At 43.8% G+C, this 288,358-nt stretch overlaps 1 protein-coding gene and 1 non-coding gene across 6 annotated transcripts; one reads left to right on the top strand and one right to left on the bottom strand.

Moving 5' to 3' along the window:
- Positions 1-61,720: 61,720 nt before the first annotated feature.
- Positions 61,721-61,825, bottom strand: LOC115865015 (U6 spliceosomal RNA). The gene has a single exon (XR_004044238.1). It is a non-coding gene; the product is annotated as a U6 spliceosomal RNA (small nuclear RNA).
- Positions 61,826-79,632: 17,807 nt separating this feature from the next.
- On the top strand, positions 79,633-271,092 carry EBF2 (EBF transcription factor 2). Of its 5 annotated transcripts, none has more exons than XM_060300042.1 (16): positions 79,633-79,884; positions 82,317-82,473; positions 83,529-83,592; positions 83,865-83,920; positions 84,442-84,515; positions 90,610-90,678; positions 214,562-214,643; positions 229,886-230,003; positions 231,527-231,657; positions 232,583-232,709; positions 252,470-252,558; positions 254,111-254,176; positions 254,260-254,437; positions 256,741-256,926; positions 264,879-265,046; positions 270,572-271,092. In XM_060300042.1, the coding sequence occupies exons 1-16, from the start codon at positions 79,754-79,756 to the stop codon at positions 270,601-270,603; spliced, it is 1,728 nt and encodes a 575-aa protein (XP_060156025.1). In that variant the 5' UTR covers positions 79,633-79,753; the 3' UTR covers positions 270,604-271,092. The 5 variants fall into 5 exon arrangements, with proteins under 5 accessions (XP_060156025.1, XP_060156026.1, XP_060156027.1 ...); XM_060300043.1 differs by having other exon boundaries at positions 229,886-230,007; positions 231,513-231,657; XM_060300044.1 differs by having other exon boundaries at positions 264,945-265,046; positions 270,572-270,603.
- The last annotated feature ends 17,266 nt before the right edge of the window (positions 271,093-288,358 follow it).

Genomic DNA, 288,358 nt, shown 5'->3' with positions numbered 1-288,358 from the left:
TAAATTACTATAGCTCTATAATAGAATTTAATTTCTGGTGTTTCAAGTCCAACTTTGCCGCTCCTTTTATCCCTCCAAAATTTTGCAGCTATTTTCACTTAGTAAAATTATTCCCCTGTCATTCTGATGAGAAATTATATTAAATGTATACTTGGGTATAAGTGATACCCTCACCTTTTGTTGTAGGTCAAGTTTCCTGGGAAGATGAACTTGGAGAAGGAGATGCAGGTACAGTATGTTTATTAGGGAGTATTCTGAGGGTCAGTACCTATTGGGCATGAAAGAAGTGGGATTGGGCAGAGGAGGGGGTTGAACTGTAATGAAGTCATGACAAAGGCCTCCGCTGACCCCAGGGGAGCTCTGGAGCGAGGATGGAACTTCGTAGTTGTCCCATATTGAGACCAGTGGACCAGGCCTTTGTAAAACTTCCTACCTCACCACTGACCAGTCATTAGATGAGAACTACCCCGGGAGAGCAGGTGGCTTTCTTCAGTTGAGGGTAATTCCTGGAGAACAGCACAGCTAAGAGCCATCAGTAGCCCATGCTCTCAGCAGCTCAGGGAATAAGTGCCTTGTTCCCTAAGTGGGAAACCTGGATGGTACATCATGGCATCTGCTACAACAAAACGGGAACATACTGTGTCTCCTCACTTATTCAAATCTGCTTTTTTCCAAAGATGTTCAAAGATTCCAACCATCATAAAGACAGTTTTTTTTCATACACTGCCCACCACACTGCTTGTTACATTTATTATAGGTTATTTCATATTTTGTGTTGGAATGTTGAATGAGACATTTTCCCATTGTATTCTCTAGCTGGTTATTCCTACTGTGTAAAAACAGTGTATATGGGTTACTGTATTTATTTTTTTATTTATTTATATTTTTTCAGCTTTATTGAGGCATAATTGATACACAATGAATTGCATGTATTGAAAGTGATACATGGGAATTCACTGATGGTCCAATGGTTAGGACTCCACGCATTCACTGCCTAGGGCCCAAGTTCAATCCCTGGTCGGGGAACTAAGATCCCACAAGTTGCACGGCCAAAAGAAAAAAAAAAGTGATGCTTAGATGAGTTTTGACATAAGTATACATTTATAAAAACATCTCCACAATTATCACCCCCAAAAGCTTCCTTATATGTCCGTTTGTCTTCCACTGGCCCAAGGCAACCACTCATCTGCTTTCTGGCACTATAGTTTGCATTTTCTAGAATTTTAAATTAATGGAATCCTACAGTATGTACCCTTTCTTGCTTGTCTGCTCAGCATAATTATTTGGAAATTCATCCATGTTGTTTTGTGTATCAGTAGTTCGTTTCTTCTTATTGCTATCTAGTATTCTATCATGTGGATAGACCACAATCTGTTTATCCATTTACCTGCAGGTGGAAATTTGCTTATTGTTCTCAGTTTTTGGCAATTACACATAAAGGTGCTATGAATATTTACATACAAGTCTTTGTGTGGACATGTGATTTCTTTTCTCCTGAGTAAATATCTACAAATGGAATGGCTGGGTCCTGTGGGAGGGATGTGTTTTAACTTTTTTAGCAAACTGTCCAACAGTTTTCCAAACAATTTTCAAAATGATCGTGTCATTTTACATTCCCACTAGTGGTAAATGAGAGCTCCAGTTCTACCATAACCTTTAAACCTTTGGTTTAAATTTTAACCATTCTAATAGGTATGGATTCGTATATTATTGTGGTTTTAGTTTGTGTTTCCTTAGTGGCCAATGATGTTGAAAAGCTTCTCATGTATTTATTGTATTTATTTTTACCAGATAGCCAACTGAACTGTCTATTTCTAAAATACCTTTATTGAATTAATTGGGTTTTCTAGGTTCACAAATAAATCACATACAAGTAATGATATTTATTTCCTTCAATAATGATGTCCCAATTCCTTTTTTTCTTTGTCTTATTTCATTGGTGACAACATAAATAATAGTAGTATCTTTGTCTTTTCCCTGACTCTGACAGAGTCAGTTTCATATTAAAAGTTGATATTTACTGAGCTTCCCTGGTGGCGCAGTGGTTGAGAGTCTGCCTGCCGATGCAGGGGATGCGGGTTCGTGCCCCGGTCCGGGAAGATCCCACATGCCGCGGAGCGGCTGGGCCTGTGAGCCGTGGCCACTGAGCCTGCGAGTCCAGAGCCTGTGCTCCGCAATGGGAGAGGCCACAGCAGTGAGAGGCCCGCGTACCGCAAAAAAAAAAAAAAAAAAAAGTTGATATTTACATTAGAACGTTTAATTCTTTACATATACTTGTATTCCATCTTTATTTGCTAAGATTTTGTTAAGAAGTTTACAATTATTTAAATAATTACATACGTTTCTCTTTTTCCCCTTTTAGATATAAAAATGGAATCAAACTCTATACAGTATTTTCTAATTTTTTGTGGGCTTTTATGATGAGCATCTTCCCATGCATTTAATATCATTTCATAACATTATGATTGAAGGCTGCATAATATTTTATTTTATAGAGGTACCATAATTTAGTTAGCTAGACTTCTATTTATAGGACATTTAGGTTATTTATACTTTTTCTTTTGCTATTATAAATTTTGTTGAGATAACTATTCTTGTATTTAAATTTTGGTGTACATCTAGTCCTATTAACGTAGGCTAAAATTTCTAGTTTGCAATGCTACATCAGAGTCTGAACATTTTAAGGCTTTTGATATTTACAAGGAAATCTCTCTCAAGAAAGCTAGTAGCCATTTATACGCTTACCAACATTCTAATCTGTTGCAGCAATTAGATAGATGACCAATGCTGCCTCTGTCATTTTCGTTTGCCTTGGATTACTCTGAGTTCTTTAAATGTGTATTTATTTTTTGTTTTCTATTTTAGTGCTTTATTTCCTTTACTTTCTGTCTTCTGTTATATGTATAGTTGATCCACATTATTTGAGGATTCTGTATTTGTGAATTTACCCATTAACTGGAATTTATTTGTAACCTCAAAATCTACACACATGGCATTTTTGCAATCGTATACAGACACGTGCAAAGCAGTGGAGAATTTCAGTTGCTCGAAATACATGTTCCTTGCTGAGGTCAATCCAGGGAATGCTCTGCCTTCTTGGTTCAGCTCTGATTGTAACAAGCATCCTTTGTGTGGTCTATTAGTGCCATCAAGTTTTTGCATTTGTGTGCCTTTTGTTGGTGATTTCATCATTCAAATGGTCCCCAAGCCTATTGCTGAAGCTCTTCTAAGCACAAGAAAGCTGCGATGTGTCTTTTGGAGAAAATATGTGCAGTAGATAAGCTTTGTTCAGGCATGAGCTATATATAGTGCTGTTGACTGTAAGTTCAATGTTAGTGAATCAACAGTATATATTAAATACCTCATTTTATTATGCTTCACTTTATTGCACTTTGCAGATACAAGTTTTTTTTACAAAGTGAAGGTTTGTGGCAACCTTGCACAGGGGAGCAGGTCTACTGACACCATTTTTCCAACAGCGTTTGTTCGCTTTGTGTCTCTATGTCACATTTTGGTAATTCTTGAAATATTTCAAACTTTTTCATTATAATTGTTATGAGGGTCTGTAATCAGTGATCTTTGATGTTACTACTATAACTTGTTGAAGTATCTGCAAAGTGCAATAAAGTGAAGCACAATAAAATGAGGTATGCCTGTATTTAATATATATTGTTGAAGGCTTGGTTGATAGTTAGCATTTTTTAGCAATGAAACATTTTTCAATCAAGGTGGGTACATGGTTTTTTAGAGATTATGCTATTGTACACCTAATAGACAACAGGAGAGTGTATCCATATCTGTTATATGCACTGAGAAACCAAAAAATTCATGTGACTTGCCTTATTGAGATAGTGGCTTTATTACGGTGGTCTGGAATCAAACATACAATATCTCCTAGGTGTGCTTGTAAAGTGTCTTTAAACAGAAAACATAGGAAATAAAGTTGTGTATTGACCAGTTGATGAAAATGTTGTGTCCAGAAACTCAAAGGAACATAACCCTGTATTTCCCGTAGGAGCAATGGCTCAGCATTTGGTAATTCAGTGCTCAGGGGGGCTTCATAGACTATAACTATTGTATATAATGAGAATTGACTGTACTATGTTTTCTGTGGTTTTTCTTCAGTGATTTAGAAGATTTGCTTCAGCTCATCATCATCTTCACTCCATTCTGAACACTTGCTTCTCAGAATCCCTTACCATCAGGCTTCCAGTTTAGGTTCTGCCAGTGAGAAGTACCCGTGTGAGATTAAGACGGTGGAAGAGAAGAAGGTACGTCTTCCTCCTCCAGCAGGATAGACAGACACATGGGCAGATGGTGGCGTCCTGGTTTCTGTGTCACACGAGGGCTGCAGCAGCTTCACACTGAGATCTCACATGGTGCCTGCTTTGGTGCTTCGGGGAGCTGAGTTGATTGAATGGCAACTTCCTGCAACTTCTGCATAGAATTTCCCAACACTCAACCAGTTTTCCCTGACTTCTGCTTGCTCAGATCTTCCAACCATTCTGTAAGCACCCAGTTCCCTGTATTGCATTCCTCATTTGAGATACTAATTTCTGTTTTCTTGACTGAAGCCTGACTAATTGTCTAGTATTGATACTAGACAAGGTGTGCCTTCTCTGTGAAGGAAGAAGGAAGCACAATTATTTTGATGACCAGAGTGCTGGTGCCAAGCAGAATCCACACGCTCTTTTTTTCTTGAGCACACAGCTAAGCGATATTACTCACTTTCCTTGCATCTAGGTGGGGCCTTGTGAGAAGAACCCTTCCCTACTCCCTCCCCACTGCCTGCACTGGAGCCATAAGCAAGAAATACATTTTACTCTGATATATCACTAAGATTGAGGGATTTTTTTCTTTTTTTTTTTGGCCCCAATATGTGGATCTTAGTTCCCCGGCCAGGGATTGAACCTAGGCCACGGCAGTGAAAGCAGCAAGTCCTAACCATTGGACCACCAGGGAATTCCCAGATTGAAGGATTCTTTGTTTTAGCAGTTAGCCTACTCTAATACAAATGGTATTTTTTTTTTTTAAACTTTTTGGCTGTGTTGGGTCTTCGTTGCTGCACGGGGCCTTTCTCTAGTTGCGGCGAGCAGGGGCTACTCTTCGTTGTGGTGCACGGGCTTCTCACTGCGGTGGCTTCTCTTGTTGTGGAGCATGGGCTCTACGCATGCAGGCTTCAATAGTTGTGGCTCGTGGGCTTAGTTGCCTCATGGCATGTGGGATCTTCCCAGACCAGGGCTCGAACCTGTGTCCCCTGAATTGGCAGACTGATTCTTAACCACTGCACCACTAGGGAAGCACCTCCCCTACAAATGGTATTTTAATATAGTACTGGTGCCTACTTCCTATATATCTAAAAATATCCTTCACTCATAATTCTATTATCACCAATGACAAGAATGAAACAGTACTTATTGATTCCCTCCTAAGTAAGATGAAAAACTCACCATCCTTTTACTTCCATCTACTTTCACTCCTACCTGTCTTTGTTGGTATAATCTGGAATTGCATTGAGGTTATAATTAATTATTTTTTTGACATTTGCATTCTATCTTATAATCAAATTTTCAATAATTATTAGGCTTTATTCAACACAGAACAGGTTTTAATGTTCACTAGCCATCCTTTCACAGCACAAATTAACCCTGTTGAGTTCTTTATTTGCTGTGTGTGTTGGTTTCTGTAAAAAGCCTTTTGGTACCTGACTTAAGAAAGATCTATAGAGAAGATACACTTTCTGAGTCCTTGAATAGCTGAGACAATGTGTCTTGGTTGTTTTTGATACAGGACTTGACTGAGTCCATAATCTTGATTAACTACCTTATTCCCTCAAAACTGTAATAGTTGGCACATGTTCTTTATCATTTAAGGTGGTTTTATGGGAAAAGTTTGAAGTAGATGGGCTTGCTTTGCTTTTAGGTTACATTTCCCTCTTCCTCAAATGCTTTATAAGTTCTTTATTCTGTCATCTTGATATTTACCAATTCTATCACATGTACCTATAGGTGGGTTTTTTGTCATTAACTTTGCTTGGTACTCAGTGAGCCCCTTTGAAATGTTGATACTTTTGCCAGATACACTGCTAAGTGCTCTGTATGTATGACATTATGACAACCCTATGACGAGATAGCTATTACCCCTCCCAATTTGCAGATGATGAAACTGAGGTTCAAGGACTCATAAGAGGTCCAACAACAGAACTCAGTAGGAACTTAGGTCTACTTCACTCCAGGATCTGAGGTTTTAGTCACTATACCATGCAATTTCTTTCAAAGGAAAAAAACTCTTTCATTGTATAATATCTAGCATTCTGCTTTTGTTGCCGCAGTTCCTGATTCTTTTTCAGAGATAAGACATAATAATCACCCATATAGTGGGTCTCTCTTGTTTAGTCTTTATATCTGCTAGTTTTCATTTTGTCATCCTTTTCTTTTATGTTATCATAGAGCTTAGCAAAATGATTCTTATTTTAAGATTGAGATATAATCAACCCACAACGTATTAGTTACAGGTGTACAACATAATGATTCTATATTTAAGTATATTGGGAAATGATCGCCATAGTAAGTGTAGTTAACATCCATCACCAGAGTTACAAATTTTCTGCTTTTTTTTAACTTTTATAACCTACTCTCTTAGGCAAACATTATTTATATTTGGATTATGTTTTCTTCACTTTTTGCCTGCTCTTTCCTGATTCTAATGCAGATTTAATCTTTTAAATTGAATATTTAACTTTTCATTTTTCCCTCCCCATCAATTTCCTTTTCTATTTCTCTGCCTTTTAGCCAGATCCACTGACATCTCAATTCCTCTTCGTTTCTGCTAAAATCTTGTTTTACAGTCTGTTTTCTAGCATTTTCTCCTGTCTCTGTATTATATAGTGCTCCAGAGTCTGCTCTTCCTCTGCATCTTGGAGTACTGCGCTCTCCATCTTTTATGTCTCAGGATATTTTCATAGATACCGTGGAGCTTGTAGTCCCTTCAATGGCCCATTAAAGGCGGGAGGTCCGCCCAGTGCCCTTAGTTTCCCGTAAACAATCAGAATGGATGCTATTAGAATACTCCTCTCAAATCTCATGGTAGGATCCTGTCAACATAAGTTTACATTACTGGTTTAGCAGTACCTTATTCTGAGGGCGAAATAAAGACAGTTGATATAGAGGTTGGTGCGGGACATGAAGGGAAGATTTCATTTTGTGCCATTTCTTTTGTCACAGGGTCATCTTTTGGACCTGGCTCTCTGTTTAGGCCAGCCTCAATACCTGCAGTTTTACTTGGTAAGCTTGTGATGCTGCGCTCTTGGAAGGAGAACGTGAGCCATTGGCGTGGATAATGGGGGCAGCAGGACAGACCATTTGTGGTAGGTGGTAGCTGATCTCCTATTTCACGTTGTTACCCGGAGAATTGGGGCTATGCCTTCCTCATACAGAAGAATAGCACTGGGACCCAGACAGCTGGTCCTAAGCATAACAGAATCCCACCCCCTCCAGCAATGGCTCAGCCAGGACTGGCCCACACGCTTCAGAACAGTCGGTTTAATGGCTCTGCAGCCACTCCCATGCCAGCAAACAACAGGGTGATACTATGACCTCTAAGATTTGGAGCTCATGCCAGATGGTGTATTATGGCTCCACCCCGGGACTCCCATTTCTAGTGTGTCACCCCTCCTCCCTCTACAGGACCCAGCCCCAGCCAGTCATAGGATGCTGTTGAGCTATCAGATGAATTTAATTGAAGCTGGAGAAGTACAACTTCCTACCCCACCTGTGTTGTGTCTTTATAATACAACATGGTTATCTGTGAGGAATGCAGACATTCCCCAGCCTAGAATGGAATTCACATCTCTCTCTCTCTTCCTGTTTCATTCCTTCTGTCACCTACATTCCTGACCTGCCGAATGCTTATTGGACTTAACCACTCTCTATTAGCATTGCAAATGGTAGTCATGTTGATGGTGAAGGAGGAGGCACTGGTACCCTTGCTCCCAAATGTCAGAACCCTTGGCCTGATGTTGGCATCTGCAGCATGGACAGCAACACTGGCCCAGGATGTCTTTTATTTGCCCTTTTATTTATTTATTTTTTATCGTATAGTTTCTTTTTCTTTGAATTTTATTTTATTTATTTTTGTATACAGCAGGTTCTTATTAGTTATCCATTTTATACATATCAGTGTATATATGTCAATCCCAATCTCCCTTTTAGATCCACTCTCTACCGCGCGCTATGGCCGGGGGTGGGGAGGCAGTTGAGCCACGTGGTCTCCTTCAGTGGCGTGCTGGAGCCTCAAAAGCTGATTATGTGCATCTGTTCCTAGCTCCATGTTTGGTGACCATGGCAGGAGTATTTACACCATGGAAATCATCAAACACTACCAATAAGCGCGCACACACACACACACACACACACAGAGTTCAGAGCTTGTTGTTAAATGTTTATTGACCAGCACACCACTGTGGCTATACCAGAATACAGATAGACTCCCTTGCCCTTTGGCTTCTGGTTGGGTTTGGCAATTGGGAGGCCCCTGCAGGGGACTGAAGGATGAGAAGAGAGCGTGGTCAGAGTATCCTTTCTCCTGCCTCCATCCCTCACAGGTTCCCACAGATTGGCTGCATCCCTTTACAAAGGTGATAGCTGCTGTCAGGCACCCACTCCATGCATGTACCTCTCTAGAATCCAGATAGTTCTTCTCCTTCCCTCTTCAAGCCTCTGAGTGGTACTGGCTCCAGGTAATGGATCATCTCTCTCTGGCTTCCATATACCAAGAGTGCCCTCATTATACTCTCCTCTAATAAGCCATTGGAGTGTGGGTCACTTGTTCCTCCTGTGACCCTGACTAATAGGGAACCTAAATCACATTGCTGTGCAGAGCTGCTTACTTGTTTCCTGGGTGCATCCCTGGGGCTCCGTTTACATAGCAGTTTCCAGGAGCAGTGGTTTTCAAACTCTTTAGAGCCTTGCTTGGGATGTGTTCTTCCAATGAAATCTTACCTCAGAACTCAACATACATATCCTCCTTGACTTACAACATGGTTACATCCTGATAAACACATGGTAAGTTGAAAATATAGAAGGTCAAAAATGCATTTAATACACCTAACTTACTAGACATCCTAGCTTAGCCCAGCCTACCTTAAACATGCTCAGAACACTTACCTGAGCCTACAGTTTGGCAAAATCACCTGACACAAAGCCTATTTTATAATGAAGTGTTGACTATCTCATGTAATTTATTGAATACTGCACTGAGAGTGAAAAATAGGATGGTTGTAAGTGTATCAGTTGTTTACCCTCATGATCGCATGGCTGACTAAAAGCTGTGGCTTGCTGGCTGCCCAGCATCACAGAAAAGTATGGTGCCACATATATACAATGGAATATTACTCAGCCATGAAAAGAAATGAAACTGAGTTATTTGTAGTGAGGTGGATGGACCTAGAGATTGTCATACAGAGTGAAGTAAGTCAGAAAGAGAAAAACAAATACCGTATGCTAACACATATATATGGAATCTAAAAAAAAAAAGGTTCTGAAGAACATAGGGGCAGGACAGGAATAAAGATGCAAACATAGAGAATGGACTTGAGGACATGGGGAGGGGGAAGGGTAAGCTGCGACGAAGTGAGAGAGAGGCATGGACATATATACACTACCAAACATAAAATAGATGGCTAGTGGGAAGCAGCCGCATAGCACAGGCAGATCAGCTCGGTGCTTTGTGATCACCTAGAGGGGTGGGATAGGGAGGGTGGGAGGGAGATGTAAGAGGGAGGAGATATGGGGACATATGTGTATATATAGCTGATTCACTTTGTTATACAGCAGAAACTAACACACCATTGTAAAGCAATTATACTCCAATAAACATGTTTAAAAAAAAAGAAAGAGGGCTTCCCTGGTGGCGCAGTGGTTGAGAATCTGCCTGCCAATGCAGGGGACATGGGTTCGAGCCCTGGTCTGGGAGGATCCCACATGCGGCGGAGCAACTGGGCCCGTGAGCCACAGTTACTGAGCCTGCGCGTCTGGAGCCTGTGCTCCGCAACAAGAGAGGCCGCGATAGTGGGAGGCCTGTGCACCGCAATGAAGAGTGGCCCCCGCTCGCCACAACTAGAGAAAGCCCTCGCACAGAAACGAAGACCCAACACAGCCATAAATAAATAATAATTTAAAAAAAAAAAAGAAAGAAAAGAAAATTATGGTGCCACACATCCCTAGCCAGGAAGAGCTGAAAATTCAAAATCTTAAGTATGGTTTCTACTGAGTGCGTATTGCTTCTGCAGCATCATTAAGCGCGAAAAATTGTTAAGTCGGGGACTCTGTCTATAGACAGTAGATAAATAAAGATTCCTGCCTTAAGTGGGGCAAAGGGCTACCTGCTCACCATCCTCCACCGTCATCTCCCACGGCCACCATGGATATGGATACCCTTCACAGGAACCTGCGAGGACCCAAGAAGCACAATTTAAATACCACATTCCTAAAAGAGAGAGAGCATAGCTTGTATTTCCTGGGCACCTAGAGAGATGGGGGTAAACCGCAGGCTTATTTTCAAGCTACCATCTATAGAGCACTTACTGCATGCCGGACCTGTTCTAAGTGTTTTAACATTGGTTAGTTCACTTAATCCTTACAGCAACCCTGGAGAAGTAAGTATCTTTATTACCCACCTTGTGCCAACAAGAGGACTAAAGCAGTGTGCTTAAATCAGGATCACACCGCTAGGATAGCTAGAGAATTTAGTTCCAGAACTTGTGGGCTTATGCACTCTGTATGTTCCCCCAAATCTCCTTTTGAGTGATAAGTGAGGAGCATTGGAATCCAGGCAGTTAGAAAAAACTCACAGCCTCAGAATCCAGCCTGAGCAGCCCTCAGCGCCCCATTGATATCCTGGATGACTCCGCCCAACTTCCACGTCTGACAGCTCAGTTATAGACAGTCCCTGACGTAGAAGGAGTAAAGTGCTGCCCCTTGGCTATTTTAATCCCTCAGCTGGCGACACATTATGTGTTGAAATAACCAGTGAAATGATGCAAAGGCTGTTTTTTCTAAGGCTCTTAAAATTCTGATTGGTAGGGTTAATTGCTACAACCTTGGCTCTGAATATCTCCCCACTGTTCTTTCACCCCAGTCCGGATGCAGGAAGAAAGCACTGAGCTTCCCAGACTGCTGCAGGCTTGAGGTCTGGTCTTCCCGAGAACAGTGCAAATTTGAGGACTTTGAACCACACACTCAGGGACAGAACCATCAATATCTGGAATGTTTTTTCTCTGAAATTTTGATAGCACCTCCAATCAGAAATGTAAAAAAAAAAAAAAAAAGTAATAAAAGCCAAGCAGGAATTCCCTTGCGGTCCAATGGTTAGGACTCTGCCCTTCCACTGCAGGGGCCACAGGTTCCATCCCTGGTCGGGGATCTCAGATCCCACATGCTGCGTGGCTTGGCAAAAAATAAAATTAAAAATTAAAGCCAAGCAAACCCCGCACAACTTGTGGGTTGTATAGAAGTCTCACATTTCTGATCTGCCATACGTGTGGGAGTGATGTCAAATGTTGTTTTTAAAAACACTTTATCCATTTCTCAATTAGGAGTCCTCAAAGATGTCAAGAGACCAAGAATATTTGAACAGTATAAAAGCCTAGTTCCTTCACCTATTTCTTCTTTCCTTGGGTAGAAAAATAAACTATTATTTGAATTATTGGGAGAAGCTGATAGGAAAGGCTTGGCTTTTATTAAAGAGCAGAAGTGAATTATTAAGTCACATGAGGGTTGAAAGTACAGTCTGTGTCATACCCTAAATATTTGGAACTCTAGAGCCCAGCCTGCACGTTTCCTGGGAGCACGACTGGCTTCACAGTTTCTGGGGCTTGGTGCCAGATGAACATGGAAGGGCCCTTGCTCAAAATTATTTAGAACTTTAAGACGGCACCACCAGAGCTTCAGGCTAAGTGCAGGGTTGGTCTGGGCGAGGAGCCCTTTGTGGACGTCTCTGGAGCTGGCCCTGCCTGTGTGCAGTGACCCATACTGAGTCCTGGGAGGATGGGAAAGGTAAGCCTCCTTCTCTACCAATGGAGGCCCAGGAAAGAAGCAATCGTGTGCTCCAACTCACACTCAAGAAGGCTGGAGTCAGACCACTGCTCCCAATCACCTCTTCTTTCAAGCTTGTGTTGGAATAAGAATCCCATCCAAGGGCTTCCCTGGTGGTGCAGTGGTTAAGAATCCGCTTGCCAATGCAGGGGACGTGGGTTTGAGCCCTGATCCGGGAAGATCCCACACACCGTGGAGCAACTAAGCCCGTGCGTCACAACTACTGAGCCTGCGCTCTAGAGCCTGCGAGCCACAACTACTGAGCCCACGTGCCACAGCTACTGAAGCTGGGGAGCCTAGAGCCCATGCTCCACAACAAGAGAGGCCACTGCAATGAGAAGCCCGCGCACCACAATGAAGAGTAGCCCCCCCTCACTGCAACTAGAGAAAGCCTGCACGCAGCAACGAAGACCCAATGCAGCCAAAATAAATAAATAAATAAAAAATAAAGTTCTTGGTGAGGACTTCCCTGGTGGTGCAGTGGTTAAGAATCCGCCTGCCAGTGCAGGGGACATGGGTTCAAGCCTTAGTCCAGGAAGAGCCTACATGCCCAGGAAGATCCCACATGCCGTAGAGCAACTAAGCCTGTGCACCACAACTACTGAGCCTGCGCTCTAGAACCCATGAGCCACAACTACTGAGCCCATGCCACAACTACTGAAGCCTGCATGCCTAGAGCCCGTGCTCCGCAACAAGAGAAGCCACCGCAATGAGAAGCCCGCGCACCACAACGAAGGGTAGCCCCTGCTCGCCGCAACTAGAGAAAGCAATGAAGACCCAACACAGCCAAAAATAAACAAATTTATTTAAAAAAAATCCCATCCAAGACAAAGACAAATACCATATGATATCACTTATATGTGGAATATAAAATATGACACAAATGAACCTATCTATGAAACAAACAGAATCAGAGACATAGAGAATAGACTGGTGGTGGTCAAGGGGGAGGGGTGTGAGAGAAGGTAGGAATGGGAGTTTGGGGTTAGCAGATGCAAACTGGAATATATAGGATGGATAAACAACAAGGTCCTACTGTATAGCACTGGGAACTATATTTAATATCCTGTGATAAACCATAATGGAAAAGAATATGAAAAGCAATGTATATACATGTATAAATGAGTCATTTTGCTGTACAGCAGTAATTAACATAATATTGTAATTCAACTATACTTCAATAAAAAATAAATTAAAAAAAAAAAAAGAATCCCATCCCCTACCCATTCAACCAGTATTTGTGTCACTATTGGATGAATCCCACTTTCTGGAATAAAGAGGAGAGAATCAGTTCATGTTACACGTACATTACTTTTTTAAAAAATACGCTTTATTTTTTAGTGTTAGGTTCACAGCAAAATTGAGAGGAAGGTACAGAGAGTTCCCATATACATTCTGCTCTCACATATGCACAGCTTCCCCCATTACCAACATCCCCACCGGGTGGTATATCTGTTATAACTGATGACCCTACACGGACACATCATTGTCAGCCAAAGTCTATAGTTTACATTAGGGTTTATTCTTGGGGTCATACATTCTGTAGGTTTGGAGAAATATATGATGTCATGTAACCACTATTATGTATCACACGGAATAGTTTCACTGCCCGAAAAATCATCTGGGCTCCACCTATTCATTCCTCCTTCCTCTTTCTTTTTTCTTTTTGGCTGTGACATGTGGCTTGCGGGATCTTAGTTCCCCGACCAGGGATTGAACCTGCGCCCACAGCAGTGAAAGCACAGAGTCCTAACCACTGAACCACCAGGGAATTCCCCCTCCTTCTTCTGAATGTTTTATACATTTTGTGTGTGTGTGCCATTTGTCAGTCTGGTGAAGTCTTTGGATATTTTCTCCCAAATAAGATTTTTAATGCATAAAATACAATAATAATTGAAGTACAAAAGGGAGTCGTATACTAAAGTTAAGAAAACATTTAAAAACAAAATTGTTAGTAATATATTTGCTTCTTCATTAGCACATTAAATTCCTAGACCTGACAGCAAGTCTAACACCTACTATAATTTTCAAGTAGTGATGATGGGCATACATGATCATTTGAAATATCTGCAGTGATTCTGATGTGCAATGAAAGTATTAGTGACAGAGCTACAGGGTCTACTGAATACAACTGTGGTTTTATCCATTTATTTTTGGCCCATATTCATAAGGGAAGGAAATGCTAGATCTCAGAGAGAGGATGATGAGAATAAAGCTGTGATATATATTTTTTCCCACCCAACCTCTCACGCCCCAGGCTGGTATTAAGCACTCGTCTGTCTGCTGGGACATAGCACACCAAGTTGCTCCCCTAAGAGCTGGCCCCTACCACACGGGCATTGGCTAAGGAGCAAACTGGTAAGGGAGGGGGGCGCTGGAAGGGTGGAAGGGAGAGAAGTTCTTCCGTTTCGCTCACCGTGTCTGCCAGCGTCCTGCCAACGATAGTGTTCCATCCTAGTAGCGGAAGGTGATTCTAGCAGTGGTTGGTTCCAGTTTCCAGTCGTTTCCACGCTCTCAGAACCAGCCTCCTGGTGTCCTCATGAGACACCACCCGCTGGGTACCATCCTCTTGGCTACCAAACAAACTATCAAACACTGGATAGCTTAAAACAACAGAGATGGATTATCTCAGGTTCTGGAGGCTGGAAGTCTGAGATGAAGGGGTGGGCAGAGCCGAGCTCCCTCTGACAGCTCCAGAGGAGAAGGTTCCCTACCTCTTCTGGCTTCTGGCGCTGCCTGCAATCTTGGTGTTCCTCAGCTCATAGATACATCATGGCTCCAGTCACGTGTGTGCCGTCTTCTCATTGTGTCTTCACATTGTCTTCCCTCCACGTATCTCTGTGTCCTCATCTCTTCTTTCTATAAGGCTATCGTCATACTAGATTAGGACCCATTCTAATGACCTCCTTTTAACTTGATTACCTCTGCAAGGACCCACTTTCCAAATAAGGTCACATTCAGAGGTCCTGGGGGTTAGGTCTCCAATATATATATATGTTTGTTTATTTATTTGCGGTACGCGGGCCTCTCACTGTTGTGGCCTCTCCCGTTGCGGAGCACAGGCTCCGGATGCGCAGGCTCAGCGGCCATGGCTCACGGGCCCAGCCGCTCCGCGGCATGTGGGATCTTCCCGGACTGGGGCACAAACCCGTGTCCCCTGCATCGGCAGGCGGACTCTCAACCACTGCGCCACCAGGGAAGCCCTCCAATATATATTTTTTGAGGGGACACAATTTAACCTATCACACCTCTTCTCAGGGGTCTGGGTCCCAGCTCCGTGGAAACCGTCTCCAAGCTTCTAGTTCCCCCAACCCCAGGTGGGGAGCTGTTTCCTACAGTTATTATTTCTGAGCTACCTAGTGTCTTCCAGTCCTCCAGGCTCTGATTAATCAATTCCTTACATTACACTCTCTCTGTTAAAATAACTGGTGTGGTTTCACTTTCCTGGCCAGACCTTGGCTGACTTAGACGACCCCTGAATCTTCAGCGTGGACCCCAGGTTAAGAGGATCTGATGTCTTAAATAGATATCCAGTAATTATCTCAAGAAAGAATCAGGAATTATAAGTGAGGAAATGAGACTTCCAAAATGTATACCCTTTTGTCTCGTTTAAATGTCTCAGTTGTTCCCTTATTGTATACTTGTGTTAGATACTAGAAAATGAGATGGACCCAGGAGTTTGTCTTCAGAGGCAGTGAGAAAGGAGGAAGCTGTGTGTGTGGGGGGCAGGGGTGGGGAGGTCTTGGGTGAGAAGCAACCCCATGGGGTAGAGAAGAGGGGCAGCATTAAGAGAAAATGAAAGTCATTGAGTCCCTGGGACTGGGGCAGGGCGGAAAAGAATATGGTAGCTGGGCCTGGGAACCAGTTCTGGGAATCCCACAGGGAAAAAAGCTTTGGTGCCCTTTAACCCAGTCTCTAGAAAGCTCTCCTAGGAAAATAATCCAAAAGAAAAAATATCTAAACCCCTTGACTTTTTCCCAGCCTGTCAGGCCTGTGGGCACAGACAAGGGTCCATTAACAGTGATGTCCATGGTCTTTGGCATCCTGGCCCACATGCGGAACTGGACGACTTCAAGCCTCTGCTTGGAGCCTGCCAATCAGTTCTCAGAGTCCCTTGCAAGGGTCTCATACATGCTAAGGACCAGACCTGCTTCTGTTCTGCTCTTGCCTGTGTGTGGAAGTCCTCAGCCTGCAGGCCATGAGAGGGTGGTGCTTTGCTTCTGCCCCAGCTGTTCCACCCACATGAAAACGCTGCATCTGGGCCATCTTCATGGACATGGCAAGCTCTGCCAATGTGCCCGGCTGTCCTTTTCACATCTGGACCAGGAAGTGACACTGCTTTGCCCTGGGTCTCACAGACCTTTCATCAAAAAGACGCTTTCCCCTTCTGCCTGTTCACTTCCTCTTTACATAAGACCAGACCCAGTCCAGTCTTGGACTTCAGACACCAGTCACAAGTCCAGGCAGTCACCTGTGCTTTGACTGTCCCAGTATATCTCAGAGGTTCCCGTGACCTCCTCCTTGGGTTTGATTAATTTGCTAGAGCGGCTCACAGAACTTGGAAAACCTGTTGACTCACTAGATCACTGGTTTATTATGAAAACGTATCACTCAGCAAGAGCCAGATGGAGGAGATGCATAGGACAAGAAATGGGGGAAAGGGCGTGGAGCTTCCATGACCCCTCTGAGGCCATTCTCCCAGCATCTCCACATGTTCTCCAACCTGTATGCTCTCTGAACTCTGTCCTTTTTGGGGTTTTGTGGAGGCTTCATTACATAGGCATGATTGATTGAATCATTGGTCATTGGTAGCTGACTCAACCTCCAGCCCCTCTCCTCTCCCTGGAAATCACAGGGTAGGGCTGAAAGTTCCAACCCTCTAGTCACATGGTTGGCTCCACAGGCAACCAGCCCTCAACCCTTACAGAGGGCTCTCCAAAAGTCACCTCATTAGCATAACAAAAGGCACCTTAAGGGCTTGCATCAGGAATGGGTCAAAGGCCAAATATCTATATTGCCTATTATAGTCACGATATCACTGGCCCGTGGATAAAGATGGTCCCCTCTGCTGCTCCCTCAGTGAAACAGGGCGCATAACTCCTGCTCTGTGAGTCTTCCGGAGCCTCAAACTGGTTCATGGGTGTGAAGTTATTTCAATAGTTTGAAAGAAAGAACAAGTCTTGCTACTTTTTAAAGGACCTGCTGAAGAACTTTGGACACTGTGCTCTCAAGAAGAATGACTTTTCTAGAGACTCACTCAGAGGACTTACCAGCAGGTGCATGAAACCCTTGTTGAGGGCACTGGGGTTTGGGGTGAGAGGACCTGGATTCAAGACCCGGTTCTGCCATATTCCAGGCACGTGACTTGGGCCTCACACTTCCTCATCTGTAGAATGGGAATAACAATAACGTCTCTTACAAAGGCCTGTTGTGACGATCAAATGAGGTGAGTGAAAGTGTAAAGAAAAAAAAAGGCATTTGCCATAATTATTATTATAATTATTAATATCTATGTTATATATATTATTTATATCTATATAAATTATAGATATTATAATTATTATATCTATGTACCTAATGATTACAAAGGTATTCATTAGGTACATAGATATAATAATTATATCTAATAATTAGATATAATTATTAGATTAATTATTATATCTAATAATTATTATATATGATTATATATATATATATATGATTTTATTAATTACAATGGAGCATGGGCTAGGGTTAAAAGGGCACGGAATTGCTTCCCTGGTGGTGCAGTGGTTGAGAGTCCGCCTGCCGATGCAGGGGACGCGGGTTCGGCCCCGGTCCGGGAAGATCCCACATGCCGCGGAGCGGCTGGGCCCGTGAGCCATGGCCGCTGAGCCTGCGCGTCTGGAGCCTGTGCTCCGCAACGGGAGAGGCCACAACAGTGAGAGGCCCGCGTACCGCAAAAACAAGCAAACAAGCAAGCAAGAAAGGGCACGGAAGACTGGCCTTGCACGCAAAGGTCTTGCGCACAGACAGAAAACTGTGGCCGCCGGTGCTCACTGATAGGCGAGCCCCACCCAGTAAGCGCTGGGGTTGGGGGGGCGACAGGGAGAAGGTTGAAGTTAAGGGTTCACATCAGTTCCTCCGTGGGGGAGGAACTGACATCAGAGGGCTCTTCAGGCTCCCTGTAAAGGGGTGGTAGGGGTAACAATAGAGACATTCAGTCCTGCCTCTCTGCCCCAGATCCCAAACTAGATCTAGGGGCGGAGCCTCCGCAGGCAAACACGCCAGCTTCGAGTCCGGGAAAGAAGTCGGCTCCATAAGCAGCTGTCAATCAACCACAGTCATCCCAGCTCTAGGGTCTCCAAGCATCTTGGGAGAAGGCGCTGCTTCCCAAGTCTTTACACCCTTCAGATGGTATCACGCATCAGGGGAGGGGGGTGGGCTCAGACCACCTCCGTCACTCAGATCCCGCGGTGGGAGAAATCCGGGAGAAGAGGGCTCTGGCGATGTGGTCCTCCGCCCGCAGGAAAAGTGGGGGGCCCTCTGCGTGGCCGAAGTCCGAGCCAACGGCAGGGAGGGGAGTTGGAGTTTGGCAGCAACCGCCCTTGGTGGTCTGCCCGGGGAGACTCAGAACGAGCAGATTTGGGTCTCTGCGACAGCGCCCCAGCCTTGCTTCAATGGCCCTTGACTTCCCTAGCTTCTTGCCACACAGCCTGAGCTTGTTTTTCTCGCCTGTAATAAAGAGGTTGTTAAAACGACATGAAAAATCTAGTCTCGAACTTGCTAATTATTCAATAAATAGTAGCTGTCATCGGCGTGGTCACAGTCAGCAGCACTGCCGCATCATCCATGGGTGGCTGAGTCAGACCCGCCGGACCCCGCGCGGGACCTCGACTCTTTCCAGGCGCTTTCGCTCCCCGGCCTGGGAAGGAGCTGCAAACGTCCTGCTGCCCAGGCAACGAGGAGCCCGCGCGCAGAACCGGGAGCAGACCTTGCACGCATCCTTCTTCCCCTCGCTCCTCACGCTCCAGGTTGGTGCATCAAACACCTGGATTTCTACTGGCTTCCATGCGATCGTTCTAGTGCCCACGAGGACCGCAGGCGCTGGCTGAACTCCAACCCAGACAACCTACCTGGCTCTTACTCCCCGCATCTCAGTGGTTCTATTGGGACCACAGAGGGGCTATTGTGATGTGGTGGGAGCATTTTTATTGCAACAAAAATGGCATTTAGTGAGGTTGCCAGTGATGGCAGACACCCTGCAAAGTGTGGAACAGTCCTGAATAACAAAGAACTGTGTGGCATGACTTTCAGATGTCCCTCGGGACATCCATGTAAGTGAAAGACCGTTTATTATTTTATCTGAGCCGGGATCTAACCCAGTTTATGTATAAGCAAAACGCTTTTTTTTTTGCAAGATTTTTAAAAAATTGTGGTAAAAAATACAGAACGTAAAATTTTACCATTTTAACCATCTTTAAGGGCACAATTAAGTGGCATTGAGTACATCTGCAATGTTGTGCAACGTCACTGCAATATAATTCCAAACCTTTTCATTAACCCAAACAGAAGCTCTCTATACATTAAGCAATATTTCCCTCTTTTCCCAGCCCTTAATAACCTCTAATCTACTTTCTGTCTCTGTGAATTTGTCTATTCTAGGGACCTCATATAGGTGGAATCATACAATATCTGTTCTTTTTTTCATCAAAAACTTTGCCAAGGGTTGTTCACCACATGGGAAAATTACTATCACCGGAGACTAGGCCATGCATAGTATCTGAATCATCAATAAAAGTTATATGCATCTGTCTGCGTTTGTAACATTGAACATGGCTGCAAGCATTTGACACTTTAATATGCTTTCTAGTGTGATTATGTCCAAACATTCATGTACTGAAATACATTTTATTTTATTTTATTTTGCATTCCTTTTTATTCCCAAGTTGAAGCATTATGGTTTTTTAAAAATTATGTATCGGTAGCTTAAATAAGCTGTTAATATCATTTTAGGTTGGTGACGGGGTCATTACAAAATATTTATTACTAAATGGGGCTTTGGGCCCAGTGGGGCTGAGAATCAGAGACTTATCCCCTACAGTTCCTGACAAATGACCAGGCATGAGGGAACGTATCCCCAGAAGTGAGGTGCTGTTGACCAACCTTGAATATGACCTGTGTTTACAACCTTACACAGCCAGCCCCACCCCTCAGATAGGAAATCCTCAAACCACTGAACCGATTGTCTCTTTGGTCACCACTGCCTGACTGTTGAGGTCTGACCAGTGCAGACCATAGGGATTTTTGCTCCTGTCCTCAGTGTTGGCCATTGTAATTACTGTTGTTCTTAGCCTTAATGATGGGCATAGGCAGCCTAAACAAATTGAGATCAGATTATTTCTCAGCAATTACCTAAAAGTGAAGCTGTATTTTCAGCGTTCAACAAAATGATTGATTCCAGCACAAGTCCTGCGCATCTCATGTGTTGACTGAGAATCAGTATTGACGCTGCAAAGAACAAAACGCTTTATTTGGGGTCTTAAGAATTGCAATTTGTGGGAGTTTCCTGGTGGCTTAGTGTTTGGGATTCGGCGCTGTCACTGCTGTGGCCTGGGTTCGATCCTGGGGGGGAATCTCACAAGCTGTGCGGCAAGCCCAAAACTTTAAAAAGAGAAAAAAATAAAAGAATTGCAATTCAGGGGACACAGATTTGGGTAAAACTGAAAAAGTGTGCTGAGGAAGAGAAAGAGTCAGGGGCTTATAAAAGCAAAGCCTTGAGGCTGTACTCTGACAAAAGAAAGGAAATACAGTGGTTGCCCGTAAGGGATAGGATGCCATGAGCTCTTTTAGGGTAAGGGCCCAGTAAGTATCTCGAGTTTCTGGCAGATGTTCTGGATGTCTTCACTAGGACAATAAGTGGTCAAAAGGTCAGATTCCATCCAGATTGAGACGCGCATAAGTCACGTTTCCTCAGCAGCCTTCCAGCTCCATTTTAGAGGGCACTCTTAGCAATAGTGACTCCATTTTGATTTTCCTTCCACACATGAAAGGGAATTTGGGGTCACAATGTATTCATATTCTTGTGTCAGACTGACCTGCATCTGGTTGGGAGCATTCAGATATCAGATTTCGTTTCAATAAAATGGCCAGAAGTATTACAGATACTGTCTCCTAACCAACTGCCCCTTTATTATTCACACTTCCTTAGATCAGCCCCAAAGTCTTTCTTGAGAGTGTGTAATCTCACAAGATATTAAATGGGCTCAAATTTGGTTACTAAAATCAGTTATAAAAATTTATACTTTTATAAATATATATATATGTGTGTCTTCTGTTTTCGGGACAGAAGAGTTTTCATCTGACTTGCCAGGCAATGCCTTAGACAAAAAGTTAAGAAATATATATATATATATATATATATACTTATATATATTCTATTATTATAATGTATTTTATATATATATATATAAGATTTTTGGAAAAAAATCATAATTTAAAATGTCAGAAAAGTAAAGAGCTCAATGTCAGGACCCCATATGCCTGAAAGCTTGGCCAAGCCCCAAGGAGTCATTATACATATATAATGTGAAACAGCCTTGGAGTTTGTCTGCTGTTGCACTTCGAATGAAAAGGACATAATGTGACCCATGGAAGATGCAGTCCTTACATTTCCTCCCTATGCCAGTATTCCGTCGCTCAACTGCTTTCTAGCTCTGTGCATGGAGCTGATGCCAGCACAGATGAGTAAGATCTTTGGCCTCAAGGAGTCTGAAGTCTCACATGATGACTGACGAGCAAACAAAATATGGCAATGCAGTGCGATGGATGTTTCTCAGAACTGTGGACCCTGGAGTGGTCACACTGACTCAGAAAATGAGGTCTGGGGAATTCTCTGGCGGTCCAGTGGTTAGGACTCTGTGTTTTCATTGCCAAGGGCCTGGGTTTGACCCCTGGTCAGGGAACTAAGATCCCCGTGGGCAAAAAAAAAAAAAAAAGAAAGAAAGAAAGAAAGAAAAGGTGGTCTGGGAAGGCTACTGGGAGCAGAGAGCATAGGGCAGTTCACACACACACACACACACACACACACACACACACACCGTCAAACTACTCAAGTTCTTTAGTGAGTGCCTGGTTGAAATGCCCCATTAGGCCCCCTCTGTGTCATAATCATTAAAGAGATGGTTTGAGGCAGAGAATTGTCAAGGCCTGAGCCCCTGTTGTGAACAGACCTAAGCCAATTTGGTTGCCTGCAATTACGAGGTCTTTTTGTAGATATTGGAATCCTCAAAAGTTTAGAGACTGTCATACAGACTGAAGTAAGTCAGAAAGAGAAAAACAAATATCGTATATTAACGCATATATGTGGAACCTAGAAAAATGGTACAGATGAACCAGTTTGCAGGGCAGAAATTGAGACACAGATGTAGAGAACAAACATATGGACACCAAGGGGGGAAAGCCACGGGGGGCGGTGGTGGTGCTGTGATGAATTGGGAGATTGGGATTGACATGTATACACTGATGTGTATAAAATTGATGACTAATAAGAACCTGTTGTTTAAAAAAATAAATAAAATTAAATTAAAAAAATTTTTAAAATAAATTTAGTAAATAGATTGAGAAAAAAAGAATTCCTCTCTCTCTCACTCTTTTTTTTTAAATTTATTTTTATAATGGGGTATAGCTGATTTTCAGTGCTGTGTTTCTTGCTGCTCTACATCCAGTTTATGAACTTACAGAGAGACATCAATAAATTCTAAAAAAAAAAAAAAAAGTTATAGGTAAGTTAGGGCTACCAATGTAATCCTTTTGTAGGAAACATACCAGCAGCAACAATATAAAATCTTCATTTGATACTGCCTTGACAACTGTTACAGATGGAATTGTGCCCCCTCCCATTCATAAGTTGAAGCCTTGACCCCCAATGTGACTGTGTTTAGAGATGGGGCCTTTATTTTTTTATTTTTATAAATTTATTAATTTATTCATTTTTGGCTGTGTTGGGTCTTTGTTGCTGCGCGCGGGCTTTCTCTAGTTGTGGTGAGCAGGGGCTACTCTTCATTGAGCTGCACGGGCTTCTCGTTGCGGTGGTTTCTCTTGTTGCGGAGCATGGGCTCTAGGCATGCGGGCTTCAGTGGCTGTGGCGCACGGGCTTAGTTGCTCTGCACGGGCTTAGTTGCTCCGCGGCATGTGGGATCTTCCCGGACCAGGGCTCAAACCTGTGTCCCCTGCATTGGCAGGCGGATTCTTAACCACTGTGCCACCAGCGAAGTCCCGATGGGACATTTAAATATGTGATTAAGTTAAAATGAAGTCATTAGGGTGGGCCCTAATCCAATAGGACTGGTGCTTTTATAAGAAGAGGAGGTTGAGACAGGCATAAGTGCACACAGAGGGAAGACCATGTGAGGACACAGGGAGAAGGTAACCATCTGCAAGCCAAGGAGAGAGGACCCAGGAAAGACCAACCCTGCTCACGTCTTAGACTTCCAGCCTCCAGAATCGTGAGAAAAGAAATGTGTGTTCTTTAAGCCATCCAGACTGGGGAATTTTGTTATGGCAGCCTGAGCAAACTAATACAACAGCTGAGTTCAAAGTGTTCTGCTAGGGTATCATATAATTTTTTTAAAAAGACTAAAAACGTTTACAAAAGATTTTAACTTAGCCAAGGTAATAGGAATAATATTTTGAAATATTAAACTGACACGTTTTTCATACCCCTGTAAATCATGTCTCCCCACGGCCTTCCACCATGGATGTTAATCTGTAAACGGCAGGACAGGTGAGGGTGGGTCGTGCCTGGAATGAAAAGGCCATTGATGAACTTTGACTTTCAAAAGCTGACTTTGTTGATTCCATATTGAAATTATAGTTTTGAAAGCCAGGCTTTATGGAGAGAGAAAATGTTTATTTTCTGAATTTTAAAAGCTCTCTTTATATTTGGGGGGTTAGAGCTGGCATTTTGACACATACGCCTTAGGTAGAGAACTTGGGTTATTTCATAAGGGAGATGCTGACCAGACAGGAAGTCAGGAGAGAAAATAATCAGACACTTGTGTCCTGGCTTCTTCCCCTGAAGCGGGACCAGGTTCTACATGTCCAGGTGGCTTGGGAAATCTCAGAGCAGTGGCTTTGTTCCTCACTTTCCAGGTACAGATGAGGGAAATGTCAAGTCCCAGAGAACTGCTACCTCTAACATGATGCCATCCACGTGGTGAGTCAGAAAGGGCTGAGTGAAAGGTCTAGACAGAGAGCACAGAGAAAGGTCCACCCTGCAAGGGCTTCTAGGCTCCTGTGTGGTAGAGAAGGGTCTAGATGGTCCTGTGTGCTCCTAGCGGAGGATGTAGAAGGTAGCTGAGTTGACAGCCATAGACAATATGTAATGCATGAGCATGGCTGAGTTCCAATAAAATGTTATTTATAGACATCAAAATCTGAAGTTTTTTCAAAATCTGACTTTTATATAATTGGCACATGTCACAAAATATCCATCTTCTTTTAGTTTCTTTCTCCCAGCCATCTAAAAATATAAAAACTATTTTTAACCTACAGGTTGTACAAAAACAGTCAGTGGGCTGGATTTGGCCTGTAGTTTGCCAATCCCTGGGTTAATAAATAATGGCAAATACTTAATATACAAACAAATGCACTTTACTACATCCCTAATTTTTCAAAAATAAGATGGTTGTTTTTTTGGGGTGGGGAGGGGATGCAAAAATCTGTTATCACTTTGGTCTAAGCCAGGGTATTTGATTAAAAGAAATAAATCAGATGTTGTTGGATTCGTTTATTCTTTTTTCTTTAAAGTCGGTTTCTGCCAATAGTGATGTTAGAAAATGCTATTTTGATGAGGAAATAATGAGATCATTTGAGTTATCACTGACACATGATGTCCGTGAGAGCAATCTTTACCAGCTGCCAGGTCTGGAGGATGTGAAAAGAGGAAAAAGGATTCGTTTCTTTAATGTTATTTAACTCCTTATGTCGCTGTTTGTAGCATGAACAGCACGTGTGCATGCATGTGTGTGTGCCTGTGTGTGTGTGCCTGTGTGTGTGTGTGTAAGAGAGAGAGAGAAAGAGAGATGGGAGAGGGAGAGAGGGAGGGAAGAAGAGGTGTGGGGGAGAGTAGGGGAGTCTTTCCTTTCCTACAGGCACTGATCCAATCTTTGCTTTGCATCAGTTCCTCACTGTGCAATCTGCCGACCACCATTAGTTATTACTCATGCTTGGCCTGTAGACGCCTCCACCAGAAGTAACACTGGCTGCTGGGGTCAGTCATTAGAGACAAGGTTGACAGTAATATAGCTCCAGAGTTCCAAGATATTACAGAGACAACAACTGGCGCCCATCCACCTGCAACCACCAGGAAGGGAGAGGGGAGCAGAGCAGATCAAGAAGGGACAGGAAAATGACACTGGCTAGGAGCGCTGACCCAGTTCTAACTTTCCTCTGAAATACAGTCATCCCTTTATATCTAAAACTCACTCTTTCCTGAAAATGTGTTGAATGACAATTTTTTAGAGAGTGGTAGTCTTATTTTTTTAAGTGGGAAAAATAATAATGCTTCCCTGGTCACCTAAAACCTCAACTACTTTTTTTCTGAAAAGAAAGAAAAAAAAAAACACAAAAAACCCACCATGATACTCTTAAGCATAAAAACCCACTAAGAATTTTTGAAAAAAAAAATAAAGCATTTTAAAGCCTCAATTACATAACAGTTCATGAATTCACTATTAGGTCTCTATGTGGAACATATATTTACAATATCTCTGAGCCATATCAGTTACAATTATGTTTTCCCTCTACACCATGCAGTGGACATGTACAGCACTGTGAGTCTATAATGAAATAACAAGTCAACAGCATTAAAGTTATTGTCTACACTGGACCCAGATTGTTAGCGCCCCCAGGTGCCCTGGGGACCCTAACATGGAAATCATGTAGGGCTTCATCCCTAGGCCAGGGTGGGGAAGAGGATAGCTCTCTATACCCTGTAACCTGGGCTCAGGGTTACTGAGTGTGCTCACAGGTGCAGGCATGCCAATTTCTTGCAGTAGAGTTCAGAGTTTGATAGTGGATTTTGGGTGACTATGTTTTCAAAAAGTAGCATATTTTCTGATTAGTGCAAGTTCCGATAAAGATATCTGTATCTTCATAGACACAGAAAAAGACCAAAACTTGCCAATCATCATCAATTCATACTGAGAGTCAACCCAATATCTGAATTTGGAAAGAGGGTCTACTAAGATCAGGGCCGAGGGAATCATGTTGAAAGTAAATTGATGAGCAGTTTGCTCAGCCTGCTGCCAGCCTGGAGTAAGGGCATGTGCCTCTTTAGTCCTCATCCTGGATCAAAAACTCAGGACTCGAACCAACCAGTGAATGGTGAAGCCATCTCTCTAAGGCTGTTCCTGGAAGTAGCCTGTTCCTGCAGCACAAGGACCATTCCAATCCCTTGATCTTCACCAGGTATCACTCCAGTTCAGAACACATCCATACCAGGACTGCCACTCCCAGAGACGAACAGGAAAAGAGAGAGACAGACAGACAGAGACAGAGGAGACAGAGACAGAGAGACAGAGAGTTGATGCTGGGGAAGAACATGCCTTGCATCTTGGTGCATCCTAGAAAGAACAATCGATCAGTCCCCTCAAGGAAATACCATTGGCAAAGTCAGGGACAGGAAGTCCTGGAGGCAGGTCTCCAGGATTATATCCTTTCAGGTATTTCAACGGATAATTAAATCAAAGTAATAGGCAGTGGAGGTGGGTAAGGATTCCATTTAAGTCCAGCAAAGACAGAGTAGATGATGACTTCCAAGATAATAGAAATTGGGTCAGGAGCCATGTCCGTCATGCTAATATCCAGCTGACGGTCTGAGAAATCCTTGTTACGTGAAATAATAGATTTCCTTACTGTGTAAGTTGAATTGACTCAGGATTTTTGGTTAATTGCCATCAACGATAGCTTAAGATCAGGAAGGTAATCAGAGCAACATGAAAAGCTTCATTTGAAGCTGCAAAGGATAGAGCTGATACAGTGGATAAGCTAAATCAATGACATGAGAAACAAAATCTGAAACGTTCTAGAGAAACAGAAAGAAAAAGACAAGTGTGAGGGATTATTAAGATAATCAATATGGATGATAGAGTTTAGAGATCCAACCCACGGTTTACTAGGGCTCTTTAAGAAACAGAATAACTCAAACAGAAGCAATGATCAAGGATGAAATGGAGACAATCTTTTTGAAAAAAGCCATTGTGTGCACATAGAAAAGAATCATCGTATTTCAAAGTGAGGCTCTGAAAACAGCATCTCACTTCCTGGAAAAATTTAGAATGACAAGGATAAAGAAAAATATCTTCTACATTAATTTGGGCTTCAAAACTGGTGTCCTAAAAGGGAACAAAACCAGACTGTCCACAGACTTTTCTTTTGCAAAAGTGAATGTCAGAAAAAACATAAAGTATCAGCAACTCTAGCATTCTTCTGAGAACTTTTTATGTAGTAAAGTTTGTTTGTGTGAGAAATTAACACAAAAACATTCTTTGCTATGTAGAGCTCACAAAATATATCCATGCATTCTTCTTGAGAAAAATTGCTTCATATTGCCAACTTAAAGATAAACCAAAATTAAGAACTCAAGCATGGCTAAGTCATCCTAAAACAAACAAACAAAAGACCCCAAAAACACCAGGTGAAGAAACTTCTTGGTTTGAGCTCAGACTCAGGAATCTACATGGACTGCATGCTTTCAGGGGAATCTGCAGCCTGAGAATAAAACTCAACATGCCAGGTCTTCACTCAGCTACTCCTCCTCTGCTTCAAAAATTCTTTCCCAGGAAATGAGGTCCCTGCTTCCTATCCTCCTACCCATGGTTAACCTGTCGGCTTTGTTATTATTGTTATGACTACTGAATAACCAATATTGATATATTCTAGCTAAGAAAGGCTTTATTTTACATATTTGGAACTCTGAGCTAAGATAATTAGGGGAAAAAATATTTTATGTTTATCCTCTAGGGAGAGCTGCATAGACTATGATAATAGACATTTTCATAGTTTTGGAACTCAAGTCATGATTTCCTGCATCTAAAAAGCTTGTATTACAAGAGTTATTAATTTTTATTTTAATTAATTTGATTAATTTATTATAGTTAAAGACTTTTGAAGACTTTATTTTTTTAGAGCAGTTTTGGCTTCATAGTAAAATTGAGAAGATACAGAGATGTCCCGTAGACCCTCTGCCTCCACACACTCCCCCTCCCCCACCAGATGGTACATTTGTTACAACCGATGGTACATTTGTAACCGCTGCTGAACCTATGCTGACATATTATAATCACTCAGAGTCCACAGTTTACAGTAAAGTTCACTCTTGGTAATGCACATTCTGTGGGTTTGGACAAATGTATAATGACACATGTCCACATTATAGTATCATAAGAATAGTTTGTTTAATAATATGCATTTAAGTTTCCTCCATTTTTTTCATGGCTTGATAGCTAATTTCTTTTTAGCACTGAATAATATTCTGTTGTCTGCATGTACCATAGTTTATTTACCCATTTACCTACTGAAGGACATCTTGATTGCTTCCAAGTTTAGACTATTGTGAATAAAGCTGTGACAAACATTTGCCTGCAGGTTTTTGTGTGGACATGAGTTTTCAGCTCTTTTGGGTAAATACCAAGGAGCACAATTTCTGGATTGCATGGTAAGAGTATGTTCAGCTTTATAAGAAACTCCCAAACTGTCTTCCAGAGTGGCTGTAGCATTTTGCATTCCTACCAGCAACAAATGAGAGTTCCTGTTGCTCCACATCCTCTCCAGCATTTGGTGTTGTCAGTGTTCTGGATGTTGGCCATTCTAATAGTTGTGCAATTGTATCTCACTGTTGTTCTAATTTGCATTTCCCTATGGCATATGATGTGGAACATCTTTTCATATGCTTATTGGCCATCTGTATATCTTCAGTGGTGAAATGTCTGTTAAGGTCTTTGACTCATTTTTTTAATCAGGTTGTTTGTTTTCTTATTGTTGAGTTTTGAGAGTTCTTTGTATAGTTTGGATAACAGTCCTTTATCAGGTGTGTCTTTTGCAGTATTTTCTCCCAGTCTGTGGCTTGTCTTTTCATTTTCTTGACAGTCTTTTTTTTTTTTTAATACGCATTCTTATTTATTTATTTATTTATATTTTTGGCTGTGTTGGGTCTTTGTTTCTGTGCTCGGGCTTTCTCCAGTTGTGGCGAGCAGGGGCTACTCTTTGTTGTGGTGTGCGAGCTTCTCATTGCGGTGTCTTCTCTTGTTGCGGAGCACGGGCTTTAGGTACGCAGGCTTCAGTAGTTGTGGCACGTGAACTCAGTAGTTGTGGCTCGTGGGCTCTAGAGTGCAGGCTCAGTAGTTGTGGTGCGTGGGCTTAGTTGCTCCACGGCATGTGCGATCTTCCTGGACCAGGGCTCGAACCCGTGTCCCCTGCATTGGCAGGCGATTTTTAACCCCTGCGCCACCAGGGAAGCCCCTTGACATTGTCTTTTGCAGAATGGAAAATTTTAATTCAGTCCAGCTTATTGCCTTTTTTCTTTCATGGTCATGTCTTTTGTGTCATATCCAGAGAGTCATCTCCAAATGCAAGGTCATTGAGATTTTCCCCTATCTTCTAGGAGTTTTATAATTTTGCATTTTATATTTCTGTGATCTATTGATATTTTTGAGTGAACTTTTGTGAAGGGTGTTATGTATCTAGATTCTTTTTTTTTTTTTTGCATGTGGATGTCCAGTTATTCCAACACCATTTGTTGAAAAGACTATCTTTGCTCCATTGTATTGCCTTTGCTTCTTTGTCAAAGATCAGTTAACCATATTTATGTGGATCTATTTCTGGACTATTCCATACCATTGATCTACTTGCCTATTCTTTTGCCAATCTAAATTATTTTTATTTTAGTTTTGATAAAGTAATATGCCACCTGGTGGTCATGACATATTCCCTTTCTTCTTAATATTGCTAACATATGAAGTGACCATACTATTATGGTATCATAGACTGCTGGAGTCCAGAGGTATAAAGTATTTATTTACTTCTCAGTGGAGTCCATTCCTCCCAGGCATCTAAATGCTCATTCTCCCTCCGTGTCCTCTGTTGTCTCCTGCAGTGTCCTCACTGACCCCTCTGCCATCTTCTCAGCACCCCAGCTCCCTTCTGGGGTAGAAGTGGAGGCAGCATCAGTCCCTCAACTTTAGTATGTTTCAGGAGGCACATCAAGCCTTTTAGATTCTTTAGCATGACCCATCCCTGAGACAATGAAGTTTTTCCTGCCAGTACTAACCTCTTTTCCCTGCAAACCTCAGATGTGTTGAGGCTGCCAGAGTCTTTGGCAAAGACTTGCTTCTAGGGCTTCCCTGGTGGCACAGTGGTTAAGAATCCACCTGCCAATGCAGGGGACATGGGTTTGAGCCCTGGTCCGGGAAGATCCCACATGACACGGAGCAACTAAGCCTGTGTGCCAGAACTACTGAGCCTGTGCTCTAGAGCCCACGAGCCACAACTACTGAGCCCGCGAGCCACAACTACTGAAGTCCGCGCGCCTAGAGCCCGTGTTCCGCAACAAGAGAAGCCACTGCAATGAGAAACTCGCGCACTGCAACGAAGATTAACCCCTACTCGCCACAACTAGAGAAAGCCCGTGCGCAGCAACGAAGACCCAACACAGCCAAAGATAAATAAATAAATAAATTTATTAAAGAAAAAAAAAAGAAGGGAGAGGCAAGGACCTGATGGGAAATTTTTTCCTGATGGTGAAATTATGGAAACTTTTTTTCTTCCCTTTGCCTTTTTGAATCTTTTCAATGTTTATGATGAAATAAAAATTATTAAAGAAATGTAACAAAGGAGCTTAGTTATCCATAGAAGAAATAATCTATAAAGATGGATGAGGAGTTCTAGCGTCACCAGAGCCGACTTAACCAGATTCTGCCTCAGGAAAGCCTGTCAAGTCACCTGGGGGGAGGGGGCAGGGAAGATAAACTTCCATCTCAAACTTCGGTCCTAATGGAGGCTGCAGAGCTTCCACCAATGGCTCTGGTTTTTGACCTTGAGTGGACCCGCTGATTGAGGGCACAACGTCCCAGGGAAAGCAGAACCCCAGATGATGTGCCCAGCCAGCACCTCTGACACTACTCCCAATTCCCAAAAGTGACCCTGCAAAGGGTGATTCCCAGCCCACTCTCCCCACCGTGACCCGACACTGGGCAGGCACTGTGTTCCCGCCTCTGTCATCATCAGGTGATGCAGACTTGGGGAGCTTCCAGAGGTGAGAGTAAGTGGGCATGTGATTTGAGAGTAAACAAGAAACCCAGATGTCCAGTGACCGAAGAAAGGATAAAGAACGCATGGTATATACATACAATGGGACATTATTCAGCCTTATAAAGGAAGGAAGTTCTGCTACAACATGGATGGACCTGGAAGACGTCTCTCTGCTTAGTTAGTGTCAGTAGCCAGACTTCTCACTTGGTGGCTCAGGGTTCTCAAGCAAGGGTCCCAAGAGACAAGAAGTGGAAGTTGCCAGTCTCTTGTGGCCTGGAAACTGGCCCAGCATCAATGCTGCCAGCTTCGATTGGTCCAGGCAGTCACGGAGCCCAGCCAGATCCAGAGGATTCAGCTGGATCCACAGATTCCACCTCTCAATGGGAACAGAGGCAAAGGATATGTGGCCTTCTTTAGTTTGCCCCTGTCCACAAAGCTCTTCCCCAAATGGCCACCTGCTTGGCTTTTCATGACTCCGACCTCAGCTCAAATGTCATTCATTCCCTGACTATGTGGGCAATCAGTGAGGCACAGTGCCCACCCCACCCTCTCCTGCTGTCCACCTGCCCTTTATCTTCTTTGATTGTCCTCATAGCTCTTATCACCATTTGAAATTAATTTGCATATTTCTCTTTCCCCCCTAAAATCTAAGCAGCATGCAAGCTGGGACCATCTTGTTCACCATTTTCTCCAATGATTTGGCACACAGTAGGCACTCAAAAGTATCTGTTGAATGAATGAGTGGTTACAGAACTGGCAGAGGGATGGGTTGATCTGGACGTCTGGCCAGCGACACTTTCCACCGAGCACTGCAATGCCCTGGTGTTCAATTAAGACGAGCGTCTCCACCCCAGTGTCGCCCCCAGCAAGGGGTGGAGCCCTCACCTGCCACGGCTGTGAGCACTGCCGAGGTCAAGGGGACAGCCACATCAAGGGGGACATGGAGCTGGCAGGAGCTGAGCTACAAAGAGTTTGGGAAGGTATTTCTCTACACCCCATACCATCAAGATCAAGTCCAAGCAATCAGTCTAGGTCAAAGTTAGGCAGGTAAGGGGAAGGGTGTTAGGGAGATGAACGGAGGAAGGTCTGAATGCAAAGGAACAGGGTATAATACTACTAATCTAAGAAATCATCTCTAATTTAAGAATTAATTGAACATATTGAAACAGCAGAGGCTATGCAGGCAGAAACCAGCTGCAAACCGCACGCTAAACAGGTTGGACGCTGGTGCTGTTCGTGGTGCTGAGCACAAAGATCCCAGAGACTGGGCTGCTGACCCTCCTGCCCTCGACAAGGACCACTGAGTGCCCAGCAACTGCCCCCAGGAGGCGCCCCTGCTGCCCTTGCTTCTCTGCCTCTCTCGCTCGTTTCGAAGTCTGGAATGGGTTCCTCCTATTGGCCAACTTGGGTCACGTGCCCACTCGCTGCAAGGGAGTACTTGGTATTTTCAGCTGGACCTTTGCCTCTCCCCTTGACACATATGGTTGGAATTCCTGAAAGGAAAGCGTTTAGACTCTGTGCAATCACATCAATGGTGAAATGGCAGAGACAGTGTGAAGAAGCCACTGCAAAGCCTGGTCATTGTAAGAATTCCTTCCAGAACATTGGAAAGTGTACCAGGACCGTGACCACCCAAGCCTGGACTCCATGTTAGGATTTGGTGGAAGAGACCATTGGATAGAACAAAGCTGGCTATGGCTGACGGGGATGTCGGCAAGATTCCTCCTGGACACCAGCCCCTTGAAGGGGGGTTGGTGAACCCCAGAGAGCCAAGACAAAGGGCCATAGTGTGCTCAAAAAAGGTGCTGCCTGGACTTTTTTTTTTTTTTTGCGGTACGCGGGCCTCTTACTGTTGTGGCCTCTCCCGTTGCGGAGCACAGGCTCCAGACGCGCAGGCTCAGCGGCCATGGCTCACAGGCCCAGCCGCTCCGTGGTATGTGGGATCTTCCCGGACCGGGGCACGAACCCGTGTCCCCTGCATCGGCAGGCGGACTCTCAACCACTGTGCCACCAGGGAAGCCCCAGCTGCCTGGACTTTTCAAGGCTACAATTCCAGATCCCACTGGGGCTCTGGGAAGGATGAGACTTGTTATATTAGAGACTTATATTAGATCCCTTGCTTGCATGTTGAAGTCACCTGGAGAGCTTCACTGTATACTGATGCCTAGGTCCCACCCCAGAAATCCAGATTTCATAGGTCTGGAGTGATGTATTCACCATTTTAAAGTGAACAGTTCAGTGGTGTTTACTACATTCATTATGCAACCATTACCTCTATTTTGTTGCAGAATATTTTTGTCATCTCAAAAGGAAACCCCGTACCCATCAAACATTCACTCCCTATTTTCCCCAACCCCCTTTCCCTGCCCCTGGGAATCACCAATCTTCTTTCAGTCTCTATGGAGTTACCTATTTTGGATATTTCATATAAATGGAATCATTCAATATGTGACATTTTGTGTCTGTCATCTTTCATGTAGCATAATGTTTTTGAGATCCGTCTGTGTTGTCGCAGGTATCAATACTTCATTCCTTTTTATGGCTGAATAATACTCCATCATATGACTATACCACATTTTGTTTATCCATTCATCAGTTGATTGGCATTTAAAAAATTTTTTTATTATAGTTGCTTTATGATGTTGTGTTAGTTTCTACTGTACAGCAAAGTGAACCAGCTATAAATATACATGTATCCCCTCGTTTTTGGATTTCCTTCCCATTTAGGTCACCACAGAGCACTGAGTGGAGTTCCCTGTGCTGTTCAGTAGGTTCTCATTAGTTATCTATTTTATACATAGTATCAATAGTGTATATATGTCAATCCCAATCTCCCACTTCCTCCCACCCCCTGCCTTCCCCCCATGGTATCCATACCTTTGTTCTCTATGTCTCCATTTCTGCTTTGTAAATAAGATCGTCTGTACCGACTTTTTCAGATTCCACATATATGCGTTAATATACGACATTTGTTTTTCTCTTTCTGACTTACTTCACTCTGTATGACAGTCTCTAGGTCCAAGTTGATGGGCATTTGGGTTGTTGCCACTTTTTGGCTATTGTGAATGATGCTGCTATGAACATTTGTGTACAAATTCTTTTTCTAGTATCTGTTTTCAAATCTTTTGGTCATATACCTAGGAGTGAAATTGCTAGGTCATATAGTAAATTTACCTTTAACTTTCTGAGGACCTGCCAAACTGTTTTTCTATAGCAGCTGTACTATATTACAATCCTAACAGCAATGTTCCTCTTTCTCTACATCTTTACCAAAAGTTGTTATTTCCACCCCCTTTTAAATTATAGCATCTTAGTGGGTATAAATTGGTTTCTCCTTGTGCTTTTGATTTGCATTAGCCCTAATAACTAACACTGGTGAACATCTTTTCATGTTCTCGTTGGCCATTTGTATATCCTCTTTGGGGAAATGTTCATTCAAGTCCTATGTCCATTTTTTTAATTGAACGGCCTATTTTATTGTTGTTGTTGTTGTTGTTGAGTTGTAAGAGTTCTTTATATATTCTAGGTACTAGACCCTTCTCAGATATATGATTTAGTGAACATTTTCTCCCATTCCATAGGTGGTCTTTTCACTTTCTTTGATGTACAAAATGTTAAAATTTAAAGTCCAGTTTATCTACTTTTTCTTTCATTGCTTTTGCTTTTGGTGCCATATCTAAGACTCCATTGCCAAATCCAAGGTCTTGATGATTTACCCCCGTTTTCTTCTTCGGTTTCCCCCCCCTTACATTTAGGTCTTTGATCCATTTTGAGTTAAGTTCTGTATATGCTGATGGGCAGGCATTGGAATTTTTTAAAGCATCTGTAATGATTCTAATGGCAGTCAAGTTTGAGAATCACTGCTCTAAATAGCTGAGGGGGAAGGACTGGAGGATACTTATCTGTGTATATTTGAAGAAGACCTGATAGAATTGGGCTGAAAAGGCAGGAGCTGGTACTCTCTGAATTGGTCATTTTGTTTTGGAAAGAATCCAGTTTTATTACGCAAGCCTTGGGGAGATATTTTAAGAAGTTAGGGGGGGCTTCCCTAGTGGCGCAGTGGTTAAGAATCCATCTGCCAATGCAGGGGACACGGGTTCAAGCCCTGGGCTGGGAAGATCCCACATGCGGCGGAGCAACTGAGCCCGTGTGCCACAACTACTGAGGCCCTGGCGCCTAGAGAGCGTGCTCCACAACGAGAGAAGCCACCACAATGAGAAGCCCGCACACTGCAATGAAGACCCAATACAGCCAAAAATGAAAACAAATAAATAAATAAATGTATTAAATAATTTTTAAAAAAGTCAGGAGAACTCACTGCTCTCGCTGTCACTGCCTAGGGGACTCCTCCGAGGGTAGTGGAGCTTCACTGGGTTGGTTTCAGAACTGAACCTGCAGAGGAGGGCAGTGGCTCCAGCTGTGGGGAGAGGCAGATGCTAGGGAGAAATAACACGTGTTCTGAAATGTGGTCTGGGGTTGGTTGGCAGGTAGACAATGGGCAACTGGCAAGTCTTCCTATGCCTCTGTTTCCCAGTGGGAATATTGAACCTAGAACCCTGTTTCTGGCACTCAGGAGTGAGTTACCTGCTACCCAGCGTGCTCAGGTATTGAATTGTTTTGTATTATCAGGTACCCTGCGTACGCTGATCGTGACTCACATGGAGTTACTAGCTTTTGAAGCATTAAAATAACATTTGAATACACATAATTTCATTGTTCTTTAATGATTCAGAAGGAACCATGGCATCTTACAGTGTCTTAAATCCTGTCTCCAAGCCTGTTAAGGGACCACGTGCTTCAGAATCACTTAGTGTGCTTGTTAAAAATGCAGATTTCTGGGCCCTAATCCAGACCAGTGAGTCTGAGTCGCTGGCATTTAGAGACCAGATATTTGGATTTTAAAACACACCGTCATGTTTAGAAGCGTAGCTCTTAGGCGCACTACTTGAGAACCACTGCTTTACTTCCATCAATATGAACATTAACATTTACTGTATGGAAGCTACAGAAAGTAGGAGATTGAGTCTAAACTCTTTTGGTTCTCTGACATATATTGGACATAATTTCCCTCAGTAAAAAGCTATTGTAAACTTTAACTTGTTATTTGCATATTTGCCTAAAAACAGGGAGTGTAAATTTCAATTATATAATATCCTAAAAAAGTACATAGTTATCTACCTGAAAATAAATTTATATATTTATTCTGAAAAGGTACCAAAATAGTTTTGCTGGAATGATTTAGTATCTTCAAGAGCTTTTCCTTCTTTCCTGTTTTTAGTAGAGTGATTTGTCCTCGTGGGATTCCATATATCTCTAATGTCAATAATAGGTATCATTTTATTCTCTCTCCGTTTTATTTTCTGGCACCTCCATGATAGGCAGCTTATTTCCCCACTAGGTGGCGCTCTCTAGCCAATGCACTAGGCGGAATTGCCATTAAGAGTGCCACGCGTCTGAAAAAATACAGCTCTATCAATTGCACTTATTTATTATTCTGAGGATTTTTTTAATCCTCAGAAGTGACTACGGAATTGGAAAGAATCTAGACTTCTTGACTGTTTTAAGGAAAACCATTTATTTGGATATAACCCTCGTGCTATCATAAATTCAATGAGGTCCAGAACAAAGATGCTGGAACATGGTGGCAAGACTGCAGAGGTGGAAGTGAGCTGGCATTGACGATGCTCCGTTTCTTCAGGTACAGGTTATTGCTTGGGTAGGAGCCTCGACCGCATTGTAGAGACACTTCCACCAAACACAGACATGCGGTATAATGTACAATGTCCCAGATGCATGGGTAGCTCAGGCTTGATTCCGCTAAGAATCAAAACTTGAATGCCCAGTCCGGTGGGTGGTGTATGACAGCAGGGATTCTAGATATCAGGCAACCATGCGGCTTCAGCTAGAGAAATACATGTGCATTCATGATATTAACTGCCACCTCCCCACCCCCAAGGGCTGAGGAAGACAAGAAATAGTGAGCTTTGGCACCCAGGGGAATTTGATAGCTAACAGAGGCAATGGGAACACAGCCAACCAGGCTACGTTCAGTGCAGGATACGGGCCCTGGGGGCAAACGAGGTGAAAGGCATGGGAGCTGGGAATTGAGGCAGAGACTCAGGCAAATGGGCCAAGCAGATGTCATGTTTCAGAACCGCCGTGGGTCACAGTATCCATCATCATACTTTTCTTTACAGGATCTCCTAGCCAGAAACCCGGGGACACATTGCACTCAATGGCTGGGTATACCCCTTGCAAGCAGTAGTGCTAGGTGCTTAGGAAAGGATTACTCTGAAAGAGAACATCAACAAATCAAGGCTTCACAGGGTTGCAAAATGCCATCCTGAATTGTGCCCAAACCAATATGGCTTTAGGAAAGGGAGATTTTTAGAGTTTAAGAGAGCTCCCTGGTCTCGTTTGACGTCTGTATATATATCTGAAATGAACACCCTCCAGCAAGGGAGTCAGGGAAATGTAGTTTTCAGCATTCTGGTCTCTGGTACAGGAGGGCACGGAGGAGGTGATACCCATGCTGGGTGAGTGAGGGCTCCATGTCTGCCCCATTTAGACATCTTTGCCTGATCTACTCATAATATGCTCTGGTTCTTTGATTAATATCATTCAGCCTTTGCCATATTTGTTGTAAATTAATTTCCCAGTTTGCTACTTGCCTTTTAGGGTTTTTGAAAAGTCGAACATTGAGTTTTCTTACTGGAATTTTTTTTTTTTTGCGGTACGCGGGCCTCTCACTGTTGTGGCCTCTCCTGTTGTGGAGCACAGGATCCGGACGCGCAGGCTCAGCGGCCATGGCTTACGGGCCCAGCCGCTCCGCGGCATGTGGGATCTTCCCGGACTGGGGCATGAACCCGTGTCCCCTGCATTGGCAGGCAGACTCTCAACCACTGTGCCACCAGGGAAGCCCCTGGAATTTTTTTACTTATTTTTATGCAGAACGTCCCTTCCCACTCAGAAATCAGATACAGACAGTTCCCGACTTATGATGGTTCAACTTAGGATTTTTTGCCTTTACGATGGTGCAAAAGTGATACGTATTCAGTAGAAACCGAACTTCAAATTTTGAATTTTCATCTTTTTTCAGGCTAGTGACATGCAGTACAGTACTCTTTTTTTCTTTTTAATTTTAAAAAATTAATTTTTAGTGGCGTATAGTTGCTTTACCAGTACTCTCTTCCGATGCTGGGCAGTGGCAGCGAGCTGAGGCTCCCAGTCAGCCACGTGATCAGAAGGGCCAGCAACTGATACACTTACAACCATTCTGTACCCAGACAAACATTATGTTTTGCACTTTCAGTATAAAATTCAATACATTACATGAGATAGTCAGCACTTTATTATAAAATAGGCCTTGGGTTAGATCATTTTGCCCGACTGTAGGCTAAGGTAAGTGTTCTGAGTGGGTTTAAGGTAGGCTGGGCTAAGCTGTGATGTTTGGTAAGTTAGGGGTATTAAATGTTTTTTTTTTTTTTTGCTGTACACGGGCCTCTCACTGTTGTGGCCTCTCCCGTTGTGGAGCACAGGCTCCGGACGCGCAGGCTTAGCGGCCGTGGCTCACGGGCCCAGCCGCTCCGCGGCATGTGGGATCCTCCTGGACCGGGGCAAGAACCCGCGTCCCCTGCATCGGCAGGCGGACTCTCAACCACTGCGCCACCAGGGAAGCCCTTAAATGCATTTTTGACCTATGATATTTTCAACTGACAATGGGTTTATCAGGACATAAGCCCGTCATAAGTTGAGGAAGATCTGTATTCATTTATATCTTTTTTCTTTCCTCCCTGTCTCCCTCCCTTCTCCCCCCACCTCTCTCATTTTAAAACCTTTAACTCTTTAATTCTTCTAGAATTGGTTTTGGTTCATGATATGAGAAAAGAATTTATATTTACATTCCTTTCACTAACCAAACATCTTAGTGACTTCTACTGAATAACTGAAATTCTTAAAACGTGAAGCGTTTTTCCAAGGATGGCAGATTCTGGGTTTCTAGCCCGTGGCTCTTGGCAACTGGTGCTCTCAGATTAAACAGAGCATTCAGAGGTTAGTTTCAGTATTTCAAAAGCCCTATGAGAAATCAGTTTATCCTTTAGAAAAATAGTTTACCCGTGATAAAACTCAAACATTAACTATGTTTTCACTTTTTTTTTTGGCCGCACTGCACGGTTTGCAGGATCTCAGTTTGCGGCCAGGGATTGAACCTGGGCCACGGCAGTGAAAGCCTGGAATCCCAACCACTAGGCCACCAGGGAACTCCCTGTTTTCACTTTTGATTCGAATTTTATCAACTCAATTCAGTATAACTGAGCAAACATTTACGGAGCACCTGCTGTGTACCAGGTTCTATGCAAGGCCTTGGATGCCTCATGGCAGTGACGTGTGTTGTCTCATGGAAAGACAAATAGAAAATAACCAATAATTGAAGTTGTATGAATAGATGCTTCCAAAGCGTGAGGTCTATGGAGGAAAATAATAACGTGAGAAAATGTTACAACGTTTCTTAACGTCATGGATCGTGTCTATTTATTTTTGTATACTCAGCACCCAGCCCAGTGCCTGACACCTGGCAAGCACTCCAGTGATTGATTGAATAATGTTGAATTGAAAAGAAATTCCAGATGCTGAAAAGACCATGAACCACAGCACTACATACTCCCTTTCTCTAGTTTGTAGTTTTTAAGCCCTTTTGGGAAGCAGTGAATCACAATGTTGTATATTGGAGCATATTTTTATAGAGACAAATTTTTTTTAATCAAACTCTGAGAAGATTCTATAACTGCCCGCTTCCAATTAAGAGACGTTGTTCTTACCAAAATATACTCTTGTGAATAGGATTTTGAAAAAAAAATCCTTATTTTATTCATGAAATCATTCCTTAAGACCTAGATTTCAGGGAGGCAGTGGGTATATTTTTTAAAGAGGGAAATAAATATCAGTCGGTTGCTTGAGGACCTTGAAAAAGTGCTTCTCCCTTCCCAAGTGCTTCGGAGGTTCTGGGTACAAAAAGAAGCCCAGATGGAGGATAAGTGCTAATAAAATGCGCCAAATTGATTGACCAGCTGGAAGCATCACCTACTCTCCTGTGTTCCGAGTGACTTAACCGTACGCTGTATTAACTGCCCTGTAGGCTGGATGTGTCCAGGAAACTTCCCTCCGAGGTCACACACCTCCGTGAGAACAGTCCCGGCAGTGACCCAGCTGCTGCAGTGGATGCTTGAGTCTCTGGAAAAGATCAAGCGAGGTACACATCAGGCCTGACTTGAAAAGTCGACCGCATCACAATGCTGCAGCCCATCACGCTGCATTACTAATCTGTACACACACACACACACACACACACACACACACACACAGGCTTGCCTGGTGACTGCTGTATCAGGACCCATGGGGACCTCCTATGAAAAACAAACAAATAGAAAATCCAGGAATCAGAACTCATAATCGAAGTTTTGAGGAAAGGCAAGTCAAGTAGTCTATGATATGCAGCTGCATCTTCGAAATAAAGAGAAGAAATACCGGAATAGGTTTTTCCTGTTAAAATCAGTTTTTACCCCAAAGGCCTAGGGAAACTTTGAGAGACTGAACAAGCCATCTGGCGTTCAGTGCGGGGCTAGACTCAGTACTGAAGAGAATGTGGGGAAAGTCCACTAGATGGCGCCCCAGTCCAGGCAAATCGTCCCCGGATTTGGGGAAGGAGTCCGAGTTCGATATTAATGGCAATATCCTGGAGGCACATTAACACAAGGCCTATTGATTCTTTACCTAGATAATGCAGTTTCTACTAGAAATACCTTCTCTCTGCCACCCCACACTCAGCCTTTTTTTTTTTTTTTTTAACGGGGAGCCAAAAAGAAATAGTGATGTTCCGTCATTTACTTAACTGTGTTCCTAAAAAGATGTGTGTAAACTCATTAATTGCATTACACACGTAGGGAAATGATTCTTAAATTATTGGCAGTGGTTCCCACTATTGGCAGTACATTAGCTGTGTACTAGAAAAGCCTGGATTTGGAGTTGGAAGACTCAGTTTGGGGACCTGGATCTTCCAGAGGTGTGACATTCACCAGAGCAGGGGGTCTCAGTGTCCTCACTGAGGGTGACAACACTTACCTTACTAGTTATTAAAAAACCAAGAGTGACAACAAAGAATTCCTTTATTCGCTGGTAATGCAGGATGAAATATATACTGGTGAATCCAGACGTGGAATTATTTTAAAATATTCTGAGGGAAAGAAAGGGGAAGAGATGAAATACTAGCAAAGTTTTGAAGAAAAGCGAGGGTTCATTATGTTATTGGGCCTACTCTTGTGTATGTTGAAACTGTTCCGTAATAAAGGATTAAAACAAAGTCTTCCAGTACAAGGCTGGTATAAGGATGGAGTGAGAGGCTATAAGTGCAAACAATTGTAAATTGCTGGTTATCTTTTCAAGACTTCCATGTCTAGAAATGAGGGGTTTGGAGCAGCTGAACCATAAAGCTCCTTTCACCATCCATTTTTATGAATGTCTAAAGCCAGACTAGCTTGTAAGTGGTGCACATCTGGGAACAGATGTCTCGTCTGTCAGGCCTCAGTGCTCCTAGGAGAGGACTTCCTTCGCCACCCCATCTAAACCCTGGCCCTATGACCTCACTCTCATTCTTTATTTTTTTAAAAATTTATATTTATTTATTCATTTTTTTGGCTGAACCACACGGCATGTGGGATCTTAGTTCCCCGACCAGGGATTGAACCCATGCCCCCTGCAGTGGAAGCGTGGAGTCCTAACCACTGGACTGCCAGGGAAGTCCCCCTCTCATTCTTTTTTTTTTCTTTTTTAAATTTTATTTACTTATTTTTGGCTGTGTTGGGTCTTCGTTGCTGCATGCAGCCTTTCTCTAGTTGCAGCGAGTGGGGGCTACTCTTCTTTGCGGTGAGTGGGCTTCTCATTGCAGTAGCTTCTCTTATTGTGGAGCACGGGCTCTAGGCGCACAAGCTTCAGTAGTTGCGGCACGCGGGCTCAGTAGTTGTGGCTCACAGGCTCTAGAGCACAGGCTCAGTAGTTGTGGCACACAAGCTTAGTTGCTCCACAGCATGTGGGATCAACCTGGGCCAGGGATCGAACCCATGTCCCCTGCATTAGCAGGCAGATTCTTAACCACTGCGCCACCGGGGAAGCCCCCCTCTCATTCTTATATTTATTTATTTTCATAGTGCTTATCAGCACCAGTGTTTTGGGCTGACTGTCCCTCCAACCCCACTCCAATTTGTATGTTGAAGCCCCAACCCCTCAATGTGACCATATTTGGAGATAGGGCCTTTGCAGAAGTACTTAAGGTTAAATGAGATCATACGAGAGGGGCCCTAATCCAATAGGACCAATGGACTGATGTCCTTATAAAAAGAGGAAGAGACACCAGGGATGTGTGTGCACAGAGGAAAGGCCATGTAAGGACAGAGCCAGAAGGTGGCCGTCTGCAAGCAAAGAAGAGAGGCCTCAGGAGAAGCCAAACCTGCCAACACCTTGATATTGGACTTCCAGCCTCCAGAACTGTGAGAAAATAAATTTCTGTTGCTTAATCCACACAGTCTGTGGTATTTTGTTTCAGCAGCCTTAGCAGACTCATATAACCAGAAATAACCTTTCTTGTTTATTTCGACATTTCTAATCTGACTCCCCAACCAGGATGTAAATTGCGTGGGACTGTGCCTGGCACACTATAGAGCACCAAGAAACATGCTAAATGCACACGAGAATGAACTTTTAAATACATCAAAGGAACTCACTCTATACTTATTTACTTCGTAGAGAAAAGTCTCTTTGACAAGTTAGACTTGTCCCCCAGAACGGAATTTTTAAAATGTAGAATAGAAAGTTTTAAATCAGAAGGCATGTGCAGTGGAGGAGGGGCGGAGTCACTAAAATACGTTGCTAGCCATCATCCTCTATCAGACACTCCTTGGTCATGAGCACCTCGGGCCTCTTAAAAAGTTTAGCCAGGCTTTAAGGAACCAGAGTGTTCTTTATCCGAGGATGATAGCAGGTTGCAGAAACACACCCTAGCCATGATCAAACCCTCCTATCCTGTTTGTTCTGACCTACTCTATCATTTCCCCAAGAATTTATATCATCAGAATAAAAAATACACAAACAAGATAATCTTGTTCACATGATACTGCCCAGATATTGGAGGAGGGAGTTCCCTTAGACTCCAGAAGGGTCTCCTCCAAAGAAAACGACCATTAATCAGAAACATGTGTCATTGTCATAAAATAAAATAATGCTTAGTGTGTTATTGATTTATTTATGTCTGCACCCTGTTTCTTTCTTTCTTTTTTTTTTTTTTGCGGTACGCAGGACTCTCACTGTTGTGGCCTCTCCCGTTGCGGAGCACAGGCTCCGGACGCACAGGCTCAGCGGCCATGGCTCACAGGCCCAGCCGCTCCGCGGCATGTGGGATCTTCCCGGACCGGGGCACGAACCCGTGTCCCCTGCATCGGCAGGCGGACTCCCAACCACTGCGCCACCAGGGAAGCCCCTGCACCCTGTTTCTTTAAAATAAACTTTTAATTTTGCATTCATTTGAGATTTACAGTAAAGCTGCAAAGACAGTAGAGAGTTTCCATATACCCCTCACCCAGCTTCCCCTAATGTTGCCATCTACGTGATGGTATGTGAGCAGACAAGAGTGGAAGGGTTCAATAGTTGGCAGGAAATGAGTTAAAGAACTACCAGTGTCAGTGGGAGCAAAGGCAGGCACCGGGGTGCTGGCTTTTCTTCACCTGTACTTGGCAGCAGGAAAGCAGATGAAGTGAATCGGCCTGGGCTTCCCTGGGTTGGGAGTCATCAAAAAAGGAGGCGTGAGTGAGTTCACGGTATGAGAGATGCTTTAGAAGCTACAAGAAGGAGGACGGCACGTTCACGGTGGTGAAGAGACGAGAGGCCGCGTGTCTGTGCTGCACCACCTGCAGCATGTGTATCCGCAGCATCACTGGATGGTATTCTCCATCCCAGGCTCTGACATGGCAAAGAGGTGCAGGACGCCAGCACGTCTGACCCTCGGACCCTGGCCGTGGCAGGAACAGCGTGGTCGTGGGGGTGAACTTGGGGGAGGATGACAGGGGAAGGTGGCAGATGCAGGGCTGAGACAAGAGGACGGTCTACAGAACGCAGGTGAGCCACCCTTCTGGGGGAATCTCAGAACAATTTGGGTCTCAGATGGTCTGGAATTCCCAGTGAGGTTGAACACCGAGAACACAGTCTTTAAAGATTCCTTTCGCAACTATTTTTCCTGCCATGCTGGTGGGCCTGAGAAATACAGTTGTAACTACTTTGTAGAACTGGTGTAAGAACTTAATGTGATAATACAGGTAAAGCATTCGAGGGGTATCTGGTGGGTGCTCTAATGAACATCAGTTCCCCTTGCCCAAGCACTCAGCGTCATGCTAGGTCTTGCAGAGAAACAAAACACTTGGGCTCTGCTTGCAAGGAGCTTACATTGTCGTTGGGAAGAGAAAGCAAAGGTTTGACACACGGGCCTGCCCCCCACCGCAATCCCTACCCTACCCACCCATGGCAGGGAAAGCTGTGTCGTATTCAACTGTCCAACTGTATAAACAGCCCCTGTGGACACAGTTATATCACAGTCATATACCAAACCAGGGAAGACGAAGACATGGAAATGGACACAACAGGAATTCAGTGGAGAGGATGAAAAGAACTCTAATTCTCAACGGCTTTAGAAGAGATTCCATTTGAGATGGGCCTTGAAATAGGAAGGTGGGATGTAGAAAACTAAAGCACGTGATGGTGTATGTTCCCGGCTGGAAAAATAGAATTGGTCCAGATACAGTTGGTTTCAATGCATCTGGAATGTATTTAATAATCATAGTGATAATAATACTAACGATACTGACGATAGACATGTCCTGAGCGTTTCCAGGGTATCAGACATTGTGTATAATCTCACCTCGTAGCAATCTTAGGGGGTAAATCATTAGGATTCTTTTGGCTGCAAGTCAGAGAAAGCTGACTCAAATCAGCTGAAAAATAAGGCATTTTCCTGGCTCATGTAACTGGATATTTGGAAGTAGGGTGGGTTGTGGGCAGGGTTTCATCACAGCTCTGGCTTCATTTCTCATTTCTCAGTGCACCTCCCAGGACTGCCCTCACCATGCATCAGCTTCAATCTCCCTCCTGACTGCATCTTACTTCCTCTACAATCCTGGGGAAGAGTGGGGTGGGGGGATCCATGGCTTTCTCCCAGAAGCCAAGAAGCTTCTTTTCTAGAAGCCGCAGCAATATTTTCCATGTCTTGTTGGTATCAGTCTTGGCTCTTCTTAATTAGTCGCTGGCAGTGGTGATGGAACCAGTACTAGCTTAGAGCAGTAGTCCTCACACTAGCTACATCAGAATCCCCGGGATGGCTTGTTAAAACAGAATGCTGGGCTCCACCCCCAGAATGCCTGACGCTGCACATCTGGGATGGCATTCCTAACAGATTCCCAGGTGATGCTCTTGCTGGTGGTCCTGTAACTATACCTGAGACCTGCTGAGTCAGACTCATCTCCTGGGATAGAGATGGTAAGAAGTCAATCAAAATGCCTTCCACGGACCATCACCATCTCCGTGGTACATACAAGGAAACTGAGGCTGAGAGATTTCAAGCATCCAACATCACATTCCCAGAAGGTGGCTGGGCTGGATTCAAACAAAAGCAGTCTGACGAGAAAACCCGTGTGCTTCACCACAAAGCAGGAGGCTGTTCTGACTGTAGAAGACTGCAGCAGAAGGGCACAAGAGGGGCCAGACAGGCTGTAATTATGTTCTGGAGGTTCTTAAAAGCCAGACAAAGGAGCTTAACTTGAAACTGTGGGCACTAGGGAGCCATCATAAGTTCTTGAGGGAGAGTGTTTTATGAGATTGGTCTGGAGGTAAAGCTTTTATTGTTTATGCAATTCAATGAATAGTTCTGTTGAAAGTTGTTTTTTGTTCCCGAATTACATGAAAGTTGATTTTATTCCCTATTTTATTTAAAGTCAGTGGAGATCTCACTCAAAAGTGAAAAGTTTCTCCTCCGTAGGAGTTCAGATTCTCAATCACAAGCAACAGAATCTGGCTCTGACTGCTTTAAGCAGAAAGGGAACTTCCTAGAAAGCATATCAGGCAGCTCACAGAATCACAGGGAGGACAGGAGGACCAGAGTCTGAGGCTAAGCTGTCAGGAACCATGTCCCAAACCATGCTGTGGAAACTGGAAACCTCCATCGCCGAGCTGAGCGACGGGTACCGCTGTGTGCTTCATGCTGTGCTCTGGGCCAGGAGCACAGACTCGCTCAAGTGGCCTCTGCTGATAGCCACACTCCCTCTTCCTCTCCAGGAACATGGTGTGGCTGTTCTTGCTGTGCTGCCACCAGCACCAAAGGAAGAGCGTACCCCTATGTCCCCGGCGCCTGCCTCACCTGCTCCAGACCCAGAGTCCAGGGGCCGAGCATCCATTGGCCAAGTCCCATGCCTGGCCCAGCAGCAAGGGAGGCCAGGAGTGGAGGGAGGAGGACCTCTGCGGCTTCCACTGGGGAAACCAAACTGTCTCCCATTCAGACTCCCAAGAAGGTGTTATGGGCTGAATTGTGTCCCCCCTGCCACCAATTCCTATGTTGAAGCTCTAACCCCCAGAACCTCAGAGTGTGATTGTTTTTGCAGACAGAACCTTTAGAGAGATGACTAAGTTAAATGAGGCTGTTGGGATGGGCCCTAGTCCAGTCTGACCAGTGTCCTTATGAGAAGAGAAAACTTGGATACAGAGAGACACCAGGTACATGTGCACGGGGGGACGACCATGTGAGGACACAGAAGGCGGCCATCTACAAACCAAGGAGAGAGGCCTCTGGTGAAACCAACCCTGTCAACACCTTAATCTTAGACTTCCAGCCTCCAGAACCGTGAGACAATAAATGTCTGTGGTTTAAGCTACTGTGGCCTATGATATTTCGTTTCGGCAGGCTGAGCCAACTAACACAGAGGGAAGGGCCTGACAGGGAAAGGGACAAAATGCTGGGGAACTAAAGCGGATGACAGACGTGCCCTGTGCTCATCCCGCCCCAACCTGCCCGAGGCTGGTGGGTGTCACTCACAAGAGCGGGTAAAGATTTTGTGGAGAAAAGGGAACCCTCCTACACTGTAGTTGGGAATGTAAATTGGTGCAGCCACTATGCAGAACAGTATGGAGGTCCCTGAAAAATCTAAAACTAGAGTTGCCATATGATCCAGCAATCCCACTCCTGGGCATATATCCAGAGAAAACTATAATTCAAAAGGATACATGCACCCCAATGTTCATAGCAGCACTGTTTACAACAGCCAAGACATGGAATCAACCTAAATGTCCATCGACAGATGAATGGCTAAAGAAGATGTGGTATATATATATACAATGGAGTATTACTCAGCCTTAAAAAAGAATGAAATGATGCCATTTGCAGCAACATGGATGGACCTAGAGATTATCATACTAAGTGAAGTAAGCCAGACAGAGAAAGACAAATATCATATGATATTGCTTATATGTGGAATCTAAAAAAAGTGATACCAATGAACTTATGGACAAAGTAGAAATAGATCCACAGACCTAGAAAACAAATTTATGTTTACCAAAGGGGGAAGAGGGGGGAGTAAATTAGGAGTTTGGGATTAACATATGCACATGACTAGATATAAAATAGATAACCAACAAGGACCTACTGTATAGCACAGGGAACTCTACTCAATATTTTGTGATGACCTATGAGGGAAAAGAATCTGAAAAAGAATATACATATATATATGACTGAATCACTTTGCTGCACACCTGAAACTAACACAACATTGTAAATCAACTATACTTCAATTAAAAAAAAAACAGTGGGTAGGGCTTCCCTGGTGGCACACTGGTTGAGAGTCCGCCTGCCGATGCAGGGGACACGGGTTCGTGCCCCGGTCCAGGAAGATCCCACATGCCGCGGAGCGGCTGGGCCTGTGAGCCATGGCCGCTGAGCCTGCGCATCCGGAGCCTGTGCTCCGCAACGGGAGAGGCCACAACAGTGAGAGGCCCGTGTACCGCAAAAGAAAAAAAAAGAGTGGGTAAAGATTTGCTGAAGGGGGGATCTTTGGGAAGAAAGCCCAGGAAGATGAGGACAGAGTTTCACATAGGAGGACACGGAAGGCTCCCCGCAGATGACCTTTCCATCCACATTGAGGAGCTGGGGCGTCCGGGGTCTGTATATTCTTGGGAACCTCCAACACCAGCAGGACCAAGTTGGATCTGTCAAACCTGCGAGCCTCTGGCAGCCGGAATTCACAAGCTCAGTAGCGCACACCAAGCGTCTGGGCTCCGTCCCAGGACGCACCGTTACCAGCACGTGGGCTGATCTGCCCTCTGTAAAGCTCCTTGGGAGAGCCAGGCATAAACACATGCTTTGGCCCAGGGGACCTACTTTCTGCGCTGAGGTTTGTGGCCTTTGGTTTTCGTGTTTTCCCAGTTTGCACGTCTGTCATCTCCTCCTTGCCTTCTTCTTTCATTTCCTTTTTACAAGTGGGTACCGGGCTCTTGTTTATGTCCAGCCTCATGCTAAGTGCTGGGGGGGTTGAAGGAGAGGCAGAGGGCAGCCTATGCCACTGCCCCCACCCCTCGCTGTGAGGGCCAGTGATGCAGCGGTGAGATGTGAGCGTTTCAGTCTCGGTTAGAAGAAAAATCAAGACAGACTATAATCCAGTTGCTTTCTGCTCTGCCTTTGGGATCTAGCTGCTGGCGCCAGAAGGTCCTGTAGCTATTGAAGTTCTTTAGAAGCTGTAGCCTAGCTACATTTAGGCGACTGGAATACATTACCCAGCTAGCAGAACAAAGGGAAGGTGGGAGCTGGGGGTGGGTGGTGAGGCAGTGTCATGCAGCAATGAAGATTTTGGACGCTACCCCTGCGTCCATCTCTGAAGGTCCTGAGGTCTGCGTTCCAGGACCTTCAGCTTGAACTCCCTAGAATCCTGCATCACAAATCCTTGTGTCTTAGCCCAATAAACAGTCTGGGGCTGATGGTCCTACTTCTGCCCCAACATGCTGTGTGACCTTGAGTGAAGCATTTGCCCTCTCTGGGTCTGTTTCCCTCTCTGTAAAATGGGGTTAATGGCATTGACCTATCCCAGAGAGTTTGCACAAGAGGCATCGCTAATAAAACTTGTCATGAAAGTCTTTCTTTCTCCAAGGTTTAGGGGTCTAGAAAGGAGAGGGTCTGGAGGCTGTGGATGCAGCCCAGGGAAGGCAGGGGCTGCTTGCAGAGTGGAGGTTGGCTCTACGGGTGACACAACAGAGAACGGAGTCCTCTGACGTCAGCCGGCCCAGAGGCCCCGCGTGGAAGGGCCAGGCAGCTCCGGCCTTTGAGGTCTGGCCCTCACCGTCGACCTGCTCAGGCCATCTGCAGCAACTCACAGAAGTGACATCAGCTTCTTACACTTTGTCAAGTTCAAGAGTCTTTCCAACAGCGCTCAGATGGAAGTTGCACGCAAGTCACAAAATAAAGTCAAACTTGGCTGGGAGTTTGTTTTTGTACAGAGAACAATGGTCAGAGAAAGAGTGCTGTGTTCTGCCCTGTTTAGATGGAGAGGACCGCAGCTCCCCTGGAGGGCTGGCCTGTCCCAGAACTGTGTGTGCACGTGTAAGTGCATGCATGTGTATATATATGTGTGTGGGTGTGTTGTGTATGTGTGGTGTCTGTGTACTGGTGTGTGCATGGACACGTGCCCGTGTGCCCTTGTGTCTGTGTGTACATGCACGTATGTGTAGATGTATGTGCACTGTATTGCACATGCATGTACACGGATGTGTGTATGCCTATATGCACAGCTTCCAGCACATGTGTACACACATGTGCGCTCACATGCATGCGAGCATGTATGAATGTGCACAGGCATGCGTGCATGTGCCTGTGTATGTGTGCACACGTGTGTGTATGTATACATGGATGAGTTTATGTGTACAGGTGTGCATATACATTACGCACATGCATACAGGTGTTAACACATAGCCATATATGTGCACGTGCACTTGGGCATCGCCGGAGGGCACGTCCATGTTCACATGCTTTATGCCTTAACAAGGTTGTGTCCAAGTCAAACGAGCTACCATGCTCGTGTCCAGCAGACGTGTCGCCAATGTTGAGGGCTGGCGGTGGGCGATAGCATGTGTGCCCTGGGGTAGAGGTGAAGGGGGGCTGTCATATGTGGGTCAGAGCCCTGTGGTCATTTCCCTGGAAGGTTACTGAGTCAGGCTTTGCATGCTCATAAGCCAAAAATTGTCCAAGTCACGCAGTTTTTTTTATGCTTAAAATCTCAGAGATGCGGACTTCCCTGGTGGCATAGTGGTTAAGACTCTGCTTGCCAGTGCAGGGGACATGGGTTCGAGCCCTGGTCCGGGAAGAACCCACATGCCGCGGATCCCACTAAGCCCGTGCGCCACAACTACTGAGACTGCGTGCTGCAACTACTGAAGCCTGCACGCCTAGAGCCCGTGCTCTGCAACAAGAGAAGCCACCACACTGAGAAGCCTGCGCACCGCAACGAAGGGTAGCTCCCGCTGACCACAACTAGAGAAAAGCCCGTGCATAGCAATGAAGACCCAACCCAGCCCCCCCCCCAAAAAAGAGAGAATAAAACAAGAAAAAAATAAATAAAATGGGGATGCTTAAGGAATTCCCCGGGGATCCAGTGGTTAGGACTCCGTGCTTTCACTGCTGAAGGCCCGGGTTCAATCCCTGGTCGGGGAGCTATGATCCCACAAGCCGCACAGCATGGCCAAAAAATAAAATAAAATAAAATGGGGATGCTCATAGTAATGGCCTCTTAGGATTGCTATAAAAATTAAATGAGATATTGTCAAGCTTTCCAGCCTGTGTACTGTGCCAGTGTACAGTTTGCTGTGAGATACTGAAGCCCCCCAGGGAAGCAGAGGGTCTCCCATTAGGTCATGAGCAGTGCCAGAGGGCTGGCAATATAATGATGTGTCCCAGCATGCAAAGAAAATGAAGGGTCTCCTGTTAAAAAATTATTAGGGTCCCGGCATCTCCACCAAAAACAAAAATTATTAAGAATTTCAAGATGGTGATAGCAGAGCATTAAATCAAGTGTGCAGTCCTTCAAGCACATGGCCCTGGGTGGTGGCACTGGCTGCCTGGTCTCAAAGCTGGTCCTGCCTGTAGGTATTGAGCATGATGAGTGACACTGAGCATAAGTGACACGAGCACCTGCTCCACTGCAATGTGCCGAGGATAGTCACATGATCCGAACCCCCTGAGATCCAAATCGATGGCAGCAGACATCCACTGAATGCTCCTCCCCCCACCACTGGCAAGGGGCCCTCAGGGCCGTGGTGGTGCTCCAATGAGATGATGGAGAGGTGGCTTGGCGGGGGACACAGGTACTCCTGGTGTGCCCAGCTTCACGTGAGGGCCGGAATCTCAGTCTTTACCAAAATGAGATGCTTCTGGATCTCCGTGGCTGATGTGTCCCTATTCAGCACCATCTAAACAGAGTGATTGCACTCACAAGGCACGTACCGCCTACAAATTCAAATCTCATCAGGATTTTGAAATATTTGCTATTGAAAACGTTTGACTGGGTTCAAAGTATGTCAATGTTATATATGTCAATGAACTATAGATTCTTTAAATATCATTTCAACTGTTGTACATTTTTGAATGGTTGGGAAAAGGGTTGAACATCTTTGTGACGTATTTGTGTGAACAAAATTTCTCTTCAATGGTGAACATCAAGAATTCAAGAGATCACCTTTAAAAAGTTTGGGTCAGGAATTGTGCATAGCCATTTCAAGCATAGATATTAAAAAATACGGTCAGTCCTGGTGGGCTGAGCCCTGCTTCTGCTGGACTTCTTTGGGCTGGGCTGTTTCATCATCTTGTGTCCTAAAAACAAACAAAACGTTTTCTTAGATGGTTTTGAAAATTATTCAATAAACAACTTAATACTCTAAAAAAAAAAAATACGGTCAGGGAAACAGGCTCAAATTTCTCATGACACATTTGGAAGTTGGATACAAAATCAACACTTAATTTCTGGCCTTCTACTTTGCATTTTATCTTTTATCTTAATTATAAAATGTAAATTGAGTGTAATGGATTGTTTCAGATGGTCTGCTGGAGGGGTGTAGCTTATCCCGGTGTACCCCCCCCCCGATTGCCATATCTGCACAATCATTTTCTTTGAGTGCCACGTTGTGTAACTGTTCGGAAACACCAGGCATCACATGTTAAGAGCTTCCTGGCACATAGCGAGCAGTCCATAATATTAGTTACGTCGTTAATGTATTATTGTCATCATCCTTATACAGATACCAAGGGTAAAGCTCTGAGCTAGTTATCAAACATTGTGAGTGGGAGGCATGCTTCTGTTATAAACTACCTGATGACTCTAAATGAGTCCGTTTATCTTTTTAATGTCTGCTTAAATGCAGATAATATTACCTGCGCATCCTGCCCGATGTGCAACGTTATGAGCCTCAGATGAGAAACAACATCCAAAATTGCTGAAAACTAGGAACTGTTTTGCTGGTCCTGTTATTTTTCTTCTTCTAACTCCGTGCTCTCCCGCCACAAGCGGCTATTTAAATGTAAATTAATTAAAAATGAAACATCATTGAAAATCCAGTTTCTCAGCCATGCTAGCAACACTTCCACCTGTGGCTGGTGGCTCCCATGTTGGACCACACCGCTAAACTACTCGTTACCCCGTAATGCAAATGCTCACCCTCTTTCTTCTGCTTCTTGTCCCACCTGTGGATCAGGTAGGGAAGATTTTAAGTTTTTTAAAATAGATTAAAATAAACTTAAACTTTTAAAACTTAAAATAAGATTTTAGGTTTTTTAAATAGAGTTCTAATCCATAACAGGTATAAAATATTAAAAATGCTGAGCTCTGCTCTCTTTGGTGTGGGAAGATACCATTTCTAATGGGATATGGACCTTGATGGTTTGCTTGACCTCTCTGCAGGCTCTTGCCCAGACCCTTGGGCATTTTCAGATGGCTGGAAGGGTTGGGGTGTCATAGGAAATAATGAAGGGAGGCTTCCCAGGTGGCGCAGTGGTTGAGAGTCCGCCTGCCGATGCAGGGGACGCAGGTTCGTGCCCCGGTCCGGGAAGATCCCACATGCCGCGGAGCGGCTGGGCCCATGAGCCACGGCCGCTGAGCCTGTGCATCCGGAGCCTGTGCTCCGCAACGGGAGAGGCCACAACAGTGAGAGGCCCGCGTACCGCAAAAAAACAAACCAACAAAAAAGAAATCATGAAGGGAAAGAAAGCTAACAGGTGCAACATGGGTTAAATCCACATGTCTTTGAGAGTGTGTTATGCTTACCATCCTGACTGCCACTGTGATCTTTATCAAGTGTAATCATCAAACTTTTAATCAATTAACTTTTAAATTATTATTTTTGTATTACATGTTTTTCTCCCAGTTTTGAGATATAATTGACATACAGCACTGAATAAGTTTAAGGTATAATGATCTGATTTACGTATATCGTGAAAGTGATTATCGCGATAAGTTTAGTGAACTGTCCATCATCTCATACAGGTACCAAATTAAAGAAACAGACACATTTTTTTTTCTTGTGATGAGGACTCTTCGGATTTACCCTCTTAACAGCTTTAATGTATAACGTACAACAGTGATAATTATATTTATCATGCTGCACATTACATCCTTAGTACTTATTTATCTTATAACTGGAAGTTCGTATCTTTCGACTGCCTCCATCTGATCCCCCCCGCCGCCCCCTCGAACTTTTCATTTAAATCACTACGGAGGACCTTCTGATTCTTTCATACTTGTTAAATAAACCTCGAGAGGCAGCAGCCTGAAACCATGGCCACAGCCACCCCATTACCCACACCTATGACGGGGCATCTGTTGCTCAAACCATAGGGGAGGACGGGTTTGCTGAAGGTTCTGAACGCAGTGTGGTTGGCCGGTGAATTTCAGGAGTCTGCTGGAGCCATTACTGTGGCTATAAGGACATGTTGGTGAAAAATATAGGACTAGTACTGCGTAGTGTTTCAATTGTGGTTAAACTACTACATCCATGCCACTTCTCGATTTCATCTAGGACGTAAAATTGTGAGCCAGGGTTTATTTGCGTGGCTGCCATCAGGGGAATCTTCTCTCTGATCCTTTCTGGACGAAAAGAGTATTTCTTTTGGCTGTTGGTGGTTATTTAGTCAAGTCAGCTGGGGCACTTTGAGGAAATGTTGGCTTTCTTCGTTACCTTTGGAAAAGGCTCAAAATAGATTGGTATACTCTGTGAACTCCCATTGACCACATTTTCCTTTTATTTACAAAGAGGAGTTGCAAGGACAAAACTGATTCAGTGCAGTTAACCCCGTAACTAACATCATGGCGTGAGCAATATTTGTTATAGACAGAGATCCTACATGTAAGTCTTTTAAAGGCTTATAAATGTTGAGAAATAAAAAACTGAATTGGGTATATCTTTTCTTTTTCTTTTCCATTATAGTTTATCACAGGATATTGAATACAGTTCCCTGTGCTATACAGTAGGACCTTGTTGTTTATCCATCCCATACACAATAGTTTGCATCTGCTAATCCCAAACTCCCAATCCCAAGTATACTTGGGTATATCTTTTAGACACCAAATATACCTTTAGTGAATAACCGGTTTAGAAAACCCACCAATTGTCCTCTTACCTTCCTATCTGACATCTGTCAGGAAAGGATAGACATTTTAACATAAACCCCGGCAGCCACCGTTTCCTAACACATTTCTGACCCATTGTTGGTCTATAGAATTCCTGCTCTTAAAAAAAGTCCAACTTTCTAAGCCTTGTTCTGCTAGTTGCTTGGCTTTGACATACCCAGTTTTTCATTTGCTAAAAGGTAATAGTCCTCCTTCCTGTTACTTATAGGGATGTTGTAAAGTCAAATATGGGAATAATAGATGAGAAGTCGCTCTGAAAACATTAGAAGATGCAACACAAATACAACTTGAGTTTGTTCTCAGTTTTCTGGGCTTTGTACTATCACCCATTCTGCTTAGCCATTTAACAAATAGAAACCTAAGAAGGGGTTCGTTCTGCTCCTTGAACAGGGCTATGCACTTTACATGGGAAAAAATTGGGAGAAGGTGGAAAGGGAAGTTGCTGAGGTGGAGCAGGGTGTCTTTGCCATCCTCCCAGATGAAGGGCTCCCAGTGGGTCTCACCTTCATAGAACCACTGCCTCCAAACGTCACTGACTCAAAGCTCCTGCCGGGGCAGCAGAAGGATGTGGCGTGTGTGCAGACTCCACTCTGCAGGGCTGTCTGAGGACCTGGTTCTCCAAGCTTCAGGGCTCCTTGAGACAGATCAGTTTCTCCCTCCCAACCAGTTCTACTGTCTTTGCTCCTTCACAGGTTTTGGTTCTGAGAGCAAATCCCCAATAGAACTCTTGCTCATGAATCTTAGAGTCTCATGGTCTGTTACTCTGAGAACCCAGCCCATAACAGTTGGCAGTGGGAGCGGTCCCAGGAAGCAGTCCTTGAAAAATCACCAGCTGGCAGGCTGGCAGTGAGGGCCACAGCACTGGGGGCAGGTGAGTATGGAGAGGCACTGTCATGTTGCAGTTGTGCACTTGCTAAAACTTTTACTGGTAACGAAATATAAGAAAATGGTGGGAGAAAATGATAGTGGTGGGAGAAAATGATAGTGGTGGGTGAAATAACTCAGGCCTTTGAGATGAGCCAGTGTCTTATTCTGCTCAGGCTGCTATCACACAGTACCATAGGGTGGGTGACTTAAACAGCAGACATTTATTTATCACAGCTCTGGAGGCTGGAATGTCCAAGATCAAGGTGCTGGCAAATTCGTTTCTTGGTGGGCCCTGTTCCTGGTGTGCAGATGGCTGCCTTTTGCTGTGTCCTCAACACGGCAGAGGAGAGTACTCCGGGGTCTCTTCTTACAAGGGCACTAATCCCATCATGGGGGCTCCACCCTCATGACCTCATCTAAACCCAAGTACTTCCCAAAGGCCTCATCCTCAAATACCATCATGCTGGGGGAGGGGGAGGGAGGGGGTTAGGGCTTCAATGTATAAATTTAGGGGGGAGGGACACAGACATTCAGTCCAATAACAACCGGGGTAATAGTAATTATAAGTTTTACAAAATTGGATCACTATTGCTGGGTGCAATGGATGCCTCACCGTGTGGAATCCAGAGGCCTCCCTGGCAGCATGTAAAGAGACACTCATATTCTGTAGATCAAAGACAGAAAAGACCAAGGAATAGCCTGGCACTGAATTATGAGTTCCATAGCTCCAGATGTCAAGGGTCCTGATCAGGAAGAATGGGACCCTGAGAGATTGGATGGTGCCATCTACACTTGAACGTCTGAATTCCCAGAGGCCCTTGAACATCCTGAGCCTAGAGAAGCAGCCACTCCTTCCTGTTAAAGGCTGGCACCTTCCATCTGCCTGAAGACAATGCACAGGTCTCAATCCTTCCAGGAAGCATACACCCCTCTCAGGACCTAACCCCACCTCCGCTTCCAGCCATCAGGCCAATAAGTAAGGTCAGGTCCCAACATAACCCGGTCGGGGAAGTGCTGGGCCCGCTAAGAGAGGAACTGGACTGTGCCCCGAAGGAGCTGCAGGACCCGGGTACCATGTGCTAGCAAGAGCCAGGAGAGTTTATATGAGGATGGGTTCTGAGGACACTGGATCAAGGTGGGTGGGACACAAAGTAGGGTAGAGTTTGTGGATTTGAAGGCACACAGCAGTATTTAGTACCTTGGCAAGGACCCAGGGACCCTGGGACTCTGGGATCATGGGAGATACCACTAACACACTTAGGATGGTTTGGGGCAGTTGTGGAAGACAGAATCAAAAGCTTCAGTGAAGAGGGCATGCCACGTAAGGCTGGAAAACTCACCAGCCCACCATGTGCCCCGGGAGGACCTGGAAAGCATGCTGTTCATCAAAGCAATGAGAAATGAGCTGGCTGAGCTGGCGAGAGGGGTGTCAGCATCACTGAGACTTTCTACTGGTCAGGGAAAATGGCAGGAGTTGCTGTTAGGTGACTGGGCTTCCGTAGCAATGGGGAGGAAAAGATCCTTCAGTAGTAGAGGCCAACTGGGGCACTTAGCCATCAGAGGTACATGGAAGCAAAATCACAGTGGCAGCCAGGGGACCCGACCCGGGGGGAACGACAGAGATAACGAAGAGAACATGGAGTTATGTCAATGAGCCAAAGAGGGCCCCTGCATATTGCCACCAAGTTGTTCACTTCTTCATAACATGCTGAGACCAATAGCTCAAAAGCCCACGAGAGTCAAGCTCAAATTTTTAAATTTAAAGCATCCAATTGCTTTAAATATAGCCCCAATAGATTTTTAGCTACTTAGAGCCTGCTTGGCATGCCCTGCAAAACATATGTACCCCACATCTGCTAGCCATAGAGAAGACGAATCCTGGGGCTATACAACACTGGGGGCCACAGCTGCCCTTTGGAGCTCTCCTGACCCAGAGACTCCCTGCCGTGCTACTGAGTGACGTCCCCCAGACACCTAAGCCCCCTCTGGTTCCCTTCTCCCCTGTGAGTTCTCTTGCCTTCCTCCCCTCAGGATGGTGTCCCCCGGCTCTGGAAGGTCTCCTGCTGTGAGGGGCACACACCCACCCCACCCCACCCCCGCCTATCCAACCACTGCCAACTTGGGTATCACTCAGTCTGTAGAATAAATAGGAAGCAAGGAAGGGTGGTCAGGAGGTTGAGGGCAGCCATCCGGATAAAGGTCATGATCCCATGTCCCGTTTCCAGACCTGAGCAGTTTTCAGACCTGGAACCCCTGAATGAAGTAGAGGAAGGGAACTCAGAAGAATGGGCCCTACCACACCGTGGCAAGTCTGTAATCATTGCCAATGTCCTTCTCCAAAGGGATCTAGGGCCATTTATTTCAGTATTTGTTCCCTGGGGAAAGGTGACAATTCAGACATTAGGGAGGACTGTTGGACACATATTCCAAGTTGACATTGATACCTGGGCACCCAAAGTGTCATCATGCCCCCACCCTGTTAGAGAGAGGGCATAAGGGAGCCTGGTAATGTATGGAGCTCTGTCCTGGGTCGTTGGACCCATTGGAGTGGGAATGAAGAATGAAGATCTCTGTTACAGGCTAACACACACCAGACAGCATCTACCAGGAAAGAGGTACTTAACAACAAAGCAAACATAATGACTCAGTCAGTTGTCATCAGCCAACCTCTGACACTACAATGCTGAGACAAGGATCACACGAACAGCACAGCCATGGTGGCAGAAATGCAGGGGACCAACTATATGAGGGTCCACTCACAAAGCCTGACCACTGCCACTGCCCAATGTCCAGCCTGCCAGCAATAGACCAATGCTGAGCCTCTGGATAGACACCTACCACTTGGTGTAAAGTGACCTGTGATTCATCTTGACTAAGATGGACACGTAATTGGGATGTGGGTTTGCCTTTCCTGCTTGTAGTGCTGAAGCCAACACAACTCTGTTTACACAGTATTGCTCCACCAACATGGGATCCTGCGAAACAACCCATCAGACCAGGGGACCCACTTTCTAACGAGGGAGGGGGCGCAGTGGGCACATGAGCAGGGGACCAATTGGCCCAGTCATATATTTCACCACCCAGAAACTGCCGCCCTGATAGAATAATTGATGTGTCAGCTTCCAGATGATATCTTATGAAGATGGGGTACCACTTTCCAGGATTTAGCATACTCCCTTAACGGATGCTATTATGTGGTACTGTGTTCCCAATAGACAGAACCCAGAAGGCTGAGAAACATGGTAGGGAAGTAGCAGTAGCCCCGTTTTCTTCATTCTTGGTGACCCACTTAGGGAACTTAGGCTTCTTTTCCTTGACACTGTAAGTGCCTAGAGGTCCTGGTCTCCAGAAGGGGAATACTTTCACCACAGAACTTTAAACTTTAAGCTGTGGCTATTGCTTGGCCATTTGGGGCTCCTTGTGCTAAGAGACCAGCAGCCGAATAAAGGGGTCACCATCCTGCCTGTGGTAGTTGACCCTGATCACTGGCAGAAGGGGGATTGTTGTTACACAAGGGGAGCAGGGAGGGATGTGTTTGGCTCACAAGTGATCCAATGGAGGAATCTCTTGGTACCCAATTCTGATGGCAAACGGAAACATCCAACAGCCACAGCCTGAGAGAGGTATGGTCACTGGAGACTCAAACTTCTCATGGATGAGGGTTTAAGTCACCCTGACCAGCTGGAAGTGCTATTTGAGAGCAAGGGGAATCTAGAATTGGGTAGTAGAGGAAGATGATGAGTATCAGCTGTGGCTGTGGGTCCAGCTGCAGCTTGTTTGACTGAATCCCCTCTGAACTTCCCAGATGGGGGTGAACTTACTCTCTGAAGGAGGCGATTGAGTAGCACCAGGGGTAGACAGCAGTGGCCACCGTGGTGAGCTACCCAGACCCTGCTTTAGGCCCTAGCACACCCTAGCAGTTGGGCATGTTGGCTGGTGAAGAGCCACAGCTACATCCCTGGGAGGGAATTGACCTTTATGCAAGAAAGCTGTCTCTCCCAAGGTCATACCACCTTCCCATGGTTAGCATATATCCCTTAACCAGATGACGCTGGAGTAAAAAGGCACAGGTTCCTTGCCTTGATCTGGGATATCTCTGAAGGGCCATCTCAGCTTCAAAGTTCCCTGTGGCTCATCAAGGTTAACTTCTCCCTCTGCCCAATCTTACTTCTCTCACTCCCCCTCATTCACTGTTGACAAGAGCATTCTTCAATCACTTTCCTACATCCCAGTCTCCATCTCAAAGTTGGTTTCCCAGCACATTATTTTCTCTCTCATTCTTCTACCCTTCTCTTTTTCCTCTTTCTTTCTCCTCTTTCTTCCCCATTTCTGCTATGCGTAGAGTGACCATATATCCCTGTTTGCTGGGAAGAGTCTTATTTTACTCCTGGTAATCTGGTGACTCATCTGGTCAGTGTCCCCTTTAATTCTCAAAAGGGTCCTGATTTAGACTGTACGTTATATGATCAGAATTCACTGAATTCATCTCTTCTTCATCATACACATATTCTTTACACTTATATTTTACTAGGTGCTGGGAATACAGACATGAGTAAGAGATTCCAGTCCTCTGAGCCCAGCCTCCAAATTCCTATTGAAATTGCCAAAAGAATATTGTAATAAAAAGACACATTACAGCTGGAAACCAGAGAAAGGTGTCATTCTCATATTAAAAACTTCAAGGAATTTCTCCAAGACATATTACAGGTGAGACCGGATTGAGGGAAGGGTCTGCCACGACAGGTGTTTCCTATGCATTCCTTTCACTCATTTTCTTCAGATGAAAAATTACCCGGGGACGGTAGAAGTCACCCCACCAGTGTGCCCTAAATCAGAGCAGCAGGGACTGGAGGTGACATGGGGGACCTCCCAATTCTATCTGTGCCCCAGAGCCATGCACTGGGCATAGCAAGATTCTCAGGGGAGGGGACCTCTTCAGCACTCATAACAGTCATCTGTTTGGGGCTGTATCCTAAACATGGTGTGGGCACCTCAGGAGGGCAGAGGGGCCCCTAAATTAAAGGTTGCTGCCCCAGTTAACATGGTTCATCATAACAAACATGAAAACAAAACTCTCAGACATAAGAATGAGGTTATTTACTACAGCGGCCTCCAGCTATAGCTGCCTTCCTATTCTCCATAGACCACTGGAGCTTAAATTGAGAAAAGTAAAATGTACAATTGTTCTAAGAGTTTCTCTTCTTTCTTCACTGAGTCCTGGAGGAGCTGAACAAAGTCCACACAAGACACCATCTCGACTCCTGTTATCTGAAAGCATAACAAAAATAGCTGAAATGTATCATTATGACATCTTACAGGTGGGAAAACTGAAGCTCAGAAATGTGAAGCAGCTTGCCTAGATCCTTAACTTGACACCCCTTTGTCAGAAGAGCAATCACTGGCTATGTAAAGCCTTTAGACATTTAAAGAGAATTTGTAGTTAAAGAGAGAGGGAAAGAAGAGAGAGAGAGAAATCTGATGAACCAGTGTAGAATCACTGGAGAAATGACACTTTTAAATGACTGTCATCCACAATGAGAGTAGAGAATGTACTGGAAGCTAACACTTAATGTCAACATTGTGTGAAATGATTCTAAACAACCCTTGGGGATTATTATCAAACAGAACTGTAATAGAGGCAGTGATATCACTGCAAAAATGATAATATTCACATATAATTTCCAGAAAAATTACTCAAAGAAATACTTTGGTCAACTGGGAAATGTATCTAAATGAAGAGTTGAAGACTGTATCAACTGTTCTCCTTGTGCAGGGGCCATGCTAATTTTCTCTGTATCATTGCAATTTTAGTATATGTGCTGCCAAAGCGAACACTGTACCAACTGTCGTTAAAGCAACTTTTCTGAAAAAAATTATTACAAGTTATTTAAGTAGTTATTACAAGTAGCAAAGTTGTATACCAAATTTGCCACGAGGGGATAGTGTCCTGAGCTAGTCACTTCAAAGGCTTTTCTCTTGGCAGGAAAACTGATAGAAAATGGACGGTGGTATAATAATAATAATAATGGTGGTGCCAGTTAATATTATCAGATTCCTCTCAAGACGCACAACTTCTCAGAAGGTGCTCATGATCCCAGTAAAGGCTATCCAAAAGTTGCTCAAGAATGCTAATTATTTCCCAGAAGGAATTGTAATTACATCACATTCATAAAAGAAGTTCTGTCCCAAACCTGATTTGGGACAATTTTCTTTCTTACCATGTTACAATGTAACCATCACATTTTTGTGGCTCACTTAAGGGAGAAAACAAAATCTAGACCACATTGCAAGTTAAACTCAAGAGAGATTATAGAATGGAGGCACGGACTGAGAAAATACAAGAAATGTTTAACAAAGATCTAGAAGAACTAAAGAACAAACAAACAGAGATGAACAACACAATAACTGAAATGAAAAATACACTAGAAGGAATCAATAACAGAATAACTGAGGCAGAAGAACGAATAAGTGAGCTGGAAGACAAAATGGTGGAAATAACTGCTGAGGAGCAGAATAAAGAAAAAAGAATGAAAGGAATTGAAGACAGTCTCAGAGACCTCTGGGACAACACTAAACTCACCAACATTTGAATTACAGGGGTCCCAGAAGAAGAAGAAAAAAGAAAGGGTCTGAGAAAATATTTGAAGAGATTATAGTCAAAAACTTCTCTAACATGGGAAAGGAAATAGTCACCCAAATCCAGGAAGCACAGAGAGTCGCATACAGGATAAACCCTAGGAAAAACACACCAAGACACATATTAATCAAACTAACAAAAATTAAATTCAAAGAAAAAATATTAAAAGCAGCAAGGGAAAAACAAAAAATAACATGCAAAGGAATCCCCATAAGGTTACCAGCTGATTTTTCAGCAGAAACTCTGCAGGCCAGGAAGGAGTGGCAGGATATACTTAAAATGGTGAAAGAGAAAAACCTAAAACCAAGATTACTCTACCTAGCAAGCATCTCATTCAGATTTGACGGAGAAATGAAAAGCTTTACAGACAAGCAAAAGCTAAGAGAATTCAGCACCACCAAACCAGCTTTACAACAAATGCTAAAGAAAATTCTCTAGGTGGAAACACAAGAGAAGAAAAGGACCCACAAAAACAAACCCAAAGCAATTAAGAAAATGGTAAGAGGAACATACATATCGATAATAATCTTGAATGTAAATGGATTAAATGGCCCAACCAAAAGACACAGGCTGGCTGAATGGATACAAAAACAAGACCCATATATATGCTGTCTACAAGAGACCCACTTCAGACCTAGGGACACATACAGACTGAAAGTGAAGGGATGGAAAAAGATACTCCATGCAAATGGAAATCAAAAGAAAGCCGGAGTAGCAATACTTCTATCAGATATAATAGACCTTAAAATAAAGACTGTTACAAAAGATAAGGAAAGACACTACATAATGATCAAGGGATCAATCCAAGAAGAAGATATAACAATTATAAATATTTATGCATGCAACATAGGAGCACCTCAATACATAAGGCAAATTGCTAACGACCATGAAAGGAGATATCAACAGTAACACAATAATAGTAGGGGATTTTAACACCCCACTTGCACCAATGGACAGATCATCCAAACAGAAAATTTATAAGGAAACACAAGTTTTAAATGACACAATAGACCAGATAGATTTAATTGATATTTATAGGACATTCCACCCAAAAGTGGCAGAATGTATTTTCTTCTCAAGTGCACATGGAACAATCTCCAGGATAGATCACATCTTGGGTCACAAACCAAGCCTCGGAAAATTTAAGTCGTATCAAACATCTTTTCTGACCACATCACTATGAGATTGGAAATCAATTACAGGAAAAAAACTGTAAAAAACACAAATACATCGAGGCTAAACAGTGTGCTACTAAATAACCAAGAGATCACTGAAGAAATCAAAGAATAAATAAAAAAATACATTGAAACAAATGACAATGAAAACACGACAACTCAAAACCTATGGGATGCAGCAAAAACAGTTTTAGAGGGAAGTTTATAGCAATTCAATCTCACCTCACAAAACAAGAAAAATCTCAAATAAACAATCTAACCCTACACTTAAAACAACTAGAGAAAGAAGAACAAAGAAAACCTGAAGTCCGTAGAAGGAAAGAAATCATAAAGATCAGAGCAGATATAAATGAAATAGAAATGAAGAAAACAATAGCAAAGATCAATAAAACTAAAAGCTGGTTCTTTGAGAAGATGAACAAAATTGATAAACCCTTAGCCAGACTCATCAAGAAAAAAAGGCAGAGGATGCAAATCAATAAACTTAGAAATGAAAAAGGAGAAATCACAACTGACACCGCAGAAATACAAATGATTAAAAGAGACTACTACAGGGCTTCCCTGGTGGCGCAGTGGTTGAGAGTCCGCCTGCCGATGCAGGGGACACGGGTTCGTGCCCCGGTCCGGGAAGATCCCACATGCCGCGGAGCGGCTGGGCCCGTGAGCCATGGCTGCTGAGCCTGCGCGTCCGGAGCCTGTGCTCCGCAACGGGAGAGGCCACAACAGTGAGAGGCCCGCATACTGCAAAAAACAAAACAAAACAAAACAAAAAAGAGACTACTACAAACAACTATATGCCAATAAAATGGACAACCACAAAGAAATGAACAAATTCTCGGAAAGGTACAATTTTCCAAGACTGAACCAGGAAGAATTAGAAAATATAAACAGACCTATCACAAGTAATGAAATTGAAACTATAATTTAAAATCTTCCAACAAACAGAAGTCCAGGACAAGATGGCTTCACAGGTGAATTCTATCAAACATTTAGAGAATAGCTAACATCGATCTTTCTCAAACTCTTCCAAAAAATTGCGGAGGGAGAAACACTCCCAAATTCATTCTATGAAGTGACCATCACCCTGATACCAAAACTAGAAAAAGATATCACAAAAAAAGAAAATTATAGACCAATATCACTAATGAACAAAGATGCAAAAATCCTCAACAAAATACTAGCAAACAGAATCCAACAACACATTAAAAGGATCATACACCATGATCAAGTAGGATTTATCCCAGGGATGCAAGGATTCTTCAATATATGCAAATCAATCAATGTGATACACCACATTAACCAATTAAGAAATAAAAATCATATGATCATCTCAATAGATGCAGAAAAAGCTTTTGACAATATTCAACACCCATTTATGATAAAAACTCTCCAGAAAATGGGCATAGAGGGAACCTACCTCAACATAATAAAGGCCATATATGACAAACCTACAGCAAACATCATACTCAATGGTGAAAAACTGAAAGCATTTCCACTAAGATCAGGAACAAGACAAGGATGTCCACTCTCACCACTCTTATTCAACATAGTTTTGGAAATCCTAGCCACAGCAATCAGAGAAGAAAAAGAAATACAAATTGGAAAAGATGAAGTAAAACTGTCACTGTTTGAAGATGACATGATACTATACATAGAAAATCCTAAAGATGCCAGAAAACTACTAGAACTAATCAATGAATTTGGTAAGTTTACAGGATACAAAATTAATGCACAGAAGTCTCTGGCATTTGTATACAGCAACAACAAACTATCAGAAAGAGAAATTAAGGAAACAACCCCATTTACCATTACAACAAAAAGAATAAGATACCTAGGAATAAACCTGCCTAAGGAGGCAAAAGACTTGTACTCAGAAAACTATAAAACACTGATGAAAGAAATCAAAGATGACATAAACAGATGGAGAAATATATCATGTTCTTGGATTGGAAGAATCAATATTGTGAAAATGACTACCCCAAAGCAATCTACAGATTCAATGCAATCCCTATCAAAGTACCAATGGCATTCTTCACAGAATTAGAACAAAAATTTTTACAATTTGTATGGAAACACAAAAGACCCCGAATAGCCACAGCAATCTTGAGAAAGAAAAACGAAGTTGGAGGAATCATGCTCCCCAACTTTAAACTATACCACAAAGCTACAGTAATCAAGACAATATGGTACTGGCACAAAAACATAAATATAGATCAGTGGTACAGGAGAGAATGCCTAGAGATAAACCCAGGCACATATGGTCACTAATTTACAACAAAGGATGAACGAACATACAATGGAGAAAAGACAGTCTCTTCAATAAGTGGTGCTGGGAAAACTGGACAGCTACATGTAAAAGAATGAAATTAGAACACTACTTAACACCATACACAAAATAAACTCCAAATGGATTAAAGACCTAAATGTAAAATCAGACACTATAAAACTCTTAGAGGGAAACATAGGAAAAACACTCTTAGACATAAACCACAGCAAGATCTTTTTTGACCCACCTCCTAGAGTAATGGAAATAATAACAAAAATAAACAAATGGGACTTAAAAGCTTTTGCACAGCAAAGGAAACCATAAATAAGACACAAAGACAGCCTTCAGAATGGGAGAAAATATTTGCAAATGAAACAACAGAGAAAGGATTAATCTCCAAAATATACAAACAGCTCTTGGAGCTCAATATAAACAAAAAACAAACGATCCAGTTAAAAAATGGGCGGAAGACCTAAATAGACATTTAACCAAGGAAGACATACAGATGGCCAAGATGCACATGAAAAGGTGCTCAACATCACTCATTATTAGAGAAATTCCAATCAAAACTACAATGAGGTATCACCTCACACCAGTTAGAATGGGCATCATCAGAAAATCTACAAACAACAAATGCTGGAGAGGGTGTGGAGAAAAGGGAACCCTCTTGCACGGTTGGTGGGAATGTAAATTGATACAGCCCCTATGGAGAACAGTATGGAGCTTCCTTAAAAAACTAAAAATAGAACTACCATATGACCCAGCAATCCCACTACTGGGCATATACCCTGAAAAAGCATAATTCAAAAAGAGACATGTACCACATTGTTCATGGCAGCATTATTTACAATAGCCAAGACTTGGAACCAACCTAAATGTCCATTGACAGATGAATGGATAAAGAAGGTGTGGCATATATATACAATGGAATATTACTCAGCCATAAAAAGAAACGAAATTGACTTATTTGTAGTGAGGTGGATGGACCTAGAGATTGTCAGACAGAATGAAGTAAGTCAGAAAGAGAAAAACAAATATCGTATGCTAACACATGTATATGGAATCTAAAAAAAAAAAATGGTACTGATGAACCTAGTGGCAGGGCAGGAATAAAGATGTAGACATAGAGAATGGACTTGAGGACACAGGGTGGGAGGGGGAAGCTGGGGTGAAGTGAGAGTAGCATCGACATATATACACTACTGAATGTAAAACAGTTAGCTAGTGGGAAGCAGCAGCATAGCACAGGGAGATCAGCTCGGTGCTTTGCGATGACCTAGAGGGATGGGATAGGGAGGATGGGAGGGAGGCTCAAGAGGGAGGGGATATGGGGACATATGTATGCATATGACTGATTCACTTTGGTGTACAACAGAAACTAACACAGTATTGTGAAGCAATCATACTCCAATAAAGATCTATTAAAAAAAAAGATAATGCATACAAAAAAACATTGTGCAATAATAAAAGATTTGTTAAAGGTACAGAGCAAAACAATATGTATATTATAAGCTCATTATTTTAAAGTAAACTATTATGTTTACATACAAAAAGGTATGGAGAACAAACTATTATGTATATAATACATGTTTTTTTTTTTTAAAAAGAGAGATTAAAACACATGAATAGGAAAGCTAAAACTCTAATCAAAAGTGTAGTGGTATTTCTTTGTGATCTCAAGGTACAGAAGGACCTTAAATAAGACCCCAAAGCACAAAATGGATAGATTTGACTCTATAAAAATGAAGCATTTCTATTCAAAAAAGGACAATAGTGACAATAAGGACAAATGACAGATTCAGAAATAATATTTGTAACATCTAAAACTGACGATGGATTAACATCTCAACAAACAAGGTACTCCTGTAAATCATCAACATTAACAGTAGCAGCAGCAAGAAGTATTAGCAACAACAATCACCAAGGCTGAGAATCCAGTGGGAAAATGAGCAACTGGAGGGGGCCCAGATGGTTGAAAAGTATCTGAGGAGATGCTCACCACCACCAGCAATCAAAGAAATGCATATTAAAACAACAGTGAGATGTAACTTTATGTCCATCAGACTGGCCAAAATTAGAAAATCAGATAATACCAAGTTTTTGGTGTGCCGTTGATGTAAGCTGGGATAGTCATGAGGAATAAAAACAAACCAGAATACAAAATTCAAATATGCAAGTGGAAATGAGAAAAAAAATTATTTCAGATATAGAAAATGAAAATTATCAGAAAACTAGGTACAGCTCTATGGTTATACATTTTAAAATACAAATGATTTTTTATTTTCTATGAAAATTAAAATTACTCAAATATATTAACTGAGAGAAACTTGAATAAATTAATAACCATCAAATAAATTATATAACTTATCAAAAGCTCCATGCCTTATGGGCAAGTACTGTTAGTTTAGAAATATATAGATTCTATGCTATTTAAAGTAATACTGAACATAAGAAAGAACAGAGATTATTTTTACGTAGTTTTACAAAACCTGACATGCAAGAACTTTAAACTGTTCCAAACATCATAAGCAGAAGGGGACTTAATACAGGACATTTTGGAGCTTGCAAAATCACTGGAAGATTTGGAGAGGCAGACTCTAAGCAGGGCCTTAAGAATGTCTCACAGAACCCCAAAGCAGTTAACCTCCAGGACAGGAAGGCATAGGAAGTGGGAATAAATGATGGGTGTCAAGCAATCAAATACATCACACACAGGCAAAGATAAAATTAACAAGGAAAAAAATTGCAGATCAACTGCTATCTTCCCTATTGGAATATAAATTCCACAAGGGTGTGGACTTGGCATTCCTTACCATGGTGTCTCCAGCAAGGCGAGTGTTTGATAAATTTGTAATGAATGAATAAATGATTGACCCTGTTGGGTTTATTATAGAAATACAAGGACAAGCCAACATTAGTAAATGTATTAATATAAGTAGTCACAAGAATAGAAAGAAGAGAAAAGTTTTATGATAGTCCTACAAAGTGCTAAAAAGGTATTTGATATAGTTCAACATATATTTGTGATTGAAACTCTTAGTAACCTAAAAGAAATACTTATTTTATAATATATGACACAATACTTAATTTAATAATGACATATTACAAAAATACCTGTAATAGTCAGGTACAAGACAAGGTTTCTCTCCAATACTTCTACCATTTGCCATTGTATTTGAGGACCTAGCCAATGCAACAAGACAAGTAAAATAAATCAGGTATATTTACCAGAAGGAAAGAGACCATGAATAGGTGATATAATTGTCTATTTGGAAAGTCTACTGAATCAGTTAAAAAACTAAACAACTTATAAGGAGTAAGTAAGATGACTGATTGCATAATAAATAAACAACTTCCTTAGATTTCAACACTAATCAGTTAGGAATTACAAATATATAAATATTTGTATTCAAAGATTACCTAGGAATAATTTGAACAAATTTTTTGCTAGACCTATATGAAGAATACTATCAAGTTGCACTGTAGGACATAAAGAAAAACAATAAACTGAGGAGCATGTGGTTTTCCTAGTTTCTAAATATCTCATACATTTCCAGTTTCAGTTTAAAAATCTCAATGTTTATTAAAAAATATAGTGACATTTCACATTTTAGGGGAACTGATAGATTATGTACTAAGTGCTATTGGTACAACTAACAATTTGGTGACAGAATTTTGATTTCCACCTCATAACATAACCAAAATAAATTCCAGATGGCATGTAGTTGATATATAAATAGCAAAGATGTTTTGAATAAAATAATGAGTGAATTAAATATTTAAATGTATCTATAACTAAACTTCTATTTAAATTAGTCTTCTAAGACTTTGGTGCTTACTGTTGAAAGTGGAACCAAGACCACAACAAACAAATCTACTTACTGAGGGAAAAAATTTTAATGCAAAAAGAAATCATAAGGAAATATGTTAATATTTAAGTTATTTTAGAATGGGGAAGGATTACCTGAGAATGACACAAAAGGAGGATATTATAATGGAAAAGATGGGTGGATTTAACTACATATGATTTAAAGACACTTTTTTATGGTGGGCTCTATTGATTGCCTAATCCCACTGCCATTTTCAATCCCCAGCTCTGAGGCCTATCACATAGAGGATGGAAAAGTGGGTATTTGCTTTTTCAGCTACCTATCTGACTATGGATATCCATTAACTTAATTATAGCAAAGGAGACATAAGGGATGTTTCAGGAAAAGCTTTTACTTAGTTATACAAAGGGACAGAATCTTCTGGTACCTCTGTTCCTCTTGTTTCCTGCCTTGAATTTGTGCTATGGTGTCTGCAGCTACATCAACAATCTCACCACCATGAGACACTGATGAACCTAGAGGCAGGGCAGGAATAGAGATGCAGATGAAGAGAATGGCCTTGTGGACACAGAGGGGGATGGGGAGGGTGGGACAAATTGAGAGAGTAGCGTTGACATATATACACTACCATGTGTAAAATAGATAGCTAGTGGGAAGCTGCTGTATAACACAGGGAGATCAGCACAGTGCTTTGTGACCACCTAGAGGGGTGGGAAGGGGAGGGTGAGAGGGAGGCTCAAGAGGGAGGGGATATAGGTATACCTACAGCGGATTCACTTTGTTGTATGGCAGAAACTAACACATTGTAAAGCAATTATAATCCAATCAAGATGTAAAAAAACAAAAAACTCAGCATGCAAAGGACAAAGGGATGAAGGTAGTTAATGGCATTAGTGAGTGGTACCCCTAACTTGGGGCCATCTACCCCCAGACTTCTTGTTATGTCAGATAATTAAGTGTCTTTATCATTTAAACCACTGTTATTTTGTTACTTAGAGATTAAAAAATTTTAAATACATCTATATCTGCCACCAAAAACTTACCATAAATAAAATGAAGGGCAAACAAAGATTGGGGAAATATTTGTAACATATATGATAAATTAAAACGTAATATCCTAATAAAATAAGAACTTGCAACTCCCCCAAAATGTACAATGGCCAAAAAAAAAAAACAAAACAAAAAGAAGAAGAAGAATGAAAAACAATTTCTCCTTACTGGAAATTCATAAAATACAAATAAATTTCAAATAAAAATATCAGGGCTTCCCTGGTGGCGCAGTGGTTATGAATCAGCCTGCCAATGCAGTGGACACCAGTTCAAGCGCTGGTCTGGGAAGATCCCACATGCTGCGGAGCAACTAAGCCCAGGCACCACAACTATTAAGGCTGAGCTCTAGAGCCTGCAAGCCAAAACTACTGAGCTCACACGTCACAACTACTGAAGCCTGTGTGCCTAGAGCCTGTGCTCTGCAACAAGAGAGGTCACCGCAATGAGAATCGTGCACACCTCAGTGAAGAGTAGGCCCCGCTCGCCGCAACTAGAGAAAGCCCGCGTGCAGCAACGAAGACCCAACACAGCCAAAAATAAATAAATTAAATTAATTAATTAAAAAAAATTTTAAATATCAAAAGACATTTCCAATCCAACAAATTGACAAAATTTTAAAACAAGAAAATAACTTCCAAGATTGAGGAAAATTGAGGGTGGGGGCAGGGAGAGAGTAAATATTGTCTTTCCAGAGGACAATTTATCAATCTGTAACAAGGCTTAAGAAAAATGCATAGCCCTTGATTTTGCAAGTTTACTTCTAAGACTTTATCTCAAGGAAGGAATTATAGTATGTGAAAAGCAACAACTACAAAGATGTTCATCACAGTGTTATTTATAATGGTGAAAAATTAGAAATAACTTAAATATTCAACAATAGCAATTGGTTAAACAATTTATAGTGTCTCTTTTCTGGATAATGAAATAGAATGCCAATATTAAACGTTACTGTAGGAAAATATTCAGTGGTATGGAAAAATATGCTATGTTAAGTGAACAGAAAAGTTACAAATCAGCATATAGAAATAAGCAAGAAAGGTTGAGAGAAAACCCACTCAAATATTAACAACCGTTTTTTGTTAGTGTCATTAGGGGTCGTTATGTCTTCTGTTGTTGTTTTGTTTGTTTCCATACATATTTTTCTGCATTGAACATGCAGTGCTTTTGCCTAAAAGTTGCAATTAAAAAGGGGCTTCTAGGAGGCTTTAGTCCTATGGAATATAAAATTTCGGAACCTCTCTCTTTCCCCGGGCCCCCAGCCTCCTTTTCTGCCACCTCCAGGCTCACTGCGTCTGGTTTCTTTCGCCCCTTGGTTTCCCTGCCCAGCTTCGCGGAACGCCGATTCTGTAAAGCGCTGCTCCGGGAGTTCAGCTCTGCGGACACGGAGACCGCACGCAGTGCCTGGAGAGCCGCGTGCCCCGCGGAGGGCGCAGCGCGGGGAGGAGCTCCCGGTTCCCCTGTGACCCACCAATCAACTGGTGTTTGCCGCATCAACGGGAGGACCTTTCCAGAACGCCTCGCGAGTTTCTTCAATTCTCTGGGGGTTTCCGCGATCCCAGCACGCCTGCCCACCTGCAGCGGCTCCAGAGCCAACCGCGCTCGCATTCTGGGTGCGATCAGTCCACTGCGGCGGGAAAAGGCAGCGCTGGGCCCCCATCGCAGACTCCTAGGAAGTCCCAGACCCTCCCCGGGAAAGCACCTCCATCGGGTGCCTTCCATGCCCTCTGTGGGCACCAAATAGGTTCCAAAGCACTTGCCTAGAGAAATTCCATGTTAAAAAAAAAAATAATAATACTGAGCTCACACTGCGGGAACCAGCCCTTGCAGGCCAAGGAGCTAAGACAAGCAAGTCAGAATTCCTGCTCAAGGAGCTCACAGGCGGGGTGGCGTGGGGTGGGGTGGTGGGAGGAAACCATCCCCATAGGGGACTCACAGGACCTAGTGACGTACAATAAGCCACCATCATCAACACCAAGCTCATTTTACAGAAGCAGATGGTGAAGGGAAACCGGCGTTTATTGTACACCTACTACGTGCCAGATATTTTCATCGAAGCTGTCTTCTTGTCCATAAGGCAAGTGAGGCCCTGGGGGAATAAATATCCCCATTTTACCAATCAGGAAACTGTGGCTCAAAGGAATAACACCCCCATTTTACCCATTAGGAAACTGAGGCTCCGACAAGTCAGATCAAATGCCCAAGACCTCATCAGTAAATGAGTGGCTCTAACCTGGGTCTGAGGACACCAAAGCCGGAAGGGTTTCTACTTCACTCTGTCTCGCCCTGTAGGAACCACGGGTGCGCTCCAACTTGCCCTGCGTCAGAGCTGCAGAAAGTGCGGCAGTTGTGTTTTACGGCCTTTAGTCCAGCGCCTCCTATAGGGCGCGACCGGCATTGCCCAAAATACTGTTCGAAGCGCTTCCGGGCCCTCGAGACTGTTCCCGCGCGGGACACCTTAAGCACCGCGACCCCTGCCTGGTCTCCTCCGAGAAGCCAGAGTAAGTGGAATTTCTGTCGCCCCTTCGAGAGTGGGACGGAGCCACACAGCCCGGCGTGCTAGCTGTTTTCCCAGCCGGTTCTGAGGTTTCCTGACCCTGGACCCTCCCACCCTGAAAAGCTTGTCCGGCTCCCTGGAGGTGCGGAGGTGGGTTCCCATCAGCCAGAAATGGAATTTCTAGGCCTTGGGCCGTGTTTGAGGAGATCCCAGAGCTAGAAGTCCAGTTTACACCGTTAAGGACAACGTGAAAGCATGCCTTTTACTCAAGTGCCTTTTCCCGATTTTCTCTCTTGTCGCCAAGGTGTGTGGTGTGCGTCGAGAGGTGACGGTGGAGTCTGTGTGCTGGAGGAGGAGGTAGCCTGGTGCCCAATGGAATGATATTCTAGCTGGTGCTATATCTGTAGCTGTACCCACTCCCGCCTCCCCCCACATAATCCAGGAGGGGGAGTTGGGAAGGCAAGTGTATTATGGAGAAGAAAGTTGGATCTGGAAGCCAAGACTGTTTCTGGGGCTTGGAGGAAGAGGCAACCTGTGCAAGGGAGGGTGGGACCCTATTGTCACCCCTCCCCTAGCCAAGGAGGGTGTCCTTGGGGTGGGGGGCACGATGCCCCTGCGCGCAGAGCGCGGGGCCGCGGAGCGCGCGTGTACGTGCGTGTACGTGCGAAATGTGGCGCCGCCGGCCGCGGCGGAGTGTACGCTCGGCAAAAATGTGAATAATCAACACATCGTTCACACCTCCGCAGCAAGCGGGGAGGGAGCTGGCGGGTCTCGAGGGCTTTCCCTTGCCGGCTGGCCGGGCGGGGGGGGGCGGGGACCACTAGGAAAAGAGGGGGGCACTTCGGAGGAGCTCCTCAGTTATCTTCCCCTCAACTGAGCCGAGAAACCGAAAAACGGCGGGGAGGAGTCACATTGAACTTTTTCTGTTTAAAGGCCTTAAATTGCTCGCCATTGTGTTGCCTTGGAAGTGGGACACCGGCAGGGGTCTTTGTTCCCTACTTATCAACTGAGATGCTACTTGTCATCTCCCATCCTCATTTCATTCAACTGTAAAATGGGGGCAAATAGGTCTCAGTTCAAGTGTGGCTGTCAAGTTTAAGGGTGAGAAAGTGCGTGGCACTGCCTGGATCCCAGGCAGTGTTGGGTAAACGTCCTGCCTCCGTTCGTTTGTGCCTTCCTCTCAGCCCTATTCTGCGTGGACACTTGCTCGATTGGGCCTCTTAGTGAGGGTCAATTCGCCCCTGGATCGCTGCGCCTTAACACCGCGGTAACGGAGATGCCACCGCCTTGGTGTGCAGCTTCCTGGAAGGGACTGCAACCGGCCGGTTTACCCCAGCACAGCCCAAACCCGGGGCTTGACGAGCACGCCACCCAACGCACCCAGGAAATCAGGTTCCCAGGTGCGCGTGGAGGCCGCACCAACACTGCTCTCCCTACGGATCACCTGTCCCCCAACACACACACACACCGCGGGCTCTGCTCCGATGTCCACGCTCCGAACGCCCAAACGCGGCCGCCGCTCCAAACGTTTGTTCTCTTGACCTTCCCGCATCTCTGCCTCGGCTCCCTCGCTCTCTCGGCATTCCCGGAACAAGGAAATGGGAGGGATGGGTATTTCTGAGGGGGGAGAGGGAGCGGGAGAGAAAAGAAGAGGAAGAAAAAGAGGAGAGAGAGGAGGAAGAGATATTCTGGAGTTGTCGGTTGTTAGGATAGAACCAACTCTGGCTCCCTCAGTCCATTTTGACCGGCCTGGGTGGCACATCGTGGGTCTAGAAAGTGTTTTTCGACGCCTCCGTATTTCTGTAGCTCTTCAGTATGTAAAATCCCCTTCAGTATGTAAAAGCAAATCAGGAAGAGGATCTAAATTCTTACTAAATTGTCCTAAAAGGGCTCTGTTCGGTATGGATGGTGGAGTCCTCGTGAAATATTTGTAGTACATTTGTGGATACCGTAGTTTCTCCGCCCCCCTCCACCGTCCCCGGAAATTCTCATTTATGGAGCATTCAAGTCCAATTTCAGTAAGACATTTGGAATGGAGTTAGTGGCTTTGGATATTTCACTGATGTAAAGTTGAAATTTGAAGTGGGAGGGAGGAGAGTTGGATATTTAAAAAGATTATTTCACGAAGCACTGTGAGCTAAATATTCGTCAGGGTTCTGAGATGGTGACAAAACTGTTTCTACTCGGACAAATAAAAATCAAAGGTGCCAACTAAAACAAACAAATTTGAAAATTCACGTCCGATGAGACTGCTACTTACTTCATTTATCAAACCCAGACCGACTGTCCCTGTGGATCTCATTCCCTGGGTACTAGTCAGGCTCTGTCCGTCGGGTTGCTTAGACCCAGGCGCCGCGTGTGTGTCTGGGGCTGGGGGTGGAGGTCGGGCTGTGGGAGGGAAGCGTTCTCACACCTCCGATTTCACCTCAGGGCCATGCTGGACGAGAACTAGGCCCAGAGAGCAATTTTCTAAGAAAAAGCTCGAACCTCTGACCCGGAGGAGAGACGCGGCGCCCAGGAGACTGGACCGAGAGACTGGGGAAAGGGGCCTTACAGCCAATCGGGAGGAAATTGAACATAGCGCGCCGAGATGCAGATGTGAAACATGAACGGGGGAAAATACCCGGGGGTTCATTGGGAAGAGCGAACAAAGGAGGGGACCGGGTAAAAGACGGAATAACACCACCCCTGCCTCGGTTTTATGTAACTAGATGGTCAGGAAGCATTTTAATAATGTTCATCTCGGATTTTCTCGACCCCGGCCAGGGGCGGAACGAAGCTGGCGGGCCGGAGCCCGGGAGGCGCGCGCGGGCGCCTCACCCCCGCCGGGCCGGGCTTTCCCCGGGCCGCAGCTGCGCCTGTCGGGCCCCCGTGCGGCTCAGGGCGGGTTTTGTGTGGCGTGTTCGAAAAGGTTTGTTGGGGGGTCGCTGGAGGCGAGAGAGAGGCGAGAGACTCTCCAGGCGCAGCCACCGCCGCTCACTCCGTCGCTAAACCGCGTTCCTCCAAGGCGCGCGTGGCTGACTGTGCGCCCACCCCTCCCGAATACCCACACGAAGCTAATTAAACCCAACTCGGGGGGCAGAGACGCTCCCTGCTCTGCCAAGGCCGAAGCGCCGCCTTGCGGGGCCCAAGGCTGCTCCCCCATTCCTGGCCCTCTCCACCCCCCTCCCGGTGCTAGCCAGGGAACTCCGTCCCAGCCTGGAGGGAACTTCGGCGTCCGCGGCTCGAAGCCCACAGGGCCCGCGGCATCTTGGCGGCCGTTCGCCCCGATCGCCCAGTGCGGTAGTCGAGCCCGCGAGAAGCAGTGCGGCTCCCCGCTACACCCAGGTCATAGTTACGGGGCCACGGTGTTTTAAACTGCCACCCGACAGAGCACCACGGCCTCTGAACTCCTCTCTGGGAGGTGGGGTGCGGTGGGTCTGGTCTAGGGCGGGCAGCAGGGACCCGGGAGAAAGAACCCATTCATTCGCTTCCTGAGGGGCATAAGTTTGGGTAGCAGCTGTTGCGGGAGAGGAGAGTCAGTGTCCTCGACCCCGGGTCTGCCCTTTAACCCCAGCCAACACGGGCCCGAGGGGAAGACGGTCCGGGCCAGGCCCGGGCCCACGGCTGCCTCGCGGCCCCTCGGGGCTGCGCCCCGTACCTCTCCTGGTACGAGATGCTGCAGGTCAGAGGCCCCCTGAAAAACAAAAATCGTCGGGCTCCTCGACACGTCTTGAGGGGTTCACGGGCTGTTCAACACTCTCCACCAAGGAGCCCATTGGCTCCGCCGGGCACAGCCCGAGGATGAGGATGGGGGTAGGTGGTTACTTGAGGTTCAGAGAGATTTACAAAGAGAGTGGGGCCGGGGTAGAAGGCTCCGGGCGGTTAGTTTTTGCAGGGACTGAAATTACCGGTAAAATCTGCATACAATAGAGAATTGCCTAGCTGAAACAAGGTAGTAAGTTTCATCCTACCAATTTTTCTCCCACCCTCCTTCTTCCTTCTTTGGACAACTATTTTACTTGGCTTTTACAACAGTCGCGTTCCATATTCTTATGCCCAGTTGCCCTTATGGCTCCCTCTGCCCCTCTTGTCCAATGAGGCCAATCCAGAGCCCTGGAGTCGGGGTGCCACAGTCTACACAACCCAGAGGCGGGGACTTCACGGTCTCTACGCCCTCTACCCCCACCATCAACCTCCCCAATCCCAGGATCCGGGTTTGTGTAAAGAGGGTCAGGGCACCCTCTCCTCCTCCCCATCGGTTTTCAAGAGAATCTCCGCAGTAAAGACATGCGCTTCCTGAGCGCTATCCGTCCCCGCAGTCAGGTCGCGGTTTGCCCCAGGGGTAGAGTGTAGGCGCGGATCCGTCCCTTTCTCAGGAGGGCGGCATTTCTGAAAGTGCGAGCTTCCTGTCCGCCCAGGCAAACGAGTTGCAAGGCGCTGTGTCCTCTAGCGGCAAATTCTCGCAGTTCATTTGTGAGCGCTCACCTACACACCTATGGGATCTGGTCGGGAGTCAATTCACACTCAAATTTGAGTCCTAAGTGGGGGGGAAAGTCTCCTCAATGAAATCCAGGCTTTCGCCAAGGCGCTCTCGGTAATGAGGCCGGGAGGCTCGGGCACAGTCGCTCGAACTGCGGAACAGCTGATTTGTCTCCTCCACGGCAGATGGTCTTTGAGCACAGATTTGCATTCATTGTCTTCAAATCTGTTTTCGCGCTGGTGTTCTAGATTTCAGTAGCAGATCTATGCGCAGATCAGAATACAAAAGGAGAAGCAAGAAAATAACACCCAGCCAGGAGGAGTTTTAATAGGCACTGCGAGCTGCCCGGCGTAGTTAAAAAGCCGCCTAGAGTTTCAGCTGTTTAGCGGAGCTGCAGCCGTCTCCCGGCCATCATCAGCCCGCGGCCAGCACCGCGGCGACCGCGCGCCTTGGGCAAAGTTTCCGCGACTCCCCCGCTGCCTCCCAGCAGCTCCTCTGCTGGCTCCCCCGGGTTTCGGGAACTGGGCGGGGGGTAGGGGTACTGGGGACAGGAGGGGGCTCCCGGGACAAGGCAGGGCAGCTCTAGCACTCAGCCTGCCACGATCTGTCAGCAACCTCTCATCTGCACGGGTGCAACTCCCGCTCGCGTCCGCCCGGGCGTATTTTCCTTAGCTCTTTGACCGTTTCCCCCGACACTCTGTTTATTTGAATAGCACTTGAGCCTTGTTCGTCCCCACCCCCGCCTTCATTCATATATCCTTGTCTCTCAACTTGTAAACCGCACACAAAACCTGAGTGTCACCAAGTAACTCCAGGAGACTTGGGAGAGCCGTCCAGGGAAACTGGGCTGCTCTCGGGAACGTTTGCACCAAACATAAGTACATGCGGTCACATTCCGCTTCTTCACAAACCTGCACACAGAACCCAAGCCCCGGGAATGAATACGCCTCCCGCAGGCTACAAAAATCTGCATTTAGAGGCAGGATCCATGGAAGCCTCCCGCTCCCGCGACCAGACTGAGCCGGCGCGTACCAGCCGGCAGGGCCGGGCTACCCCGCTTCAGTGCAGGATTTGCAGGCCCTCATCTCACGCACGCACATGGGGTTCGGGCTAGGACCCAGGGCCCGCAGCTTTCTGTCCCCTTTCACCTCCCGGACTCCAGGCAACGCCGAGCGGGGCGCGCGCCGCCAGAGGACGTCGGCCGGGCCTGCCCAGCGCCGGCCAATCCCGAGCGTCCATGCAAATGAGGCTCCTTATCGGGCCGCGGCTCCGCCTTCCGCGGCCCGGGCCGTAGTAACCCATTCATGGGGCAGGCGAGCGGCTGTAGCCCGGCTCCGCAGCGCTCGCAGCCACCGCCTCCTCTCGGCTCCGGGTCTTCCCCTTCCTTTCACAACTGATCCTGTTGGGGATTTTTTTTTTTTCTAAATTGGAGCGGTGGGGAGGAGCAGGGGTGGGGGTGGGGGACCAGGAGGAAGGGGAGAGATTAGGCAGCCATCAATCTCCTCCTGTTTCTCCCAGAACAGGTGATGCTTCAAAATTGTGATCACTTTCTTGAGGCAGCGCTGCCACTGGAAGGATGCGAGAGACCTAGGGCGGAGGGCCTGAGGCGGCAGATCTGAACTTGAGGAGGATATAACCCAAACTTTAACTACATCAGTCCGCACCTCACGCGTGGAAGCAAAGGACGGGTTATCTTTTTAAATTTTTTTTTCACCAGAGAGACTCAAACTTCGGCACTTGATCCCTTTTCCTGGATTGCTTTGGAGGAGACGGTTTGGTGACAACGTTGGGAACAGTGAGGACAGCGTTGTAACTCATTTTTAAAGCGACAGTAGATCAGACTTTTTAAATGTTTGGGATCCAAGATACTTTAGGAAGAGGACCAGCTCTGAAAGAGAAATCGCTGGGCGCCGAGATGGATTCGGTCAGGTCCTGGGTCCGGAATGTCGGCGTGGTGGACGCCAATGTCGCTGCGCAGAGGTAACGAGACGGCTGCACAATGATTATGCTCGCAATCTCTCGCTTGTTCGCTCCCTCTCTCTCACTGTCTTTCTCTGTGTGTGTGTGTGTCACCCCCCTCGCTGCTCGCGCTCGCTCTCTCTCCCCCGCATCTGTCGCCCTGGCCCCGCGCGCTAGGGCTCGCCCTCCGGCAGGCAGATCGCTGCAGTTAGGGGAATACTTATCCCGCAGCCAATACTCGAGTTTCTGAACTGCCTGTATGCCCCACTCCTTCCCCACAGACTACTCTTTGGGAGGAAAAATAACAAAGTAGTATCTGATGCCTCTTAGCTCAGCCCCTAGTTCTGCGAGGCGGGCCCAGCCAGGAGCAGAGCGTGAGGACCGGAGCCGGCAGCGGCGGCCGCTGGAGGAGAGCCGGCTTCCCGGCGACTCCCGGGTTTCGCCCAGCTGCTTACGAGCGCCTCTCCTCCCGCATCTTGCCGGCCGATTCTTGGAGGCCGAGAGCCCAAGGCCAGATGGTGGCTAGAGGAGCAGGAGAGGCCGGAGCGCCTGCCTGGGAAGGCAGAGCGGCCGGGTGCCCTGGGAGGAGGGCAGGCTGGAGGGTACGGGTGCAGAGAGAAAACAGTGGACTAGATGCACAGAGGCGGGGCTGAGGGTAGAGAAGAGACTAAAGAGAAAAGACGAAGGAGTAACAGTAGAAAGAGTCACGGAAGAAAGGAGACGCACCGCAAACGCAGGGATCACAAGCCTCTAGTTTTGCTGGTCCCTGAAGTTGACTTTGTTTGTGAGCATTCTCCTGCTGACGTAGTAAACGCCTTGTCTAGGCTGCCACCCCATGAAGACATTCCGCTTCCCCTCCCTCACCACCACTATTGCGCTGAGGTTTGTGATCTCCACGACCTTGTCTGCGAGAGACAGCCCCCTTACCCCCAAGACTTCTACCCAGCGCTGACGCCTCTCTATCCACTCTCCTGGCCATGCCCCTCGCAGTCCCGACATCACGCAGAGAAATTACTCCTTTCCGGGCCAGGACTCTAGGTGTCCCGGGTAGAGCGAACCGGGCCGCCACCCTTGGAGGAGAGGAAGCAAAAGTCGCATCGCTTAGGAGACCGGGGCAGGCGGCGGCTCCCTCCCTCCTGCCCGAGCCCGGGGGGCGCCAGTGTCCTTCAGCAGATGGCACGCCGTGGCGGCGGCTTTCCGCGGCCGTCTGGGGACTCGCTGGGCTGCAGGCTGAGGGAAACCAGGCAGCGCCGCAGACCGGTCTCCACGGCGCAGTTCCCTAGCCGAGCTCCTGAAAGACACCTCCCCTACTTTCCTCCTTTCCCAGATCAAGTAATTGTTAAAGTTGGAACAGGCTGTCCGTTGGGGGAGTCTAGTCAAAATTTTACACCCTTCAAAAGAGGGAGAGTGCTCGCGTCCTGGGGCAGGACGCCCCGCGACCCCAGCGCCCCGGAGCAGCTCCGTCCATCTGCTTGCTCGCCTGGACCCCGAATCTCCCGTTAAATGTGATCTGGCGGCCAGTTTGTTCCCGGCCGCGACAGGTCGGCAGGGAGGTGTGTGCACATACTCAACACGCTTCAGGGCGCCTGCCGGGTCCTCCAACACGGCTTTCGCGGTCAGCGCGTTTGTCCGGCGCCGCCCAGAGATGCGGCTAGAGCGGGGAGACTCTCGGCCCCAGGCGAGGACGCGCTCTGCCTCAACTTTTCGGCTTCTAGGGCAGGGGTCCTCAGTATTATGTCGCCCGCGGTGGTCCTCGATCACTAGTACTGGTCGAGGGGGATTCTGCCCTGCCACTGTCTTCCGAAAAGAGCGAGGGAAGCAGGAGGTGAGGCCTTTCCCTGTAGGACCGAGACTTGGCCTCTGGGCTTCCCATCCGCCCCCAGGGGGTTCTCTCCCACCGCCTCTCCGAGATAGCTTGGGGGGTGGTGCGTTGTGGGCAGTAGTGCCAGGACAGGTCACTCCAATGAAGATGAAGGAAAAGGGTCACTTGTTCAAAAATAACGAGGCGCTTAGTCCCCTACCCCTCGGGCCCAGCTCCGAATCCTGACCCGGTCGGCGGCGGGAAGAGGAAGAAGATTGGGGCAGCACAACGACAAGACTTGGGCCGCCGTCTCGGGGGAACCCTCCGGGCTTCGGCCTGCAGTCGCGATTCCTTGGTCTCCACTAAAGGCCGGACATTGAGCTACTGGGCATGAGATGCCCGGAGGCTGGAACGGCTGGCGGTGGCAAAGTCCAGAGTCGTGGGCCCTGCTACCCGACCCCCGTGGCCACTGTGACTCCTCTAAGGAGTCCCTGCTTCTTAATCCTAATAGAAAAAAGTGCCCGAGGGGTTCAGAAGCCTGGACCGGGACATGGACCCTTGACCCTCTGAGATGTTGCGTGGGCGCGTTGGTAACTTCGTGTCTTTCTCTCCTTCCCCGTGTCTGGTGTCCCCCGTGTCTCTTCGTGCGCAGCGGAGTAGCCCTGTCCCGGGCCCACTTTGAGAAACAGCCTCCTTCCAACTTGAGGAAATCCAACTTCTTTCACTTCGTCCTGGCGCTCTACGACAGGCAGGGGCAGCCGGTGGAGATAGAGCGCACCGCCTTCGTAGACTTTGTGGAGAACGACAAAGTAAGCGGAGGTCCCCCTCTTCCCCTCGCGGCCTAATAACTACCTCCTTGCAAAGCACTAAAGATCCCATCTGTCACTCCCGACACTTTTCCGCTCACATCAGCAGGGATGATAAATCGAGGCTTCTCACCCCTAGCCCTTAAATCAGTCGATTTCCCCGCAGCTTCTCCCGCCGGCAACTCTCCGCCCGCACCTCCCGCTGCAGCAGCGCTTGTGGCTCTGCGCACCCGGCTTCTGGATCATTAGCAGAGCCTGGGCACGGACTGACGGCGGAACAAAGTCCTTCCAACTAGAGCATAGTTTAAACGTATACTCAAAGCCGCCAGTGCCCTTCTCCGGGTTATTTATTATTATTATTATTTTGCACCTGCCAGCGCGGCAGGGTGGGTTACATAGGTACAAGGTTGAAACCCATAGCCCAGCCTTGCCCCTCCACCCCCAGCCTTCTCTTCCACTCTGGTTCCCAAGGCAGTGCCTGCCCCTGCCCAGGCCCCGGTATGGGCGCTGGATTTTATCTCAAACGAAGGTGATGTGGGAGGAAAGGAAAGTCTCTTGCTCTCTGGGCCTCCGTCTCTTCAGCTGCACCGTTCAAGCTTTGGAGCCGGCTCTGCCCAAGGTTCTTCTTGAACCCGGACCTGGGTCCCTGAGCTAGCGGCTCCAAGGCTGCGGTCCTGGTGGGACAGGGCCAAATGCTGCTCTTCCAAGTGACAGGTCCCTTCACCTTTCTGCAGGACAGGCAGAACCCGACAGGTTGGGTGGAGCCTGTTTAAAGGCAGCCTGGACATAGTGTCCGGTGGCCCCAGCTCCGGAGTCGCGCTTCTGAGGGCATTTTTAAGGGGGAGGGACAGACGGTTGGAGAGGGTCAAGTGACCGCCAGCCTTGGAAAGTTTTGGAGCTTGGACAGCGGCAGATGCTCCTGCCCTTTGACCCGGACCTGGGCAGGGGGCTGTTCAAAGCTGCCCGGTGACTGGGAGAAAGGCAGTGGGAAGTGGGTTAGGGAAGCCGCCTCTCTCTCCTTTTCGGGGTCCGGAAAGCAAGGGACTCTGTCTTTTCAGGAACAAGGCAACGAGAAGACCAACAATGGCACCCACTACAAGTTACAGCTCCTCTACAGCAACGGTGAGCGCCCTGAGTGCCCGCGGCGCCCGCTTCTTCCTCTTTTCAAGGAAGGCAGTTGACCTTGTCGCGGTCACCGGCAGGCGGGCTCCAGGCCTGGGGAGAGCAGGGCTGCGGGAGGCTCGCTCAGGGCCGGGGGCGGGGGCGGGCGGGTGGTGTTTGCCCCCAGGACGGCTCCGCCTGCGCTTGGGCCCGGGCCCCACGGCGGGACAGGTTTGGGATGCCCGGGCGGGGCTCCGCGGCCCTCACCTCGCGCCCTCCTGCCTCCCCGGCAGGTGTCCGCACGGAGCAGGACCTGTACGTAAGGCTCATCGACTCGGTCACCAAGCAGGTGAGCCCGGCTGTCCCCTCCTCTCGCGGGGGTGGGGGGTGGGGCCCTCCGTCCTGCCCCCTCCCCCCTCTGGCCTGTGTCTGACCTCCCCCTACCCTCCGCGATTTCCTGGGTCAGTCTTCACAGCCCCTCCACAGAAACCCACACTTTGTCTGCTCTGGAAAAATAAATGTTCCCTCTCACTCCCCAATTGTCCTGTCTTTCTGGCTGGGGAGACTCTGGAGATGGGAGTAGGTGAGCAAAGGGATGAAGAGGGGAAACAATTATTGGGAGATTCAGTCCCCCCCCCCCCCCAAATATTCCCTTTTGCAAGAAATAAGTCCTCACCAGGGCAAACTTTTCTCTTACTATTTCGCTCGAGTTAAGCAGGCCACAGCTCAGGTTCTGTGCTGCCAGCGGGCGCTCCCGAGGAAGTAGAGGGCAGAGAGAGGAAACCTGATTTTGTGCTTGCTCTTAAGTCCCCTTTTCTTTGTCCCTCCACTCCCTCGTATCTCCCCACCCTGCCCCCGCCTCCTTCGCAGCCCATAGCTTACGAGGGACAAAATAAGAATCCGGAAATGTGCCGAGTTCTCCTGACACACGAAGTGATGTGCAGGTAAGAGCCGTGTTTTCCTGCAGGCTTTGCCGGAGCGCGGGGCAGGTGAGCTGCGCCCGGCGCGCTGGCTCGCATGCGTCTCGGGCGCTGACCTTCGCGAGCGCTGGCGCGCGGAGCGGGCGGCCTCGCTCGGGCTTGCCTCCTTAAAAGACAAATTCTAAGAGCAAATCTGTTGGGAGTCGAACAGGAAACCCAGAACCGCTCAGGATTCCACCCCCAGGCGTCTCAGGAGTTTCCTGTGCTCCGTGGAAGGTCCGCTGTCCAGCGGTCGGCGGCAGCGCGGGGAGGGGCTGGGCAGCCGCGGGTCAAGTTTGGGATCGGGGGCTTTCCCTGAGTCGGTCGCGGTCCTAGGCCCGCCGGTCCGACCCGCTAGGGGTAGATGCACAGGAGGGGCCACTTGTGGAGTTACCAAGTCAAGGTCCTGGAACGACTGGCAGTTTGGGCGGGCGACCACCGCAGGGGATGGAACGGCCCGCTTTGGGGGCGCTACCCCTTGCCCCCCAGCTGAGGCACCTGTCTGTGCCGCAGAAGCGTTTTCTTCCTCCAGGGAAGTTGCTTTTCCTAGATTTCCCGAGCCACGGGAGTTTCTTAGGTCAGGAGGAACTACCGGCTAGAAAGACCAGTCGGGTTCGCCACCTGTGGATGGGAGGAAGTGGGGGAGAGGACCCCAACCGGGGAGGTACGAGGTCTGGAGCAACAGCTGGATTCTGAGGGCCAAGTTGTGAAAGGTGCAGTCTAAGTCGAATTCCTGCACCTTTTCCCATCTTCTCTTCTGAGACCCATCCATTTCGAGTCCTTTCTTCTGCTGGAGCAGAAGAAAATTAAAAAAAAAAAATTAACCCGTACATTTATTCATTCTTTCAATAAATGTTTATTGAGTGTCTGATACGTGCTGGTTATGGGGGAATCCCACAGCAAAGGAGAAAAGCTATAGAAAGGAAACTCTGGGAAGAGGTGGTTATTTTATTATAAAAATTTAAATGCTATTCCATGCACGTTTTTCTTCCTCCAAAATCTCTGATTGGAGAGAAAGCCTCAATTCTTCCTTACTCCACTGTTGCTTCAGTGAATGTCTTCCAACTCCAGACTTTGGGTAATTGCAGGCAGTCTGATTTAGTTTGGACTGTTTTATGGGCAGCTCCCGGCAGCCCCGTCTCCCTCCTCATGCAGTCAGGAAGAAACCATAACAATCAGACATGTTTGTTTTGGTTTTGACCAAGTATTAGAAAAACAAACTTTGCCAACTGCAAAGTTCAACTCTGCCAGTGGCCTCAGCTGAGGGGACTCGAGGCTTCCTCTCCTGAGTAGCTGGGTGAGGTGTGGGACAATGGGGTAAGCAAATGGCTACACCGTTATCCCAGGGCCCCTTGATAAGTACATTCAGAAAGAAAATACAATTCCAAGATGAACTTGCATGTAGTACCTAGGTTAAATAGAACACTTTTATTTGGTTGGCTAAGTGAAAGGCAGGTTTGTTTTTTTAAATTCTTCTTTCTACTTTTAAATGTCTTTGTTTGGAGAGATTATCTTCTTAAAAGAAAAGAAAACGAAACCTAAATCTGGCCCATTGTCTGACGAATTATACCTATCACTTTAAATAATACTTGCATGCCCTATCCAGCTGTAGTTAAGGCTGACATTTTTATTTTTTAAGCCCAATCAAATCCTCCTCATTTTATGCTGTTTAAGTAGCAGCATCAATTTTTAAAGCCTCTAGTTTAGTCTGCATTAGTAATACAATATAAAAATTTAATGTACTGTAACTTTTCTGCATTTGAGATGTGGGAAGACGCTCTGCTATTTTCTTCCCAAACTAGAATTTAAAACAAATATTAACTGTGGGTAAATAAATGATCCATGGGATGGGTACTGTGTCTGTAGTGTGTGTGTATGTGTGTGTGTGTGTGTGTGTGTGTGTGTGTGTGTGTGTGTTTTGGGGGATGAGCTGGGGTGATGCAAGTATTGGATGCATCTAAAAGGGAAGTTCCCATTCAATCTGTCAGTCAGAGCTGGTTGACTTTTTTCAGGGAAAAAAGTTCCTTCTCTCACATTTTAAGAGTCAGTTATCACAGTCAGTGATTAAGGGATGAATCAGATGCTCTGTTTCTCAGTGGGTATTGCACACACTTAGTTTCATTTGCAAGGTGTTCTTGGGCATACCTGGGAATTTTCCTGAATGGTTTTGTGTTCTGTAATCTTTAGTAAAAAAAAAAAAAAAGCTCATAAACTGGTGTTTAGCTTTTAGGCGGCAACAAAATAAATCTCTTTTAGGTATAACTTTTCTCTCCTTTCCCCAATGGTCTCCTCTCCCCTCGTCCCTGCTTTAGTTCATTTTGCCGTTTATTAGCAAGGAGAAGTCTAGTTGTTATGTCGCTGCCAGCCACCCCTGTGCCCTCAATGCTCAGAGGGTTAAAAGATATTATAATTTGAACAGAAGTCGTCTCAAGGCCTACAGCTGGCTAATAACAGAGTTGTATTGAGCGCGAGCAAACCCCACAGCTGTGACTTTTCGCCACAAGGCGCAGGCTAGACGGGGCCCTAATCAGATGGGCCAGCCGGGCAGTGAGGCCAGTGTCTTTATCGGCCAGATGGTGTGAATTTAGACACTTTTGTTATGCAATCGCAGGGAGGAGTTGGGGAGAAGAAAACAAAACAAAAGCCACCATGCTGTGTGCTTATTTGAGTTTGAAATTAGAGACAGATTTTTGAAAGTTGAGGGTTGAATTTTAAAAACGATTTTCGAGGAGAAAGGGCACACTGGCTGGTCTCGAGCAGGAGTTTGGCTGACTGGACACCCTGTGTCCAGGGCTGGGGCTTTTTTCCTTTGCATATCCCCCATCTTGATCCCTTTCTGAAAAGTGCAGGTAAGATTCAGGATTGGGAGAAAATTTCTCATATTTCCCACCTCCCATCCCCAACTGGCTTGCTTTTTTTCTCTTTCCCTCTCCAAAGACCCCCACGAGGAGACAGGGAGGGTGGAAGAGGCCTGTAAGCAAACTGAGAGTATTTCAGGTAAAAGGTTCTCCAAATAAGGACCAGAATAAAATATGTCAAACTAAGCCAAACGAAGAGCTTTCATTTTCATTCATTAGGGAAAAAAGAGTACTTCTGAGCCTCCCCGTGGTAGTTAGGGACACAACCTTAACCTAGTGCCAAATTCAGTTGCCTCTTCTCTTTCTTTGTTTCCCATCTTTTCCTATTTTTTCGTCTTGTTCAGGTTTTAAAAATACTTTCAGACTTGGAGAATGGCTTGATAGAAAATAACCCTAAAAAGCCTTTTCACGAAAGTAGCTGAACCTGAAGTTGGTCACTCAGGCTTTGTCTCTATAGCAAAGGAAGGGCGATTTGAGCTTATTATCTGAGTAATTCAGGGACCCGGTTCTTCATGTCACCTCCCCACATCCTGATCCCAGAGCGATTGTTTGGGGAATGTGGGTTCATGAATGTCTTCTACTCTCCATTTCCCTTTGCTTATGTTACTATTGCTGGCTTGAGGACGGAATGTCATTTAAGAAATGAAATAAAGAATAACTAGGACATCTTGATGAGACCTTTCTTTTTAAAATAGAAAGAAAGAAAGAAAAAAAGAATTAGCTTTGGCTAACCAAGAGAAATTTTACGAAGAGCTCAGATGGGGTGAATACAGTCCACTCCTATAATTTTTATTCCTTCACTATTATAGTCCGACAGCCAAGTGTCTGCTACATCTTTTCTGGGTGTGAAAGTTAGAGATTATACTTAAATATGTTACTGTTCGAAAATGGAAGATTGGGTCCTAAAGTTTCTCTGCATTTTTCTTGGAGTATCATTTCCTTCCCTGAGTTGATTCCCCACATTGTATTACACTGGCACCAGGCTTACATTTTTATCTGTTTTTCTTTTCCTCCAGAGAAAGTCCCCATGGAAAGCAGCTGAATTCAGCTGAGCAATTTTGCAAACTTACTCGGCCTCCTTAGAATCATTCCTTCTCAAGCTAAATAGATTGCCACATCCTGAGAGTGCTCTCTTGTAATTAAATTGTACTTAGAATCGCACACAGATTTGGGTTAGGTTGACATGCTGGTGATGTCAAAGAGGAGTCTAGTTAGAAGGTCTTCAGATAACTAGCATGTATAGGGCTTTTTGAAATTGTCTTGCTAAGAAGAAAGGTTTGCCTGAGTTGCAAAGGTATTATTCTGCTGACTTAAGCAATAGAAACAGGAGAGCGGGGAGACAGGGATGGTGGCGGCAGGAGCAACGGGTGGGGTAGGGAGTTGGGAAGAGAGACAAAGGTTCTGGGAGAGCAGCCGGTCAGAATTTTTATTGGTGTTAATCTTGAGATGGAAATTTTAAAAGTTAAGACCTAATATAATTTCAAACACAAACTTATTTCCGCGTCCCAGTGGCGAACTCTGGTATTTAAAAAACTTGAGACAATTTTTCTTTTACTTCTTACTAACTTGATTGAATGTCTTACAACCTCATTGTGCCCATTGGCTGAAAGGTTTTTTTAGCATCTCTCAAGGATTTTTAACTTTTTGAGAATGGTAGAATCGTTCACTGAATAATCCACACATCCCTGCATGAGAGAGATGGACTTAAAATTTTTAAAAAATATCTGTCTGTTTGTTGGTAATTCTGTAGAGGATCAGAGAGGGCAAGTGCACTGCGCAGAACCAGAGAGCAAATCTAAGACTGGGATGGTGTTAGGCCTTTGGGTCCCTGCTGTCACAGTGACTTTGTCTTTTCCCTAATCTCTCACCACTTTGGAATCGAAGGATGCTCAGGGAATCTCATAACCTGTGCCCTTCTCAAACCTAAAAGAGACTCTGGAGGTAATCTAGTTCAACACTTTAATTTTATAGATAAGCAAGGCAAATCCCAGCGGGGCGAAAGAGATTTGACTAAATCCATGCAACTGGTTAGTGACAAAGTTGGGTTAGACGCCAGAGCCCCGATTCCCACTTTACCGGTCCTTCTATCGTGCTGCATCGATCTTAAACTATACAGAAACTATCACGGGAAGGGCAACACTTACATAAATTTGGTTATTGCTAACATTTATGACACATATTCTCCAACTGGTGTGGATGATAATGCTTTTCTTATAAGCCATGTCAAGGCTACATCCTTCACCAGCTCCTATCCATGGTGGACCACATGTTTGGATGAGCCGAGAGGTATTTAGAAGTCTTGTGGTCCTGACAAGCAGCAGACAGGCAACACAGGGATGTGATTTTCCAGTGCTTCCAGCCACCCAGCCTCCCTTGCCCTTTTCATATTTGTTCTCTTTAGGTCCTACGGAGCCCTTCCCATCTGTTGTATTTGCTCTAGGGCCCCCTCTTTCTCTCTTCCTCTCAGATGATTCCGTAAGCATTTCGCGGGTATCTACCTGAAACCCAGCACTTTGCCAGTGGAAGTCTTGGGACGCAGAGTTTGCAGGATGGGGCTTCTGTGCCGAGTCCCATTTCTGTTCTGGACTTGTTGAAAATTATTGGAGATATCACTTTACATCTCTCTGCCTCATTTTTTCCCCTATTTGACAAGGCACACCATAGTTCCTGTCTTCTTTCTTCATCTTTAGAAAATAATGGAAATGAATGAATGAATAAATGGTTACAAAGTACACTGAGTTCTCTGAAGAAAGATATTATATAACTAAGGTTTATAGTAATCCAGGCAGCTACTTGGGGTCTTTTTCATACATTTTCCTCTCCCCTGTTCCTTCAAGTATTTGTTAAGACACAAAGATCTAAAAATATATGATAAGAAATACAATAATAAAATCATTCATCACGGAGCTGGAGGTGACGTTCTGGATCTTAAAATCCAATTGTCCATCATTCAAATTATAAATATAGCTCTCAGAAAAGTTGTGATTTTCTGAGAATGATCCAGTTTATAAGTCGTAGAGGCAGAATTTGAATGAAGAGTCTGGGTTTCAAGTTTAGCGTTGCTTTCGAACATGGCCATACATTCATGCTTAAGCAGCTGATAGTTGAGCAGTTCCCTAGGACGTACCCGTTTTTGTGAATGTTCTTACATTGTATGCTCATTGTGTTTTCTTGATTTTAACGCATTTCTCTTACTCTTTTGGCCCCTCCCCAATCTACAGTCGATGTTGCGAAAAGAAAAGTTGTGGCAACCGAAATGAGACTCCTTCAGACCCTGTCATCATCGACAGGTAGGGGGAAAAAGTGATTTAAAAAAAACTGTTTCTGGTTTCTTTCCTTTAGAATCTCAACTCTGAGTGTGGATCACTGGGCTTTGCCGTAAGGTTGGTTTCATTTTATCTTCAAGGCTTGGAGCTGGTCCAACATGTGTTTTCTTGTTTTGGTTGGCCTTTCTTGGAAGAAGTCAGAACCTTCCTTTTTGAACATATGTCTCTAAATCTATGATGGGATTATTTTCCAGGTGCACTGACTTAAGCCTAATAAGACGTGTGTGGATGGTAAAAGATGGTAAAGGATGACATCTCTCCCATCTGGCAGGATAGGGTCTCAATCAGTTTCCTAGAAGAGGCAGTATATCCCAAGTTACGCAGTAACTTTCTTATCATTCTCCGTGATTGTGCTGTTGGGCTTGAAGACTGTCAAATTAGATTATGGTTTAGAGGATGATGACAAGCTCTCTGTTGCACTGAGGGAGATTCCTTTCTACCATAGAGGGTTGCATTCTGGGTTCTATGTTTTGTTCAGAGTGGGAAAGATTCTTTGGGACAAGATGCTAATTCATTGAAATGTGATTTCGGCATCCTCAGCTGTATGTTTTTGTGATTGGAAACAGAACTTACAAACCAATGAAGGAATACCAATTTAACTTCCAGCAATCATGTAATTTTTAAGAAATCCCATATTCCCACCCCTAATTTTTTTTTCTTTCGTTAAAAAACAGAATAATTCCCTCTTGCTTCTTTCTCTGGGTTTTTGTGTTTCTAGACAGGTCCTGAAATGGATTGGAGAGACCACAGTCTCCAAAGTTGTTATTCCAATATTCCAATGAATTCTCAGTTGGGAGAATGGAACCTCTGGCATTCTTCCCAGAAAGTCAGCCTGCTTTCTTCGTGGAAAGTATAGCATAACCCTAGGAATGAAGAGGCTGGAATTCTGATCCTGTCCTAGCTTCTGACCTTGGACAAAGCACTCAACATCTCTGTTCAATAGTATCATGAAGGGTATACCTGGAGGGTATGGCCTGTTGCTGTAGGTTTCAGAAGGTAGCTAAAATATCCATGGCAGTTTTGCAGTATTCTCGGAGATCTTTGCAGGATGATGATAGACAAATAGAGAATGTTTGCTGGATGTATATGCTGCCGGTCTTAGGGGGTTCAGGTGACATCAATTTACGGAGCTCTGGAATTTTTTTAGTTTTTCTGAAAGCGCACAGAAGCTTAAAATTAATGAGTTGTAAGAACTCTTGGGGGCCAGCTGTCTTTCTCACTTGATCGGTGAAAACACTGAACTCGGGAACAGTGACACGACTTGCCCGCGGTTGCCCAGCTGGTTGGAGCAGAGTTGGCCCTAGAACACAGCTGTCCTTACTTCTGGCCTGTGATCCTCTCACTGCCACAAACTTTTCCTCCCAGCACTCTCTGTCCCAATTTATGTGATCACACTTGACATGATTTCCCAACTTCCTAGGATGCACTTGGATCCCCTGGGGAATATGGAGCCCATGAGGGCAGCCTAGACACGGAGGCCGTCCTTTCCAGCGTGTCCACTGAGCTCACTAATCTTCATCTAGTCTTTTTTTTTTTTAAACTCACTTTAGCTCCTCTTTCAAGAGGGTACTCTAACCTCATGGTTGTTACATCTTTTCCTGTAATCAACAACCCATAAACCAGCTGTAGAAATGTTTACAAACCCGTAAATGCTCACCTGCACCTCACATCTCATAAGCACACATCCTGAAGGCTCTGCACCTAGTAGCAGTTCTTTCTCTCAGAAACTATGTAGAACCTGAACTCGGGGAGAGAGCCGAACATGCTATACGTAATACACACGTTCATGTACGTAGGTTTTCGGCATCTATGGAGAGGAAAGATTCTCAGGTTGTGTACCTTCATTGTTTGTGCTAGAATGCTTTAAATTCTTCTGGGAAGGTGGAAATTGTACTTTAGCTGCGTCTTAAGGAGCTTTATGTGACCGTGGCATTTATTTTTACTAGCCTGTGCACCATAAAACAGCCCAGCGATGTCTCTGCATCACTTGAAATATGTGTTACTTCCGAAATGTTGTGCATCTGCACATGGAAACATACATACCAAAGGGTGCTATAAATTGACCCGGATCAAATTTTTAGAGAACTCATCTTATTATAAACAGAGGCGTTGGTTCGGCTTCCTCGTTGTAGGGATCTTGTTTGAAGACACTGCTTGTTTCTTCACCGGAATCTTGCTTCTTGCTCCTGTCTTTTGGGCATTCCTTTGCCTTCTTCCCTTCATGTGTGGAAGGGAAAGGGGATTGAAGGCAGGGTTCCATTTGCCGGAGGTGGGATGGGTGTGTTGTGTCCTCCAGGGCTTGAGCGGTGCCTCTGGTCCCTGGGTTCAACACCTGCCGGCTTAGAGATGTTGAGATGACCCATGAGCACCAAACGGGTGCTAAGTAGTCTGTTTTGGATTTCCTCTGAGTAAATATGTAACTCTCTTCTTTGCCCTTGTTCCTATAACGCCAACTAATTATCTCCTCCCCCTACTCGCTCCATCTAACCAGATGCAGTTAATTTACACTGTCTCTCTTTGAGTTTTCTCACGCAATAGGCATGTTCCACTCTGGCTCCAGGGAAGCCTGTTTATTCCCTTGGAATTGTGTATGTCCGGGGGAGGGGAAGGGGCGGATCAAAAGTGGTTCCCAAATATTCACCGCCAGGGATCCCTCTTATTTTTTCCTTTGGTGAGCCAGGTTCTGCAAGATTTTGCCTGCCAAGCTGCAATTAACAAGTAATAATCCAGCTGTAATTTCATTTTTATTAACTGAAGACGTACAACAGAATGGGAAGGAAAAAAATCTCATTCCAGAAATGCCCTTGATCTCGGGACTTCCCTGGCGGTCAGGATGGTTAAGGCTCTGCGCTTCCACTGCAGGGGGCAGGGGTTCGATCCCTGGTTGGGGAACTGAACTAAGATCCCACACGCCACACGCCGCAGCCAAAAAAGAGAGAAATAATTGAAAACTAAAAAAAAAGAAATGCCCTTGACCTCATCAATGACCAGTCAGAGTTTCTGATCTGGGCCAGAACCACCAGTGTTACCACACTAACTTGACGGACTGCCAGCTTAAACACGAAGCAACTTGACTTTTCATTTAGCCCACGTGGCCATGTCTTGGGCAGACATTCCATCGCCAATAGGCTGTTTGAAATATGAAAAAGAGCTTTCACAACCTCGTGGACCCTTAATTGAAAATCACTGGATTGTACAATAGGGCGTCCCATCAGAGACTGAGTTCTCCATTTCCTAAGACTTAGCCCCAGACTGGGAATATTTTTTCCCCGTCTAAATGACTCCCTGCCTTAATCTCTCTAGAAACATAAATTTAACTTTTATTTTCAATTGTCTTTTCGGCATGCTTTTGTGAATTCTTGGGCAGCCACACCCCTCTCCAAAAACCCAGGCCAACACACAGCCCAGCAGGACTTGCTGCTGAATCAGGGGCCTCCAGCAGAGCCTTCCTTCTGTGCAGAGATGCGCGCCCAGAGCGGCAGTAGGGTTTATTCATCTTGAGTGTAAAAATTCAAAGTTCCTACCTGAAGAAAACTCAACAAAACAGAACAGAACAAAAGCAACAATGAAAACATAATCCATACCGAGGTCTTCAGCCTACACCTTGTGCATAAAGACCTCTGTGTGGTAAATAAAAATAAAAGGGCTCGGGGCTTCCCTGGTGGCGCAGTGGTTGAGAGTCCGCCTGCCGATGCAGGGGACGCGGGTTCGTGCCCCGGTCCGGGAGGATCCCACATGCCGCGGAGCGGCTGGGCCCGTGAGCCATGGCCGCTGGGCCTGCGCGTCCGGAGCCTGTGCTCCGCAACGGGAGAGGCCACAGCAGTGAGAGGCCCGCGTACCGAAAAAATAAATAAATAAAAATAAAAGGGCTCAAACGGATTTACGTTGGTGGTTTCAGAAGGAAGCCCTAATTCAACCTTGTTTTTCATGGGCTGTGCTTTCTTTAGACTCTCTTTTCTCTCTGAAACTTCTTCTGAACAGCTACCGCATCTCTGGGCTCAGGAGACTTTGGTGGTCCGTGGGAAGAGGATTTTAGGGACAATCTCACAGACTTGGGAGAAGGAAAACGAGTCTTCACCGTTCCTGTTCTTGCAGCCCCATGAAAAGTCAGATGGGAGGAGGGGACAAGAGTTCTTTCTGAATCTTTGTAGGCTGTCCCTGCCCATGTGCACACGAGGATGATATTTTCTGTCAAAGGGCAGTTCCAACCTGTTTCTCACATGCAAAATATCCCAGACTTTTGTCTTCGGATCCTGGACTCCTATATTTATGAGCTCAGCTTCCAGAAGGACTGTTTTAAGTTTCTGTAATTTTTATTTTATTTTTCAAGAAGCCAGACAAGCGTCAGAATGATCTTCATTCAGAAGGTTTACACAGAAATACCTGGTATTTATTTGCCCATAAGGCGTTTTCCTGATATTATCTCTCTTTTAAAAACAAATTTTTTTTCAATTGTGGTAATATATATATAACATAAATTGACTATCTTAAACATTTTTAAGCGTACAGTTTAGAGGTATTAAGTACATTCGCCTTGCTGTGCAACCATCACCAGCATCTGTTTACAGAACTCTTTTCATCCTCCCATATGGAAACTCTCTCCCCATCTCCCCCTCCCCCCAGTTCCTGGCAACCACCATGCTATTGATACTTTCTCTATGAATTTGACTCCTGTAGGTACCTCATATGCTACTGTATTTGTCCTTCTTTGACTGGTTTATTTCACAGCATGATATCCTTAAGTGTCCTTAATGTTGCAACATGTATCAAGATTTCCTTCATTTTTAAGGCAGAATAATATTCCATTGTCTGGTTGTACTACATTTTGTTCTGTTTGTCTGTCAATGGACACATGGGTTGCTTCAACCTTTTGGCTACTGTGAAAAATATTGCCATGAATATGGATGTACAAATATCTCTGCGAGTCTCTGTTTTTAATTCTTTTGGGTATACAGCCAGAAGTGGAACTGCTGGATCACATGGTAGTTCAGAGAACCATCATGCCATGTCCATAGCAGTGATGCCATTTTACATTCCCACCAGCAGTGCGCAAAGGTTCCATTTTCGCCACATCCCAAATTACTTGTTATTTTCTTGTTTAGTTTAGTGGGTTTTTTTTTTTTTATAGTTGCCATCCCAATGAGTATGAGTTTTTTCTTTTTTTAGTGAAGCTTTCTCCTGCTACCATCTTGGAAGGCATCCTCACCTGCTGCTTTCCCCCACTCTGGTCCAGGCTTCTCGTTTGCCCTCCCCCTGCCATCTGGCACATCCTCTTCCTGCTTCTCTCTGCCTCACCAGCTACCTTGTTCTACCAGAGAAGTGTTTGGTTCCTCTTTTGTCTGGACCACACTTCCTATTCCTCTCTCCGTGTATCGCTTAACTCCAGAAAGTGTTATTGGTGGAATGGGAGCTTTCAGAGAATAACTGTGGGTAGTGAAGCCCTTATGGACCTTCCGTGCATGCTAGAGGGTGTGACATTAATCCTGAACACCGGAGTTTTTCTTTTGCTTAATTTATCAAATGAACTCCGTATTGATCTCTTCTTGATTTGTGGTGTAGATTCTGCTTTTAACCCCACTGTCCCTTTCAGCATAGAAGCAGTATTTGGATAGTAGTGAACTGTAGGTCAGATTTATGTCCACAAAGCCCAGTGGATTCTTACCATCCTAGGCCACTCAGGCTGGTTTTCGGTTGTGACCACTCCCTCCCTCTCCCTAGAAATGGACAAATCAGATATATCAGTAGTGACTCCTCCTGAACGAAGAATTCTGTCTCTGAGAAGGATGGATAAGAACAATACTCAACATTTATCTAACATTTAACTGGCACTTATGGTATGCTTGGCACAGTGCTAAGCAATTTGTGCTCACTAACTAATCTTCAACAGTTGAGAAAAGTCTTAATTTTACAGAGGAAGAAATGAGTCTTAAGGAGGTAGTTCACAAAGCCAGCTTCCGTGGTGAAATTGGAGTGTCGTCAGCGGGTGGAAGTTATGGAGAAAAAGGGTTTGGTGTAATAGAAGGAGAAGCTTCCCAGAATTTAGAGCTGTTGAGGAACAGGAAAACCTGGTGAGCATGGTTTGAAGACCTCCTGATGGGAACACTAGAGAGAGGATCGGTTCTCTGGGAAGTGGTGGGCATCGCCGGCCTCTGAAGTATCATTTAACTGTGAGATTGTGCAAGTCACGTGCAACGGTGTGACAGGTTTGACGGAATATCGGTCCCCAGAGAGACAACATGATGTAGCAGGAATGGCCCTGAACTAGGATCAGGACACCTACTTCTGACCCCAGATCGTTCACTAACTAGCTGTCTAATGTCATGGAGGTCATGAGCCGCCTCTCTGAGCCTCAGTTTCCCTATCTGTAAAATGAAGTGCTTTGGATTAATGGGTGAGCTTTACATTACCTTCCAGCTCTAGATTCTCTGCTTGTAGCAGAGGCCCGGGTTTGGGTGTCAGGCATGCTCATTCATCATCCTTGCTCACCAATAATTTACAGGAGCTATTCACATGTGCCTTCTCTGCACAGACTACTGGGCATAGGGGAGCCCAGTGCTGGGAAGAGTCTACAAAATCCTGGCCTTGGGCTTTTTTTTTTTTTTTTTTTAGTGAAAATTCCATTCCCTCGGAGAGGTTTAGATGTTCTCACTAAAAAAACTCAGATTATTTAACCAAAGTGAAAACATCATTCTTTCATGTTCTCCTTCCTTCGTTTTCTAGTAAAACCTTTGCTTGTTTCTTGGCCATGTGGGGGGAGATACAGGTAGGAGAAGGGACTCTCCTAATTTCTGGTGCAGAAGAATGTCCCTTTGGGTTGAGACTTCATTGGATGACAACCTGAGGCAAGTGGGAAACAAGAAACAAAATTCCCTTTGAGAAAATCATTCTCCTCCTCCTAATTAAAGAACTGAAAAGTTGTGATCTTCATTTCTGTAATTGGTTTAATTTTTAAGAATTATACTGTCTCCACTAGACTGACCAATCTTCCTAGACTTCAGAACTTTAGCATTTGACACAAGCTAGCCTAGTTGTCTATACATGGATTCACTCCGTCATTCATTCATTGAGTAATTTTTTCTGTTGTTCAGTTATTAAGCTAATATTCGTGAATCCCTGGCACTGAGAGGCCATCAGGGAATACCACAGGCATGGTTCTGCGCTCAAGGAGCTGACAGTTTAAATAATCACACAGAGAAAAATACATCTGCAAACTGTGAAAGTGCTTTGAAGACTAGGTGAGTGAATGGTAGACAGGTTTCAACTTTCTAGTCCCATCATTTCTTTCTCTAAGAATCAACATGGAATCAAAATGTTTGTCCCATCAGACAGACCTCGAATATGCCCCCCGTCTCCCTCTGCACACATCAGTCCAGCCTGGAATCCCCACCGCCAACTCTCTGCCAATATAAATCTGATTCCCTTTTCAAGACCTTGTTTAGATTCTACCATTTGAAACAAATCAATTCTTGTAGCCAAAGTCTTTTCATTGACACTGTCACATATACTCGCTCTCGTTAGGATGTATGGGTATTGTTATCTTTTTCCCTATGTGGGCTTGCCTTACATTTCCAACTATATTGTAATTCTTGGATGTCAGACAACATATGTCACTTAGGTCTTGACTCTAATATCATTAGCTCTGTGATGGTGTTAATAGTACTACCTCTTCCATTGAGTTGTTGTGTTAAATCATTAACGTGTGTATGGTGCCCCTACAGTGCATGACTGAATAGATGCTGTTAAAAAAGTCATAGCAATTATTCGCCTGTGTCTCTCAGTGTCTAACCAGTGGCTTGGATACCACAGACACTCAGTAAATATTAGTTGGCAGATTAATCTCTGACTGCCAAGCATCAGAGAGTTTGGATGACAGAGTCTTTTGCCAGTTTATACAGGACCTTTCTTGTAAGTACCTGTATTTGACAACTGCTTAGCAATCTTACCCCCCAGGGGCAGAGTGGTACAAAACAATGCCAGGAAGAGAGCGCTAGGGTTGTAAGGCAGAATGAATCATTCAGGAAATATTTATCTAGGGTCTGTCATGTCATGGATGTTGCAAGGTGCTCTTAGGGATAATAAGATTGAGTAGACACAAAGCTCTCCCATCAGAAGCTTACAGTTCAAATGGAAAAAACAAAAGATGTGCAGAAATAACTGTGATGGAATGCAGAGTGTGAAAAGTGCCACAAAAGATGTAGAGATAAAAACTCTGGAAGAACTGAAAGTGGGAAGATGAATTTCATCTAGGCAGCGGTGTATGTGGTGAGAGCTGTAACGTGGACATAGGCAGGTGAGGTCAAAGGGCATTCGAGGAGAAGGAAAGCATGCAGGAAAAGGCATGTGGAAGGGAAAGAATTCCTTAAATCTGCTGGTTATTTTAGAGGTGCACGGATATGTGTAAAGGGGGACAGTAGGAGAGGTTGGAAAGATTCTTTGGGCCCAGATTTCCGAAGGCTTTATATGCCTTTACAAAAGTGTGTTGACATTGTTGTGTTAGCAGTGGGAAGATATCAAAGGATTCTGAGTAGTACAATGAGATGAATGTAGGGTAACCTATTCGGAAGACGTTACGATAGTTCACAAATGCGTTTCTTTTCGTGGCTCTTTGGGAATATATGGGTTTACCTGCCAAAGCTTGGGCATTATTTCCATCACCCTATACCATCAGGGATTGGGAAGATGGGCACAGGCTTCAAATTTTGTGAAATAAAATGTTTCGGTTTCTGATTTTGTTTCTTTCAACTTCTTCTGGACATGTGAGCCTTCTTCCACCAGCAGCAGCTGGGAATCAGTTTTTTCCTTGCCAGATACCAGTCACGGAGGTGAAAGGTCCATTTTCTCACCTCTCCACACCCCACTTCCCCTCCCCCAATATACCCACCACTCCAAAGCTTCTGCTGGTGTTGCCACTCGTCCCCATGAGTATGCGTCCTTTGTTCACTGGAAAGCTCAGATCCTTTGCAAAGAACTGCTGTTGCACCATCTGGCAATCTGTGAATTTTTCAGTAGCCTGGATGTTTGTGAGAAAGCAGAAACTCGGAGGCCAGACCTGAACCATCTATAAGTAATTCTTTAGAAAAGAGGGAGAAAGACCAAAACCAGTTCACCTTTACTAGCATCCTCTCATTCAAAGTACTTGTGCAGCTCCCCTGGATCAATGCCCATTGAAAGTCAGAGGGCCAGCTGGATGTAGGGGGTTGTTCAGGACAGATAATGGTCCACTTCAACTTCCAGCTTCTTCCTCATAAAATTGTGTGATGTTGATTAAATGGCAGGTTTGCCAGGAAGTAGATGAGTCCAGAAGTGGAAGAAAAGTACTCTGAAATGGTGCTGTGCTGGAAATAAGAAATAGATATTTGTCTATAAGAAAGGTATCTGTTTCCAAAGTTGTCTATCTGGCTTTCAGGGGAACAAAGGCCCCGGAACCTAGGAAAGATAAGACTACATGCTTACCCAGAGAGAACTTTCTAGAACTTCCAGTTCTTTTCTCTCCCTTTCTGTTTGAGCAAACAGGGCTGGATAAGTTCTTCTGGGTCTATTTTTGACCCAGCCAAGAGGCTACCAGACCAAATGGCTGGAAAATAGGACACATATCCCAAGGAGCTGACAAGGTCGTTATCCGCAGATGATATGCAGATTTAAGGATTACCCACTAGGGCTTGACTAGATTATCTATTGACTGAAATCTTGTAAAAGTTGTTCCTTTTGTGACTCTGTTCTGTGCTGCACAGTGACCTAGAGTTGCATTGGAGGAGGTATTTGATCAGAAAGGAAAGGTGTTGAGTGACAAGATGCCCAAAGCATGTTAGGCAGCCAAGACCCAAGTCTATAGGGAGTCAGCATCTCATCAGTCTGGACCAGGTAATTAATTAAATGATTGTCCTCCAGAAAAGTTCTGCTCTAATCTTAACCTTTCAGCCCCCTCAAGACCACCAAGGAGCCAGAGCTGGTGAGAAACACTGCAGCTGCTCCCGTGTAACAGGAGCTTTCGAGAAGGAAGTAAGGGAGAAATTCCTAGTCCCACTGAAATAATGGCAGGAATGGAAGACTTTGGAGGGGTGGAACCATTGGATTCAGGCCAACACTTTGGGGTTAACACCTCCATTTTTTTTTAAGGTCCATAAGATGATGGGACTTTTAAAAAAAGAGAACTTGCAAAATGGTGGAACGCTTAGGGTCACTGCCCCTCTGAATGCTGTTATACGTAGCCCCTTCAATAAAACCTCTGAGATGGGTCGCCATGGAGACCAAGAATGAGCCTATTTTTTTGTTGTTGGCTTTGGGTCCAATTTGCACGATTGCACAGGATATTTTCATGATTGATTTAAAGCTAAGCACATGACTCATTATGGCTAGGTACTGGCTCTGTCATCCCATTTCAGATGAGAAAACCCACTTGAAGAGCAACTACTCCAGGGGCTGTGTAACAAGCAGGTCAAAGACTCAGTTGGGATTAGAGACAGGATCTCTAGCTCCCAAGACAAAGCTGGGATGGTCTATGAAAGCTGAGGGAGCGGGCGGGAAAAGCTATGGCATTCACGTCGATACACTGCTGCCGTCCTGCAAAGCTTCTAACCAGACTGAGCTTCGGAGGACTCATCCCCTTCCAAGTCAGGGGTCAGACTGATGGCATTTTAGTTGACTTCAGTAGTCAGTTTGTACGGAGCCAGTTTCTTCTGTGCAAAAGGTTTTTTCTTACTCCAGAAGAGGTGAGGTTGTACGGAGGACATAGATTCATGACCCGTGGGTCGAGTGTTTGAAGTGACTATTATTCCTGTCGTACGATAATGACTGTAGAATAATCTCAGACCTGGGTTTGACCACCCTTTTGCCATTCATGCATTCACCCATTCACTCATTCCTCCCTCTCACTGAATCTGGAGTTGCCAGATTTAGCGCATAAAAATATAAAATGCCCAGTTAAATTTAAATATCAGATAAACACGAATGAGTTTTCTTTTTAGTATACATAAGTCCCAGTTAAATTTGAATTTCAGAAGAACAACAAATACTGAGAAGTATGAGCCTTTCTCATGCAATATACTTACACTGAAAAAGTATTCCTCGTTTGTCTGAAATTCAAAATCACTTGGGCGTCCTGTATCTTATCCGGCAACGCTGCCTGAATCCCAGTTTCTTATCTGAAGAATAGGGAAGGCAGGGCTGCCTTACGGTGCTGGGAAGGTGAGAGAGATGCGTGAAGGAGCTCGGAGCCCCAACTGGCCCCAGGGCCAACCAGCACGTGTATGGTCCCTCCTGGTAGTGTGTTTTCTGTCTCCACCTGGGGCTTATCACCTTTGCCCCACATGTCCGTGTGGAAGTTGATTCACACTTAGGAGATTCAGTTTGGAGGCTGAGAGGTGAGCAGGAAGCTTTACTGGGAACCAGCAGCATTTTGGGGGCCCCTTGTCGTTGCCAGTTTCTCCCCCGCAGCCCCGTGTTCTGTTTCTTCTCTCTCTTTTGTCACCTCTCAGTGCCTTGGGCTCATGTCCCATCTAGTCCCTGTTTTATGGACTTGTCGCCTCCCCGGCATTGCTTTTGCTTCGAGTCCACCGTCCAGCGTCTCCTGTTCACTCTCTGCCTTTCCTGAAAGCCTTTGTTCGGTCTTTCCCCGAGTCTCTGTCTTCAATGCTTCACACATGTGGGATTGTTTAGGCTCAAGTGATAAATTGCATGAAGTTAAAGGTAAAAGGGAAGCTCCTCTCTCCCGACTTGGTCTGGGCTGACGTTTGAACAAGAGCCAGACTTTCCTTCGGTTTAACGCAAGCGGTCCACTTGGTGCTTGCCCAAGTCAGCGTAGACTGGCTCATGCATTTTATCATCCAGATGTTGAGTCGCAAGATGAAGTATAACCATCATGTAGACATCTATCTGTGTAATTTAGTGAACTTAAAAAAAAAAATCTAACTTTGAAAATTTGATGTCATGTCGAGTCAGCCTGTGTAGAAAAAGGGGCAGCAGATTTAAAAATTCCTCTTCTGCTTCTCTCGCGCCCCACCCTTGTCCCCGTCTACCTCTTTCACCTTTGTTCACGTTCTTTTTCCTTTCTGCCTTCACCTTTAGGGTCTCCCTTGCTTTCTCCCCGCCTGCCTTGCGCTTTTTTTTTTTTGTGGCTGAGCCGCGCCGCTTGTGGGATCTTATTTCCCCGACCGGGGATCAAACCCGAGCCCTCAGCAGTGAAAGCGTGGAGTCCTAACCACTGGACCGCCAGGGAAGTCCCTGCGTTGCTTTCTAGTGGTGGGTCTGAACTTGATTCCAACGCAGGTGGTCAGAACGATTGCCGTGAGCAACTTGTCCCTAATGCCTTTCTTTCTGATCCTTCCTTCCCCCTTTTCCTTCCCTGATGAAGAGTGAAATGCTGGTTTTACTGTAGGTGTTCCGTTTATAACTGTGGCTTGGTGGTTTTCACTTCGAGTGGAGTCCACTGAGCTTGTAAATTGTGTTGGATCAGTGAGCCCATAATGAGACTTCCAAACCCAAACCGTGCCAGTCTGCTGGGATTTTATTGTTCGTAAAGCTCCTTCCCTGGGGAGGGATAGAGTCATTAGGTGTGCACTGTGTTTAATATTTGGTCATGACAGGAAGCAATAATTTTCTATTTTTACGGTGGCTTCTGAGTTTTTAAAGCAATTGTCTAATTCCCATCACTGCGACTGGAGGCAAATAAACCAGACATTGACATAAGCCTATCCTGTGTATGGTTTGGGTTGGGGCCCATCTCCTTTAGCATCTTTCTCCTCCCTCTGCCTGAACTTCTGACCCCTGATGGCCGCCACCACCTACACATGGGCGTGACTCACGTGGAGCCCAGCGCCCCCGCCCCAGCTCTTCCTTGTCAGGTAGAAACATTCTTTCGCTAAAGAGGAAGTGGAGCTGTGGGCTTCTCTTTGAGAAGCCCTGCCCTGTCCTTTAAAACACTCCCCTCTTTAGATGAGAAAAGTGCTTGAAATTTTAGATGAGAAAAGTGCTTGAAAATTTTCAAAACTGGCTCTTCGCTGAGAACGTTCTCCTCCTTTCTTAACCCCGATCAGGTAGGTGGTTTGAGTGTGACGCCTATTCTGAGAATTTCCAACCTAATGCAGCACCAAGGAAGCCCCAAGTCAAGGTGTAAGGTCTCCTTGCTTGGTGAGCGTGGGGATGCTTTAGCTTAGAAACTTCTACCACAGAGCCCAGGTTCTGCAGTAAACCTAAGTACTGGCAGACTAGAGCAGAGAGAGCAAGTCGGTGAGTTTGCATGATTTCTATCCCTTGGGACAGTCCGACCTGTGATACTGGACTACTAGGTGGGAATTTCCAAGGGCATGGGCTCAGCTGCTCCCCAGCTGCTCTATAGTTAAGGCATCCACAGAGGCCTTAACTAGTCGTTACCCCATAGGTCATGGGGCCAATGGCCCACTGACTTTTGGATGGTAGCCTATCCTGACAGCAGGATTCTGTGATGTCAAGGGTTGAGCAGAAGGCCAGTTGTTTTGAGACCCATTCCATCTGTAGACTATCTTGATCTCTTCAGCATTTTTTTTTCCCCTAGTAGGAAACTAAAAACGAGGCGTCAGTGACATGCTTCTTGGGGAAGTCACAGCCTACCATTTTTTCGAGTTTTACAGAGCTTAGCGGGAACCAGCTGGGCAAAACTGTGTCAGAAAAAAAAAAATTGTCATGTTGGATCTGACCTGCAAAACTGTGGAACTAGCTCTCAGCTGTTACTCAGATGTGATGACCTTGAGAAAAACTTCTGAAAGCTCCCTGGCATCTGAAGCCTAAACTTGTCGCACGTTAGAGAGTTCAGGCGAGGTTCGGAAACCTTGGCCTAAAGGCAGACAACTCGACCCAGGGAGTAAATGAAAGACTCTCCTTTCCAAACTGAAAATTTTGCCCACCTCTCCTCTGAACTATTATGCCTGCAAAGGGGGAGGATGCCTAATACCTTCCCAGAATTCTGGAGTTCTAAACTGCGCCCCCCTCCGCCACTTTGTTTTTTAACCATGGAGCCCACTGATGGTCCAGGGAATCCTGTGGGTCTATAATACCGTTGGGGCTTATTGTCTACATTTAAAATGGAAGGAACTGCTAAATTTAGGTTGGGGGCAGTGAAAATAAAGATCTAATGTTTACCCATCCAAGTTCATGGACCTCTTCCACCTCTAGACGCGTGAGAAGTACCGCCAATGGCACTGTCTGTCCTTTCTTTTATCTCATCTCCACCCTCTCCATTCTCTTTCTTGCCTCTTCACTTTCACCTCACCCTTGTTCTTTCCTCATTTTCTCTTTTTCCTCTCCTCTCATTTTGTGTCTGTCGTTTTTCTGTCCCTCCTTCCTCTCCTCTCTTGTATCCCTCCCTAAGTTACCGAGGACTTCGGCGGGAGCTGGCTGCCAGCGTGTTTGTCGGTAACTTCGTCTTAGCCGGTCTGTTGCTCTCAATGGCCCATTTATTTGCTCCTGTGAAGAAGAAGAAGAAAATAACAAAAAAACTTTTCCAACCTATGAGTTCCGTTGTCTCCCTAGGGATCCTTGTTTGAATCTTTGCTGTAAGATTTTTTTTTTTTTCCCCTATGAAGTACCAAAGAAATAATTGCCTTATCGTTAACAAACAGAACCTGGCTTTTATCACCCCATACCCCAGAGCCTTTGGTGCAAAAGTTGGGCCGTGCCAAGTGCATGCATTAACCTGATACGCGAAACCCCTTTTCAAAGCTAGTCCTTGGAGGACGCTCATTGAGGGCGTTTTTGTCGGGAGGTGGCACGGTGAAAGCACTTCTTACAGTACTGGGTGCCAAAAGAGATTGGCTGGCGTTTACACCTCTGTTACAACAGAAAAGAGTGTATTTTTCTGGGAGGAACATTTTCAGATTGTTCTAATTGTCACTGGCACCGAGCAATCCTTGGAACTTGCGTCTTGCGGGGGGCCTCACTGGAGTTTTAAAGCATCCCTTGGCACAGAGACTTTTTGGTTCTGTGGTTGAGCTTGTAGCCTGTAAAACGCAAACGGATCATAAAAGCCCCAGGCCTGGCTGCCCACCTCGCCCTGTGAGAGGATGTGGCATAACCTAGAACCCCGGCTGCACTGACAGTGTGGATTCCGAGTTTGTTTTTGGAGCCGTGGAGATCTCCCATGAGAGCTCATTTGCATCTCCTAACAGTCTCTTAGCTTCGACCTGTTCATGCTCTGTTTTATAAAGAGTGGAGATCTTCCTTTGGAACCTGGATAAATGGTGGTATCTTCTTCTCCCTTCAATCCATGGTATCATTTTCAGAAAAGCTGAATGTGAAGCTGGCCTCTTTCTGTTCCAATCCAGCATGGGAGCGATATAACTTCGAGTGTCTTTTGGATCTTTAGACAAGGCAGAAGCGCAAGGGACCTGGGGAAATGCTCACTTTGGGGTCAACTCGAATTGCCATCCTTTAAAAGAAAAGTTTTCTCTATTGTGTCTTCTTTGTTCAAATAAAATAAATAAATAAGAAAACTGCACAACAAAACACCAAAAAGATATACGATGTTGCGTCGACATCAGATACTGACAGCAAGTCTCAAAAGATCCTTGGGGAAGCTTTTGTTTGGGGTGGGAGAAATCTTTCTCTTAAGTGTTTCCCAGCATTCTTTCAAGACATCTGGTTCTCTCATTTACTCTGCCTTCTGTGCTTTTTTTTTTTTACGATAACTCTACTACTGTCATTATTTTTATTATTTTTACCCATTTAACTAAATGTGCTGAATGGTGATCCCACATGACAGCTTGTCTCAAACTTGTTTGACCTTCAGAAGTGATGACCTTAACCAATTTTTACTGGCAACTGTCGTGACTTTATTACTCAGGAGACAGTTTATTTTTGTTCCTTAAAGAGAGAGTGAACAAGAGAGAGTGAGCTTTTCCTAAGATCAAAGACAAGGAAAGAGTGAGGAGGTTATACCCACCCATCTCTGTGCTGGAGCACAATTTTTCTCTTTCCTATCCTGTTTTATTATTATTCTCAGTGTCCTTATAAAAGCATAAATAAACAAGGTGGAATCTCACCCATGCCTCCTGCACCCACATTTCCTTCTTAAAGCATTTGGGAATCTCCTCTGTTTGCATTTGGAAATTGGGTTGCTGAAGTTGAAGCATTGTCTGAGGTAACCATCATATGATTTTCTTTTGACCAATATAAGTAGAGGCCAAATCGATTAAATACAAAGAAAAATAAAATGAAACAAAATGAAACAAAATAAAAGGAAGCAAACTGGGTTGATCAGTTCTCTGCTCGGACTTGAGTAGACATAGGTCTGAGTGAGAAGAGTTAACTTTGCTGCCACCCGTCCCCCGCTGCCCTTAGCCTATATCACCAAAACCAAATCTACGTAGGCAGAATGGTAAAGAGGTCCCCAAGTGGAATGAGCACAGTAAATGAATTGCTCTTATCCTGGGGACAGGGTAGCGTGAGAAATACCAGAATAGAGCAGGACCAGCTGCTTCACCCGCCCAGCGCCAAAGAGCGTATGTAGGTTTCTGGCATCATAAATCTCAAAGGCCTGCAAACCACTGTGAGAAAAGAACATTTACGCTGTAGCATCCTACCTGGAAATGGAACAATTCCCTTCTAGGTTATTTATGGCAGTCGATTGGGGAAAATATTAGGGCTTTGAAGTAGAGCATTCTTTCCGGTGGGAAGAAAAAGGCTTCTTGAGGTAATAGAGCCATGGAGGCCATCGTGGTGTTGGGAAGGGGTCTTATCAAGTCCCCTATAGCTTAGGAGCTGCTGTCTGCTATCACCAGCATCCACCTATAGTCACTGCCCCCAGGGCTTCCTCTTCCTCGAAGGACTCAGCATGCAGGTGCCATTGGTCCAGCCTTTGCCACACATCAGGAAATTTCAGGACAGTTGTGCAAGGGCTTGACCAAGGCCCCAGGAGTTTGTGAAGAAACCTCCACTGACACACTGGGCTAGGGTGGAAATCTCCTTTATAGATGCAGTTTAAAATTTGGATTACTAGAGCATCAGTACGTACCACTGGTAATAAGAATGAGCGGCTTCGGGAATTCCCTGGCGGTTTCACTGCCGAGTGCCTGGGTTCCATCCCTGGTCGGGGAACTAAGATCCCACAAGGCTGTGCTGCACAGCCAAAAAAAAAAAAAAAAGTTCTTTAAGAGGATAGATCTCAGGTTAAGTGTTTCTTACCACAGTAAAAAACTAAAAAAAAAAAAAGAATGAGTAGCTTCTAGCAATTGGAGCCTCTGATGTGTTCTCCATGTTGTCACCCCACCCCACTGCCATGGCTCTCATACTGTCTCAACTGAAGGAAGTCAAGCCATGCTATTGACTCAGCTGATTAATCAAGCACTTGGTCAGCCCACAAACGTGTAGTGAGTCCTTAGTAGCACTCAGCACTGTGGTTATGCCATGGGGAAATAGGAGGACTTCTGGTCCAAGGTGGAAGGGCACAGGCTTGTAGCTGGGGAAAGGTGAGCATTTATACATTCCTGATTCTCTCAGCTTATGCACGCACCAAAGAACTCCTGAAATACGCTGGGTATCTCCAGGGCTCAAACTTAGCAGTGGGTTCTAGAAGTCACGTTGATATTGTTGCTATATTATTATTATTTTTTCTTCTGTGGTCACTCTTATTTTCTTGGTCTACCCATCACGGGACAGAGGTCACAGCCCCGTGACCTTTTCCTAGTGGAATGGACCTCTGAAGAAATCACATGGTCAAGTTTGTATCAGGGGTCCACATTTGTTTCCTCCACTCTTTTAATCAGAATGCTCATTTAATTCTATTCCAGCACCTGTTCAGCAATTAACACCCTACGATTTGCATCTTACCCTGACATTTGCTATCTTTCCAATTAGTTTTTATATCAGTATAATTAGGCAGGGTTATTACAGTGCATCAAGCAGGGTCATGGTTATTCCCAAGCCTTTAAGCGCTTTCCCAGATTTGTTTAGGGAAGCCACTAAGGGCAAATGGTTGATTAGGATCGCTGTTTTTCTTCTTCATTCAGATCAGGAGAAAACTGTTTCCCCATGTGGCTCATGAAAGATCAGGGAAAGATGTCAACCTATAAGAATTAGTATTATGTAGTTCATGACTTTCAGGTGAATTTACAGAGGATTATAAGTAAGGTACGTAAGGTGGATGTATTGTGGCCGTTTTCTGTGCGGGGGGCCAAGGCAAGACCGTCACTTCACTTGCTTTGGCTTATCCGTGGCAGGGACAAAAGGAAAGTGAAGGGAAACTGAAACCTTCCAAGTCAGCTTTTTAGTCCGGTGGGGGTCTGGCGAAGAGAGGGGAGGGGGGCTGTTTTCTTCCTAATGGCACAAGGGGATAAAGAAAAGCAGTTTCGGAGTTCAGCCAGTATCTATACTAAACTTAAGCTTGGTGTTGTAATTTTTAACCCACGTTGGGAGTATCTGATGAACCAAAACCCCCAAATTTCTACTGAAAAAAAAGTCATTTTAGAAGGCGAGGCTTTGCTGGATCCATTAGCGTGTCTATCTATTGTATCCTTGACACTTGGAACATTGCCTAGATACTGTCTACAGGTGATCTATAAGTTTTCCATAATATGGGTTGGAGGAAATTATTACCTGTCATTAAATGGAATGTCCAGAATAGGAACTAATCTGTGATAAGTTCAGATTTAAAGTATATGCCATCTCATAATATATGAGCATATTCTATATTATTATATTATAATGTATATATAGCATTTCTTCACATATGCCTAGGTCAGATTCACAGAGTGTTCTCATAAGTGTATATATATAGGTCATACATGAATGTTTAGGTCAAATTCCATTACACCCAATACTAAAGTCCTGGAATTTGGAGAGTTGATCATGGCTGGAAACCAATGAGGACTTTGAAATCTCCTGAAAGGGTTTAGATTTTGGTGGGCCTGGACTTGTTTGTAATGGTATCTGACTCCCCTGCTGAATTGGTAGGATGACACAGCAATATCCAGATGCCGAGTCTGATACAGTTGTTGGAGAAACAATACCATGATTGATGGGGGATGTAATAATGCCAGGTTCCTCTGGGAGAGAATTTTACACTGTCTGATTTCATATCGACAAGGTTTTCTTTTACCTGTGATACAGAATTGTACGGAGTCATCTTGTTGTGGCTTGCCTTGGTTTTTTAATAGCGGGTAGAAATGCGATGTAAAGTCCTGTGTGTCAGAAAACCAGGGAATCTGAATTGTTGTAACCAGAGCACATCTATTTATAATTTCGGGGGGGGCGTCTAGAATTTAAAAATTCCAAGTACTGAATGGAGATCCCTGAATTTTTTTGCCTTAAGAAGGAAAAAGGAGCAAATAGCATGGGTGGGAGCTGGCGGAGTGGGTAGATGATGATTACTCTCCGGGAGAGAGTCGTGTGTGACATGATAGACGCTGCCTCTCGCCATCTTGATAGTTCTTCCTCAAAATGTTGACACAGAGTAGGCGCTCCGCAAATATTGCTTAAAGGAATGAGGGAACCTACTGTTAGGACAGCAGGAACCAAATGGTGCAAGTTCAGTGGGAAAAGCAGAGTGTGGGAAATCGCAATCTGGCCTCTGGAAGAAAAATAGGGAGGAATACAGCTGTTTTACCATTGGCTGTGATTGGAATGATAAAAACGGATGGAGAAATTGCTGTCATCAGTTAATTCACATCTACTTTTTAACTGGAACTGTAGGTTTCAGGGTGAAGTTTTTGCTCAGCTGTCCTTTGGGTCGTGGCTTAAATGTCATCTCAGTGGACACTTCCTTCCCAATCCTGCAGTTCCTGGCCCTCTCTCCTGTTTGATTTTTCTCACTGCACTTTTTACCAATTAACATGCTATATATTTTGCTCATTTGTTTGTCCATATTGCCCTCCCTGACTCCCACTACTAAGTCATAGAAAGGCAGAGGTTTTTGTCTTTCTGTTTAGTGGTTTATCCCTAACATCTGGAATAATGCCTAACACACAGTTGGTATCATGACTATTCGTTTCAGGAGTAATCAACAGAAGACCTGCATCTTGGAAAACTTTGCTTAATCTTTCACAGAGAAGGTCAGAGGTATTGGGGTCGCTTTGAGTATATACACCACATACTAAGCAAGAGACAGGGCCACTTCCTTTTACCTGGGTGCCTCACTTGTAGTACCTGTTCGAAATCTGCAAATACTACAAGTAGGGAAAATGTCTCAAAGGCAGAATATATGTATCCAAGTCCAGAATAAAAACTGTCACTATGTCCATTAGTGGAAAAGTTCAGAACCTCATCTGCCCATGTGGGTTCACACTTCATCTTCGTCTGAATTGATTTCATCTCAGAAGGCAAACAGAAATGAAAGGGCCTGTTGAATATACTAGATACATACTTCACACTTTTGGAAGAGAACAAGAGGGAGAATGAGAGCAAGGGGACAAACTTAGTATGCAGGAATCGCTTAGGTGATTCTCAATTTGGGATTAAGGCACATTTCTCAGTCTATTGCAAGTTATTTATTTTTTATTGCATTTTTCTTTGTGTAGTGTTCCTACAGACCATTATTTTTATATGAATAGAAATACACTTATCCTAATGTTTCCTATACTAGTAAGTAGGATATGAAATTTACATACATGCCCTTACGTAAAACTGGCAGAGGCCACCTTCCCTAGAGAGTCCCTTTGACACATCTTCCCTGTGGCTTCCTTCCCTCCTTCCCCTGTGCCCCACCCTACACACACACCCTCTTTGACTTTAAAAACAAAAATAAAATCTCGTTCCTTTAACCAAGACCTACGACACAAGAACTCTAGGAAAATGATATGCCTGCAAAGAAGTGGGAGAAGTAGAAAAATAAACAGGGCATCATTTTTTCTTCTCTGTCTTGGAATGGGAGCAGACGGATTTGGCTCCCCGAGGTGATGAGGTTTCTTTCCTCGCTTCAGTTTTCTGAGCCTTTACTTCTTTCAAGGCTCCCTTTGTAAGTTACCACAGTGAGGTGGGAAAAGGTTACCAGCTCTGGAGAAGGAGCTCCGAGAGGGGGCGCTTGCCTAGGTATCAGTTTTCTATTGATGTTATGCCCCTTTTGGCTACGCAAGTGTCCCAGAAATTTGATAACACGTTGGTTAAAAAAAAAAAAGTCCAAATAAATGTTACACTCCCCTGAGAATACTGACAGAATGGCAAAACACACCTGGGAGGGTGCTGCAGAGTAGTAGCTATTTGTGGACTTGACTCTGCAAAGATGCAGGGAGGGTTCTTGGGCAGAGTCCTTTCTGTTGATGGTGCCATCCCATGGTCACTTCTGTGTCGTTGATTAAAGACCTTCTGGGATGTGGATTCCTGGGAGTTCTGAGGATATGTAGGCAGGAAACACTTCAGAAGACCTTCTGGGATGTGGATTGCTGTTTGGACTGAGGTGTGTCTGCCTTTGGCATCGTGCATGGGGACAAAATCAGACTGAGAGAGTATCTGGTCATTATTATTTATCCATCGGCAAACTTTAAGAGTTGAGGTGGGCAGAAAGAGAAGTGACCTGAAGACCTGGGTTTATTGGGAATACAGTGGGTGAGGACAGCATTTAGAGCCATTCAAAATGGAATTTAAAATGAGAAAACAAGGAGCTTGCTTGCAGCCCAGAAAATAAGCAAGGAAAATATTTCTTCTACCGTTCCTCCTCCTCTCTCTCTTCTCCTCCTCTTACCAGAACAAGTTGGTTGTTTCAGAAACACAACCTAAAGAGAAGACACTGTAGCGTGTGTGAGAGCGAGATTAGCAAAATAATCAATATAAACAATATCACCAACGGTATGCAATTTCCTTGGGAACAACCCCTGGTTACCAGGATGCAATTTCAGTTGCTTTAATAAATGTAGTTTGCCTTTATCCCTAAATAGCTCAGCTGATCAACTGCTGAGTACTTGTTTAGGGTGGGCAGCGGTGGGGAGAGGGTTAGTAACTTTTGCTACAAATTTGAAGGTGAAGCCTACCTTGGAGACATATATGCGTGTGTGTGTATATATATTTTATATACACACACATGCACATATATATACCTACATAAATACATATATACATGCACACACAGATGCATGAAACAAAGTCAACGTACTTATTTTATGCAGGTAGTACAACGTTACGGACTTGCTGAGTGTGGGCAGGTAAGTGTCTACACATCAGTGCCTCTGAGCTCTGCATCCTGGGAAGGCATGTTGAGGAGGGACCGTGAGAAACAGCACCCTCAGAGTCTGATGCCTCAGGGAATATTCCCCCCCCCCCCCCCCGGCGTCTCGCCCTTCCTGTGAGCAGGCATTCCGAGATGTCATAAATAAATAAATAACATTTGCCGTTGTTTAGAAATCAATTAATTTGTAAGTTGAAAGGTCAGGCAAAATATTTCGCGATTTCCGAGGCAGCGCTCAAGCTGCAGCGGGCGCCCGAGCAGTAGCTGTCAGGATGGGGCGCCCAGCTCAGCGCTCAGCTGCTCCGCGCCCAGAATTTTCTGCTGGGGGGACGGGTGACCGCTTGATTAGTCGCTACTGGGTTTTGTTCAAGGGAGAGCTCTGCATGGTTGCATTTTAACACCTTCTCCACGAAGCAGGAGGCCAGCACAGGGTGCTAAATTCCTGTCTGTGGCTGTCTGTGAAATAAATCTGTGTGTTGTGCCGTTCCAAGCTGTCAGCAGTGGTTCACCCTGATGGGCCCCTGAAAGGAGTTTCCTTTCTGTCTGTGGAACAGTGAGCAGCCACTAGGGAGCTGTCTTTAGCTCAGATTTCAGAGTTAGCTCATTAGACCAATAACAGCAGACACTCTCTTCAACATATTCACAAAGTTATATTATGAGAAGGGGAAAAATCGCCCGGGCCACCAGACAATGCTAATATTCGGTTTCCCCTGCCTCCTGGACCAGGCGAGATGGGAGATGGAAGGGCTCCGTCACCTTGGGCACCCCCTCCCCACCGCCACGGCCGTGCAGGTTCCCCCCTCTGCCGCCCCCCCTCCCCCCACGCCACCTTTCCTTTCTGATGTGTGCCCTATCTCCGTGACAAGTTTATTTATCAAAGTTTCTTCCCTTCCTGGCTGGGTAGCATCTCTCATCCATTTTCTTGTTCCTTCTTAACAGGAGTCTCAGGCATTGGTATCTGAAGTGGAGGGCGGCCAGGGAAATGATTATTCCATGTTCTGGCTTCTCTGGCTCGTTCTTCCAGTGCATGTTTTTCCTCTTGGCTCTAGGATGTCAGCAATCTCCTCAGATATTTATGTGAGATTCATGACACGAAGCCAGGAACGACATTTCTGAGTGGGGTGTTTCCCTGCAAAACAGTTTTGGCCCTATCCTCTCCTGAGCTGTTCAACTCTTCTCCAATAAACATTCCAGGATGGCTGTACCTCTGTGCCCCGCCTGTTATTGGCACACAGTTGCTAGGCTCTGTGAGATACCACATGGAGGCCGTTTGCAAAGACGCTCGGAAGCCTTTAATTTGGGGGCAGTATTTCTTAGAGAGTCACAGCTGGAGGACCCGAAACCCAGTCAACATCCAGCTGCCAGGCTTTTGCCGTATTTGTGTTTCAGTAAACGATCTCCTCCTTGTGGATGATTATTTCTGTGTTAAGCGCTTTAAAATAATTGGAAAAGTAGAATTCGTTTTTGGATGATGGATACTGAGTCCATGCTTGCTTTACTACTCCTGCAGTTATTTATCATTATGATGTGCGATCTGATTTGTGTCTGGTAATGCTCGTTTTACGGTTACACGTAGATCTGCCTTCAGAATTCCCTGGTGCCGCGCTCGTGTAGAACACGCTGAATATGTTCATACTTGGCTTTAGCACAAAGGCGATTCTCTTCTTTCCGAAAAATAAAAATCTTGGGTGAAGTATGTTCAGCCATTGTCAAGTAACTCAAGGGAAGGCAAAGAAAGAACAAAATAACTTTTTTCTTCTTTGAGGACAAATTCAAACTCCCACTTCATGTGCTGTTGTGTGTTTTTTTTTTTTTTTCCCTTTTCACTCATGGATAACTTAAAAATGGCTCAACTTGAAATTTTCCATGTGTCCAGGAAAGCTCCTGGGAGTTCTGAGGATATGTAGGCAGGAAACACTTCAGAATATATAAGCAATCCAAAATTTGTTTTTAGTTTGAGCATGCTGAATAGAATATCACAAACTCTGCAGCTTAACTACCTTTGCCTGCAATTTTACACACACACTGTGTGTTGTTTTTATTTTTGTTTTAGTTTAGTTTTGTCTTTGAGAGGTTGATAAATGGGCTTGAGAGTAGTTTGTTTATTCTGGGATGGACAGTTAACTATGTATTTCTATATAGAGTAGCTTTTTTTTTTTTCCTGTTCAGTTTCTAAGGGAACAGATGCCTGGGATATGAAAAGCAAAGGTGATAAAATGCTGCTAATTTAATTTCAGCATTAGAATTTCAGGCAAAAGGAAAAAATAAAATGTGAAGCATAATTCTTATCCTCACTGCACTTTTTTTTTTTTAGTTTCTCTTTTTTTTTTTGGCTGCACTGAGTGGCTTGTGGGATCTTAGTTCCCCGACCAGGGATCGAACCCACACCCTCAGCAATGAAAGCACCGACTCCTAACCACTGGACCACCAGGAAATATCCCTCACTGCACTTTTCTATAGAGGATTCCCTTCCCCCCCCCCAACTCTCCATTAATTACAGTTATCTCAGTGAGTATTTGGGTGGTTAACTGAGTAGATTGACGCACTGCATATCTTGGGCACCACCCCAGTCTGTCTCTCTGTGGCACCAGCAGGGTGCCTTTTTGGTCTTGAACAGTGGCTTAAACATCAATTTAATGGGCCTGGAATATGACCCCACTGGGTCCTCCTCAACCAAGGCTTCTCAGGGTGATAAAGGCAGAGCGTGTTTTGCTGTGTTATTGGTCAGATGCAGAATAGGAAGCGTGTGGAGGGAAGTGCGGTAAACGAAGGAGAAAATGTGTGAATACAGCCGTCGTGCACATTGTGGTTTTCCGTATTCTTCCTGAGGACAGGGCCTTAGAAAAGCGTCCCTGCCTCTAGCCGTATGCTGTAAATACCGCTTTATAAAAATAGACCCACACCCGTGTTTCACTCAAGTCCATCTTGTACGCAATTTGTGAAAACGAATATTGACCTCGAAGATGTCCCAGGCCCTGCTGGTCATGATGATTGCATTGGAATTGGGGACACGGTCTCCCAAGTGGATTCAAATATTAGCCCAAATGTAGGACATTTAAAACTATTTCACTTGGAAACTATGCAGCAATATCTTTCTTTTTTCAGGGAAAAACACTGAGATATCTGGTAAAATTATTTTTAAGTGAAACCTGTAATGTGATACTTTTCAAGTTATACCAGGCTGGGCTGAGGTGTGGAATTGGGAGCTCCTTCTCCGTGGTGTGTGTGTGTGTGTGTGTGTGTGTGTGTGTGTGTGTGTGTGTGCGCGCGCGCGCGTGCGCGCATGCAAAAAGTTGCGAGCATGTGGGAAAGTGATGGTTCTTTAGGGGGTCAAGATCTGAGTCTGATCCAGGAATCCGGGACAATCCCAGTCTTGCAGCCCAGCCTCTGCTCTATGGTTTGGAGGCCCAGTGTGAGCCTGGGACCTCCATGCTGGGATTTAAAAAGTCTTAATGTCTTCTCCATACTCTCAGCATGACCTTTCCTGGCAGCCTCCACTTGCGCTTTTGTTTTCTAAAAGGGACTAATTTGGTATTTATTTCTTTGACTATCTGTTTTGTTGTTTGTTTTTACAAATTGACCCTGGATTAGATGATCTTCGATAAACAGCTCAAGTGAAGTACAGGAGAACAAATAGTAAATGACAATATTGGCAGGAAAACACGATGGGGCAAATTGCATCTCGAGCTTCCCAAAGGGAACTGATACCAAAGTGCCAACCTCTCTCCCTGTTCACCAAGTCATTTAAAACATGGTAATGTGAAATGATCAGATCAGTGAAATGATCAGATCACAATGAAGCCATCTTCATTGAAGAAACATGGTTCAAGAGAGCAAGGATAAACGACAGTTCTCTAACTTATACTTCATGTCTCATGGAGAATATTTCTTAAAGCTTCTGTATGTTAACTCGATCAATTTCTTTGCTTTTACTATGGCTTCCTTGAAAGGCCTGCTCCTTCAGTAACAGAAAAAAATTTATTTAGCCTTTCTGGTGAGAAAGACTACACTCTCGTCTTGGGCCACATGAAGGTGACAACATGAAGATGGTCAGAGGAGTGCTTTCTGATGGTAATTACATCAGATTGTGGGCTGCAAAGTATGTGCTGAGTGGGTACTGCTGTGTTCATATTGCTGAGTCCCACGACCTCTAAAGGGAAAAAGAAATTACTCTGGTTCTGAAGAGACACAACTCAGAAGTTAAAATACTATTTCCAGTCTCTTAGAAGCAGAGGGACGAGGCCTTGGCGGGATGCCATGTCCTACTAAAGCCAACATCAGCCTTGCTTGGGGCTTCTGAGTTTTGTTCTGAGAACACCCCTCCTGGGCACTGGCAAAGAGATGGTGTCAAGAAAAGGTAAGTAACCGGGCAATGTAGTTTTCTCACCAGGAAGTATATTCAAGATTGTTGATTTAAAAATAGAATCATTGGGGATCACATAACAGAAAGAAAAACCCTCTATCCATGAAGATGTTCACTACGTCATTTATTATCTAGAATTGCAAGGACCTGGGCAACCTAACTTGTTTCACAAAGAGGAGAATGACTAAGCAGAGGATGACACAGCAGTTTGATGCACTAGTATATAGCCACTGCAAAGAATTATCTGTCTAGCCATGTGGGAAAATGTTCGGTGAAAAATAGAGAATGTATATTGTAGGTACCCTGGTGCTCTGTAAAATATGCCTGCAGAAATCAAGGAAAGTAAAAGAGTCAGTGGTTAAGGTGGTGTGATGATGGCTCTGGATCTGTTTTTTATGTTCTGCTTTGATTCTCCTTCCTGATATAATTAAAACACTCCTAAGAAGGGTCGCCTAGACCAGCCCTTTGAAGACTTGACTCAGAGTATGTTTTAACTTTTTGTTCCCACTCGGGACTCATCTAGGTTCAAGGATGCTTAGCTGTTTGTAAAAATGGGTTTTTATCCTGCAGGAAGGACTTTTTTCCCTTGTGCTGAGGAAGAATCAGGATGCCAATGGAGACACGCTACATGGAGGCCCTGACCATTTTAAAGTGGCAAATTAAGTTGTGGCTACTTTGGGGAAGACTCATGCTTTGATGTCACTGCTTATCCAATGGTCCTGTTCCTAGTAACTTTTAAACTCTTCCCGTTAAAAACACACGTAGGATGCTGTCTCTCATAATAAAGTTGTTGCTGTAGACATCAATATAGAAAACACCTCTTACAAAAAATAGCCCAGCTGTTGTCTAAGTAACTCCTTAGCAACAGTCTGTAGGCTTTTCATGACCTGGTAGAAAACATGATAGATAAGGAAACCCTGCACTTTAATTTGATTTTTGCCATTAAGGTTGTGTTTCTGGGCAGATGGGTCTTCCTCTCTGTGCCTCAGTTATTTTCCTCGTGCCTCTTGTCTGCCTTGCAAGAATACCAGCAGCCCCATGGGATGGTTGTGTATGATCCCGTTGTGCTATAGGTAAATGAGGAAATTAAAGACAATTTCGTTTTCCTCTCTATAACCGGGCTCTATATTCTGGTTGAGGTGGGCTCAGTTTGAGCTATGACAGCTCTCAGCCCTGGTTATGAAGATCCCATTTGGAAAGTTGAGGGGCTCAAGTGCCTTTTAGGGGACAGTTGTGCTTAAAAAAAATGATGGTTTTTATTTTGGTGGAGTAGTTTTTATAGCTAGCATTATATAAAGGACCACTTTGTTTTTAGCTCTAAAGAGTTGAAGTAATTTGCACTTGGAGTACAATTTGGAAGTTAGGTATCGATACAAATCATGAAAAAAAATTCTACCTTATTCATTTTTCTTGCAATAATTTTACCAAAAGTATGCTGGTTTAGAGACATTGGGGTTAAAAAAAAAGCCATGCGTAAAGGATTTATAAATATCAAAGCCAATAGTAACAACAAACTCCACATGTTGGTTTTTTTTATCTTGAGTAGTTTTAATCCCCCCTTCCCCCCCCCCACATGTCCCTATTGTCCTAATGCCTTTGAACATGGAGAAAATATTAATTCAACAATTAAATGCCACCTAGAAGCAAAAGTCCTCTGCACAGTGGAAGGAAAACACCTTACGAGATGGCAAACAAAGAGGAGGGAGTTGCAGAGACAAAGAGCTCCAGTACAAACTGGTCCTGGTCCCCTGAGAGTTCAAACTCTTGCTGGCAAGAGAGAACACTTTGGTTAATCCCTAATTGTTCTCTTGGTGCTTTGCCAGAGAGATGATTTTTTCAGGAGGAGATATAAGGGTTCAGATCAGAGGTTTCAAGAATTTGGTGGTGGGAGGGCCAATGTTTGCCTTCTCAGGACAGGGCTGGAAGCAAGCTGTCCATCACCTTCTCCTAGGGGGTCATGTCTGGGGTAGAGGCCAGGGAATCACTCACGCACCTGTACTGATGGCCCAGGGCCCTAAGACTTGCTTGTTATCCACCTGCAGGCTTCTCGCAGTGAGAGTTACCTCTCTGAACACCACCTACTGTTGCTTCTAAGAGGGCTTCAGATTTCAACCTGGGCTTGCCCAGGGTCAGGAAGAGGTCCCCAACGCCCCTGCCTACACCACTGTGCACCTCATAGAAATGACCCCAGCAGGCTTCATCCTCCTGAGGCTGGATCTGATTCTGGAAGTTCAAGTGCAGGAGATTGACCTCCCTGCTGCTTTAACCACATACAGTTGGCCCTCCAGGCCCTCCATATCTGCAGGTTCCACCAAACACAGAGCAAAACTCTCCAAAGAAAAAAATTCTAGAAAGTTCCAAAAAGCCAAACTTGAATTTGTGGCACACCAGCGACTATTTACATAGCGTTCACATTGTATTTACAACGATTTACATAGCATTTACATTGTATTAGGTATTACAGGTAATCTAGAGGTGCGCTGTAGGTTGTATGCAGATGCTACGCCATTTTATAGAAGGCACTTGAGCCTATGGGGATTTTGGTATCTGTGGCGGTCCTGGAAGCAATCCCCCTTGGATACTGGGGGATGACCGTACAAGTACTAATTGTAAATGACATTCATCGCCCTCTTTGGGGGAAAGGATTGGGAGTAGAGGGAAAAGACAGAGCTATCAGGGAAATTGTGAAAATTCTCACCCACAGAAAATCCATTGGCAGCAGTGATTGAATAGGGGTGGGGAAGAAGAGGTAGCAGGACTTTCAGCGCCTTTCTAGAAGAGCCTGGAAGTTTCTGGCCACTTCTGAGCCCGTTTGCCCACAGTCTCAGTGCCTGAGGATAAGCCATACCACTTCTGTATCGATTGCTCAGCACTCCAAACCTCCCAGCTCCATTTTTCTTCAAAGTTCTGAGAGACTCCCAGAGTGGGTGTAAAGGAAAAACCCAGAAGAGTCTTCTTTTTTTTTTTTTTTGCAGCACGCGGGCCTCTCACTGTTGCGGCTTCTCCCGTTGCGGAGCACAGGCTCCGGATGCGCAGGCTCAGCGGCCATGGCTCACGGGCCCAGCCGCTCCGCGGCATGTGGGATCTTTCCGGACCGGGGCATGAACCCATGTCCCCTGCACCGGCAGGCGGACTCCCAACCACTGCGCCACCAGGGAAGCCCCAGGAGTCTTTTGCATACAGACTAGGATCAGATTTCTACCTCCCCCCAAAACAATCGGGCATTTCCTTTGTTCTCTGGGCAAAATGAGGCTGGACCCAGGAAGAGACCCTCCCCAGATGAAAGCTGTCTAGGGAACTGTCCCGGGCAGGGCTTCTTCTAGCCACCTGCTCTCCTGCCCAAGGCTGGCCCTCCTGTCGGCTTCAAGATGGAATCCAGAACCACAAGCAGCCACCCTCCAACTTTAGAAGACTCCACACCCAGGGGGAGAGGTGGAGCCAGGAAGAATTGGGCCCATTATTACCCTCATGATTTATTTCTCACTCAGCGCTCCAAAGTCTGCAAGGGAAAGAAGTATAATTCCCTCTGCATTTCAATCCTGCAATATTTACTCCAAGCTGGAGCCTCTGCCCGTTAATGTGCCCTCTGAGGAGCCCCACTGGCTTTGAGGCAAGTGCCGTGGGGAAATAGAGCACAGAAGGGAGAAGGAGGCAGAGGAGGGCTCAGACCCGGGCCTTCGCCAGAGAACTCGGGCTGTTATAATTTACACACCTTGCCTAATGCACAGCACATGTCTCGGCTACTAAAGGCGTTGGGTAGACGGGCCCTGTCTGCCTCGCAGTGGGCCTGCTGGGAACGTGTCAGCAATACTCTTAACGATGACAAAGTAGTTCATCAATAATTTTTTCCCTCACACCCTTATCCAAGAGCCAAACAACAAAATAAAATCCATCTCCCATCAAGCCCACCCCCCGCCCCCAGCAGACTTCTTGACGTGGCCTCAGGCAAGGAGGCCATAGGCTTGGAAGTGGGGTCCCAGCCAGCTTTCACGCAAGGAGGACCTGAATCCCTAATTTCCTTTTCCTGATCACCTCTCTCACCTCATCTGTGCTAAAGTTGGGTGGTACCGAGGTTCTTCTGGCTATTAATCCTTGGGAAGGGAAGCTCTCTTCTTTTTCATAGTCATGTAGTGAGTTCAGTTTATTTCAGGTCACTTTTATCTGTCATCCTTCCTATTTCTGGGGCCCTTATGTGAACAGCTCCATTAGGATCTGGAGGATGTGTGGGGAACAGGAACGGGGGAGGGAAACCAGGTAGAGATGTTCTTTTTAAAAATTTAAACAAGTTTACTGTCTTTTGTACACATTCCATGTGTAATGGAGAAAGATTATTTGAAAGTACAGATACTGTAAGAGAAAAAAAAGTCCACAGGTGAGGACTGACCACTAATAACCTTGGGTAAATATGCTTTCAGATATCTAGTCAGATCTCTTTCCATCAACCTGTTTTCCTTCTTCCCTCCTTCCTCCCTCTTTTCTTCTCAATATATGAACATTTGTTGAAAGGTAGGAGCCAGTGTTAGAAGACCGCGACCTATGTCTCCCTTCCCTTCCCTTCCGGTCTTGGGTGAACAGCTTGGCAGGATTTCCCTTTGAGAGGCAACAAGCCATTGTCAGGCACAGTGCCTGGCACTCTGTACGCACTTAGTGCTCATTGAGTTGCATTTTAGTACAATTTTTTAGGTGCCCAAATTGCCATATGGTTGCTTTGCATGCCAGAAATCATATGCTAAAGAAAGCATTAAATCTGAAATTTATGTTAGCGGTCAGGGGCCCTCCCTGAGGTGGGTCTCACTTTGACTCCCGCCTGCCCGCTCTTATTTGAATTCACTGCTCACTTCGCACGGTGGCATGACCATCGGCGGCCTATCCATAATACATGGATTTTTCTTTATTTATTGGATTAGCTCCTCCGCTGGCATTTTTATGGTATGTTGCGCCTGTTGATTGTTGTTGGCTAAAGAACAAACGCCTGGCTGATGTCCACGGGGACGAACAATTTGCACATTTATTTTATCCTTTTGTTGATATTTCAGTTCCAAAAGCTCAAGGTTAGTTTGCTTAACTAATGCGTTATCCCCTGATCCCAGGTGTTTCCATATGACAGTGTTGTCTGAGCTTGACTCCCTGGTGTGACATTCAAGCCTGCTAGAATGTACACATCCTGATGAAATACTAACAATTCCACTTATTAGGGATTACGGAACCAAGGTACAGCCAGTTGATTCAAGGAACACGTGAATAGTGCATTTATTTATGTGTCAACAGAGGCTAGTTATTGAATTGGACTGTCTGATTTTTCTCATGCGATATGGCCTCAGCACTGGTGAGCATTGCTGGTGGTGCCGGTTTGCAGGCTGGAAAGGCTGACACAATAGCGACCACAACTCTCCATCTTCCCCAAGGCTTGGCACTCGATGCAAAATATGTCTGTGCTTCATAAATGCCACTTGATATCGATGACGGTGGCATAGGTAGCATTTGTGTTGCTTTGTCAACGGGGCGAGCCAAAAATGTGAAGCCTGGTGGCAAGTTATACACACCACCCCTTGTTTCTTTCCCTTGATGACGTAAAGCCGAACAGAAGACTGGGCCCATATCAACGCCTCAGTGGTAGCGTGATGGGGGGTAAGGACTCAAAAAATGCCAGGCTCTCACTTGGCTCTAATTTAGGAGGCTCCAGGACTCCAAAAATATACTGGGACAATACCATTGTGATTTCTGCAATCTTCATGGTTCTGGTTATGAGTTTCTGGCTACTCAGGAGTTTTTGGCCAGGGTGGACAGGCCCTCTGCTATTGCTGAAAGTTTTGAGGTCACGAGCACAGGGGGAATGTCCGCTTCGAAGACTTTGTTTAGACGTCTTTGCCCAAATAGAGAAGGGTTTGAGCTGCACAGTGGGGGATGGAGAAATTTGGTGGGAGGTGGGAAGTGACAAAAAGGGTGAGAGAACTGAGAATTGCTGAAGAATGGGATGGTCCATAAACTAGACAGAGAAGAACTGGGTGAAAAGACTGAACATGACAAGTAGGAGGAGGGGAGAGAGAGCAGGAACTCTCACGGAAGAGAAAATGCAAGCTCACGGGAGAAGGTTTGGGAAATGAGAGGCAAAGAACCAAAAAGGAGAGATGAACTCTAGAGTGAGAACACGAGAGAAAGCAGAAGATGCGGGGAGAAATGAAAGAGGAAATTAAAAACCCAGTTGGAGAGAGACCAAGACTGCAGAGGGAAGAGGAAGAAAGGGATGGAAAATGAATCTAGAAAAAAAAAAATTGGGAGTCCTCTTTGAGGGAGATAAATAGGGCATTAGTCAGATGAGACTAATGCATTTGTTAGCCGACTCCAGAAAGAGAGGGCTGAGAAATACAAATACATCTCTAATGAGTTTTTTTTTAAATAATTTTATTTATTTTGGGCTGCATTGGGTCTTTGTTGCTGCACACAGGCTTTCTCTACTTGAGGTGAGCGGGGTCTACTCTTCGTTGCAGTGCACGGGCTTCTCATTGTGGTGGCTTCTCTTGTTGCGGAGCACGGACTCTAGGTGCACGGGCTTCAGTAGTTGTGGCACATGGGCTCAGTAGTTGTGGCTCGTGGGCTCTAGAGCGCAGGCTCAGTAGCAGTGGCGCACGGGCTTAGTTGCTCCGCCGCATGTGAGATCTTCCAGGACCAGGGCTTGAACTCGTGTCCCCTGCATTGGCAGGCGGACTCCTAACCACTGCGCCACCAGGAAAACCCTCTAATGAATTTTTAAACCTATTATTTATTTGTATTTTTACTGGCACCAGAACCAGGGGAATGCAGATACCAAGTCATCACGGAAAGGTGTTTTGGGCAGAAGAAGAGAGACAAAAGTGATGGTTGGAATAGATTGTTTTTCATTTTCCATTTCAGAGACAATTTAATAACGATTTGGCTTTGACGCTTTTATTTGTTTTGCTTTCTCTTCTCAAGGGCCTATTGGACCCCTGTCTATTTTGCTTGCTCGTTAGCATCGTTTGTTTACATCTAAGAGGGAACCTAATCTTTGACTTGAGTAACATCAACCTCATTTTCTCCAGAAGACCGAGTTTCTTTCTTTCTTCTCCAGCTCTTCTACAAGAAATTGGCTGCATATCAATCTTTCCTTTTCTTGAAAAGTGTTTTCTTCCCCTTCTGGTTACTCAGTGGTGCTGAGCGGACCCGCTATTTGTTTATGCAAAGAGATGGTGGTGACGAGTGTATTTCCTGTATTGTGAAATCGGAACTCATCTGTACTCTTGTAACGAGATATCAATCTTTTGTGTAATGCCAGGTACTGCGCTTAATTGCCCTCTTGTAATGCGTTATCCCTGAGATGATAATTTGAGTTATTTCTTTGTTAACCTTTACACAGCCAATAACAAATTAAACATCATTATCTGAGTTTAAAATAGGCTGTAAATCTCGAAGCCCTGGTAATACTCAGACACTTACAACCAGGGAGTCATAAAATGACATTAAATGACACTCTGAAACACAACCCAGAAAGTACTATGAATAAATGGGAAGAAAGCAGAACGTCACCAAGAGGAGTTTATGTGGGATGATCCCTCTGTATTAGGATGCAGAAATTCTTCAAATTATGGCAATTATGCTCTGACATGACCGATTAAAATATACTTTTTTTTTTTTTTTTTTTTGCCGTACGCGAGACTCTCACTGTCGTGGCCTCTCCCGTTGCGGAGCACAGGCTCCGGACGCGCAGGCTCAGCGGCCATGGCTCACGGGCCCAGCCGCTCCGCGGCATGTGGGATCTTCCCGGACCGGGATACGAACCCGTGTCTCCTGCATCGGCAGGCGGACTCCCAACCACTGCGCCACCAGGGAAGCCCAAAATATACTTTCTTCGTCTTTCTTCATGTTGCCTATGTCTCCTTCAAGACTGGACAATTCCTTCTTCGTGTATTGCTTGAAACAGTGCAAGGAAGCTTGAGTTCTGCTTCTGCTGTGGACTCAGCCTCACTCACTTCCCTGAACCTCCCATTTGGTCCCTGAATCCTCTCTTTTTTCTGCTACTGTTTGACATTGGCAGTCATATCTCCCTCATGACACTGTGAGGCTCTGGCAAGTAGAATTAGGTCTCGCCTGATTTTGCATGGTAGGTGTCCTGTGGTCTTCCAGATGGAAGTTTCTAGCTTATGTCCAGTATTGCCAGTGATGGTGATGGAGGATGAGGAAGGTGAGGAGAGGATGGGGAAGACAGTATAAATACGTGTGCCCAGGGAGCTGCTTTTGGAACTGGTATTGCTGTTCTTCCTTTTAGATTTGTTTGTAAACTAGATCCATGGAATCACCGCACATTCAAACCGAAGCTTATATGTCAGCTGAGGGCCAGAGAGAGAGAAGCAGTCTTCTCCAAAATAGTTTTAAAACTGTGGTTAGTGGTAAAACAGGATTGGACCTCAAGCTTCTGTCCCCCAGTTTGAATGCTCTTTCTACTATGCTGTAGGTTTCATGGAGATGGTTACAATTGGTCTGTTAAATTAAAATAATTTTTTTAAAAGTTTATTGAGGGGCTTCCCTGGTGGCGCAGCGGTTGAGAGTCCGCCTGCTGATGCAGGGGACGCGGATTTGTGCCCCGGTCCGGGAGGATCCCACATGCCGCGGAGCGGCTGGGCCCATGAGCCATGGCCGCTGAGCCTGTGCGTCCGGAGCCTGTGCGCCGCAACGGGAGAGGCCACAGCAGTGAGAGGCCCGTGTACCGCAAAAAAAAAAAAAAAAAGTTTATTGAAGTATAGTTGATTTACAATGTTGTGTTAACTTCTGCTGTATACCAAAGTGACTCAGTTATACATATATATATTCTTTTTCATATTCTTTTCCATTATGGTTTATCACAGGATATTGAATATAGTTCCCTATGCTATATGGTAGGACTTTGTTGTCTATCCATCTTATATATACTAGTTTGCATCTGCTTATCCCAAATTCCCAATCCTTCCCTCCTGCACCCTCCTTCCCTCTTGGCAACAACAAGTCTGTTCTCGATATCTGTGAGTCTGTTTCGTAGATAAGTTTGTGTCGTATTTTAGATTCCACATATAAGTGATATCATATGGTATTTATCTTTCTCTTTCTGGCTTACTTCGCTTAGTATCATAATCTCTAGGTCCATCCATGTTGCTGCAAATGGCATTATTTCATTTTTAAAAAAATGTCTGAGTAGTATTCCATTTATTTGTAAACAATACTATTCTTTTTAAAAATTTTATTTATTTATTTATTGGCTATGTTGGGTCTTAGTTGTGGCATGCGGGATCTTTCGTTGTGGTGCGTGGGCTTCTCTCTAGTTGTGGTGCACAGGCTCAGTAGTTGTGGCACGTGGGCTCAGTAGTTGCAGCATGCGGGCTTAGTTGCCTCTCAGCATGTGGGATCTTAGTTCCCCAACCAGGGATCAAACCCTTGTCCCCTGCATTGGAAGGCAGATTCTTAATCACTGGACCACCCAGGGAAGTCCCCTCCAGTTTAATATATGTACCACATCTTCTTTAGCCATTCATTGTCGTTGGACAGTTAGGTTGTTTCCATGTCTTGGCTTTTGTAAATAGTGCTGCTATGAACATAGGGGTGCATGTGTCTTTTCGAATTATAGTTTTGCCTACATATATGCCCAGGAGTGGGATTGCTGGATCATATGGCAACTCTATTTTTAGTTTTTTGAGGAAGCTCCATATTGTTTTCCATAATTGCTGCACCAATTTACATTCCCACCAACAGCATAAGAGGGTTCCCATTTTTCCACACCCCCTCCAACATTTATTATTTGTAGACTTTTTAATGATGGCCATTCTGACTGGTGTGAGGTGATGCCTCATTGTAGTTTTGATTTGTATTTCTCTAATCACTAGCTGTTGAGCATCTTTTCATGTGCCTCTTGGCCATCTGTATGTCTTCTTTGGAGAAATGTCTATTTCGGTCTTCTGCCCATTTTTTGATTGGGTTGTTTGTTTGTTCATTTTTGGCTGCATCGGGTCTTCTTTGCAGTGCGCGGGCTTTCTCTACTTGCAGTGAGCGGGGGCTACTCTTCATTGCAGTGCACGGGCTTCTCATTGTGGTGGCTTCTCTTGTTGTGGAGCACAGGCTCTAGGAGCGTGGGCTTCAGGAGTTGCAGCACGTGGGCTCAGTAGTTGTGGCTCGCGGGATCTAGAGCGCAGGCTCAGTAGTTGTGGCGCACGGGCTTAGTTGCTCCGTGACATGAGGGATCTTCCTGGACTAGGGATTGAACCCGTGTCCCCTGCACTGGCAGGCAGATTCTTAACCACTGTGCCAGCAGGGAAGTCCCTGTTTTTTCGTTATTGAGTTGTATGAGCTCTTTGTATATTTTGGAAATTAACCCTTTTTTTGGGGGGGTGGGTACGTGGGCCTCTCACTGTTGTGGCCTCTCCCGTTGCCGAGCACAGGCTCCGGACGCGCAGGCTCAGCAACCATGGCTCACGGGCCCAGACGCTCCGTGGCATGTGGGATCCTCCCAGACCGGGGCACGAACCCGTGACCCCTGCATCGGCAGGCGGACTCTCAACCACTGCGCCACCAGGGAAGCCGAATTAAGCCCTTTTTGGTCACATCATTTGCAAATATTTTCTCCTAGTCCATTAAATAATTTTTTAAACTACATGAAAAATGGTGATAATCAGAGAGAATGTAGCTGTGAGACCTGCTGATCTCAGAGGAATGAAACCACAGCATGAAATGGGATGTATTTTAGCATGGGATGGACAGGAGGGAGTGAGCTGTAGGTGCCCTCTCCAGGATCTCACGGAGACCCACCTCCACCCCCTCCACTGTGAACACAAAATCTTTGCTCACGTGATACCTTCTGAAAACAGTTTTATAACAATCATTGGTCAGTGTACCTTTTCGACTTCTTCTTGAAGAAGTTTTATCCTGAAATTCAGCATTTTCCTACAACTCGTGGATTTAGTCAACATTTTTCATACTCATTAACAAGTAGTTCTCATAGTATTCTACAGTTTTAAAAATCTCCACTTCATCTGTGTTTAAATCCCTGATCTTCCTTGTTTCTGATGAAGTAGGTGCATTTATGTCTCTTTGCCTCTCACTCCCTCACCCTCTCTTCCTATTCTCCTTGGCAGAAGTTCGTCTAAGTTACACTTAGATTATTTATTTAAATTTATTTGTCAGTTCTACTTGATTGGGTCTGCTTTTATCTCTGGTAAGTCCATCTTTTTCCTTTGTGGGGTTATTTAACTTTCAAGTTTCCTTGATTGAAATTTTAGCTTATTTATTTTTAGTTTTTCTTTTCTTTTTCACCAAAAAAAAAAAAAAAAAAAGCATTTGGGGCCATGCATTTTTCTCTATGTACAGTTTTGGATGTGAGCTGCCATGCTTTCTTTTTTTCCCTTGTCATTCATTTATAAGTACTCAAACTGCATTTTTGATTTCTAAGTGAATTATTTTTGTTAACATCAAAGAGGTTACCTTGAATTATTGCATTTTGATTAGAGAATGTGCTTTGGACCATTTCTACTTCTAGGGACCTAAAAAAAACTTTATTAATGTTATTCACATCTTCTCCAACCTTGTTTATTTTTTAGTCTATTTTATCTGCCGAAGAGTAAAAGGGCTATGTTAAAATCGCTAGCTATAATGATCATTCTGCAAAGTTATTCTTGGCATTCTAATATTTAAAGATTTATATATTTTGATATAGTGCATTTACATTCATGATTACTATGTATTATTATCAATATAAATGTTAACTTTTTATTATTATAAACATATGTTTTTATTCAGTTTAGAACGTTTTGCTTTTAACTTTACTTTGTCTACTGTTAATTTTGTGACCTCTCCCTTGTTTTTGCTTACCTTTGCCTCATAATCCTTTGCAAGTCCTTTTATTTCTCATCTTTGAGTGTTCTTTTTCTTAAACAGTTTTATTGAAGTAGAGTTGACATACTATAAAATTCTTCCATTTTCAGTGTTTAATTTATCATTTTAATAATGGAACATCAGAACATTCTTTTAAATAGCATGCAGCTGGATATATTTTTCATTCAATGTGAATATCTCATTCAGTCCCTTAAAAAATTTTTTTAAGTTGAAGTATGTTTGATGTACAATATTATATAAGTTACAGGTGTACAACATAGTCATTCACAATTTTTAACTGTTATACTCCATTTATAGTTATTATAAAATATTGGCTATATTCCCTGTGTTATACAATATATCCTTGTAGCTTATTTTATACATAGTTTTTACCTCTTAATTACCTACCCCTATATTGCCCCTCCCCCCTTCCCTCTCCCCAGCGGTAACCACTAGTTTGTTCTCTGTATCTGTGAGTTTGTTTCTTTTTTTTATGTTCACTACTTTATTGTATTTGTAGATTCCACATATAAGTGATATATACAGTATTTGTCTTTCTCTATCTGGCTTATTTCACTTAGCATAGTAATACCCTCCAAGTCCATCCATGTTGTTGCAAATGGCAAAACATCATTCTTTTTTTTATGGCTGAGTAGTATTCCATTGTGTGTGTGTGTGTGTGTGTGTGTGTGTGTGTGTATAAAATACCACATCTTCTTTATCCATTCATCTGGATGAAGCCTTAGGTTGCTTCCATGTCTTGGCAATTGTAAATAATGCTGCCATGAACATTGGGGTGCATATATCTTTTCATTATTCAATACCCCTTTAATAGGAGAGTTTAAGTTATTTACAGTTTTTTTTAATTAAAATTTTTTTTATTTTATATTGGAGTATAGTTGATTAACAATGTTGTGTTAGTTTCAGGTGTAGCAAAGTGATTCAGTTACTGTTATAGCTGATAATTTTGGCCATAATCTGTCATCTTGTTCCTTTTCTATTTCCTTGCTCTTTCCTTTGTCTGTTCTCTTTTTGTACATAGAACTTGTTTTCTTTGCTTTTAATCTTGAATATTTCTGAATAAATGTATCTTTTAAAATTTTACTATTGGTTAAATTCTTTTCAAAAACCTTCTTAGCCTATATTTTTCTTACTATCAGCCATGAGTGAAATGCATCTTTCTATTTAATACAAGTAATTTAGCACAATTTTGCCTTTACATCATCCCTTTCATCCTCTTTCTCCTTATGCTATTTCTTAGTCTTTTAAAATGATAAATTTGGCTTTTATAACCAGATTAATGTAATTATATAAAAATTTTAAATTACATAGCTTCCCTTTGAATAACTATTTTTAGCACTTATATTTAAGTTTTGTAGCAATATTTGTATAGATTATTAGGCTCACCTCTATTTTAATTGATCTCAGCGTTTCCACTCATTCCTTCATATTATAATATCTACACTTTTGAACTTTTAATTTTGCTTCAGTTTTCAGAAGTTGGATTACGTCCTCAATAATCTTCTCATGAAGGGTGCATAGGTGCTATATGTTTTGACACTTTGCATATCTAAGAGTCTTTTTCTAAGGTTTTCACTTTTAAAATATTGGCTGTAAAACTCTTGGGTCATACCCTTTTCCACTTAAAACTACTTAGACATTGCTTAGTGATTCTAGCATTTAATGTTGAAATGGGAAAGTCGGGTAATGCCTTGATTTTCATTGATTATTCCTGGAACACATAATGAGCTTTCAAAATCTACATATATTTCTTCAACTCAGAAAAAACATTCCTCTATTATGTTTTTTAATGCTTCGTCCATTGCATTTCTTTGTCCTTTCCCTCTGTTTTCTGGGAGAGCACCTCAAGCTTGTGGTCCACATCGTGGTTTCAGTTTTCTCCTTGGCTGCTGTATGAAGAATGGACTGGGAAGGTAGTTGGGGATGGAAGCAGTTGGGAGAGCAATTAATGTGGCTCTTCTGACTCAGATCACAGAGGTGGCAGTAGAGTTAGAAAGAAGCAAATGAATTTGAGATACATTTTAGAAGGAAATGTCCATGTTGTTGTCAGCTTTCTTTTGTTTTGTTGCCTCTCTGGCTCTTGTAGTAAGAAGATAGCAGAGATGACATAGGGATCTGTTAGCTGGAGGCCATTTGGAACCAGAGGTTGGCTCACAGACTCTTGATGTGCCTATGTGGCAAATTTATAGGGAAGAGGAGTCCTAATTGTTGAGCATCTATGAAAGCCTTTAAAATTTATATAGTAATGCCTTAATTGAGCCTCTTACCCTAGAGTGGTTGACAGTGCAGATGGAGACAATAAAACTAAGACGCTGGGTCATTCAATGACTTGCTTGAAGTCACCACTTTGCGGTCGAATCATGACCTCATGTTCTGTTTTTTAATGCCATGGACTTTCTACTTAGCTAGTGTATTCATGGCCTTGGGGATCTGAAGAGACTCTGGAATTGTCACTGGGGTGGGGTGAGGGGCAGTGAGAGGTAGTGGGTCAACTCAGCACCCAGGACCTGGCCCCCATGCTGCCGCAATGACCAGAGCATCGCCCCTTTTGCCTATCATATTCTTGTAATTTATAAGCATGAAATTGTTATCTAGAGAAATTCTGTTGCTAAACAATCGAGTTTGGAAAGCATTTCAGGATACCCTGTCGCCTCTAGTCTTTGGGCTTGATGGGTCAGTGACTTTAATACAAAAGATGCTCAAATCCTCTCCACACTCTTAATCTAGATTCTGACCAAGTGTATCCCCACGTGGCAGTGGTACGGCAGCTATGAGACCGGTTGTACAAGTCACAGTTCAGCTTCACTGAGCTGGGTGGTTTGGAAAAGACTCGGGCTTCGTTTACCACCAGGCTGTACGCTGTCTTTCTCCATTCTTGCCTGTTTCTCTCACCTCATCTGCCCTTCGTTTCTTACTACATACGTGGCCCCCTTTCTTCTTATTTTTTTCTTCCCTTTCTTGTATATTTTCCTCCCATGATTTCTGTTGGTATTTTCTGGCATCCTCCAACTTGACTTCCTTCCACTTTTCCTTTCCCAGACTTCTCTTCATAACCTTCCTCTCCCATCCTTTTCTTTTCCAAGCCTTTCCTTCACTTTCCTTCCTAGTCTGTCTTTTCTCCCTGTCCTGCTATTTTCCATTTTATTATAAAAATATTAAAATACACAGTGTTGAAAGGATGTTACACTGATACCTCTATACTCACCATCCAGCGTTCATTATTATTATTATTTTTTGCGGTACGCGGGCCTCTCGCTGTTGTGGCCTCTCCCGTTGCGGAAGCACAGGCTCCAGACGCGCAGGCTCAGCGGCCATGGCTCACGGGCCCAGCCGCTCAGCGGCATGTGGGATCTTCCCGGACCGGGGCACGAACCCGCGTCCCCTGCATCGGCAGGCGGACTTTCAACGACTGCGCCACCAGGGAAGCCCCAGAGTTCATTATTAAACATTTTGTAAAACTTGCCTTATCACATATTTGTTTATCTCTCTATCCATCCAGCAATCTGTATATTTTTGGATGATCTCAAAGTAAATTTGAGGTTATCAGTCAACAGTAGATTCTTTCCAAGTACTTCAATAAGCCTATCCCTAACTAGAATTCAGTATTTTTATACTGTTCCTGTTTTTCTCTTAAGGGAAAATGTACACAAAATAAACTCCACAAATCTTAAGTGTACCATTGGATGAGTTTTGACAGATGAGTACACCTGGGTAATCCAAAGCCCTCTTAAGACAGAGAACCTTCCAATCACCTCAGACGGTTCCTTGATGTCCCTTCTCAGTCAATTCTTATCCCCACTCCTCCCTTGAGAGTCAGCTTCTGGTGCGATAATTTACCACTATGGGCGAGCCTATTCTAGAACTTCATACAAAAATGTACTGATTTCTGGAAGGCTTCTCTCACTCAGCAAAATATTTCTAAGATTTGTCCAGCTATCAATAGTTGTTCCTTCTTTGTTGCCAAGTAGTAGTCCATTGTACGAAGACACCACTAGTCTGTTTTGCCCTTTTCCTCCTGATGGTCAGTGCTCACCATCATAAATAAAGCTGTTATGAATCCTCCCTTTTGTTTTTGCTGCCTTCCCGCCCGGTTACCTCCTCCCCCCTTTTGGGTTCCAGAGTACATTCAGGATGTGTGGGCACAATGGAGAGAATAATTCCTGTCTCATGGGGTTATGGGAGGACGAAGTGAGATAATGTGTAAAAATCTCTGAGATCTGTCCCAGGCACACCGTAGACACTCAGTAAGTGCTAGTTATGATTATACAGGGTAGCCACAAAGGCTTCTCTTTGAAAGACTTTTTACGATTCGATTTCTACATCATTTTCTAGCTCTACTACTTTGCCAACTTATGTCACCTCTATCTGCTTTCATTTATCTCTCTAACATCTTTCCCTTTCCCCATGAGTTACCTAAGGATAAAAATATAAACCTTCCCAGTATTATAGAAAGGGGATGATGAAGAAAAACGATGGCAAAAGAGTTTGCAGGAGAAATAGCGTCTACTTTTTTTTTTTTTTTTTCTCTTCACACTACTCGAGTTTTGTAAGAAATTGCTCCGAGATCCTTGGATGAGGAAACCTTATTCAAAAGCCAAGAGCTACAGTTTGAGGGATATCCTTTTCCCAGACCCATTAGCTGCCATTCAGCTAGGACTTAGTTTCCACTGGAGCATAAAGAAGTTTATTTTACCGTTTTAATTTCGTGCTGCTTTATTCACCCTGTTTGTGCTAACCCAAATTTGGCAGCCACGCTGTACTCCAAGTGCTAATTTAAGTGACATATTTCCGTTCTGCCTGGGAAGAGTACACAGAAGAGCTGAAAGACGTGTGTTTATAATTATAAGATACCCAGTCGGCTCAAACAACATCTCATAGCATATGGGAACTATGTGGGCTAGTTAGCAGAAGTTTATGCTGAAGCCTGATGCTGTTTGGCTGAGTTTTGTAAACTCAGAGTTGTTAAGCTGTGTCTAATAAAACATGGGTTGAGTCAATTTAATATTTCCAGGCGAGTCTACTGATGTGGTAGAGACAGCCCTTTCCCTTTTCTTGGCTTAAAAATGCAGAATATTTGAATTCAGTTCTGGGGATGGCAGATCTTGTTGAGGTAAGAACGACTGGCTATTTTTTTCTGAGGACCTGGACAGGAGGGCTTGGCCCCGAGCTGACTGAATTGAGCTTTTTCTTTTTCATTACAGGTTGACATGGAGGAGGGTTCTCAGATTACTCTCAACGTCGTATACCTTAAGCTTTCTGTTTAAAACTGTATATGATCTTGTAAAGTTTCTACTTATAGACCTTTTTGTTATCAATCTCATAATGCATATTTATTTTATCTTTCCCTTGATTGTATTATTTTTTTCCCTTTAAAAAAAATTGCAGTATAGCTGATTTACAATGTGGTGTTAGTTTCTGGTGTACAGCAAAGTGATTCAATGCATATTTAAACAGGATCTTTTTTTTTTTTGCGGTACGCGGGCCTCTCACTGTTGCGGCCTCTCCCGTTGCGGAGCACAGGCTCCGGACGCGCAGGCTCAGCGGCCATGGCTCACGGGCCCAGACGCTCCGCGGCACGTGGGATCTTCCCAGACCGGGGCACGAACCCGTGTCCCCTGCATCGGCAGGCGGACTCTCCACCACTGTGCCACCAGGGAAGCCCTAAACAGGATCTTTTAACCTCAGAGGAAAGATGTGCTGTTGTAGGAATGGGTCTAATGATTATACATGTATAGATGTGTGTGTGTGTGTGAGTGTGAGTGTGGGGACACCCGGAGCACTGTGCTTTACGTACGCATGTGTATCAGGATACTTATTTCCACAATGTGACTGATTATGTAAAACTGGTTTGGGTGAGATGTTATGTATACCTACTGTGTGCAGAGGAATGGAGATCTTGCTTCTTGACCTTCCGCTTCCTTTTCTATCTGCATTGGGGGCTGGGAAGAGGAGATGACAGGAGAGAGTCCTCGGGGGCTAAATTCCCAGGCTAATCCTAATGCAGCTTCAGGCTCTAGCAGTTGACCCCTAGGCCAAGTGAACTGGCAGAGAGGGAAACCATTAACCCTCAGTGGAAGGCTTCCTGGAAAGTGTGCCCCAGCTGATCACGTGGACTTACTGGTAAGCACAGGAACTGGGCAACCCACGCGCCCTTTTATCCTGAAGCCAAGTCAACCGAGCTTGTGGAAAGGAGCCTCTCAGGCCCTTCTTCTCGTTATTTATATGGAACACACCTGGTCTTTCTGTTGCAGACTGGACCAGAAATACAGGGAGGGTTCTCTGCAAACACCTGCATTGTCATATGTCGGAATCACTTTTACTTCCAAGTGCCTCAGAGATGCGGGGCTGTGTGGCATAGTGCCTGTGCTCTCTGAAACCCCCTGGTCAGATGGATATTTCTTTAAAGAATCAGTTTCGTATGCCAAATAATGTGCTTTGCAAATCGTGTTGTTTTTTCATCTTCCTGAGTGGATCAGATGAGGTCTCGCTCTTCCACGAACTTGCTACAACATCGATCTTTAGAACCCAGATTTGAATGTGCTGTGAGCCAAACGGGGCTCCTCGTGTCACTTGGGAGGCAGCGAAATGTGCTTGAAGGTGGCGCTGGCCCAGGCGTGTTTTTAAAATTAATTTTTATTAGAGTATAGTTGCTTTACAATGTTGTGTTAGTTTCTGCCGTGTGGCAAAGTGAATCAGGTATACGTATATCCCCTCTTTTGTAGATTTCCTTCCCATTTAGGTCACCACAGAGCACTGAGTAGAGTTCCCTGTGCTGTACAGTAGGTTCTCATTAGTTATCTATTTTATACATAGTAGTGTATATATGTCAGTCCCAACCTCCCAGTTCATCCCACTCCCCTTCCCCCTTTGGTATCCATAAGTTTGTTCTCTACGTCTGTGTCTCTATTTTGGCTCTGCGAATAAGTTCATCTCTACCATTTTTCTAGATTGCATAGGCATCGTTTTCTCTGCCGACGTCCCCAGCTGAGGGCAGCCCCTTCCTGCCATGCCACCACCCATACCTAACAAGTCACACTCCTTTGTTCCTATTCTGTCTGTAGAGCATCTTCACAGACATCATTTCTCTTACACCCAACGCCAGCCCCCTGGGGTGGCTGCCGTTATCACCATTCTGTAGAAAACTGAGGCTCGAATTGGCTAAGGGATTTGCGTGATGTCATCAGAGATTCCCCAGCAAGTGACAGAGCATGGTTGTCTGCATCTAAGTCCAGTGTTGCTTTCTCTTCATCCCACCTGTCTCTCATAGTCGGGTCTCACCCGTTAATTTAATATAATTGGATCATATGATACTGTTATTTTAGTTTTCCTGGATTGGTCTTGCTTTGCAGAACCAGCGTGGTTTCTTGGAAAGAGCTGTGGATTTGGAGTTTGAAGAACTGAGTTGAAGTTCTTGCTTTTTCACTCTTTAGTTATGCGATTTGGGACAAATCAATTTTGAGTCTCCATTTCCTCATCTGCAAAATGGGGATGGTAGTAGATGTCCTGTGAGGCATGGGGGATGATGTTTGAGAAAGTGTTCTGTAATACAGGGGCTATTTTGCAAAATACAAAATGTTATTATTCTAATTCTCTCTCCAACTAGATTGTACATTCCTTGCTGGACTATGTCACATTACTTTTCTATTTCTAGAACTTAGCGTAGTGCCAGCTACATAGAAGTTACTCAGTATATATAAGCTGATTGATTCATTGATTGAAAGCTGAGATCATGCTTTCCATTCTTTTGTTTCTTTTCCCCACTGCGTTATATGTCTCCATTCAAATGGCGACACCCAAGAGATAATTTTTGCCAGATTGAAAAATGTTTCTTAATCCATATATATGTCAACATTCATGTGTGTGTACAGGGGCTTTTAAAATTCATTTACATGTGTGCATGTATGATCAGGTAGAATATGTCTGCACATGTGTGGGGAGTGCACCATTAGTGGCGGGGGAGCTGGGAGGTGGTCACTAACAGCTGATGCACAGAGGCTAATGGAGCCTTTGCAAGGTCGAAGCTTGTCTGCTGGTCTCTGGTTGTTGAGGCTCTAAGGGCACCTCTTTGATGTGTCCAGGGCTCTCGGAGTGTGGCAAAGGCCCCAGGGTGGCAGTGTGTGTCCCCACCCCCTATTTTCGCACCTACCCACACTCCCAACCTTCCACCCAATGGCTGACGAAATGGATCTACAGACAAGAAGTACCAGGCTGGGAGGGGCAGGCAGTGCTAGGTAGTAGGAGCAACCCTTGAACACGACTGAGTTGTTCATGGAATGTACCTGTGAAAGAAGTCAGTGAACTGTAAGATTCCCTGTAGAGTGAAAACCCTAGTAAGTTGGTGTCCTCAAGAGATTTTTTTTAATTATTATTTTTTGTGTATTACTATAACATATATTTAAGTGGTTGATGATGTGTCTGTAGACACCCAGCTACTACCTGGATCCAAAGTTAGTGCTTGGAACCCCCTGGGAGGAGGGGCTTCCAGGAGTGTAGCAGAAGCTTTCTGGAGGGGCATTAAATGGGTGTGGGATTCTTGTGAAGTCTGGTTTAGGGAAGAGTCGACTGATGTAGAAGCACTGAACTTAGGGGTCAGGAGATCTGGGCTTTGGTTTGGCTGTGTTATCTGGATAGAATTGAACCTTTGTGAGACTCAGTTGGCTCAGCTGAAGAACTGAAGCCATGATCCTCATACACGATAGTTGAATGTCTCAGACGGGACACCAGGCGTAAAAGTTCTTAGAAAACTCTGAAGTGTAGTGCAAATAAAAGGTGGTTTGATTGTTGGTCTTTGAAGGCTTGAATGACCTGTGGAGACAGCTGTGGTGGAGTGATTAAGAGAAGGACTCTTGGGACTGAAAGTGGGATGAACTCCCAGCTTTACTAACTGCCGACTGTATGACCTTGGGCAAGCTACTGAACCTCTCCGTGCCTCAGTTTCCTCATCTGTAAAGTGGGGGCAAATAATACACACAGTTGAATACACAATTAAGGTCTCAATCAATGTTTTGTTTAATATAAAGCACTTATATATGATGTACATATACATATCATATCTTATATAATTTAGATTATTATCCAGTGAATGTGACCACATCATTGATTTCTCTCTCCGTGCCCCCTTCCCACCTCTTTAGCCTTCTCCTCTTCTGCTTTAATGAGAAAGATGAAAATTATTATGGATTTTTAAAAATTTGGGGTAAAGTCTAGAGTAGGGGTTTTGGGGTTGAGGGTCCAAGAGAAGGGCCACAGAGCTGGTGGTGGTGAGGACAGGATGGCCAGGCAAGGGCCTGGGCTCCCCATTCTGGCTTTGTCAGAGCCTTTATCCACATTGGGCTTCTCTGTAAAATTTTATTTGACAGAAGAGTTCAGCTGCTTGAAATAGTTTGAGACCCACTGGCTTAGAGTCAACACAGACTCAGCTCCTGTCTCAGGAACTTTCTCCATCCGTGTCTATTCCAGATCATGGAGCAGCGTTGGTGATGCTGATGAACCGCAAAGTCACGTGCCTGCCAAAACCAAAAACGCTAGCTTTCAAAAAATTTGTTTTTATTGATGTGCCCCCTTAAGAAAGTAGCCTACTGATCCTACTTAAAAGGATCAAACAGTAAAGGTTGAAATAAAAATTAACTCTCAGGTAACCAGAAGACTGCCCCCTTAACTGAGATTTTCACACAGGTAAGCATCAAAGAATAGGTATTGAGAAATGACAAAGTTTGGCACCATGGGGGATGTGACAAAAAGGGAGGCGCTGTCCCTGTCTTTGCGGAGTTTAGAATCTAGTTAGGGTAATAATTTGGGGGCACTTAACACTAATTAACGAGTGATATGATTTCACATTCAACAGTGCTCGTTGAAGTACTGTAGCCCAGAGAAGAGCGAGGTCAGTGTAGACTGCAGTAATAGAGGAAGGCTTCACGAAGGAACTGGGAGTTGAAATACATGTGGGATTTAAATAGGTGGAGGGCATTGCGGGTGGGGGGCTGCAGAACGACCGAGGCAAAGGAGCTGGATCCAGCCTGGTACGTATGAGCTGGTACGTACCAAGAGGATGCTTGAAAGCTTCAGAGACAACTGCCACACTGAAACATAAGCTTCAGGAGGGCAAGAACCATGGTGTTTTACACTCCAGTCTGTGTACCCAGCAGCCAGTAGTTGCTTAGCAAATACGTGTTGTATAAATGAATGCATATCTTAGGGCTAGGCAACATCACTGTTAAGCTCATGAAACTTTGCCAACACCTCACTTTGTTTTTCAATAGCGAGAGTCCCATGACTTCCTTTCCCCCTTAACTGCTCTCCCGCTGGACCAAGAATAGCCTTTCCGTGAATGTCAGGGACTTGAGAATGACCTTTAGTGTATACCTTTACAGAGGAGGAAACCAAAACCCAGAGAGGTTAAGTGACTTACCCAGGGTCACACAGCTAGTTAGTGGTAGCACTACAGCGTCATCTTCTGTTCAGAAATTTGGCTTCTCCAGTGAGTGCCTGGCTTTCTCCTTAGGGCCACGTTGACTCAGGAAACTTTTCCAGTCCCCTGGACCACGTATCCTGCCTTGCTCTCCAGGGGCCTACCTCCTGGGTTTACTGAGAGAGTAGGCTGGAATTTTATGTGTATATCATGCGTGAACAAATCTGCGGTGGCACCATATATCTTATATGCAGCCACTGGGTATTTCAGAGAAGATGGCGGCTAAATTCCCAGCCAATTTAAAGGGTACGTCTCATACAGTGGTGGCAGAAAAGAGGGGGCCTGCCACGTGGAGCCCCGGGGCATACCGAGAACTCATTGGCGGCCTGAATTGTACTGGTGAATTCCCATCTTGGTAACTTTCCTCTCCATGGCAGCCCATGCTTTGCTCAGTTCTGTTTTATCGCTTTTCAAATATCAAACAGTTCTCCCCCTTAAGAGCAGAATCTACTGTCCCTGAGATCTGAAGGCAGAAGAAAGATACCTTTTCCTTTGCTTATTGTAGAGGTGTGGGGTTTTTTTGTTTTGTTTTGTCTTGGCAGAAGTCTCTTTTTTTGAGATGTTTCTCAGTTTCAGGGAGTGGGTGGATAATCTTTGAGAACACCCAGGACGGGTAGCTACAGATCTGAGCTTTGCAGATCTCATTCTGTAAAAATCTGACGGCCTCTACCCAAAGAAAGAACCCTGGGCTGTTCCCAAAATCTAGGCATCAAGGAACACTGGGCAAATGTCATCGCCTGGAAACTGGGCGTGTGGGGTGCTGGGTGTTCTGAGGTGCTAGCAGGCTTGATGGAGCACATTGAGTTTTCCCAGGCTCTGTGCCTTGCTTGCTTGTAAATGTAAGCAAACCTGGATTTTGGAGTCTGTTTACATACGCTTTTAATTATATGGCTAATGCAACTGTGTGTGAATCTGACACTCAAATTTAGTCGGCCAAGACTGTTCCAGCGAAACAGACCCTTTTTTTTTTTTTTTTGCGCTGCTCTGTGAAATGCTCTAGCTGTTACAGTCTTCATAAATTTGAAGACCTAGCTCCTCCTCGATTTCACATTCCAGAAGTATTTTTGGGGGGGATTCCAGTTTACATCCAAGTACCTACATAAACCCACAAAGTAAACCCACACCTTTTGGTTAGCCCCACACCTCTCCTTGACCCTGGTACCCATTACCACGAGCTCTCAGAGGAGAGAACCCAGCATACGGCAGCGTGGCAAATGTGGAGGGGAAAAGAAATCCACCATTGAAAAGAGTGCTTCGATTTTACTCTGTATTTTTAAAGCAATCATTGAGCAGTTATCCTAAGGTATCTTTTAAACAACACCCCACCGACGTGGAAGGATAAAGTTCACAAAGCAAAGTTTTTGGTTTTTAAATTGACATTGATACCAAGGGGGGAAATCCTTTGTTATGTCTCCAGCCCTCGGGTCTCAGCTGATCCAGATGCACCAGTGGGCACACCCAGAGAGCTTTCATAATTCATAAGCCCAGAGGCCCCTGATGAACGGGGACTACACACAGCCAAGAGCCGAGCCCAGAGCTCGGGAAGCTGGGGCTGAGGGGGTGACCTTGGAGACTGGAACTTGGGAGTCCTGACGTCTCCTTGCTTCCAGCTACCTAGGTAGTGCTGGGAACCCAAAGCCCAGTCCCCGAAAGGGGTGCCAGTGAGCGGCCAGGGGAGTGAAAGACATCTTCCCATGGGGGGCAGCACTGAGCTTGGATCTGGGGACATGTGTTTGATCAGTTTTCTTTTCAGTTATAAAATGAAATAGCAAAGCAAAATAAAAGTCTGGAAAATAGAGGGAAAAAAAATCGCTCTAAGTCTCCGCACTTGAGCATAATGATTTTCACGCTTGTGTGTTCCCTTCAGTCTTCTTTTTGGGTGTATTTTTATGCCTGTTAGAGTGCAAGTGATTTTGTATTCCGTTATTTCAACTTTCACATTGAGTGAAAAGCATTTTCCAGGCTCTGATATATTCTCTGTGCTTTTTCTAATGAGTAGATACTCTTCCACTGAGCAGATGAATGTGACGTGATATACTTAACCATTTCAGTGTTATTTTTGAGATCTAGAAGTTCTAAATGTTTTACTTCCAAAAATGCTGGGATGAACATATTCGTGCCTGTAGAGAAGATGAGGGTGTGAGTCCTTGTTCTGCTACGTATTAGCTGGGTGATTTGTAGAGAGCCGTTGAACTACTTTGAGTCTCATTTTTTCACCATAGAATCAAGATTATTAGACCTATCTTACCTATAAATATAAACCTTATAAATAGAAATGTATAAATGTAACATATTAATAATATATAAATATAATATATGGATATATACCAATACATTTATATACAATGTTTATATACATTATAATAACATAATAATATGGTATAATATAAACACAAAAAATTAGGTGCGTATGTCACCCTTGTATGTTTCTGTTGAATTTAAGGACCTGTTCCATATTCTGAAAACTGAAATAAGTTAAACCAATGTTGACTAAAAAAAAAAAGGAACAGGGTCTTCCCTGGTGGCGCAGTGGTTGAGAATCTGCCTGCCAATGCAGGGGACACGGATTCGAGCCCTGGTCCGGGAGGATCCCACATGCCACGGAGCAACTGGGCCCGTGAGCCACAACTGCTCACAACTGCTGAGTCTGTGCATCTGGAGCCTGTGCTCCACAACAAGAGAGGCCGCGATAGTGAGAGGCCCGCACACCGCGATGAAGAGTGGCCCCCACTTGCCGCAACTAGAGAAAGCTCTCACATAGAAACGAAGACCCAACACAGTCAAAAATAAATATAAATAAATAAATACATTTAAAAACAAAACAAAACAAATCTAGAATTTGTAATTGGGCAACCTTCCCTTTAAAAAAAAAAAAAAGAAGAAGGAACAGAACACTTTTTCCCTCCATAGAGGTGGAGGTGAAAGGAGAGTGGCTGGTGAAATCTGACAGCACTAAGGGGTTACCATTCTCAAAAGGTTAGGAGCCACCGAACGGGCCTCTTGATGGTCTTGGAGGGCAGTGTAAACACAGATCAGCGAAATCCACACACAATCCCCCAGCCTCCTTTTAGGTGGCAGTTTCAGGCTCCTCCCCCACGGAGCCTGGCACTAAAACTCTTCTCCTGGCACTGATCTGAGTTTCACCTTGTACTTCTCATACCTACTTTTTGGTGGAGGGTCAGAGGCACTGCGGAAGGGGCCAGGAGTGAGAAGGATGGAGAGGATAAGGGTGAAGTTGTGGAGTCACCAGCTAACTGGGCGGAGGCTTTTGCTATGGAGTCCAGCTGAAGAGGGCTCAGGCTCGCAGCCTCCCAGCCCTTGTTCTGGGAACGGGGAGAAAGTACAGCTCAGTGTGGGTGTTCTGGGCAGTTTTCTCGCCACTTACCATTTAGCAGATGTCTGAAGGACTAGCTCATGGAGTTGGCAGTAGAGTTCAGAGAGTGTAGAGGATGAAGAAGGGCTTTAACTGTTTTTGAAGCATAAACGGGAACTTCAGCCCAGGTCTCTGAGAGCAGGAGCTAAAAATGCCCATCCGAATCCCAACTGTAATTGGGTCAGCTTGATATATTAATATGAGGGGCTGGAACTCCTGGGACCTCCCTCTGGGACCAGTGCAGCCAAGCGCTTTTTATTTATTTATTTTCCAAGCTTAGTCCAGGAGCACCGTGAGACTACCTGAAAGTGTTCTGGTCCGTAGAAAACTGTATGAACCAATTGTGAGACTCCTAACTTGCATTTAGTTGCGAGATGATTTTGAACATCTAGATCCTTTGATTTAAGGAAAGGAGTACTGGGTACCTATTCTGTATACTGTGTATTGAATGGATAACTGTGCACATTTTTAAACCAGGAAGATGCAGATAGGTGCTCTGTGGACACACTTGGTTGTGCTTTTCTCCTCACTTCCGTTGCCCTGTACATTTCATTTTGGAACCCAGACTCTTCGTTTTGCTTTGCAACAATCGACATGGATGACAGAGCATAGACTGGGCATCCGTGACGGTTTGAGGTGTGGGAGGGTGGCATGGGGGCTGGGAGCTCCTGCTGGCTAGGAGATAGAAATAGGGAGATGGCCAAATGCATGTGCAGAGGGAGTGGGGCAGGACAGCCGAGCACTGAGCCCACGTGTGTGGCTGCTTACAGGACGGTGGCAGCCGGAAGTGAGGGTCAGCAGCGGGTATGAGGCAGAAGGCTTGGGGGCATCAGAGGGAGAGGGGAGGGCTCTGCCATGGGCAAGAGATGGAATGAGCAAGAAAGGCTCTTGGAGTTTCAGGCAGAAGATGAGCCATTCTGGGGGCTGGGAGCCCCAAAGAGTTGATATATAAATGAAGTTCTCCACTCTGGGACATTCTCCCACTTAGCTGGACAAATCCTCCCAAGGACAAATCGCAGTTAACAAGGGGGTCCACAGATCGTCCCCCACGCAATGCCGTGGTTGCAGTTTTCTTGTGGTCCCCAAGGCACCCTTCCTCCCACATCTTTCCTCCAAGACATTTGGCATCTTTTGTTTTTTTTTTTTTTAGTGGTGGCCTCCCAGTGTCATTAAGCAGGTCAAAGGTCATTGGTCTAGAAATTGACCCACTTGACCCATTTCCTTTCTGCGCTGGACCTTGAGTCTGGACCCTGCTCCCCCGGGGACCACGTGGAGGGCTTGAAGCCGCGTCTTCAGTCTTCCCATGAGGTGTATAATTCGATATTTATTACCTCTCTCCCCAACAAGGTCTATGGTGCCACGGGGATCCATTCGGTAAAGAATGCTGATCCCCTTTATGAATTTTTGATGGTGGAGGAGGAGTGTTTGAGGCCACTAGGGGACCTTGTGAAATGGAAATGTTTTTTCTTTTTGATCTCTCTCTCTCTCACTCTCTCTCTCACTCTCTTTCTTTTCTTAATTTAAAGACGCACATACCAGTGTGGCAATGCTCGAACTTCCCTGAATGTAAGTGTGTATTATCTTTGTAAGAAAGCAGAATCACAGCTCTTTAAAGCCAAAACCCCAAACACCCCCTTACATATCTATCAACTCTGTTCATAAGAACCGTGGAAACTTGATTCAGGAAAAGAGATGTGCAGGCCAGAAAAACAAAAATTAAAAATAAAACAAAGCAACAAACAAGATTCACTCTGGAGTGGGAGAGGATAAATGATGTCCCACCCACCACCCCACCCCTGGCCCCGTTGTTCCTTTTTTGGTGGTCTGAGGGGGTAGGACTCCAGGGACGGGGAGAGTCAGGATCTGTATTTCATTGCTGAGAATTTGACAGCTACAGTGCAAAGCAATACAGTCCTGCTTTTTATTAGCCTGTGTGAGTCCAGCACAGAATGAAGGGTTTTTTTTCCCCCCTTTTCATTTTTCAGAGGTAGAAGTTTTTGCCAAACTATGAGATGATTTAACCACAATTTCCTTCCTGAATTTTTTTTTCCAGAGGGGGAGGGGTTGCTTGGGTGGGTGTTATTGTTTAATAAGATTTAAACAGGGTCTCTATTTTGTGGCCGGAACAGCCTTTCATGCCCTTTATCTGTACTGGGATTTCAGCTGGGTTTTTATTTTGGTGACATATGGCCCATCGTATAATAAAAAGAGACGAACCATTCAGATTTAATTTAAGCAGCTAAGGACGTCAGAAGGGCTGCGAGGGGAGCCTCTACCTGAGCTTTCATTTGTTTAAAAAAAAAAAATTGTGCAGAGAAGTTGAGAAGGTGACTTTTGGAATTAGTTTGGTTTGGAGGCATTAAGTCCCAGATCAAGAGAGAAGGTCAATTTGAAAGTTTGGGATATATGCCAGCTTTGCTCGCTCTTTTATTGGAGAATTGCCTGTGGGGCCTTTCAAAGTATCTGCCCTTCAGGGGTTCTGCTTTCCACCTGCTTCCCCCTTGAACAGGGAAATGGGCTTTTAAAAATATTACGCAGCATGCCACAGCCGTCTCCGGATCCAAATGCTGTGTGGCATGACACAAAGTGACTCGGGGGCCGGGGGCAGGGCCTGGGTCTGCAGCTGGCACATGGAGCCTGTCCGGCGCGGGGACTGCTCCTTCCCGAGCATGCATTTCCCTCCGAGGACACAGCCCACCTGGCCTCCCAACGCCCCTGGCAGCTTTCCCCAAATCATTTACTCTCATTTCACTCCACTGTCGTGGAGGAGATGCCTTCTGCATCTGTGGGATAGACGGCAAGTCACCGGTCATGGTTCTGTGGGATACGGGTGTGAAAATGACAGAGTGAGCGGAGGATTGTACCATGCCGCGGGAGACTCACCATGACTCTCTCGGTGGATCCTTCATGGGTGTGTGTGTGTGTGTGTGTGTGTGTGTGTGTGTGTGTACAACCCCACAAAGACAGGTTCAGGCCTGATATTCTGAGAACCCTCCACGGCGCAAGAAGATCAAAGGTGCCACAAGGTTTGAGCAGCCTGTTCTCCAGCCAGAAGCCACCGCAAGTTGTAGAGTGAAATCCCCCCTGGCATCAGACCTGTTATTTGCGCTCAGTGTCTAACAAGCGTCCTCGGCATCATCTTCTAAAAGCTTTCATTACGACATGAATTGTGCCCACCGTGCACCGAATCGCCCCTTTGTGCTGCTTCTAATTAACTGTAATGACAGCATTCGATGCCACTCCATGTGCAGAAGGGAGGTGCCTTGGTTGTGTGTCTTTGGGCAAAACACTGCCAAGGGGCAGGGGGAGTTCAAGTTCATAGGTGCCCTCCGGTTCTGAACCTGCAGTGTACCTTTCCCTTTGACCCATTTGGGCCTCAGGGGGCTGCTGCCCTCTTTCCTTCAGCTGCAAGCTACAGCCCGGCTCGGACCATTGCTGCGATGCCCTTTACCGCCATCACGGAATGACCCGAATGACCATCCAGGCCACTCTCCAGACAGCTGCCAATAGCATTTTTGATTTATTTGCAGCAACTTGGAGATCCCTGCTAACAGCCATCTTGATGGGAAACAGCACTGTAATTGCTTAGGGAGAAAGGCAGGCGTTTAGCAGTCATAAAAGAAAAGCTGCCTTCCACCAGACCAAATGCCGCCGCTCCCCTTGCATGTGGCCGTCTCGTTTTCCTCATGCAAGCCCCCCAAGGCGGGTCGGGGGCTACCCTGACTTCTTAAATCCTCTCCCTTCTGAACCTGGGGGTTTGAGTGATTCTTTTCCACTCCTCCTGGGGGAGGCTGAGTGTGTGGGGTGGCGGTTACAGTATTCAATGCATGTTTTCTGGAGCTTCCAGTGTGACGAGAGTCCAGTGACAGGAGCTCCTGACGGGCTCTGGGGCTGCCCAGCAGCCTGTGACCACAGTTGATCAGCTGGGGGCTCCTGGTGCTTTCTCTCTACCTCTTCAAAGTGACAACGGGGTTAAGACAAAACAAAACAGGACAGGAAAGCCCACACCAAACCCAAAACCTAGCTGGAGGGGAAAATTTAAAAAAAAAAAAAAAAGATCCTAATTTTTTTCCCTAACTCGGGCATCACAGAGGTAGCATCCTCCCCACATGGCCTCCATTATCTTTAATCTCTGTCCACGGTCTTCATCTCACCTAATATTTCTGTAACCTGAAAAATGTCTTTGACGTGTGTCATGGAAGAAACTGTCAGCCAATAGCGTTTGTACTTCTGCACTTTGGGTAAAGAAATAAAAACAGACTCAGATCGAAGTACCCTGTTCGTGCCAGAGGTCGGGAAGGACCGTCACTCCTTTGCGTGGGAACAAAGGCACAAGCAGCTTGGTGGAATTAGGTGCTCTCTCTATGCCCCTGACCTCCTTTCTGTTTCCTTCTCTTCCCTCGCCCTTCTACTTTCCTTCTTCTGCCGTGGTCCGAACATAGCTGGGGGCTAGAGAGAGAATTGAAGGCTTGTGGACCTGGCAAATCAATCATCACTCATACTGCATTGATTGAGTACCCTTCCTCATGCTCGGGTGCCGTGCCAGACAGTGTACAAAATCACATGCCCCGCCCCTTTTAACTGGGGGGAGGAAGCTTGTGTTGGATTGCGGAATTAGCCAGGCTGGGATGCCAAGGCTCCATCCAGGAGTCAGTGAGATAGCCTCGTGGAAGGCCTTGGCATAGGTGATGTGTATAAGAATGATAGATCTGAGCCCGCACCCTCCCCTTTGCTGTCACCTCCGAGCGCCTCTCCCTCGCGCTGAGATGCCTGATGGTCAGAGATCGGTGCCAGGGAGTCAGGGCAGGCTCTGGGTTTGGAAATGCCTCTTTGCTGTATTCCCTAATCAGATCTCAGGCAGATAACAGCTCAGACCTGGGAACATGAGATTTTAATGTGAAATGAATAAGTACCCTGAGACTGAAGCTTGTCACTGCAGAGCATCTGGAATCACTTACAGCTGGGTAAATTCACTGGGAGCTGCAACTCAAGTGAACATGGGGTTTAAAAGGAGGCACACAGCGCGTTCCTTTTAATGTCTAAACAATCTGATGTTGACAAGCCTTTCACATTAACCCCAAAGTGGCAAAGTTTAAACCCTTTATTATCTGGTTTGGCCTGGCAAATCATTTAGAGGCTTACGAGTCCATATTTACAGGGAAAGGCCAACCTTCCTTTCTTTTTTTCTCTTTTTGTTTTTTTCAAAGCAAGCACCACTAATATATGCACAGTTATGTTTACTTGGAAGGCTTAAGAGACCTTCAGCATGAAGTGGGACTCAAGCTAGGGAAAGTAAGTTGATTTTTTGGTCTTTTTCAGGAAGCCCCTAATCTCTTTTTAGAATACAAAAGGCATGAACATTCCAAACCCTGGAAACTATATCAGGTTAACAAATAAGTAGAGAAGAAATACAGGAAATCATTTCCAAATATTATTAGTCTTCAGTAGAAATATATTGTATCTTGGCAACTAACTCTAACTCTGTGTCATTTTCCTAAGGTTTTGCCCAGAACATTACGAATTATTCTAAAGATGGAGAATGGTAGTTTGCGTTCTGTAGGGGACTACAAAATATTATGAAAGTTAGAAAGCTTAACAGTTGAGCATTGCTTAATAACCATCTATGGGACCTGTTGCCAAATTGGCAAAATTTTAGGGATCTCCATTGTAACATGTGGAAAAACATGGAAAAAAAGCTGCAAGTGGTTTTTGAGAACTAGATTTAATAATAATTTAATAATTTTAACCACATGCTTTAAAAGCAATGAAGACATTTTAATTCATCTTTATAAAAAAGCATGATGCAACAGAGTTGCATTTTTAATTTTCATCTGAGGAGAGTTTTAATGTAATCAAATTTACTATTATTTTATTTGCAAGAAGACCCAAACCTTAGAACATGGTAACTCTGACTCATTCTGTGGAAGGAATCTCTGGATAATTTTGGCATTGGTTTGAATCCTATCAAAGAAGTTCATAAAGATTAACATTGCAGCATAATTTTGACCACAGCTGTTCATCCTTTAGATGTAATTTTAACTTTCCTTTGGCAGCTGTGCAAAGTCAGATCTGAAATCACCAGTCATCAGCTCTCCCTAAACAGAATTTTCAGATTCTGTGATGACTTTCCACCTATTAATCCTCTTCGGTAATTGTGTACACAATGCCAGTTTTCACAACTCAGGATAAGTTTGAGTTACTGTAGAAGTGAAAAGAAAACTTTTTTTTTTTCTTTAAATGATGATTGGAAATATAAACACTCATTTAACCTAATCCTGCAGTTTTGGGTTAGGCAAGAAAAAGACGAAAGAATCTTAGAATCTTGTTTATATAAGAACTTTATATAACACACACAAAATATATGTCTTGTTTACATAAAAATATAGAGCACAATTTAAAAAATGAAATAAAAGGCAGAGCGTGTATTTCAGATATTTCGTTTAATAAAGTCAGTGTGTATGATCATCATATTAATAATCTGCAGAGCATATTACTTAACTTATGAATGCTTGGATGTCTCCTATAACCCTGTCACATTATTTAACTAGTAAAAAATTTGCATCTGAATTTTATCATAACGAAGCAGTGGGAAAGGTATCTGATATTGCTTCCATGTTTGCCTACGTTACATTGTGTGCCTGTGGCCTGTTTTCCTGGGACCTCACTGATTCTGTACTGACTCTACTTCAGTGAGAATGAAACCTCTAAGGCCCTCTCAGTTTTGCATGATGTAAACTGCTGTAAGTTTTGAAACATGTATCATTTCTTTCATTTTCCCCTGTGGTCCCTGCTCTCAGAGTTGAGCAGAAGATGTGAATTTCAGTTCAGTGGTAATAGAAGCTTCTGAGACCATGACGTAAAGTTTCATTTTATTTTTTCTAACCTGGGCACATGGTGTTTAAGGAACAGTACTTAGAGCTGAGTCTGGGACTGCTGTCACTGCGTCATGTCTCTGATTCATCTTTTTGCCTTGTGTGTCTGGTAGAAAACAACAACAGAAAGGTAACGCTTCCTTGAGAAATGGATGTCAGCTCGTAACGAGAGGGGCGGAGCGCCCAGTAGCGGGATTGTTCTGGACGAACTCTCAGGGTTCTTCGGGGAATACTGGTGCCTTGACCCTGCTGGCCCTCAAAGTGCTGAGTGTGGAAAATGGGAAGTCTCCCTGGACCTCAAAAGGCACAAGATGTCAGAAAAATGCAGTTCTTGGAAAACTGTATTTTTTGGCTGGGGTGGGAGCAGAGAGTGGAGGGGCGGAGAGGGAGAGTGGGAGCTCATAATGTTTTATACTTCAAGTCCTACTTACTTTACTGTTCATATATTTGTGTACTGTCAGATACATATTTTTAAAATATTAATGAAACTGCATATTTAAAGATGCTTGGTTGAATAGCAAATTTTTAACTCAGTTGTTTGTTTAGTTCCCACGACATTCAAAGTTCAAACTAAGATCTTACTCAGTTTCTGGCTCTCGTCACTAGTTATTCTCCAAATCAGAGACCTTCCCAAACCGGCATAAGGGTGGAGGTTTTCACTTTGATAACTAGGATATTTCTCCAGCAATGTTCTCAGCTTGTATTAAGTATAATTGGATGCACTAGGCTTTGATCAAATTTCTTACGTACTCTTGTTTTCTGGTGATCGTCAGGCCTGCAGAATGAAGTCACTGGTTGCTCAAACCACGAGTCGGGTGCTAGACAGTCAGTGGGAGGTGATGGCCAGAGCGCTTGGCGAGGAGTCCGGGGACCGGGTCCTGGCCTCGGTCCTGCCCACTCCATCTGGGAACTGTGCCAGTTTACCTGGGTGTTCAGTGAGCTCACCCGTAAAATCAGGGCTGGAAAACATGATCTCACCTGCCTCTCCCCGCTGTTAAGTTCTTATCTTTAGCAAGAATTTAGAATCTCTCAAATAGTGTCCATTTGGAAACTGTAATCAATAGACAGAGATATGGCGCTCAGACCTCGCCCTCTTTGGAAAGGAACAGATTCCTGTGCATTTCCTAATGCAGCTGAGAAACTTCGACAAGCTTCAAGGGGGTAAAACAATCTAACTGTGTGGACAGATGTGAGGAGGAAAATGGAGGGATTTGAGAGTGTTTTTTTTTTTTTAAAGTCTGCTTGAATGGAAATAGAGCTCCCTCCCTTTTTTTTTTTAAAGTTAAACTGGTTTCATCAATGATTTTACACACTGTTGGAAATACCACCTTCTCCTAAGTAAATTTTCAAAGGGAGGTCAAAACACTGCTTAACAGAAATGGGTTGCTGTGCAGTCAAGCCAGTCAAATGTGGTAAAAAAAACAAGGTTCAGCCCGTAAATATGGTCTAAATTAGAACAGCATCAGAAGCACTGAAATCGCATAAATTATATTCTGTTTAGAGGACTGAAGTCGGGCAGGGGAAAGAAAGGTACTTAACGAAAAAGAATGGAATCAGCATTTAAAACTCCCTAAATACCTCTTTTAATGTTTACCTTTTTTTTTTTCTTTCCTTTTTGAGTCTGCCCAAGTTCATATTTACCTGAGAGACCCATTGGCACCGAAGGACGGCCTGGGTCTCACAGGTAAATAACAGACACTCTGCAGACCGCCTACTTGTGTTCCACACTCTGGAAACGGCAGGCCTCTGGGTAGATGGTGTGCTTTGGAAACTCAAAGAAAAAAGGAACGTGAAGACGTGTCTTCGAGTTAGAGCGCAGGGCGGAGCCCAGCAGAGGAGAGGAAAGCAGAAGCTCCCACCCTTGGAGCTGGGCGTCGGGGGGGCAGATTTTGAAGCACAAGCCAAGCTCAGACATGATTTATGAAAAAGGTGATTTAACAAACAACACCCAAACGGCATTCTATTGCATATTGGATCCGTTTATTTTATTTATTTATTTATTTTTGTGGTACGCGGGCCTCTCACTGTTGTGGCCTCTCCCATTGCGGAGCACAGGCTCCGGACGCGCAGGCTCAGCGGCCATGGCTCATGGGCCCAGCCGCTCCGCGGCATGTGGGATCTTCCCGGACTGGGACACAAGCCCACGTCCCCTGCATCGGCAGGCGGACTCTCAACCACTGCGCCACCAGGGACGCCCTGGATCCGTTTATTTTTATGGGAACATCCTCTCCCAGTCATTGTTTAAAACTCGCACACCTTATAGATCCTGTGATTCTGCACATCCCCGGCACACTCGGAGCCCTGCCACGCCACGCATCCTGCTGGTGGCCGCCCAGGTGGTGCAGCAGAAGGCTGGCCCTCGGTGCTGGATCCACGTCCTCCCTCGTGTGACCTTGAGCCTTGAGCAAATCACTTTTCCGCCCTGGCCTTCTTTTGGTCCATCTGTAAAATGCGGGGTGAGTTGCAGGGGTGGGTGGGGACAGAGGTAGTTTCCATAGTTTCTTTAATCTTTTCCAGCTCTGACATCCTAGGAAGTAATCCGTGAAATTCTGTGTCCAGATTGAAAATCTTATGCACCCATTAGAAATGTTCCTGAGCTGCCTGCCTGGGTTCCAAAGTTTTATTCCACTCATGACAGATGTGGGCATCTGACCCTCCCAGGCTTTGCTCCCCCGACCCTGCAAATATCACCTAATCACCCCCAAAGGAATTCACTGTTTATTGGGGAAAGTCAAGTCGGGGTGCGGTGTGTGTGCGTGGGAGCTCTTTTGACCTCAGACTGATGGAGAGCGACTGTCCCTCGCTCCAGCCTTGGTCGTGGGTGGACCAAGGGTGTATTTTTCGGCTTGTCTGCAGGCCCCGTGAAGGAAGGGCCCTGAGACCCATGACTCTCCCCACTTCATTTGTGCAGCCAAGGTTTTTCCTTTGCACTCCCTTGTGTTCCCTTCCGAGGGAACAGCCGCTGCGTCCTCGCTGTTCAGTATCCTTGGCCCCTGTCAGCTGCAGCCACTCGGCCACCCCCTTGCAGAGCGCTAACCTTTTGATTTAACTTTATTTGCCACAGCAGGACTATCACCGAAAAGGGAACAATATGCCCTCGCCATCTGGCCCTGGCTGCCCGAGGCTCCCTGAACAGCCGAGGGCCCTTGGAGGGGCCCGCTGTGAGCAGTGACTGTGTTCCCACCAGCCTCGCTAGACGGGTGCCCTGTTTTTGTTTTTTTGCAAATCAACCTTTTAGAATCCACATACAGGCTACAGCCAGTGACTCAGAAGACCATAAATAATACAGCAGGCTTTGCTCAAGGAAAAAAACAAAGCAAAACAAAACCACAAAACCAAAAGAGGTGTGTATCTACATTATACTTAGCCGGTACCAAGTCGAAGATAAAGCTTGGTGTTTTTTTTTTCCCTGTGACCCTTAAGCAAGTGTGACAGGCATTAACCTATCAATATTAGTGAGTGATTTAAAATACCAACCAACATTGGCCTGCAATAATTTCTGTTGTAAATGACTCCTCCTGGGCCCCACCTACCACTAATTCAGGGCTCATAAATCAGAACCCAGAGCGAGTTGCTCTTCACTCTCTCTTGCCCTGGGCGATTCTTGAAGTCTCTTTTCTAGTGGGGATCTGGAATCCATTCACGTCGCATTTCCCTCCTTCTCCTGCTGCCATCTTCTCATGGGGCCTTAGAAGGGAGCTCATGTCTGCAAAATGAGGCAGAACCCCGTGCCCCAGCGCTGCCTTGTTCTGGTGACAGGAGGCATCCGGCTTCCTTTTTCATCACTCTTTCTGGACACATGGCCCAGGAGTCAAGCTGGCTTCTAGTGGAGGGGGTTCTTTCTAGATCCTTCCACATTAGCCAGCAGCACGGAAGGTCCACACCAAGGTGGAGCTTTTAGTTTAGGTGAGGACAGTGAAAGGTGAAGGTGTGGAATCTGATGAGAGGTGGGGGGAGCCACAGAGGTGGTCAGGAGATACAGGGAAACAATTTGCGATAGAAAGTTCTGGATGAGTACCAACACAAGTACCAACCTGGCCTGAACCAGCAGGCCTCAGTTCTGCAGCCTGCGTGCGTAACTTGTGACCCCCATTCTGGCCCACAGAGGCAGCTCGGGTCCACACATGCAACCACATAAAATACCCACTTCAAGCAAGGTAATTTCGTTAGAGTTAAAAGATTTATTAGGGGAGCCTGAAGAGTGGGGAGGAGGTGTCGGGGAGGGACCGAGACCCATCTGGTTTGTTGTGGGTCTTTTTTTATTAGAAGGGAGAAAAAAAAATCGCTCTGTGGGTTCATATGTCTAAGGAGAGCTCAATTAAAGTTATTTGCTGGAGCTTAAAATATGCCCGCACCTGCTTCAGCGCCAGGCTCGGAGACCCACACGTGCTCCCAGAGGCGGAGCAGATGAAGGCTCCTGTCGGGCGGGATGGAAGTGCCGGCAGAGCATTTCACTCACGCGTTGGCACCAGCTCAGGATGGGAAAGTCAGAGACCAACCAACAGCTTCCTGCTTTCTATCTGGAATCCGGGACCCTTGGCCTGTCCTGTCCAGGGATCCAAAGGGCTCTTCTCTTTCGAAAGCAGACCAGAAAGGATGGAACCACAAGAGGGAGTGATGTAAATGGGACAGCATCCCCTTACCCATGTCACTCACCTCTTGTGCGGCCACGTCATTCTTGATAATGGGAAGAGAATAAAATCTGTTTCAAAGGCCTGTTGTGAGAATAATAAATAAAATGGCTCACATTCGTTGAGCATTTGCTACATATTAGGCACTGGGCTAAGCCTGTTTTACACGTCACCCCATTGGATTTTTACTGCAACCTTAAGAAATAGGTAATGACGTCATCCACGTTTTATAGGTGAGGAAAGTGGTGCCAGGAGAGCTGAAATTCCTGCCCATGGTTACTCAGCAACCCAGATTTGTCTGACTCTGAAGCCTGAGCTTTTAACTAACCTGCTTCGAATGAGATTCATGGGTGAGAGAGACCTTCCAAGTAATATGGCGGTGACATACATTTACTATGTCCTGAGATGTTCTCGGGTTCTCATTTAAAATGTCCTTTGCCCTTTACAGTCTCAGTTTAGAAAGTGTCTTCCCAGGATGGTTGCTCCACACATGTTTATACTGTATTTCCTGCCAGCCATAAAAGAGACCCAGGCTCGGTGGGACTCAGAGGGGTCCTTAGGCTCAGCCCCTGCCCCTCAGAAGTACGGGGAGACCACCAGGGACAAGAGTCTCAACTGTCTTCCATTTTCTGAAACAGGTGATTGGTTTCAGAGCCTCCTTCCTAGCTCACACTGTTTGATGTATTTTTTTAAATCTCTGATTCCTAGGCTGCCCATCAGAAACGGAGCCAGTTCTAGACACCAGGGAAGCCATTCAAATATGGAATAGGGAGGAATTTGTCAACTTTCAGGGGTGGATTTTTTTGTTAATCAGACTTGAACCTACATCTTCTTAGACAATTCTTTATTCTCCAAGATTTGACTTTGGGATGTCTTCAGAGAAGGAGTCTCTGATACAGGGAGAATCCAGGGACCAGTGACCATAATCTCCATTGGAAAAGGATTTTTTGATCATGTGATTCACTGACATTCTTAAGTAGCTCTCAGGCACCCTGTCTCACTAAATAGCCCACCAGTGTCCAGAAAAATTACCACCTGCAGCCTATATATATATTTAAAAGCTTTTGTCCTGATTTTTTCAGTTAAGCTGCATATTGTGAGTACATAAGTATGTGCGTACATCCTGTGAGTACGTGCAGTGTGTGCCAGGCACTGTGAGAGGTGTTATACCTAGCTACCTCATTTTAGCTTCACAGTTACACTCCTATGTGGGAGGTCCTATTGTGACCCGTATTTTACATATGAGTATATAAGACTTAGATTAAGAAATCGGCCCAAGTTAGTAAGTAGGGAAGCAGGACTCAAACCCAGGCAGTCTGAGGCCAGAGCTGCAATCTGAACTCTTTGCTGCCTCTCATGGAAAGTGGGTAATGATCCATTAAATGTATCCACCCACCCCCAACACACATACACATACATCCCGATTCTCTACCCAAGAAAGAGCTCTATTTTTCTGTTTTCACTTTCAAGACTTAACAACAGATTCCCAAGCTCTTACCTCTAGCCTCTGTCCTTAGCCATGATTTAATAAACATCTACTACCTTTTCCTTTCCAGCCTCCACCCAAAGTCAGCTCCCACCCAGTAACAAGCTGGGTGCACCATTCATTAGAGGTTTGATTTCCCAAATATATAGACTCATCTGCATTTTCCTGCATCATCACTGAAGATGAATTCGTTGATTAGCCTCCCCACCATCTATTGAAGCTAAATCCACTGCAGCTTATCCATGATCACTTCTCCCATAGGCTGTTGATATTGACTTAAGAAATTATATATATTCTGGTACGGTGTCAGGGCAGGTCATCTACTGCCAGACCACGGAAAAAGATCTCTGGCCAACCATGTGCCAAGAAGGGTGCCAGGCTCTTTGTAGCACCATCTTGGTCTGGAAAACTCCTTTTTATCTTCTCATGCACTGCAGCACGCTGATTGTCTAGGTTTGCCTTGTTTTATCAAGGCTCTCGTCACCCAAAAGGCAAGAAGGTTGAAGCCGCAGGAAGGAGTGTAGTACGCTGGGTCTTTTCTCAGGCACACAGGGAGGAGATGGGCCAAGGCAACTTCTCATCAGGATGCTGAGAAAGAACTCTGGTTTTTTCACAAAGACAGTTCTGAGACCTCCACCTCATACTTTATGTAACGGAATACAGCCCTCCTGTAGTTTGCAGCAAAACTCTCAGACTGCAGTTACCTTCTTGGAACTACTGTTCCCTTTCTTTTTGCCTAGACTGATGCTCTGTTGTTTGGTAAATGGGCGGGTGAGGGCAAAGTCCAGGAAGTGATTCCCTCGGGGTCCCAGAGTCTCCTAGAAACAGGCTTGGGTTGGGAAGAGAGCGGAGGGAAAACAGTGCCTACGCTGCAGTGCTGCGCTTTGCTTTCTCCATCTGCTTGGGGCCAGGGGCAGTTGTCAGTCCCTTACATCAAATACGCCTGTGCTTGTCTTGCCAGGCGTCTCATCAAACTCTCCAGAAGTCATGTGCCCCCCTTCCCACATTAGAAAGATGTGGCTGTTCCTCAGGCCTCAGGCTTTGAGCAAAAGCCCTCTTTTCCTTTGAGAAGGAGCCAGCCCAACCTGCAGTATGCTGGAATAGGTACCCACACCTGGGTTGCTAGGAGTTCCCCACCCTTATTTCCCTTCGGCTCCCCCTTCCTTGCACTGTTTCAACCTCCTCCCCAAAGGATCAGTTAGGGAAACACCTCCTCCGCAGTTAGTCACTCTTCAATGAGCCGTGCTGTGTCAGCTGCAGTCCGTGTAGCTGAGGGCAGGAAACACTTGGCTAAAGCCCTGCCAACGGCAATCTCACAGCCATGCTGCTCTTGGTCAGGGACAGACCTCTGGGTTTCCCTCTCATTTGATCCGATGTTTGCCATTCAAGTAAATGTCCTCCCATCTGCCAGCTGCATAGCTGGGACAACGGGTGGAAGAGGTGACTTTAGAGCCCTACAATGAGTTTGTGGGTGGGATGGGGAAGGAGGTGGGTCCCCTTCGGCAGGAGACTTTTAATGAACACTGTAGCCTTATAGCAGTCATCTGTCCTATGTTTTTAGTTATAATGGTAAGACTCAAACTACCGACAGTTTGAGTTGGTACCATCTCTGATGTCTGTCATCTCCTGCTAAAAGTTGACGAATAGGATTTCTCCCCAGGTGCAGGCTCAGCTTCGAGGCATTCATTTTTCAGTCCATATATTATTTTTGGCAACTGAGGAAAATAAATAGAACTCTTGGTCTCCGAAGGCATTAGCATTTCCACGCAACCTGGGGCGGGACTCAGCATTGCCTTTGCTGAGGAGTGATATGAGATGGAAGGCACACAGGCTCTGCATAGACGCAAAGCAATGGACGACAAGGTCTGTTAGTGCGTGCTTTTAATGTTGCTGAACAAAGTATGTTACACTAAATCTTTATAGACTGAATACGTACTTTGAGTTCCAACAAAGTAAACCAAAGTAAACATGGCTCTTATGGGAAATAAAATTCCATGTGGTTAGGGGCAGGGCTGTGATTAATTCAGTGACAATGAAAAGACCATGGAAATATAGTAAGGTTATTGACTGTCTGTGAAACAATGTAATATCTGCCACACACACACACACACACACACACATATATATTTTACATATATTTTACATATATATATATATACAAAATTTAATTCCAAATGATGGGTGATAGGAGAGGAACCGGTGTTTCTCATTTTTAATTATAAATTAATGTACTGATGCTCTAGGTATCATATCTCAATCAATTATTAATACTGACCACTGACCTCACTACAGAAATCAGTAAGGAAAACAGAGTGAGAAAAGGCAGCATCGTAGAGCTAAGGACCAAGTTTCTGTAAGAGTCCGTGTGTGTGTGTGTGTGTGTGTGTGTGTGTGTGTGTGTGTGTGGACAACTCGGTCTACCTTTACAACCATTATCTACTGAACTGGAGATTTCTCAGAGCTCTCTTGGACTGCAGCCTTGCCCAAAGTGCATGCTTTCCTAATGTGCATTTTAACGTTAAATGATTTTTAATATTCTACATATGGTTTCATGGTTTCCAGTCTCTTCTCTGGGAATGAACAAGGCTGTGGTATTATGATGAATAGTGGATTGTGTCCAGGACACCCACTTACTTCCCTGCATATCAAACATGTGCTGCTCCCATTAAACACGGGCCTGTCTCTGGAGATTACAGTTGTCCTATCTAATCCAGTCCTGTTTTGTTCCCTCAACCCAACTGAGAAGGATACATTGTTCTCATACATTCTTCTTTTAATTAAATGCAGTAGATATGTCACGTCCATGAAATAATCCAGGTCTGTTTTCACATCTGCGGACATTTTCTCCTCCTTTACTTCCATTTGGCTTCTTGGAAAGAAAACCAAATTTAAATGTATACTTGGATTAATTGATGGGTGGTATGCAATTTGCCAGGACAGTTTAGATAGGATCTTACTTTTTTTTGTTCCTAATTGCAACAAAATGTTCTCTGTCACTGCTCTTTGCAGACACTCACCAAAGCCCACATCATCCATGTCCAGCGATTGGTTTGAACACAATATTCTCATTCAAGTTGGTTCATCCAAGTTCACTTCTACCTTCACAGGTGCTGGGGTTTACAAGAGAACTTTGGGGTGTGGAGGTCTGCCTGTGTGTGCTTTAAGTTTTAATTGCTGGGAGTGATTTGCTAATTGATCCTATTGATACAAAGTACTGTCAGGACTTTTCCGTGTACATAGCACTTGCTTCATCGTCAGCAGGGAAACCTGATATCTCGTAAAATTCTCCATTCAATTATAATTTTAAAATACTGGAGTAAACTCCTAGCAATTCACAAGAGGCTAAACTAGAGCCCCATTAGTAGGGTACTACAAGTAAACATTATTAATTACAAAAAAATTGCCTAAATTAGATTTTTTTCACACCTGCTTCTTGCTTAATTAGCTAGCAATCCACATATTCCATTCAGTTGAACTCTTACTATTTATTCAAGCATACTTGACATTAACATACTGTTTGATGTTTGATATCCTCAGTTTTAATTTAACCACATGACAACAAATGGTGTTTATGAAATACCAGTGAGCTGGAAAAATACCCTGTATTGGAGACGCACATGGGACTGAAGAGAGGATTTTTCTCTAGGAAGAGCTTGAAGGCCATAAGAAAATTAGAGTCTAAGTTTCTTTAATTTTCCTGTTTTCATTCGTATTCTCTACCCTACCCCTTAAGAGAGCTTTGGAAGATCCTAAAAGACAGCACGAGGCTGTGTATGTTGCAAAATATCCTTGATAACATTAACGAGAGAAGAAGTACTGTCTACATGTTGGTACTTGGGGAGGATCTTACAGAACTGCCCTCGTATTAAATGGCCACACTCTGACCATTCTTTAGGGATTTAGGAAGACTGTAGGGACATGAAGATCTTACAGGTAAACTGGGCTGTCTGGTGTCAGGGAGAGTCATTTCCCCAAGTCTTGGCTAAGCCAAGGTGACCAGGTGATTTCTCCCATGGGGGGACGTGGAACTAAGCATTTCCCCCCCATACTGTTCTTACACCTGAGAGTCCAAAGTCATGCCCTTCAGAGTTATATAAACAACAGGAATGGGTTAGACAAGTTCAACATCGACCTGACAACAAAGACCTTGGACTAGTTATTCCGAGTCTCCCACGTCTAATTGGATTTAATCCTTGAACTTCTCCCCTGCTCCTCCAAAGAGCCGTGTGACGGAGTCCTGGTTGTGATTCCTGTCAGCCACTTTGTAACACGAGTGCCTTGCAATCTAGTGATGAAACGCAACAAAAAACTCCCGGGGCCAAGAAACAAAAGAGAAAATCGTCTCCATAATGTATCGATTCTGACTAATGACATCACTTATTGTAGGGGATTCGGATTGATAGCCCCTGGCCTGTCTGCAGTGAGACACCATTTTACATCTGACTCTGATCAAACTGTCTGTAAATCATTTTTAACTTGGGTTCTGTAGATGTTGTGTTCACACCATGGAACTAGGGCTTGGGCTTGACATCATTATTCTTCATGGGGCTGTCTTTGTTTAAGAGGCACTTAAAGTTTTTGGCTGCTGGAGAATAGAGAAGCTTGTTAGCCGAGGAAAACATGTTGATGTCACACACTTGCAGATTTCTTTCTTGGGGTCAGGCTGTGTGGATCCCAGAAAGTATGTGGTATTTCCCGTGATGGATGGTGGCTTTGGGCTCGGATATGTCTGGATAACAGAAGTGGATCCAAAGGGGTTGCCGTCTCTTGGGACCGGCATGTTTACATCGGGGCCAATACTTCTCGCTTCTGGAGGGGAATGTTATCCTGGGACTAACTTGATATCCGAGGCAGACCTCTTTGGAACTGGGTACCAGGAAACCAGGTGCATCAGAGGGTACCACCCCCGACACCCTGTCCTCATATTGCTCATAATCCTCAAGAAAGTGGGTCTTGGATAGGATTTGGAATCAAAAATTCGACCATCCTCTCGTTTCTTTGTTTTACCCTTCATGTGTGGGGATATACTAACTCACAATACATGTTTGAGCGGTGCAGGAGACAAATAGGATTTGTATTTGGTATTCAAGATGCACATCCCTCCCCACCCTCGTTTATTATTTGTGTTTAGATATGACTATTCCTTATGCCCAGGTCAGCTGGGAAATGGGTGGAAGTATTTTTTTGGCTGTGCTGCACGGCATACGTGATCTTAGTTCCCCGACCAGGGATCGAACCCGTGCCCCCTGCAGTGGAAGCCAGGGAATTTCCTGGAAGGACATTTTAGAATTATGTAAAATATGGTTGGCTTATAAATTTTCTAAAGACAGTTTGGATAGACTGTAATCCACAGAAAGATAACAAAAAGTGAGCTTTTAACTTGATAGGAATAATGACGAATGTGTTTTCCATCTCGGGGAGAACACACACTACCATTTGGTTTACCCATTCTCAACTGTGGGCTCCCCTGGTGCGCGGAGCCCTTCCAAAAAGATTCATTCTCTTCCGTTCAGAATTTAGAGCAGTTTAGGAAAACCAGCAAAATGAGGAAGAGTCTCCATGTTGTTGTTTACTCAAAATGTCCCATAAATAACAAATTATAAAATTCATTTAAATTACTGCAGGGGAGTTGAATTCCTGTCTTTTAAGTTTACATTTTAAACTTTCTCTTTTGGAAAACTTCAAACACACATAAAAGTGGAGAGAATAATATAGTGAATTTTCATGTATCCTATCACCCAAGCTCTTTTCGACTTTCTTTTTGAATTCTAATTGTAACTTTCTGCTATTTCTCTTTTTCATCTGTACAACACAACATAGTATACATTTTTTGCCTCTTTTCCCACCATGTGCCATGCATATAATGAAATGAGTCTTTGGGTTTTTATATTGATTGATATAGATATTTATGAAGACACATATAACATTTTAAAAACATATGTGGATATATATACACATATATATTTCTATTCCAATAGAATTATCCTCATCCACAGTTTTAAGAGTCTAAAGTTGAGGAATTGAAAGAGGTGGGGAAAGATACCTTTAAGTGGATTTAATTAATTACATATCATATTCTGGCTTTCTGAAGAATCTACCAGTGATTCTTCACTGGTATAAAGAATCCTGACCAACCCAACAACTCCAGCTCTCAGGAGATCTTTTTTTTTTTTTCTTGCGGTACACAGGCCTCTCACTGTTGTGGCCTCTCCCATTGCGGAGCACAGGCTCCGGATGCGCAGGCTCAGCGGCCATGGCTCACGGGCCCAGCCGTTCCGCGGCATGCGGGATCTTCCCGGACCGGGGCACGAACCTGTGTCCCCTGCGTCGGCAGGCGGACTCTCAGCCACTGTGCCACCAGGGAAGCCCCTCAGGAGATCTTTTGATGATGCTTTTGGGAAAGAACAGTGTCGAAGAGTAAAGGCTCTTGAATATGCAAAATATTTTCAGAGGACCATTTCTTCTTTTACGGAGTCATCTAGTGTGAGAAACATCTACAGGTATCCTCCAGCAAAGCAGAAAATTTACAGTAAATTGAACCTTCCCAGTGGGGTTCATCTTGACTGTTATTGTGACAAATGATAGCCCCACAAATTTTAATCCTTCGTTCATTTATTGCACCAGTGTAATCTGATGACTGTTTATTCTGGCCATCTATTTGTTTATTTGTATGTGAAGTTTGTTTTCGGAGGCAGTAATTTTGCTTTGGAAAATGGGCATTACTGCCTACTTTACAAGCTAGCTTTAGGGACCCTATGCCAAGCTGGGTGAAGAGAGCCACAGGTGGCCCGGGGTGTGGGATTGGTCCTTCCAGTTGGACTCCCACCTCTTTTAAAGTAGGCTGTCCATCTGATGACAGACTTTCCTTCACTCAGGAACTCAGATGAGGTCATGATACTGAGTATTCCTCCATCACGGAGCAAGGGCTGAATCTGCCCGTCATGGGCTGGAGGAACCTAGTAAGGGTGGATGGTCATAATCTTTGAGTTGCCAGTGACGTTCCGATCCTCCTACCGTAGATGCTTGAAGATCATTGCTTCAGGGTAACAGATGGGTTCAAGGGTAGCCCTGCCGGAAACCAGGAAACACGAGTAGGCTGGGATTTGGATCACTCATGTTTACTCTGCCTTAGACTTGCCCTTGGGTGCAGCCCTGAACTATTGGTTTCTTATCTGCAGAATGGAGTTTTATCACCTAATTATTGTTCCTGTTCTTGAGATGGACTGACCAGACACACAAATAATTTTTAAAAATCGGAGAAATGCTTTCAGGTCTTTGGTGTTATTTAAGTTATACTATTTGAGGGACTGTTGGCCTGGGTTGGATCGGGAAGATAACCCAACTCTGCTCTACTGGAAAAATGACTTTGCTCTTAAAATGTGAATGAAGTAAATCGACAAAAAGTTATGTTTTGGAGACACATCTACACCATAAAACTGTGTAAGAAGGCGCCTTCCCTTTGCCCTCCTGAGAAGCGATATTATTGCTGTGCACGCTAGGGAAAGAAAGTGTCTGAGAACATTTCAGACTTTGTGGGATGGAACGTTCTCCTCTTGGACACAACATGTTTTAACTGCAACTTCAGAGAAGGAATGCAGCATAGGAGAACCTGGTATCAGGAGACCAGAGGCCAGATGGACAAAGAAACCTGGGTGTAGCGGGATTTCAGGGAGGCTGCTCTGCCATTTAGGGGCTGCAGTGGGAACAGACGGGAGGAGAGATGATCAGGAGTGCTTGTGACGACGGACGATTTTCTTTCCTCACTTTTTTTTTTTTTGCGGTACGCGGGCCTCTCACTGTTGCAGCCTCTCCCGTTGCGGAGCACAGGCTCTGGACGCGCAGACTCAGCGGCCATGGCTTACGGGCCCAGCCGCTCCGCGGCATGTGGGATCTTCCCGGACCGGGGCACGAACCCGCGTCCCCTGCATCGGCAGGCGGACTCTCAACCACTGCGCCACCGGGGAAGCCCTCTTTCCTCACTTCTTGATGACATTTGCTTCTGAGGCGTCTGTCTTTTAACACTTCTATTTTGGATGCCATGTTTTAGACGGGGCTGCAGAGATGTAAATCTAGGTAATGAAACCCAGAGGGAGAGGAAGGGGGCAGAAGCTGCAGACAGAGATATTTGGAGTGATGGTGAAATGGCTGTGATGTGGAGGACCAAGCTGGCAGCTGAGCTCTGGGTTTAGGAAGAAAAAATTAAAAACAAACAAACAAAACCCCTCCCCAAACAACAGATTAGGATCAGTCCCTCTGTGGGAAGAAAAATGTTGGTTACCTTTTCATACCACAAGTCATTTGCTTGTAAGAACATATTTTAAGAATGAGTCGGCCCCTCCCCCCGCCCCCCACCCACCCCTCAAGCCCCGGAGGCCAGAAAACCAACCCTACGTTGCTTCCCTCTTTGCAGAACAATCTTGCTTTAATTTTTAATTGATTTTTATTGGAGTATAGTTGCTTTACAATGTTGTGTTAGTTTCTGCTGTGAGCAAAGTTCATCAGCCACACGTCTACGTATATCCATTCTTTTTTAGGTTTCCTTCCCATTTCGGTCACCACAGAGCACTGAGTAGAGTGCCCTGTACTGTACAGTAGGTTCTCATTAGTTATCTATTTTATACGTAGTAGTGTGTATATGTCAGTCCCAACCTCCCAGTTCATCCCACCCCGCCTTCCCCCCTTGCTAACCGCAAGTCTGTTCCCTGCATCTGTGACTCTGTTTCTTTGCAGAACAATCTTAACAAATCTAAGACCCCCTTGAGCCCAAGAACTCCTGAGTGGTCCTTCCTCCACCTCTCTGTAAAGCTCGGCCTCAGCTTATCCTCCCACAGTGCCTTTCTCCTTGCCCTTTTGCTGCCCTGAGTTGATGGGGCTCCCAAGGACCCAGTCCTCAGAGCAGTTGAGCAGGGCCTGAGGTTGATCCTGCCACTGAGAGCAGGGTAAACAAAGCATCCAGGCTCGATTTTCTTTTCTTTTTCCTCTCGAAAAAGAGATGGAAAGAGGCTACTTCAGATTCTACTGAAGTCATAATAAAACCAGACCCACTGGGTCACCATAGGCGGGGGGAAAAGTTCTCTTGGGCCTTAGTGTACACACTCAGGGAGTGAAACAAAGAAAAGGAAAGGAGCAGTCCTGTTGGCAACTGTTGTTAGGTAGTATAAACAATGGTCAGTCACTGGCATGGAGCGCAGGCTCAGATTCCAATAGCACTCGATGGGGAGCCTTCCTTAAAAAATTAGAAGAAGCTGGGCTGGAGCTGGTCCATGCTGGGAATGGCAGAAGAAGCAAAAACAAGAGTAAATGAATGGAAATTAAGCAGCAGGAAATGGGGATTTGGCACAAAGTTGGAATTTGAAACTGCAGAGAGGTGTCAGTGATAAGGTTGTATAGAGTTTCTGGCCAAAAAAAAAAAAAAAAAAGAGAGAGAGAGAAAGAGAGAGAGAGAGAGAGAAGGAATGCAGATGTGTTCATTGAATAAAGTGCAGATGGAGAAGGGCTAGGAAGGAAAAAAATATGCCCAGGAAATCATAGTGAGTAGAGGTACATTTCTGTTTCGCAAAGTTTTAAAAATTATTCTCCCCGCATGTCTGGTTGAAATTACAGGTTGGTTCAGATTGTTCCAATCTACGGGAGAGATTAAGGCAGCGTTTATTTACTTTTACCTTTTCCTGCTCTGGACCGACTGGGCTGTTTCTGTCGGGAGGCTCCCGGTGGGGCTGGGCAGGCTGAATCCAGGTGTGAGTTGCTCTTTGGGGTCCGCTCAGGAACTCCATCCATCAGTTGCTCTTTAGTTAGAAATGAGTGAGACATCTCCGGAGAGCTCGGATCACTGTGCGGGTTAGTTGTCTGTCTGGGGAGCTCACAGGAGGTCTGACCCTCTCTAGCAGTCACCCTCTCGGTTGGCTGTGGCGGGGAGGCTGAGCATTTTGGTTCTGCCCACCCCCCATCTCACCCCCATCTGGAGGTGCTAGGTTGAACCTCTTTGTCTGAGTTACAGGACAGTCCTTGAGTTTAAACATTGTCTTATTTGGCTTAACGAACAGGAAGGTTGACATTGGCCATTGGCCTCTGTACTGTACCCTCTCTCTTTCTTGTCCATCCTTGGGCAGAAGTAAATAATGTGAAGGACCCAGTCAAATACTAGATCCGTAGACAGTGGGGCTGGGAGGCAGTGGGCGTGGTGGAGGCAACCTGCGGGGGAGTGGAAACGTCTTCGATTCTGAACTAGGAAGGGGACACGGGCCAAAGTCACTTTGCCACCCTTAAATGTCAATTTCTCATTTTCCCAACAGGACTAACTGTAACTACCCAATGTATTTTAGAGCATTTGTTTGTTTGGTGAGAGGCTTGTGAGGAAGTACGTATGAAAGGGTCTTGCAGAATATCCTGTGTTTTCTTATGCAAAGTACCACCATCTTCATCATCTGCGGGCGGAAAGGTCTGCTCTTAGAGGTGACATCGCCGTTTTAGCAAAGAGGTAAGGTGTCACGAGGCAGAAGACAGTCTGGACACAAACATCCCACAGTCATCTTTCTTTCAAAGAGTGAAAGTGAATGCTTTTTGATGTGCCCTGTGGCCCCTCTGGTTTGTGTTTTAAGAGCAGTAGAAGATGTAGCAATAAATGTGGTCCTGGCCAAGATTTCCCATCTATCAATATGGATATTGGCAAATGCACAGCAGTGGGTAATATATCAATCTGGACTTCCCGCTTTCTTCCACTTGATGAGCAGTGTTTCCTTGGGGATATGCACAAATGTCATGTGTTTTATATCAATGCTGTTGACATAATAGTCTGGATTACATTCAATTCTGACTGTGTGTCATCTTGGGAAAGAATACTGTTTAAATGTTAGCATTTAAAAGTGAAAATTGGGTAAGAACTGTAGTGTGGGTGACCATGAAAACTTCCTTGTCTCAGCAGTGCCACCTGCCCCCCGTAGGGCTCCATCCTTGCCTTTCCAACTTCCTCTGATGTTCCCGGATCAGAAGTAATGGTCTCTCTTCCCCATCCATCTGCAGACCTACCTGTACATCCTACCATCTTGTACCTTGCTTTTGGGGAGGAGAAAATGTACATCAAGATTTCAATTTCTTATCTATTCTCACTTATCTGTACAGAAGGTAGCACTTAACTGCAGCCAAAAGGAGACCTTTTAAAGGGCTGTAACCTGGATGGGAACAGTTAGGTGAAAGTGGCCTTGAACAGGCCTTGTGAATGCATTTTTGAGAGTATAAACAGTCGACTCTCCCAAGAGCTATCCTTTTTCCTTCCTTCATTTCCTTTATTTCTTCTCCTTTTAAAAACATCAATAGACTACCTAAAAATATAGAAAATGTATTAAAAATAACAATATTTAAAAATATTTTTATAAAAATCCATTTTCATTTTTATATATGTTCCTAAACACATGAATGTATGTATTTTACAGGTTGGCAAGTATTTATTAAATCTCTATTATGCCCTTAACTTTTTAAGACCCCCTCCCCCCAATGCTTAGCATCTCATAATATAAATAATAATCCTACCCGTCAAATGTCTCTGGAACTTTTTCCTCCTCTCTATTCCCATGGCCTCCACCCTCATTTAGCCCCTTATCTCTCACCATGGCAAATATAGTGGTGTCACAGCTGGTTTCCTGTCTCCAGGCACTTCTTCTGCCCCAGAATTTGTAACTTCCTAGAGCTCAAACTTGATGGCATCTGCACTTCTGCCTAAGGACCCGGCAGCAGCTTCTGGTACCTGCAGGGGAAGACCATGCATCAGTCCTTGGTCTCCAGCTCGGCCAGGCTAGGATGGAGCCGAGGCTTTCTGATCTCAGTGATGCACGTGGTTTCTCCACTCTGCTGCAGCCTCAAGTTGTTCTCGAGGATGTGCACTCGGACCCCCTTACCTCTGATCCTCCCAGCGTAGGGCAGTTCTTAGGGCACCTAGTTTACAGCTGTATCACAAGCTGCCACGCTGTGTCTGCATCCTCAGAGCGGAGACCCCAGGTCCCAAAGCCTGCACAGCCGTCACCGTGATGAACAAATTAGGCACAGCTTCTACCTTTGCAGAGGCAGCAATCCATATGGGGAAGACAGACACGGTATAATTAAAAGTGCAATGAATATCAGTATCATTTAGAACTGCAGGATGCTATGACAGCAAATAACCAGGGGACCCAAACCCGTGTAGGGAGCGGGAAAAGCTTCCTGTTGGGAGAGATGGGGACAGGAGGCCTGAAGATGTGTGGGAGCTCCCCAGCAGGAGAGGTGGGTGAAGCTGGCGGTGGGCGGGGACGAGAAGGGAGATTTGAGTAGGTCCTTGAACGGGGTGGGTGACATCTGGATGAGCAGAGAGGAAGAGGCAGCTGAAACCATGTATATATGTATATATTTCCAGTTGACTCCCTCAATGAAGGCTGTGGATCTGTTTTCTTTAGTGCCTCTGAGCACGGGGCATTTGTGAGAACCAAGACCCATTGGTTGCCCTTGGCTCTTGGGCTCCTTCTCCCTGGACCTGTGCTATCTCTGCACCTGGCAGAGAGCGACTGGGTGAAACAGGAACACTGCCTTCTTGGCCTGGGCGCTCAGGTGGGGCAGCCAAGATGCCGCTGGAAAGTTCCAGACCCAGGTGGCTGTGTTTCACAGCAGGCAACCACCTAAGGCGGCCCTCTGGGACACCAGGGATGCTACAATGGAGGCTCCAGGAAAGCAGTTTGGATTCCCATGTAGCCTGATATCACTCTTCCTCTGCCTGAACTATTTTGAGACACTCCTGCCATCCTTCTCTCTCCCACACATACCCTTAATATGACTAGAATATAGCTAGTTCGAGCTAACATATGTTCTTATAATTATGTTGCTAGCATGATAGATTATTTATTCTCAATTTTTTTTTTTGAGTCCCAGCTCTGGGTACCAAGACTTAAGGAGGCTGTTTAAATAAAGAGGTACGAACACACCTTGACAGCAGCTTATGAAAAAAAAAAGGAAAAAGGAAAAACCCCAGCCTTTAAGAGGTCTCAAATCTGCATCCCATCTGTTTAATATGTAACCTAATGTGCTACTGTGAAGCTCACTTTCCCACCGGGAAGCAGCTGAAGGGAGAGTCAGAGGCTGTGTCTGCTCAGCTGTCAATCCCTGACTGAAGAGAACCGGAGCCCTGTGCATCCAGCCCTGTGGGGCTGTGTCCCCCTGCCCAGGGACCCTCATTCACCTGGAGGAGTGCTCACTGAGTTGGGGTTTGGGGCAATAAGCACTGGCGTTGGAGGGGCCTCTCCAGTCCTTGGGGTCAGGCTTCTTCTATTTCTGATGGTAAATCTGAAGCCCAAAGCAATGTCTTGCTGGTGGTGCTACAGACCCAGTGGAGGGCAGCTCCCAGATCACTTGCTCTGACTTTGAATTCAGTGCCTTTTCTGCTCCATGGCAGGATGCCGAAAGCCAATGGAAATGGGTTCTCCTAGCCAGTCTAGAAAGCAAGCAGAAGCCAGGAGTCAGCTACCCTGGTCTGCTTCCTATGACTTGTCTAGGGAAGGGAAGATGTCTCTTCTCTCCTGACTAAATTTTAGTAATCCGATTAAATCCAATTCGTGCCTGTATTAGTACCTTAAGGAAAACTATGTGTTCATTCATTCCTTCGATCATTCCTTCGATGAAGGTCTATTATGTATATACAGAAGATGTAATAATCCAGTAGAATTCCTGCCCTCCAAAGCTTTCCGATACGGTGGATGGACAACCAAGTGAACAAGTCATTATGGTCCAGTTATTACGGTAAAGAAATACCACAGTGGTGTGTGCCAGGCAGTGAAGTGCACTAAGTCCCGTGGAGACAGAGCAGGGGACCATACCCCAGGCTGTGTTAGAGCTGGGGGGTGTCTGGGAAGGCGGCACTGAGCTTCAGGTTCGTGATCTGCAGCTCAATTAGGTGGGCTCTGTGAAGTTTGTTTGCTTGTTTGTTTTCCCGTCTGAACATCTTTTTTTTTTTTTTTAACATCTTTATTGGAGTATAATTGCTTTACAATGGTGTGTTAGTTTCTGCTTTATAACAAAGTGAATCAGCTATACATATGCATATATCCCCATATCCCCTCCCTCTTGCATCTCCCTCCCTCCCACCCTCCCTATCCCACCCCTCTAGGTTGTCACAAAGCACCGAGCTGATCTCCCTGTGCCATGTGGCTGCTTCCCACTAGCTGTCTATTTCACGTTTGGTAGTGTATATAAGTCCATGCCACTCTCTCACCCTCCCAGCTTACCCTTCCCCCTCCCCGTGTCCTCAAGTCCATTCTCTATGTCTGCGTCTTTATTCCTGTCCTACCCCTAGCTGTCTGAACATCTTGAATAAGGTGTGAGGCTGTCCTGCGGAGGATGCAAGAGAAGCAATAAGACAGATCCCAGCCCTCCAGGGGCTTACAGCCTAATTGGGAAAAGAACTTCATACTCAACACAACAAATAGGAAAAATTCCAAAGCATTCTGTAGGTCAGAGCTGTGTTATATGACATACATAATAAATACTAAAAAAAAAAAAAAATCAGAAAAGGAAAAGAACAGAATGAGTTGGAGTAGGCAAAAAGAGCGGTGGGGGAGAGATGGACATTCATTTGGGTTTTAACTGAAGTGTAGGATTTGCCCAGATGAAGGGCAGGTTAGGAAGGATACTCTAGGCATGGGAGTTGGGGAAAATTAACAAAGTCTGCAAGGAGTGAACCTGGCATATTGGGGAAGAGTCAAAAGGCTGAAATGATTTGTAATAGTTCTTAACTTAACGATTGCCCAGGTGGTTTGTAAATTCCAACATGGACTGGGTGAGCATATGCCCCAGGTAGCCCCAGACGGTTCTGGTTTACATGCCTGTTTTCCTGGTGTAATTATTAACAGAGCCCCCTTTGATCACTCTTCGAAGTGTTCCCATTAAAAATGACTAAACAAAAGTATCATTTTTGACGAACCCTGAACGTTAATCTCGACCTTGCCTTTTTGTCTTAGGGTGCATGCTTGAAGCCATTGTTCCTTTCTGTGCCTTTGATGACCCAGGAAACGCCTGGTACTTTCATTTCTTCCTAAGAACCTATGGAGCCCAAAGAAATCTTCAACCTCATTCTCCCTGTAGTAGAACATAGCAGTACATCCTTAGAAGCTGCAGAGAGGCAAAAACTCACTCCTTTCTGCTCCAGCAAAGTGTGTGTGTGTCCTCTCTCCTCCCAAGTGAATTTTCAGGCTTTCAAAGATCTGTCTTTGTCTAAAAGGGTTGGAGAACTGAGTTGGATGACTTGGAAAGTGTTTAAAAATTCTTTGGACAGAGGCATCATAGAAATACCAGGTGGCCATTGAGAAGTGAGGGGGTGGATTCCATCCAGTGGTGCCGCCATTTATCATGTTCAATTGGATGGATTCTGGAGCAGAGAATAAAGAGCTGTCCGTCGTGGGATTTGATCTTACTCTCACAGCTGGTAATCCCAGCCTGCATGGGCCTGGGCTCCAGCTCACGTAACCGCTACTCAGGCTCTCTCCCAGCCAGCAGGGAAGAGTCTAGCTGCTGGCACTGTCAATCCAACACCTTTTTATGAGTACTAAATTTGCAAAAATAATAAATGAAAATGAGGTTGTGTGCCATTTCAGCATGTGTTCTATATAATGAAATAAGATGGTGATATCAAATTACTGGCTAATTTAGTTGACTGGAAAAATCAATTTCTAAAAATGACAAATAATTTCCAAATCAGATAAATTAGGGGAGCAACATCTATTTTTGGTTTTCATTTGGGGAGAAAGATATACAGCATGCTCAGAGAGATTTTTTTTCTTTTGAAAATCTGTAAAAACGACTTTGTTCTAGGTTGGGGTATCAGCTCAGGGTAGGGGTGGTGGGAGGAAGAAAAAACTCTTTTACTTTCATTTCATTTATGAGTTGCACTTATTTTTATTCTGATTCTTTATATCTGTTTGTGTTAAAATTGTGGAGGGTTGGCCTCCTTTGTTAACTGGCCTGTGATTTATGCATTTCTGATACAATCTGGAGCACCAAGGCATTAAAAAGATTGCCCGAAAGTTGCCCAAACCCTAAGATTGTGGTTCTATGCCTGAGGTGGATGATGAACAATTCCGGTGACATCTTTGAGCCTGGGTCAACAGTTTAACAGACTTTAACCCATTCCTCCCCTAAGAAGACCCAATCTTTTTGTTATTCATTTAGCTGTAATAACTCTTACTCCCAAGCATTGATACTAAGATGTAGCAATGGAGAAGGTGTCTTTTAAATAAATTTAGTTATTTATTTTTGGCTGCGTTGGGTCTTCGTTGCTACGTGCTGCGAGCTTTCTCTAGTTGCGGTGAGCGGGGGCTACTCTTTGTCGTGGTGTGTCGGCTTCTCGTTGCGGTGGCTTCTCTTGTTGCGGATCACGGGCTCTAGGCACGCAGGCTTCAGTAGTAGTGGCTCGCGGGCTCTAGAGCACAGGCTTCAGTAGTTGTACCGCACGGGCTCAGTTGCTCCACGGCATGCGGGATCTTCCCGGACCAGGGCTCGAACCCGTATCCCCTGCATTGGCAGGCAGATTCTTAACCACTGCACCACCAGGGAAGTCCCTGATAAGGTGTTCTTAATGGTGACTTTTGTCCCTCTTTGACCAAATGAGATGAGATGTTCAGGGCAGTGGTCAAAGGTGGCTTGACTACCTGCCTCGGCCCTCAGGAGCCTTCTGGAACCCAGGAGCATGCAGAGTCTGAGGACCCACGTGTTGCAGATGCATCTTTACGCAAAGGCTCTGCATGAGCTTTCCAGCCTCTCATTGTAATTGAGAAATGAGACCAATTGTATTGTAATACATTTCTATTATTCTTTTTAATAAAAGTGTGCAAATATGATATGGGGTGGGTATTGGTGATGGCAGCCATCTTGTTTTAGCAAACTGTGGAGAGGCCATTGTATGAGCTTAATGGAAGAGAGGTCTTTGCAAAAGTAGAGGAACCTAGCTTTCCACTATTCATCAGTAATAAAAGGGGAAAACAGCCAGCTTAGTGGGGTGGCTCATTTCAGGTGCTCTGATAAAGGAGGCCGCCCTTTATCAAAGTTGGTCATCAGACGCTATTCGTTAATACATTTCTAGACTGAGAAGCCATGCCCTGTTGTCTTCCTCAAGTAAAGGTTCAGATTTGCTTGGCCTTTTGCCCATTGGTACAGTTTTTATTTCAAAAGGTGGTGAGGTTAATAGTTCTAGAAATAATGATTTAGCCCTTCACTGATTTTAAAACATGTCACCAAAAATGTCATCCTGTGTGGTACTGATGCATGCCCCTAGGCCAGCTCTAGGCAAAACTGTGAAGTAGGCCAGATTTATTTTCGACTTCCCTGACTGCTTCCGGATGTGGTCACTTTCCATCCTTTTCAGGACCATCTCCCTTTTCTCCTTTTCCAACACTCCCAAGCTCCCCTTCCCCTACTTCCCGTAATACCCTTTTAATGTCCTTGATTTTTTTTCTTTTCTGCTAATGAAGGAATGATCCAGAAACCTCACTCACGCCTTAACCTGAGTACTAGTGACTTCTTTTATTACCCTTGTTAGAGTACTTGCATCTTATAAGGACATGAAGAAGGTCACCTTTAAACCCACGGAAGAGATCTCTGATAGCCAACTTTCGGCATTAGCAGGAGGAATATTTTATCAGGAAGTAGCTCTTACAATATTTTTATTTAGCCCAATGAGTATGGTTCCAAACTATGTGAGGATCCTTGTTAAACAGAAAGAGATGAAAGGAAATCATCAGATTCCCAACATGCTTATGGGAGTAATTTTAACAACCAGTAATTGAGAAATGGGGGAGGCAGCGTAATATAGTTAACTGTACGGCATGCTGGAACCAGATTGTCTGGCTTGAATGGCAGCTCCACTTCTTTCTAGCTGTGTGACCATGGGAAAGTTACTTGAGCTCTCTGTGCCTCTGTTTTCTCATCTATGAAGTAGGAACAATCATGGTAATGTCCCCCACCTGGGTGGTTGTGAGGATTAAATCAGTTCATGTATAGATAGTGTTGGAAGGTACTGGGCATGTTGTAAGCCCTCAATATATGGTAACGATGACGATGTTGACGATGATGATAATGATGACTGAAAACTTTTGAAAGTAGAAGGTATATCTGTGCAAGAAAGTATATCTGTGCAAGACCTATTTTTTAATTAGCCATGATATCTGGTGTGCGTTAGGATTCCGAGATCCCTTGCAGTAACCCGCCAGCTGCCCAGGAGTCTGCAACCACAGCTGGAGTCTGGGTTAAGGCACACCCTGGTTGGCCTCCTTTTGCAGAGGTAAGAAGAGGCCGAAGCAGTGAGCACCAATGCAGGATTAGATTTTGGAACTTCCCGAGTTCCCAGACTCGGGAGTTCCGTGAGATGCGTTCATCTTTCAGTTAAGGCTCTGTTTATTTCCCTTGTGTTCAGGGCTCAAGGAGGGAACTACTATTTCCTTCACTTTATGAGTCATGGTTCTGTTCTGTCATTTTGGGAAGGGCCTTAGGCCCTCAACAGTATTACCGCTGTACAATTATCTAGAGTGCAGGCACACAGCAAAGAGCATTTGCCTTTTAATGTAGTTATAAATGTCGCTTCAGTTTGAGATTTAGGAGTGCGATCAGGAGCTTCGTTTCCTAGTCAAACAGGGTATAATTAGAGTGGGACTCTGGGCCCATCCCTCACAAGACATTGTAACTGGGGAAGGTAAAGCAACGTGCTGGTTTGCTTCCTCCGGATCAGAGGGGTATCCGGAAAAGGAGCGACTTTTCACCAGTCGTCTTCTAGGCTGTTCTGTGCGGTTGCTTGTTCGAAGTCATAGAATTGGCTTGTTTACCCAGAGTAACAGTGCCTGCTCTCCCGAGAAATAACACGTTAAGAGTTCTCACTCGTCCACAGAACCCCTGAGCTGGGGTGAGTGTGTGTGGCGGGAGAGACACTGCACTCGTTGTCATTTTGGTTTCTTCAAGACAAGGGCAAGGAGAAATCGAATCACTGAGAGAACCAGTTCCCTTAGGATTAACCTCTAGTCAGATTCTACCTCCAAAGTAGAGGAGGCTTGTAGAATGACTATGAATGAATGAAAGAATGAATGAATGCTTGGCCAGCTAAGCTCTTTGGAAGAACTTTCTGGCATCATTCATACCCTTAAGAGATATTTATCATGCATCTTCCGTGGAACAGACTTTCTGCTCTATAGGTTGTGTTGGGTGTCACAGTCTCTGTTCTCCAGAGGGTCTTAGTTCAGCTAGAGGAAAAGACAAGGAAGCCAAAAATGACCGAAGAACGTGTGTTTATCAAAGGTCTGTACCAAATTTAGAGGAAAGGCACCCACTACTGCCTTGGAAAAAAGCAGAATCATGGATAATTTCCCAGAGTGGGTGATGCCCAGACTGGGTGAGGAGTGAAGCAGGGTTACTAGGGGAGGGAAGGAGGGAACAGAATCCAGGAAGAAGGAACAACAGCATGTGCAAAAGAGAAGGCGTATGTGCAAAACTTCCAGCAGGGCTCACGGTGAGGCTGGGGAGGGTGGGATCTGTCAGTTATCAAGGCATTCTTAGGCCGAGTATGGACTCTGGTCTAAATGCAGTGGTGGTGTTGGGGGTGGTTGGAGAAGAATTAAAAAACTTGGGATGTGTGTGATCTGATTGATTTGCCTTTGACTAGAGGTGGAGTGTGGAGCCAGGACTGCGCATGGGGGAGAGAGACCGGAGGCTGGGCAACCAGCTAGGGGACTATTGGCTAATTTAAGCAAGAAGTGATGGAGGCTTGAACGAAGGCATAGCAGTAGGTACAGAGAGTAGGGGACAATCTTGAAAGCTACTGGTAGATGCAAAAGCAGCAGGATTTGATTGGATGTGAAAGTGAGTCAGAGGGAGAAGCCTGGGCTGCCGTCTGTGTTTCTACCTTGGTTGACAGATTGGATATAGAGGTGGGTGTCGACCTGAGGATGGTTTGGGAGTAGTTCCTGGTTTAGGTTATGGAGATGGGGTGGGTGGAGGGCACAGAAGGGTGAAAATGATACCAACTCTGTAGAAACCAGAAGAATAAATCTTTCCCATGAATGGCTATGGTCCCCCTCTCCACCATCCAGATGACTGTCTGGAAAACTGGGAGGTCTTTGGTACTTTTCCATTTTCCTTTCATTCACTTTTCTCTTAGCAGGCATATTTGTATATGATATAAGATACCATGCTAGGCCTTGGAGAATAAGGTACAGGCCCCATTCCCAAGGTGTTTACATACTGGTCTCGTTCGTATACGCTCTCTTTGGCCTGTCCTCCATCCGACGCTCACATTCGCTGTGTCTCACTCCCGGAAAGGGAATTTGTCCTTAGTTAGCTATTGCCTCATTCCAAATACACTGCTGATAAAGGCTTAGGAGATTTGGCCGTTCTAAATGGGTACACTTTGATAGGAGATTCTGGAAGTTGAAGAACTCCTTATCAGAAATGATTTAATCTCATGGTGGCATTTCCCCATCATACCAGACAGTGGAAGAGAAGCTTTCGGTCTGTGAGGACTTCCTGGTGCCTCGGCAGGCAAACCACAAAGATGACGGCTGCTCTGCTTTCCCCTTGGACCAACCTTCCAGTTCCAACCCCTTGTTCATTCTGAGACCACACTTCGGCATTCTTTATTAATAGTAAAAAGCTCTCCTGCATCTGGTATGAAAGAAAGATCATTTTAGGAGGTTTAGGAGTCCTGAATTCTTAGATAACACCAGGAATATAAATTCCCTTTCCCCCAGTCAATTTAGTTACCCTCCAGCAGCATTAAAAATTTAACAGAGCTGGAATCAGAACCACCTTCCTTCCAACTCTCTGTATTTTTTCCCCCTATAATCTCAGTTATAGACCCATTATTCAGCGGCCCTCAAAGGAATGCATTATCAGAAACGAACTCCACTGGCTTTCACTGTACCCCTGAAGCTAAACACAGCTTAAGTTGAAAAAAGACATAAAGTAGGGGAAGAAAGAAATAGTCGATTCTTTATAAATTATACCACTCTCCCCATATCTTGAGTTTTGGGACAGGAGACCCTCAGAATTAGGTGAATCTGGGCAGATTCTCTTTGTTCCTCTAACCAGGGGATGCAAGAAGATTCATTCAGGCCAAGAGCTTGAACAAAATGAGAATAAAATGCAGGAAAAGCACAGAAGAGGGTGGCAGGGTTCCCTTAGTCTAGCTGGCCCTGAAGTTAGCAACACACAGCATTATAGAGGGGAAGAAATGTTAGAAATTCCCTGGTCTGGACCACCACGTAAATATAGACTGAGGGAGTTATGGCCCCAAAGAAACTCATGTGAAATAAGACATAGAAAGTTATTGGGTTCAGCTTTGAGGCCACGGCAGAAGAACACTGATAAACTGGGCCTGTGACAAAGAGAGAATTAGAATCACGCAGGCCCTGAAACTGGGTCATGGACTCATGGTCCAGGTCATGAGTCTGGAGAAGCTTGGAACAGAAGAGTCTGGGGCAGGAGGAGAGGGGGCAACAAAGCAATCTTCACATGTTTGAAGGATTATCACATGGAATAAGGACATGTATCAAACCCTTGGGTCTTAAAATCGAATCCAATATTTTGTTTTGCATTTGAGACACCTGAAGCCCAAAGAGTTAAACAACTTTCTTAAGAGCAGGCCTGAAGACCTGCATCCTTTCCTACCAAACAGAGGCCTCGAGTCAGAATACCTCTAAGGCCCCGACTCCTTAGCTGGATATGCCACTGCGCTTAATCATTGAGTCTCCATCTATAGTTTCTGAAGGCCAACCATGTACAAAGTTCTGTGCCAGATGCTAAGGGGGATTCAAACAGCATGCTTGGACCTCTGCCTGCAAAAATTCCTAGTCTCATCAGGGGACAGAAGACTGACACCCATGGGGAATGCCCTAGCCAAGCAGGCAACACTAGAGGTCTAAAGAGAGATGGGGTCGTAGGTGTACTTAGGAGTTTAGAGATGAGAAAGATGACTTCATCTGAGTTACAAAGTTGTCTATAAACATTAGGTTGTTAAGTTTCTTGCTAGTTCTGTCATTTACATCTTTTCCTCATGTTAGCTGTGGCTTGTTGGAGAGCTGGAACCCTGCTTATGCTTTTCTCTTATCCCCACAGAGTACCCAATAGAAGCCAAACAAATAATAGTGATTAACATAACTTGAATAAAAAATTTTAAGGAGATGAATTTTTTATGGAGATGTCCTCTTTCTGAAGCTCATGTGTTCAGACAAGTGTTTTCCAAGGGCGAACGAGAGCCTGTTTGGGGTGTGGCTGGGGGCCACGAGTCTGGAGCACAGTGGGGCCCCGTTCTCCTCCAGGATTTTTCTTCCTCTGGCTGAAAGCTGATAAGGACATTTGTGATCCGTCAGGATATCAAGACAGTCATGGGAATTCTCTGGTTTCTTACTCCGCTCTAGTTCCAACAAAGAATGGGGGAGGAAGAGAAGAACGTTCTAGATCAAAATAGGCCTCTTTCATAGTGTTTTGGTGTTTTGGCTGGGAATTATACTGGGAAGACTGCATTTTTCTGGGACTGTCCAGCTTTCCAGCTCAACCCAGAGGGTCCTGTTTTAATAGGTGGAGGGTTATCACCTAATCTACGAGCCAGGTGTCCAGGACTAATGCAGTCGCCATCTAGTTTTTTGAAGGCAACCAGGTACAAGATGCTGCACTAGCAAGATGGGAAACAGGAGGAACAGAGAGCCAGGAGTTGGGAAAACTCACTTTTAAATAAGATGTTTCCACCAGGTGGCCTCTGGAGTCTAGTTTAACAATTTTATTCCATAGAAGAAACAAATATTTGGCTATTAGTCCAATTCAGCCCCTACCCAGTTGAGACAAGGTGCTCAAGCTTGAAGAGAAAAGAACCCTGTGAAGTTCCTCGTGAAGATCAACTCTAGTTTTCAGACAAGTTTCATGGAGAAAATTCCCGTGCTCGAGGAACTTACCCCTCCCCTGAGGTAGAACGCATACAGTGCACCACGTACACATCTACAAAACGTCCTCCAACCCATTTGCGCCAAGTCCACAAAGCAACCTTGACCAATAGAAGAGCATATACAGTAGTCATTAAGTTCTGTGGCCCCAAAAGGAAGCAACCCCTAGGCTGGAGGTGGTAAGCGGGGCAGGGACAGAGGGGCGGTCCAGCTTTCACAGCCGCTCTGGGCCTCAAAGCCCCAACCTCCTCATTTAATTATCGAGGAAAGGAGATATGTGTAGAATCTCCAATTTAGGCTTAGGTCAAGTTAGAGAAGGCTTTCAGTTTCCAGCTACAGAGCGACTTTGCCATATATGTATCTCTGCAGGCGCCTGGGCAGGGGGCTTGGGCTTTGACTCTGCTCTGGGTGACCCTAGACAGCAGTTAATCTCTCTGGAGCCTCTCTAAAAGGGGGGCTAAGCCCCACAGGAATGGTGTGTCAGTTTACTAATGACTGTAAAAGGCTTCGGAAACCCCCAAGTACTGGAGGAATGCTGCTCCCAGCAAAGAAAAACAGTGTATTTCCAGGACACTGCAGCCTAAAGACTTTCTCTTTGCTGGGTGGAGGAATTTGCAGCTTCTCTCAATCCTGAACCAGACTTAGGTGGACCGATTTTCAGACCATTCGAGGATCCAGGAACTTCTGGGTAACAAAGAGCTCGCCCCTGGAAGGGGGAGAAGAATTCAGATCAGGGATTTTGGGGAGCATTGAGAATACAAGAAAGAAAGGAAAGGGAGGAGACAGTTCTAAAATCCTTCTACCATGTCAGAGCTGCTGCCCAAATCCCAGGGCGCTGGAAAGGCAGTTGCTGTCATTAATGAATATATTGATAAATATATTAATCCAACAGACATTTATGGAGGTTAATATATGTATACATCTTACATAATATTCATTATATATGACATATGTTCTATATAATATTTATTTATATATATAATACATCTACATATTTTTTTCTCATATCAAGTACTAGGACACTAGGACAGTAAATCCCTCAGAAGAATCCTCAACATTTCCCATGATTGAAGTGAGTGCACACCGACAGATACACCATGCTAGCCATTCGTAGTGTCAGACTGTATCATGTACATACACCCGAGTGAGGGCCCAGAGTGACTGCAAAGCAGTGAATCCACAAACAGACACTCTTCCAGGACCTGGTGGTCACCCCCTGGGCCCATGCAGAAGGCTTTTTAGTTATCTGTTTTCCAGCATGAAAATGTTCTTTGTTACCAGTTTTCAAAGCTGCATAATATGAATGCCTCCAGAAAAATATCCTGCAAATGAACCAAACGTAAATTATACATCTTAAAAAGGTTCAAGAAATTGAATGCTTGACAACATAATAGGATTTATACCCAGTCCGTCCATTTCCAGATTCCCTGGAAACACCCCCTTTCCTTGGAGGCCTCATTTACTCCACAAATTGAGGACTGACATGGAGCAATATTAGACTGAGGGTGACTGAATTGTACATTCTTCACAAAAAAGGCGCCTGATTTTTGGCTACCATCTAACCACACTTCCATCCTCTAAGACACACACCAAAGTCAGCTGGGAAATGGTTATATTAGAATACAGGTTGCTGGAGGTGGCTTTTACATGTTTAGTTTTCAGACTGGCAACTATGCTTGAGGCTCATTCTGTGTCCCCTGGTGGGGTTCATTGTTCCTCCTGAGTTTCCATCCTGGGCCCACCTCTGTCCTGCGTCCCGACACATCATCTCACAATTTGCTCTCCAGCGTCCATCTCTTCCACTGGATCACGAGTTCCCTGAGGGCAGGAACATGCTTTTCTCTTTCTAGCCTCCAGCACAGTACTTAGCAAATAATCAATAAATATTTGTTGAATGAACAAGTCATCCATAATTTAGCCATGATGTGGCCTAAAATGGACTAAAACCCCAGGCCATCTTATGATTGGACATGGTTCACTTTGGAGACTCTCACAACATTTTAACAAGTTGATTGCAGTGTTGCAAAAAATAGTTTGGTGACAGTGGGAAGTTTAGTAAAGAAGGGGAGGAAGAGAGCATGGCCAGTAGGCGATGCGGACATGGGTCTGGCCCTTCTGACAACAGCCAGTGGTCCAGGTCTGTAGCTGGATCCTTCTGGTCAACCTGGGTGTCTGTAATGCTTCTGCATGGCATAAGGCAGAGACTAAGGGGTCATATGGTGGAGGAGTCATGGTTTCTGAGGCCCCTTCCTTTCCCAGGTTCCTTTGCTTCTTCTGTAGTGCTCTTGTCCCACCCCCGCCACCCAAAAAATGTCAGATGGGAAAGGTGAACATCAAGTATGGGGAGCAGCAGTGACATCGGGGACACCAGTGGTCATCCAGCTCAGTAGCAGTGGAAGCATGGGGGTGGGGAGGCCCCAGGACCAGAAAGGAGTGGCCTCTACCCCTACTATTACTGCCACCTCACTCTTCACACCCTTGAGGTTTGGTGTCACACCCTATCAACTCACCAATGAAATAATGCTTGGAAAAACGATTTTAGAACTAGAGTGCTGTACAAAGTATCATTATAATTGTTATGAAATCTTGCCAGAGTGAAATCTTTCCTTTAGGATGCAGTTGCTTGGCACATGGGAAAAATAATCCCCACTGTCAGCCTCGCAAGTAATTGGCAAACATTTACTAGTCTACCATATGCAGGAGAAGGGGGAGGCGACGGTGGTCGGGGGGTCTTTCTCTACGTACACGTGTTCCACATGCCTTCCCTCAAGAGGCACATGGAAAAACGCAATGGATGAAATCATTCTTGCACTCACCTGGTTTAAATCATCACTTGCCTGGTTGAGGGGGCGGGGGCCTATTTTAGTGTCTTTGAGAAATCAAGGTTTTCATTTCGGAGGGCTCACTAAATGATGACTTCTGCAAGCCTCAGTTTTCTTTTTTTGGAAAACAAAAGAATGGAGAGAAATGACCATAGAGTTTCCTTTCCACCCCTGGTAATTGATGAGTCTCTGCAGCTGATAATACTCACGCGTATCTGCGTGGGTGCTGCAGGAATAAGGAGACTCAGAGATCTTGGAAAGAAGAGTGCCCAGGAGACAAGGGAGCAGCTCAGGGATGGCACCTGGAGTCCCAGCCCTGACTCTTCCACTTGCTGACTGCCCAGACTTACGCAAGTCACGTAAAATGTACAGTTGGTAGGTCCCACCTCAGAAGGTTGCTGTGAGGCTCAGTAGAGGTATATGAAAAACTAGTTCACAAAATACTCTTCAGACATGTCATTGCTAACCCTGACTCTGCCACCAGCTTCAGAGGAATGTAGGGGCTGCCCCAAGTTTCCCCGCCCCCCCAGGTCTTCTCCAGTTCTAATAGTCTATTCTTCTGTGACTATATTTCCAAGTATTTTGTGAAGCACCCTATTGACCAGCTGTGCATCTGAAATCATCAAAGATACACATATTTTGATTCGAAGGGGCTTAGGTGTCATCTAGTCCAAACCTGCTAAGTCACACAGCAGTTCTCTTTACAGCATCCTTGACAATGGGTCAGTTATCATGATGGGGAAATCTTGCCCAACCTGGGAGCCCATTTTGATTTTGAGCTGTGTTAAACTTTATCAAGTTTTTCTCATATTGAGCCAGATCTGCTCCTTGGTAGATCCTACCCACTAGTCCTGCTTTCCATCTTCCTGGAAACCTAATTGATCTGAAGTTATTCATACTAATTCTATCTCAAACTCTTCTCTTGTCTAGCTTAATAATCTTCTCTCTGCTTCCCAGATAAAGGACAAAGTGACTTGTCCCTGGTCACATCCCTGGGACATGTCAGAGGATGATGAGAACTTGTTGCCGGGGGTGTTCATCACTGCTGCTTACCCTCCCTGAGCCACAGAGAAATGGTCTTGCAACTGATGTAGGGAAGCCCCTGTGTCATTTTCCCAACAAACCACAATCCATTCCTTTGTTTTGGATTCCTTGGTTTAGCTAAATGTTTTCATTACATTAATTGCAAAAGATTTTTCTGGTCAACCAAGACAAACTCAATAACATACACACACAGGGAATCAACATATAACCAAAGTGATGCATCAGAAAACTGGAGAAAGCTGTCCCACGTTAATGTTTTTACATTAAACTTGAAAGACTATTAGGAAAATAGATAACACAGAGACACAGAAGAAAGATCGCTTAGTTTTCAAGTACTGCTCTCAACTTGAGTGGGTCCAGTGACATAAAATAAAGGAACTAGGGAAAAAAGATCACAGAACTGAAAACTGAGGAGTATTTGAGCTTTGTTTTGTTGGAATATGGACTATCACGCTTGGTCCCTCATTTTTTAATTTTTAGATATTTGTCTTAGGAGTGAACTCACCACGACAGGATGCACAGTAGTTATGTTTTGTGTGGAACAGCAGAAAAAAGGCTGAGAATAAAGGTGGGGGCGTCGTGCCAGTCCCTAAACTGCCATGGAGGGGTTGTCTGGTCCCTAAGAAGCTCGGCAGGAATGGAGTAGTCGTGACTTATTGATAGCAACAGTCAGCTTTTTCTCTTAGAGGTTTCGAGGTACCCTCAAAGGAGCCATGGAGATCACTGGGGACTCACTGCCTTCTTGCAATACCAACTGTATTTTGCAGATAAGGCAACTGAGGCCCAGGCAATTGTCGTGACTCAGGTAATATCACGCAGAGAAGTATGTAGAGCCAGGACTGGAGGTCTGGCCCTTGATTCTGAGCTCAGTGCTCTCCCCGGTGCATGACTGAGCAGAGTAGATGACTTAATTCTTACTGTCCAGAAGATGGACACCCTGAAAACAATTGCCCCTTCCATCTTTCAGAAAGCAGGAAGAGTTATGCCTTTCGTTCAGCCACAAAGACAGTCATATCGTTAGTTCCTTTATCAGAGCTCTAAGTCACAATTGCTTCGGATGAATTTCTCATACTTAGAGTTAGTATCTTACAAGGTTACTATATTTATCTTTCTATGTTTGCTGGAAATGAAGGAAAAATGTTAACAGCTGTACAACTAGAGGAAAAAAGGAAAGAAAGAAAAAGGAGAGAGAGAGGAAGGAAGGAAGGAAAAGAACAAACTAGGCTTTTTTTTTTCAAAGTAAGGGAGGAAACATTAACACAAAAGAACACTCTTACTAAGAGTAGGTGGAGAAAGGCATCTGAAAAATAATACCTCAAGATGCATTGAAACATTTTAGGGAATTAGGGAATTCTGATCTCCTGAAAAAAAAAAAGAAAATTAATATTAAAGACAAGCTGTGAGTTTCCATCTGGCCTTGCCGCTTTCGACTAACGCTTCCATGACGGAATTCATCTGTCCATCAACTGTCAAAAATTCTCCTGTCAGTAAATCCCACGATACCCTAGCAAGCCCACCCCGCTCAAAATATTCCATGCCACAAACTATTCCGAATTCTGAATTCTTTTTTTCAGATCTCTGTTCCATAAGACATAAAAGTTGTCGCTTCCTGGCACCCCTTTTTTCTCTCCCTTTCCCCCAAATCTCTCTCACGCTCAACCTCTAGTGGCGGGGGGGAATGAAGGAACTTGTGTGGAAAATTTAGGGAGCCCTCAGTCATTTGGAGATTGTGTTCCCACCCAGATCCTTCTGAGCTTTTGCACTAGAGTCTGACAACAGCCCACATCTGTTTTAAAACACTGAGTGGTTGTGAAGTGTGAACTCCCCACTGTTTAATGTAACTACATGACTATTTAATGTACACTGTGGTAGAGCAGCTCAGAATGCCAAACTGTTGTGACATGCCTGAAGGACATATATAAACATAATATACTGTAGGTTATTGTGACAAAAAACATCTATGCCACAAACAGGGGGATCTGTTTGTCCACCAGGACCACTGCATGAGAAAGGAAAAATGTTCGTGACATTCTTTCCCCTACCCCATCCCCACGTCAACTGTGAAATCGATACGGGACTAATGAATCGATAAATCCAGAATGGGCATAACGTGCCCGATTTAAATAGTTTCAGAATTTCAAAACCACTTATCTTTTAAATGAATCTGAATCTATAATGCAGAAGGAATGCGGAGAGAGAGGACCGAGAGGAACTGCTGAAGATTTTGGCCTCTTCCTAGAGACTTTGTGAACTTTTATGGGTGTTAGGGCACATTGGGTCACATTTTGGTGGTACTTCTGGTGGATCTGGGGGCCATCATTTTCTGCAGGTGTCATAGATGGAAAAACCATCTACAGCTGCTGCTAGCGTTAATGAACGAAATAAGAGGGAAGACATTATGGCTTTGCAAATATATTTCATTTTTAATATGTTTCTCCCAAAGGTGAATTCTTGTACCTTCCGACATCTCATTAATCAATTGATCAGAATCTGTTATTTTACATCTCATTGCTACAATTCTAATTAACCTTTGCTAGTTAAATACTCACCCAAAATCAACTCCAATCGTAACCCCCTTTCCCTTTAACCCAAGCATTTCAATAAAAGCTTTTCTTTTTCTCAGTCTTTAACTAGGACTTAAATGGAAACGATCTAGACTGTGTAGTATCTATTGCTCTTTAGGGGGTTTTGCAAACCTAGAATAAAATTTTTAGGTCTGAAAAACGTATGAAGATTATGCTGTGAGTAGGCTTCCAGAGGGTGGACTCGGCTATTCTTGTGTGTACTTTTAGGAAAGTATTATTCTCTTTTTAATTCAAAGTTGCTGTTTCTCAGAAAATAACTATTTCCATGGAAAACAAAACAAAGCAGCCCGAAACAACAACCAAAAATATCCCTTTGTAAATGATACCGAGAAAGAGAAAGGGAGATTTGTTTTGAAAATAAATTTCAAACTGCTATTATTGTTGGTATTTAAGTTATGCTACTTTAATACAGACCAAGATTCTTCATCTATTATTTCTAGATTGAAAACACCCAGGCCAAGGTCCCGTAATTAGGAAAACTTGCTCCTGCCTCCGACTAGTGCGTTTCGGGCTTCCCGTTACTGTATCCCGTGGTCCGCGTGATTTTTCCTGATAACTTAGCAGTCACCGAGGGAATAAATCTGAGAAGGCCTTTAAAACAAAATTGTGAACCCTTTCCTGTTTGCCTTAGACCTGCAGCCTCAGTCCAGGCTGCAGATGGACTGTCCCAGGCACGGAGGACTTTTCTTATATTGAGGACTTTAAAGGGACGGTGTAGGGAAAGCAGCTCGAGAGAGGGGCCGAGGACGGAGACATCCAGCAACACAGCAGCGAGGGGAAAAACCACTTTTGTAGAGCTGACAAACGGGGAGTGTGGGGATAAGGTCTTCCGAAGCCAATCGTCCCTTAACAATTCGGTGAATTAGTTGGTTTTTGCTTGGACACGCTCCCCTGTCGTCTTCTTCCCCACTCATCTGCCGCCTTTCATCACAGTGAAGAGCCCCATTACCGAGGAACACCTCACATTAGCTCCTAATGCGGGTAAGTTTCTGGTTACACGGCTGCAGATGCTGTGTAATGTTACCACCCTTCCACAGCCAGCGGACTTTTGACGGGCTTTTATTTCAATTTCCTTTATCCCGCTGGTTGCAACTTTGGAGACAGACCGCAACCCTTGCCACGCAAACAGGGTTAGTGCCTCTTTAAGGAATATTTAAATTGCATTTCCTACTGTCAGTTAAGTCTCATCAATCATGTTTTTAATTAAAAAGAAGGACATCTACATCCCACTTTCGACTCAAAGTGCATAATGAAATCCTGGATTGGGGTAGCGCTGGAGAGTTTCCGCGTTGCTCAATGCATTCGGTGGAGAGGCAGGCAGGGGAGGTCAGGAACACTGGTGCATATGCAAGTGGCAAACAAATAACGCTCCTGATAGGGCCGGGTGACATGTGTCAACCCTTGTCATCGAGAAACAAGAAAGGCAATGTGCCCAGACAAAGGGTAGGGTGGAATCTCTACACGCTGGCAGAACCTGACCCACGCGTGAGGCTTTGTGTAGCAGATGCCTCTCTCATTGTTCTGTGCCTCCCTCCCCAGTACCCCTGACAACAGCCATTGCCGCTGGCATTCCACCCTGACATCTGTTCAGCTTTATTGATGCGGCCCTGGAGGAATTCCCAGTGTAAACAGGGAATTCTCTAAGGGAACCCCATGTTGTAAAGGGATGAGCTGCATAATGCAAAGATTTAACCACTATTTAAAGGTGTGACACTTGATTGAAAGTGACTTGATTTTTTACCCCCTTTCCAATCCTACCTCCCTCTCCACCCTTAACTGTATTTGGCACACACGGACTGCAGCAACGCCCCCCTCCCCCACCCCATCGCTTTGTTGTCCTGATGCTGCAGAATCCATTAGAAAGGATGAAGGATGGGGGGGGGGATGGCGCTGGGTACCATCATCCAAAAAAGCCACTTAAAAAAAATTCTGGGTTACAGTCAATTGAGTCTAGTTGTCGCGTTGGGAGCCTGCCCACTGCCCACCCACACTCCTGGCGAGAAGCAGCTTGAGAGTGGCTTGGTCCTGTGACTGAAACTAATGGGGTGGGCTTTGTGCTCCTTGCTAGAAGCAACTGTGGCCGTTTACAGTCCCTGGGCGGAGCCTAGTCAGCCCAGTCCTGGCAGTGCTGGAACTGAGGGGATTTGCCTTTGGAATTTTATGTTTTTGGCAATGGTGCCGTAGGATGTTAATACACGGTTTTTTAAAAGCAGACCTGTTAAGAAACACAATGCATCCATCTTCGCCCCAGCAGATGTACACGCAGTCTAAGGCCAGCTCTGCAATGCTGCAGCCTGGCTCAACTTCCTGGCTGATATTCAAGTACAGGGGGTGTCTTGAGAGCTCAAGTACTCACATTTTGTGGCTGAGGTTAAATATGCAGAGATCCGTCAACGGGGCCTAGGCAGCATGGCTGCGTCTGGTTAGGAGTGAACTTTACTTGTGATAACGCGCGGACGGAGTGTGTTCCGTGAGGCTGTGGGTTGGATCTGGATTTTTCTGAGTCCACGTGGCAACCCCCCCCACTCCCCTCCAGTCGACTGGTGGATAGACAAACCCTGAAAATTGCAATGACCCCCTCCTGCACGGCTTCAAAACAAACGAGGGTCTGTGTTATCACAGTAAGGGCAAAAGAAAACGACAAAATTACCAGAGTATGAGGTCCAAAGTCAGAAAAGGAAATCCATTTCTGTAAGGGCCTAAAGTGGTTGCTGACCTGTGTTTTCAGAGAAGAGATATCAAAAAGAGGGTTACTGTGTGTGTGTGTGTGCGTGCGTGTGTGTGAAATTAACCGTAATCAGCAGGCTGGCTCTTTACCTAGAGTTTTAGGACTTGCTTTCAGCTGGTCCTTTTCCTTCCCTAGATCATATGTGGCTTTTTAGTCAAGGAACCAACTTGCTATTTGGGAATATGTTTGTGCCCGCTGCTGTAGATTGAATTTTTATTTAAAACAACAATAGAAACCCTCTAGAGATTTTTTTTAATTCTAAAAATAATTTGTGTATTTTCTTCTGACTGAAACAATACATGCTAACTTGAGAAAATTTAGAAAATATGGACCAGCAAAAGAGAATTAAATGAAAACTACCCATTAATTAGCCCACCACTCAGGAAGAACCATTAATCTTCTTGGTTACCCCTCTTCCAGTCTTGTCTCTGTTTGTGTAGTTAAAAAAGAGTGAATATCCTGTTTTTTCTTTTGTAGTCTTTTTTTTCACTTATTAGACTATCTTCCCATATCATTAAATATTCTACAACAGATTTTACATAATTATGTAGTATTCTTTTGTATATCATAGTCAGTTATTCATTTCAGGACAAACGTGGTTTCTGCACTTATATTTATTATAAACAGTGCTGCAGGGAACAACTTTTGTAGGTAAAGCTTTAGGTGTATCCGTGACTCTTTCTCTGGGACAAACCCTTGAAAAAGAATTGCTGGGTCAAAGGCTGTATGCATTTTTAAGATTTTTGATCCATATTGCCATATAGCTAGAAAGATTGGACCAACTTGTACCCCCACCAGTAGTGGATCAGAGCACCCCAAAATGCAAGTCTTCTGGGCATATTCGTGTGTGTCCGCAAAATGTAGAACTATGTGTGGTGAAGTTACAGTCCCTTTTCCATAGATTCATGGCAGCATTTCTAATTAATATGTCCATTCCCAAATCTCCTCCCATCTGGCTGAAAAATAATAAGTACAAACAGCTAAGTGTTGATAGAAGGTCAGAATCTGGCAAAGTTCAACTTTCCTTCCTGTCCACTTTAAAGTGAAAAATAAGTTAACTTTGACATTGTTACCAGTCACAGATTTAAAGTGAACTGTAAATAAAATTCAGGCCCTGTTCCGAAAAGGACCCCTTAACACCCAGCACCTCCACCCAGGCCTGTTGGAAGGTGGCAGGTGAGAACAACACAGCTCACAGCTATGCGGTGAATGCGCTTTCATTAGAACGTGGCTATTGATGGGCTGCCCCTTTAAGCACCGTTTTCCTTCACTGACTCTGAACATACCTTTTGGGATTCAAAATAATTTTGCAACAGTGGATACAGACATTCTTTATGTGTTATTGGTCTGGGAACAGCAACAGATTAAAAAAAATATTACCAGGTCAAATAACAGCTGTTATTATTAAGTTCAGCTTTTATTATCAATTTGCCAGTAGAATCCGGCAGTAAAAAAAAAAAAGTCTGCATCTGAGCTTTTTACTAATCAGTACTCTCATTTTGCTAATATTCTAACGACTGTCAATTTACTTCAGTGCTGCCATTTGCAGAATTTTCCAATTAGCAGCAAACCTGTTCCACCTTCTCCTGTAATTATGGGGGACTCAGTTCAGATCAGCTGCGGCCAGACAGCATATGATGTAGTTGCCAAAATCTGTGCAATGTTGTTTTTAACCTTTGCATGTGCTGGCACAGTTTTAACATCTCTGTTTGTAGGCAGCAGGCTCCCACAGTAGTGGCATGTGTCAAAATATCAAAATTATTTTTAATAAACACACAACGAGGATGAAAACACAAATATGGACGTATTTGGTTTCCGGATCAATTGAACGTCTGTTCCAGATTTGGTAGCATTTCCCCTTCTCTACCCACTCCTTTTTTTTTTAAAACAAGAGTCTTTCGAAAAGAACAATTGAGGGTTGCTGAACTGAACCAATTTCTCCCTGTTTCCGTTGTCAGTAAAACAACAGTTATTAGAAAAACCCACATTTCAGAATGGAGGGGACCCCAGCAATCATGTGGGCTAACCCTCTCATGTTTAGAAATGAGGAAAGCTAAGGCTCAGAGTGGAGAAGAGACTTACCCAAGGTCACACAGCTAGTTACGTGCAGAGCTGGGTCTAGAACCCAGGTCTTTTGCTTGCAGTCCAAGGTTCCTTCCTCTACAGCATTCATTTTCCCCCCTTTTCTTGATGGCTTCTAAATGTGGCAGGAGACAGAACAGGAAAGCCTCACCCGGATCCCTCGTTTCATAGAACGCCTTGCTAGCAACATCAAAACCAATCAAACTCTCTGAAAAGCTGCCTCAACAGCTGACATTGCAGTAAGAACAATAGTGAGGCAATAACTATTATTGCTACATGAAAAAAATATATTTAATAATAAGCTCATTGATTTTTAACAGCATCTCTGTGTTGCCTAATTGATGGGAAGTTGTATGTTTGTGTAGCCGATGGGGGTTATGAATTAAATATGGCCGTCTTTCCTTGAGGGATGTATGTCAATGCAAGAAAGACGGAAGATCTACATTTCCCCCAAGCAAAACAGTGCCCTCGTAACAGGAGCAGGGAAGACTGAAGTGCGAACAAAAATAAAAACCATCCATCACTGTTTATTAAGTGCTGCTACTTGAAGGTAAAAGGGATATTGAACTGTTTTTAAATTGGAAGGAATGTAGCTGGACAAAATATTGATGGTAATATTAGCTGGGTGACAAATTTTATTCTTTTGTCCACATTCATCAAAGGAGCAATTTGGAGTAAATTATTTTCTCTATGCCCATACACCGATTTTCCTTCCCTTTTTATTTTTTAAGCACACATGTTTATTAAGGAACGTGGTGTAGGAGGGATGATACCTTCTCGTTCAAGCTCTTCAAACCTTGTGTATGAGTCAAAGGGTCCACAGTTGCTTCAGACCAGGCCAGGCATGGGTCTCCAAGGTGCTTATATAAAATTTAATATGGGCTTAAAAATTGAGGCAGACTGAGTCTGTTCCCACAATTTAAAAGAAAAGGGGTGGGTCAGATTTGATTTCATTTTTAGCTGTGGTTTTCAAGTGGAAGTTCTGAAGCATTTATTTATTTTTCCAAATTTATAGTGTACCCCTTCAGTCCAATGTTCACTGGCTGCTGTCCAATGAAAACATCCAAGTTTCTATGGCAAAACGGGCTGAGGCAGGGAAATGAAAATTGAAAATGTCGGCTGACAATGGGGAGAATTTCAATAAAAATTTAGTTTGAAGTTTCCTTCGCTTCAACGCTATTCAACTTCAAGTCGTTTTTGTTTGCATGAGGTCACGGAAGTGCTGAGGTGTTTCACAACAACCTTACCAGGCAGGCTAGCATACTCAGAAATGGATGGACCCAATCAAAGCCCTAGTGTTTTCAGAAACGCCTACTGTGTGTCCAGAGCTGGTCCAGGGTGTTGGCGTCTCTGTCTTCTCCAATTAGATTCTGGGAATCCAGGTCCTTCCAACTTCAAATGTGCCTTTAGCCAAAATGACATTCTCATTTCTTCTGACGAATCTCATCGTCTCCACCAAAGTGCAGTTCATTGAACAACAGAAAGTGATTTGTTTGTAAGTAAATTTATAAACTTAAAAACCCCTTGGACTGGGCTGCTGTAAAGCCAAGTGGATTTTCTTGGATGTCGCTTGACTTACAGAGCTGTCCCACTTCTCAGCTCAATGAGGGATGTTTTAAGGAAGCTGGCCAGAGTTAATCAATCAGTCAGTCAATCAACAAGATTTCAATGAGTCCCTTCCAGGCAGGGAGTCGTGGTAACATTGATGTAGCACTTCATGGTTCCCAGCACACTTCTGTATAGATTGTCTTACTTGCTTCTTATAGGTGGACATTAGTGAGGCTCAGAGCAGTTCAGTGACTTCCCTAAAGTCACACAGCTGTGAAGTAATGGGCTGTAAACCAGCTGTCCCAGAACTTTTCTTCTATACTACTTGGGACAACTCAAGTCAGCAGTACAGTCGAGAAGTATACATGATCTTGGATGAGCCTTGGGGATGTGAGCTGAGTAAAACCAAAAGCCTGTGTGTGCCTGTCTCAGCATGTGTCACATTCAAGCATTTCAGAAGTAATTGAAAATAATTCTAGTTTTCTTCTAGGCATCTTTCAAGGAGCAGTAAAGTAAGTGAGGGGAATGCAATTCATAAGATTTTTGCATTGTTATTTTGTTCTCCATTCCTTCTCCCTTCCTCGGCTGCCACGAAATCTGTATCCCCTCTCCTCATTCTCATCCTTAAGTTCTCACCCTCTCACTTTTTCCCCTTCTGTCTCCCTGTCTGTCTCTTGCAAACCTTAGCCCTTTCTAACACGATTCCACATCACTCGTCTTCCCACTGGTTATCTGCATCTGGTTAAAGGCCTGCAACTTAGTGATAGGGTAGGGGGGCGGGGGTGGAGAAAGGAGTTGTAAAGGCTCCCCCAGCACCAGTACGACCTTCCTCATGCACGTGTGCATGTATGCCAAGGAGGGGGCAACCCTGTGGACCGAAGGATCAAGGTTTATAAAGGAGATGACCTTTGTGTGTGCCCCGAAAGATGGGTAGAACTTAGGTTTCAAAAGCAGAAAATAAAAAGGTACCTGACAGAAGGGAATGAAGGAACAAAGGGAATAAATTTTAAAACAGAAACGTTCTCTGCCTTCAAAACACAATGATCACACAATAAACAGCCTTATTGAGTGTCTGCTCTCAATAAACATCGAATTCAGTGCTTTAAATCACCCGATAAAAATGCTTCAGAGGAAAAAAGAAATTGCAGTGATCACTTCTCCCCCTCATGGGAGTTGGATGAGTGCCGTGGTTAAACACGTCAACTCTGGAGCCAGAATTCCTGGGCTCGTATCCCTTCTACATCGTCCAATAGCTGTGTGACCTCGTGCAAGTGCCTTACCTCCTTACATCTCAGTTTCCCCATCTGTGTAAAAGGAGGATGTGAGTGATACTCATCTCACAAGCATTCAGTGCATTCATACGTTACAATGAAAGCAACGCATGAATATAATACAGTTAATGCATTGTGAGCACGCAAATGAATTCATACAAGCGGATCGTTGGTCAGCGCCCAGTAAGCATTAGGTAGTTGTATTATTTGCAGTAGGACTCTGCACAGTTCTTTTTGAACTGATCACAATAATAACAACAACTACCACTTATGGAGTGTTGATATGGAGGCATCTCAATAAGAACCCTGTAGGGTAGGGGCCTCCCACATAGAAGGTTCATCTTGGAAGGTAGGGAATATTTCCTGCTCAGTTTGTAGCTTTGCCAAGTCTGATCCACTTCTTGGTGGAAAAGGGATATCCTCTGGTTCATTTCCACCCTCCGTCTCCATGGTGGAATAGATTTCCATCTCCATGGACTGGAACAAATGAAAGGTCTCTGTGGGTTTCTTGCTCTCTTTTGCAGTCAACACATGTTAAGACTTGAGCTCATAAAGACCAGGTTTCTAAGAGGTTCTTCTCTTCCTGAAGCACATGGAAATTCGGCATGTGCATCGTAAATGCCAAACAGCCCCAAGAAAGCAGGGTAAATGTTTTAGGAATCCATGCTAGCTGTGCCTTCCCCCCGCCCCACCCCCACCCCCCGACTGAATTCACCCTAAAGAAAAACATTTAATCTACCGGATCCTCAGCCGTTTCTTTTCCCTACTAATTAGGGGAAACCCATTTTGACCGTTTCTGAAAGCTTGGCCACAGTTGTGTGGAGGAAAAGGGACAAGCCTTGTTTCCGTATACAATGGACCTGATTCCTTGTATTTCTGTTTTCTCTGAATGGAGTAAGTACATTTCCTGAGGCCATACAGGCCAGGTTTTATTCCTGACAAGATTTTCTTATTAGTTATGTAACCCTTCTGGAGACGTAGGGAATTTCTCAGAGAAGAAAAAAAAAACCAACCCACAATACTTGACACACTTTAATTATAGCTGGACCATAATAATAACAAGATCATGTGAACTCCGTTTCAGAGTTAAGTTCCAACTGAGATGTAAAAATAAGTGTTGTAAGGCCATGGCAGCACAAATCATGGGGATGTTCCCTCTTCTCCCCCATCCCATCTTCTAACACTCAGAAGGAAGGTTAAATGTCCACCAAGAACAGGACAGCTCACCCAGGAGTTATCCACCCAGGCGAAGAAGTGGCCGCTATTTGGTACTGCCAGGCTCTTGTGTCTTTAAGCGTCTATGATGGAAGTTCTCTCTGGAGAGGAACCAATAGGAGATTATATGTGTGTGTGTGTGTGTGTGTGTGTGTGTGTGTGTGTGTACATATATATAATCCTTTAAATAAATAATATATATAATTCAACAAATTATATATATATATATAAAATGCCTTAAAATGAATAAATTAAGTGTATATATTAATTTATTTATTTTAAGGAATTGGCTCATGCAGTTGGGTTGGCAAGTCCAAAACCCATAGGGCAGCCTGGCAGCCTAGAGACTCAGGCAGGAATTGATGCTGGAATCTTGGGGCAGAATTTCTGGGAAACGTCCATCTTAGCCCTTTAGAGGCCGCCAACCAATTGGATGAGACCCACCCCCATTATGAGGATCGTCTTCTTTACTGAAAGTCGACTGATTATAGATGTGAAGCACATTCACAAAATACCCTCACAGTAACACCTGGGTTAGTGTTTGATTGAATAACTGGGTACTCTAGCCCAGCCAAGTTGACATTCAAAACTCACCATCAAAGTCCTGAAACCCTCTTCTGTTTCCTGAATCCTGGGACTTCAAAACCCTCTTGCTGGTCCCAAGAGATCAAAGGGACTTTCTTCCTGATCCCAAGAGATTACCTGAACTGTTGGAGAGCCTCTTCTCATACCTTTCAGGTAGTTTAGCGAATTTAGATTGCTTCAAAGGTGATGCATAGAACTTTCTAGGGTACCTCTCAAGTCTTGCTGCGAAATAATAAACTATTGCCTGGGTTGAAGGTGATAAAATCTCATAGGAAATGTGGACAGGACTCGGGCCTCTGGGAGTTGGCCTTCACTTCTTTACTAAGTAAAACATGTGGGAGGGATCAATGAGCCTCATGGAAGCCGGGACCCACGCAGATTTTCTGACGAAATGAAAACCCTCAGTAGGGTGCACTCTGAATCAGAGAAGGTGATGCTGGAGAAAAAGTCCAAGTCGAGGGATAAAGACTGAGAGGCTCAGCTCACAGAGGCAGGAGTCCTCTCCACCTCTCCAGACTATTTCCTAAGAGACTTGATCACCATCCAATCCAAGCAGTCGTGTATTATTTCTTAGCGAGACTTGGGAAGAACATTAGAAAGACAGGAAAGGTGGGGGTGGGAGGAGAAAGTTCATGGGCCAGACAGGATGTTTCCTAAGTACCTTCCTTTTGCAACGGCATCTCCAGTGGGTGAGCCAGGCTGCCTTTGATTCAGTCCCAGAGAATTCACAGAAACCCTTCATTTCTCAACCAGGCCACCACAGGGAGAGGACGACAGGGTCCTCTTCACACGTTGTGGTGTGGTCTGTCGGTACCTGGGGACAGGGAGCCCTCACCTGGTGGTCCTGCCTCACAGCAGAGGGCCTGACACCTCTTCACTCCTCTGAGCTGACTGCACGTCTGAGTCCAGACTCCTGAGAACTCCTGTTGGGTTAGGGAGGGTTGAGGAACAGTTTGCAGCCATGTAAACTGGGTAAGTAAGAGAACCATTATGATCAACAATGCACACACTCACACATACTCAAACACACACACACACACACACCCCAACAGAGAGTAGAGCCTGGAAGAAACTGGCTGATACTTTGCAGAAATCAGTTGCACTTCAGAAACATTTCTAATCAGTGTCTGTGAATTTCAAACCCAAATATAGAGATAATCATGCTTGACTTTTCAATGCATTCCCCACATAGGTTATAAGGGCTTTAAAAAAAAATCTTCTTTTGTATCATGGAAATGAAAAGCTGAGTTCTCTCTCCCTTTCCCCAGATGGCCTATGAAGGGATTTGGGGCCCCAAGGCCCATCGTGACTCAGAGGCAGCTGCTCAGACCCAAGGCTCCCGCAGACCTCCAAAGGAGACTTGAGCAGAGGTTTGGCGGCCCCGAAGAGCTATTCTGTGTTTCTGGCAGTCCACACACACACACACACACACAGACACACACAGACACACACACACATACACACTTCAAAAGGCAACTGATGAAGTGTTGTCACAAGGACTAGCTGGAGTAATGTCATGGTGGGTCAAGGGCGAGTGGCTGCACCTGGGGATTAGAGACAAATGACAACGTGCACAGGGTACCTTCTGCAAGGTCCCAAGTGCTCTGCCAGCACTGCACATGTCCACATGACACCCTGTACCAGGGCCCAGAGTCCTTGGTGGAGCCCAGGCCCTGACAATCCCCCAGCTTCCACCCTCACCAGTCACTCTGCTGACCTTCCTTGGCTCCTTTTATACACCCCTGCTCTCCTGCAAAGCCCATTCTTTTCCAGTTAAGCCTGAGAGAGATTCTGAAATTCACAGGTGGTTTAGGGATAAAATTTGTCATAACTTTTCACAATCGAGAGCGTTACAAGGAGAAGAGCTATGTCCGAATTTCCAAAAAACGGAAATATTCTCAGGGGCTGAGGTGAAAATGCTACCAGCTCTCCACGTGACGGGGCCCCGTTTGGTCCTGTAATCACAACAGGAAAATGCCGGCATTACAGGGCTGCTGGAGAGCTATGAAAACAGGACTGGTTTTTGAAACCACTGTTAAGATTGTCCCCCCAAGGGCAAAGCAGGTGTTTCCAGAGCACCTCAGAAACAGGTCTGGGAAGAGCCTCAGCCCCGCATTGAAGGGCAAGTTCCTTATTTTCCATGCACCTGGTATCTGACCGAGCTCCAGTGGGCACCGTTGTAGTGGATACAGGTGCTTTAAATGTCACCTTGCTTTTCTGACATCCAGCCTGTATGTTAAAGGAGTCGGATAGCTGGATTCATAATGTCTTGTGCCAAACTCTATATTGCAAGAGTCAGAATTCATGCTTAGACGTCTGACTATCGAACCACGCAACTTCAGGATTAGTCATGCTAATGAAAACCATTTGGCCCTGTTTTCTCTGTGAACAAAGCTGTCTGCGTTGGTTCATTGAATCGAGCATCTATCTAGCAATTATTGATATTAAATTGATTTCGTGTTTCGAAAGATGTGTCAGACACCAAACACAGAACTCCCAGTTTATTTTACAGCTGAACACAGAACACGAATTCCTTCCCGAAGTCATCGGCTCTGGGTTTAACCCCTAAAGTGTAAGCGTTGATCCCTTCTTCACGTGGTGACTTAATTACTAGACGTCGTGCCCTCCTTCCGTGTAATTTATTCTCAGGAAATAAACGGAACACTTTGGGGGGAGGGCGCCTGCGTGGGATCGTTTTTTTTACTGAGGAGAAGGACAGTTTGCTAAATGTGTTCTGGTTCTTCACCAGAAGACCGATGCTATGGTAGGAACGATATCGCTGTTTTACAGGGAAGTTCTAAAAGGTGTTTTAAGTTGTTTCCCAAAGCACCTCAGTAATTCTCGCAGCATCTCTCAGAGGTATTGCCCAATTTAACAGGGAAGACGTGAGGGAACGTGTACAAGGGGCGAGATAGGCAAGTGAAACACAGAGAGGTGAAAATATTGTCGGCAGTACAGACAGTGATTGAACATGTTCTCCTCCCTCTTCTGTTTTATCCTGTAGGTCAGACTGCATCCTATGTTACGTGATCGGTATTAACATAAACATGGGGGATTAATTTCATAGATCACATGGAACGGAGATGACATTTATCTTCACTTTTCAGTGAGTCATCTCATTTGGAGAAGGGTGAAGCCCAGGTTAAAAGAGTTAAGAACAAAATTGGTCCACGAACTACTTTATCTCTTGTTTTATTTTTTGTTGTTGTTTTTCTAAATTGTAATATAAAAGTCAATCTGCCTAGTTTTGTTCACCAAAAAAGGCATTATTATAATCTTGGCCAGCCCCAAGATAGAATATATTCCTAACAAAATCATAGAAGATTAGGACAAACTGTGAAGGACCATGAGTTAGACTTCACTGGGCCTTTCATTCTGACTTATATGGGACTTGAACTAAAAATGCCCCCCTCACCTCCAACTCAAGACCTTAGATAACAAAGCAGAGAGATGGGAACACATTTTGATCAGCTCAAAACCTGTATTATTAAAAAAATATTTGAAGCAGGCATGTCACACCAGGAGTGGTAAAATCTCCTTTTCTTTTCGTTTTTCTTTTTCTTAAAAAATAAAGAACTTTAGACGCAGACTAGATGCCTAGCTGTTTGTTCAGTGTGGCTTTGCTGTAATCACCTTGGCAAGCTGAGGGCTGGTGAAAGAAATGGGCCTGATTTCTCTGGTTCTGCTGTATTTCAAGGCAGGATTCTAACGGGAGGGGTGGAGGACTTTTAACTTCAATTCAGGTCAAATGAACAGCCAATACATTCCGACTCATGCATGGGACAAGATGACTTCCCTGGGATTGTGCTGGGCCAGAGGCTTTCCTGGGCCGTTTCTGGGGGTGGCCGTCCTGACCATGGGTTCGACAGGCAGAAGCTGGCATTGGGTTGCTGGTGTCCGAGTCAGCCACTGCTGGGCTGCAGGAGCTGCCTTTCTCCCAGCCTGGCCGCGCGACCTTCTGTGCATCTTCCCCAGGGAGCTGTGGCCATCGCTTTCCCATGCTCCTGGACCCAGTCCTGTGCTCGCTGAGAAAGCCGAACAGGCTCTGTGGCCTCTGAGTGAAGGTCTGAGATGTTTTACTTCCAGGTCAGCTGTTTGACTCCCCAGAGGAAGTCTTTTATTTTTTTTTTTTTTTCCGTTAATGGCTGTGTTCCGTTGTCCACTGAGTGGGGAGAGACCATGAACCCAACTCCAACGTCTAGGGCAGGGAAGGCTCATTTGGGTAAAACCCAGTCTCAGGTTTTTGCAGATTATCTGATACTGAGCATGTTGCTTTTCCAGGTCTTTCTTTCCCCTCACGATCTTAAAATTTTAGTCATTTATTTAATTCTCTGCCTCATCCTGAAAAGAACTTGCGGTGGTTCTTTTGGCTTATGAGAACTTCTTTCAAAGGCATTTTGGAGGGAGAGAAAGCCAATAGCACTGAGAGTTGCAACTGAGTTTTAGGGACTAGATGCAACGTTTATCTTTTTCTGTGCTACCCTGTCTCGTGTGCGCATGTGTGTGCGTGTTGACGCAATAACGCTATCTGTTCTGGCAGAGGAAATGAGCAGTTGAACTATTTTAAAGTTTAGGATCTTTGTAGATATCAAATACCCTCACAGTCGGTTTCTCAGGAACAGTTTTCTTTATTAGAGTCATCCTGATTATATGGTCTCTAGTGAATACACTATGTACTGCAGCAGGCTTTAAGAACAGATCTCATTTAATGAAGAGTAGGAATAAGTATCAAAGATCAACTTCAATCTTTAGAAATGGTCTGGACTTGTACAACACCAAGTAACATAAAACCAGGTTTAAAAAAAAGATAAAGTCTCATCAGTTGTGACTTCTTTGGACAGCTGGAGTTTGACGAGGCTCAGTCGAGGACTTTTGAACCCTGAAAATGAACTCAGGGTCTTGTTTTAAGCAAACTGGGGCTGACTTAGGGGCGTCACATGAATCTGCCCCATTCACATCTAGCCTCCTTTTGAACCTGGGGTGAGAAATCCCAATAGCTCAAATGGGGCTTTATGCCTAGCCTCCATTTTTGAAATAAAGTGGTTCAGTTTCATGTCCTGTTTTGGTAATCCAGCGTACTGATCCTATGGTATGGAAGAGAAAGGTTAGAAATGTGGGATGGCCCAGGAAAAGTGCCCAGGGACCGCTTCTGTTCCCCGTGGAGAGGCTGGGGTCTAGATGGTTTCTGGCTCCATCATGAGACTTTTCGCCAGAGCCTTAGTTTTTTGAAAGAGAAAATGAAAGGAGAGATTCTGGTTCTCTACTCATGGGCAGAATGAAAACCGACTAGTTAGTGGTCTTTCTGAGATGACCAGAGTTAATACAAAATGCAATTGTATTCCAGACAATGAAGAAAAGGGGAACAAGTAAAAATCTCTTAAAGGCAGCTAAAAGAAAGGTTTCATTTTTTGGTACTAAGATTTGGAAACCTCCAAAAAGTTAGTCACATCCCACAGAGTGAATAGAGGACTTAGAATCAACAAAGTTCGAATGAAAAAAAAATGGAAATTTTTTTTCTGATTCCTGGAACCTCACGTAGATTATATAGGGCTTGGGTTGAGATTAGACGAATGTAATCATAGTCTGCTCAACTAACAACACTCTGGAATATTATTAGCTTTATCTGAATGTCTTTTGTATCAAATTCTTGACCTGATTTTTGTCCCAGTTTCTCTTTTCTGTCAACTAGGTTTAGTTCTTCCTTTAAGGAAAAAAAAGTTAAAAAAATTCTAATGAAAGCCGGCTGACTCCACTATGAGTAATATAAGGAAATCTGTTTTGGTAAGGGAACGACAGAATATTTAAATACCTGGTTTTATATTTTTATGTGGGTTTGGCAAATGCAGTCTGAAAGTGGCTAATATGATATCCAACCTGGTGTTAATAGCCAATGATAATTCCATATGTACCACCTGCTACCTGTCAGGTTACACGTTCTTTCTTTTTCCCTTTTTTTGGCATGAAGGTTACATTAGCTGTGAACGTGGGTCTTCATGGCTGGAGTGGAGGCGAGCCGTCATACTCTTCAGATGAAATGGAGCTTTGATGTAATTCTCATCTTGGTTTCTTTTCTGCAGTCACCCTTTCTTCCCAACTCAACTCTCCCCTGACCCTGCTGTAAACTTTGATGAAGCCCTTAAAAACCATAACACACCATCCTGAATTTGGAAACTGGGAAGAGAGAGAAGAGAAAGGGAAAGAGAGAGAATGAATCACAAGCACAAACTAGAATCATGTTCGTGGAGGAAAATCCTCCTGCCAAAAAAATTAATTTAGAGAAATTTCCTGGAATATATCTGTGAGGGGAAAAACCCACCAGCTGGAGATGTGGGTCTGTGAGCTAATTGTTTTACACCTTTGTGTTTAAATGCCCTTAAGTAATTTCTCTTTCCCCCTAAGAACTTGTCAGGAATTTCTCAGAAGCTAACTATACGTGGATCACAATTGTTTCCCCTTTGCTCTCTCCCACTGGTACATAGTTATAAATTGACTGGGCAAAGCTGAAGAAAATACCCCCCAAACGCCAAAACCAAACCACCTGCCTGTCAATACAGGGATTTTGACCGGGGGACCTGTCTGCCTCTTTCTACCTCTAAGATGCTCCCCAGAGAGTCGGTAGGAGGCTCGGTCCAACACATGACGGTAGGAAGTGGGGAGACCCTTCTTTTCACTCTGAGTTTAACCATTAAACACTTTTTGGCTTTAGAAAAATAGACCCGCACACATTCCCAACTACCGAGCAACCAGATTTCCTCTTATAACCCCTCACAATGGGGTATGGGGAGTCTGAAAGACAAGCACAATACATTAAAATGATTTTTCTTGAAAAGTGAAGAGATTATTAAAGATTTCCACTGCCATTCGTATATTTTTTGGAAAGGAAATAATTTTAGCCTCTTATTAATATTATTATTCCAGCTGTTGTTATGTTCCTTCTGAGTAACTCAGAAAGGCACAGAAAGCTCCCTTTCTTTTAGGCTTTTAAAAATCTTCCTGAACCATTTAATCTCTTCAGATGGGGACCAACGGCAAAGGCTATGGTTTGGATCAGAAGAACGGTCCAAATGTCTTATGTGTCCAAACTATCCAAGTAATAACATTGCTTCGCTCGGAAAAATTGCAGCAGCTTTTTCCAGGTGCTTTCAAAATATTCTTCTCACTCTGGTTAGTCATTGCACTAGCCCCAGGAGGTAGCTGTTCTGGGTCCTCCTTCCGGATAAGGAGGAGGGGAGTCTAATAAATGCATCTCAGGGCAGAAGCAGAAGCAGCCCCTCCATTTAGCCCCCGGCATCTGCTCCTGGATGTGGCCACGGGCCTCTGAGGGATCAGTGCACTTTTAAACTTTCTTCTCAAGTCTCAAGCTAGCTTATGTCTTAGCTTTGTCAAAAAAAAAAAAAAAAAAAAAAGCAAAGAAATGTTGGCTGGCTAGTAAGGAAGAAGATACACTTGGTTTGGTAATGAACCTGGGAAAATTGTTTCCCATTCTTTTTTTTTAAACATCTTTATCGGAGTATAATTGCTTTACACTGGTGTGTTAGTTTCGGATTTATAACAAAGTGAATCAGCTATACATATACATATATCCCCATATCTCCTCCCTCTTGCGTCTCCCTCCCACCCTCTCTATCCCACCCCTCTAGGTGGTCACAAAGCACCGAGCTGATCTCCCTGTGCTATGCAGCTGCTTCCCACTAGCTATCTATTTTACATTTGGTAGTGTATATATGTCCATGCCACTCTCTCTCTTTATCCCAGCTTACCCTTCCCCCTCCCCATGTCCTCAAGTCCATTCTCTATGTCTGCGTCTTTATTCCTGTCCTGCCCCTAGATTCTTCAGAACCTTTTTTTTTTTTTTAGATTCCATATATATGTGTTAGCATACAGTATTTATTTTTCTCTTTCTGACTTACTTCACTCTGTATGACAGACTCTAGGTCCGTCCACCTCACTACAAATAACTCAATTTCGTTTCTTCATATGGCTGAGTAATATTCCATTGTATATATGTGCCACATCTTCTTTATCCATTCATCTGTTGATGGACACTTACGTTGCTTCTGTGTCCTGGCTATTGTAAACAGAGCTGCAATGAACATTGTGGTACATGACTCTTTTTGAATTATGTTTTTCTCAGGGTACGTGCCCAGTAGTGGGATTGCTGGGTCATATGGTAGTTCTGTTTTTAGGTTTTTAAGGAACCTCCGTACTGTTCTCCATAGTGGCTGTATCAATTTACATTCCCACCAACAGTGGAAGAGGGTTTCCTTTTCTCCACACCCTCTCCAGGACTTATTGTTTGTAGATTTTTTGATGATGGCCATTCTGACTGGTGTGAGGTGATACCTCATTGTAGTTTTGATTTGCATTTCTCTAATGATTAGTGATGTTGAGCATCCTTTCATGTGTTTGTTGGCAATCTGTATATCTTCTTTGGAGAAATGTGTATTTAGATCTTCTGACCATTTTTGGATTGGGTTGTTTGTTTTTTTGATATTGAGCTGTATGAGCTGCTTGTAAATTTTGGAGATTAATCCTTTGTCAGTTGCTTCATTTGCAAATATTTTCTCCCATTCTAAGGGTTGTCTTTTCATCTTGTTTATGGTTTCCTTTGCTGTGCAAAAGCTTTTACGTTTCATTAGGTCCCATTTGTTTCTTTTTGTTTTTATTTCCATTTCTCTAGGAGGTGGATCAAAAAGGATCTTGCTGTGATTTATGTCATAGAGTATTCTGTCTATGTTTTCCTCGAAGAGTTTTATAGTGTCTGGCCTTATATTTAGGTCTTTAATCCATTTTGAGTTTATTTTTGTGTATGGTGTTAGGCAGTGTTCTAATTTCATTCTTTTACATGTAGCTGCCCAGTTTTCCCAGCACCACTTACTGAAGAGGCTGTCTTTTCTCCATAGTATATTCTTGCCTCCTTTATCAAAAATAAGGTGACCATATGTGTGTGGGTTTATCTCTGGGCTTTCCATCCTGTTTCATTGATCTATATTTCTGTTTTTTGTGCCAGTACCATACTGTCTTGATTACTGTAGCTTTGTTGTATAGTCTGAAGTCCGGGAGCCTGATTCCTCCGGCTCCATTTTTCTTTCTCAAGATTGCTTTGGCTATTCAGGGTCTTTTGTGTTTCCATACAAATTGTGAAATTTTTTGTTCTAGTTCTGTGAAAAATGCCCTTGGTAGTTTGATAGGGATTGCACTGATTCTGTAGATTGCTTTGGGTAGTAAAGTCACTTTCACAGTATTGATTCTTCCAATCCAAGAACATGGTATATCTCTCCATCTGTTTGTATCATCTTTAATTTCTGTCATCAGTGTCTTATAGTTTTCTGCATACAGGTCTTTTGTCTCCTTAGGTCGGTTTATTCCTAGATATTTTATTCTTTTTTTTGCAATGGTAAATGGGAGTGTTTCCTTAACTTCTCTTTCACATTTTTCATCATTAGTGTATATTGTTTCCCATTCTTCAGAAGACGTTTCTATTGTGTATAGAGTCACTATAAAAAATGAAATTGCAATGATAGAAAGCCAAGCTCATTTCAGGTGGCTCCATCCTTTTGGCCTCACAATCTTTTGGCCGCTGATATTAGTGAATTCGCTGAGTGGAAGGGCCGAGGACCTCTCTGTTTTCTCTAAAATTCGATTTCTCTTTGAAGGTTTAATAACTTCCCTGCCAGAACACACATTTCCCACTTTGTCTTTCTAGAATCTCAATTTATGTGGCTATCTATTAAGCATACCGTGGCCTTCTAGATTCCCACCTTGCTTCGAATTTTCTAACTGGTCATCTACCCATACCTTGAGCTCTCCTGATCCTGGTTTATTTTAGGGGTCAAAATTAAGCTTCATGCTTGGTTGTAAAACTGTATGGTCTCACGTTTTCAAGTGCACAGATGCCTACATTTCTTTGAGACTCTACTCTTCAGCATTAAAGAAGGACCCTTCATTGTAATCATTACCAAATGGATACAGTACTAATGGAACTTAATTGTTTCCACTAGATGGATCGCGGGTGTGTTTGGCAGCCAAAATGAAAATGATTCCAAATACCATCAAAGGGGCTTATAAGCACCCAGCATGCACAGAGTGTTTTGATATACAGTGGAGTGTTAATATCATTATCTCTCCTAATACAACATACGGTTACTTTAATCCTCTCCCGCCTCTGTGATCTTGGAAGAGCCGATGGATAGAAGGCAAAGAATAAAACACTATATACAAGGAGACAAAGGGAGAATTAGTCCCCATCCTCTGAATGTGATTTTTTTTGATTGTTTGAATGTTGGCTTCAAATGTGTACATTTATCAGTACTGACTTCTGCATCTTCCACGCTAGTTTGAGTTTGTATGCGACATCAAACATACCTTTTCACACATGTTCTTTCCAGATTTTTTTTAACACTTACTTAGCAGTTTATAGAAGGAAGTGAATGATCTCCTCAAGCTGCTTACAAATTAAAAAAAAATCTGTGCTTATTAATTATGCAGGATTAGTCTAATTATAATTCAGCAAATTAATTAGCGACAGAAGGTGTTCTGAAACATTGGAGTACATTTGCATGTTAAATGGAGAGGCTAGTCTGTAATATATGTAAATTTATGCATGGCTTCATAGTTTAATTTAAAAATTTGCAGCTGCATATGGTATGGGAGCAGGTGAAAAGTCAGTTTTAGTTTAATGATGCTAACAAACATTAGATGGTGTCCTGTCTTAGCAAGAGAATGCACTCATATCTGCTAATCTATAATTCTGTCATCAGAATATAATATTACATAGATGCTCACACTCAAGGTCATTAGTGAATGGACCCATAGGTGCAATAGGTATAAAGCTGGAAACTGCAGAGCGAAGGCGAGAATAGGAGGAACCCCAACTCTGAGCTTGGTCTGCTACATTATCCAATATCGCATATGGAGTCAGTTGGCCTTAGTTTCGGGAAAGTAACGCTCCAGCCTGTGTAAAGAGGGGCATCTTTTTGTCTGACTGGAATCTATTCTGTCAGGTGTAAAATAGTTGTCCAACCCTGATTCCCTTTCCAAATATTCACATTTGCACTTCATTTCAATTTCCTAGAGCCGTGGGAAAGTTATTACCGAGTTATGAATTAATGGTAGGGTAGAGAGTTTTACACATTGGCCTCAACCATCTGGCAAAACAGTAAAACCAGCAGACCAGGCAGCAGCAAAGGGCTCTTGGTGTAATTGGTGTTCACTGCTCAGCCTAGCATAGATGAGCTTCACGGGGAGGGCAGAAAGGCGGGAGGGGGAGGGGAAGGCTGCAGAAGGGGAGAAGGGGCACTAAGGAAATAGGATAGTAAGGACCCATTAAGCTGATGGCTGGCTAATAACTTCATTTCTCTCCTTCACTCGAGTAGTCGTGGAATCAGAAAGGGAAATAGATTCGTAAACTAATTCTGAAGTCTAACTGCAAGACGTTTTCTGAAGTCAGTCTGTAGCATGTTCAGTTTTGCTCAGTCTTTTTTCTTTCTTGGTGAGAAGGGAGAGGAAAGGATAGGGCAAAGAAGAGGATTCGTGTTAAAAACAGCAACAAAAAGAGGAAAAGATGGAACTGTGCGCGTTGCAAAGAGCCCTCCAAAGACATTTTATGAGAACAATTGGAATTACAAACATGCTCTTAGTGTTGTGTTTCATTCCAATTCAAGCCCAAGGAGTTCAATTATTATTTTCCTTAGTGGTGTCAGATTTTCATCTGAGTGCAAAAACAAGGACTTTTCCTTAGAGAATTTTTTCCCTACAAGCTTCCTGGTGCCAAGTGATGGAATTCAGGAGAGTGAAGACATGTCTGAATACAGAAGAAAAAAAAAAAAATCCCAACATATAACACCAGGTCCTCAGAAACTGTAGTGTGGCGCTAGTCAGAAATAAGTGGAGAATCAAAGTAGCCCCTGTTTTTGCACCTCGGTGGCTGTTTACAGTCAATGCCTTGCCACTTGAGCTTGGGAGACCCTCACTTCGGAAGAAATCATGAAATGACTTGGAAATGAAATCTGGGGCTATGGAATCATAATTACACAGCGGGGGAAGTCGCTCCCTTCTGGTACCTAAATGAGCACAGCAGATCCCACTCAGGAGTTGGTGTTTGGTAACGAAGGGTCTATTGCCAAACTGAAATGCCACTTCCAGGAGCTTGTAATTGGGGTGAATGCTGAACAGAAAATGATTCGGTGGGGCCCACTGCCAGTTAGCGGGTGTACGAGGCTCTGAATTCTTTTGCCTGACCATAGTTTACTGGCAACCGTGATGAGGAGTTTTGACCTACCATCTTTTTGTTGTTGTTGTGCTTCTCCTACAATCTGTTGTAATGGATTAATTACATGGTTTTTTTCTTTCCTTTTTTTTTTTTTTTTTTAAAGTACCTCTCCCTAAAAATTAAGGGAAGTTCGTCAAGTGGAGTATATACCAGTACTGGAGAGATAAACAGTGCAGAGAGAACCAGGTTTGAATTTGTGGCAAGTCCCCTCTGGTATAGTTTTCTTTGGAAAATGGGCCATTTTAAAGTGTGGTGGGGGGAGAAGGGTCAATTCGGGGGAGGGGGGCGTAGCGAGTGGTGACATTACGAGGCATTTACCCAAAGACTTTGCATGGATAACTAATCCTCACTACCGGCCTACGAGGTCATGTTACAGAGGATGACACTGAAGGTCCCTGTTGAAATATTAAGCAACAACAACAACAATAATAATAACTACAAAAGCCTTGACATCATCTGGAAATGGCTTGATAGGGACACCACCCAGTGAGGTGTCACATGGACTGAAATTATCTGCCTTCAAGGGAATTCGCTTGCTGGTCTATTTAAAAATCTCCAGTGTAGCAGACTCCCCTCCATCCCCTGGGTAATGCTTTCAAATTTTAGCTTTGGTGACTTATTCTCAAAAAAATTTTCCAAGACTTAATTCAACTTCTTATTGTTACACTTTTGACTTCCAGCTTTTTTTCCCTCCATAGTCTTGATGGACGAATGACCTTGCATCTTCCTCATCCACTCAAGCAACGTCTTACACTCTTCTTGTAGAGACTACAGCCATGTGGGCCATGCCCTCTTGAGACCATGTGGGTTCTTGAGGTGTCTTGTTTTCCAAGTATCTGATAGACTTGCTTATCTTCCTCTGCAGAATCCAATACAGCCACAGAACTTCTAGAGAACACAGTCCCTGATAGGAATGATAGACATTGTTGTTGGTTTGCTTGTTTTGTCTTATAACATGAGGAGTGACCCCATTCTTATTTACAGAGAGTAAGATGTAGACAGCGACATGATCCCCTGTGTACATCCATGAGGCACTCACTGGTCTCCTGAAAAAAAGAGCTGCTTGGCAACATGTTCCATCTTTTCCTTCAGAAGAAACTTGGCCAAGCTCCCACCTTAACAATGTTTTCCTGAGTCAGACAAACCTGAGGTCCACTCTGGGCTCTTCCACTTACTAGCTGTTTGACTTTGGGCAAGTAATCTAACCTTTATGAGTCTTGATCATCTCCTCTGTAAAATGGAGATGTTATTTCTCCTACTCTCAGAGTTGGGGCGATTAAATGAAACCATACATGGCTAATAATATGAAGTCAATGAATAGGGGCTATTTATTTATTATTATCATAATCATTATCATAATTAGACTTTGAGCCAAGGGGAGTTAGAGGGATTGAATGTAATCAGAAGTAAGAAAATATATTCCTTAAAAATTTTCTGTAAACTTAAATCTTTCAGATCTGAAATGGGCTTTCATTGGAATCATGCAGGTGAATAAGCTCCTGTGGTAATACAACCCTTTAGGAATGTCTGTAGAGAGGAAAGATGCTGTACTTACTCTGTTTGTGTACTTATATTTACATTTTAAGGAGTCATTTAAATAAGTGGATTGCATGGAAAATCAGCTTATAAAAATGAGTATTTGATTTAAGCTTAAATAAACCAGTCAGTCAAAACGTTTAAATTATCTCCTCTTTCCATGGATCTTCTTGGGTCTTTGTACCAACTGCCATCGTACCAAGCAGATTGCAGGTAGCAAGCATTCTCAGATGTCCCATTGTCACGGTTTTTTTGGGGGGGTGTAGCAAGAGCCAACTCGAAGTTTGACCTCCCACAGTCTCTTCTTTTTTGTGGACTTGAGTGAGAGTCTTCACAAGGCCTTAAGAGCTTCAGGGCCCTTTCTAATCTCAGCAATTCACAGATTCATCAAGGGCACGTCATCTTCTGGCCAAGGCCGGGGCCCACTGCTGTCCTTCTTCTTATTTGGGCTGTCTGAATTTGGATTCTGTTGGTGGCTTTGGGGGGAGGAAAACATGTTCCCTCTATGGTCAGAAGGTTCAAAGAGGATGTTACAGTTAAGACCTAGATTAAAGCTAGAACATTATCTTTGTGTTTTACACTGGTCTCAAGTGGAAACCGATCACTTAGGGGTTTTCCTACCATCTCAAGCAGAGTGAGCTGCCATGAAGGCTATTCTTAAGAGTAAGAAAATGGCCCCATGGATGTGACCATCCAACACGGCTTCTCCCTCTGCCCGTAAAGACTGTAAGCTTGAAAGAATCCTGGGAGAAGAGAGGTAACTGCCCATTTCTTTCAAATATGATTTTATGATTCAGCCCATCCCAACATTTGGTAGTTCTCACAAATGATATGAGAGAGTGTTCTAAGAGAAAGGATTATTTTCTTTTCAGAAGTATGCACGAACAGTGGAAGGCAATTAGATTTTAAGTTATTGGACTCTGGAAAAGGAGGTTTAGCAGTTAATCCAGATGAAATGTGTCTTCCTCAAAAATCAATAGACATAGACCTTTAAGCACCTACATGGTTTATCAACTCTATATATGGCTCAGCCTTTAGTGATCCAACCTGCATATATGGCCGTTGTGGCAGAAAGAGAACCAGATACAGCATCCCCGTTCTTGGCCCTTGGAGAGTGTGGGGATGTTCCCATCTCCATGGTGTATAAGATGTGGCCATGTCATCACAGAAGCTGTTTCCAGGGTAGATGGAAGTAGAATTTTTTTTAAGGGAATAAGGAATGAAATTTCAAAGTGAAAGGTACTTTACATGTTATTTTGCATAGAGTAAGGCTCTGCATAATGGTAGTTGTTACTAGTGCCAAGTTCACATTCTTTTGATATACACTCCTATCTAATTTTTTTCTTGAAAGAAGACTTTGTGCCTTCCACAGTGCTTTCCAAAAGATTTTTTGTATTATAATTTTTTAGAAGGCGCTAGATCTTGGGCTTCTAATTGGAGGTCAATTGAATGGCTTCTTCCACAATTCTGGAGAAATAGTATGCTGCGTTTTGTACTAGATCATTGGCTATAATCTCGAAGTCTGGCATGAATATAAAGTAGTTACCCTTCCTGTGATTTAGAGATTCCCCACTGACCCCACCACTGGACCTGAACTCTGCACCCTACTTGTACATCTAGTTTGAGTCTCAGTTTTTATTTGGGGTGGGCTCAGGACATGTCTAGAGCCACCTAGGAGCTTTTGTGTTCTTGAACAATGCCGAGTGTTCTAATATTCCAGAGATTAGGAGGAGAAGAGATTTCTTGGGTACTAGGTAATCCTCTGGGATCTTATTCAGACCCGTATTCAGGGGTCTCCAGGCTCATCTCAGAAACTGAAGAAGCATTTTTCAAATAGTTTGGTTGTGTGCTCCATGAGGGCAAGATTTTGTCCATCTTGTTTGTCATTCTGCTGATCCTTTACTGCACATACTCCACACTTAATAATTGGCCAAATGAGCACATGAATGAATTCATCAGGGGGTTTCAGTGGTAAGGATTTACTTCCACGCCAACTATCTTTGACCTCATGTTTTCCTTTTGGGATACTACAGTCCTCTCTCTCCCTCGCCAAGAAACCAGAATCCTTCATGGGTTTTTGGGGGTTGTTTTTGATTTTTTTCAGACTATGTTTTCTGAAGTTTCTTTTTAAGCAGTTATATTGAGATATAGTGTACATACTATAAAGTTCACCCATTCACAGCATATCATTCAATGGCTTTTACTATACCGAGAGAGTTGTGCAACCATCACGACAGTGTAATTGGTGCAGGAAACACAGAACGCCCAGTGGAACTTGCTGCCAGAAAGACCCAGGTTCAAATCCTCGTTTCTGCTGCTGACAAGTGGTGTGATCTTGGGCCAAATTTCTTAAATTCTTGGCGCCTTTGTTTTTCCTAGCTGTGAGAGGGTTCGTCACTCGTACAGTTGTGAGAAATAAATGAGGCGTTGGATATCAAGCACATAGCTCAGAGTGTGGCATGGAGCTGACCTTTGGCAAACCTTCTTTCCCGCACTCGGTGACCCCTGTACCCTTCAGCTTCTGGACCACACAGGATGGGAAGCAGGGACAGAGATGGCTCTGAGCTGTGATATTCCTGAGCTACCTTCTCCTGCTGCTGAAGCACAGAGAAAGGATCCTAAGAGAGTGGTGCCTCTCGCTCAACAACCGGCCCATCAACCTCTGGGTCCCACCAGCTCTGGCCAAGGCATCAGCCAAGATGCCCCACTTTCCACCCATCAGCTGTCCTCGCTTATTCTTCGATCGGGGGGTTTGTTCTCTCTTTCAGAAACCCCCGCACACACCCCCACTTGGACTTCAATAAGTCACAGACTTTTGTTTCCAGTGGTTTCTTCTTCCAATGTCCCCATTTCTGGAGGGTTGCCAACTCTACACACTTTTCTTTGCAATCATAGAATAATAAGGTTGGAAGAAACCCTAGAGATAATCCAGTTAAACCTTCCTTTTAACAGTCAAAGAAACTGAGGCCTAGAGGAGCAAAGTAACTTGGTTACATAGTTAGTTGGCAGCAGGTCAAGACTAGTACGCTGTCAGCATTTAATAGATATCAGCGCAGTGAAGGACTGCCTTTGGGTCTGTTCTGTTGCCTCACTTGACCCAGGAAACAGAGTGAAAGCTGAGGGCTTGAATTCAGATTTGGACCCCACTCTCTATTCCTCTTTCTCTAATAAAACAAGGATATACCTGGCGCCGTTAGCATTCACTCTTAAGGGATGAGATCAGAAGCCTTGTAGAGTGTACCATGCTAAGTGGTTAGAATATTTCTGGAATCAACACTGTTTGGAGAAAGTGAAAATTACAACTTCCATCCTGATGAGTCTCTGCATATTTGGGCTGAACCTTGTAATTCATTTTGGTTTCCCGTTGCTGAGTGGAGAGAGCTGACATTTTCCAGGCTTCAGAGGGATCTAGACCCAGGAGATTTATTCCCTGCAAGTTACCCTATGGCTAATGGATGGGATGGTTAGTAGAGGGTTCTGTACCAAGCCCCTGAGCATAGAGGGTGGAGGGGCTGAAGGGGAGGAAAGTGGGAGACATCAGTAAAAGGAAGAGAAAAAAAATGGAGATGTCAGTAGGCCCCGGAATTCCTTTAAATTGATTTCTAGGTCCACATCTAAAATACGCAGGTCATAATTTCTGGTGCTAGCCATTTAGAAGTAGCTATGCCTTCTTTTAGAAAGTACTATACAATGCAAGAGAATTTTCTTTCTCTCTCCCCCTCCTCCCTCCCTCCTCCACCCCTCGCTTCCCCTTTGTGAACAGGATGTTATATCCTTAGTGTGCAGGGGGCTGGGTAGGTTCCAAACTCAGACCCCAGGCCCGCAAAAGAGTCAACACTGGGTGTTTTCTAGCCAAAGAACTGTTAAGGGTCGTAATTTAAAATGAATAAAGCCTTTCAGCGGGCCCCTTCTTCCCCTAAATCAATTTGATTTTATGTAAACATTTATCTCCTTTGCACTTTCATACCATTCATATAATAATGCCTTCATGAACATTAATGTTTTCAACAGGTACATTTTCGAGAAGGTGAGGGGGCTGGGTAGGTGAGGGGAAGTATAACACACAGAATGCTTTCTAAGGAGTCTAGTTGTGCTAAAACTTGCCCCAAACCAAGGAATTTGTGAGAAAAAGAAAATTTGGTTTTAGTAGGGGAAAAGATGTAAATCACTCATGGGGGAGGGGCGGGTGTTGGAGGGCAAAGGTGGTGTGAGGGCAGGGGTTATTGTTTGGAAAGAGACCCAAGTGAGGAAAAGGCCAGTTTTAAGTCTTTTGTGAGAGCATCTCCAGGCATTTTAAGTTGCTGTAGGTGACCCCGCTAGGAAGGCACAAGTGAAAGAATGCTTTGCCTTAAGAAAGAAAATGTTTGAATTTTGACCAATCTGTTCTTAAATACAAGCAGCTCTCCTTTCTAACGCGCTCCGGCTGCTGTGGACTGACGCCCCCCTGCACTTTTGAAAGCAGGGGCAGCCTGTGAATGTGAACACCGCATAAAGCAGCAAGGAGTGCTTCTGCCTTGTTGTTCTCTGCCTGGTACCTCGGATAAAGGCCCTGGACACCTTCGTGGCCCAGGAAGCAATGCTTAGCCCCCACCCCCACCCCCCAGTAAGGATGCAAAGAGAGAAGTGAAAAGCAGATGCTATAAAATTATGAAAAGAAGCATTTAGCTATTCTTTCCAAATTCACACCCAACCTTATTTATAGATAGGGGTCAGGAACACTTGGCCAAATATTTTTAGCAAATCTAGAGAAAATGCTCTGAAAGGGCAATTCCTCTTCTCTCCTCTTTCATCATTTACTGTTTATCTCCCCATCAGGTTTTCTTTTTTTAAGTGCTAAATACAATTAATTGGCGTGCTCTCTAATTCTTTCGTGTGATTGTTAAAGAAATAAAAATAAACAGAAGGGCACCACGACGGCATCTCACCAACCGTTGCTTTAAAATAGAATTTTTGGAAGCATTGTTGATTTCTACTTATTTTTGTTGGTAAATCCTGGGGAAGAAATGTATATCTTTTCCTTTAAAGTTCTAATTCAAGGCGTGGATGGTAGAGTTCTGAAGGGACTTTGGGACTGCGGTAAAATTTCGTTGTCATAGTAACAGAAAGGGAAATAGGCCTTGCTCACCTGGGACTTTAACGCTGCAAAAGCTGGATTTTTTTTTTTTTTTAAGGAAAAGGACTCTGCAAGTGAAATAAATGAAAAACTTATTGTATTTCGAAACAACATTCCAAACATTAAATAGGTAAATGGCTGAAAAGACCACTTCTGCCATTTTTCTTGGTTTCTGTACTCATCTGATCAAAGAAGCCCAATTTTAAAAGTGCACAAAAAAGGTTATCTAGGAGAATATTGGCTTAAAAATATGTCTTACAAGTGATAACCTCAGACCATTATTCTGTGCCTTTGTATATTTCTGGATAATCTATAGAGGGTCTGAAAGGACATTCACACTTGTTATTAATCATAAAACCCCCAGCATATACCTGCACAGACTGACTGTCTTTGGACAGTAACATTATTTTCTGATTTTATATCCACCAGTTGAAAATATCAGGCCCCCTTTGTGTGTGAGGGTTTACGTGTGAGGCATGTGTGCGTGAAGATGTGTGTGGCCAGCGGAAAGCCACATACGTGACGAACCCTGGGATTCTGGGCTCAGTCATGCCACTTTTAACCCTCTGGAGCAAGCTAATTTTGTACAGCAGGAGTCACTGCTGCTTGTGAAGCCTTTTTTTCTTCTTTTCTCTCTCTCTGTCTCTGTCTCTCTTTTTTGGAGAGAGCATGCCCTAGCCACTCGGGGGCGGGTGTACAAACCAGAGCCCAGCTTGTGAGCCACTTCGCAGCCCTCAACAGTGATGGAGCCAACTTGGGACCAAAAACATCCAAATTTGCGAACTGCAGTGGGTCAGCTACGTTCCTTCACAGGCAGGGCTGGCTGAAATTCCCCAGACCTGAAATCCAATCACTTTCCAATCCAATCTAATATAATGCATATATATTCTCTCCTAAAACATGTTTACTTAAAAAGGTAACACCTTGCTTTCTCTTCACAGATTCTTTTTAAAATTTTTCCTCAAGTGCAATCAGAATTGTTTGAAAACAGCAGGAAACCCAAGGGACATGAGAAGGTTTCAGGTAAGGGGCCTGCCGTTCTTTCCTGGTAAATAAGTCATCCTGTTTTCTTTCTCCTTAGCACTCTTTTTTTCTTTTCCTTTCTTTTTTTTTTTCCCCCCCCTTAGAAAACATTATTCACGGATGCCGCTAACAACAAAAAAGATAACTGTAAATGACCGCCCTCTTCAGATAGGACTGAGGGTTTCTTCGTTTTGTAGTGTTTAAGGCCTTCTGCCTGCATTGCCAGGGCCCCAGGGGAGGGGCACCAACCCAGGCTGGAGATTTGATTTTAAGCCCTCAGGCTGCCCTTCGCACACACAGCTGCCCACAAGCAGGAACAGCGTTCTTGATACTCGGCCACCTTGGGATTTTTCAAAGCAGCTTCTCTGTGCTTTCTGCAAGCAACAGCCTCTTCCTTTCCTTTGCCACCGATTAACTATTCAGTGGTCTTTCTCCGAGTGTCTGGGAGAGCAGCAGACCAAGCAGCCGTGGTCACTTTAAGATCTCAGCATGACAACAAGACCCACGGGACAGTAACCCAGCTGCCTGGGTTAAATCTGCCACCGGTTTCATCACCCCTGCCACTGATGTACTGGGGATACAAGCTAATAAAAACCCAGAGCGAGGCAAAGTGTGTCAGGTTGGAGATGCGAGGAAAGCAGCCCCTCTTGGCCCCCTTCCTTCATCTTTGAAGGACCCACATTTAATCCACCAAATGGCTTTCCTGCCACTCACGCCCCATTGCAATACCTCCCGCTCCTTTCCCCATAGAAAAATGGAAAACATGTTAAACAATATTATTCAGACTTGAGATTTAAAAAAAAAAAATCCTGGCAGCAACGTGAGAGATGGAGATTATTAGCCTCACGTTTCAGGTGGGGAAAGTGAGGCTCTGGGAGTTGAAGTAACTCGCCTCTAATCACGGGAAGGAGGTGGTGCAACCCCGAGCCAGGAGGATGTGTCGGATCCAACTCTTTCCACCGGACCCTGGGTTTGCACCGTGTGCAGCTGCAAGGGTTACGCCTTGCTGTTGCCTTTTTCTAAATTCTGAATAATTTCTGAACAAGGGGCCGCACATATTCATCTTACACTGGGTCCCACAAATGATGTAGCTGCTCCTGCCTTTTGCTCAAAGAGCTTCTGTGGTTTAGCAGCAGAGTCATGAAAGAGTTAATAGGAGAGATGGGTACATGCAAGGCCAGTGAGCACGACCTTGAAAAACAAAAATTCCTGTCATGTTTTTTCACCGCATCATGGGTATCAAACTATCTTGCTGTGACCGGGACATTTTTTTTTTGTTTGCTGTGTAGCGCTAATACGAGCCTCGCCTGAACAAGTTAAACCACAGCTCTCCATCCTGCAGACTCTTCCCCTGCTGCATGATAAGAAGACGAATAGAAATGAAATGATTTTCTTGGGAGGGGGGGGGTCAAGCAGGAACATTGTGCATAGTGGAAGCTTATGGTACTCAGTGTTCCAAACAGAAACATAAATAATTTCAGTCCAAAAACAGAGTGAAATTCAAAAGAATTCCAAAGTGCCCAGATGACCAAAGCTTAGCGTTCACGTCTGGAAGAAACAAGAGGCAGGGAAAGAAGCTAGCAGTTTAGATTCCTGTCCCCCCTTATTCTCTATCATCCCTTCCAAAGAGTTTTAAATTTGAGAAGACACTTCTAGGAGGCTTTAAATAGAATGCCTTGTCATTTTATTTATTTTATTTTATTTATCCCAAATTTTAGAAATGTATTCACTTATCAGATGCACGTAATATTTCCTCTACTTCTCCGGTTATTTACTAAGTGAAATTTTTAATGTGCCTGAATTTTTTAACAGGGTTAGAATAAATATTGTTCATTTCAAAATACGAGGAATTCTCATCCTGTGTGAATGTACTTGACTTTTGCAAAGACGAGGGAAAAGATTTTTTTTTTTAAGTTTGTGGATTCTAGGACTGTCTTATTTCTGGGGTAGGGCTAAAGTCAACTGGAAAAAATTTTTTTGCATTTTTTTATTGAGATAAAATTCATATATTCATCATTTAGACCATTTTAAAGTGTGTGATCCAGTGACTTTTAGTATATTCACAGTGTTGTGCAACAATTACCACCATATCATTCCAGAACATTTCCGTCATCCCAGAAAGAAACCCCATACTTCCCAATTCCCTTTTCTGTCCACCCACTGACAACCACTAATCTACTTTCCGTCTCTACAGATATGTCTATTCTGGACATTTCCTGTAAATGGAATGATACAACATGTGGCCTTTTGTGTCTGGTTTCTTTCACTTAGCATAATGTTTTCAAGGTCCATCCATATTGTAGCATGTGTCAGTATTTCTTTTTTTTTATGGCTGAATAATATTCCATTGTAAGAATATACCACATTTTGTTTATCTGTACATCAGTTGATGGACATTTGGGTTGTTTCTACTTTCTGGCTTTTATAAATCATGCTGTTATGAACATTTATGTACAAGTTATTTTGTGAACATGTTTTTGATATCTTGAGTATATACCTAAGAGTAGAATTTCTGGGTCGTATGGTAACTCCAGATTTAACTTTTTGAGGAACTGCCAAGCTATTTTCCACAGTGGCTGCACCATTTTACATCCCCATCACTAATGTGTGAGGGTCCCAATTTCTCCATATCTTTTCCACTACTTGTTATTTCCTGTTTAAAAAGAAAAAATCCTAGCCATCCCGTAAGTGTGAAGTGGTATCTCATTATGGCTTTGATTTGTCTTTCCCTAATGACTAATGATTTGAGCATCTTTTCATGTACTTTTTGGCCATTTGTGGATCTTCTCTGGAGAAATCTCTATTCAAATCTTTTGCCTATTCTCAAATTGGTTTACTTTTTTATTGTTGAGTTGTAAGAGGTCTTTATATATTCGGAATACTAGGCTCTTATCAGATAAGTGATTTGCAAATATTTTTCTCATTCTATCACTGGCTTTTCACTTTCTTCACAGTATCCTTTGATTCACAAAAGAATTGACAATTTTTATACCGTACTCAGATTCTATGACAAGTATAGCCTTCCATGAAAGATCTTTTACGTGGAGAAAGGCTTGACTATGTGCTGTAATGGTCAAGTGAAAAGTTTGGATCAAGTTCAAAGTATGAAACAAAACCAGAGATGGTAGATAATCATGAGAGTGATCTAAAGGAATGGTATAGGGAGGGTGGGAGGGAGGGAGACGCAAGAGGGAAGAGATATGGGAACATATGTATATGTATAACTGATTCACTTTGTTATAAAGCAGAAACTAACACACCATTGTAAAGCAATTATACCCCAATAAAGATGTTAAAAAAAATAAAATAAATAAAGGAATGGTAGCTTAGGAATTCCTAGAATATACGTATATATCATTCAGAATGACAAATGAGATAATTTTAAACCATATGGACAAATAACTTCGATTCTCTACTTTTGTTATATGATCAAACGTAGATTTAATCTGAAGTTTTTTGATTTGTTTTGTTTTGTTTTTGTGTGGAGATTTGATCTGAGCAGGATAAAAATACAAAATATTTCTAACCAAATCATGAATCCAGCCAAACTCTCTCTCCTCTCTCACCCCTTCTCTTTCCACTATCCCCCAAACATCGGTGGAACCTAAATTCTTTTTCCAGAAATGATCAAATGAGAATAAAACCATTATATCAAACTTATTTTCCAATCTGAACCAAACCTCTCTTTCATTCAGTTCAAGTCCTAAGTAACATGGGCATATAAAATATTTATCGAAATGCAAGGGTTTTAACCCTTTTTGCGGGGGGGCTCAGACCCCTTTGAGAATTTGGTATGAGCTGTAGTTTTGTCCCAGTAAAAGGCTACATTTCAACAAAGTTTTGCTTAAAATTTCAGGGGTTCCAAGACCTCTTAAGACGTCTCTGAGAATTCCACGGACCCTTGATCTAAAGAGATGAAATTCATCTAACACCCAATGGGCTCCCTCCATGTAACTTAACCCTTACGATGGGGACCTGTCCACTTAGGACTCATCCTGGTGGTCTTCCCGTTCTCTTGGCTGTAAAGACCACCTGCTCCGGGATCCACATCCTCAGACCTCCCCCTTCTCTGGAGCTGCAGACACCCAGCTCTGCCTCCCTCCTGGGCATCTTCCCCTGGATGACTAGTGAGCACACGCTCACAGCAGAACTCAGTGCTTCCTCCCTGATCTGTACCTTCCTGCTAAGTATCTGTAAAATCCACCTCTCTCTCCTGAAAAACTGCGATAGGCCCTTGCCTCTCCTCCTTCCTTGTCTAACGCATCCTCAGCACGGCTGCCAAAGTGATCTTTTAGAACATGTCCCTCCTCTGCTTCAAGTAGGTTATAAATATCTCCTGTCCATGGACAAAAGCTCAGATTTTAGAAGGCATGGCTGAGAAGTAGCTTCGTACCAGGCAGGGCTTCTGCCATGCGCCCCTCCTGACGCTTCCATACATTCCCCCACCCACCAGGCACACCTCACTGATTTCTATTCCACGGAATATCACCTGGAACCTTCTCACATGTTCGCCCCTCTGCTTGGGAACCCTTCACTCCTCACCAGGCTGTGACTTCTGCTCGTGCTTCAAGCCTACACCTGAGTGTCACCTCTTTAGTGAGGCATTTTCTGGCAGACCTGTTGGCCAACATACTTCTCTACAGGCTTCTACTCTGCCATTGCTCACATTGTCTTCCAATTATTATTTGTCTAATAGCCTGTGTGCTACTTGAGGATAATCTGTATGTTTTATTTATTTTTGTATTTCTCCCCAATGCCAGTCACTCTGTGGAGCTCAAAAAATTCATTATTAAATGAAGTTTTTAAATGAATTTATTTATTTATTTATGGCTGCGTGGGTCTTCGTTGCTGCATGCGGGCTTTCTCTAGTTGCAGAGAGCAGGGGCTACTCTTTGTTGCGGTGCGCGGGCTTCCCATTGCGGTGGCTTCTCTTGTTGCGGAGCACGGGCTCTAGGTGCGCGGGCTTCAGTAGTTGCGGCGCATGGGCTCCGTAGTTGTGGCTCGCGGGCTCTAGAGCGCATGCTCAGTAGTTGTGGCTCGCGGGCTTAGTTGCTCCGCGGCATGTGGGATCTTCCCAGACCAGGGCTCCAACCCGTGTCCCCTGCATTGACAGGTGGATTCTTAACCACTGTGCCACCAGGGAAGCCCTATTAAATGAATTTTTAAGAGAAAGAAAGGAAAAAGATAGGAAGGAAGGAAGAAAGGGAGGGAGGGAGGGAGAAAGGGAGGAAGGAAAATAAGAAAAGGGCCCCCAAAGTATCTGAATCCGTGGACCATTAAGGAAGAAAGTCACTTCTGCCCTCCTTGAAATGGAACAATTAGTTGAAACACGCAGATTAACAGCGCGGTGAAGGCAAGGAAAAGAAATTTATGTATAGTTTAAGCTGACAGGCCTGTTAAGACATAACGTACCCCGTTCTTCATTTCTCTGCATCGTGGGTGGAGAGCAGACAGTTGGAAAATCCAGGAGAAAATCAAGCCACTTTCTTGGAAGAGTCAGGCATGTTGTCATTACCCACATTCAAATCCTGAAACACAGCAGAAGTTGACAACAATCAGGGCTTTTGTTGCCAGTTCACTCTCATAGACAGGCTGGCTGGGTCTGCTCCAAGTCAGAGTGAAAACACAGATGCCCTCATTCATTGATTCATTCACCCACCAATACTAGCGAGGAAATTCTGTGAGCCAAGCACTATCCTAGGTGCTGCAGATATATCAGCAAGCAAAACAGAGAACATTCCTCACCCTTGTGGGACTTACATCCTAGCAGGGAGACAAGGAAAGTGAGATAAATGAGTGATTTACGTAGCTTAGCTCTGCTTCTCTGAGGTCTTCAAGTGAACTGACTGGAAGCACAGGGGCCCTAGTGCCAGTTGTCCTTGTATTGCCTGCTGGGACTCAGCGGTGTGGCCAAGTCCAGATGGTATGGGAGCCCAGTGCTACCTGCCATCGTAATAATAGCAAGTGTGGATGCTCTTCCCAGTAGCTTTCAGAGTTTGCCACAGCATCAGCTATAATAGGACACGTGTCAGCAGATCACGTACTTGAGACTGGGAAGCTTAGAGGCCTTACCAATTCCCCCACCCCGCCCTGCCTCAAAAGGACTCTGTTTTAAACAGACCTGACCACTGTAGAAGACTGCAGTATTTCCCATCCCATGGGCGGCACCGACTGCTACATTACTCTTTCTGGAGTTGGTAGCAGGTGCCTTGAATCTCCAACCCTAGAATCATTTTAAATGAATTCCTTCATTCTAACATGTAGCTTTCTTGTTATTGGGATAAAGATTCTTCCTAGCATTTGCTGAACTTTTCTGAGTGACTCTCGGGTGTCTCAAGTCCACCCCTAATGATTCCCTTTTTAGATGAGGTCCACCAAAGCCATCATTTTGTTATATAGCTATGTCAGGGAGAGAATAGAGATACAGCAACAGTTCTTGCCATCCTTTGCTTCAAAAGATAAGAATTCAAGAGGTGTGGAGGGGTGCATACATTCTTTCAGGTGAAAGAAAAGTCATTTCCAGGGTCAGGTTGGGAGAGACATCAGTGCTGAATTGATTCCTGTTTGATTATAGGGATCTATGTACAACCCCAGGAGGGGCCTGCTAGAAGGGCTTTCTGAGGGGGTCCCGGAGGAGGTGAGGGAGGGGTTGGTGCTTTGCAAGGACACGCCTAGCAGGTCTCGCAGACCTCTGAGGAAGAAAGCAGACATGCACGGTGGTGGGAAGACACCAAGATCTCCTCCATCAGAATGGAGAAACGAAGTGAGGCGTGTGAGGACGGACTGACGTCATCAGGGTAGTTGGATAATGTGGGAGGCCTACAGCCTGTTACTGCAACGTGCTGGATGCAACCACTGCACAAAAACAACGGAGAAGTTCACGTGGCCGGCAGGGCCCCTAGTCCACACAGCTGGGTGGCGGCCATTCGTCTATTTGACTAAATGATGTGAGAGCAAAGGGCAGGGCTACTCATGCCTTGGAACACGGCCAGGCTCCATCCAACAAACCCGTATGACTTCTTAAACCCCAGCTCTTATATGAAACGTTTTAATGGCATCACCATCTATTTTCCTTAAATAAAAAAAAAAATGGTGACTATTTCTCTCACACCCGTGAAGAGGGAAACGAGAGTTTAAATTAACTCCAAATGGTAAAGATTTAATACAGTTCCAGCTGCCTGCAGGTTTCTTCAGTTCAAGTCTCTCAGTTCAAGAGCCACCCCAGGTGCTCTGTGATCTCACCCACCATGTGAAGGTTGCCGGGCTACTGAGCCCCACTTTTAAAGCACAGAATGAAAAGCACGTGACTCATGGCGTCTCTGATCCACAGGTGGGTCCATTATCTGCTGATAGCACAAACCAGCGAGTCCAAGTTAAGAAACAGTAATTACCTACTTGGAGTCAGAAGAAAACCTCTGAAGGTCTGAGGGTCTTTTGCCCAGTCTAATGCTTTAAGCTTGGGAAAAGCTTTCTGTGGGTAACTTCAAGCTCTTCCCTGTTGGACAGTATACCCTTCTGCCCACCCCCATCACCCACTACTTTTGGCATCTCACATGGGGACAAGAATCGGGGTTTAAGAATTTTGACCAACTCACACAGGAACTGTGTTTGGAATTATTTGTGGGAGAAAAGGAGAAACACAAAAGCAGGTAGTTGCCTATATAACCCTTGGGAAAGGATGTGTCAGATTTCAGTTAGGTGGAAGCAAACCCTAAATGCTCCAACATTTTAAGAGACTCCAATTTGGGCACTAAAACCTACCCTTGAACATTTTCCAGGACCATCAGATGCAGAACTTCCTGGAAGGCAAAGCTTTCTTAGTTTCACAGTAACAGTGCATAGATTCTTAAGCTGCTTACGGGGCCTACGTGCTCCTGGGTTTTGATGCATGACAGGGGATTCACGAGGTCCCTAGGGACAGAGTTTGGTGGAAGAGAATGGCCCAGCCAGATCAAGAACGGCATCGAATGTGTTAAGGCTCCGCTGTGAGCCTCAAAATGTTTGCTAGTGAAATACTGCCCTGGGCCATAACCATCCCTCTTGGCATACGTTTCAGATGGGACAGGCATTGCCCTCCGTGGAATAAAACGATGTAGGGTAGATGTAGCAAGCATCACTGGCCTTTGAGATGAAGAGAAATTTGGTTGTAAAGCAGGTTAATGACCTTTGGGCTTCCTGATGACCTAAAAGGCAGGATAAAAAAATTGCCGCTTGATTTCTGTACATAGTCAACTAGTTTTTGAAAAACAAGCCCTAAAAGGTGTCCAGCCTAAGCCAAACTTGCCAAAATATGCCAGCAGACATGCCCTTTGGCATACGGCTCCACTTACGCCAGTTAGAATTTTTTTTTTTATTGCCAGAATAATCATTTTGGTACCCTTGAGTTGTGTAAGAAAAGTTTTTCAACTCTTCAAGGCCCTATCTCAAATCTCATTTCCTTGATGAAACTGTTTGTTACTGCCTTCAGTTCGGGTTAATTTTCTTACCTTTGGACTCCTAGAGGAGACAGTGGCCACATAATTCAGCCCTCAATCGTGTATTACCACATAGTAATATCGCCTGATTATGTGTAGTGTTTGTTCTGCTTTATCAGTTGCATGGTAAACACCTTGAGGTAGTGACGGTGTTTTCTGTAGGCTTCCATTGCCTGTGGCATGGTGCCTGGAAGATCACAAAATAACTCTGACTCCCTGAAACACAGCGCTGTCTGGTGACTTACGAATGTATCTTCTCGGGACTTATGTCATTAATGCCACAGCCCCCTCCCTTGCTGTGAGCAACTCCAGAACGCCCCACATCTGTCTCAGCAGCAATCAACTTTGCGTTCTCTCGTTTGCTACTTGATACTCAAGTGAACAGAAAATGTAACCTTGGGGAATATGAAACACCAGCGATTGCTAAGAATGCTGGGAATTCCTTAAAAAAAAAAAAAAAGGATGACAAAATCCATACTTACGGGGTAGGTAGGTGTTTAAAGGTAATTTTGGAGACTCTGAAGTCTAGTAACAAAGAAAAATCCGGGCTTTCAATCTGGCTTGAACATGTAATGTGTGCCAAGAATGAAGAGGTAGGGAGAAACAATTTGCAGTAGCCAATTTGCTTGTTCTTTGCCTGGGTTGAATTACGGAGGCTTAGGCTAATTGTTTCATCAGATTCCCCTTGTCGAATGTGAGAACTCGCCAGTGTTGAAAAACATCAATGGAGTATTTCTTCTCGCGATATGGACTCCAAACCTGATTGCCCACCACAACCAGAAGTCTGTCTTGATTTTCTCTGTCCCTTTAGTGGTCTCTGTGTTTCTTTCCTCCTTCCACAGGTGGAAAATAAAATCCCACATAATAGTTACGCTTTGGGAAAGCTGAAATAACATATATAGCAACTGAACAGTTATAAGGGAAAAGCACATCATGAATTGAATTCCATTTCCAGATGTAAAATGTCATAAAGAATTGTTTTCCATACTTGGCAAAATAACAGGGATTTTCGAGGCCATTTTATTTAGCGTGGTGTACGCATGTTTGTAAGTAGGTATCGGAGTCTTCCACGTCGAGCGGGCTGTAAATGCTACCTATTGTAAATTTACTGAGATTAAACTACCAAACGCCCCATCTTCAGTTAGAAGGTACGTGATCCTCATTGAAATGGAGGGGAAATGTGTCTGACGGATGGTAGAACTGGGTGTGTTTTCAAAGCAACAACGCTGATCCGTACAGGGAGGTTTCCAACCAACGTGATTATTCTCTAGCAAGTACAGACACTGGGATTCTCGCCTGTTTCAAAGAGCAGATGATTTAGTCATTCCACACCCTTTGCATTCTGACTTCTCTTTTCCTTTTACCCTCCTGTATGAGGCTTAGGGTCTTTGTAGGAACACCTGGGTATGAGCTGAGAAAGCCTGGCTGGCAGTAGTATCCAAGCTGGTCATTCCTCTGATTCAACTAAGTCATACAGCTAGAGCTTTGAGAAGGATGGATTTTTTTTTTTTTTAAGTGTGATGTTGCAAAGAGCCATAGACATTTTGGAGACAGGCGTAAAAATAACCCAATGGTGGGAATAAATCAGGGTGGTAGAAGTCCTCCTGCCACAGGCTGTCATTCTGATGCCAAAGAAACAGCTCCTCTATTGGAAAATTAGTTGTACAGGCAGATTAACGGATGTGTCCACCGAAAGGGTAGCTCCCACTGTGGCCTTTTATAGGCAGGAAAGAGCTCTTTACAACTCAGCTCCTGCTTTGTATAAATTATTAGAGTGGGGGACATGGGAGTGCTTTTGGGTAATGAGAAGGAAAATATAATTTGAGGAAGCCAATCCGTTTTCTTGAGTACCTTGAGCAGACTGCTCACACAGTTGTAGCTTTTGTTCTTAAAACTTTCTTGTAGTTTTCAAGGGGACATACAAACTTTTTACTCACGTTTCTACTTCTGTATAATCAGCTAAAACTGCCGTTTAATTGGATTGATTCAAAAGGGAACCTACGCTGTCACGCACCAATCGGTCTGCGTTTATTGATCTGGCCTCACCAAAAATTAGAGATCACGCTAAACAAAATGAGGAATGGCAAAACGTGAAAAACTACTTTCGCTTACAAAAATGCAAGCAATTTCAGCAGATCCTTACTTCTCCTTTCTTGACACCTTGAATGAAAGCTACCTTGTCATAAGTGATATTTGCGTGAATATGATTGGTTGTTGCGTTTGCGTTGAGTTGAAGCGTACCAGTTGAGGAGAGCTCTAGTCTACGATGGCTTAGTTTTCAGATCCGCAGACCCTCCTACTGGAGCTTTGAGCTGAAATACAGATACACCAACTTTGAGAAACAAATGAAAGCTGTCACCAGTGTCAACAGCAAAAGCTGGGGGTCCATCCCACACAAATTATGGACATCTGTATTCCTAACTGGCATCCTTTCGGGCAGTGCCAAGAGAATCTGACAGCTGTATAAAAGACTAGGTATCAGGTTTAGGTGATAGGAGACACTGGTGAGACAGAGAAGTCCTTTTGGATGGGATACTCTGCATATGTTTATTATAATACTCGAGATTTTTAGTTTCAGGTACCTCAAACTAAAATACAGATGGTATTTTGTCAATACTAAATTCGCTACTTCTAAAACAGATCAGTTTCTGATCTTAGGAGAACAAGCGGTATTGATGAGTCTGTGATCAGAAGATCGTTGGCAAAGATGCCTACAAATAGTTAACAAGGTAATGGTAAGAAATGTTGACCTTGATTTGTTTAGCTAAGATGTAAAGATTTTTGAAGGTCAAAGGTGTCCTTGTGTAGTGTTTTGGAGTCTAACTGTGTCTGACCCTCTAACATTAAGCTGCTGTGGCCTGCAGTTTTGAAGAGTGAAGCAAACCAGGGGGAAAGAGAGAAGGGGGAGAGAACAGGAAATGGAGTGAGGTGTTTCAGGAAGTTGTCAGGGACTGACTGATTGATTCCAGATGGAAAAGGTCAGCCTTCGTGACCCAGGAAATACTCACTGGGGGAAAGAAGTTGGCTTGTGGAAGGGGAAGGCCTGGGAGGGAGACGATGCTGGAATGCACAGTCTACTTCCTTCAGTCTTCAAACATTCAGAAACTTTAACTTCTCTGAATAGAATAATATCAGTGTTGTCATCGTTCATCAGAAAACAGTGAAGGAACTTAAATTCGAAGCTTTGAATGTACCAAATGTATCTTCACCTCCATAATGTAGTTCACTCTTCCAGAAGGAGAGTGCGTGTATGGAAAAGTCAATATTTGTGTGTGTCTCCATGTATAAGAAAAACAACCATTCCTAAAAAAAAAGAACCACCACCAAACATGTCTGGTTTCACGTGGTGGAGTTTCAAATCCTTTACATTTTATAAATTCAGTTAAATTGGCAGGCTCTCTTAGATCCCTCAAAGTCTAAGATATTTGGAATATTAAAAACGGGAACTTGCCTCATATCTCTCTATATATACAGGCACATGCACATACATTTGGACATAATTTAAAATCTTGTAATAAATTTTGCAGACACTGAAATAATTCAGGTTAATTCCCTTGCTGTCATGAGAGGCCAGCGCTAGCCAGCAAGAGATTAAAATTTATTTCCATTGTTAATAGAAAATAATGAAGTGCATCTGAACCATCAGGGTATGTCATTCGGGAAATGTTCTCTTTGGAACCAAGTCTCACTCCACCCAAATGGAGAATGATGAAATCAGCTGGCTCAAGAAAGCCCCATATTTTGTGGCAGGAATGCACGAGGAGCGTTCAAGTACAGTATAACAAGGAGCTTGTGGAATGAATTAACGTGGTCTCGGAGAGAACGCTCTTCACATCCACATAATCTTCACACAGGTTGAGGTTCCCCTCCTTGCGCCTAGCACAGCTCGTTAGCAGTTAAAGCCTGAAGCACCCTCTCGTTTTCGGTTTTTTCCAGGGATGACAGCTATGTCTTTTTTTTTTTTTTAACTTGTGTGTTGAAGGACGGGAACAGTGTTCCTGATCAAGGGAACAGCAAGTATTAAGCTGAGGAGTGGATGTGGTATTTTATGCATATAAACTAAGGCATACTCTTTCTTTGGTCTTACCTGAATAATGTGATGAAATCAGCATCCTTCCAGTTACAAAGCCAAAGACTAAGAGCGATTTTGGAGCCTACCTTCTTTGCCATCCCTGCATCTTAACAGCTACGTCTTTGAAAATCCATTCACGCGCACAATTTATAAAAGTGATCCGATTCCTCTTTCTTTTACTCCTCTTTGTCCTATTATTTTCTGCGGGTAAGCAGAAACAGAGGTGATTGCTTTCAGCCTTCGTGTCCATCTTAACCCCAGGACTAGGAGACTCAGCCCCTCTCTCCCTTTGACTGTGATTCCATCCTGTGCTCTGCTGAAGGGCCCTGATAAGAGCTTGTGCCTCGTGCCCTTGCAGGGAGTGATGGATGTCTCTGTCTTACGGTTGCCACCGCAGGATAGGAACTATCTGGAAGGCCTTTCCCCAGACTCTTACCATGTTAACATGGACACAATTGAAAACAGACCTGGAGCTAGACAAGCTGCATCCCTGACTTGTGAGCAATTACACTGATACAATTTTCTGAATGACAACGGAGTTTCCTTTAAGTTCATTCTGGCATCACAGCGAGGCAGGGGCACCGAATCGGTAGTGCCTTCACAGGTGAGGAGCTGAAGTGTGGGAGAGACACTAGCCAACCAGGAACACATTGTTCTGTGGGCTTAGGATCTCCAGGGCCTGACATAATAATACCCAATACATACCAGGAGCTCAGTGAATGCTTTTGAGTTGATAACTGCAGCCATTTATGTCCATGTAAAAATTCCTGTGTGCCACTGTTATGGCATGGTACCAGGCTAGGTGAAATACTTTGTGGACTCATGATTTTAGGGGTTCTCCCAAACCCTTATTATATTACAATATATATAAAAATTCTTTTTAGAGATATCATCTGAAATCCTATTTGAGGTTAAAAAGATTCAGGAGAGTGTTGCCTTGGCAAGGGGTAGAGGGTAGGGTGGACCGAAAAGGGGCACCAGATAACTTTCTGGGGAGATAGAAATGTTCTGTATTGTGATATGGTGTGGACTACCTAGTTGTATCCGTTTGTCAAAATTGTGCAGCTAAGATTTGTACATTTCAATGCGTGTAAATTTCACTCTAACAAAAGGGGGTTCATTATATTTATTTTGTTTACTTGAAATAATTCATAGTAAAAAAAACTTTAAATGCTGTCTAGTGAATCTTCTTTCATGTTAAGAGGTAAGGCAGGGTCAAGGTTTGTCCCCACTTTGTTTAATAAGTAAGGAAGGGATGGCAGAAAAATTCCAAGTAGAGTATCAGTGAATTTAATTTGGGAGTGGACAGGAAGAGCCATTTTTAGACACAGCTCTTCATTACGTATCTATTCAATGCCTTTCCTCGGGTCTATACATATACATGAATATGTATGTAACAAGTTCCTTTCTCAAAAAAAAAAAATGCCATGTGTAACTAACAAGTAGACTGGTATCTAGGATGACTCACCTTCCTGGGTCAGTAAGTAGGTGGTGGCTATGCCCAAGTCAAAGCGTTTCTGCTGTGCTTTCCCACGGTTCCACCTGATGGCCACCTCTTTGAACTTCTCCTGCACCCTGATCTGCAGCACACACACAGAAGCCAATCTGACCTCATTCTGTGTGCTACTTGTTTTGCTTGTTTGCCATGTTTCTCCAACCTGAAAGTAAGCTCTTTGAGGGTAGGGACTGTGCCTTGTAACTTTTGTGGTTACCGAGCCCCTGAGTCCCCCTTGCTGAAGCCTCCCCTCCAGAGCTTAGACTATGGGAGGGGCTCAATGAGTAATATCCTCTGTCCTATCGACTGGCCAAACAAGGCAGGGGCGAGGCAACTAGGATGGGAACTCATCCATAAATGCTTTACATTTATTTTCTCATTTTATCCTTATTTTATCTCATTCAGTCCTCAAGATAGGCATTGTTGTGTATGTTTTACAGATAAGAAAAGTGGACATCCGAAAAGGTGAAGTATAATTCGTCAAAGGTTCTAAGTTAGGAAGTAGCAGGCATGGAATTTGAGTTCCGTTTTGTTGGACTTTACATCATGCCCTTCCACTACTCCACACCCATCACTTCCCTTTCGTCTGGTTAGATACTAAATGTCCTACATTTTCAACACTGAATTCCGAAACCTTACCTTCTCACCCAAGGTCTGAGCATCTCCGCCGCTGCTCTCCAGCATGGGGGACACCAGGTACATCAGGACATCAGGCAGCATGTCCACACCCCAGCGTTACTTTGGCACACGTCAGATGTTCAAGAACCCATTCCCGAGAAATGAGAAATGACCTCCCAGCTGGTGTTTCCGTCTTAGCTTCCTGACCACACACAATCTGCTCCTTGACTGCAGTCCGAAGGGTCACCTGGGAATGATCGTCCAAGTCCTTTGATAGAGATGAGGTTCCTAGAACCAGCCAGTCAGATTGCCATCTTCCACACTTCATCACCTGGGCACAGTTGGAGCACAAATACGTGACAGCACATGGGCGAAAGGGGGCCTCTTTTTCCATGACGCTCTGCTATTGTTACAGGAAAAGGCTAACCCGTTGAGATGCCAGGAGCATGGCTCACCCCAAAGTTCTGGTCCGTCTCTTGTTAGCCATACGGAAGTCTGGCAAAAGAGTTTTGCAACTTTTACGACTTTCTGAGAGATTAACTCAACCCCCCCCCCGCCCCCGCTTTATCCTTGAAATCTGCAGGTCGTGTTGTCAACAACGGTGAACGTGGATGGACACGTGCTGGCTGTTTCCGACAACATGTTTGTTCATAACAACTCAAAGCACGGGCGGAGAGCGAGAAGGCTGGACCCATCGGAAGGTAGGGCTCTCTGCTGTCCAGGCTGAGCCTAGCAGACAAATGATGTTCTCCACAAATTTCCTTGTTTGAGTTTCAAATTGATGTCTCTGAGTAGGAGTGGAGAAAGTACACAAGACCATGTGGATTTAAAAATGAAGCTGTAAACAGTGACTTCTGCCTGCTTTCATGTAAGCCCCACACATCTCTCAGCCAATGTTCAGGCCCCCGTGCCTCACCGGCTCTTTCATTCAGTTCAGTGGGGTTTTCTTTTTTCTTTTTTTTTCTTTTTTTGCTAGAGGGGCATTTCAGGCAAATGTAGGCCTATGACATCTTAGTTAAACAGGAACATTACCGTGCCAGACGTGTATGAATAAGTGTCAGATGTGCCCTTAAACAGATTGTGGGCAAAACAAAACAATGTGCAGAATGAAACTGACACTAATTGATTTTTGTTTGCTTGGACAAGAAGAAATCATGGTCTGCTCTGGGTAGTTTTCCAAGTGCGTTCAAGTAATTAGAAATACTGGTAACTGTTAAACTTCAAGTTGTCCAAGAAAATAAAGTATATCGAGGAAGATAACTGACAAACCTAAGTAAATCCCATCTACATTCTTTTTTCCCCACTCCTCAACTCATTAGTGTACAACTCAACTCTTGTAATATAGAATGAATGGCTAAATGGGGCTCCTATTTTAGTGTGATGTCTTGCTGTATACTGCCCACCAGACCCCACCCCATCTTGGCCCTTAAAATGTGTCTTGTATCGTTTCAAACAGGAATTAATGAACTGAAAGAAAATGATTGAATCACTAAAGAATTTGGAGTGGTGTTAATTCTCCCACAGTGGGCACTGAAAGGGGAGAAGAAAATCCCAGGGTTCAGAACTAGGAACCCATCCAGTTTCTTTTGACTGATTGGATGTGATTGACTAGCTGTTCAAAGGGGGTTCATGTTTTTGGAGTCCTGCCAAAGTTCTCCTCCACCTTTGACCCTGTCAACTTTGGAAATGGAGTGATGGATTGACTTTAGTTATGGCCTGAAAACCATATTGGGTTCCTGTTGGGATGTAAAGTCCAGAGGCCTTGAACATATGGAAGAAGGAGGGAAAACCCTTCCTACAAAGTTAGGAAAGTGATTAGAAATTGTCTCTTGATAGAGATGAAAAAAACCTTCAACTCTGATAGATTTTGCTTTCTCCTTCTCTCTCTAGCACATTAACAGACCTTGTAGATCTTAACATCTCAGGACAGAGGAGGTGGGGAGAGAAAAGGGATTTACCCATTTGTAGTGTGATCAACTTATAAAAAGATGGTGAAAACAACAGAATTTTAAAAGCACCTTTTGCACAGTTAGCCATTTTCATATGTAGTGGTCAACTCATTAGGCTTTAATGACCTGGTGAAAACCAACAACCAGTTAGGGAATGATGGCAAGTCAGCAAAGCTCAACTTAAACTTCTGAGATGACCAAGAGCACCCAGCCCCCAAACTCCAAACTTCAACCACCAAAGGGCAAACCTGATTCCTTCTTTCCTATCTTCTTAGCTACTCCATGCATCAAAGCCATTAGCCCGAGTGAAGGCTGGACCACCGGAGGAGCCATGGTAATCATCATTGGGGACAACTTCTTTGATGGCCTCCAAGTGGTGTTTGGGACTATGCTTGTATGGAGTGAGGTAGGCAAAGGCAACTCGCTTCCCTGATTTTCTTTGCCCCAAAGATTGTTTTGATCTGGGGAAACTTGTAATTCTGCAATGCCAGCAACATGAACACACACTATTGAGTACCTATGATAAGTGGGGCACCAGGATTAAAAGACATGGAAGCCACAATTTACTGCAGGCATGGATCCCTTAAAAAGATAAATATTCACTGCAGTACTGTTTATAATTGAGAAAAATTAGAAACTGGCTAGATACCAGCTAATAGGAGAATGGTTCAATGATGAAGTGTCATCATTTATTTAAAACTTCTATTTGAAATATTTTTAATGATACAGGAAAAGGGAACACATGCTATAATGCTCAGCGAAAGAAAACCAGGACAACAGTATCTATGGATGTAAGATCTAATTATATAACACACAACCATAGAAAAGTACTGGAAACATGCCGAAGATTAATAACGGTTGTCTCTGGGTTATGCAATGTTAACATTTTTCTCTTTATTTTTCTGTAATTTCCAATTTTTCTACTGCGATAATGAGAAAAACAGCAAAACAGGTTACCAAAAGATATGTAACAGTGCTAAGTTTGTAATGGAAATTGCCAAATCAATTTGTGAGGTCATGGCAGTGTAGGAATGAGGGAAGGGAATGATGACAGGGATGGGGGTTGGGGGGGGCACAGGAGGTGAGAGGCACTTGAGCTGGGCTGATAGGAAGGGAAGCGTACACAGGTTGGGTTGAAAGGAAATTCCAGGGTGAGAGAGAGAAACACATGAGACACAGGGACAGGGCATTCAAAGCATCTGGGGTGTCATGAGTGCACCAGTTTGCCCTGGATGGGGATGGGGGTAGCAGCAGGAGATGCTCCTGTGCTCAGTATCTCTATGATAACTTGTATAATAGGTATTTTATTTCTCTGCCTGTTCATTCCTCAGCTAATAACTCCTCATGCCATCAGAGTGCAGACTCCTCCTCGGCACATTCCTGGAGTCGTAGAAGTGACATTATCTTATAAATCCAAACAGTTCTGCAAAGGAGCTCCAGGAAGGTTCATTTACACAGGTGGGTGAGAAAATGATGCCAAGGGAGACTGGCTCCTGGTTCACCTTTGCTCTAGTTCCTGCTCTTTACACTTTATAATCATTCTAACTCTTCTAGGTCTTTCTACTGGTGTGGGAAGTGTGGACTGGGTGACAGGCATTGAACGGGGACATGTGAACCTGATTCTAAATTTGTATTTTATGTAAGCAATTTCTGCAGTCTGGGAGACGGTCATGGCATCTCATTTCAGGAGTCCATCCTTATGAATTTAATTCAGCTGGAACCATGCTAGAATAGATTTTTATCCAGGCAAATCAGATTAAAAAATTCAACAAAGTTGCTGGCTATAACTAAATTTTCTTGAAAAGGATTCAAGAAAGTTGCCTAATGATGCTGCAGAGTGATTCAAATTATTTAAAAATTTTTTGAAAGTAGAAATTATCTAATTGGTTCAATATTTGTTGAATGCCTACATTGTATCTACTACTTTTTTCCAGGTTAAAGGGACAACGACATAGAAAACATGGTCCCTATTTGGAAATTTAGGAACTATTGGAAGAGGCAATGGTATATTGCACAGAACAGCAGGAGAATTAGAGTGTTTAAAAATGTTTAGTATTTCCAGTGAATGGAATACGAGTTTCAGGAAGAGTGACTTTCATGTGGACTAGAGTAGTGGGATGAGGTTTCAAGGAGATGAAATTGAAGACCATTTTTAAGGATGGGGAGGATTTGGATAGGTAAAGAGAAAAAGGAAGAGAGTTTCAACTATGGGACTCTTACGTGCAAAGGTGCAAAGGGTGACATGTGCCTGTATCTGGAGGAGAGAAGGCTGGTTCAACAGCTGTGGGGATCCATTTAGGTAGAACTTATACCAGAACTTAGCTGAGATGAGCTAGGCATGGCAGGGAAGGAAACCATAAAACAGCTCAAAAGTTCTGTATGGTGCCTAAAACAGGGTCACGTGATATCAAACAAGGTCACGTGATGAAAAGCCTGGGGAATAGACGTCAAAAAAAAGCCTGCGGAAGTGATGTAAAGCAGGGTCACATGAAGTAAAGCCTGGGGAACTGATGTAAAGTTCACGTTCATGGAGACAGAGAGTCGAATGGTGGTAACCAGAGCTGGGGGGATGGGGGCAATCGTTTAACGGGCACAGAGTTTTAGCTCTGCGAGATGCAGAAGTTCTGGAGGTTGGCTGCACGACAAAGTGAATGTACTTCACACTACTGACCTGCACATTTTCAAGTGGGCTAAAAGGGTAAATTTTGTTACGTGTATTTTACCGCAGTTTTAAAAAATGAAAAAAAGGCCTTGTACGGGAGCTAGGACTTAATCTGGCAAGACCTAAGATGACATTGAAGGTTCCTATGTGAGGGAGAGTAACTCAAAGCTGTTATCTTAGGAAAAACGAGTGCTGTTGATTTATAAAGACTGAGTTAGTCAGGGGAACAGCAGAGGGCAGGGAGATCAACTAGAATATTGTTGTTTTGAAGAGAAGATAAGGGGAAAGAAAGAAATATAGAAATCAAGAAACTATATCAGACATATTATGAATTTCTAATAATATTATTTTATAGTGTATTCTTTCTCATTTGGACTTAACCTCCTGTTCTTGTTTAAGCGTAAATGTCGGGTTAGGTATCAGTTAGGAGTAGGTGGAAGAGGGTGATTTTTAGGTATATATTTAACATTTTGCCTTTGAGGTTTTCTCTCTGTGATAGGCACATCTTGGTTGGGTTACCTTTTTTTGTGGATCTATGGAAGACTCTATTGCAGTTGCAATAAAATATTTACTATTCTAGCTCCAAAGGGATATTGTTTTTGAGTCATTTAAATGAGCATTTATTACATGCCTACCATAGGCTGGCACAGCTCTGGGCTCTGGGATATAGAAGCGGGCAAGATAAAGCCCCCCATCTTAATAAAGCTTGCATTCTAGAGGGGGAGACAGACAACAAGAACATACATGATGTAATTTCAGATAGTGACAAGGACAGGATAGAGAATGAGGGAGGGTCTCTCTGAGGAAGGGGCATTGACCAGAGACATGTATCGCAGGTGTGGAAATCTGTCTGCCTCCGTCCTTATCTTTTTGACCTCCTGTCCTCTCCATTCACATTTCCTCTGTCCCTGGACCTCCTTGGGGCTGGGTTTTCTGTTTGGTTCACCAGTGTTAGCTAGAATACACCTGGCAGTCAATGAATTGGGGGTAAATGTCTCAGGTAGAGAACAGATGACAGCCTGAGAGGTGGGGATAAGGCTGATTTTTAAAAAAAGGAGCCCACGTAACAGTAAAAATAATAGATGTTTTGTTACATGTAAATCCAGAAATTTTAGAGATAATGAGACATCGAAGAGCATCTGACTCCCTCTGTTGCAGGTGAGAAAACTGAGACCCAGGGAGAAATGACTTGCCCATTGAATTCAATGTGGAGTCAGACCAAGGACTCAGGGCTCTGGCCATCCTGTCTGGTGACTTCTGTTTAGCAATGCAGTGTCGGCAAATAGTTCTGTTTTCCTGATGTGCTGAGACATCGTTGACTTATTCCTGAAGCAAATATCAGTTGAACGTGCCCATTCTGCTCAGCCCTGTGCTCTGTGCTGGGGACGCTGCAGACCAGTCAGGCCAGGGGGCACCTTCCTTCCTCAACGTTATGATATAGTGAAATAAACGTGAACTGCTCATGCTTTGGGGTCAGACTGGCTGGACGCACAGCTTGGCTGGCCTCTACATAGCTTTAAATCTTGCAGGAGTGACTTAACCTCTTAGTTTCCCCATCTAGAAAATGGGCTACCTACCTTCCAGACCTGTGATGATGACTAACTAATACAGTGCATGGCAACAGTGGTGTGCCGGTAAAGGTTTAACAGCCAGCTCTCCAGGGAAAAGGGGCAGGGGAGCATTGGTTTGTAGCATTTGCTGATTTCCATGGTGCAGGTACTCTCACCATGGCTGATTTCAAGCTACCAGTATGACATCAGCTAGCTCACAGCATTCCTGAAAATTTAACAGCCTGCTCTCATGAGCTGGTACACACCAGGTCTAGAGCACCTCTGCACGTAAAGCATTTGAAATAGAGAGCAACTGTATCTTATTATTCAAAAGGTGTATATTATTAATATTATTATTGCTATTACTGTTATCATCACGGAGGCTGACGTGAACAAGGAATTACAAATGTGACGAGTTGTGTAGGATGCTGGGGATATATGTCAGAGGAACCTTAAAATGATAGGGAAGGTTAAGGACAGTTCAAACACATGAAACAGTATGTGTGTGCAAAGGCCCTGTGGTAGGAAAGAACATGGGATATGTTTGATGGCAACCATGAACAGGGAAGAAAGAATGTTCAAGAGAGGTTGGGTTCAAGCTGGAAGAGAGGGTTGAGCCTGCTTGTTTGGCTCTATCCCAAGTGCCATGGGGAGCTGTTGGAATAGTTAAAGCTGGGAGTGCCATGATCAGATTTGCCTTTTAAAAGAGTATTCTGACTGCAGCAGTGAGAATGGCTTGGAAGCTAGGGAGGTCGGTTGGAGGCCAGTGTGGTGGCCCCGGCCAGAAATGATGGCAGCTTGGACTAGAGTGCTGGTGGTGGGGACAGGCAGAAGTGGATGAAATTTAGGAGGTAACATTGACGGGACTTGATGATTGATTGGATGGGGTGAAGGTTGGGGAAGGAAGGGGAGGGGACGACTCTCGGGTTTCAGGTTTGAAAAATTGGGTGGGTATAGCTTAGAAAAGTGATTTTTAAAAAGGTATAAAGTGCTAAGGGAGTTCAGAGGAAGGGCAAAGTACTTCCAGCTGGCGGTGAGGTGGGAAGATTTAATATTGTAAAGATGTCGATTAATGAATAAATTTAACACGGTGCCAATCAATGTACCAACAAAATGTTTGGGGAAACTTTACAAAAGTTCACCTGTAAAAGTAAAAGTGCTAAAGCAGGACCCCGCATTTTGAAAAATGAGAGGCCCTTGCCCTACGAGACTTGAAAACCTATTTTAAGTTTCAGTAATTAGAAGAATATGGGGTTTTGCAGGAACATATAGAAATGTCATGCAACAGAAGAGAACACTTAAAAATAAACAGTTTTTGTACACACGAATAGTATAAATACAGAAGTATTTGTTTGGGTGAGGAGACATCTCAAGTCAATGTGGAAAATATGGCATGTTTAACAAACGGTGTTGGGCCAACTGGTTAAGCATTAAAAAAAAAAAGGTTAGATATCTAATTTCATATCATAAACTGAAACATATTTGAATTAAATATTTTTAATTAAAAATGTAGGCATTTCAAAACATTATTGTAATTGAGCCTTGCTTGTCTTGATCCCAAAGACAGAAACCACCAAGCATAAATATGTGATTACATAAAAAGAAAATTTTTGCATGTCTAAGTTTCCCTCATTAAATCAAAAGGAAAAGGACAAACTGGGAACGTATTTGTTACATATGACATATTATCTTACATATAAAAAGATTCATTCATTTGTTCAGCAAACTTCATTTTATGCCTACTCTTGATCAGCCATTATGTTATACATTGTGGATAACCAGGTGAAGATTAGATATCTCATAAATTAAGTAGAACCCCCCCCCAAATTAAAAGCTAGCAAGGTACTGGGGGGGAAGGGAGGGTGGGATGAACTGGGAGATTGGGATTGACATATGTACACTACTATGTATAAAATAGGTAACTAATGAGAACCTACCGTATAGCACAGGGAACACTTCTCAGTGCTCTGTGGTGACCTAAATGGGAAGGAAATCCAAAAAAGAGGGGATACATGTATACGTATAGCTGATTCACTCTGCTGTACAGCAGAAACTAACACAACGTTGTGAAGCAACTATACGCCAATAAAGATTAATTTTAAAAAGCTAGCAAGGGGGCTTCCCTGGTGGCGCAGTGGTTGAGAGTCCGCCTGCCGATGCAGGGCACACGGGTTCCTGCCCCGGTCCGGGAAGATCCCACATGCCGCGGAGCGGCTGGGCCCGTGAGCCATGGCCGCTGAGCCTGCGCGTCCGGAGCCTGTGCTCCGCAACGGAGAGGCCACAACAGTGAGAGGCGCGCGTACCGCTAAAAAAAAAAAAAAAAAAGCTAGCAAGGAATATCAGGAGTTAATTCAGGAAGGAATATAATCAAGCAATAAACATGTTTTAAAAAATCCCAACCACATTAATAATCAAATAAAAGCAAATTAAGGCAACTACTGGAAGGTAGATGGCTCCAGGAGAGTACCCTAATGCTACTAGCCTTAAAAAAGTGTATGTACCCTTTAACCCAACAATTCTACTTTTAGGAATGTATACTTGGGAAGTAATTGAGTTTGCCTGAAGGTTGTTTGTTGGAGCACTGTTTATAATCGTGAAAAATTAAAAGCATTCTTAGTATCCATTAGGGAACTCATTAAATAAATAACAAAACACCCTTACACTGAAATACATTTTAGATATTAAAAGTAATGCTGTGGATGGACATTTAATTACATGAAAGATGTTGGTGATTTTTTTTAAAAAAAGCTTAAAAACTATATGTACAGTATGGTCCAATTATATATATATATATATATATATATATATATATATATATATATATATGAAAAAGAGTAGTTGCATTAAAAAACCCAAGGTATGAAAGCCTGCATACCAAGGTGTTAACAATGGTGGCTTTTGGATGTTGATATTATTATTTAATTTTTTTCATTTTCTTTACTTATATTTATTATTTTCTAACAAAATGAAGTAATTTTAAACTAAAAATTAAATGAAGAAAATATATCAGAAATTAGCATCACACGTTTAAATACTGAAACAGCACACATCGGCAATCTTGATTCTTTAGGTTCAAAGAAAGTATTTCCAGCTGAAGCAGTGAAACTTCATCCTTCTCGCCTTTGAGAAGGAAGGACCTTGGGAGGCAGTTAGGGGTGAGAAGAGTAGGGATGCAGGAGTATACGCTTTCACAGTCAGAGAAGAAAACAGAAATACAAACACGGTCCAGGATAGCTCATGAGCCTGGTCACTCTCCCTAAACACTTCCACTTTGAGGTTCCTGGGCCAAATGCGACTCGGGTTGGTGGAGACAAGCAGCTGATGTTATCCAAAGAGGGGACCAGACACCACAGGAAAGGGATGGGTGGTCTCTTTTCTGGTCCTCTCAGCTAGCAGCCACTAACATGTAAAGCTAATTTACAACCCATTGGGAATCTTAGACCAACAGCTGGAAAGGCAGTGGCTTCCCCTGGTGACTGAAGATGGGGCTGGGGCCTCCTCCAGGGAGCCTGCAGGATCGTGGTGGCCTTCTCCCTGCGAGGCGTTCCAGCCAGCCTGGCCTCAGAGCCACACGTTGTGAGCCCCTTGGGAATCAACTCCTCCAGTCCCAACCAGTGCTACTACAGGAAGATGCTTCAGAGACCACTGAAGGCTGAGACACAACACTCAGCTCCGTGGTGAGGTGGAAAATATCACATTGATACCAGAGGAAAGGGAAACCCTGAACCTAGAGGGTTTTAGTGGGGACGGAGTGAGATTCCGGGATGGGATGGAATCTAATAGGAGGGGCAGTGGACTCAGCCACAAGACCTGCTTTTGGATGTGGGCTGTGTCATCCATGTCTTGTTTGTCCTTTTGTCAAGTCCCCTAACCTCTCTGAGCCTCATTTTCTTCATCTGTAAAGCTCTGGTGCTAATTATACTGTGACCCATAGATGTTTCCCGAATTTGGCCGAGGATAAGAATCATGCTGGGTCCCGCTCCAGACGTATCGAATTGTACTCTTCTGGGAGGGTCTGAGAATCTGTGTTTTAAACAAAGAAATGAGTTTGGGAAACCTGAGTCCTGCTCATCAGGCTGCTGCAGTGACTTCCTGGCTTGTAACGTATTCGACAACATGGGGCAGTTCTTTTGAGACTGAGTCATTACACCACAGACACAATAGTATTTACTCTTAGGTGGAATCTTCTAGAAAGAGACTCAAAAAGCAGGAGGTAGGAAGGCAGCCTCCAGAAAACCTCCCCTCCCTCAGCCGCCACCCCACCACACACATCTTATGGTTCCTGGTGCAACTGTTGATGGTTCCTGTGTCCAAGGAGGCACCACCACAACAAACCCAAGCCCGTTAGATGGAACTCACCTGGTATAATTAGAGAAAATGCAGTAATCAGCTTCCCACAGTTGTTGCTGCCAAGTACAGCACAAACAACACCAGGGCTCTGAAAAGCAACACGTCTTCACACATGTGACTCTGCAGGTCTGTTTTCCTCTGACCACGATTTGCTAAAGTGCAGCCTGCTGCTGCAGAGTCAAGAGATCCACCCCAGAATCTAGCTCATCAGGAAAGGTCCCATTGCCTCTGTCTGGTCTGAGACCTAGAGATGGTACCAGGCGAGGCTTAGTGGGGAAGAGATCCCCTACACCCCTTGCAGACTCTTCTACAAAAAACTGGCAGTGCAGAAATATAATCCTGGTAGGGGCAGCCAATGGGACTGTGGTTACTGGTTGTTCAGTGTACTTCTTGTCTGTCTTGAGGATGCAGGGAGAGAAAGTCTGGAACAAGGCATTTGGGGGTAGAACTTCCACCGTCTACAATTGTAAAACCTGTACCATCCACAGAAACCAGTGAAAAATCATGATGCGTGAGTGGAATGGCAGGTCACTGAGGGTATGGGGGTAGATGGGCACAGCTTTTCAGTATCTTCCTATGACCTTTTGCAGAGTCTGAGTTTCACATTTGATTGCTGGTTAAGTTCGGACAGAACTTATAAGAAAAAAAAAAATGATGCTAGTACTTCGGTGATCACGTCTGTCGTCTGTTGAGCACATAGGGCCAGGCTCTGTCTTTTGAGCTCATATAATCACCACCTTTTCCCGTGTTAACGGTTCCATTCGTAGCTCAACTTTATAGATGAGAATCCTGCTGCCTAAGGTCACCAAGCTAGGTCCAAACATAGCAGTCTTATCCCAAAGTCGTGCTCTTAACCACTGAACTGTGCTACTTACCAAGAGTGTATAGCTTCTTCGAAGAAATGACGCTAAGGCCATCATTTGGCTTCATCCGCAGTTTTACCTGGCAAATGCCAGTGGCCTTGGCTCTCTGGCCGTTACTCTGAGGAAGTACATGGGAGACAGGCCTGGCCAGTGAGCGTGGAGGGGGCTCAGAGGATGCCTTACCCGTGCCCTGGTGTTCCAGATTGCTAAATGGATATTTCTATTTCAGCGTGATACGTAGGCTTAGAGCCCATGAAGCGCTTTGAATTCCCTAGAAGTCATAGAAATTATCCTCTTCATGAATAACTGAAATTGCAGAAGGCCAAAAAAGTATGAATGCCACTTGGTTATTAAACTTGAGACAACTTAGCATTGGAATGGAAGTCAGGGACACAGGGTTTAGAGGCCTGAATTTGAGTCTGAACTTGCCAGCAAATCCCCTAACTATTCTTCGCCTTAGTTTTCTAACCTAAAAAATAGGTAGATACCTGTCTTACTGGGAGGATGAAATTACGTAGACATGCAAATGTATTTTGTATAGGAATATACAAACATGAGCAAAATTTACTGTTCCAAGTGTTTGGCTGTGGGATACAGAGCTCCTGGGATGAGTTCTTGGTAGCTTCCTTCCTCACTGCTGTTTGATCAAGGGCGGACTTTTTTTTGCATGCCTTCTCTTCTGTAAAAGGTGGCTTCTTCTTTAAAGACCCACCATATCATGCTTTTCGTATCTGGGTCGAGATTAGAAATCAGGGTTTTTAGGTGACAGAGAAGGCCAAGGCAGCCCGAGAGCATGGGTGCTGTTTGCAAGTGGGTTGAAGGGGAAACGGGTTTTCAAAGGAGAGGCTGACAGGGCCCAGCTGGCCCAGGTGCAGGCTCAGGAGCTGCCTCCCAAGGTGTGCACTGAACTTAGAAGCTGACAAAACCCCCTGGCTGTGGAGAAACAAGTAGAAGCCAAAGCATCCACGTCAACTCCTTCCCAGAACAATTCTTACGTTTTACTTTTTTTTTTTTTAACATCTTTATTGGAGTATAATTGCTTTACAACGGTGTGTTAGTTTCTGCTGTATAACAAAGTGAATCAGCTCTATGTATACATATATCCCCATATCCCCTCCCTCTTGTGTCTCCCTCCCACCCTCCTTATCCCACCCCTCTAGGTGGTCACAAAGCACCGAGCTGATCTCCCTGTGCTATGCGGCTGCTTCCCACTAGCTATTTATTTTACATTTGGTAGCGTATATATGCACATGCCACTCTCTCACTTCGTCCCAGCTTCCCCTTCCCCCTCCCCGTGTCCTCAAGTCCTTTAGCACAAACAAATGCATTTGATTTCCCTGTTCATTATTTGGGCGAAAGCATTAATCAACAAGAAAATGGCCCAAACCTGGCAGCAGTTGGGAGGAGAAATGGGAGGCCTAGATGTTTCCACAGCCCTGCCTCCCACATCATACCCTGCACAGCTCCCTCCCCGAGGCTGGGCACGGGCCGTGGGGTCCTGCTTCCACTGAGCCACACTGCACAGGTGTGCACGCTGGATGGCAACTGTTAATAGCTCACCCACTTCACATTTCTTCTTTTTTTTTCTTATAGCATTATCCTGAAAAAAAATCTCATTTAAGAAATGAATCTGATTTTTAGTTAAAAATACCCAATTCGGATATCATAAAGGGGCCCAAGTACCAGTTGTTCCTGGTTTGCACTAGAAACAGGTTGCATGAAGAGCCCTCCTGGTAGCCTGTAGCTTTACTGAAGTTAAAACTCCCACTGCCTGTAAAATTCAGATCCATCATTCAGCTGAGTCTGAGGAATGATGTCTCCGTTGGAGACCCCAGAATAGGGGGCTGTTGTTTCACTAGAGACATCACAGCCTCTTAATGGCCTGGTAGTCTCAGCTATAATATTCTAAATACACATTACAGAGAGCAGAGCATATTCATAACTGCTCCGTGGTGGCATTTAGATTTACCCTTGAAATTTATTTTTAATTTTTACAGTTGTCTCCTTAACCATGTATATTACTCCCTTCTTCAAACAATCTGTCTTGCTGCTGCAGTTTTTCTTGAAACCAAAGCGTAATTAAATATTAAATTAATATTTCATTTAAAATTAAATATCAAAGGCTTCCGTCTAATCTTTCTCTTGTGCACTGCTATTTCTCACCTTGTGTTCTCATTCCTGTGTCCACAAAGGCAGGTACCACCTCTTAATAATGTGTTCCTCTATTATCTTTGTTCTTTTTTTTTTTTTTTACATTGGTGACACTGAACCTTTGCTACATTGAAACAAATGGATGTAGGGAGAGATTTCAGTGTAGCAAAGGTTAAAGACAACTTAATTCAACAGCCCATGGCCTCAACTCCACCCATCTCCACTTCTCAAGGAAGAATTTCACGGCACCAACTAAGTAATAGTCTTAGAATCATATAATGCAAGAGCTTACAAGGGGTCTTAGAGGCCATTTAGCCCAACCTTTTGTTTTTGCAGAGACATAAACCAAAGTCCACCTGCCCTTGAAGGTGGTGTGATTGGTCAGAGTTAGGAATTAAGGCATCCCAGGAAAAGGCCAGCTTTATCTCCACCACACCATCAAATGCTATGAAACTCTTTAACTTGGGAGCATTATAACGCCAATGGAACATAGCCTTGAATCTTGGACACCTGAGGAGTATGGCAGAAGGTAGATGAATAGATGAGAAAATTGGAAGGGTTGGGAGAGAAAGAGAGGAATGAAAATCATAGCACAAAGAAGGCAGACCTCACAGGAATCAATACGTTAATATCAAAGCACTTTGAAGTCATAGACACTGAGGGAGGAGCAGAATGGAGACATCCTAAAGGTGGCATGAGGGCAGGAGCTAGTCTGTGTGCATGCAGATTCCTCCCCAGGCAAACAAGGCTGTTTTACTCCTTCCTGTCCCGTCAATAGAGAGTAACTGTCTTTGACCAGAGCTGTACGGAGAGGTGTTCCTCATGCATGTTTTCTCCTCAGCCTGCACATCAAAGTCCATCTTTTGATCTGGCAGTCGCGTTACATAGATTTTAGTTTTCTTGAGCAGGATTCTTTTTCCATTGCTTTCTTTATTCCTGGAGAAGGTTGGAATTTAGAGTTAGGACTGGAGAGATCCTCTAGTTCTGTGGCCTGAACCCGTTAGTGGCCCGTGGTCTCTGTGATAGAAGTGAAGATCCTTTGCTGCAGATAAATGCACATAGCTGCAGACACACAACTAGGTTCGGACTTCTAGACTTTTGTCGGCCTCTTGATGGCCATCCATAGACTCTGCAGTGTCCTAGGCTCCAACTGAAGACTTACTAGTGAGGAATGCTGCAACCCAGGCCAACATCCCAGAGTGGCAGCCTGACAGAACACTCAGATCTCCCTCACCCCATCATCTTCTTGGTCTCCTCTCCAATTTCTGTAAAGGAACTCAATCGGCGTTTGATATTGCTACCTTTGCGATAAGTACTTCTGTTGGTCAATGGCAGAAATGACCACCTACCTACAAAGTCAACACTGTCTTTGTTGAGGTTTGACCAGAACTCTAACCAAGAGTCCCCTTTCCATGTTAGCCAGTGTTCCCTCTATTTCTGGGAAACAGAAGTAGAGGCATAAGCTGGGGTAAGCATTATATTCTCTCTGTGACTCCTCTTAAGGAAAAACAATCATGTAGAATTTATCCATCTCACCAACGCTTTGGGAAAATTAATACTGAGCAACAGCCAGCTTTTTTTTTTAAATGAGTGGCTCCCAGTAGATATTTTTAGTTAAATACTATTTACTTATAAAAGGAACCCTTCACACATTGCTTATAGTTTATATCTAGTCGTTGGGTCCGAGATACGTAAGTAACCTCATATATTATCCCTGCAATCAAAATAAGAAATGACACGTGAGATCCAAGCTCTCAGGAGAAATATTATGAAATCTCAAGGTATTGATGAAAGTTTTTCCAAGGCTGATCCAAAGGGGATTTAGATTCTGTGGCAGTTGAAATGTGTATTATTAAACTCCTTAAGCAAACCCGAATGACTCCCAGTGGAGGATTAAGACATTCTATGTATAGCAAAGGCGAAATTCTCATGTCTGAGTTTTCTCTATTGAATTCCCCCTTGATTAGCTTCTGTAATATTTAACTTCATGCCATGCCATAATTATTTAATAAAAGGTAAATATAAGTTATATTTCAGTGGGGATATGACCTTTTACCTTCATGTTATGTTACTAAAGAAAGACATAGATAAATAGAGCCTATACATTGAAGCATATTTTTCATTTACTGTGTCTTCGCCTTGCCAGCATTTCTCTATGTCCCCGTCAGCCAAGGGGTTGGCAGGACTTCACACCATCCCCGCACTCCACGTGGTAGCAGAGGCTGTAAATTCACACTGATGACGGCAGCTCATGATCTGGTTGGCCCTGAGAGACAGTCTTGGTGCTGGTCTCGGGCACCTCATTAGCTAATTGAGGTTTACTTGGCTCACACCAGGCCTGAAAGGTCAGAGAACACCCAGGGAGAGGGGAGGGGGCAAGTTGGGACTCAAGGTGAGGCCGAACAACTGGTGGGATGCGACGTGAGTTTGGAACCAGAGTAAAAGTTGTCCAATGCAATCCTGATGTTTTGAAGGCTGAACCCTTGAGGGACTGACTGATTTTTCCTCTTACAGTTTGGTGTTGAGTAAACGGTTTGGACTTCATGATTTTTACTTCACAATAGCACTTAAGTGGCATGGTGTGTGTGTGTGTGTGTGTGTGTGTGTGTGTGTGTGCGCGCGCGCGCACAGGCACATCCGTGTGATTATTCCCTGTCCATATAGATATACATGACGGTGTGTGTGTCACTGTCTTTCTCATCTTGGATACACACAGAACCCATCCACAGGTTATGCCTGCGAAGTTTGGCCGGAGCCTCCAGAAAACACTCAACATGAGAAATAGATGAGTATGTCTGTTTTGCTTATTCAGTTTAAAACGTGAATTGCTAACCCAGTGTGGTCAGGAGAGTCTGCTATTTCTGACTTAGGTGGGGAGCGAGGAGGGGAGGGAAGACAAGATGAACCAGACGTCACCCTTGTGTCCTGGGGGTTTTCATCTAACAGGGACAACGGTGGGTACCACTGTGTGATAAAGTCTGTGAGAGAGAAAGCCTTATGTGTGCCGATTAGAGCCCAGCTTTAGCAGATTCCTTTGTGAGCAGCAGTAAGGACCCAGGAATAAGGAGGTTAGTGGCGGCTAAGGGTGGACCGCTAGAGCTCTAATGAGAGGGAGCGAGAACCTGTTACCCATGCAGATGGAAGAGAAGGGCCAAGGACAGTCATGGAGACAGCGGGGACCTTGGGGAGGGTGGCTAGATTCTCTGCCTTATGGGATATTCCTGTACTTTTTGCTCAGCACAGTGTGAGTATACCCATATTTAAAATTTCCATTTTCTGGGCTTCCCTGGTGGCGCAGTGGCTGAGAGTCCGCCTGCCGATGAAGAGGACACGGGTTCGTGCCCTGGTCCGGGAAGATCCCACATGCCGCGGAGCGGCTGGGCCCGTGCACCATGGCCACTGAGCCTGCGCGTCCGGAGCCTGTGCTCCGCAACGGGAGAGGCCACAACAGTGAGAGGCCCGCGTTACAGCAAAAAAAAAAAAAAAAAAACCAAACAAAAAACAATTTCCGTTTTCTCCATGTAAGAAAATCAGCATCTTAGGTAATGAAATGGTGCATATTTGAGAAAAGATGAGGCTATGATTGATTTAGACCATTTTTTCACTAAGTCTGCTCACCCCGCAGCACTGGGACGCTGTTTGTGTTTGCTGATTGATACCAAATGGGGCTTCTCTCACCCTCAGTGTTCTGGGCAGGGCTGCACTCTCTGATCTGTCCTTTGCTAGAAGCTGCAGAGGGAGCCTGGGGAGGGGTGGAAGGGGGTGCAGGGAGTAGGTGAGTGGAAGCAGAGGGTAGCATGGCCACTTTCAACACTCTGCCGTTGGCCAACTCCAGTCCAGTAGCGAAGGACAGAGGGGTAGCCTTTGGCCCGGGGGCTGCTGGCATATCTAGCGGGGACTTGGAATGACATCTCTGGTTCTACAGCAGAAAAGGTGAAGAGCACAGGCCTTGAAATTATAGAATCCAGGGTACAGATCCCACCTTTACTGCCTGGAGGTGCATTTAAAATGGGGATAAAATCCATGTCTTAGGGTTGTAATGAGGATTGAATGAGCTAATATATGTAAAAGGCGTTAGCATAATGCCTGTAACATAGTAAAACCTTCATTCTAACAGAGATCGTAACAGTTTTCATTATTGAGTATTATAGTCACTAAAAATCCTACTATTAAAGAAAGAGTCTTCAGAAATTGCTGACATTATAGTGCTAAGTGGAGAAAAAAAAACAGTTTACGGAATGATTCCAATTATACACACAGCTATTCTTACATGTGTTTCTGGGTAAGATGGTAATCTGAGTACAAGTGTTTAATCGGCCCCCATCCCCAGGATATATTGGAGAATATTTTCAAGAAAACATAAAAATAAGGGAAATCTGGTATTCGTGCGTGAAGCTAGGCTGGTCTCATCAATATGCCAGAAATTTTGTGCCATTGTGCTGATGTGTGCAGATGGGGTTGTGTTGGAGGATGTGTGACATTCCGCTCGTGGGAAAAGAAGAGCTGGGCCAGGAAATAATGGGGGAAACCCTGACAAAACCTCCCAGATCCCTCCCCCAGTGAGAACAAGCGACACAGCAGAAACTAGATCTTGAATGGAAAGAGTACACTCAACAATTCCATGTCCAGAGAAGTTGTCATTAATATGTGAGGAAAACAGAAAGACAGTCTCTTATTTCAAGGGCCCCGACAGAATTCAGTTCTTATTCCTACTGAGGTAAGCTGACTGCTGGAGAACTGATCAGTGAGGAAGGCAAGAAAGGAAAAGTTATGGTACCACAGGACCACTGGTCAGAAGAAAAAGCGATTAAACATATAGTATCTGAATTATTGTTAATATGATGACAAAGCTTAACATAAACATGAAAGTTAATGTCTTAAAGGGACAGATCATAGAAAATCTAATAATAGGAATATTAGCTGAAGAGGATGAAACATCAACAAAAATGTAGAAGTACAGAGAATGAGGTGGGGAAATTAAGGGTAAGCAACAGTTTTTTTAATATGTGGAGGGGCTCCATAGACTCAAACAATTAGGAAAAATAAAATACTTTTATAGAAAGCCAGAGGGACTATTTTAAATTAAAATAGGATGTGCATCTTCCTAATCACTAGAGAAAAACATATACATTAAAAACCTATTAGACATACAAGGAACATGTGGAAGGATAAATTTATAGCAGCAATTATGTATAAAAGATGTTAAATAATATGATCAAAAAGATACATTAAATAATACATTGAAAGCATTTCCCGTGGAACACAGACAAGACTAATATGAATTCACAAAAAACTTAATACATTTCAAAAGGCAGATATTCTGCCGGCCACCTTTTTGAATCCAGTGCAATTAATTAGAATAAATAATTAAGAGTTTAATGCTCAATCACCTAGAATTTTTAGGATATTCTCTTTGGAACTAAAGGAAGACAAAATTAGAAACAGGACTATTCAGAATGTTGTAATAAAGTTGGTGCGGGGTGAGGGACTGTGTGGAGAGTCATAAATAGAAGAGTAGAAATTTTAAACAAATACTCTATTAGATTCTATGCTAAAACATTTAAAATCTTAATGAAATGCATGATTTCTTGATGGCTCATGGCCATTCAGTGTGAGTAACATGAATACTACTGGGGTAGTAGTTGGGGTATCTTGAAAGGGAGGAATCTATGGGTCATCCAGGTGGACATTTCCAGCCAATACTTGGATAAATAAGGCTGAATCTTGGGCCAGCTATCTGAACTGGAAGTAAAGATTTGTCATAGCATGTGGCCTGACATGGGAATCCTGGGGGCACTAATGAGGTTGCTGAGGAAGAATGTATAGGCAAGCAGAAGACTGCCTTGGCAACAAGAAGCATCAGACGGACAGAGGAAGCTGAGCAGTCCTCAAAGTAGGTTGCGATTGCCTGAGTGGAGCGGCAGGGGTGAAACAGGGCAGTGTGCATTCAGGAAAACCAGTGAGGGCTTCCCTGGTGGCGCAGTGGTTGGGAGTCCGCCTGCCGATGCAGGGGACACGGGTTCGTGCCCCGGTCCGGGAAGATCCCACATGCCGCGGAGCGGCTGGGCCCGTGAGCCATGGGCGCTGAGCCTGCGCTCCGCTGCGGGAGGGGCCACAACAGTGAGAGGCCCGCGTACCGCAAAAAAAAAAAAAGAAAGCCAATGAGTTGAAGTATTTCCAGCAGGAGAGTTTTTCCAGTGTCAAATGCTAACTTGAGTTTAAGGTAAGAATGGAAAATTTCCTCTTGGTTTGGCTAAGATGTTATTGGTGACTTTGACAAGAGCAGTTTCACAGGGGTTCTTTCAAACTTTGAGTCAAGAGATAATATCCATGCAATATAAGTTTTATAGTGCGTAGGATAAAATATAGAAAGCTTCTCAATTTATTTTTTCAAAGCTGGTATAAAATAAAATTTCAGAAGCCAACAACACCATGCACACTGTCCCAGTTACTAACATGGGCACACAAATCCCCAGCAACAATAATAGTAACAGACGCGTGTTGAGGGCTTAAATTGTGCCAGGCGCTATTCTCAGTAATGTAATTGATTTCATCCTCCCACCAGCAATCATAAGAAAACAGTAACAAATTGTATTCAGAAGTATACTAAGCAAATTATATACCACATCCATGAGTCAAGGATTAATTGTGAAATATTGAGAAATCTACTCTAAAATACAATTTAAATTGGTCGAGGGAGAAAATTCATATGACTGTAATTTCCTAAAATTCTAAGAAGTCCTGATAAAAGCCCTTATCAAAACATGATAACTAGGGCTTCCCTGGTGGCACAGTGGTTGAGAGTCTGCCTGCCAATGCAGGGGACACGGGTTCGTGCCCCAGTCCGGGAAGATCCCACATGCCACAGAGCGGCTGGGCCCATGAGCCATGGCCACTGAGCCTGAGCGTCCGGAACCACAACAGTGAGAGGCCCGCGTACCGCAAACAACAACAACAACAACAACAACAAAAACATGATAACTAATATCTATCTCAAATAGCCAACGTCACATTTGGTGCTGAAGTGTTAGTGTCATTCCCACTTTAAAGGAAAAAAAGTCATCCTCTTTTCAGACACTTTTTGGGAAGTTTTAGCCAATACAAGAATGGGATTCAGAGAACTAAACAGAATTAATATACTTATCAAAAGGAGACAAAATGATCATCACATATAGATGCTCTGAATGTACAAACCTAAGAATGAACAGAAAAAATAAGTACATCTGTCAGGGGTTTGGTTACAAAATAAGAGACAACTACTATTGGTTAAGATCTTTTACCTGCAAAGAACTGTGCTGGGGGCATGCTATACATTGTTTCGTTTAATTTTGACAGCAAACCCATGAGATGGATTTTAAATAGACGTTCACAGACGTTAATGGCGGAGCTGGAATTTAAACCCAAGATCTACTTGACTCAAAAGCTGATTCTCTTAATGACTATAGTATATACCACCACACACTCCCCTCACACACACTGCCTGTGCAGACACATAACAACCAAAGTGTTTCTAGGTGCTAGTAAAACTCTTAGAAAATATGATGAGGGAGTAATCATATTCACAATAAAATCAACAAAAAGTGAAATACATAGCAAAAAATGAAAACCAAAAATCTTATTACCTGTACGATGAACAGTACACATTTTACTGGTGGACCTAAAGAATTCGTATATGTATGTATAAGCAACACCCCCCCCCCCGTGTGTGTGTGTGTGAATGTGTGAATGTGTACTTGCCAGATCTTGCAGTTGGGATGGTCTTTCTACCTGTAATACCTAAGGACAGATTTGGACATAATGTTGTAACATGGTGACAGAGTGTTAAAAGTATTAATATGTGAAGTGTTTTTACAAGTAAAAAAAAAAAGGCCTAATTCTCAATAGAAAAGAGTGCAGAAAGTATTATAAGCAGTTCATAAAAGAAAAAATTAAAATGATCAGCAAGTATAAGAAAAAAATGTCAGCCTCACTGATGAATAAAGAAATGTAAGTTAAAATGACCACATGCCTTGCTGGAGGGAGTATAAATTTATATGTTCTTCTGAGGAGTGGTTTGACAGTATGTGTGAAAGGCCTTAAATATAAATCATAATTTTTTCTCTGGTAATTCTAATTCTTAGAATTTTCCAATCGAAAGAATTAAAGTTATGCACAAAGGATAATTTTTGCTCTGATTTTTATAATAGTGAGAAATTAGGACCACGTTAAATGCCAAACATTAGGAAGCCATTTAAATAAATTATAGACCATGTCATGGAAAAATATGCAGGAATTTTAAATAATGTTATAAAAGAATATTTAATGACCTGGGGGAAAATTTGATATATTTTTAAATGGATAAAAAGTAGGTTATGGAATGGTGTGAATAGTATGCTCTGAATAATTTTAAGTATGTGTGTGTGTTTAAATCTTGGAGGATATAAGCAAAAATGTCAACCCAGATCATCTCTAAAATGGTGAGATTATGGATGATTTTATCTTTGCTTCTATATTTAAAAATTTAAATAATTTCTTTAAATAAAAGGTGTTGCTTTGAGAGTTCAAATAAAAGAAAAAATATTTATAAAACATATACGCAAAAAGTAAGATTGGGCTTCCCTGGTGGCGCAGTGGTTGAGAGTCCGCCTGCCGATGCAGGGGACGCGGGTTCGTGCCCCGGTCCGGGAAGATCCCACATGCCGCGGAGCGGCTGGGCCCGTGAGCCATGGCCGCTGAGCCTACGCGTCCGGAGCCTGTGCTCCACAACAGGAGAGGCCACGACAGTGAGAGGCCCGCGTACCGGAAAAAAAAAAAAGTAAGATTAAAAAGGAAATACACCCTCCTGTGTTTACTGCTGCCTAATGGGAGTGCAGGTGATTATTATTTTACCCTTTATATCTTTTTTCTTTACTTTGATCGTGTATTAATTTTAAAACCATAAAATATAAGCAACAAAATTTTAAAAAGTAAAAGGGGAGAGGAAAGAAGGATAAAGGAATCAACCCCCAAAACTCTTTAGCACAGTAGAAATGCCAAAATAGGTCCTTCATTCATTCATTCCCTCACTCATTCATTTTACAATTGCTGACACGAAGTGCCTATTATGTGCCAGGCTCTGTCTCCAACAATGAGAACACAGTGGCAAAACAGAATAAGTGTGAATTCTGCTCCTATGGAACTTGGCAGTATCTGGTGAAGCCTGACATGAAGTGAATGTATGTGTAACAAAACATAATTGAAAATTCTGAAAGTCTATTATGCATAAGAAGAGAGTTTTATGAGAATAAACTCACAGAAGGTTTATATATGTATGAACGTAAATATTTAAGAGCATGATTAAGAAAAAGTGATGTTTAGGAGAAGAATTACTAGATGATGAAGGTATACTGGGGAAGGAGGCAAAGAGGGAAGAAGGGAAAAGCATGTAAAGGTACTTTATCGTCTTCCGAAGAAACTGGGATGGGATATGGTTGATTGTGTAATGTTTCTGATTATTTGGGAGTGAGCAGAGAATGATAAGTGTGTGTACTTAAGGCAGAAATGATAAAATAATTATAATAATCCTGAAATTTGGAGACCTTTCTATTACCCATGGCAGACTTAATTAGAAGCTTTGCTTTACGGCCAGTTTATATACTCAAAAAGAAGACTTTTGTTTTTCAGCATTAAATGAACCCACCATAGACTATGGCTTTCAGAGACTGCAGAAAGTCATCCCAAGGCATCCTGGAGATCCTGAGAGATTAGCTAAGGTAAAATGCTTTGGAAAATGACACGTGAAAACCTTCTTGGAGAATTTCAGCAAACTTAGATAAATCTAGCGACTTAAGTCTCTTTAAAATTAAATTAGGCATTGAAATTTGGCTAAGCTGGAGATACAAGATGTGCATAAAATACTAACTGTGAACTATGTTATGGTCAATCTCTGAGGAAATATGAAATCTGAAAAGTTGGGCCTATGAAACAAACACACTACAATTATTCAGCTTATAAAACATTGCCAACTTTATGAAAATAAATAATTATATAATTGCTTAAAAGTATAAGTTCCCATTCCTTTGTATTTAAACGTAATTTTGTTTACCCGTAATTACAGGGACATAGTAATCCACAATCAAGTATTCACTGAAGGCCTAGTACGTACACAGATATTTAAGGAAGTGAAAAACACATCCATATATAATTTCTATGAAATGTATCTGTTTCAAATGAACTTGCTCACAAAAATTATATAGTGAATCTGGCCCATTATTTTAGCTTTCTTTATTTAAAAATATGTCAGGGCTTCCCTGGTGGCGCAGTGCTTGAGAGTCCGCCTGTCAATGCAGGGGACACGGGTTTGTACCCCGGTCCGGGAAGATCCCACATGCCGCGGAGCGGCTGGGCCCGTGCGCCATGGCCGCTGAGCCTGCGCGTCCGGAGCCTGTGCTCCGCAATGGGAGAGCCCACAACAGTGAGAGGCCCGCGTACCGCAAAAAAAAAAAAAAAAAAAAAAAGTCAATTTATTAGGTATTAATTAATGAGAAATTACGAAATTTTAACATTTTATTTACATTTTAAGTACATACATTATAAAATGCCATGTTCTCTTTTCTGTAGTGTGAGTGAAATTCAAGTACAGCAGTTGCTTCTGCATAGCACCTTTGTTTTCCTCTTGGAAAAATCCCCAGCCCCACCATTAAATTAGATGATATCTAGAAAGTAGGTTAATAGCAATTTAAAAGGCTGTTAAAAACAGAAGGTGGAAAAGACAAAATGAGAGGAAAGGGATTACTGATTACTAATTCTCTCTGGTTAAAGTGAACAGGGGGAAATATTACTGAAAGAATTCATCTTTATTAGAGTAAAATTTTGCAGAAGGCATTGCCAGGATAATTTCAGTACTCTGGACAACTCCTTGGCAGGCAGCTAAGCTCAGGTCAATCAATCATTTTGAGACTATTTGGTTAATTAGAATACCAGATTTTTTTAATGGAATGGTCTGTAAGTAGTTTTTAATGGAACTCCCATGACGTTATTAATTTTAGCCAACTTTACCCTTAATTTGGTTGTGTTTTGTTTTGGTAGCCAAGCTATTTGTGGAGCCCTTTTATCGAGAAGTATTTCACATAGATATGCATTTATAGGGGGATTCATACGTGTGATCATATTCTACCTGTCAAACCAAATATAGGACCTCTTGGCTAGTTACTTACACTTTAGGGGGATGCCTGGACTTTCGATTTTTATACGTAATTTTCCTTTGTGTTGGCCATTTTGGGTTTTACCTTTGCTTATATCCCACCCTTTCTTTTCTTTTTCTAGGAAATGCTGTTGAAAAGAGCTGCAGATCTGGTGGAGGCGCTCTATGGGACACCACACAATAACCAGGTTAGGTGCTCCCATTTTGCACTCTCTTGAGTTCAACTCCTATTGCTCGATAAAAACATTCACCTCAACCTGCCACTTTGTAGGACATCATTTTGAAGCGTGCCGCAGATATTGCTGAAGCCCTGTACAGTGTCCCCAGGAATCCCAGCCAGATCCCAGCTCTCTCCAGCTCTCCAGCTCACAGTGGCATGATGGGCATCAATTCTTATGGCAGCCAGCTTGGGGTCAGCATCTCAGAGTCAACACAGGGAAATAATCAAGGTACTACCTTTCTCAGAGTCAAAAGGCAAACATCTTATACATTTAAAAGGCTGGTTCTGCTGGAGTGGAAGGAGTTAAAGCTTGATTCTTATAAGAGTGTGTCCCAGGGCTTCCCTGGTGGCGCAGTGGTTGAGAGTCCACCTGCCATCGCAGGGGACGCGGGTTCGTGCCCCGGTCTGGGAAGATCCCACATGCCGCGGAGCGGCTGGGCCGGTGAGCCATGGCCGCTGAGCCTGCGCGTCCGGAGCCTGTGCTCCGCAATGGGAGAGGCCACAGCAGTGAGAGGCCTGCGTACTGCAAAAACAAACAAAAAAGAGTGTGTCCCAGATAAGCAATGCAGTCATTGGATTATCTCAACATTAGGTGTATTGTTAGACTTTGAGCTCTTTAGGTACCTGGCAGAATCCTTTAACTGGAAACATTTAAGTATTGTGAATTTAGAAGAGTTTAGGCTTACTAAAACTAGATTTACGGGTATTGTTTGAATAAAATCTACACTTCTGCTATTGTGGTCATCAAACTGAATAATGGAAAGGAGCTGAGTTATTGCTATTCTTGTTAATTACACCCAAATTCCTAGTGCCAAGGGTGAATGGCTTAGTTTGGTAACTTCTATTTGTGTATTATCTCATATATATATATATATATATATGCAAATGTATACAAATATATAAATACAGCAACACAGTTAACAGTGCTTCTACACGTAAAGCATATTGAGTAAAGGTTTTTGTCATTGAGGTTGATTTTATTAAGGTGCTAAATTTATCATAAATCATGTTTTAAAAGGAGTAAATGTTTCTGCTGATGTACCTCACCTTGGGATAGTTTTATTTCTAATTCTATCATCCATTGCAAGGGAATTCCTCAGTCTCATGCTCAGGGTGAGTTCTTCTTACAGAAAGATGGGTGGGACATATTATTACCTTTTTTTTTTTCCCCTAAATTTGGGTCATTTCTTAAATAGCTTTAGAGACAGTTATCCTATGTGGTTATTTCAGGATAGATTAGGTGAGGTCTCTGTGCTGGGGTTTCAGAAGTGTGGGGAGGACTCATCCCACCCTGGACTGGATCTCCGTGCATTCAATTGCGGATGCTTCCGAGTCTTTGGTCAAAGAACAGCCCATTTATTTATTTTTTTAACTTATTTTTTTAAATTGAAGTGTAGTTGATTTACAATGTGGCATTAATTTCTGCTGTACAGAAAAATGACTCAGTTATACACATAGGTACATTCTTTTTTATATTCTTTTCCATTATGGTTTATCCCAGGGGATTGGATATAGTTCCATGTGCTATACAGTAGGACCTTGTTGTTTATCCATTCTAAATGTAACAGTTTGAGTCTATTAGCCCCCAAACTCCCAACCATCCCTTCCCCTACTTCCCCTCCACCTTGGTAACCACAAGTCTGTTCTCTGTGTCTGTGAGTCTCTTTCTGTTTCCCAGATTGGTTCATTTGTGTCATATTTTAGATTCCACATATAAGTGATATCATATGGTATTTGTCTTCCCAACTTACTTCACTTAGTATGATAAGCTCTGGTGTTATCCATGTTGCTGCAAAGGGCATTATTTCAAAAGAACAGCCCATTTAGATGAACTTATCAATGCATTTTAAATGAAAATGTTCCCCACCCCACCCAGCAGGGCATGGTAACAACTTCAGACTTCTATAGCTGTGATCTTCAGAGTGCTAGTGCCTCTTGAAATGTTATCAGGATGCCTTTTCCCCATCACACTCAGAAAAGATGCTATGTTATGTTAAATTTGGGAAACACTAGGTTAGCAAAGTTAAACGGGTTTATTCATTCTCCAGGCCCTTCATATACGAATCTTCAATACGCTACGGTACGCACCATCTGCCAAGCTTTATTTGACCACAGAACGCTTTTCTCAGTGATACCCATCAGTATCTCAGAGGGCTGTAGCGTTACATGAAGTAGGATTTGGGAGATGTCACTGCCGTTAGTCATTCACTCCTTGGTGTGAGTTGGAGATGTTGACTGCCAATGGGAAAGAGGAGGAAGGGGGGAATTACAGGGATATGGTTTTGTGCGAGATGGGGAAGAGACAGGAAGGTATAAAAAGTTTGAAGACAAACTGCAGACTTTTCCACAGTCAACTTGGAATTCTATAGACTGGGGGCCATGTGGACCTATGCTGCCATATTTGGTCTGTGTGTGTGTGTGTGTGTGTGGTCTGTGGGGGGTGTGTGTGTGTGTGGTCTGTGGGGTGTGTGTGTGTGTGTGTGTGTGTGTGTGTACGGGTTCATTTATCTGCGCTTTCTCTCTGTTGTCCAGGATACATCCGCAACACAAGCAGCATCTCTCCGCGGGGCTACTCTTCCAGCTCTACCCCTCAGCAGTCTAACTACAGCACCTCCAGTAACAGTATGAACGGCTACAGCAATGTCCCTATGGCCAACCTGGGTGTCCCAGGATCTCCAGGATTTCTAAACGGCTCCCCCACAGGCTCCCCTTATGGAAGTAAGTGCCCTGTCCATCCCTCCAGCTCTCCCTGTCTCTCTGTCCCTGGGTTTTACTCTTCAGCCTTTTGAGGGAGGGTAGCATTCCAGCATCTTACTGACTCACGGAGGAGTGGTCCTTCCTGCCTTTTGTACTTTTCCTTTAGTGGACTTGGGCTCATCTGGTTACTCAAAGCTTTTCAAGGGAGAGAAAAGGAGTGAAACGATTCCCTTTTTACAGGGAAACAATAGATGTGGCTTGTGTAGACGAGAGCAAGGAATTAAGAGTCCAACTCAGTTAACATTCTGTACACTCTTCATTAGGCACTTTCAGATGTAGTGTTTCATTTACTCTTCACAAGAATTCTCTGAGGTCAGTATAGGCAAGGAAGTTTAGGTGTCCAGCAGTTAACTGACTTGTGCAAGATCAGACAGCTAGAGTGGAGAAGGACAAGAATCTGGACACAGAGTTGATGACTCCAGGTTATTCTGTGTAACACACCATCTCCCTTTTCACTTTGTTACATGGCTCTCCCCTCCCTTATGTACCTCCAGAGAGACGGAACGTGACTGCCGGTGACAGTGTAATATATGGGGACAGAGGCTCTTAGTCCTAATCTGTGGGCTAGCAGCAAGCTAGACGTTCTAGGAAGTTACGAAAACTCGTTCAGGTGGCTTTGGGGGCTAAGCTGGGACCTTGCACAGTGAGGCCAGGAGCCTTAGAGAAGATGAGGCTACTTAGGGAATATTTCAGGCTGGGGGAGAAGCCACCGTGGAGAGTCTGAGTGAGTGAGCGGAGTGTCCTTGAAATGCTGTACCTTGCTGCAAGGCTCTGCTGCCCAGAGCGGTTCCCTCGTGCCAGGAACAAGGGGGAGTCAAGGCCATTTCTACCGCAGCTCGGGAAGTGGTGCCAAGGGTCTGGAGGCCACCGCTCTCAGCCTTTGGGCCTGTGGTTCCCTGGGGACACACATCCAGGAGTTACTTCTGGGTTATCTGTTCAATTCATTACACTCAACACTCATACTAAGTGTGGTGAAGATATAGTAGCCAAGCAGCAGAGGTTGGTTCTCCCAGGACAAATCTCGTTGCTGCAAAGACATGCGTTCTTCATGGTGTCCTGTCAGATGGCCAATTAGATCAATGAGATCAGAGGGACCAAGGAAAACAAACTGTTGCTTGCTTTATTTATTTATTTACTTACTTACTTACTTGTTTTTAACCTTCTCTTGTTCCAAAAATGTTCTGGGGGAATATTAATAGTCAGATGGGCAGCATGAAAGTGTAAAATAGAGACTATAAGAAACATAAAAGAAAAAAATGTGTATCAGAAAATGGGATGAATCCAAGGGTTACAATGGATGCCGTCTGGTCTATTCAAGGGAGTCATTAATTTGGTTCGGAGGCTTACAAGATGGTAAAGCAAAGAGACAAACAAACACTATTTGTTATAAAATTTTACGTCCACACATTATTAGTAGTAGCAATAGTAGCAGCCGCTCAACAGAAACCTGATTTTTCTGTGGCTGAGACCTTGGCGAGATTTCTCCCATGCATCCTTGTGGAGAGGGCACCCTATGTGCAGAAGGGACCACATCTTCAATAGCCCCTGCAAGTGATACAAGGACAAAAGAGCCATTGTGTAAATAATGTCACATGATAACAGTCACAACAGTAAGAGTAATTTACAGCCACATTCTACCTTACAGCTTAAAAAGCATGTTCACACATAGAGTCCAATCAGATCCTCACAACCATATAATATGGATATAATAATCATAATAATTTATTATGTATATAATTTACATGTTTATATATTTATTAATATAATTTATTATACTAGTATCATCATCATTTTCCCTTCTAAGATATGAAGGGTTATTAAATGACTTACTCAAGGGTTCATTGCCAATAAACAGTAAAAATGTGGCTAGATCATATGTCATCAGATTCAGGATATCATGTTTTTAAATTATTCAGTAATATTAAAAATATTTCATGTCTTTATAACACATTATTAGGCTGAGCCGTATGAAACCACCTCTTCTTTATTTCCAAAATGTGTAATTTCGTATGTTCAATCATACATACGTGGTTGAACCATGTGAAATTCTCATTTTTGTAGATCAAAAATGGTTAATATAACAATATAGTGTTTAGTGTGGTGATGGGTGAGGGAGAGTGAAAAAAAAGACAGGAAGGAGTGGGTGGGGTGTGGGTGGAGAGACAGAGAGAAAGAGAGAGACAGAGAGTGAATGGATGAATGAAATTGCCCATCTGGTGTGGATGGCTTGATGCTTCTTACTAGATAATTCATTCGGTAGAAAGGGACCCTTCCCACTCCAGCAAGTGACAACTTCCTTCCACTACCCTTTCTTGATCAGTCAATCCCACTGCCATAAGAAAAACAGTAACACCCTGTCTTCAAGTCACCCATTAAAACAAGAGAGCATGCACAAAATAGAAAGAGGAAGGTGCCCTGCCCAGAGGGAGTGGGAAACACAGCAGAGAATGTCCTCTTGTTTCCTACTGGGTCTGTGAGACCCCTTGCACCTTCCTTTTCTGAGGAACGGTCTGAAGGAATTGCAGACTGGGACTGGAATTCCAAACAGTGCATTCATTACAATAAAAATCCCCTACTGCAAAAATACTGAATACCCTATGGAGTTCATTACAATAGCACGTGACCTGTATTTCTACCCAGCTAAGTCTCAAATTCTCTGGGAAATACAAAAAAATTGTTTTCAATAAAAAAAATTAAAAAGCTCAGGGGGATACCATTTCGTCAGTTCAGTTGCTTGTGTCTGAAAACAAACACCCTTCTCTGATTTTTCATTTTATTTTTTAAACTAGTCTGATGTGGCTGGGCCATGCCACGGAGCAATCACTTGCCAGAGACGTTAAAAAGAAATAAAGTCAAACCTCTCAGTCGAGTTGACTTGCATGACGGCCAATGCAGAGTATCAAAAACCTGCATCTTTACTGTTTTTGCTCTCACACCACTTCAAAAATGGCCAAACAGATGTTTTTTCAATTCCACATACAAACTTCACTTCCTGGCGGTAGCAGTATGTGCCAAGTTCCAGCTCAGTGCAAGTTTTTATGGCTGAATTCTAAACCCCTGACAATAGGAGGTTATAATGAAACGCTGACAGACCCCTTAGCGCCAACAAATGCAATGGCTCGATGCAAAGGAGGATGTGTGCCTGGTGAGTTCCAGCTGGGACGGTGCAAGCCAATCAATCCTTAGAAGAAGAAAAGTGGTTTTTCCTTAACTCCCCATGTTCACAGAGATTTCTGGGCTAGAAGTGCTTGCCTTTACTTTGGCCTCTATCCACAGAGAGAGGTGTCCAGAGAAATTTTCAATTTCAAGTATGTGTGATCCACTTTCCTAAAACAGTACACGCTGGTGTCCCCAAAGATGTTCTACTCAGCAAGCCTGCAACACCCAAGGGACCACTTCTTCCAAAGTAGAATAGCCACCAAGCACATGCAAAGTTTGGAACAGGATCCATGCAGACAGAATCCTTCATCCCCGGCCTCAGGGATTCCTACTTGAGTTATATAGTCTTAGAGTCTGTCCCAGGCCTCAATATTCTCATGTTTTCAAAAATAAATATCAAGACATTTTCTGTTGTAGAGTGTTAAATGATTATGGTAGAACATGTGGAAATAGTTTTTAAAAGAAAGTCCACTCCCATCGTAAAAAAACACCTTGTTAATATTTTGGTGTATTTCTATTGTCTTTTTCTTCAGAAAGGAAAAAAAAATCCTATGACAACTGTAGCATTCTCACTGTAGGCGCATTGAAAAGCACGCCTATGTAAAAAAGACAAGAAAAATGACACTGTTTCTATGCAGAGATAACCACGGTTAACTTTTAAAGTATAGCCTTGCAGTTATGGATAGATACATCCTGAAAATTACAGCGTCTGCTCTGATGCACAGCTGATGGGTTTCAGCCATAAGATCAATGAAGAAGAGAGCAGAAGAAAGATGGCAAAATTCTCAGTCACAGATACGAAGCTAGGCGCCATAAAAATCCATCAGTGCAGGCCTGTGTCCTAAGAACGGAGAACAGACATGAGGAGTGGCGTTTGCATTGCAAAGTTAACTACAGTCAACGAGCTTCTCCCAGGAATCTGTGAAAGAACGGTTAACAGACAACCTTGTTTACAGGCAGTTAAGCCTTAGATCAAAGAGGCACATTAACGTCCAGGAAAGCTATTATGCCTATTGCTCAGGATTATGTTCTTTTTTCCCAAAGAAGCAGAGATTTTCCGTTTGTTTCTTTTAACAGCTTTTGCTGCTTTCTGCTACATCAAAAGTAATACACGGTCATTGTAGGAAATATTGAAAATACAGACAAGTGAGAGAAAGAAATGTAAGAATCTTCACAATTCTGTCAGCCAGATATCGTCATTAAAAATTTGGATGTGTATCACATCCTTCTAGACTTTTTCTTTGTGTATTTTTATAAAACTAAAAGTGGGCTCATCGTCTGTGTTATTATGTAATCTGCTTTACTCATCTGAGGAGGTGTATCTTTCCATGCCATTAAATATTCTTCTCCAATATTAGTTTTAATGTTTGCACAGTGGTCCATTTTATGGACCTAATATAGTTTACCCTATTGCTGGTCACTTCACTTATTTCCCAGTTTTTCAAGACTATAAAAACGCCCTTGGATTTTTTTTTTTTTTGCACATTTATGATTATCTCCTTGGGATTAATTTCTAGAAATTAAATTACCGGGTTAAAAATATGCACATTTTCAAATACTTTGATACATATTATTGAAGTCCCTCCACAGAGGCTAGTACTCCCCTTAGAAAAGGAATAGTATCTGTTTCCCCGCCCTCCTAAGTTTTTCTTAATCTTTATCAATTTGGCAAGTGGAAAATAACATCTCATTACTGTTTTAATTTACATATGATTACTAATCGGTTTGACCATTTATAGGTCTATAAAGGCCTTTTGGTCATTTTCAGTTTTCCTTCTGTGACATTCCTTTTCACTTCCCTTGCCCATTTTTCTAGTGGGATGTTCTCTGATTAATTTATAAAAACTTATTAGCTACTGAGAATCTGAATATATCTAAATAATTATGACAGATATTTTTCCTAATTTGTCATTTGCCTTTTCTGTATGTGTTATAGAAATATTTTTGTCATGTCTTACGATGTTCTGTTTAGGTTTGGGGGTTGAAAGGATTAGGTAAATTACATAACTTCCTAATTTTTCTGCTAGCTCCTTCATAATTTTGCTTTTACAAATAACTGTTTAATCCACTTAGATTTACTTTCGTGTTTAACACGAGGAAGCACTCTAAATTTTGTCTCCAAATGGCTAGCGTATTGTTCCCATGTGTTTATTTCCCCACTAATTTGAAATGTCACCTTTATTAAGTTCTAATGCTCATGTATACTCAGGTCTGTTTCTGGACTCTATTTTCGCCAAGGATTTGTCTGCCTGTTTCTATGCTAGTATAACACTGATTTCATTTGTGTAGGCTTATCATAAGTTTTAATATCTGTTAAGACAAACGCCTCCTTAAAAAAATTTTTTTTAACAAAACTTTCTGGCTCTAACTGTGGTTGCTGTTTTAAATAGATAAATATAGAAGTCATGTTTGTTGACACACACAGATTAAAATTTCCTTTAGGCTTTTTATTATAGCCGCATTAAATTTTAAATTTGGATGTAATTTGACATTTTACAAAAATTCTGTTAAAAACATTTTAAATGGGCATGTTACAGCTCTGTGCTTATTCAGCTCTGTAACAATTCTTTTACACCACCTGGTGAAGCCTGAAGTGACTCCTTTCCCATTGAGAGGTGGTGGCCATGCTAACGAGCATGCTTTTAGATCTGTTACTAAAAAAGAAGTATTTGTAGAAGTGAGTCATATGCTGAATATACATGGAATTGAGTGTGTGTGTGTGTGTCTAATTCACATTATAATAACCCTCCTCTATCATGGTGTATGAGGGGAGATTCTGCTATTGCAGACTCAGAAACCAAGGTGCCATTTTGGTGCTCGCATGGATCACACAGTACGGCAGAGATTTCATGGTGGGCAGAATCAGGGGCTCCTGATTCTCAGCGTTCCTTTGGCCTCTGATTCTGTGCCTTACAGAAAGAGGAGAGGACTCACCCACCCACCCTGCTCACACACACACATTTCACTGACGCTAAAACCAAGGCTAGAGGAGGAGACTGACTTGGAACTATGAATAAGATCCATTCTCAGTGCTTAAACCTGTATCCTCTCCCACAGCAATAGTGAATTAGCCAGATTTCTTCTTCATTTGCATCTTCAAGTATTACATGAGATTCTTTAAGGATTTTTTTCCTCCTTTCCAATTTTTTCTCTTTTTTATTGACATATAGTTGAATTACAATGTTGTGTTAATTACTGCTGTATAGCAAAGTGACTCCGTTATACATATATATACATTCTTTTTCATATTCTTTTCCATTATGGTTTATCACGGGATATTGAATGTAGTTCCCTGTGCTACACAGTAGGACCTTGTTTATTCATTCTCTATATATCGATACCACCATTTTTTTCTTTTGATTCATATTACTTGTGGAAAGACCGAGATGTATTTGGATGCTTCCTTCTGCACTGCCCTTTAAATCAGGACCACTTCAGGATAAGAAGTTTTTAGATAAAGCTCTTTTTTTTTTGAAGTCTTTGGTTTGTCGTACGGCTGTAAAAGACATCATATTGGAGGTACGCTGTATGATTGCTTTATATAGGCAATTTGTGAACACAGCCCAAAGTCTATCTTTATATGGAGAGGGGGGAAATGGGGATGGAGTCTTCCACAGGATATCAGAACACTGGACCTTCAATTCACCTCGTACTTGGTCTTTGAACCGTAACTCGCACTCATGTTCTCACTTTCAGATTTACTTTGTGGAGTATCTGGACCACTGATGATATGAAGTAGAGGTCAGCACTCTTAGCCTTTGTCACGGCCTTTGCCATTACATTGCAGTAATTCTTTTACCAAGTCATGTGACGTGGACAGTTCAGAATTCTGGACATTATGCTAAAATGAGCCCCTGAAACTTGACCTCATACTATAAAATGCTATCTCGAACAATTCTACCCTTGTGAACTCAGGTTTACCCCTTTCTCGAGCAAGTTGAACCTAGGAGGAGATTATCTTCTTGTATGATGTGACTTGGTGGAGTGTCTGACATTAAGACATGGGGCCCTTCGTTGTGTAAATTGCCTTTGTTTTTCCTGGAAATCCACAACACTTAGTTTTTGGCTTCCTTTAAGTCAGTTTAATGTTAATATTGGTATTTTTTCCTACACATCACATCAGAGGAGGCTGACTTGCAGCTTTATTTCCCAGGAGCTCTGAAAGTAGAGGAAGAAGGAGGTAATCTCTTAAATGTTAATAAACTTTTACATTTAATGAGGAAGTGGCCCATAGAGATGGTGCACTCAGAGAAGATGCCAACCCGACAGATCAAGCCTCCGGTGCCCTGAGAATTGCCAGGGAAGCACATGGCTCCCAGACAGGACTACTTTTTAGGATAAAAAAAGAGGTTTCTGATTTTTAGTAGACTGGATAATTTTTCAGTTGTTGGTCTTAGCCTTCTCTTGTCGAGCTTCTACTTGTGGATTAAGACCTATCACAATTTCATCTCCTGCTGACACTTTCCTGACTCTTCCAGGCAGAAAAGCACTCTGCCCGCTGTATCTCAGCGTCGTGGACACTCCTCCAACAGGACAATGACCCTCTTAGGTTTTTTTATTTGTTTATTCCTCCCACGGGACAGGGCAGGGACCTTGTCACATTCAACTTCTTTTTGAATCCCTGGAATCAGGAACAATGCCTGGAATAAATTCGTGATTTCTCAAGCAATGTGTAGAGGTTGTATGTACTGAAGAGAGAACTTAACTCCTAGATCTTTCTCTTTCTAAAAAAGGATTGTGCATTTGCTTTCCAGTCATGTCATCAAGTCCCACTGTTGGATCTTCCAGCACGTCCTCCATCCTCCCATTTTCCTCTTCAGTTTTTCCTGCTGTCAAACAGAAGAGTGCCTTCGCCCCCGTCATCAGGCCCCAAGGCTCCCCTTCACCTGCTTGCTCCAGTGGCAATGGAAATGGATTCAGAGGTAAGCAAAGTAGCACCGTGGGTATCGGCATGATACGTGTGCCACAGGGTCCGCAAAGTAAGAGCAAACAGCTCAGCATCCTTCTGTATCTCTAGTCATTCACCTACAAGGAGATGCTTTGGTGTTTTCAACATGAGACCCGAATGACTTGTACAGCTGGGCTAGCTCTCTATCCAAGAGCAAGATGGGGGAATAACAGAGAAGTCGGACAACTCTGCAAGGACACAAATTAACTGTGGTGGGGTCACATACACCCTCTAGGAGCATCGGACTCCCCAGACCTCTGCTTTTCACAAGGCCATGTCACTATTTCCCAGAAGGTGCCTGGCCAACCACAGCAGATGCTACATGGTGACTACTGCTTACCGAATCAGCTTGCCATCTGCAGTGCATTCCCAGTCCCATGGCACGAATGGACAAGATCCGTCAGGAGCCACGAGCAAGTTCTGAGAATTCTGGTTACATGCTGGTCAAATTGATAGCAGGTGCCTGATCAGGGGTGGGGTAGGGAAGAAAGAAAAAAAAGACATACTGGATCTAAGAACAAACATTAATATCCCCCGTCAAACCCATTTTTGAGCAATGTCCTAAAATATAATATGACATGACATAGCACGAATGTGATGAGTACATGAGAATCTAATCATCTCATTGTGAATGGGAGGCAGCTGATGGCAAAAGAGCAAATTGGAAACTGCTGAACGCCAGGGAGCTTAACGACCCACATTATTTTTAGGCAGCTCCCTGCGTCTTGACATGAAAACATTCACGACAAGCAGTGTTGGATAGAACCAAAGAGGGCAGAGGTTTGGTTTGGTTAACCCCTCGTGGATCAAAGCCTCTGAGGTCAGCCGAGCCTCGAATGGGCTGTGCTGTCCCTGGAATGGCATCTGCCTAGTGGCTTTATGATTGCGCAGGGGTTCCCGAGCCCCTGGGGACACCCGTGAGGGTGCACTCGCCCGTTGTGGCCAAGCACAGCTCTGGGAGGTACGTCAGCTTCCTGACACATCCTACCATTAGAGCGATGGTGCCTCCTTGAAGTCAAGTGACTTGACAGACAAACTGTGAAATAAGAGTTGAAAGCCCAGCCCTCAGAAGAGCCCCTAAAAATTCTTTTGCTTCTAACTAGACAAAGCAGCTGGGTCTACATGCCGCCCAGCATGGGAATAGTTGGAAACATCTGTATATTTGAATGAAAAAAATATATATATATGTATTTGCTTTTTATCCAGATGTCAGATCCAGAGAGAAACAGGCTCAGCCTGTAGCTGAGCGTCTCCACCTGCCGCACCTCCCAACAAAGGCCAGTGGTTTCTAGCCTGTCATTAGGGGACACGCTCAGAACTTTTCCCACGATGGCTTCACCTCCAGACTGGGATAGGAAACAATTGCTGAATTTTTGCTGCACATTCCCCTCCCCTATCTCCCCTTCAGCAGTATGACTCCCCTTTCCAAGTACTATGGTTTCAGTCATGTCCCTTAAACCTGGCAGGGTTGCAGCAACATGGATGGACCTATAGATTGTCATACTGAGTGAAGTAAGTCAGAAAGAGAAAGACAAATATTGTATGATATGGCTTACATGTGGAATCTAAAGAACGGGTACAAAGGAACTCGTACCTATCTACAAAGCAGAAATAGAGTCACAGATGTAGAAAACAAACTTATGGTTACCAGCGGGTAAGGGGAGGAGGGACGGATTGGGGGATTGGGATTGACATATACACACTCCTATATATAAAACAGATAACTAATAAGGACCTACTGTAGAGCCCAGGGAACTCTACTCAATACTCTGTAATGGCCTATATGGGAAAAGAACCTCAAAAAGAGTGTATACATGTATATGTATAACTGATTCACTCTGCTGTACAGCAGAAACTAACACAGCATTGTAAATCAGCTAAACTCCAAGAAAAATTTTTTAAAAACCTGGCGGGGGCCACACAGGTTTCGTTGGGGAAATGCAGAGTGAGAGGCCCAACAGAGACTAAGGGCAAAGGGCAAGCGCAGGTGCAGGAGGAGAACAGGAGGGGTACAGCCCTTCCTTCATTCCAGGCAACTCCTGCAAATATTTTCAGCTTCACTTGGAGGAAGAAAAGTGCAACTTGACTGCCACTTGCCGCCCCTCCCCCAGCCCCTCTCTCACACAGGGACTGAGTCAGGGGAGCAGAGCTGGTTGACTCAGACCCTTCTGGGTCTGTGCTGTCCAGGGAGACCCATCTGTGGGGCCTGTCCAGCTTGCAGCCCTCAGGGAGGCCAGGACAAAGCTTTCACTGGCAGCCATGGCCTGGAATCCCCACCCTGCTAGTGGCTGCAGGCCCAAGGGCCCCTGTGGTGTCACCTGGTCAGGGTGCAGTTGTCCCAAAGAGCTGGGACGGTCTGTGTGGTCACAGCAAGGTTTCCTGGTGGAGGCAGCAGCAGCTGAAATAGCCAGAAGACCCCCTCTAGGGTCCTCAGCCATGCGAGCTTCTGGCACTACCAGTGACAGAGTGTCTGAGCAGCACATTCTTAACTGTGTGTGCAGGAGTGACAACTGAGTTGGTTACACACGGACACAGGTCCTGGGCTCTAGTTCATTTCTATAGAATCACTGAGAAGTCCTGAGCCTCTTTGAGGTCCTACAACTCCTCCGAATTGCCCTGGTGATTTTAACCTTGAGGAGAAGGATGGGGGCCGGGATGGAGGAGGAAACGGTGGAGGGGAAGCAGACAGCAACACTTAAATTAGGAGCTGGAGACTGAAAAACAAAGAACTATGAAAATACAAAGTAGTGTGTGGAGAAATAGGAGAGAATTCCGAGGGGAACCACAAAGGCTACCAGCTGTGGGAAGAACACGGAACTTGACTTCAACAGACCCTGCAGGCTGTACCAGGGCATCCCTACCAGTCACTGTCATCGGAGAGCCTCAGTCTCCTAGCCTGTTAAACAGGAGAACTGATGGCTCTATCCCAAGGTGGTTGAGAAGCCACGTGTGCGAAGAAGTAGGAAAGGTGAAGGACATTTCATACATGGAGCTGACAGGGGATGCCTTCCAGAAGCCTTCACTCTGGTTCTTCCTCATCTTGGACCAGTGACTCCGCAGTTCAAGGTCCAGCACCACCAGGTGTCCCGTTGGTGCAGAGAGGGAGAGAGCCACGCTGACCTTGAATACGCTGCCTGCAATCACTGAATGAAGGGATCCGTGGGTGACGGGGGCTGAGTGGCAGGACGCTCCATCTCTTTAGGGACAGTGGGAGGGTGTAAATGTGGCCCGAGGCGGAGGGTGATCACAGGCTGAGAGGGAGTTTCTTTCCGCTTGCTCTAAGCTGAGGTGGTTTTAGTCACCCGCAGAGGGACTGTGCAGCCAACACTCTCCGAGACTCGCTGACTGTGCCTTGATCCCACGTGCAAGATGCTGAACCAGGTGCCTTCTAGGAATTATCTCGTTCCAGCCTCTCGTGTGACCCAAAGGCGAAGGTCATACTGGTATCACCATTTTTAGTTAAGGAGCTTGCCCAGGGCCACACAGCCAGTGACTGATGACTTGAACTCAGACATTTTGACCCCAGAGCCTGCACTCCGACAGCCCGCTGTCTCTCTGGGGACAGAAGTAGTATAGGTCTTCTCTTCACCGTTCGCCCGTACCACCTTTCCACCTGGACCGAAGAGGGATTATTACATTCCCATGAAATGTCAAAGGTAAAAAGAAATTGGACAAAGTGCAGTTAAGGATTCTCCCAAATAACTGCTGCTTTCTGTCTGTTGGCTACGGTTTCTACAAGCAAAAAGTCAGGGTCACCACGGAGCAGAGTGCAGCCCACGCAGTGCCTGGTGTGAGACCAGGGAGAAGGAAAATCCATGAAATCTGTTCTTCAGTCGTGCAGTGGATCTTGTTCTCGGAGAGGCTCTGCCCTTTTAATAAGCTCCTTAGATAACTCTCTGAGGACGCAGGAAAAGGAAGGGGCTGATGAGTCTGAAGTGTAATAGACAAGTTAAAGTTGAAAACGTGAGCCCGAAACCTACTGCTGGGGAGCTATACGTGCAGTGTTCATTTTCCCCACCTTCTACCTCATTTATCAGGCATTCACAGTTGATGAGTATAGATCGTCGAGATAATAGTATACACTGTGCCAGATTCGTTTTCCAGCTCCCTCCAGGAAAAAAAAAAAAAAAAAAGAATAAAATAAAATACCTCCTACACTCTGGGATAATTACCAGGGTTGCTATATCTCCAAATCATTGGGGAGTGTCCAGAATTGAACTGCCTTTATTGAAAAGTTACATCGATTCAATATATAGTAATACAGGCAAAAATAATTAAGGGTTTGCTCGCCGCTGGGTAAGACCTTAATCTGGATCTCACAAACATTCAATAAAGGCTGTATGGTCAAGGAAATAGATGGCTGACAATTTTGCCTGAGAAGACTGGCGGGCAAGGAGAGAAAAGGGAAGAGGAGAGGGATGGGGGAAGGGAGGGGTGGGGGAGAGAGGAGGGAAGGAGGGAGGGGGAGAGAGACGTGTTGGAAGAAGCAGGAAGAATTTTGTCCATTTGCTTATCAGGTTAGTGAACACCGTTCAGCAAAATGCTTCTATGATGTTTGATAAGCCCTTTAGATGAGGCTTAGACAATAAAACTCAAAGGATCAAATTCTAGATGCAGTGTGAAGTCTGGACACAAGGAAACTATTCTGCCAGTTTCCAAGAATGTGAAAATTTGACGGGTTCATCACCCGAAAGCCAAGGCCAGAGGGTTGCGTTTTGCTGTGTGTTTTCCACATTGTGCTGATGCTGCTTTATTTCTCATATCGAGGGGAAACCTTGGACCTGATGCCACCCAGACAGGCATTTGCAGTATCCTCTTGACAGAGGGGCGCTGGACACTGCGCTTGGATTGGGGGTGAAGAGTAGAGATTGGGGTGACTCCCAAATTAGGAACTCAATTAAGTCTTTTGTTCTAGTGGATCAGCATCCCTTAGTGAATGGACATCACGTACAGCTGTGAGCCCCAAAGGAAGATGAGCTAGTTAGGAAAAAAAAAAAAACTCATCCAATTTCAGCTAGGATGGATAGAAACCTAGGATGGATAGAAAGTCCGATTTGTTATAAACGATGCCTAGTAAGTAACTCAATAGCCTTGGCACCTGGAATATATTTTCCTCTTCCAACCATATAATCTAGAAATTATTTTAGTCTAAGAGTGAAAAATATATTAGACATATATTACAATTTAGTTTACACGTTTATGTCTCTTATGTCATGTATACAACCTGTTAATGTAAAGCAAAACATAATTTCTGGCCTCCCAAGCAAAACTTCAACAAGCTTTGTTTATGTTTCAGTGATTCAGTAAGGCTCTGGTGCCTCTCATTGGCTGTCTGCTAGACCAGACCTGGAGAAAATGGGTTCCCATATCCGCTGAGGGCACCATCTCCCTGGACGGTACCAGACTGTGTCCATCCCAGGCCCCGCCCCTCTCTCTGGTTTCTAGCCCTTAATGTAAAGAATCTCTAAGTCTCATGCCTGTGCCACTCTTCCCTTGCAGCCATGACCGGACTTGTCGTGCCCCCAATGTAAAGAAGAGGAAGAACTGCTTTCTTATAGCACAAAACTGCTTACTCTGATGGACCAATAATGAAGAAAGCACTAGGAGCTCTCTGGGGAAAGTTGTGCCCCAGGTGAACATGATGGACAGATCTGGGTTTGCAAGGAGCTGCCTCTTACCTGGTCTCACGTTTCTTGTGTAGCTCTGATGGTAACTACACAAACTGACCCTCTTGGGAACAAGGACAAAAGATGTCATTGACGTAGTCAGTGCTAAGAGCAGAAATGCAATTCTTTGTTATGAACATTATGAGAACCACCTTCCTATGTTTGTAAAATATTTAAGAAAAAAAATTGGCAAACGATTCATGCTTAATATTTTGGATACTATTTGTTTTTCTTTGTAGGAAAAAAAAGTTGAAAGTTTCTATTTTCTATGAAGCCTTTCAGATACCAATTTAGTTTATGCAGAAAAAAAAAATTGAACAAAACAGGGTACCAGCATGGAAGACTTTCTTAAAATGAAACCTGAATTGAATGATGAAATGTTGTTGTATGTGTGTTTGCTTATAGTTTAATCTCTTTAAAAAACAAACAAACAAAAAAAACAAAAAAAGGGAAAAATTTTAAAATGTTTTACAATTATTTAAATAAATAAACGTGTAACTTATTGTAAGTAGAGGTAGAAATTAAGACCTTTTTGGAAGAGAGAGGAATTTCTCTTCCTGATGTAAAATGGAAGTGATGCAAACATGTAGTAACAAGTTTAAAAGGTGTGTGATTATTACTGCAGTTACTTACTAGACTCTTATCCCCCATCCCGCATCCCCCTCTTTTTCCATCATTTTACTGACCCACAGGCAAGAACATGTATCTTATATAGAACCACCCGATGCAGAAACGATGCAAGTCCATGCACGTACACAAATACTCAAACCCATCAATCCACTCCCAGCTCCGTCTGCTTTCTAAATAGTCTACATGTCCCTTTAGGTATTCACTCTTTGTGAATACATAATTTTTAAAATTTATATTAGCGTTCAACATTCTCCCTTGAGCAGTGCAGAGAATTCCCATGTTTTAGTGTGTCCCCGGCTTTGCATCCCAGGGAAAGACGGGTCTCACCTTAAAGACAGCCAAAGCCATGTGACTTTCCCAAACAAGTGGCCTCTGTGGAATCGCCCTTTCAGAGTCCCTCCCTCCCTCCTCTTTGGTTACGTGGTTCAGCACAGAGATTTAAGCCCCACAGAACTTCAGAAACTGGATTTGAAGACGGTGACTCTGTTTCTTGGACTCTTCATCGTCAATCTTAGGATGTTCACATCCTTTCTTCACGCTGCAGATCTCCCCTTTCATGGCATTAAACTCACTTGAAAAAAATATGTATTCAACTTGACACCGTTTCCGGGCACGAATGTGATGGGGTGCAGAAGAGGCATGTTAAAAGCCCTAATCTCTCTTCTGATCTTCAAAGAAATGGAAACCTAGATTCTTAGCAGGGTCAGAGAGTAGGGGCACCTGTGTTCCAAGCAACGTATTTCCTCAGGCCTGCGACAGGCACTCGTAAGTTCTGGGACTAGCTCTTGGCAGGAGAAACCTTGCAGGAACTGCTAACACGGAGTAAAGTCTTGAGAGCCTGTGTGATCCTGGCGATGTATCCAGAATTATCTGGATTGCCAACAAGGATGTCATTTTTGTCCAGACCAGGGTTCTCCTTGCTGACTCATTGGCACCACAGTATAGTCTATATACAGACTTCAGTTTGGGCTTCTTGGTTGGGGTTCTATTAGAAATTGATGCAGCTCTGCTGGAAAAACATGTTTAGTGCATCTGAGCCGATTTTGGACAACTTCATAAATTCAGCCTCCCTTCCATTTGCTCACACCTGTTCAACCCCCAATGGTCTTATTTGCCTTTAATCTATTCTAGAACTACCCAATATGACCCAAATATTATTTCTACGCACATGATAATCCAAGGGTTTGGAAACCTGGCATACTTGTAATTCCTGCTGACCCTCCTAGTCAGGGCTTAAAGCACCAAAAAAAAAAACAGGGAAACACACAAGAGAACTTTCCCCAGTGAAAAATCTGATGGGAGAGGAAGAGTGTGGATGACAAACATCACCATCCAAAAGTGAAAGCAGAACAAAATTAAGCATGTTTAGACCTGGATTTGAGCCAATCCAACATAAGGAAATGTTTTTTTTTAAGTAGCATCGCTTTTAGAATCTGTGAAGTTTGCTCTTGCATGAAGATGAGTGCAGTACTGTCTTCAAAATGATTGTAGAATTTCTTGGTAGCTTTACACCGAAAAATGTGTGTAACTAAATACCAGACATCCTTGACCATTCAGCTAGAACCTCAGCAGTGACAGATCTATTTAAGTGTACAAATGTGTGTAAGGATGATTTTTAGTGTACTAATAAATTAAAAACAAAGCTACTCTGTCCTCTTTAGTCATTGCTGTTAAATCATTCCGGTCCCAGGCTATTTTTGTGCCACTTGGAATAAGTATTTCTATAGGTAACTACAAATTCTATCCTATCTTTGTAAAAGGAGCTGTGTTAAGATTTTTCACTTAAAGGGACAATTTACTTCATTATTTATCTCATTTTTTGTTATATCATCGTATTTTCCCCCAGTTTTTCTTTGCACATTTCAATATGCATGGTTTAAAAACCATCCCCTTCTCTACCTTTTGTACAGTAAGGTCTCATTTTCAAACTGTATAGTTTCATTTTATCGTTTTGCTTTGTCAGTTATATACAGTATAAAGTTGCTATGCACAGAGCTTTTTGTAAAGACAGCTTTTTTGTTTACTGTTTTTAATGGTCTTACTTATGAAAGAATATCTTGTTTGTAAAATGAATATGTCTACTTCAGTTTTAAACTTTAAATTATCCTAACAAAAAATAAAATTTTTGTACTGTAAAAATAATTGGAACTTGGCCTTTTTTAAAAAAAATTATTTATTTTATTTACTTTATTTTTGGCTGCACTGTTGCTGCACACGGACTTTCTCTAGTTGCGGCGAGCGGGGCTACTCTTCGTTGTGGTGCGCGGGCTTCAGTAGTTGTGGCTCACAGGCTCTAGAGCGCAGGCTCAGTAGTTGTGGCGCACGGGCTTGGTTGCTCCGCGGCATGTGGGATCTTCCCAGACAAGGGCTCGAACCCGTGTCCCCTGCATTGGCAGGCGGATTCTTAACCACTGCGCCACCAGGGAAGCCTGGGCTTTTTTTTTTTTTTTTTGAAGTGGAAAAAATTGAGTTTGGGACTTATTCTTAAGTTTGGGGATTTTCTCATAGCTGCGAGTCCCCGAATTCTGGTTGAGGAAATCTTACTATTATCTTTTGCTTACATGGAAAGTGTTCCGAGGTGCTTACCTGGAAGAGGAAATTCGTATTACTTTGGGCCATTTTTCTGTATGTATTTATTTATGTATCCATCTGGTCAAATCCCTTCATAAAAACTCAATGATCCTACATCCAGTGTTGGACTTTTTGGGGTAGGTGGGTAGTCTACTTAGATTTGAAACTGCAAAATTGAACAAATGTTAAAGGCTGATCCATCAGACACTGAGGCTGGACACAGACGTGATGCTTATTTTTAGATCATAGGAAGAGAACAAGACACATGCCTCTGGAAGGAAATAATTTATAGAAAATAGCTCATACAGGAAGATGGAAGCGCTGTAGGAGCTCAGAGAAGATGGCGGTCACAGAGAGCTGGAGTGGTCAGAGAAGGTTCCATGGGGGAGGCAGGGCTTGATGGGGCCTTCAAAGGATGGTAGAAATGTTGCAGTAGAGGTTGGCAGTGAGCACTGCAGAGGGGAAGGCCATCATGAAAAAGGCAAGTAAAGGGAAATTCACAAAGCACCTTTAGGAGAATGTGATTCTGAGCACGACTTTTCCACCAGACTATTCACAAGCACACTCATAATAGGACTATCTGATTTCTTTTACAAGGGTATAGAGATCTGCAAGGAACACATAAATTGTGCTCCTTGCATAAGTGGGTGAGACGCTATTTCTAAGCACTATTCTGAGAAAGCCACTGTGGTTTTGCTTTTTTCCGTGTTGACCGGCTCTCTGCGTAGACTGTGCCTCCCCTGGGTCTTTGCCTGGTGCCTTCTCAGCCTTCAGGCCACAGTTTAAGTAGCTTCTACTCAGGGAGGACTTTGCTGACCTCCGATCGTGCAGATTTCCCACCTAGTCTCTTTAGCTGGCCTCTGTTTGTGTCCTTGTAATTTGTATTCATTTGTGGTCCACTTTCACTTGAAGGCTCATAAGAACAGGGCCCTTATCTGTCACAATCCTGGATGTGGAGCTCAGAGCCCGGTGCCTGAGATGCCTCACGAATACTTGTTAAATGAGCAAAAGAGAGACTGAATTCTGATCCCTAGAGGCAGCCCTGCCTTGGCATGTGGGAGAGGTAGCTGATCTGTCACAAATGATAGGAAACAGTATCACTTTGAGAATCCACTCTTTAGGGACTATCTTGTCAGTCAGCTAATCCAAAAAAAATGATGGAGTGTATCTATAATATAAAGTGACTGGTTGTTTAATAAACATAGGAAACTCAAAATGAGAAGGAAGTGAGGAATAAGAAAAGATCTATGGCTGGTATCCTGTTGGGTAGGTCACTTTGTCCCTTGGCCCTGGAGCTTCTGTGGCTTCTCCTGATGCTCAGGTATCATTCCAGAACCAGAAATGGGGTCCTTTGGGGGAATGTACATTCCATTCCTATTCCAGATATGCCACTTGACTTGTCCACCGCAGACCTGAATCTCAAAGAGCTTATGGTGCCTTCAATGAACTGCAAGAAGTTCAGAGTAGCTGTAGGGCACTGAATGTGAGACTGTGAGGAGATCGAAAACTTTAAGAGCTAGGTGGGGACTAGGTCCTAAAGGACCTTGTTCATCAAGCCAGAGAGTTTAGTCTTCATCCATAGGACTATGCTGTACGTAATGGAAAACTATTAAAAGAACTTGAGTCAAGGAGTGACACGATCCACTTTATGCCATAGAAAAATTACAGTGTGGATTATGGATTGGAGCAAGTGGATATTGGAGGCGAGGAGACCAATTAGGCTAGGGATAAAAGACAGCTGACAAGGACCAGTGTGCTGGACCATCGCTACGACTGGTGTCATTCTGGCTGGTCAGTGTCTGTGCCACGCCAGTTGATAAATGGTTTAAAATTACTCTGCAGTTAGGAGACTGGCCATAATCCAGACAAGAGAGAGTCATACCTGAACTAAGGCTGCGCAACAGAGATGGAAAGTAGAGGAAAGGTTTGAAAGAAAGCTTTGCAGTTTGACAGGACTTTATAACTGGTTAGATGTGACAATGAAGGAGATGGGGTGACTAGGATATCTCCCAGTTTGCTAGTTAGGCTATTGGATTTTGCGGTAACATTAGCTGAAGTAGGGAATAAAGAGAGAAACCTGTTGCAGGGAATTGAAAGATATGATGATTTTAAATTGGGGCATATCTGTTGCAGTTCCTCCTTTTCTTTCATGGTTACTTGATGATTGCTTTCTACAGTTTATTCAGGAAGGACTCAGGAGAATTATACTCCCTGGTTCATACATACAAAAACAAATGGCTACTCTATTTCTATTTGATTGGCTGTTTAGTTGGGTATAAAATTTTCCTCAGTTACACTCTCTTTCTTTGAGGACTTCATAGGAGTTTATAAAAACTCTCTTCTAGTGTTGAGTGTTTCTGTGATGATGTCTGAAGCATGCCTCTTTTTCTTTTTTTTTATGCGTCTTTTTCTCATTCTCTTCTTTTATTGCTCTCATATAAGCAAGGCAATCCTATAATTTGTTTTCTAAGTCAGGACACTTTTGAGAGTGAAAAGGCCACAATAATTATGCCTGGAAAACAGAAGTAAACTGGCACTTGGTCACTCTACTTATAAATGACTTCGTATTTTTGTCTGCTTGCACAAAGGAGTCTTTCTTTGTATTTGAAGTCCAGTAACTTTATTGGGATGTGTCTTAGTGTTGATTGTTCTGTTTAATTTTTTCCCCCCTGGGGTGCAGCATTCCCTCTCAATGTGTAGATTCAAGTCTTCTTTCATTTCTGGAAGTTTTTCTTTAAATACAATATTAAAATATTTTCTCTGTTCCTTTTATTTTTGCTGTTCTTACTAGAGACACAAATTATGCGTTTGCTGGATCTCCAGGGTCCCCCATTCATCTCTATCACATTCTCTCCAGCCACTCTTGACTCTGAGGTCATTTGTATGCTTGCTTTTCTCGCTCTTGTCCTCCTCTGTATCCCTTCTCATGTGGCCTTAATTTCTCAGATAGTTTTATTTCTCTCTTTCACTTTTTCATAAGCTGTGCCACCTTATATCCTAGCGTTTTCTATTGTGTTGCTTATTTTCTTTGAGCTATTGCATCTCTGCTCTGAGCTATTGTTTTATAGAGAAATTATTTTGTTATTTTATTATTATTATCATCATAAAGAACTTGATCAGAATTACCATCTGCTCCATGAAAATTGATTTTTTTTCAGGTAAGTGTCTTTACCTATCATTTGTTTACTTTTTCTTTTTTCCCTTCATGGTCTACGTATATAAATCATATTTAGATACCTCTTTGAGAATATTCATCTTTGTTTGAGGTGAGTTTTTCCTGGATCAGCTATTTGCCAGAAGTTTGAGAGCAGAGGGTCTAGGACCATGTACCAGGCCAGCAGGAATTCTTATTTCAGAGATGTGCATGTGTTTGTATACAAGAATAGTGGCAGGGTGGGGGGTGGGGTGGGGAGACTTCTTTTAGCTTTTACTTCTTCTTGGGCAAAATAAATCAGCATTTCCACAATTGCTCACAATACATACTTCTCTTCCTCATCAACTGGCTGCTTCTTACACATCTGGCTTGTTTGGGCAATTCCCTCATCAGTCTTGCCTTCTGTGCTTCCTGCCTCTGTCAAACGGGGTCCAGAGATATGTCCACGGCCAGATTCTGTTTGTTCCAATTGTTTCAACAAGAGACTGTTGGTTTTGACCCTTAGGATAGCCACATTTATCCCACCAGCTTTGTCTGACATTAGCATCTGAAGCATCCTTTCTCAATCTCTACCCATTCCTGTTTGACTTTCACTGCCATTGCCATCCCTTCCTCATTAATTGTGTTTTGGGGTAACCAATTTTCCTAGTTTCATCAAAGATGAAATTCATGCCTCTCCTTCTCCTTTCCTTGTTTTCTTTTGAGTGATTCTGAGTGGGAATTGATGGAAAAGGTCTTATGATAGCATTTTCATCTGATGTCTTCATATTCTCTGCCTTGCATCTTGGTAATTCACGAAAAAGGGATTGCTGCACAGGGCTATGAACGCCTTCATTCTACCACCATTCTGCCTTTGACCTTGGAGATCACCCTTGGTAACCAGCTCTTGGGGCCCAGCTCACTGGCTACATTCTTCACTTTCTCCATTGGACTCCGCCAAACACAAATAATAAGATACATGTAATTCCCCAAACGACTACTAAAATGATTGTCCAGCTGAAATTTGTCACAATGAATAAAACACAAAAAGGGACCCATAGCTTGACTCTTGGAAATATGATGAAATGGCACACACTCTGTCATGCCATCAGTGCTCTTGGTTATTCCCCCAAAGATGATCCCACTTTAAATAGTAAAACTCTATTTTCCATAAATCATATGCATAGAAGGCAGTATGATAAAATGGGAATGGCTAGAATTCAGAGATCTTGATTCAAATTCAAATTCTACTATTCTTATCTATGTAATCTTGAGTAAATCACTACATTGTCTTATTCTTTTCAAATGTAAACCAAGAACAACTATACATCTATATGTATATGTGTGTATGTATAAACACATGGATATCACATGTATATTATACACACACCCATATATACACATAGAGTTGTTCTTTTCCTTGTTTTGCATTTGAGAAGACTGAGATCCAGTGCAGCAATTTATTCAAGATCACATAACTAAGGACGTACACAGCTAAGGATCGATATCATTATGTATGTATATATGTATCGTTGTTATTATGATTAAAAGAAAACATGTATGTACATTAAAGGATGTAAGCTCCACGAGTGATAATTTTCTGGTTTTGGTCTGTTTACTACTCTATTCCCAGCACTTCAAATAGTACTGAGCAGGCAGCCCTCAATAAAAAATTAACAATTAAATGAATATGTAAAATGCCTACATGTGGTAGAGAGGCTCAGTGAATTCAAAACCGCAGCTTCAGCATGGGCTTTCGAGTTCTACAGACTCAGGTTTGCATCCTAGCTCTCCCATTTGCCAGTAAAAGGATGGAATATGCACCGGAATATCAGCACTCTCTGGTTCATCACCTTTGAAAGAGCCAAACTATCGTGCCTGGTCCTGCCTTGGAATCACTTAACATCTTCCTCTCACACGGTTCCAGCTGCTTCTCAGACAGGAGCTAAGAAGGGAAGCAGTGAGAGCACAAGGCTCACTCCAGTCTGTTTTGGGGATAAAAGAGTGAAGAGCAATGAGACCATTATTTGGTCATGGATACTCTTTGAGCCAACAGTAAAAATTAGGGTAGAACAATAGGCCCCATGCCCGGGAAATAGTTCTCCAGCACTCTGCATCCTTGGGAGTGGTATACCCAAGAGAAGCCGCAGTCCCAGTTCTTTTTAAGTGATAATAAAAAAAAGAGTAAAGGATGTGTGTCCCAGTCACCAGTCTATGTTCTCTTCCATTAAAAGTTAAGAAGAACTTTTTATCATAGACCAGAACATCTGGTGTGTCATGAATCTGACTTTTGAAGACAAAGCAAGCATTGTTTTCGATTCCAGATTTTCGCAAGTCCAAGAGTTTGAACCCATGAAAAATTGCTTTTAAGACGGGAATGAGACCAGAATGACTTATAATATCAAATCCAAATATCTACCATTTCTGCACTGAGCAAGGGCAGAAGAGTTGCATAAAGCTTTTAGGGCCTCAAAGATTGTGACTACATAAATTTGAAATATTAGTCATCAAATATTAATAACACTTGTTGTTAGCAATAATAATGATAATGACTAATACAGTGAAAATGCTAAACTTCCATTCTAGACGCTGTGGAGTGGCAAAAAGAGTGAGAGCACTGGAAATGAGCAGACCTGAGTTCAAATCCCACTTCCATCCCTTACTGTAACTGTATAACTACCAGAAAATTACCTTACGGAGCTACAGCTTCTTCCTCTGTAAAAATAGTGATAAGAAGACCTTTACGCCAAGATTATTTTCCCGCCAAGGCTGAGGTTTAAATTAAAAAAATGAATATAAAAGTGTCAGCTCTATACATTTTTGCTTCTTTCTCCTTAGCCTGGGGTAGAAATTAACATGTGTTTATCTGGAACACCACCATCGCTCTTTCTGTACAACTCCTCCCTGGCAGCCCTGAAAGTGGGATTATTAATTAGTCAGTGTTTGTGAAACACTGAGAAGATGAAAGTGCTGGGTGTGGAACGGCACCGTTTACATCACAATACATGAGCTGGCTGCTCCTTCAAGTGGATCTACTTACAGTGTAAGTGAGTCCTAACAAATGTGCTCCCTCATTCAAAAATCAGTGTGGAAGTCTTTGGAAAAAGACGTGTGTCTGCCTGCCATGCTACAGCCAGTTCTGTGCAGGCATTTCTGGAGATGCAATATTATAGATGATCCTCGAATAGCCTGGGTGATGAGAAACCAACGAAAAGAGGTCAAAAGTTTATTTAATTGAAATTTACAAATCACTCTATGTTCCCTTTAGTGACAATTTTTACCAACAAGAAGGATATATGAGCCATTTTGGTTTCACATCGTTTCTTAGCCCTTGCAGATCTTGGAAAATAGGAATGGAAAAAGAAACTCAATTCTACATGAATAAAAGAAGTACTCCTCAAGCTAGGATTTATAAATCCCTGGGGGAGGAGTGTGATGGCCTATGGGACGAGGCGGGAGTTGCAGATCTCTAAAACTAATCTCTACTATTTGGTTCATGTCTGCTTCTGGTCACAAGGAAAGAATTCAGCTGAACAGCATCACCCATTACTGGGAATTAATGGAGTTAATATTCCATTTATGGATTTCACAATGTTGGTTGTTTTTACTTTATGAATTATTTTTATTTAAAACAGCGTCTACAAATTTAATCTTAAATTTTAGTTTAGCATAAGAAATATAATATTAGATCTTACAGTTCTGTGTAAATTTTAATACAATTATCATATAAGTCATTTAAGAAACACTGTGACCTTTTAAAGATTTTCTTCTAAATACATTATTTGACTTTGAAAAGTACCGTACTATAGCAACAAGAAAGAGGAGGGAAGGGTTTGGTAAACTACAAATTGGGTCATCATTCCTTGAATAATCAAGACTTGGCTGAATGTTAATTCCTGTTTTCTGCAACTCAGCATTGATAACAGAAATCTCCATGTATTATTCCAGTATTTCATTTTTGCTTCTGAATTATGTTCATATCCACAAATCCCAGCCAAGGACCTATTGAATAATTGTCCCCACATGTAACATTTTCCTGGTGATGTTTTCCTTTCTTTGGTTCTATGAAATATAGAAATGTGTTTCTAATTATTAGCAGAACCACCTGGTAACTGCACTGTATCCTCTCAATAATATGATTCATTTAGCATATAGTTTGGTAGAACTCAGAGGCATCTTTGACACCACCCACGAAGAATTAGTTCCCAAAGTGACCTCACATAGCACAGGCTCACCTATAACCAAAGCGATCATATTCTGTAAGCCAAAAATCAGTATGCATGACTTGACAGCTATAAATGTGTCTAAAGCTGGGTTGTCCTGGAAAATCCAGGACGTACAGAGTTCTAAGGCATAAGCCACAAAATCACCTACTAAGTGATGCCCTGGTGCTTTCATTGTCTTACTTTTGATAACTTAAAGCAACTGGTTCTTGTCTCCATAGTCTTTATGTTATGTGTGGGCTGAGACCCAAGGATACATCACTTTCTGGAGTTGAATGAGTGTGCAAGAGGTGAGAACAGAAACTGAACCAGCTCTTCTGGGAAACTTACCCTGGCTTTGCAGGAAAACCAAAAAGAAATTTCATCCTGTATAATAAGCCGCCTAAAAATCGACCCTTTCTGCAGGCTTCACAGGGTAGGCATATTGAGTAGAGAAAATGGTGTGCCTGGAAGCCTGGGGAAATGTTCATGTATGAGGCTAGATTTCTATTCTATGTTGAATCATACTGTACTCACTAAGGGTCCCAAGTTTGAGAGCCTACGCTAATTTGCATGGTGTATAGTTTCCAGTCTAGTTACCCTCTCTTTCCTTTTTAATTGTTTGACTGTTCTGTTTTGTTTAAGTTGGAATGTCAGGAAGCAGAAGAAGAGATAAAGCAAAGAGAGGACATGATATGTATTTGATCTTTTTTTTTTTAAGTGGAGGTATAATTGACACATAACATTATGTGAGTTTCAGGTGTACAGCAGAATGATTCAATATTTATATATATTGTGAAATGACCACCACAACCGTAAGTCTAGTTAACATCCATCACCTACATAGTTATGAAAATTTCTTTTTCTTGTGATGGGAACTTTTAAGATTTCCTCTCTCAGCAACTTTCAAATATGTAATAGGATATGGATTTGATCTTAAAACAAAGAACAGAAGAATTTTCTAGCATGGCGGTGTATAATGGCAAGGAACTGAGCACCACGCTGAAGAAAAGTTCAGCTCAGTAAATTCTCAGAGGTCTTAGGCACAAGTAAGAGAAGAGAAACAGGAAGTAACACCCGAATTCTGTCCTGTAGGACATATTTTGATGTGGGAGTGAAGAGGGGGCTGTTCCTTTGTGAGAACATAGGAGATGAGACTGACGGCATCCATTCCTGGGCAATGACAGCAGAACATGGAGCTTCACCTTGGCATTCCTCAGAGTGACAAAGGAGAAGGAGCCTGAGGCAGAGGCTGCAGCTGGAGGAGGCAAGGAAGAAGCAAGGAGATGCAAAGCCTTAGGCAAAAGGTTCCAGGTCCCTCCTGTAAGCACTGGTCCTTGCTGTCTAATAGAGGACTCTGTTGGTAACAGAAAGTCCAGAGGGAATCAGTCTGGGAAGGATGCTTTCTCCAACGCGCTCTAAACTAGTTTTCTAAAAGCCAAGAATTTCAACAGTTGTAACAAAGAAAGCTAGGCAAATATGCTAGTGCCCTTTTATGGTGGCCTTTTCGGGTGTGCGTGGAAAAATACCAGGTGAAGTTATATTCTCAGGTTCTAATCAAGCTTCCTGCCCTCAGGACCTTCACAAGGTATTTCTTTATCCTGACAAAGTCTAGTCATGTGCATGTGATGCTATATCGGGCTCTTTAAAGAACACAGAGCAGGCAATGTCTAATGGAGGCCGCTGGCCTGCAATGGGAGGACACAGAATCAGAAGGCCTCTTCAAATCTCAGTGTGTCTGTTGATTCATTGTGTCAGCTCTTGGTCTCTATGAGACTCCATTCTCTGTTCTGCCAAATGGGCTGAACCCTAATTACCTCGTGAGGTTGTGGTGAGAATCAAGCATGACGACTCCCGTGAATGCTCCCAGCACAGAGCAGAAGTCCATACCCATCCGTGGGATTCAGCGCTCTTGACTGTGAATCAAGGAATTGGCCCTCATTAGAGAGTGACTGTTTTACAATTCTAATATATTGATAAGTCATAGATAATCCGTAGGCAATTATGGAAAAGCCTTGCTAAACTTCGTTAGGTCAGAAGATCTGAAGAATTAGACTAGAGGTAGCTTTGGTCCCTTTTCCACTGATGACCTTGATGACAAAAAAGAGACATAGAAAGATAAATCCAAGGGAGAAAGTGTTGAAGACCCTGGGTGATGGAACTGTTCTAAAATTAGGTTTGAGGATGGAGCAGAACTTTAGTAAATAAAGAGACTAAAACTAGTGAGTTGTACCCTGTGATGGTTAGTTTTGAGTGTCAACTTGTGGGTGAAAATATCTATTTACTGAATCAAACACTAGTCTACTGTTGCTGTGAAGGTATTCTGTAAATGTGGTTAACACCTACAGTCAGTTGATCTGAAGTAAAGAGGATTACCCTCGATAATGTGAGTGGACCTCACGCAATCAGTTGAAAGGCCTGAAGAGCAAAAACAGGGTTTCAGGAAAAGAAATTCTACTTTAAGACTGTCACATCGACTTCTGCCTGTTTCCAGGCTACTGGTCTACCCTACAGATTTCAGACTGGCCAGTCCCACAATTACATGAGCCAATTTCTTAAAACAAATTTCTCTCTCTGACATATATGTATATATTCTTTTTCTCTGGAGAACCCTAACACTACACTTAAAACCAGCGAATTTCACTGTACGTAAATTATATCTCAATAAATTGTTTTTCTTTTAAAATGACGTTCTTTAATGATCCCCTTTTTATAAAATTCTAGAAACTGCAAACTCACCTAACAGTGACAGCAAGCAGATCAGAAGATTATAAAGGACACAGGAGAACTTTGGAGGGGGCTGGGTGGATTCACTTGCTTGATTAGTGACGGTTTCATGGGGGTTTGCATATGTCAAAACTTTCAAAGACTATGCTTTCCTTTGTCTTGTTCTTTTTTTTCTTTTAAATTGGGGTATAGTTGCTTTACAATGTTGTGTTAGTTTCTACTGTACACCAGCATTCATTCCGGTGCTGTATAGTTAGTTTCCCTGTGCTATACAGCAGGTTCTCATTAGTTATCTACTTTATACATATTAGTGTATACATGTCAATCCCGATCTCCCAATTCATCCCACCCCCCTTCCCCTACCTTGGTGTCCATACGTTTGTTCTCTATGTCTGTGTCTCTATTTCTGCCTAGCAAACAGGTTCCTCTGTACCATTTTTCTAGATTCCACGTGTATGTGTTAGCGTACGGTATTTGTTCTTCTCTTTCTGACTTACTTCACTCTGTATGACAGTCTCTAGGTCTATCCACTTCTCTGCAAATGACCCAATTTCATTCCTTTTTATGGCTGAGTAATATTCCATTGTATATATGTACCACATCTTCTTTATCCATTTGTCTCTCAATGGGTATTTAGGTTGCTTCCATGACCTGGCTGTTGTAAATAGTGCTGCAATGAACATTGTGGTACATGTCTCTTTTTGAATTATGGTTTTCTCAGGGTATATGCCCAGTAGTGGGATTGCTGGGTCATATGGTAATTCTACTTTTAGTTTTTAAGGAACCTTCATACTGTTCTCCATATCAAGTTACATTCCTACCACCAGTGCAAGAGGGTTCCCATTTCTCCACACCCTCTCCAGCATCTACTGTTTGTAGATTTTTTGATGATGGCCATTCTGACCACTGTGAGGTGATACCTCATTTTAGTTTTGATTTGCATTTCTCTAATAATTAGTGATGTGGAGCCGCTTTTCATGTGCCTCTTGGCCATCTGTATGTCTTCTTTGGAGAAATGTCTGTTTAGGTCTTCTGCCCATTTTTGGATTGGGTTGTTTGTTTTTTTTGATATTGAGCTGCATGAGCTGCTTGTAAATTTTGGAGATTAACCCTTTGTCTGGGATTCATTTGTAAATATTTTCTCCCATTCTGAGGGTTGTCTTTTCATCTTGTTTATGGTTTCCTTGGCTGTGCAAAAGCTTTCAAGTTTCATTAGGTCCCACTTGTTTATTTTTGTTTTTATTTCCATTACTCTAGGAGGTGGGTCAAAAAAGATCTTGCTGTGACTTATGTCAAAGAGTGTTCTTCCTATGTTTTCCTCGAAGAGTTTTTTAGAAAGACTATGCTTTACATACGGGCAGTTTACTGTATGTCAATTATACCTTCGCAAAGTGGTTTTAAAAGAGAGACAAAAAGACACAAAGATAAATCCAAGAGAAAAAAAAGTCTAAGGCTTACAGCAGAGGTGGTCTACGTTGCCTCTTTTGTTTAGCTTCCTCCTGCCCCCACCTTGGCGGCCTCCGGCTGTACAAAGAACACAGGGGGTGACAAGGAACACCCCACCCCCACCCTCGAGGATTCTAGAAGCATCCCATTCCTCTTCCAATTCAGGTGAAGCTGACAGCCAAGATCTGCTCCTTGGACACATGGTGAGCCCATCCATGATTGGAGATAAAATACAAAAACTGTAAAAGTTCCGTCTGTTTTGATCGGAAAGAATGTTGACAACATGTCCTGGTGTCCTTGCTTTTGTCCACTAGGGAATAAATTTTTATCTTGGAACCCATGGTTTGTCCAAAAGGAGTGGACAACAGAGCGTCCATTCCCTTCACTATAGCACAAGCACAACTGGTCAGAGGACGCAGAGCTTCCAGAATCAACGGAGATGTAAAACTACAGGGTTGAGGAAACAGAAAGAGCTGTTTCCTTCTCCCTGAAAGGAAGAAGCAACAAGCATTCTGATCAGCACATGGGAGTGGACCAACCTTCTGCTCAGACAGACCCTTGAGCAAGTATGCTGGCAGAGGATGAAGAAGAGCATCGGGTATATCCCAGGATAGACAAGACACAACAGTGAACACAGTAACCCAGGAAAAGAAATCTGGTCACGATCAGCACAGACAACCACCCCGCCCCCCGCCCCCCCCACTCAGCCAACCTTATGTACACTTGCTAATCATTTTGGCGAAGAGGAAGTAGGACTTAATAGGACTTAAGACCAGAAGCTGCAATAAGATATTTATAGCCATTGCCTATGAATCTGCTCAACTGTGTGGTTTTGACCATTCTCAGCTACACCTTTTTTGTCTACATGATGCCTGGAGTTTAAAACCACTCAGTGTGTCTTTGTAGATACTACAGAACTATTCCAAGCAAGATTCTGCTGCACAGAGTAAGCTGAGCAAGCTCCCAGGACAGCCTGGTGCTCTTTGGGCGGGTCCCCGTCAAAGCCCGTTCCTCCATCAGAGATACCCGGCAACTCGAGTACTACGCTCCTGGAATTCACAAGCCTGGGGATTATCTGAGCCTTCAGCCTAGCTGGGGGTGGTTTAACCTCCAGGCCCGGAGAAGCGCGTTGAGTGTATGTGCGTAAAAGGGACAGCAGGGAAAGCAGGAAACAGAGAATGCCAGGGCAATAGGACAGAGAGGCCGCAGAGACACAAAATAAACTGTCAAAAAGACTGAGATTCTGCGCTTCCCTGGTAGCGCAGTGGTTGGGAGTCCGCCTGCCGATGCAGGGGACACGGGTTCGTGCCCCGGCCCGGAAGGATCCCACGTGCCGCGGAGCGGCTGGGCCCGTGAGCCATGGCCGCTGAGCCTGCGCGTCCGGAGCCTGTGCTCCGCAACGGGAGAGGCCACAGCGGTGAGAGGCCCGCGCACCGCAAAAAAAAAAAAAAAGACTGAGATTCATGTTCAAGTTACTTTGTTCATAAGCATTTTTTTAAATATTTTAACTTTTTATAAGAAGCATGGATTTCATATATATAATGTATATAATTTTCAGCTCTTCCCCCCCTTTTTAATGTGATAAAATATAGATAACATAAACTTTACCATTTTAACCATTTTTAAATGTACGATTCACTGGCATTAAGTATATTCACAATATTGTGCAACCATCACCACCCTCCATTTCCAGAACTTTGTCATCATTTCAAACAGAAACTCTATATCCATTAAACAAAAATTTCCTAGTTCTTGAGCATTCTGATGGTAGAAAAATTACGTGGTCACTCTGAGCACATTTTATCAACTGTAAAATGGGCCCAAACAACTAGCTCTTGGGCTTGTTGAAAGGATTTAAATGAGATGAGATGAAAATACATGTGAAAGTGATTTATAAACCGGGAGGCAAGTACCAATGTGCTGGGGACGCACAGGTGAAATGACGCTCCACATTTCCCGGAGGACCTCACTATCCACGAAGGGGCAGATTTATAGACACACAACTCCAGCATGGTCTGTTAGGTAGGAGAGCATGAACCATGGGCTGTGGGAACTGGCCAGGAAGGTCCAGCTCTGTCTAAGGAAAGGTATCACAGTGAGAACTGCTCCTGTTTTTGAGACTCACGGGCCTGTTTGAATTCATTAAAAGGCAATAGGTTTCAGATATTTTTAAGTTTCCACTTTAAGAAATCAGTACAAGGTTCTATATCTAGTGTCTAATACTCCCACCAAGCCTGAAATCGACTATTGCATCCCACATTTTAGAAGTGACTTAACTGAGGCTGAGAAAAGTTAGGGACCCTCGCCAGAAGTCTGACAGCCAGGCAGAGCCAGAATCCAACCCTGCCTCTAATTCCCCTGATTTCCCATCTGAATTTTAAGATAATATAAGCAAGATGTCATTTTTTTTGAATTTAAAAATCTTTTAAAATAAGATTATTGTTTCCCTGTACAAGATTCAAGCTGGGCCTTGGAAACAAAGAAGGAATTGGGAGAACTTGGAAAGGTTGGGGAAGGACATGGCCAAAATGGACAAAAGATTGGGAGAGAAACAAGAAAACTTTTCCTGACAGGGAAAAAAATTAAAGAATTTGTTCACGAGATGGTAAGTTCTAATGAGACCAGGAACTGTATCTTATAACTTCACTCAGTGGCCTCCTCCTGTCCCGCTGAGGTTCCCAGTTGGGAACGTAGTATTTTCTGGTTGATCTATTGATCATTTCAGTCTGAAAAAGGACAAGCCAAGGGGGTGGAATTCATTACAACCACCAAGAACCATGTGTAAAAGAATCAGAGGGGAGTGGTAATGAAAAGAGGGTTTATGCTCCGTGACAGCAGAACAAGAAAGTTCTACAATGCTTTTGAAAAATAACTATCTTTTTCCATCTGAAATAGGTGTGAGACACTTGAA

The sequence above is a fragment of the Globicephala melas genome, chromosome 6 (genome assembly GCF_963455315.2).
Source record: "Globicephala melas chromosome 6, mGloMel1.2, whole genome shotgun sequence".
In the NCBI taxonomy this organism is placed as follows: Eukaryota; Metazoa; Chordata; class Mammalia; order Artiodactyla; family Delphinidae; genus Globicephala; species Globicephala melas.
Note: the sequence above shows the minus strand (reverse complement) of the source record. Positions and strands in the feature narration are given on the sequence as shown.

Excerpts from the sequence above, each read along its gene's own strand:
- EBF2 (XM_060300043.1), top strand. The coding sequence starts at position 79,754 with ATGTTTGGGATCCAAGATACTTTAGGAAGAGGACCAGCTCTGAAAGAG. Across the intron at positions 83,921-84,441 it reads TCGACTCGGTCACCAAGCAG|CCCATAGCTTACGAGGGACA; the intron begins GTGAGCCCGGCT and ends CCTCCTTCGCAG. Across the intron at positions 256,927-264,878 it reads CACAGGCTCCCCTTATGGAA|TCATGTCATCAAGTCCCACT; the intron begins GTAAGTGCCCTG and ends TTTGCTTTCCAG.